The 288,358-nt window shown below is 37.1% G+C and overlaps 3 protein-coding genes, 1 long non-coding RNA gene, 1 other non-coding gene and 2 pseudogenes across 6 annotated transcripts; 4 read left to right on the top strand and 3 right to left on the bottom strand.

The window, feature by feature from the left end:
- The first annotated feature begins 53,878 nt into the window (after positions 1–53,878).
- Positions 53,879–159,256, top strand: SLC9A2 (solute carrier family 9 member A2). Its single transcript, XM_028516645.2, has 12 exons — positions 53,879–55,082; positions 91,156–91,619; positions 98,137–98,387; positions 125,294–125,511; positions 125,934–126,136; positions 138,866–138,955; positions 139,474–139,544; positions 145,016–145,177; positions 152,441–152,537; positions 154,664–154,795; positions 155,917–156,004; positions 157,512–159,256. Exons 1-12 carry the CDS (start codon positions 54,791–54,793, stop codon positions 157,880–157,882), a joined length of 2,439 nt encoding a protein of 812 aa, XP_028372446.1. The 5' UTR covers positions 53,879–54,790; the 3' UTR covers positions 157,883–159,256.
- On the top strand, positions 82,184–83,203 carry LOC114500061 (annotated as a pseudogene).
- Positions 135,524–135,620, bottom strand: LOC114501050 (annotated as a pseudogene).
- LOC118501170 lies at positions 153,350–154,400 on the bottom strand. Its single transcript, XR_004903777.1, has 2 exons — positions 153,690–154,400; positions 153,350–153,446 (listed from the first exon to the last, which is right to left on the bottom strand). It is a non-coding gene; the product is annotated as an uncharacterized LOC118501170 (long non-coding RNA).
- Positions 159,257–161,323: 2,067 nt separating the features above from the next.
- Positions 161,324–187,440, bottom strand: MFSD9 (major facilitator superfamily domain containing 9). Its single transcript, XM_028517195.2, has 7 exons — positions 187,187–187,440; positions 185,604–185,691; positions 184,913–184,956; positions 174,761–174,890; positions 171,672–171,881; positions 163,662–168,328; positions 161,324–161,453 (listed from the first exon to the last, which is right to left on the bottom strand). The coding sequence occupies exons 1-6, from the start codon at positions 187,340–187,342 to the stop codon at positions 167,538–167,540; spliced, it is 1,419 nt and encodes a 472-aa protein (XP_028372996.1). The 5' UTR covers positions 187,343–187,440; the 3' UTR covers positions 161,324–161,453; positions 163,662–167,537.
- Positions 187,441–208,339: 20,899 nt separating this feature from the next.
- On the top strand, positions 208,340–270,193 carry TMEM182 (transmembrane protein 182). 2 transcript variants are annotated; one of them, XM_028517619.2, is made up of 5 exons: positions 208,342–208,633; positions 208,868–208,967; positions 210,565–210,663; positions 244,851–244,988; positions 267,647–270,193. In XM_028517619.2, exons 1-5 carry the CDS (start codon positions 208,502–208,504, stop codon positions 267,865–267,867), a joined length of 690 nt encoding a protein of 229 aa, XP_028373420.1. In that variant the 5' UTR covers positions 208,342–208,501; the 3' UTR covers positions 267,868–270,193. The 2 variants fall into 2 exon arrangements, with proteins under 2 accessions (XP_035884236.1, XP_028373420.1); XM_036028343.1 differs by lacking the exon at positions 244,851–244,988 and having other exon boundaries at positions 208,340–208,633.
- On the top strand, positions 211,388–211,514 carry LOC114501169. The gene has a single exon (XR_003684930.1). It is a non-coding gene; the product is annotated as a small nucleolar RNA SNORA25 (small nucleolar RNA).
- Positions 270,194–288,358: the final 18,165 nt, after the last annotated feature.

The raw sequence follows: 288,358 nt of genomic DNA, 5'->3' as shown, positions 1-288,358 counted from the left end.
TTAACAGTTAATGAGCAGGTTAAAGACCTCAGTTCCGAGCCGAGGAATCCACTGTCTAGTGTGATGTTCAGTAGCTGCTAGCACCATTGGGAAAGGAAAAATGGGCTTAGGGACAACTGTGCACAAAGAATGCCTAAACCCCTGCCCCTCACCCTAGACTGGACTTAAGACAAACTGCTGCTTCCACTGCAGTAGTTTCCCTCTGTCGCCACCATAAATGGTAGTCACTGGGTGCCAGGACTCAAATGCAATTAGCATTGATGCCATTTTTGTATCAGTGGCTGGACCTCACCACCCTAAAAGACAGATATCTTGCCACCACCCTTATGTGTAAATAGGAGTGTAAGGAGGACCAGCTTCCTCCCTTTGCTCCCTTCCAACTCAAGCCCCACACTAATGCACCTGATTGGAGGAACTCAAGTTTACTCATGCTATAGCTACAAGGGGTACAAGTTGAGTTATGTCTGACATAAAAGGTAGATATCATAGCACAGGAATGTAACCTTCTTTAAAGGATGGGCCATAGACTAGAAGATTAAAAAAATAATCTATTACATCTTTCCAATAAGAAAAACATTCATAATATGGTGATAGTGGTAAAAAAACAGGTATACCATTACTTTATTTGCTGATTTTTATATTTATTGTTTATTTCTTCTATCTATAGTATAATTTTCATGAAGCCTAGGAGTACCATGTTCATTGATGTATCTGCTAGCTCCAGCTAGGACAGCCTAAACCTAAAAATATTCATTAAATAATTCTTTATTGGATTAAGAAAGAAATGAATAAACATCTAGCTATGTTCCTTGATATATGGCCTGTCATCTGGCACACCAATAAGTACAAGCTTTACTATTTTTTTACAGCGGAATGCCTTGTATTTAGTATTATATATTAAGTATATATTATACTTGATATATATTTATTATATTATTATTTTCAAGTAGAACAAATACTATTGTTTTACTTTTAGGAAAACTTGCCTGAGACTATCTACATGATTTTGGTGTTACAAATGCAAATTCCACAGTAAGAATTTTTGTATTGAAAGTACAGTTTTATCCCCTACCAGTTAGGTGGCCCTGACCAAGTTACTGTACTTCTCTGTGCCTCAGTTTTCTGATCTATGAAGTGGGGGTAATAACGATAATAATAATAATGTCTGCTTAATAAGATTGTGGTGATTTTTAAAAATTAAACTTAAAGATCTTAAAACTATGTCACATGTTAGGCATTCAATTGCTGTTTGTTATTTTTACAAATGACCAAGTCATTCAATCATCACATAGGAGATGTGGTTCCAAATGTTTTAGAGTCCTTGTTTCTCTGGCTGGGTTTTTCTTCCCTAGCATTTCTTTAAATGCCTGTAACGCACCAAGGTTCTTTAGTAAATCTGTCACTGAAGCTACCAAGTCTTCCTGGTACATTACGCAACACATTTAGCAAAATGATTTTCATCTTTACTTAAACATGCTCAGATAAAGGAGTCACATATAGCAAGCCCTTGTTCCATTAATGCTAGTTAAATATAGGAATTTGTAAGTGTTCTGAGGGAATGTTTGGTTTGGTATAAGATAAGGAAATGAGCATGGGTTTTTCTGAAACTAAGATATCTTATGCAAAGGAGAATACGGAAACCAAAAATAGTAATGATAAATAATGACTCAGAAAAAGCAGTAAGGAAACACTTAGAAAATGTAGCAATGTGTCCCTGCACAGGCTAGTAACAAGGAAAGTGTATAGGTTGAGTACAGGGTGGGGAAGTGTTTGTTAAAGGAGGATGGAAAAAAATGAGAATGGTGTTTTTGATATCAATGTGATGATTAGAGAACATGTGCCTCAGTATTTTGCAAAAAATCTGATTACACACACCCAATTATACATGTATAAATGGACAGCAGATTTGAACAGAATTTTATGAAAACTTCAAATACATATACCTTATGGCTGCTTGCTCTATTTTAGAGATCCAATGTAGGCAAATAAATGCCAAGAAAAAGAGGTGTCAAAATATTTTTGGGGGCGGCCCTGGCTGGTGTAGCTCAGTGGATTGAGCGCAGACCTGTGAACCAAAGCATCACGGGTTTGATTCCCAGTCAGGGCACATGCCTGGGTTGCAGGCCATATCCCCAGTATGGGGTGTGCTAGAGGCAACCATACATTGATGTTTCACTCCCTTTCTTTCTCCCTCCCTTCCCCATCTCTCTAAAATAAATAAAATCTTTAAAAAATATTTCTGTGGGGGAAGGCAGGTATAGATTAGTGGTTTTGAGTGTGGGGTCTGGGACCCAACTACTTGGGGTTTTTTTTTTTTAAACACAATTTCTTTTTTTTTTAAGATTTTATTTATTTATTTTTAGAGAGAGAAGGAAGGGAGGGAGAGAGAGAGAGAGAGAAACATCAATGTGTGGTTGCTGGGGGTTATGGCCTGCAACCCAGGAATGTACCCTGGCTGGGAATCGAACCTGGGACACTTTGGTTCCCAGCCCGCGCTCATACTTGGGTTTTTATATCAGCTTTTACTTTTATAATGTTGAGTAAGTGATCTTCATTTCTTATCTCAAAGATGATGATGATGATGGACATATGAGTTATTGGGAAAATAAGAGGTATACTTTTTGAAAAGCATTTAAGATATTGCTTGTCAATAGTAACTGCTCAGCACATGTTAATTGTTATAATTATTTCCAAACAAAATGTAAACCTCTTTCAAACTTCCTTTGGACTTGCAATAATTCTGACAAGTAGTATATTGTCAGTTTTTAAAATATTCTCCAATCTAAAATGAAATTCAATTGACTCCATTTGGCCAGGATATTATACAACAACTTTCACTGAAACATGTGGTACACTTAGGCAGGGAAGGAATCTTCTATTGAGTGAGCTCAGAAAACCAGTCTTTTCTTGGCCCCTTACTTTTCACCCATCCATGTGAAGACATTGTTGCTTGTCAGTATAACCTATTTTCACATCCTAAATATCCAGTGCTCGCAGTTTGGCTGGACTTCTATAACTTTATAACTTTTAATTTTAAGTCCAGCCTTATGGATTCCAAAATGACCTACTTGATTTTGAATAGGTGAAATAAAAATCAATAATTGTATGAGTCTATTATACTTGGACCTGTCTTCTGCTGCATTGAATATTTGTCTATTACCAATAGCACTGTCTTAATTTCTGTATTTTTATAGTAAAATTGAAATATGAAATGTAATTTATTTTTTTTCTAATTTTTAAAGAAAGTTATGGCTGTCCTTGGCCTTTTGCATTTCCATTTAACTTTCAGCATACACTTGTAATTTTCATTTTAAAATTTCCACTGGAATTTTGATAAGTATTAAGGTAAATCTATTGCTTATTTTGGTGGAAAATATCATCTTAAAAATAATGAGTTTTCCAGTCAGTGAATATAGATATATTTCTCCATCATTTAGGTGTTCTTTAATTTAACTTAGTAATATTTTATATTCTTTAATGTGAACGTTTGCACATCTTTTGTTAACTTTATCACTCAGTATTTTAGTATTTTGATTTTATGCCATGTGTTTTTAAATTACTACATTTTTTATTTTATCTTTCAATTATATGCTGCCAGCATGTACAATAAAATTACATTAAAAATTGATTTTGTATCTTATGGTCCTGCTAAACTGATATATTAGTTCTAGGATTCTGTGTGTATTAAGATTTTCTATGGACATAATTGCATTATCTTCAAATAAAGATGTTTGTTTCTTTCCAGTATTTATAGTTATTATTATTTTTTATTACCATGTTGCACATGCTAGCACCTCCAGTACAATATTGAAAAGATGTGAAAGAGGGAAAATTACTCATTAATTAACAATTAAGTATGAGTTTTATGTAGGTCTTTTTACAGACATGTTATCAAGATGATTAAGGTCTCTTCTATTTTGAATTTAAGAATGTTTATCATGCAAGGGTGTTGAATTACACCAAATTATTTATTTATATCTAATAAAATAACCATATTCTCCTCTTTGCTTTGTTAATTTGATAAACTGTATTAATTAATTTTACAATGTTGAACCATTCTTGCAGTCCAGAAAAGTATCCTACTTGTTCACATAGTATTTTTTAATATATTTCTGGATTATACGTGCACATACGTTATTGAAGGTTAATACATTTACATTAGATATGTGTTAATGAATTATATTGGTTTGTCATTTTCTTTTCTTGTGATGATCTTACTAGGTTTTTGTGTCAGGTTTGAACTGGTTTCATAAAATGAGATGAGGCATGTTTCCTCTTGTATTTTCCAAAAGTATTTGTGTAGGTTTGATGTTTTTTTTTTTCCTGAAACTTTTGATAGAATTCAGCTATAAAATCATTTGAACCTACAATTTATGTGTGGTAAGGATTTTAAATAGTGAATCCAATTTCTTTAACAGAGATAGCGTCATTTAAATACTCTACTCCTTAAATCAATTTTAGTAATTTGTGTTTTTCAATATTTTTTCATTTCATATAAGCTGTCAAATCTATAGCATGAGGCTACACATAATATAACCCATGTGCTTTTACAGGATTTAAAATATCTAGTCTCTAGTAATTTATGTTTTCCTTCTTTGGGGGGATCAATTATGCTAAAAGTTGTTCATATTTTTTAAATCTTTTCAATGACCCAACTTTTGGCTTTGTGGGTTTTCTTTTCTTTGGTCTTTTAATGCAAGCATTTAGTGTTATATTTTTCCCACTAAACACTATTTTAGCCAAATCCCACAAAATTTCCAATATCATTCAATGCAAAATATTGTTTGATTTTCCTTGTTATTTTCCTTTGCATTACATGTGACTTAGAAATATGTATTACTTCATTTTCAAATATTTAGGGATTTTCTAGATTGTTATTATTGATTTCACCTGGATTTCATTGAGATTATAGAACATACTCTAAATTATTTCAATATTTTAAAATGTATTGAGGCTCTTTTATGGTACAGCATATGATCAATCTCATATGCTGAAATGTCTGTATTCACTTAAAGATATTATATATTTTGCTTTATAAATGCCCATTAAATCAGGTGTGATAGAGTTTAATTTTTTATATTATTATGTTTTTCTCTCTATATTCTATTTATTACTGAAAGGAATGTTCAAATCTTGAATTAAGAATATGTATTTTTATATTTCTTGGTTACTACCAATATTTGCTTTGCTTATTTTGCAGAACTGCTTTAAATGTATATATATTCACAGTTACTGTTTTCTTGAGGAATTGACTATCATTATGAAATATCCCTTATTAATTCTATTAATATTCTGTCTTGAAGTCTACTTTCTTTGATAGTAATATAGCCACAACAACATTCTTATACTTACTAATGGAATGGTGTATTGTTTTAACTATCTTTGTGGTTTTAAACTGTTTGTGTGTTTATATTTAAAATTCTTGTGAATAGCATATGGTTGGTTCTTTTCTTTTTTCCTATCGGTTATCTCTGAGTTTTACTGTGGTGTTTACTCAACATATTGTTAATATAGTAATTAATGAGTTCAATTTTTTTAAGTTCCATGTATTCTTTCTTTGTTTCTCCTCTGCATTTTTTTTCATTTGGTTAGTTGCAGTTTTATTTAGTATTGTATATTATCTCTTGTTATTGGAGTTTTCTATTTGTTTTAATTCTCACCTGAAGATACTGATTTATTGATTTGAGAAAGAGAGGTGGAAGGATGGGAAAGAGAGAAAGAGAGAGAGTGAACAATGACAGAGAAACATTCATTGTTGCCTCCCATACATGCCCCAACCAGGGATTGAACCTGCAACCTGACTGGGAATCAAACATGAAATCTTTTGGTGGATGAGCCAATCCTACAACTAACTGAACCACCTGGCCAGGGCAAAATTTGTTATTTTTAAAAATGGCTTCACTGAGGATTATTATATGCATCCTTAATATGGTATTCTACCTTGAATTAACACCACACACACTGAGTATATATAACAGTATAATTTCTTTTCCAATCCTTTGTGTTATCATTTTCATATATTTTACTTCTTAAGAAAACAAAGTATTTTATTACTATTGCTATTTTTACTTTAAATAGTTATTTGTTTTTAAAAAATAATGGATGGTAAAAGAAGTATCTTATATTTACTCCATATATACTATTTCCTGTCCTTTATATTTCTTTATATAGATTGACAATTATATCTGGCATTAATTTCTTTTAGCTTGAATAACATTGTTTAGTATCTCTTGTACTTAGGATCCTTGGAGTCAGATTTTTAACTTCTAATTTAATTGGAAAAAAATCTTCATTTGCCTCCATTTTGTAAGGATATTTTCAATGGACATAGAATATTTGGTTGACACTTTGTCCTTTCAGCACTTTGAAGAGATAATTCAATTGTTTTTTGGACTCCATGGTTTCTGATGATGTCAGCCACACTTTTACTGTTTTTTGTCTCTATTTAATGTCTTTTTTCTATATATTTCCTTTTTCTTTATATCTCCTTTTGAGAACTTTTCCTTCTCATTAATTTCAAGTATTTTTATTATGATGTGTTTTCTATATATGTTTTTCTTTTCTTTTTTTTGTTGCTTGAATTTCACTGAGATTTTTGAATTTCTATGTTGATTTTTAGCCCCATTTAAGAAATTTTTAGTCAGTTATTCCTTTAGATATTTTTTCTGCTTTTTCCTCCCCTCCTTCCTTTTCTGTAATTTTTTTCTGACTGTGTGGAGGAGGAATGGAATGGGTAGAAGTAGAAGAAGGTATAGAGAGGATAAATGGTGATGGAAAAACATAAAATTAAAAAAATAAATTAAAAAGACATCTGTTTTAGCTTTAAAAAAACAAACAAAAAAAGAAAATGAATGGAAGATTCCATTAAGTTCCAAGGTCTTCAGTGTTAAATGTATATCATATATCTTATAAACCAAAGTAATAAAGTAATACACAATCTATTAACTCTGCATTTTGGTGCAACTTCTGGGAGTCCCTGTAAAATTAATTCTGTCTCTGGGACTACAAGATTACCTTCTTTGAATAATGGAGTTATTAAATTAATCCAGCCACCACAAATAGGGTCAGGCACAACCTATTAAGGTCAGAGGCAAGGATCAGCCATATCTTGTCTGAAATCTCTGAACATTAAGAAACTCACCAAGTTGAGAAAGCACCCCCTAAAATTTTATAGAAAAGTAATTCCCAAATTGTGTGGAATGTCATAATTATTTCCTTAGTAGGTAAATATATTTCAATGGTGGGAAGACTAAAACTAAATATAGAAATATTTGTGAGATCTAACCTGTGGTACTAATATTTTTGAATTAAGGAACCTGTGTCTAATTGATACTTTATGCGTCTATTGATATATTGTTTAAGATTTTAAACTTCTGGGGGATCTAAGATGGCATCGGAGTAGGAAGGAGCAGATTTGGCTTTCCTCTGCTCAGGGGAGAAAATCCTGACCAATCTATGGAGTAGAAAGGCAAGCAACCAACATATTTCAGCATTTTTGAAAACAGAGGACCAAGGATTGTGGCAGAACTGAAAGAGCAAAGAACGGATCCTAAGGGGAGTGCTGCAACAAGGTAGGGTCCCAGGACAAGCGTGTGGTCCCGGGGCTGCAGCCTCAGGCCCGGGGCCACTGCTGGGAGTACCATAGGGCCCTTGAGAGAGAGCCAGGTCAACTGCTCCCTCCCCAGCCGAGCAAGATCTGAGCGGCTCTGGGAGGAATCCAGGTGCTGGCAAACACACGGGGGCTGTGAGCACCTTTGGAGGTGGTGGACACCGGAGGGGCTAGGTCGCGCAGCAGACCCGGACTCCCACAGTCACCGGTCTGGCTGGAGCGTTTGGCGGTGAGAGAGGCCAGGCCACTGTGGGGAGCGGCGGGCTTGAACGGGAGGAATTTCTCAAGAGGAAGGAGTGAATAGACACAGACACTGTTTGGGGAATTCTCCTAAAGTGGTCAGTGGCTCCAGCCTCCCTGCAGCTGTGGGCGCCCCTGCATGGGCGCGCCGGCCCACCAGCACACCAACACACCGGCAGACGGGCGCACTGGCGCACGGGGGCACCTGCAAGGAGAGCATCCCGGCACACCAGCCCACAGCAGTAACCGGGGGGAAAGACCTGATTCTCACACCCAGGGCCCAAGGCTGAGGAGCCAGTGCAAACTCCACTGGCCAAGGAAGAAAAGCCAAACAAATCATCCTTCAGCCTGTCTCAACCAGCAAGAGCAGAAAAACCAGTTTGGCCACTTTGAAATCAAGAGACTTTTTAATTTGATTCTATTTTTTTAACAATCTTTAATTTTTTAAGTTTTATTGTTTTTATTCTCTTTTGATTTCTTTTTCCTTTCTTACCTGATTTCTTGTTTTATTCCTTCCTCCTTCCTGTCCTCCAATTTTTATCTCTTCTTCCTTCCTTCATCTGCCTTTTCTATTTTTTACTTTTTAAAATTTTTTCCTAAATACCTACAAGTGAGACAAAATCCTGGATCGGTGAAAAGACCAAAGTTGAATCCAAAGAAGGGGCATCACAACAGCTGGGACAGTGAGATAAATGTCACTCTGCTATTACAGAGAACCTGCAAGTTATTGCATATTTGTATTATTATTATTTTTCCAGTGTTCCTACATCATTTTTTAACAGTATTTTTATATCCCTCTTCTTTTTGTATAGCCTGCTTTGCTAGGCTGGATATATTGTATGACCTGACAGCTTTCCCCTGGTATCTCTTTCTATACTGTATTACTAATCTACTGTCCTTTAACTCACCTGTGTCCCATCAGCAAACTACTCGGTGTTCTGTACTCCCTATTCTTGTTACCTAGATCTCATAGACTCTGTCATATGAATGTTGCCATAATATTATTGTAAATAACTGTTGTTCCATGCAATTGTAATTACTTCACAACACCCCCCCCACCCCAGATCTTAGCCCATTTCAAAGTTTCCTGAACTCTATTACTGTAGTGGTTAACTCTATTCTCTCACACACTACACCTATTTACTATCCTTTACTCTCACCTTACCCCAGAATCTGACCACCCACAACCTTTCTGCTTTATAGATCCAACTCACAATCCTTCCTCCCCCAACAAGAGTCTTATCTTCTTTCCATCCTTTCTAAAAATCAGCTAGCTGGGTGGAAGACCACGGTTAACACTATACATAGTGAAAGGATCTCCTATATCTTCCCTACTTGCTACTACTGTAAATAGCATAGAATTCTCTGTTGCTGTCTTAAACCATTTTGCCTTCCCCCTCCAACTGATGACAAAAAAGAATAGGTGGAGGAGGTGAACACCAGGATACCCACTGGAAGAGGAAACCCAACAACAAAGGAACCACTAACAGATAACAGCAGAAGAAGGTGAAGGAGGGAGTAGTAACCACACAAACCTCAATCCAGGACTTATCTGGAAATACAACTAAACAGTAGAGACAGTACCCAATACAAGCAACTGAACAAGATTTCTTTAAACCTTGTACACACAGAAGAACCAGCTTCAACACAACCTGCCCTCACCAGCACAACAAAATACAGAAGGGGGTGGACAGAGTAACCCTCATTTAACCAGCTGGTGGGAAGGAACCACCAAAGAAGGACTCAACAACAACCCAAACCCAAAGGCAAACACAAAGCCAACTTAAATGACAGCCCAAGACCAGTGAGCTTGGGAGATCAAGGAAACAGCACCACTGAAACTCACTGCTATTCTACTAAAGAAGTTCACAACATAAACCCAGGGAGCCAGAACAGATCAATATAAGAAGCTGAGGCGAACAAGAAGAGTCTCACAAACAATGGGAAGACAAAGAAATAATCCACAAAGGAAAGGAAAGGAGGAAGCCTCAGAAAGAATGCTAAATGAAATAGAGGCAATTCAACTATCAGATATTGAGTTCAAAGCAGTGATTGTCAGGAAGCTCAATGAGCTCACTATGAGCTACGAGAAACTACAGGGAAGCTACAATGAACTCAATGAAAACTACATCAGCATAAAAAAGGAAATAGAAACTCTCAACAAGGGCCAAGAGGAAATGAAGAATACAATTTCTGAAGAACACAGTAGAAGGAATGGAAAGCAGGATCGATGAAGCAGAAGATCGGATCAGCGAGCTAGAGGATAAAGAGGAAGAAAACACCCAGAAAGAGCAAGAAAAGGAAAAGAGGCTCAGAAAAAATGAAGAGGGATTAAGAGAAATGCAAGACAATATGAAACGTAATAATATCCGTATAATAGGGATACCAGAAGGAGAAGAAGAAGAACAAGGGATAGAAAACCTATTTGAAAAAGTGATGATGGAAAACTTCCCTAATCTGATGAGAGAAAAAGTCACACAAATTCAGGAAACACAGAGAATCCCAATCAAGAGGAACCCAAAGAGGCCCACCTCAAGACACATCATAATTAAAATGGCAAAATTTCAAGACAAAGAGAGAATCTTAAAGGCAGCAAGGGAGAAACAGGAAGTGACATACAAGGGAGCCCCAATAAGGCTAACGGCTGACTTCTCAATGGAAACACTCCACGCCAGAAAAGAATGGCAAGAAATATTCCAAGTAACGAGAACCAGAGATCTGAAACCAAGGCTACTTTACCCATCAAGGCTCTTAATCAAGATAGAGGGCCAAATAAGAAGCTTCTCAGACAAAAGAAGTCTAAAAGAATACACCTCCACTAAACCAGCTCTGCAAGAGATGCTAAAGGGACTGCTTTAAGGAAAGAAAGGAAAAGAGAGAGTGAGAGAGGATCACACGTACATAAAAGACAATGAATAAGTACCTATCAATAATAACCTTAAACGTAAATGGATTAAACGCTCAAATCAAAAGACATAGAATAGCTGAATGGATAAGAAAACATGACCCACACATATGCTGTCTACAAGAGACCCACCTCAGGATAAAAGATCTGCACAGGTTGAAAATGAAGGGCTGGAAACAAATTTTCCAAGCAAATGGACAGGAAAAAAAAGCCGGGGTAGCAATACTGATATCTGACAAAATAGACTTCCAAAGAAGGACGATAAAGAGAGACCCAGAAGGTCATTTCATAACACTCAAGGGAAGAATTCACCAAGAAGACATAAATATTGTAAATATATATGCACCCAACATAGGAGCACCCAAATACATAAAAAAGTCTTAGAGGACTTCAAGAAAGATATGGACAGCAACACAATTATTGTAGGGGATTTTAACACCCCACTATCAAAAATGGACAGATCTTCCAAACAAAATATCAACAAAGATATTGTGGCATTGAACAATACCCTAGATGAAATAGGCTTTACTGATATTTACAGAAACCTCCATCCCAAAGAAGGTAAATACACATTTTTTTCAAATGTATATGGAACATTTTCAAAGACTGACCACATGATAGGACACAAAATAAGCCTCCACAATTTCAAAAAAATTGAAATCATACCAAGCAATTTCTCAGATCACAAGGGACTGAAACTAGAAACCAACTCCAAGGAAAAAAACCGAAAACACTCAAATTCATGGAGATTAAACAGCATGCTATTAAACAATGAATGGGTCAAGAATGATATTAGGGAAGAAATCAAACGGTTTTTGGAAACAAATGAAAATGAACTCACAACAACCCAAAACTTATGGGACACAGCCAAGGCAGTCCTGAGAGGGAAGTTCATAGCGACACAGGCCCACCTAAAAAAGATAGAAACATTTCAAACAAACAACCTAACCCTATGTCTACAAGAACTCGAGGAACAACAACAAAGGCAGCCCAGAGCAAGCAGAAGGAAGGAAATAACCAAGATCAGAGCAGAATTAAATGACATAGAGACTAAAAGCACAATTCTGAAGATCAATGAATCCAAGAGTGGGTTCTTTGAAAAGATAAACAAAATCGACAAGCCTTCAAGCAGACTCATCAAGAAAAAAAGAGAGAAAACCCAAATAAACACAATCAGAAATAAAAGAGGAGAGATTACCACAGATACCACAGAAATACAAAGGATTGTAAGCAATTACTACAAAGAGCTGTATGCCAAGAAATTTAAAACCCTAGATGAAATGGACAAATTTCTAGAAAAATATAACCTTCCAAAACTCAATAAAATGGAAGCAGAAAGCCTGAACAAACCAATAACAGCAAAATAAATTGAAGCAGTAATCAAAAAACTCCCAACACACAAAAGCCCTGGACCAGATGGTTTCACAGGAGAATTCTACAAAGCATTTAAGGAAGAACTAACACCCTATCCTTCACAGACTATTTCAAAAAATCCAAAAAGATGGAAGACTCCCAAACTCCTTTTATGAGGCCAACATCATCTTAATTCCAAAACCAGATAAAGACACAACAAAGAAAGAAAACTACAGGCCAATATCGCTGATGAACATTGACGCTAAAATCCTCAACAAGATACTGGCAAACCGCATCCAACAGTACATTAAGAAGATCATATACCATGACCAAGTGGGATTCATTCAAGGGATGCAAGGATGGTACAATATTCGCAAATCAGTAAATGTAATACATCACATAAACAAAAGCAAAGACAAAAACCACATGATCATATCAATAGATGCAGAAAAAGCATTTGATAAGGTACAGCATCCATTTATGATAAAAACACTCAGTAAAGTGGGAATAGAGGGAGCATTCCTCAACATAATAAAGGCCATATATGAGAAACCTACATCCAACATTATACTCAATGGGCAAAAATTAAAATCTTTTCCACTAAGAACAGGAACAAGACAAGGATGTCCACTTTCACCACTTCTATTCAATATAGTACTGGAAGTTCTAGCCACAGCAATCAGGCAAGAAAAAGAAATGAAAGGAATCCAAATCAGAAAGGAGGAAACAAAACTGTCACTGTTTGCGGATGACATGATAGTGTACATAGAAAATCCTATAGAAAATCCTCCACCAAAAAACTGCTTGACCTAATAAATGAATTTGGCAAAACAGCGGGATACAAAGTCAATATCCAGAAATCAAAGGCATTTCTGTACACCAACAATGAAACAGCAGAAGCAGAAATCAAGAAAAAATCCCATTTGAAATAGCAAAAAGGAAAATAAAATACCTAGGAATAAACCTAACCAAAGAGGTAAAAGACCTGTATTCAGAAAACTACATAACACTGAGGAGAGAAATCAAGGAAGACACAAACAAATGGAAACATATACCATGTTCATGGATTGGAAGAATTAATATCATCAAAATGTCCATACTACCCAAAGCAATGTACACATTCAATGCAATTCCTATTAAAGTACCAATGGCATATTTCACAGACATAGAACAAACACTTGAACAATTTATATGGAACCATAAACCACCCCGAATAGCTGCTGCAATTTTGAGAAAGAAGAGTAAAGTGGGAGGGATCACAATACCTGACACTAAACTATACTACAAGGCCACTGTAATCAAAACAGCCTGGTACTGGCATAAAAACAGGCACATGGACCAATGGAACAAAACAGAGAGCCCAGAAATAAACCGAAGCCTCTATGGTCAATTAATATTTGACAAAGGAAGCAGCAACATAAAATGGAATAAAAATAGCCTCTTCAACAAATGGTGTTGGGAGAACTGGACAGCTACGTGCAAAAAAATGAAACTCGAGCACCAATTTACACCTTATACAAAAATAGATTCAAGGTGGATAAAAGACTTAAATATAAAACGTGACACCATTAAAGTCCTAGAAGAGAACGTAGGTAGGAAAATCTCAGATATTTCACGCAGAAACTTTTTTACTGACTTGTCTCCTAGAGCAAGGGACATAAAGGAAAGAATAAACAAATGGGACCTCATCAAAATTAAAAGCTTTTTCACAGCTAAAGAAAACAGTATCAAAATAAAAAGAGAAGCAACTGTATGGGAAAACATATTTGCCAGTGACACCTCAGACAAGGGTTTAATCTCCAAAATATATAAAGAACTTACAGAACTCTACTCTAAGAAGACAAGTAACCCAATTAAAAAATGGGCAAAGGACTTGAACAGACACTTCTCCAAGGAGGACATACAGAAAATCCAAAGACACATGAAAGGATGCTCAATATCGCTAGCCATCAGAGAGATGCAGATTAAAACCACAATGAGATACCACTTCACACCAGTCAGAATGGCCATCATAAACAAAGCAACAAACAACAAGTGTTGGAGAGGATGTGGAGAAAGGGGGTCCCTAGTGCACTGTTGATGGGACTGCAGACTGGTACAACCACTATGGAAAGCAGTATGGAACTTCCTCAGAAAACTAAAAATGGATCTGCCTTTTGACCCTGCAATTCCACTGCTGGGACTATATCCTAAGAACACTGAACCACCAATACAAAAGAACCTTTGCACCCCGATGTTCATAGCAGCACAATTTACAATAGCTAGGTGCTGGAAGCAACCAAGATGCCCATCAGTAAATGAATGGATCAAAAAACTATGGTACATTTACACAATGGAATTCTATGCAGCAGAAAGAAAGAAGGAGCTCCTACCCTTTGCAGCAGCATGGATGGAGCTGGAAAGCATCATGCTAAGCGAAACAAGCCAGGCAGTGAAAGACAAATACCACATGATATCACTTTAACAGGAATCTAAACAACAAAGCAAAAAAAACTAGCAAAATATAACCAAAGACACTGAAATAGGGGATAGTCTGACAGTGACCAGAGTGGGGAGAAGAGGGAATTTCAGGGGGGGAATGGGTAGGGTTTACAGGAACAAATTTGGAGGACACATGGACAAAAACTAGGGGTGGGGGGTAATGAGGGGGAAGGGGGAGGGTTGGGTGGGTGGGCTGGAATGGGAGTAGGGGGAGAAAACTGCACTTGAACAATGATTAAAATAAAAAAATATTAAAAAAAGATTTTAAACTTCTAGAGGCAACAGATTAACTTTATAATTTTAATATAAAATGAATATCTAAGCAATTAAAATAGTCCCATAATTTTTAAAGACATCTTAATAAGATTACAAATAGCAATGGAGAGTTTAAGAGAATTTAAGTTTCTCAATAATTATAAGTTCAATTAATTAAATGTGGACTGATCTTACAATTTAGAGAAATAACTGTTTGAAATCTGCAACTGTAGTTCCAAAGTAAATTTCAGAATAGGTTTTCCATGTATAGTACTGCCCTGCAGGGCAGCTAAATGTGAACTAATTTAATAAGAACTAATCATCTCTTGCTAAACTTTCTCCCTGTTTGACTTTCCATTTGGCTTTTCTTCAAATCCTCCTAAAAAAATGCCTTCAGGGTTGGGTATGGACTTGGGGGTGTTGGGGGTTGGGGACAGAATCTCAAGGTGACACCTGAAGACAGAGAAGTCTTAACAAATGTGTAAGCACTGCCAGACTTTAGGCTAGGAGAGAATCAGAGAACCCTTTGGAGAGTCTTTGGAACCCTGACCACAATTTGGAGAGCACCAGCTTTTAGCCCTAGTACATACTGTACCATTACACCATGGGGATCCAGTTCCCAATGTTTGCTCTTGTTATCTTCAATGATAAGAAATTAAGACAGAAGTATGCTCCACTCTCAAAGCCAGGCTGAGGGCTTGTTTCTGAGGTTGTTTTTTGTTAGTCCTTGTTTGATGGGGTTTTGCCTTTCCCTAAGGGCAAATTCTCTGGCACAATGGCCTACTCCCTTCTCTACGCAGATACTTTAGCTGGCAAAAGAACTGAGGGTGAAATTTGAGATTGGCTTTATGGGTGAGGTTCCTGTTTGTTGAAAGCCACCTCCTATCTTTCCCCTCTGAAGCCACCAAAGAAAACTCTGAAAATCCTGGAGTGACCCTTAATTAAGGCAGCTCAGGGAGGAGTCACACAGTAGCTAAAATAGAGAGCCTTTCTTTTTCTGTGTGGCAAATATAGTATGACTGAAAGCTTTCATAAACTAATCAGTATTCCCTGGTTTGATCTATCATCCGGGTAAAGTGAAACAATATTTCTTCTGTTACTTTTAGACAAGAGGTCAGATTTTGAGCCAATGGTTCTGTTACCTCCAGTAGCTCTAGTTCTGATACAGGCCATCATCTTCAAATGACTGTTCTCCTCCCTAGGGTGTAAGGACATGGTAAAAAGCAGGACTGGTCCCTGGGAAATGATGGCCAGGGGAAGGTCCTCTGAAGTGATCCAGCCCCTGGCTGCTGTACAGGCCTCTATCCTCCTCAAGGCCTCTTTTCTTACTTTAACAAAATATATTCTTAGGGAAGTTCAAAACAAGCACATTCTACTTTGGTGTGTTACATCTCTCAGAGCTCTAACATTTGGGCCTCATTTGAGAAAAATAAATTTCAGGCATCAAAGTGGTTGAAGGGCTTTTGAGGGAAAGAGGGACTTCCTCCCAATCTAAGTAAGGGCAGCCTTCTTACAGAGAAATATGATGTGGTCAGATCTGTGTTCAAATCTAAACCGAAATGTAAACTAGTCTGAACTAGTGCTTTAACTAAACTTGAACTGAATTGGAACAACCATTTTAAGTACCATCTACTACTAAAAAAATCAAAATAAAACAAAACAAAATAAATGAACAAACAACAACAAAGCGACCTTGAAAGCACATATGAAAGTATTTGAAGCTTAGTTTAAAAGAATATGAAAATATGCCATCTTGTTTTTGGCCACACAATTCTAAATTGTCTCCTTTTTTGTGGGGGGGTGTTCTTTCATTAGAAGCAATTGGACAAGTGAAAGTTTTAAAAGGTTATTTTCTGGACGTCATGGGCATACTAAATGTTCTCTTAAGAGCAAGAATAATGACTTGTAAAATAACACTTACTTATTATACCAACACTTTTTCTTCATTCTCAAACTTTCTTATGTATGTGAGTCACTTGGGAAATTGTTCAAAGCACTGGTTTCTGTACACTCTTCCTCTGTTCTCCTCCCAAACGGTCCAATAGGTCTGTGCTTTGGCCCAGGAATCTGCATTTTGAGAACTACACAAAGAATCTGATCTTGGGTAAATGAGAGGGTTTCATTTAACCTGCAGGACTACTTAGCTCATTCTGATTTGAATGCCCACCCTCATTCATGGTCTTGCCTGTGCTCAGTCATAGTTCTTTCTTGCCTTGCCTGCTCTGCTTCTCTCCCTAGGGAGCTAGCTTTAGTGAACTACACATTGTATCCATGCTTTTGACTTAGGTCCTCTGGGCAAGTGTTGGTCACACTGGAAACAAGTTCTTACTTGCTATGACTTCAGTTCTCCCAGCGTAAGTTTAATATCTTGGAGAAAATGATCCTCCTCAAATTGTCATGTGGGTCTTGCTACTACACTTAAAGAAAAACAGCAGATCTAGAAAAGAAACTGTAAGATTAAAATAGCCAGAAGGTTTCATATAAGACAGAATAAATAGAGTCTAAAATTTTCCCATAAAACTATATTTCCCAGTATTACTATGTTCTCAGAAGACCAGACCCAGTTGGTTCTATGGGGATCATGGAGTGCTAGCTTCTCACTTCAGAGTCACTGAAAAATGTGAATAAAGGCAAAATCATCTGACTTCATCTCTTAAAGAAAAAGACCAATCACAACTTGGAGGAGATAGTTTTGGGAGATACAAATATGTATATTTTACCCATAACTGTAGATTACATAGACAACTTATTATTAGCAAATAAATTATGTCAAAGAATTTAAGAACATTCTTGAGACATTTATGTGTGTTGGATATATGAAGAAATAATTAAGGAAAATTAAGTATGCTCAGACTAATCTCTAACATATGAAGCCCCTTTGGGGAGTCTCTACTTGCTTTTTTTTGTCTCTACTTGCTTTTTAAATCTCAGGCTTGCTAAAATCAGGCATTTCTTCTTCAATCAACAGATAAAATGAAGCCTCACTGAATGCATGATACAACAAGAAGCATGGTGTGAAGCTCTCCAGAATTGCCAGTATAGTTGGGAGCTAAAACATATCCATGAATGGAAAATAAGCCAGAATAGTACAGCCAATAAAATTCACCGTCATTGGAGAGAGGTGCCTGATACTGTGAGAAGAATAGTCTAAATAGTCTCTAGTGATAAAAATGAGGATCTCGAGCCACACTTTTTAACAGCTTTATGTATTAGTTTCTTTACCCACAACACCGAGATGAAGATGTAATACCTACTTCATAAGGTTAAGATTTGATCAATGTATGCAAAATGTGTGACATCCAGTATAAAAGATTAATATGTATTAAGATCTTTATTACCACTGTACCCTCTATTTTGAATGTTTTCATCATCCACTTTTTTTAAACCTGGCTAACTCTTTTTAAATTACATTTAAAAAATTTTATTGATTGGTTTTAGAGAAAGAGAGAGGAAAGAGAGAAAGAGAAAAAAAACCTTGATTTGTTGTTTCACTCATTGGTTGCTGTTCATATGTACCCTGATTGGGATCATATGTGCAATCTTGGGGTATTGGGACAATGCTTGAACTAAGTGAGCCACCAAGCCAGGACTATCCTGACTAACTTTTACTGACCCCTCAAAAATCTGCTCAAACCACACCTCCCTCTGGAAGCTGGCCCTGATTTCCACAGTTGGTTTGGAGTACATTACTGTGAGCATTGATTACCTAAGCTTTGGACTCCTCCACTAGTCTCCATGCTCTTTGAAGACAGAGAGCAGGATTTATTTCACTGTGTATCCAGGGCCTAACAGCATGCTCAACATTTATTGATATCATGCAAATATTCCTTTTTCTTTTCTTTTCTTTTATTTATTTTTAAAGAGAGGGGAAAGGAGAGAGAAAGAGAGGGAGAGAAATATTGATGTGTGGTTGCTTCTCACATGCCCCCAAATGGAGACCCTGCCTACAACCCAGGCATGGGCCCTGACTGGGAATTGATCCAGCATCCCTTTGGTTCTCAGGGTGGCACTCAATCCACTGAGCCACACCAACCAGAGGTCAAGCAAATATTTCTTTATTAAATAAAATGGCTTTTCTCAAATAGGAAAGGCGAGATTTTATACTACATCTCAATATTCAGGTAGAATCCTAATGCACAAAAATGGGAGAGAAATCAAGTGTAATAGATGAAAAACTATTGGTTTGCATGCATCTTCTAAGAAGTTTTAATCCCCTTGTTATTATTCTTCTGTTGGAAATTTACTTACAGAGTACAATTATAATTTGGAGGTTAATGTTTAGATTGTTGCTCCTTCACCAAGCTGAAGGGGTCTGACACAGTTTTCCTTTTATAAGGTTATTATTGTCATTATATCTAATAGTAAATGTTTAGAAGCATAGCAACCCAACATTAGTGCACCCAAAATTAATACATAACACTTACATTTCTTTTCTGTCTTATGCTTTGGAATATGAGCCCCAAAGATGCAGGGGCTGTTCCAGTCCCCCCACCCCCCCACCACTGTAATGTACATCTGGAAGTGTCTGGTCAAAGTTACTGCTCAACATACATTGATTGATTAAATAAGTGAGTGAATGATTGAGTAAGAGGTTTTTCTTAACAAAGTGATATTTTCACTTCCCTAACATAGTTTCTATATACACATATTTCTCCCATTGATTTGATCTGCATTCCATAGTTGGTGAACCGACTTTATACAAATGTCTGCCTGTTGATACTGTCCTTTCAAATTTCATTTAGGATGTTTCCTCCTTCATTCTGAAGCCTTACTAAATCCTGTAATATAAATTATTGTCTCTCCATCTTAAGTCCTATAATTATCACCTCAAAATAACAAAGATTGCATGCTGTTTCACTTTTTCATCCTTATTCAGCTCTTAACTAACTCATCCTTGTACCTTGAGCTTTGAGTCAATTCATTTTTTATTATATTCATAGCACACAATTTTTCCATGTTACTTCACATATAATTTTTAAATTATAAGTCTTATATTCCTATCATACTAAACATATCTTAATTATACCTTATATGTAGATGTATTTGCTTATATAATGTATTATTAGATAGTCAGATTCAGTTATTTTCCAAATATTTTTATTTGTGGCTATTTAAATAAATGTATAACCTTGCTCTGTTTTCTGATTTTAATTTTAAGAAAAGATTTTACTTTTGTGGATTTCCTCTGTATTTATAAATAGTTCTATAATTGTTAAAATTTATTTTTTCTTTCATAGTATTGAACCATAATATTACAAATGTGTATTATATTACTATTACCTGGTTGCCATTACTTGGGGTATGAATGTTATAAAACTTTTGTAAATATTGACAAATTATTTTTTCAACATTTCCTTGCATTTTATGTGGACTCCAGCAATGGAGAAATTCAATTCAAGTACTATTTATATCTTCACCATATTGCACACCAATTTATAAAATAATTTAGTAGAGGAAATATACCTCATTATCCTTTTTGTTTGAGATCTTCCACTATAAATAAAGTTGAATAATGTTCAATTTACTTACACATTTTTACATACTTTTCACATAGTTTGTCCATAGCATAGTAGAAATATTTGAGCAATTTTTATGAATTAAAAATAATCACCACAGATTTGAATAAACTCAATGTTTAAAACAATCTTTTAATAATACCAATTCTCATCATGCAATGAGTGTTCACATAGCTTAAAACTCATTGCAGTAACAGAGTACATATTCATTTTACTTAAGAAAGAAGTGCACATGGACAAAGCCAAAGTGGGGTAGGAGTCTGGGTGGAGCAACAGGAAGTGGTGGGGGAAAATGGAGACAACTGTATTTGAACAACAATAAAAAAAGAGAAGTGGTAACAATCAAGTCATGTATCTCTAATTTTTCTGATGAAAACCAATGAATATGTTGATCATTAAAGGCTCTCTGACCATCAGCACCTGTTATCAATTACAAAGGAAGCAGAGGCAGCAGGAGAGGCAGTTTCTTTCCTGACCAAACTTAGAGAAAGGGAGGACACTTATCTGGGGAACACAAAGCTAATCACACTCCTTTCCCTATTCCACCTTTGTTTGCTTATTTAACCAGGCAAAAGTACTTAACCACACTGAAAAAATTGACATAAAATATTTCATATGACCTGCAGAGAATTACTGGCAAGCTTCAACCTCATTATTTTCTCAAAACTAACTGCAGTAACAGCCCTGCATTTCTTTTTAGAACCAAATGATCCTCCATGTTTCAAGCAGTTTCCATGAAACAGGCTTTTAAAAAATGATTTATAAAACCTCTCTCTCTTTTTCCTTTTTTTTTTTTTTTTTGGTGTTGGAGAACACAATATGAAGATATCCTAAGGCAGTGGCTCTGTCTTGGCTGCACATTGGACTCTCCTGGGAGGTTTAAAAGATACTAAGGGCAGTCACCCCTGCCATTCCAAAGGTCCTGATGTAAATGGTTTGGGATGAGGCCTAGGCATGAGGAATTTCTAGACTCTCAACCAATGTTGAGAACCCCTAAAGGCTCTAGGGAAGGATAATGGTTTTGACTCTTACCTGCTATAGGGACTTCCATTAATAAAAAATGGATATTAACATATATTAGTTTATTTCTCAAAGAGATTCATGAGGACTTTGTGTCTATTTATTTGCTTATTTGAAAAAATATGCCTTCAAAGTATTTTGAAATATAGAAAGGATTAAAATGATGCAAGTTCATCACATCTGTTTTAAAAAATAATTTTTCACGTTTGAGACTGCATAAATGCTGCTAAACACAATGACTGCCAAATGTAAATAGAACATTGAGGCTTTTTCTAACGATCTGGCCTATATTCATTGTTTTAGCACATTTCACTGTATCCTCTTTTTCTACTTCTCCACTTTTTCAGTGTTGTCCAGGCCACCTCCTTTATATACCTCTTTATCCCTAGAGTTTGATACCATCCAATACAAAGTTGTAGACTGAGTGACTGCATTTTCCCATTGTTTTCTGCCTGGACAGACTGTTACCAGTAGTAGGGCCACAGTGACCTCTCTTGATTAAACCAGAAAGTGCAATAATAGAAACTTCAGAAAGGAGTTCTTTTAATAAGAGTCAAGTTGAGCTATTCCCAGTCTCAGCTAGAACAGAAGAGAAAAGGCATCAAAGGTAAATGAATTTAGGGCATATGGTGGAGCAGTCATGTTGTTGTTCTGCCTCTAAGCAGACTGGCCTAGCATTTTCCTTAGCAGCCTGTCTGATTCCTTCTCTTCATTGCCATCTATCAGAGGCACAAGGTTCAATTCATTCTTAAATGATTTTACTAGTGCTTTACCATTCAAAAAATTAAATACTTCATTTTCTGTGTTGATTTTTCATGAGCCACCTAAGACATTCTAATTAAGGTAGTTTAAAACCTTCACACCACAATTTAGAGGGAAAAAAGTCAGTGTTTTTGAGTAGTTCTTCAAAACTGCTCTTAACTTTTTATTTGTAGTTATTGTTCTTGTTTTTGTACTGATGCATGGAGCTGTTGGGCCACCTCTCTGTCTGTCTCCCCTACCCCAGACTCCTGAGTGGCTTGGTGTAAAACTCAGAGGGAAAAGGAAATAGAAGAAAGAGACTGCCTTTGATGACACTGTTAAGGTGTCAACTATTTAAGACATTAAATGCAAGAAAACTAAATTCTATGAAAGAAATAAAATGGGAATACTGTCACCAAGTCTATTTCTGTCATATGAGATCAGCCAGTTAAGAGTTAATTTTAGAGTCTAGCTCTAAACTAAGCATTTCAGTTTCAACCTTTGCACTGGCTGAATCAGTTAACTTTCTGCCTAATTAACGTGACTTTCACATGGCACTACATGTAAAGCGTCCCATATGGACAGTGAGGCTATCCTCATAAAGAAGGTGGTATAAAATTGATTACCTACATACTAATAACTTAGAGATTAAAGAGAAAAACAGGAGATGGGTGTTTATTTGAATAGGAAGGACATATAAATACAAGTGTTATTAGAACAAAATGATGGTGTTAGACATGAATACAAAGAGTATACAAAAATTCAGGTAAAAAATGAAAAGATTATCTTCCCTGAATGAAAAATGAGCACACACTGATTTTCACTCCACTGTCGTGTTTGGAGCTTCTTCTGTGGGACCACCTTTAAAGCAGGCCTATGTCTATAAATCTCCTAACAGCAATAAGTAAGCTTTCAGCGGCAAAATCATTTTAGATAGAATTCAATACAAAAAAACTCCATAATAAACATTTTTTGTAAGACTGTGGATTTAATCTATTTATTGTTCTCCACATACCCTTTGACCAACACTTTTAAAGAGTGCTAAAATGATACAAAACCTGGGAAGATAACAGTAATAAAGTAGAAGCAACAGAAAAAAGGAAACTAATGATGAGGCCAGAAAATGAAGCCAGAAAAATCATCAAACCTTGTATAAGCACAGCACCTATGTGCTCTCTTATACCTGTGTGGACCCCAAATGTGGCTCTAAGCCTTTTTGCCATCAAGGTGAAAAAGAGAAACCTGGTCAAGTCCTGTACAGATTCTCCAAGATAAAAACAAATGAATTTCACAAAAGAAGAACTCTTCCTGGTATTAAAACCAGAAGGAGAAACTGTGGAAAAGAAATTACCTGATAGAATAAAAAAGTTCTAAAAAATATCTTAATACAAAGTTTCACAGGACTTTTCCTTAAATTACTTCTCTGGATAGGGTGCCCCATTTAACTTGAATGTCAGATAAACAAGTGAGACATAGTACACTAAATAATTATTTATTGTTTATCTGCGATTAAAGTTTAATGGGTTACCTTGTGTATGTATGTGTGAAATTTGGCAATGCTGGGTAAAGGCTTCATACAGAAATGCAAATCAATGCATTTGTGCATGTTTATAATACTGATTAAAATATATGACAGCATGGAGAACCTACTAAAAACATATTATTGTTATGATTCAGTCATATTGAATATAAAGGAAAATATTCACCCAAACTCAAATATTAAAATGTTTGATGGGAAAGAACTTTTGAGGTTGTTGAGGACTAGAGGAGGTTTTATTTTAAAATGCACATAAATAAATCAAAATACCCTTATGTACCATTCTATGAAATAGCTATACCAAAACATTCAAATAACCCATATAACAAGCACTTACTGCCACAAAAATTTAGTGTAAAAACTACCTCAAAATTCACTGGCTTAAAACAATAAGTATTGTTTATTTTACAACCAAGGGTACTGGCCAATGAGGTCAGTGCCCTAAGATTGGTTTAGCTGAGTCATTTTGGCGAGAGTAACTCTGCTCTGTGGATCTCTCATTCTCTTCTTGGAGTCAGTGGATTAGCACAGCCATTCTCTTCTCATGGCCATGGCTGGAGATACCAAAGGATCAGCAGAAAGATGCAAACAACATAGTGTTATTTTCAAATGAATCTGTTGACCAAAGTATATTTCAGTATGGAAAGCAGAGTTAGGAGGTGGGAAACATGCTTGCTCACAGTTAGAGAGACCTTTGCAAAATTACTTGACAATGGCATTGATACAGGGAGGAGTAAAGAATGGGACTTAATAATATCTATCTCAAACATGTAGAAGTCATAATTTATAAGTTTTTTAAAAGAATTTTTAAAGAATTCTTAATTTTCAAAGAATTGAAGATAAAACATTATAACTTATAAAATATTTTGCCCTCATTTGCTGTCTTGCTGGGAGCTTGATTTCTCTCCTTTAACCCCATTTATTTCCATGTGGTTTTCAGTGAGTCCTAAATCAATTCACTTCTTATGAATTCATGAATTTATTTAATAATTATTTAAAATAATTTCTGTATGTCAGGTACATGTACTATGTTCTAGAAGCACAGCAGTGAACAAGACTGGTAGAGTTTCTGAAATTCTGAAGAGGATATAGATAACTAAGTAGAATGTTTCAATTCAGTACAATGCTAGAGGAACCTGTTGGAAAGGCAGTTTACCCTAGACAGGGTGTGAAGAAAGGTTTTACAAAGAAAATCTAAGCTAAAGTTTTACAAAGAAAATCTAAGCTAAAGTTTTACAAAGAAATATCTAAGCTAGTCTAATGAATAAATGTGAGTTAAAAAGGCAAAATATGGAAAAGACAAAAGTGGAGGAGTGCACTAGCATGTGCAAAGGGCGATGGAGGTCATGGCGACTTAGAAGTTTAAGTTGTTAGATGGAGCATAAAGTTTTTAAAAATATTTTATTTATTTATTTTTAGAGAGAAAGAGAGGGAGAGGAACATTGACACTTACAACCCAGGCATGTGCCCTATCTAGGAATCGAACCTGTAACCTTTTGATTCATAGACCCGTGCTCAGTTCACTGAGCCACACCAATCAGGATAAGGCTCTTTTTGTTGTTGTTGCTGTTTTTAATTTTCCAAAGATTCTCTCTTTTTAAAAAATCTTTTATTGTTTATACTATTAGAGTGGACTGGTTTCCCCCCTTTGCTCCCTCCTCCCAGCTCGTCCCCCTTTCCCACAGTCAATCCCTACATTGTTCCATTTATCCATTCACCATCTTTCAACCAGTCCTCTCTCCCTCTCCTCCCATCCCCCTATAGCTGTCAGTCTGTTCCATGTTTTTATGCCTCTGATTCTATATTTCCCATTAGTTTATTTTGTTCATTAGATTCCACTTATAAGTGAGATTATATGGTATTTCACTGACTGGCTTATTTCACTCAGCATAAGAGTCTCCATTTCCATCCACACTGTTGCAAATGGTAAGAATTCCTTTTTTACTGCTGTGTAGTATTCCATTTCATAAATGTACCACAATTTTTTTAATCCACTCATCTACTGATGGACACTCAAGCTGTTTCTAAATCTTGGCTATTATAAATAATGCTGCTATGAACATATAGTTGCATGTTCTTTTGAATTGGTGTTTTTAGATTTTTGGAATATGTTCCCAGAAGTGGAATTACTAGATCAAAAGGCAGTTCCATTACTAATTTTCAGAGGAAACTCCATATTGTTTTCCACAGTGGCTGTACAAGTTTGTGTTCCCATGAACAGTGCACTAGGGTTTCCTTTTCTGCATATCCTCACCAGCACTTCTTGTTTGTTGATTTATTTATGATAGTCATTTTGGCAGCTGTGAGGTGATATCTCATTGTGGTTTTAATTTGCACCTCACTGATGCCTAATGATGTTGAGCATTTTCTTATGTCTATAAGCAATCTATATGGCCTCCTTAGAGAAGTGTCTATTCAGGTCCTTTGCCCATTTTTAAATTGAATTTTTATCTTCCTATAGATAGGTGGTGAGTCATATAAGTTCTTTACATATTTTGGAGATTAAACCTTTATCTAATGTATCATTGGCAAAAGTGGAGCATAACATTTTAATGGAAAGATCACTGTGGTCACAGAATGGAGGTAAATCGAAGAAGTGGAGAAAAGGGAGGCATGGGAGGCTATTGTGGCACAGAAGCAAGAGGTGATAGTAGAACCAACAGTGATAGATTCAATAGGAATGAAGAGATGTGAATGGACTCCAGTGATATTTGGGAACCACAATGAGAAGTCTTAGAGTTAGGTTTTATGTATGATGCAAGGGAGAGTAAGAAATAAATATAATGCCAAAGTTTTTTTGGCATTATAAGTTTCTTTATTAATCAAATAGATTGTCTTGCATTTAATAAAAGAAGGATTAAAGGAAAGGGACACAGTAGTCTGATGGCAGAAATAGCTAAATTTTATTTTAAAAAATATTAAATTAACTGTGTTAAAATATAACTGAGGCACACTAAATATTTTAAGAGTTTATTTGAAAAAAAAAAAAAACCATTCAAATCAGGTAGCACCCAGGGTAGCAGGTAGAAAGGAACTCAGAGGAGATTTGCAAAATGAAAGACTTTTATAGGCAGAAGGCAGCAGGAACAAGAAAGTTATGCTGGGCAAATAAATAGATTGGTTAGGGCAAAGTTGCTTTTCTAGTGCATAGCAAGGCATCTTTCAGGCAAATTTCCCAACTAGCGCTGGTCAGGTGATTCCTAATTGACTGGTTTAAGATCCCATTTCTGGGAGAGCTGAAAATAATTAAGTCTCAATTTGGTGATTTGAGTATACAATAAACAACTACATTTTGGTCCTTTTGCCTTCTTTTGTTAAAATCTGTGAGGAATTGTCTTCTTGTTAGAAGTAAATATGAATCTGAAATTTATTCAAGAATTTAGGGTTGGTGGAAGATTTACATGTCATGGGTACTGTCAGATCTGAACACCAAGGAAGAGGGTGAAAATGCTTCTGAAGAGTACAAGAAGAAGGCAGAATGATGAGGAGTATGGACAGGTGAGCAGATCTTGCCCAAAAGGCTATGAATGTGCAGGCAAAGCCCTGGAAGAAACTCAATAGAAGAAGTGTGGATGGCAGTTTGGAGAGGGAGGGACTGAATAACAAAGAGCAAGAAAATAAGCAGTATAGTGGCATGTTTGACAAAACCAAGAGAGCTGTATTTGAAGCTGAGATAGGAAAAAAATTAGACAGGAATTGAGGCCTGCTTCAGGAGAAAAAATGAGACAATCCATATGGAAGCAAATGACTGGTTAATCAGATATATGTGAGAGAGTCCTTGTTGATGGTGTCTTTCTTTTTCTTTTAAAGGAGAGTAGAGTGGTGTGGGGAGGAGGTGAAGTATTATGCTTGAGGAAAATAGAGAAGGTTTGAAAAAAGTCAACAGGAATTGGAAGAGAAAATGAAGAAAACCTCACTGTTGTTCTGGCAGCATTAGGGTCCCAGTACTGGTGGGATACAGTGAGTTCATCATCTCTCAAATCTCGATGGTTGTGCTGTTTTCCATCTGTGTTTAGGTGCATGTAGAGAGAAAGCAAGACATACGTCTTGATACAGGTAAGACTTTGGCCAAGTGCAGTGCCTTCCAGAAGGATAATGGAGAAAAAGGTTTGAAGATAATTATTTTTTGCTCAAAACCAACTCCTTATCTATAATTTAAAGATTCTCCTAGCATAATTTGGAAATTAGAGTTTTAGTTATTTTAGATGCTTTTCAAAAATAATTAATTCTTTACTCAATGGTAAAGAGATGCAAATTGGCTTTTCCTTAACAATATATGCTTAATTGCTCAATCTCTTATTGATAGTGTCTGTTTTCAGGGGACTTCAACAGAAACAATGAAGTTGTTTTCCCTGTTCTTTTTGTCTAAATACCTAAGTATATATCCTATAAGCAGAGTGAGTTGCTAATTTAGCATGATACTCTCATTTTTTTGATAAAAATGTGTATAGATCAACATTTTATATGTTATAGTTAGGAAACACCTTTAAATAGGTATCATTTCAAGCTCAGCCATTTGGATCAAGTTACAACCATGCCTGATGAAGCAGTTTCCCATTTCCCAGAGTGGAAACATATCTCAGGATAGAAACACACTAAGATGTTGTGGAAAACATGAAGGTACCATTAAATTCATAAATGATGATCAATCATCTTGTGACCAACAAGTGGTGGGCTGTTTAAATAGGAGCAATTTAGTTATAAAAGGTGGAACCCAGGTACAAGTAGAAGAATTTAGGTCTACTTACAGATGCAATTAGATAATCTAATAAAACATTTATAAAAGCGGGCTCTTGTCTTCTTATTACAGCCTAACAGAGAAACTGGTTCTACAGCTTTCTTTGATGTCTGTGAATTAAACAACAGTTCTTAAGAACAGGTTTATAAGAACTGGTTCTTAAATAGTAAGAACTGGATTGTACTGTAAGCATGTTTTTTAAAAGTAACCTAACTCTCACCTTGAATTGAATATACACAAGGTGAATGAGTCAAAATATTTCTTGTTTTGGTTGCCTTCACATTCAATTTAACTAATACTCGGGCAGTGATACCTGACAGCTGTTAAAATGATTTAATGTAAACCAAATAAGTTGTTCATGTAAACACAGCTTAACCAGTATTTTTAGGTAAATGGGCATACCACTTTATCCCTTGTAGTCTTATTTCAGGTGTTTTTGGGCCACGGTTACAAGCCTAAATTCTCTGATATCTCCTCTCTAGGACCATAGCAAAGGATGTTAATTATATAAAAGACTTGAGAATAATCAGAGAGCACTTTTTGACCAGCTAAGAATACAGTAAAACCCTAGAGTACATTAAACTTGGATTGGGATACAAAAAAAAAGAAAGCATGCTTCATTGTTTAGGTGCAGAAAAGTTACAGGGATGGGGACTGGTAGGTAGAAAGATACATGATAGATAGATAGATAGACTGAGTGAGCTAGATATAAATATATTTTGAGGTGGAGTCATTTAATTCTCTCTACATGGCTTCAAACTGAGTTTTGTGTGTATGTTTGTAAGTGTGAATTTTTTATGTGTCTATATGAAACAAAAAAGGGGAGGAGAGGAAGAGAAATGAAGAGAGAGAGGAGAAGAAGGATGTTGAAACCATGGAAAAAAAAAACATGTATTAAAAGCACATAGCACATAGTCCCTGCTTACCCTAAGGGATAATTTTAATTTTCTGATCTTCTTTTGCAAAAATATAAAGAGGAAAACAAAAGACATAAACATACATAATTGATAAAGAAGTGGGTGAATTTAAGAATATGTATAATGTACTTAAATACAACTTATAATGTGGACTTTACGTAACAGTAGATGTTGGGGACTGCCCTGCCTGATCTCAGGAAGCTGTAACCCCCCATGACTTAGGCTGAGTGAAAGACCTCCAGACCAGGAGCCCCTAAGGAGACAAAACTTATTCCCCTGGCATGAACGCTGCCTGTTCTGTGCTTGGCCTCCTAGGCTCGATCAGTTAGCCAATGACGGGTAAGATTTCCCACAGAGGGAATTGCCTAAGACGGGCATGATCACAAGGAAAGAGACTCGGGGCTGTGGAAATGAAGGGGTGATGGACATCAATCCCTGCCCCCTCAGCTTTGTCAAAGCCTGAGTTCTTGTTCTTAGATGTGAGAAATCCAAGTCTCCTCTGCCTTTGTCTCCTCTGCCCGACTCAAGCCTGTGGAAATAACAGGGGTGGTGCAGCCCAGACCAGAGTCAGTGAACCCCCGGGGTAATCAGGCCTGGGACATAGAATATGCAAGATCCTGTGAGATCTGTTTGCTGGAGGATGTTATTAGATTATAATTTGAAGTCACAGACAGGAAACCAAAACTAGCCCTTTGAGCACTGTAGTCCTTTCAAATGATAAAACTCCAAACCCTGCCCAGAATCACAGCGGGGGTTCTGTCAGCATATTTGAAAGTCACCTATTTCTTTTGATCTTTTCTGCCAGACTGTGGATCCACAAACTAAGTCTGTATTCTTAATAAAAAGCTGCTTGTGAATGGAAACAGGGAGCTCCTCACTAGAGAGAGTGGCTGTTCCATCCCTATTTCCCCACAGGACCTGGTTGTCTCTGTGTATGTTTTTCTCATGTTTTGATGAGCCATCCACAGCATTCCGTGATCTCTGCAGGCTGGTGAGCACGTGTCAAATAGAGAGTCATATAGAAATGAGAGAGTGACTAACTTTATTAGAGTTTCATTGGAAGTCAGGTCTCCATCAGAAAAACTAAATGGAAAAATAAGTGAATTGTAGTTACCTTAGTAAAGACTATAATAATTGACATAACCATTTCTTTTTTAAATTTATTAATGTATATAATTTGAAATTTTTATACTTGTCATTAGACAGGTAACAGAAGTTTAAGAGATAGTGAAGACATCATTAAGTGAGTAAATAGAGAACAGGGGAAAACAAGTTTGGCATTTCTTTTCTAATTTTGTTTTCTCCTTATCAACAACTATGGAGATTCCTATCACAGATAACCTTGGTCCCAGGCTTTACCATGTGAAAACTGTTACACTTCCTCACTGAAGCCTCCTCTCTGCAGCTGTTTCCCCCAAGAAGGGCAGGCAAGCTTGTGTGAGTCTGGAAAGTAGGACATGGAAGGCAGCAGGTGCTAGGGTCAGCAGAGGCCCTGCATGTTTCTTCCTGGTGAGAATCCAGGCCCCCTGAGTCCTCTCCCATTCTCTCTCTCTCTCTCTCTCTCTCTGTCTCTCTCTGTCTCTCATAAATCTCTCTGGTTTAGCTAGATTTGATTTCAACTCCTGAGTGAGACTGTATTTTCATGGAAAATCAATGAGAACTTTTCACAACTCTTTCTTTTTTTGTAATCAAGAAGAATAAGCAGGCTGTTCCTACATTCCTTGGGATCAGAAAAACTATTTGAGTTTCTCTTCAGTCCTGAGGTAACCCTTTTCTCCCAAATCTCATTTGCCTTCAAAAAATATATTTCATAATAACAATTCAGTAGTATGGAATCTCATTATGCCTGAACAACATCTGTGATTATATTTTATTTACAAGTATCTTTATTTATACCACATAATTATTCAATTCCCAGTCAATCACAGATAGATACTGGAAATGTTTAAGGTACATTAACCTGTTTGGACCATCAAGCTACCAGGGTTATAAAGCTGAATGGGAAGATAGCAATCTATGAGTCAGGAGGTCAGAATTCTTTACTTGGATATGGCCCTGATCTTTGAACAAGTTTGTGCTGTTTTAGAACCTCATTCACTTGTAAATGTAAATAACTGTTGGAATGAAAAAAATTAAAAATCGTGCACATGCAATGTATGTTGTTGTGTAATTTCTCCCCATAAGAGGAAGATCTAGCTCTTTCTTTTCTAGTCTTTTCCTTTCCCAGCCAGACACCCAGAGAAAGGTGGGAAGAGAGGTGTGGAAAGTACTATCCCTACAACTGGCATATGGACATTTCACTTTCTTTCTTTCTTCTACTAATTAGTCTTGTGGGGATAGTCACAGCCCTTGAGAAATATTACCAACATGGTATCTGAGCCCTTTCAGTTTCAGTGATTTGTCTGTCTCCAGTGACTAGGTTATAAGCCTGAAGCCTAGGGTTCATACCTGTGATGAACTGCTAAACAGGAACACATGAGAAAACAGTGTCTCAGACCCACTTTTCCAGAGGCAGCCCCCTTTGACAGCTATAGAGAATAAGCTCCTAATACATTATTCTTGGAAGTCCTTTCTGCTAACCATTAACTTCAAGGACTACACAGCACTCCTAGATAATTGAACCATTAACTCCATAGCTTAGTAACTGTGTCCAAGTTTTCAAGTAGCCTGAAAAGAATCTGCATAAGCCTGAATTTACTCTAGAATTCAAGCCTGAATAGGCCTGAATTTAAACCTAAATAGGCCTGAAATTAAGTCCAGTAAAAATAAAATTAGTGTCTTATTTACACACCCAATAAGATTTACCATTCTCATTGTCCAATGTACTTATAAATTCAAAGAAAAATGGTGGATTGAGTACACAGTATAGACTGGTGTTTTGGCCAATTATTCTCCTCCCCCAGTATTTTTATTAATATATTTTTATTTTTTCCTTTTTATTGAAATTATTGGGGTGACACTGGTTAGCAAAATTATACAGGTCTTGGGTGCAAAATTCTACAACACATCATCTATACACTGTATTGTGTATTCACCACCCCAAATCAAGTCTCTGTTCATCACCATTTTTATCGCTCCCTACCCTCCTCCATCTCCCCTCACCCCCCAGCAATCACCACATTGTTGTCCATGTCTGTGAGTTTCTTTTATTTTTTTGCTCACTCCCTCAACTACCCTACTCTATCCTCACCCACCCCACAACAGCTGTCATCCTGCTCCTGCTCTCTATCTATATAGAGTCTGTCTCTATTTTGTTGTTAGTTGATTTTGTTCATTAGATTCCACACATGAGTGAAATCTTATGGTATTTGTCTTTTTCTGGCTAGCTTATTTCATTTAACATAATGCTCTCCAAGTCTACCCATGCAGTCAAAAAAGGTGAGATTTCCTTCTTTCTTTATGGCTTAGTAGTATTCCATTGTGTAAGTGTACTACAGTTTTTTCATTCACCATTTACTGATGGGCACTTGGGTTGTGTCCAAATCTTGGCTATAGTACATAATGTTTCAATGAATATATGAGTGTATATATTTTTTTAAATGAGTGTTTTCAGTTTCTTTGGATATATTACCAGAAGTGGAATTGCTGGGTCATAAAGAGGAGCCATTTTTAATTTTTTTCTGTTTTCTACAGTGGCTGCACCAGTCTGCATTCCCACCAACAGGGACAAGGATTCTCTTTACTATATTTCTCACCAACAATGGCTGTTTATTGATTTATTAATAGTTGCCATTTTGGCAGGGGGAATGTGATATTTCATTGTAGTTTTAATTTACATTTTTCTGATGATTAGTGACATTGAGAATCTTCCCGTATGTCTATTGGCTGTCTCTATGTCCTCTTTGGAGAAGTGTCTATTCAGATACTTTGCCTGTTTCTTAATTGGATTGTTTGTTTTTTTGGTATTGAGTTTTGTAAGTTCTTTATAAATTTTGGATATTTGCTCCTTATCAGATATATCAGCAAATATGTTCTCCCATTCAGTGAGTTGTCTTTTCCTTTTATTCATGGTTTTCTTTGCTGTGCAAATTTTTTATTTTTATGTACTTCTATTTATTTATTTTTTCTTTTGTTTCCCTTGCTTAAGAAGATATGCCAGAAAAATATTGCTATGAGAAATATTTGAGATTTTACTGCCTATGTGCTTATCTAGGACCTTTATGGTTTAGAGTCTAACATATAAATCTTTAATTTATTTTGAATTTATTCTTGTGTATGATATAATGAGGTAGTCTGGTTTCATTATTTTGCATGTATCTGTCCAATATTCTCCACACCATTTACTGAATAGACTACCATTACCCTATTGTAAGTTCTTGCCTCTTTTGTCAAATATTAATTGACCATAAAGCCAAGAGTTCATTCCTGGGCTCTCTATTTGGTTTCATTGATGTATATGTCTGTTTTTATGCCAGTACAATGCTGTTTTTATTACTATGTCCTTGTAGTATAGTTTGATATCATGTAGTTTGATTCCTTCACATTTGTTCTTTTTTTCTCACAATCACTGTTGCTATTTAAGGTCTTTTGTGGTTCCATATAAATTTTTGGAATATTTGCTTTAGTTCTGTGATATATGTTATTGGTATATTGTGAAGAATTACATTGACTCTCTAGATTGCTATGGGTAGTTTGGACGTTTTGAAGATTTTAACTCCTCCTATACATGAACACAGTATATGCTTTCACTTATTTGCATCTTCTTCAATTTCTTACTTCAGTGTCATATAATTTTTTAAGTTCAAGCCTTTTATATCCTTGATTAAATTTATTCCTAGGAATTGTATTCTTTTGAAGCAATTGTGAATGTATTTGTTTTGTTAATTTCTTTTTCTGGTAGTTCATTATTGGTGTATAAAAATACAACTGATTTCTGGGTATTTACTTTGTACCCTGCTATTTACAGGATTCATTTATTAGTTCTAGTAGTTTTTTGTTGTAATCATCATGGTCTCTACATACAGGATTATATCATTTGCAAATGATGACAGTTTTACTTCTTCCTTTGCAGTTTGGATGCCTTTTATTTCTTCTTATTGTCTGACTGCTGTGACTAAAACTTTCAGTACTATGTTGAATAAGAGTGATGAAGATGGACATCCCTATCTTGTTCTTGATGTTAAAGGAAACACTCGTAGTTTTTCCCTATTGAGCATGATGTTGGCTGTGGATTTGTCATATATGGTCCTTATAATATTTAGGTATATTCCCTTTATTCCCACTTTTCTGAGTTACTTTTATCATGAATGGGTGCTGAATTTTATCAAATGCTTTCTCTGCATCTATTGATAAGATCATGTAATTTTTATCCTTCATTTTTTGTTTATATGGTGTATCATGTTTATTTTTCTGAAGATATCATACTAACCTTGCGTCCCTGGGATAAATCCCACTTGATCATGTTGTATGATGTTTTGAATGCATTCCTGGATGTGGTTTGCTAATATTTTGTTGAGGATTTTAGCATCAATGTTCATCAGGGATATTGGCTTATTATTTTCTTTGTAGTATCTTTTTCTGGTTTTGGAATTAGGAAATGCTGGCTTATAAAATGACCTTGGGAATCTTCCCTTCTCTTGATTTTTTTGGATTTGAGAATAGGTGTTATTTCTTTGGTTGTTTGGTAAAATTCACCTGTGAAGCCATCCAGTTTAGGACTTTGCTGGGAATTTTCTGATTACTGCTTCAATTTCACTATGTGTGTGTAATCTGCCTATTCAGATTCTCTGATTCTTCCTGATTAAGTTTTGGAAGATTGTATGTTTTTAGGAATTTATCCACTTTGTCCAGACTGTCCAATTTGTTGACATACAGTTTGAGATTTCATTATATTTCTGTAGCATTTGTGATATTTTCTTAAAGGCTTTGTATTTCTTTGGTGTCAGTTGTTAGTCCTCTTTCATTTCTGATTTTACTTATTTGGGTTTTCTTTCTTTTTTTCTTGATGAGTTTGGTTAAAGGTTTTTAAATCTTATCTTTCCAAAGAATGAGCTATTCAGTTCATTGATCTTTTGTATCATTTTTTTTTAGACTGTATTCCATTTAGTTCTGCTCTGATCATTATTATTTCCTTCCTTCTACTCACTCTTGGGTTTTGCTTATTGTTCATTTTTCTAGTTCTTTTAAGTGCAAAGTTAGACTGTTTAACTTTTTGAGCTTTTTCTTATCTTGAGGTAGGCCTGTAATGTTCTGAATTTCCCTCTTAGGACTACTTTTGATGTGTTTCATAGATTTGGGGTTGTTCTAATTTTTGCTTGTTTCTAGGTAACTTGATTTCTTCCTTCATCTTATTGATAATCTATTCATTGTTTAGTAACATGCTCTTGGTACTGCAAGTCTCTTTGTGTTTTTCTGTTTTTGTTTTTTTTTTTCTTTGTGATTGACTTCTAGTTTCATACCATTATGTCAGAGAAGATGCTAGATAAGATTTTATTCTTTTTTAATTTATTGAGACTTGTTTTGTGTCCTAATATGTAGTCTATTTTAGAAAATGCTCTATATGCAGTTGAAAACAATGTATATTCTGCTGCTTTGGGGTGAAATGCTCTGAAAATATCAATTAAATCCATCATTTATAATTTGTCATTTAAGGTTGCTGTTGCCTTATTTATTTTTTGTTGGAAAATCTATGCACTGATGTTTATGGGTTATTAAAACCCCTTACGATGACTATATTATCCTCAATCTCTTCCTTATTATCCATCAAGATTTGCTTTACTTATTTATGTGCTCTTGTTTTGGGTGCATAAATATTTACAAGGATTATATCCTCTTGTTGGATTGCTCCCTTTATCATTATATAGTGTCCTTCTTTGTCTCTTGCTATGTCCTCTGTTTTAAAGTTTATTTTGTCACATATAAGCACTGCTCTCCCAGGGTTTTTTTTTTTTTCATTTCCATTTGTGTTAAATACCATTTTCCATCCCTCTACTTTTAGTCTGTGTGTATCTTTCATTCAGAGGTGGCTCTCTTGTAGGCAGTGTATGTATAGGTCTTATTTTCTTATCCATTCAGTTTCCATATATGTCTTTTGTTGGAGCATATAAGCCATTTACATTTAAAATAATTATTGATAGGTAAGTATTTATTGCATTTTATTCTTTTAACTGTGTTCCTCTTATCCTCTTCCTCCTCTCCTCCTCCTTGCAGGAACTAGAACAATGTCTGTAATACTGGTTTGGTGATAACAAACTTTTAAGCTTTTTCTTATTTAGGAAGCTCTTTATTTCTCCAGTTTTAAACGATAGCATAGCTTTGCTGGGTAAAGTGATCTTCAATGTAGGTCATTGCACTTCATTACTTTGAAAATTTCATGCCATTCTCTTCTGGCCTGAAATGTGTCTGTTGAGAAATCAGCTGAAAGTCTTATGGGAGTTCTTTTGTAGGGAACTAACTGTATTTCTCTTGCTGCTTTTAAAATTGTTTCTTCGTCTTTAACCTTTGCCATTTGAATTATTGTGTCTTGGTATGGGCCTCTTTCGGTCCATCTTGAGCTTTCTGGGCTTGGCTTTCTTTTTCATTCACAAAGTTAGGGAAGTTTGGGGTCAATATTTCTTCAAATAGGATCTTGATCTCTTGCTCTCTCTCTTCTTCTGGTAGCCCTATCATGTGGATATTGCTGTGCTTCTTGTTATCCCAAAGGTCCCTTAAACTATCTTTATTTTTTATATTCTTTTTTCTTTTTGCTGTTCTGGTTGGGTGTTTTTTTCTACCTTATTTTCCAAATTACTGATTCTATCCTCTATTTCATTCAACCTACTGTTTATTCCATCAAATGTATTCTTCTTTTCAGATATTGTATTTTTATATCTGATTCTGTTTTATGGTTTCATAAACCATGTCCTTTTTCAAACTGTTGTATTTCTCACTAAATTTCTTGAGCATCCTCATGATTGTTATTTTGAATTCTATATCTGATTGCTTGCCTTCATCTCATTTAGCTCTTTTTCTGTAGAGTTTTGTTCTTTCATTTGAGCCTTGTTCCTTTGTCTCTGTCTCCCCATTTTGGCTTTCTCTTTGTGTTTATTTCTATATATTAGCTAGATCAGCTATGACTCACAGTCTTTGTGGAATGGCCTTATTGTAGTAGATGTCCTGTTGGACCCAATGGTGCAGTTTCCTTGATCATCTGAACTGGGTGTTCCAGAATTGTCCCTTGTATGGGTTATATGGGCCCACCTATTGAAATTTAATCTTGATTACTATTGGTCCATTTGTGCATGAAATCAACCCTTAACTTGCTTACTGTGAGGCTCAATTCTGACCATGGCATCTAAGGTTCTATGCAAATGCTGACCACATGAAGAGGAATTTGCCTCAGCAGGTTTTGGTACCTGCCAAGATCTCCCTTTGGATATGCTGGTTGTGAAACTTACTGTAACCTGCTCTGATATTGTCTCAACCTGGCCACTGGGTGTGTTAGTTTTGGGCTTCTTGGGAGAGCCTCAGGTGCAGGTCAGTTATCAGATGCTGCTTATGATTGACACTTGGCAGCCTGTCTAGAGCAGTTTCAATGTGTCTTCTTCTGTGCATCCTTAGTTATATGATTTCTCTTCAGCTAGTTTTCAGTTGGTTCTTCAGGATGACTTTTGTATAATTTAGTTATAATTTCAATTTGATCCTGGGAAAAGTGAGTGTAGCTTTCACCTACTCTGCTACCATCTTTGATCTCATCCCCCATTATTTTTATTTCCTTTTAATTATTAATATAATTACCTAAGTCATTAGAAAAATACAAGTAAGATCACAAATCAGTTTTGACCCAGTGACTATTTAATTCCCATAGGTCCATAAAGACAAAGAATTCCACTTACTAATCACACTTGCGAAGGAGTTACATTTACACCAGTTCCAACTGCACCCTCTGTGTAAGTAGAGCAAGGCTTATCCTAAGTATATATTTTCATTGATTCCCTGGGATTTATATAGAACCCCAGTTTTATGGACCAAGATAGTCATTAGGCATTGCATCATGCAACACAGAGCATCTCAGTGCTGGTAGGGGCCTCCAGGGACCATGAAGGGAGGACCCTTAATATTATAGTGTATTCTCTATGAAGATCTGCACTAGGTACTTACACATATATTTTTACAGTCAATCTTCACAGCAGCTTTCAAATGCAGACATTATTACTTCAATTTCATAAATGAAGTAGTAAAAAAGTTAAGGTTTGGGAAACTATAGAAATATACCCACACAAGGGTCCACATAACTATTATGCACATTCATGATACCTACTGTGTTTTCTTTGCCATTCATTCATTTGCACAAATGTTTGATTGTGTATATCACTCTCTCAACTAATTCTAGGATAAAAGATATTCATTCACATTGATAAAGAAAATTTCAAGACAAAAATGTAATAAGAATAAGTATGAAATTTATGTTGAATTATCAAAGGAATGGTACAATAATAAGCACTGATAAACAATTAAGTCTAATATATTGTTGATTATTTCAGAAAAGGAAACATTTATGTAAAAGGTTATTTTACTTGCTCAATTGAATTCTTGGGAAGCTTCACTGCAACATAAAATTTCATGTCCAGTGTCAGTAATTTTTGAGTCATTTATATGGATGAAGTGATACTGCCTTTCATAAATGAATTTTTCTTTGGAAGTTTATAGTATGTTTGTCTATTTTATTAAACATATACTTTTACAATACAATAGATGGGTGTTATTGTCATCATCATCATCATCATTTCTACTGTAGGAAACTAGGTGCCTGTTAGGTGGCCTATAGTTATCTCTTCAAAATTATTATAATATTTTTCATAATTAAATGTGTATTCTTACATAGAAGAATATTAAATATATTAAAGATATATCACAAAATATTAATTTAAAGTAGTTTTATGGAGTAAAACTTTCTTGATATTTTAAATACAATTGGCAAAGAAGCTATGTCAGGTATTTTTGCAAACAATGTTGTCTGAATTACTTCAATTTCCTAAACCCAGAATGAGCAAAACATTCTCTCCCTGAGATGGTGCCATAAATAGAAAATGAATACTATTTTATAAAAAATGTAAATAATTGAAAATATAGTTAAGTGATAAAATTTGAAGTAATGTACAGTATGCATCTACATTAATTTCCAAGTTTCTTTCTTTCGTTTTTTTTAAGAAACTAAGATTTTATTCTATGAAAATTACTTTTGGCTACAGAATACAAGCTTTGTATTTATAACTGGAAAAAATTTTTTTTGGTGGTATCCACTCTTTTTTTTAATTTTATTTTAATCATTGATCATGTACAGTTTTCTCCCTTTTACTCCCATTCCAGCCCACCCACCCAACCCTCCCCACTTCCTTCCCATTACCACCCTCCTCCTAGCTTTTGTCCATGTGTCCTTTAAATTTGTTTCCATAAACCCTTCCCATTCTCCCCTGAAATTCCTTCTTCTCTTCCCTCTGGTCACTGTCAGTCTGTCCCCTATTTCAGTGTCTTTGGTTGTATTTTGCTTGTTTCTTTGTTTTGTTGTTTAGGTTCCTGTTAAAGGTGAGATCATATGGTATTTGTCTTTCACTGCCTGGCTTGTTTCACTTAGCATAACACTTTCCAGCTCCATCCATGCCATTGCAAAGGGTAGGAGCTCTTTCTTTCTTTCTGCTGCATAGAATTCCATTGTGTAAATGCACCATAGATTTTTGATCCATTCATTTACTGATGGGCACCTAGGTTGCTTCCAGCACCTAGCTATTGTAAATTGTGCTGCTATGAACATTGGGATGCAAAGGTTCTTTTGTATTGGTGTTTTAGGGTTCTTAAGATATAGTCCCAGCAGTGAAATTGCAGGGTCAAAAGGCAGATCCATTTTTAGTTTTCTGAGGAAGATCCATACTGCTTTCCATAGTGGCTGTACTAGTCTGCAGTCCCATCAACAGTGCACTAGGGTCCCCTTTTCTCCACAACCTCTCCAACACTTGTTGTTTGTTGCTTTGTTTATGATGGCCATTCTGACTGGTGTGAAGTGGTATCTCATTGTGGTTTTAATTTGCATCTCTCTGATAGCTAGCAATATTGAACATTGTTTCGTGTGTCTTTGAATCTTCTGTTTGTCCTCCTTGGAGAAGTGTCTGTTCAAGTCCTTTGCCCATTTTTTAATTGGGTTCCTTGTCTTCTTAGAGTGGAGTCATGTAAGTACTTATATATTTTGGAGATTAAACCCTTGTCTGAGGTATCATTGGCAAATATGTTTTCCCATATAGTTGGTTCTCTTTTTATTTTGATACTGTTTTCCAAGTTTCTTTTCAAAGGAAACCCTTCCATGAGGTGGTAGGATGTCTTCATCCTGGTTTCCTATGGTCCTGACTTTATTTATATTGGGTTCATCCATTTTTTAATCTCCATAATAAATAATAAAGTTATTTGTTATAATAAATAATAATAAATTTGAAATATGATATAATAAATAATAAATTTGTTATAATAAATATGAAATATAAATGTTATATATTTAAGACAACATAAAAGGGTTTGACACATCCAAAAATATCTGTGAGAGCCTACCATGCTACAGGCGCAGCCCTGGCTCCTGAGACCAGTAGTGTACAGTCGTGGAATTCACGCAGCACATAGACAGTTAACTGCATGAGTTTCATTTTAGGGCTATAGTGGTTATATGTTGAATGAAAAACATTTCATTTTCTGAAGGAAGTTCTGCAGTAAACTTCATTAGAAATTACAATATATCAAGAGGGGCAAGGACATTGATATGCATCTGAATTGGGGCATGTTATTGCTTTTATATATTTTATTGCGTTTTTTACAGAAATGGGTCCTTTTGTTTCCTTTCAATTTAATCAACCACAATCTTAAACCTGAACTTTATTGTCACCCCTCCAAGGACAAAAAGAGGGTTAAATAATCTATGTAAGATTAGTCCTTTACCATTTATAAATACTTATTTTTATAATTATGGGAAGCCTATTGCTCTTTTTATAAATATAATATTTAATAAATTGTTCTTGTGATAAGCCAAAACCGTTTATACTTTATGGATGGTTCAAATATGCAGAAATCAGCACATTTCATTACTTATGAAGTTATTTTTATACTCATACAAATACTTGTATCTTTCCTATTCACTTTCCATATTCAACTATTGGGAAGTAGTGTTATCAGTCAGATGGTCTTTTTTTAAAAAAATTTGTGATGAGACTCCTAAGGTAAAGGGGAAAAATTATGTAATTAATAGAAGATGCTAGCATTATCAAATTATTCTCCATTGTAAATTAAATAAATACAAAAAAGAGCAAAAAAGAAGAGATTGTTTTGAATTAAGCATTTGCTCTGTGCCAGAGATAAAATTGTATGTTTGCAAAATGAATTATGAATCTTACAATAAAGTTTTACTTTTGTTTTTTTAAAAAAAACATAGCAGAGAGAAGAGGGAAACATCTCTCCACTGATACATGGGCTCTAGGACCAGACAAGCAGACTTATGGAATCATGACTACAGTGACTGCCTGAATCTATGCTTACCCTCCAGATGACTTTGTTCATTTGCCTAACCATTGATGTGCACTGTGGGCAAACTTAATGACACGCTAAGTAGTGATGCTTTGAAGAAACTACCCTAGATGATGTTGTAAACTTCTATTATTTTGCTAATTATATGAGAAAGAAAAATATGGAAAACCCATCAATTGCTTGAAGAAGACCTGTTCCACAACTCCAGAAGTAGACGCTGGGATTAATCATTTTTGGTGTACCACACATTTGGTTTCATCTACAAAGGTGGGAAACAGAGTTTGCCACCTCAAAATAAGTCTTTTGGGATAGTGGTTATTTTAAGATAGTCTTTTTTTTCAAGAAACACAAGACTCAGGAAAAACTTTTGATCCTCCCCCTAACTGCCTAAAAGAACGTAAACAGAGAACCTGCTCTAGGAAGAGATATATCACAGATAACTATAGTTTAATGTGAATTAAGTGTGATAGACAGGTAGGAACTTAGCAAGGCCCTTTTATTCAAAGTCCTCTCTATGACACAGAGAGGATTTAAAGATGGCCCAGAGACATATGAAAGGATGCTCAGCATCACTAGCCATCAGAGAGATGCAAATCAAAACCACAATGAGATGCCACTTCACACTGCTGAGAATGACCATCACAAACAAATCAACAAACAACAAGAGTTGGAGAGGATGTGGAGAAAAGGGAACCCTAGTACACTGTTGGTGGGAATGCAGACTGGTGCAGCCACTTTGGAAAACAGGATGGAATTTCCTCAGAAAACTAAAAGTGGAACTGCCTTTTGACCTGGCAATTCCATTGCTGGGATTATACCCTAAGAACCCTGAAATGCCAATCCAAAAGAACCTATGCACCCCAATGTGCATAGCAGCATAATTGACGATAGCCAAATATTGGGAGCAACCTAAGTGCCAGTCAGTAAAAGAGTGGATCAAGAAACTATGGTACATTTACACAATGAAATACTATGTAGCAGAAAGAAAGAAGGAGTTCCTACCCTTTGTGACAGCATGGATCAAACTGGAGAGCATTATGCTAAGTGAAATAAGCCAGATGGTGAAAGAAAAATATCATATGATCTCACCTTTAAGTGGAGCCTAATCAATAAAACAAACAAGTAAGCAAAATATAACCAGAGACATTGAAGTTAAGAACAAACTGATAGTAACCATAGGGGAGGTGGGAGGGGATAGTGGGAGGTAAAGGTGGAAGGATTTTCAGACACGTCTATAAAGGACACATGGACAAAACCAAAGAGGGTATGATAAAGGGTGGGAAGTGGGGATGGCTGGGGTCAGGGAGAGCTGTGAGGGGAAAATGGAGACAACTGTACTTGAAAAACAGTTTTAGAAAAAGTTAAAAAAAAATGATTGCCCAGCAAAACGTTTGTATACCATTAATTGGCTTTTCTATTTCCATATGAATTGCCTTTTTGCCTTTGAGTTCTTAGACCACAAGTCACTCCACCCCACTTCTTCTTAGCTCAAAATGGCACAGGAGCTCTAACTGCCCAATATGTTCTCAGGCCCCATGTTTTTATGGAACACCTCTGTGTAGATATGTAATACATTTTATTTTCTTCTGTGAATTTCTCTGGTTTTAATTTGGTTAGTAATCCAGCCAGAATAACTTAGAAGGGTGGAAGGAAAATTATTTGTTTTACCCCTGCAGAGGGAAGCCATGAAAGGGGACACCCCTCAGACTCCTGAGTAGAAAAAGTCAGTTCTAAGCTAAGACTTGCATATGAAATGGCTCAATTTCCTTTTCTTTATCTGGATACTTTTTTACACTTGATCTTAGCCAGAAGGCTGAGAAGCGATGGATACTTTTTAAGGACAAAAAAAATATGAAAAAGACTAAATGAGAGTTTAGTGGAAAGTGCAAGATGCAAAAATAGCAAGCAGAATGAAAAATAATACTTTTAGAATAAAGTGGGAAATGACCAGACAGCACATCAAGTCATTACCTAACTTTTTTTTTTCACTCATTCATCTACTGGCTGAGCATTGACTATATGTCCAATTCTACCAAACCCCATGTCATCTGCTCCATAAGCTCACATTCTAGGGGCAGGCACACATCTCATTGGGAGGACAGTGATATGCAGGTATCATGAATTAATATCAGGAAGGAAGTTCTGAGTTATCTTGTAAGCAACTAATTGAAGAGTCCTGATAATATTTCTAAGAATCCCAGAACTGGCAAAATTACCTAAGCAATATTAATGACCCAGAAGGAAAAAGTTTCCTAGAGCAAGGTCAAGGTGATTTTTGGAAAAAAATAAAACAGCCTGAGTAAATTCTAACTCAGATTAAGCATTGAAAATTATCTAGAAATATTTTACTGAATTTAGCACATTATGGTATTTAAATCTTGCTCAAAATTTGGATAGTTCTTAAAATATATATGCTCTCGTTAAGCATAACTTACCATTTAATACAAATAGCACATTTTATTCAAGTACAGAATTCTTTTTTCTTTTTTTTAAAGATTTTATTTATTTATTTTTAGAAAGGGAAGGGAGGGAGAAAGAGAGATAGAAACATCAATGCGTGGTTGCTGGGGGTCATGGCCTGCAACCCAGGCATGTACCCTGACTGGGAATCGAACCTGCGACACTTTGGTTCACAGCCCGCACCCAATCCACTGAGCTACACCATTCTGTCAAGTACAGAATTCTAAAGAAATCCAAAGATGTATCTTTGTCTGGAAACCACTTGTGATCTACATCAGTTTATAAATTTGAGTTTATAAGGCCAGTCCCTTCTAGGCTGTTCATTTGCTTCTGGAGTAAGGCCTTTCTTTTCTTCAAGCTTGAGTTACTATGTAAGATTTATCCCAATCCATGAGAAAACAAGTTTCATTAGTTAAAATATTTCATATTGTACAATTATAAATGTCTATCACAAAGTCTAAAGTTGTTCAGTTGAATAATCATTTGTTGAATTATAAATCAATGTATTATATATTTTACACATCACCTACATTAACTTTTTGCAACCCTTTCAAAAACCAAAGTACACATTCAAATACAAAATTTATAAATAAATTCAAACTTCAAACATTCCATGCTCTATGTCCCCCTTCTTATATTTCTAGTTCTCTCCTTCTAATACCTCAACTGCATCAATCTCTGCCCCCATGGCACATGCAATCCATTGATCCTACCTAACTTAAATGCATGGCCTAGTACTGTACGATTCAACTCACACAAGCACTCAACTGCCTTGCTTCTTCCTGTATGCCTAATTGAACTATGATGCAGATTAATCTGCTCTCTGCCCATGGAATGCCTGCACCTTTACATGAAAATGTACATGCAAAAAACACACAATTAAACAGACTGGATGTGTGTGTGTGTGTGTGTGTGTGTGTGTGAATGTGGAGAGAGAGAGAGAGAGAGACAGAGAGAGAGAGTTATTAACCTCAAGTGTCCTGATTCTGTTTAGGTGCATAATTTGTATTCCTGGTCATTTTCTCTTGCATTCTCATTGACAAATATTTCATATTTTCATTTTTTTCCTGAAGTCTCCAATTTTTCTTTCCTTATCCTCACTCTCACTGAAAATTTAAGCAATAAGACAAGAACTTACTAAACTGTCCTCAAAACACATGCTCACAAACCTGTTTCTGTGTTCTTCCACTCCTGTTATTGTGCATAAACTGTCCTACACAAGCCCCATCCCTCTATCAACACCCTAGATGCCATTTCTCTCTTATAACCAGAACGATGCTTCAGCAATTACCATTTTTTTCTTCTAAATCATTCGTTTTTCCCTTTTCTTTTTTTTTTTTTTTTTAAGATTTTATTTATTTATTTTTAGGGAGGGAAGGGGGGAGAGAGAGGCGGGGGAGGGAGAGAGATAAGAGAAACGTCAATGTGCGGTTGCTGGGGGTTATGGCCTGCAACCCAGGAATGTACCCTAGCTGGGAATCGAACCTGGGACACTTTGGTTCCCAGCCCGTGCTCAATCCACTGAGCTACACCAGCCAGGGCCGTTTTTCCCTTTTCATTGGATTGTCCCCAGCACTTTGTAAATATGTTGTTATTTTTCCATTCTGTGCAAATTTTTCTTTATGTGATCTCATGTTTCACTCTGGTTATACTGCTCTAATTATTTATTTCCCCAAATAATAAAATCCCTTGAAATAGATGTTGATACTCACTATCTCTAGCTTTTTTTCTCTACTTCTCTCTTGAACCAGTCAGAATTTTAACTCTATAGTTCTACATAAAATTGTTCTTCTCACTCTGGCTGGTGCAGCTCAGTGGATTGAGTGCTGGCCTGCAAACCAAAAGGTCACCAGTTCAATACCCAGTCCAGGCACATGCCTGGCATGTGACCCAGATTCCCAGTATGGGGCATGTGAGAGGCAACCACACATTGATGTTTCTCTTCCTCTATTTCTCCCTCCTTTCCCCTCTGTATAAAAATAATACAAATACAAATAATACAAATAAATACAACCTTTAAAAAATTGTTCTTTTCAAGGTCCTCAAACCTCCCTGTTTCTGAATCAAAATCTTTGTCCTTAGCCCTCAACTTACTTGACCCATTGTTGTCATTTGATGTTGTTATTCACTCTCCAATCCATAAAGTACTCTCTTTACTTGACTTCCTGGACAAGACACAAATCTGAATTTACTCTTATTTTCTCAATGTTTATTCTCAATCTTTTTTACTCATTCTTTATCAGCTCCCTAACTTGCAATGCAAACATGTCGCACAGCTCAGTCACTAAACCTCTTATTTTATCCTTCTACACTCACTCCATAGGTGGTCTTGGTGCTCCTTATGGAAGTGGTGTCCAGCTAACTGCCAAAGAGTAGTGCTTACCTCCCTCAGTGTAGAATTGTTCCTTGGGATAAACTTCCCATCCACAGACTATATTTCCAAGTTCTTCTCACAAATGATTATGATTACTAGTATATTTCTTGATAATGGAATATGAACAAAAGGGATCTGTACTCCTCAAAAATTTCCCATTGGCATCATTTATTTTTCTTCCATACCAGTGGGGTGATGATACCAACTGGAAACCTCTGTTAGCTTAGGTCCCTGAATGATTGTGTGAACCCCTCCAACAAGCCTATCCACATTCCCTGCTGTGGACTGGACTATAAAGGAATGAGGCATTTTTATTAATTTAAGACAGTTTAAGTTTAGAGGCTTAAGTTTCAACTCTGTCACTTAGGAGCAGTGTTTTTCCATAATTGCAATGGGTATTACCTTAATTATATAAATCAATCTATTACTGGCTGATGATTCAGAGATTTATATGTCCATTCTGAGCCTCTCTCTTAAACCCCAAATCTAAATATTTAATTGTCTTTCTCACTTCTACTTGGAGGTCTAATAGATACCTTAAGCCTATCATCTCCAAAGTTCCTAATAAACATCTCTCTAAACCACTTCCTCCAGAACCTTCCTTGTCTGTGTTAAAGAAACAGAGCTTTCTTAAAACAACTTCATTCTTCCAGTGGCTCAGAGAAAAAGCTTACAATTAACCCATATTATTCTTTTTCTCTCACCCTCAAAATCTGGTCTTTTATAATAATGATAACTCTAACTTGAAAATATATCCAGGATTTAAATATCATCAGCACCCAACTACTTCTTACCGCCCTTCCAGCCACCATTTTGCTATTACACTAGCACTACATTTTGTTTGGATTGTTATGGAAACCTCTTAACTTACATCTCTGTTTTTGTCCTTGCTCCTCTAGAGTCAAAGCCAGAGGGATTATGTTAATATAAAACTCAGATCACCTGATTTGTTTCTGCTCAAACTTTTAAAGATTTCCCATTGGCATTGTAAATACCAATGTCCTTGTAAGAGCCTCCAGAGCCCTGCCTGCTCAGGCCCTGATTCCCACTTCTGAAGTTTCACAACCTTTGACACTTAATTCTTTTGTGGCTTCTATCACATTAGAGGTACTCTCATAACCTAGGAGAGTGGAAAGAGACTTCTCTTGTAGTTTCTGCTCTGTGACTTAAAGACTGAATAGCTTTTGATCAACTGTATTAACTTTTCTGGGTCTCAGATTTCTTATATCTGAACTGGGGAATATACTACTCATCATATGGGATGGGATTATGGGTTACTAGTGAGTAAAAAATACATACTGAAGGTTCTAAATTCATGTTGACATCACCATCACCATCATTATCATCAGCAGCATTGTCACAATTCACCTTCATCATAATAATTATCATCACTAGTGTATCCATCAAATTATTATCAGCATCCAGCATTATTGCTATCACCATCACCACCACCATCATCACCATCACAATCATAATCACCATTATCACCATCACTGTCATTATCATCATTCTTTTTCTGTAGCATAGTGTTTATAGTATAGTCAGTCTCTGGGGACAAGTTGCCTCTATTCAAACATTGACTAGTTGTGTGATCTGGGCAAGTTACATAACTTTTCTCTTTAGTTTCTGTTTCTTTATTTTTGAAATAGACTGCACTAAAAATGTCAGTAATTTTAAAGGATTATGAGTATTAAATGAGGTGATAGATACACTGTTTGAAAAGGAGCCTGTGTCACTGTACTACATGCACTCAGCAAGTGTTAGCTATTGCTATTATTCTATCTACTTGATCATGCTATGTAGTTTTAAAGGGCAAAATTTGCATGGTCCATCTGTGTACTTCCTGCAGGAATGAACACTTAGCACAGAGTAAATTCACAAAAATTTAAATAAATACTTAATATTCAGTTGTAAAAATAAGTTAATGAATGTATAAATGACAACATAGCACAACACTGAGCTTTATACTAATTATTTTAAGGTGTTTGCAAGTCTTAAGGTTGATAATCAGAACTGTAGAAGTTCAGGAAGGGTAGGGAATGTGAAGGTTCAGAGGTATTTACATTAGATTCTGCTCTTCCCCCTTGGGAATGTTGGAGAAAACCACAGAAACAGTCCCCTGTGTACAGGCTAGAAGCAGCTGATGAGATTTTCTCAGTGAACTCATTAAATAAGATCTGTACTAACATGCTTTTTAGAGTGACCTTTGGACAGATAAATGGAAACTCAAAAAGCTTTAAGAAATTACTCAAGATCAATGAGCTATAAGAAGTTGTTGGGGAAAGGCTCCCAAAGTCTAAATTCCGGATTGATTCCAAAGAACTGACTCATAGCCTTATTCAAATCCATGAGCTTTGATAGGAGAAACTTATACACATGGTCAAGCCAGCTGCTCCCAGTGGTGGCCAGCTGGGAAGAATCCACATCCCTCCCAGGATAGGGTCTCTTTTTTATAAGGGGTTAATAGTAAAACTATATGATGGGTAGTCATATAGACCACCAGAAAGAGTAATGCATTCCTAGATTAACAGATAACATCAGGCAGTTATTACACTCTATACATTCATTAACCTCTTTCCACAGAACATGATGTTTATCTTTGAGCAAAATTCTGGTGTTCAAGGTAGTCAACCAAGCTTGAAGCTACACAAAGTTATTAGTTCAACATTTCCGAGATGCCTTTGCTGCTGGAGCCATATTGCATCTCAGTGAGTTGTGCTACAGAAATAGATGGAAATGCCTGGGTGAAAATTGGTGTTTTAAACTTTGCTTCCTTTATTTACAGGTTTGGTTTTGGTCAGATTTATGTCTATTTCCAGTATTTCCAGCAGTTGATTAAATTCTAGAATACAAAATGAAACATACATTTGCAAATGGTCTTCTCATTTTTCAAGTCCTGTTTTTAGAAACATCTTTGTTATGATCCTAAAGGGTGGCACAATGTGCCATTCCCCTGTGTAACACTTTAGTATACTGATTATTTTGAGGTGTAGGTATTTGAAAAATAGAAAACTCAGGGAGAGGCTTTATCTGAACTCCTTTTATTTACCCAAAGACAAAGCCTCCAAAAGAAACTCAACAGTCATACATCTTTCCCTAAGAGTTTCATCAGCGAGGAAAGAAAATTGATCTGTCATTGGTGAGATGGCCAGAAATTGATACTAGACAACCTGTGTTGCAAACTATCACATCTCCCATCTGTTCTTCCAGGTCCCATTTGTCTTTCCTAAAAATTATTTACTCCTTCCTAAGAGACTACATGACCCATCTCTGTTTCCTACAGTGATGGTATTTTATTCTGCATTCTAAGCCACTCCTGGATAGTCCCCACATGTACATGAAGTATACATGTTAATAAACTTCTATTGGTTTTTCTTGTTCTTACTTTTTGTTACAGAGATATCAACTAAAAAGCTCAGGAGGGTAAAGGAAACAGTACCTGCCCCCCCCCCCCATTACAATTCCTTGGAGAAATATTCTTATTTACTGGGTTCTCAAAGATACAAAGAAACTTTTAGATAAGGGTGCCTACCAACTGTAGAGACTCAATAAATATTTTTAAATTGAGGAATGAGTGTGCCTTATATGTAGTAATGAATATTATTTAGAGATTCCTATGAGTTGGTTGTCTTTTTGCTTTGTGACTGCATTGTACATGAGAGCTCAGATATAACTGGAGAGAGTTTGAAGGACAGAAAGTATTTCCTCCCACACATGACATCACAGTGCCTGTGAGGAATCAGGATATAGGTGCCTGTTTCTTTTATACAGATGTGTTGCATTCAAATACTAGATTTTTAAAGCCTTTTACAAAGAAATAATTTCTTCCAAATCTCTTATTTTAGGGAGGAAAACTGAGGCTCTGAAGAGCTTAGTGGTTAACTATCTGAAGATAGAAACTTATTTAAATATACTTGGAGATTTAAATATTAAAAGCACTGTTCTTGTTTATAACCTTGAATTTGCAGAAAATTGCATTTCTGATAGCAACACATTTCTCTGCTGAAGTAAATATTTCTAGCTAAAAGACAAGAACATAAAGCCATGCATATCAATAAAACATTCTCACCATTAATAGGGCTGCTCTTTGTTATATAAAAAGAGTGAAGCCAGTTGAGTCTTTAAGAACTTTCAACTATAATAACAAAATCAATACATGAACAATTGTATTAGTGCTAACTTTTCATTGACAAAGATTTTTCATCAAAGTATCCTTACTAAACTAAGGGTTAGCATTTGTACAGTGCAGGTTTCAAGGAATGAAGGAGTTAAATGTGAATATTATAAAAACGTGTAAAAACAATGTGAAATACTGGTTCTAACTATTATCTAACTGTCTGCTCCTCTGAAATATAGCCTGGACTGGATCTTAAGGGAGCTGCTTACCTGTGGAGAGAGTGCTGGCGCCCTGCTGTGGTGCAAGGGTGCCAATGCCATTTATGAACAAGTGACTTGTCTCTGTCAGCCTTCACTCTACTTTTAAAAACTTGGGGATAATACACTAAACCCTGGAGGTCTCTGCCTGCTCCTACACACAGAAGATCCTGATGGGGAAAAGTGGTCAACATTCAACAATTTCATTAAGCTTCAAGCTCTGTGAGGCAAGACACACAATTAAATCGAGGTCCTTCAGAGCTTTGCAGGGCAGGATTTCAGATGTGATTTAAGATGAGCTTTGCCCTAGATGATGATACTGATTTCCTCTGTAGAGATTACAGCTTTTATTTTTTTAAGGTACATGTTCTATCATAAGCTAAATTTTCAAGTCCTTTGTGATTTTTGTGGCGCCAGAGATGCTGTACTACCTAATGAATAAGATTCAGGAGAGATATTCCTATTACAGGATTCCATTAAATACATTCATAGTCTAATGGACTACTTTAGATTAAAGGGAAGAAAAAAGGATTTTCCAGTTTCTTTGAGAAGATTAATGTGTTCCTAGGAAACAGTTTAATGCTACTGTGTGAAGGTCAGTTTCAAATCAGGTAATTACCATGTATGAAAATACTTAGAAATCTTGTCGTATGATTGGATTTTCACATCATTTGAGTAGAATGGAAAAAAGGAGGTCCAAAACTATGAATCAGGATTATTTGAAGGAAACATTTTCTGTGGAACCATTCATATCCATTCTGCAATTGTAGCAACCATGGGAAAGGCCTACCGCCGATACCCCCAAGGCAGGAGAGCACTTAATGATTTCAGATTAAGTGCTAAGAAAGAAAGGTATTGGAAAATATTAAAGGGTATAGAAGGGAACTCTGATTAGTCCAGGAAGGCAGGTGCCAGGTGATACTTCCTTGAGTCAGTTACCTCTGAGTTCAGATCCTAGAAGGAGTAAACAAGGTCAAGGGCAGAGAGGAAAAAGATTTTCCAGTACAAGGAACAGAATGTGCAAAGGCCCTGAGATGAGAGGGGGTAGGCACACACACCATTGGCAGAGTATTGATGGGGGTAGGAGAGGGGAGTGAGGTACTAATAAGGAGAGGCAAATCAGGTGAACCACTGTAGGAATTCATCTTTCCAAATGGCACTGAGAAGCTGCTGAAGAATTTCAACTTGATAGTGACATGATCTCACCTTCTGTCATTCCATGGGAATAACAGTGGGTGGTGTTTTATCACTTTCAGGAGGCTGAGTAACAGGGACCTTTGAAGAAATGGCTCAGCCAAATCTGTGTCAACATGGAGGGATATTTAACTCTTTCTTATTTGCTTTCTGGAAAAGATGAAAAGAGTGTTGTTGTTTTTTTTTAAACTAAGTAATTTATCTTCCATTTATTAGAATAAATAAAAGAGCATCATTTTTGAATGTTAAAAAAATGTTGCTAACCTTTACACTAGTATAGATTTATAAAGTTAAAACAATGCTAGAGTCTATAATCTCTACAGCTACTATGGGCAGAAATGTCCCAGAAATATAGATTTGTCATTCATCTTCTGGTTTATGGCACACAATCACTTTAAAAAGTGTCCTGCAACTCAAACTCCTAGGTATTATTGTCTGAGTTTGCCCTTGCCTTACTATTATTTCACTAAACTTGTAGAATTGGCTTAATTCGCTTACTCTAAGCAAAACTTTATTCTACCATGACTTTTGTGGACAATCCCTGAAACATTCTTCACTTATTCTATTGGAAAGCAGCTGGAAAAATAACCTGCTGTTTTTTGCAACTACTCATGGGGTGGAAGATGGAATGGAAGCAGTGTTACTCTATGTAGGCCTGGACTTGAATTCCTTCTGGACTTTTACTTGATTTGTAAATGTAGGTAAGTCTCTATGCTTGCTCATTTGTTTCTAAACACTTCTACATCTATAATTCTTTACTAACAAAATGGGTGCAAGCATGTCTGTATTTCTGGGGGGTTTTGTGGTTATTAACAAAAAGATAATTTCCTTATATGGACATGTAATATTTTTTTAAATAATTATTTTATTTCTTACAAGGAAATGTTAAGCACATATCTTTCATGAAAATTTCTACTGAACAGAAAAGAGGCACTTTTTGGATGGCTCATCCATTATTTTTAAGAACATAATTCAACTCTGTTGTACTTTGAAGCACTTAGGCTTTATAAAATGCTAACTGAAGTGTTGTGTGCCATCTCCTAGAATCCTCCCATGTTATCCTGGACTTGTCCCTTCCTTGGTTGCTTTCATAGTCCACAGATGACCATTTCTTAGTAACTTCTATTCAGATGGAGGACTTATCTTTTCAGTATCCTCTGCTGAGGACTCGCTGGTTCCCTGTTAGAAGTTTGGAAACAACAACAACAAAACTCTTCAAATATTCAACTGCCAGGGGTTTAATAGTAGGAGCCATATTTTGACACATAAAAAATTAGAAAAGAGAAAGATTTTATTTTCTGAATATAAAAGAAAAAGTGTTACTTGAGTAACAATTGTTCTACTTTTATGTTCCGTTCAGTTTCTGGTGATAAAGATGCTGGGACAATAAGATTGCACCCAATGAGTCTAAGATGCCCTTGAAGAAGGCTGTGCTGAAGGAGGACATTGTCACTGGATGATAAGGCTCTTTTAGATCCAGAGAAAGAAACCCGCTTCCTTTCCTTTCCTCTCCTCACCACAGCGGGTCCTGTAATTAGCGGAGCAAGTCAATCTGAGCTAACCTACGCAAATCACTGGTTTTCCACGAAATGATTATATTTCTCTTGCTCCCAGACATATGCACCTCTAAACCTGAAAACACAGGGAGATGTTTTTCTTTTATGTGACGGGGGCAGGGAGAAGAAAAAGTACACGTGACGGTGGAACAGTGAATGAAACCAGTACAAGGTGGAAAAGAAGCGGATTCGGTAGGGGCGGTAGGGGCGTGGGAACACCGAGTTCTGCACAGGACATTTCAGGGCTCAGTGAGAAAGCCCTGAGCAAGATCTGATAACTCTCTGGGCGGGAACAAAATGAGGCTTTTTCAAACTTTCTGCGCGGTCCCTAGAGCTCTGGAATGGGTTTGGGGCCTCTGAGCCAGGGCTGGGTTGCTAACACCCCCACCTGCGTGGCCCTGCGTCCTCTCTTGACCCTGAGCCTGTGCTCACTCCCTCTTCCCAAGCTCGAACGGACCGAGGCGTCCTCTTGGAGAAGGCTTCGTTGTCAAAAGGGCCACGCGTGGGTCGTGCCGGTCACTTCACTGGATAGACGCCCGACGCTGCCTTTGGGGCGGGGACAGCTCCTGCCGCCCTGTGCCCAGTGCGGCAATTCCACCCAGAGCTCGCTGGCTACTGGGGTGGTGGATCTCAGCGCACCGTGTCAGCGAGAGGGAAGTGCAGCCACCTCTCACCCTGCCATTGGGGTCCTGTTGCCCACGGGCTCCAGCAAGTGAGCGGTGCGCCGGCTGGTGCTCTGTCCCCTTGCCCAGAGGCACAGGCGCTGCGCCCGCCCCGCCCCCCTCCCTCCGGTGGGACGCTTAGGGCAGGGCCTGCAGCTGCTGTGGGTGAGCTGGAACCCTGCATGGACCGGCAGCCGGCGACCAAGGACAGCTGAGGGCCGCCGAGGGTGCGCACCCAGCCAGGCACTGAGCCCGCTCGCTCGAGTCAAGGACAGATCTGGTGGGCTGCAGAGACCCGATCCTGCGGCCCTGATCCGCGCGATGCGCTGAGCGCCGGGGGGCCTGGTTGTGGGGCTCTCTGGCGCGCTCTGAGCCCAGCCCATGGAGCAGGCAGGCACCCGGAGGAGCCTGCGTTTGCTGCGACCGCTGCTACTGCTGCTGCTGCTGCTCTTGCAGGTTGCAGGGCCAGCAGGCACCCTGGCAGAGACCCTGCTGGAAGCGCCCAGGGCAATGGGCACCAGCTCCAGTCCACCCAGCCCTGCAAGCGTGGTGGCTCCCGGAACGACGCCGTTTGAGGAGAGTCGATTGCCTGTGTTCACTCTGGATTACCCGCATGTGCAGATCCCCTTCGAGATCACCCTGTGGATCCTGCTGGCCTCCCTGGCCAAGATCGGTGAGTGAGCTGGACCAGCGGGGTAGGGCAGAGGCGATAGGGAGGGGAAGATTGGGTTGGAGAGTTGATGTTTGGGTCTTAGACCCCTTCCTCCCAATGTCCAAAGGTAGGGGCGACAGACAGATTAGATTCTTCTGGTAAAAAAGGACTCACCCAGGGAATAATAGTTTCCTGGTGTGGGTTCTTAAGTGGCCATTGGCCTTGAAATAGCCCCAAATATTAGCCATGCACACTTAGCGATTTGCTGGTTACTTCTGCCCGGTTGGCCAAGTGTGACAGCCCGCTTCCAAAGCTGAGACCTGTTTTCTGAGGAAGAAGGCCATTGGGCTGAAGTTTATTGCCCTCACTTACTGGGGGACAGGCGCGGAGGAGTATGGAGGCTAAAATGGGTTAAGCCCTGGGTGCTGGAAGGGACAGAGCCTATGACCCAGCGCCTGGCATGCACCTGGCTGACAATATGCGTGGAAGGGAACTGGGGACACCTGAGTGCCTGCACGTGGGGCAGGAATACTCTAGCTTTCCTCTGCTGTGGGCTGAGGCTTGGACTCTCCAGGAAGCCTTTTCTTAGGTGACAGAGGCCAGTGAGGTGAGATGCAAACTTAAAAATAATTAACCTACTTTTCAAACAACCTTCCACTCTCATTTGGAAAACAAAAGACTCAGAATGTATTCTCTTACCTTCATCCTCCCCCATACCCTGCAAACTTTTGTTATGATTGTGGTGCTTTACATTGTTTTTACTTTACATTTTAAACAGTTATTTAAATCTTAAAACATGTCGATTGCTGTTGTAATTATTCAAGTTATTAGACTAAAAAATTTATGCACTATTATTTATGTTTTATAACTTTGACTTGTGAAAGGTCTTGTGTTGTGAGGTGAGGCAGGTTTCCATAAAGGATGAAAAGACACATTGACTTTCACCCTCAAGGAGCTTGCTGATTGGTGGGAGAGATGGTATACATGTCAGTGATCATAATGCGGGAAAATGCTAAGTAGGGTGAAAAATTCAGAAAAGACAACATGGCAGTGTAAGGAGGCAGGAATTTCTTCCTCATGCAAAGGAAGTGTTTAATCTGGGTTTTCAAGAATGGCCAGGATATAGTCAGTTGGAGAAGAAAGGAAACCCCATTCCAGAGATACGTAAACAAAGACATAATTGGGAGGGAAGTGCAAAGCAGGTAGAAGGGATGGCTTATGAGAGGGTAGAAATTGTGAGAATAAACCTGAAGGGAAACTTCCACGTCAGATTAAATTAATTATATTCTGTTAGTGGTGACCAAAGGAGGCACATGCTATTTAATGATTTTGCCGTCTATAATTGCCAGTGTTTTAATTCCACCAGAGAAAGAGAATAAGAGGAAGTGAATTTCCCCATCTGTCAAACCAGATATGCGCATTTACATAAACTCCTTGCCTGTTATAATAAACTCAGGTGCCATCTCCTGGTATGGTCCTCACAACAGACAACTCAGCCATGTAGGAAGGACAGGTATTAATACTCCCACTTGGTAGAGGTGGAAACTGAAACTCAGAGCATTTATATATGTTGCCCACAGACACACAAAATGGGGGACCAGACGCAGGCTCTAGTCTCTCCATCACTGGAAGAGTACTTTGTGCCTTGTTTCCATTACTGCTTCTCTGTTGCCATTTCTATTCAATTACAACTCTTTCTTCTGTTCTTTATTCCTGAATATTTTAATTTGATTAATTACACTAATAACAGCTGCAAGAAGACATTTAAGTTCATTATGTCTAATTCTCACAACCATCCTGGGGTATGATTACCTGGTTTCATATTCAAGGAAACTGAGAAATGGGAAGGCTAACTTGCTGGTGGGTAAGCCAGGATCCACCTAGGGCTGCCTGGTGTCTCATCTTTCTGTCTATCCTGGAGTCTCATTTTATTGTGAAAATTCAATGAGAATAGACATGTATAACAATCTTAGAATAATGCTGAGCATGGTAAACACCAGACAGTGTCATCACTAGTAGAAGGGTAGTGAGAGTGGCAGTAGTGACCCTGAGTCTTGCTGCCACTGTAGGTCATTTTCCACTATGCTGGGCTGCCTGTTGCGATTCTCTACTTCTGTTTTAGGCTTAGCTTCCTCCAAGTGTTCTTATTCTGTGGGTTGCCTTTTCTTTTCTTTTTAAAAATTTTTTGTTTTACTTTTTCTATCACGATCTCTTCATCTTATATGACCTTACATATTAATTGTGTCGTATTTTATTAAAATGCATTTATGCTTGTATGAGGACATAAGTATGTTGATCTACCTGTTGGCAGTTGTCTTATGTAGATTCTATTTCTGCTCCCTGGCACTTGCTGTTCTCCAGATCTGTCAGCCTCCCCCAGATGCTGAACTTCTCTGGATACTATTTCCTCTTTCCTTTCTGCATCTGGGGTGGCACAGATTTGGAAATGAAGACAGATGTTCACATCTCCTGGTCAGAAGGGTCTAAGTGGAGAAGGGCCTCAGTGGAGACTGCCACGGATGGGGGAAGTGGATGATTCTCAGAGCAGAGACTAGTTTTAGAGTTCCCAGAGATGGTGCTTGGGATCTTTTCCAGATTCTTCCAGCTCTGTCTTCTGCTGCAGCTCTGTTTCTAGAGGAGCCTGGAAATGCTCAACGATCTCCCCCACTGCATCGCCCCTGGCCCTAAATTTTCTGTCTGGCTTTGGGGAGGACTGTTCTGGAACTGTGGGGCACTTTCACAATCCATTAAGTAGTCTTTTAGTCATTCAAATTTTATTTTAACTTTTGCAACGAAAAGCGATTATTTGGGATGACTTGTATGACTTAATTTGGGGAGGATGATAAAATTGAGCTGTGCAGAGGAACATGATGCTATGAGGCAACAGGGATATTACTCATGGAAAATGCCATGGTTTCTATCTGGGGTACTTTCATGCCATGTACCTAGTATTTCTGAACTTAACTGCCCCAGAGATTATAGGGACAAACATTGTAAGTGATTAATCTAAACAAGATTGCCCCAAATGGAGGCTTCTAATAACATTTGTAGGAGGATTAAGTCACTATGTTATACACCTGAAACTAATATACTATATGTCAATGGTAATTTAAAATCATGGCTGATGATGAATTTCCAATAGTTTTCTAGATTATAAAACAATGTAATCTTAGAAAAATTACAATCATAAGTGAGAAAATGCATTTTTGGCAGATTGTTGAATGAGTCAACTCAACTTCTCATTGTTTTACCTGATTATTAGGGAAAATCAACTTTCAAATTATTCGGTTAAAAAAAAGGTTCTGTAGTAATAGTTTCCTAAAATGATGATGATAATGATGAGTATGTGTATATCAAGTAGATTAAATAAATAAAAAAACATTGAAAATTGAATACAGCTTTGAAAAGTTTTGAAAGTTTGACCAGAAATATCTCCCAATGTATTTTTCACTTCAGTCCTCACACATGTTTTTTTCATTTTGAATATTTATGTTTTGAGTAATTGTTTTTTTAAACTACATAAGTGCACACTTTGCTTGGTAAGTCCTGTACACAGTGATGGAGTTCTACAGCCTGAAAAAAAAAAGGAAGCCACAAAATTAAGAAGAGAAGAAATTCCTGGAGTGTTCTAAGATTGTCTTCTGTTTTTCTTGCCTGTAAAATGGGTCAGTGGGATTTGTCCTAAGCTGGGTGAATTTAGGCATGCATTCTACCTCAATTCAAGGTTCAGGGACAAGGCACTGGGTTCCCTGATGTTTAAAGTATCAGAAGCCCCTTCTTTGTCCTCAGTGGTTCCCCAGATGCCCCTTCATTTGTCTTATAGTTTTGTGGAACTGGTCTATTTGACTCTTCCAGGTATCCACACTCATCCTACCCTTTTAATTTTCTTTGATCTTAAACTTGGGGTTTGAATGCAGTATTTTCCACTTTCTTCCATCCTGTTATCTTGAAATTAAATAATGTGTATTATTATTTTAAGGGAATGACAAAGCGATTTCGTCCATGAAAGTTTGTCCTCTTGGATGTATGCTGTCCTGAATTTGAAATATGAAACCAGAATTTTCTTGGATAATACCTGCCTGAATTACCCAGATATTGATCCCTGGGGGTGGGGGTGGGGGGGACAATTAAACAATTCTTGCCCTTTATCTGTTTTTCTTTGTCATATTTGGTTTTCCTGAAGCATATTCACCACCTGGTTGGTCAGGTTAAGCTCATGGTCTTCACCTATTATTTCAACCACATATCACTTGGAGTATAATTCTAAAGCCTGGTGTTCCTGAAGGCATGTGTTTCTTCTTAATAAAACTAAGAGTTCTGATTGCTTTTTTTCACAAAGTCTCAATCTTTTGCCATTGGGCTAACCATACATCTCTTCTGTTCTGTCTGAAGGATGACTCCAGCAGCTTTCTCATATTCTTTCTAAAGATCAATTCAAGTACTTTATAGAATTCATCACTGTACTCTACCACAGACATATTTTTGTACTCTTTAAAATAACATACTATTATTATAAAATATTTCACCCAAAATGTGACTTTTTGTATTGACTTTAACAATTACAATAATATTTATCATTAATGGGATGCTTTTTTCCAGAATTTTTCACATATCTTGAAGTCCTAAGGTATATACAAAGAATCTTTTGTATAGACTTGTTTGTTCCCTGTATGGTTGTAAGACTCACCTGTAAAACCAAGTGAATTTGATGGTTTGTATATGGATAGATTTTCACCAATGATCGAATTTTAATTTTTTGTCTTGTAATTTAGACCTGGTTTGTATTTAACTTCCTCCAAATTAGTTTTTAATTTATATTAGCAATGTTTTTAAAAATATATTGTATTGATTATGCTATTACAGTTGTGCCATTTTTTCTCCTATTTATTACCCTCTGCCCTGTACCTACCTCCCACCAACATTACCTTCCCCCTTAGTTCATGTCCATGGTCATACATATAAGTTCTTAGACTTCTGCATTTCACGTACTATTCTTAACTTCTCCCTGTCTATTTTGTACCTACCATTTATGCTTCTTATTTCCTGTACCTTTTCCCCCATTCTTCCCCCTCCCTACTGACCACATGAAGGGTTCTTCATGTGATCTCCATTTCTGTGACTCTGTTCTTGTTCTAGTTTTTTGCTTAGTTTGTTTTTGTTTTTATATTTTTTAGGTTTGGTTGTTGATAAGTGTGTTTGTTGTCATTTTACTGTTTGTATTTTTGATATTCTTTTTCTTAGATAAGTCCCTTTCACATTTCATAATAAGGGCTGGGTGATGATGAACTCCTTTAACTTGACCTTATCTGGGAAGCACTTTATCTGCCCTCCCATTCTAAATGATAGCTTTGCTGGATAGACTAATCTTGGATGTAAGTCCTTGCCTTTCATGACTTTGAATACTTCTTTTCAACCCCTTCTTGCCAGCAAGGTTTCTTTTGAGAAGTCAGCTTATAGTCTTATGGACACTCCTTTGTAGGTAACTGTCTCCTTTTCTCTTGCTGCTCTTAAGATTCTCTCCTTATATTTGATATTGGGTAATGTAATCATGATGTCCTTTGGTGTATGCTTCCTTGGGTCCAGCTTCTTTGGGACTCTCTGAGCTTCCTGGACTTGCTGAAGGTCTGTTTCCTTTGCCAGATTAGAGAAGTTCTCCTTCAATATGTTTTGAAATAAGTTTTTAATTTCTTGATCTTCCTCCTCTCATTGTGTCATCCCTATGATTCAGATGTTGGAACATTTAAAGATGTCCTGGAGGTTCCTAAGCCTCTCCTCATTATTTTGAATTCTTGTTTCTTCATTCTATTCTGGTTGAATGTTTTTTTTCTTCTTTCTGCTCCAAACCATTGATCCAAGTCCCAGTTTCCTTCCTGTCACTGTCAGTTCCCTGTACATTTTCCTTTATTTTCCTTTGTGTAGCCTTCACTTTTTCCCCTATTTTGTGACCATCCTCATTTCTGTGAGCATCCTGATTACCAGTGTTTTGAACTGTGCATCTGATGGGTTGGCTATCTCTTTGTCACTTAGTTGTATTTTTTCTGGAGCTGTGATATGTTCTTTCATTTGAGCCATATTTTATTTTATTTTATTTTTTGTCTCAGCAGGCCTGTTATGTAGTAAGAGGTGGAGCCTTAGGTATTCACCAGGGCTGGGCAAACCACATAGCTGCATTTTGGCGCTGTATGTGGGCGAGGAGTCTCAAAGGGAGCAATGCCACTTGCTTGGCTCTCCACAGGCTTTCAGTCACTTCCACAGCTACCCGAAAGCAAACTGGGCCTTTTTGGTGCTGATTCCAAAGGCCATCCTTTGGAAGGAAGGGTGGGTAGGCTTGTGTATGTTTTAGGACCCTGTGGGTCTCCCCAGAGAACTCTCTTGTGCGGCTGGGAGTTTCTCCTGCTGCCTCAACCCCCACAGGATTTTTCAGTCAGAGGTTTTGAGGCTTTATTTCCCCATGCTGGAACCCTGGGTTGCCTGGTCTGTCTAGCTCCCCAGTTGTTACTCCCCATACACAAGTTTATCCCCACAAAAGTAGGGGACCTCCTGGTCCTCCAGCTGCCCCCTTGCAGCAAGTCCTCTCTGCCTGTCCTACTGGTCTGGATGAATATTTCTTCTTAAACTTCTTGGTTGTTGGACTTCCATACAGTTCGATTTTCTGGCAGTTGTGGTTATTTTTTGTTTTTAAGTTTGTTGTTGTCCTTCTTTTGGTTGTACAAGGAGGCAAAGTGTATCTATCTATGCCTCCATCTTGGACAGAATTCATATATTAGCAATGTTTACATTGATTTGCAAACATGCTTACCAGCTTGTCTTCATTGTTACTTCTTGTGTCTTCCCTTTTCTTCCACATTGTTTTCTTTTTATTGATACATATTCTTTAGAGGATACTTAAGGGATGGCCTTTGAATGGTAAATTCTGGTGGTTTTTTTCAAAAAAGAAAGTCTTTATTTCACTCTGACCAGGTTGCTTAGTTGGTTGTAGCATCATACTGTAGACCAAAGGGTTGTGGTCTCAATTCCTGGTCAGGGCACATACCTAGGTTTTGGGTTTGATCCTCTCTTGGGGTGATTGATCTTTCTCTCTTTCTAAAAATCAATAAATATATCCTCAGGTGAAAATTAAGGAAAAATTAAATGCCTTTATTCTGATTACGCTCTTGAATGATTATATAAAAATATAGCACTTGGGTTATTGTAGGGTCAGTTGGAAAATATTATTTCATTATATTCTGCCCTCTTTTGTTGCTAAGGAATATTAATGTTTTATTCTCATTTGTCTTTGGAATTAATCAGACTTCTTCATTTGGTTATTCAGCTGTTTCCTCAATGTTTCTCAATGTGGATTTATTTTATTTTTCTTGCTTGAAATTTATGGTGCTTCCAAGTTTCTTAATGTTGCTTTATGTTATTTCCAGCCTAACACATTACTTTAAATCTGTGGCTAACCTCCTCATTGGAGAAAATACATTTTAAATGTATTTTCACTTAAGTATCTTTGGTTCTTTTTCAAGTTCATCTGCTGTTTGTTCATGTTCTTTATTATTTCATTATAGGTTTTATTCGTCTTTTTATTATCTTATCTATTTAAACTGCATTTATTTTATTGGTTTTTTTAGATTGTTCTGTTATTTCTAGTTTGGGGGAATTGCTAATTTGTATGTTCATTACATCTACTGATTTTCCTTTTTAAAAATTTATTGTATTTTTTTCATTACCATTTAGTCCCTTTATATTCTTCCCCCTACCCAATCACCACACTATTGTCCATGTCCATGAGTCCTTTTTCTTCTTTGCTCAATTCCTACACTCCCTACCATCCCGCTCCTGCCCCCTTAGCTGTCATCCTGCTTTCTGTGAGTCTGTCTCTATTTTGCTCGTTAGTTCAGTTTGTTCACTAGGTTGCATGTATGAGTGAAATCATATGGCATTTGCCTTCTCTGAGTGGCTTATTTCACTTAGCATAATGTTCTCCAGATCCATCCACACTGTTGTAAAGGGTAAGGTTTTCTTCTTTTTTATGACTGAGTATTAGTGTTCCATTGTGTAAATGCCATAGTTATTTTATCCGTTCATCTACTGATGGACACTTGGGCTACTTCCATATCTTGGCAATGGTAAATAATGCTTCAATGAACATAAAGGTGTTTATGTTCTTTCAAATTAGTGTTTTGGGTTCCTTCAGATATATTACCAGAAGTGGGATTGCTGGGTCAAAAGAAAATCCATTTTTAAATTTTTGAGGTTTCTCAATACTGCTTTCCACAGTGGCTTCACCAGTCTACATTCTCACCAATAGTGCAAAAGGATTCCCCTTTCTTCACATCCGCACCAACACTTGTTGTTTCTTGATTTATTGATGATAGTCATTCTGACAGGTGTGAGATGATACCTCATTGTGGTTTTAATTTGCATTTTTAGTTTGGGGAGTTGCTAATTCATATGCTTATCATATCTACTGATTTTACTTTCTGTATTTTTATTTCATAACATAAATTACAGTTGTTATTGTGGGTTAACTTCAACAGGAGATGTTTATTTGGTAGGATTCTGTTTTTCTTAAGTAGTGAAAGGTTGTAACAAAAGTGTTTTGAGTGTTCTTACTGGGACTTTAGGTTTCAGTGATTAGTTTTTAGTATTAGTATTTTAGTTTGGCTTTCCTATGTGATTCAAATACTGTAAATCTAGACTTTATATCATTATGTGGTGTAGACCTGAAGTTTTATACTTCACAGATGAATTTTCACTAGAGGTGAATTTTCCTTCTGCCCAGTACCATAAAGGCTTGATGTGTTTCCTTTCATTTTCCCTGGCTATAGACATTTTTTACTATTTAATTATTTAGGACAAAGGAGCTCTTTGATACTCAGAAATTTAGTCCTGTGTTCTTCCCTTATTGGTCTGAAGTCAGATTTCTTGTCCTCATGTAGGTGTTCAAATGTCAGGTCCCACCTAGACCACTGGGACCTAGAATTCTCCTGCTTTTGTGGCCTGAAATTCAACCTATATCTCCCAATTTGATTTCTCTCCTTATTTCAGGCCTTCTGGGCTTTAAAATGTTGAACATGGTTAGCTGTTAACATTGTATATTTGTAGTGAGCAGAGGCTCTATCTGGGTCAAATTATTGAATGGCTAAGTGGTATTTTATGTGATACTTTTAAAGAAATGCTTTCTATATAATGATTTGAGCTCATGGGTATGTTCTGCTCATAGAATATCATTGTGGATTCTCATTGAGGTAAAAATAATATGTACTTTCCTAGTTTTTCTGTCTGCAGGGTATGGAGGTGTGAGTATCCTGCCTTGTTTTATCTCATATATTTTTGCACTTGTATTGAAGGGAAATAAATAGCTCAGCAGTTGAAGATGTGTTGGACCTAAGTTTTAAAATCATAGTCCCAGTAGAAGAGGAATACTCTGGTGCAATTTCAGTTTTGCCATTAACTTTGTTTTGTGACCCTGCCAGGCGTTTACCTACTTGGTTCTCTTATTTGATTAAAACTAAGAATCTGTATCTGCTCTATCTGTTTACTATTTCCATAGGGATAATATGACATACTCTGTAGGGAGGAAATCACTCATAACAAAAATTTTACTTTTATAACAGAAGAAACTTAAGCCAAGAGTAGCATGTGTTTATTATATTAATAATATAGGTATGGGCATAGTATTATTCTAAATGAGACATGCACAATTATAGGTTACTCTCTTGTAATTACATCTTTTAAATCTATGAATCATAATTGATATAACTTCCTGTAATAACCCTGCATATTGTTTATCACTGTACAAACACTTTCTAACCCTGATTTTAAAAAATCCATTCCTTGTATGACTTGTATATCTTTCTCTCTTCAGTAATTCCAGAGGTTCATGGGAACTCCTCTGAAGACTCTCCATGAGGCTGTGACAGAATCATATTGTAAATGTGAATTTCATCTTATTATTATACTTAGTGTTGGCATACCAAGGCTTACTTGTGAAAACAGAAAAGAAAAATCAAATTTACAATTATATTTAGAAATTTCACCTGAAAATGAATCAGATTACCCATGCCTATCATGTATGTGAAAACACCCTAAAATAAAGTTTAGAGGTTTTGTTATCCTCTAAAAAAATATTCTCATGAAGTCACAGGGCAGCAGAATGTTTTTGTTGCTGTTTTTCTGTGTCTTCTCCACTGATATTCTGTTCCTGAGGATCTACAGGCTGGGAAACCTTAGCAGTGTAATACTACAGAGTAACCTAATTTACTGTGGCAATAGAGGGTGGAGATGCATGAGACTGAGTAACCCCTCTATCATGGTTACTTTGATAAAATAGTAATCACTGACAATTGTGGAACATTCTCACATGCCAGCTTTTTAGGCCAAGTGCTTCACACTCATTATCTTATTTAAACCTCACAGTAATGCTGGAAGAGAGGCATCATTGTTATCCACAGGTTTAAAAAATAGATGAGGAAACAGATTAGAGAATGTAGGTAATTTGTCAATGATATTGCAGCTCTTCAGTGGTAAAAATTAGATCCTTGGCTGGTGCACTTCATCACTCCTCTGTGTCTTGTCCTGTCATCCTACCTCTCATGGAGAAAAATATTAAGTTCTAGACCTTTGTCAGTGGTCTCAAGAGCACCTTAATGTACCTCATATCACCTACTCTTAACCCAGAGCACAAAGCCTGGCTGCACTTGAATCTCACACTGACCCATATTACCTCATTTGAATTATCTCAGATTTTCATTGTAAAATCACACAATAATGATCATAACATCCTGCCTGCTTCACAGGATTATTGTAGACCAACTGAAATAAGACATGGAAACAGTCACAACTCCAAAGTTAAGATTAGTCTGACCTCACAACGACTCTGTAAACTGGTTAGGACAGACAGAGGCTATGAAACAGCAAGGCAGCATAATTCACAAGGAGCATCAGAGATAGAACTTAAGTCTAGAATTTTTGACCCTTGATTTAGCCTTTTCTACCATTCATAACTTAGGGAATGTAGAATTCTAATGCTTTTGCTTCACAGTTTGGTGCTCAGTCCACTAAGCCACACCAGCCAGGGCATGAATTCTAATGCTTTTGAAACACATATTTATCATGTTAAAGATTCATGGGTTAAAGGTTCAGCTCCTATTTTTTAATAGGTCAAAGTTCAGCTCCAACAGATTTATAAGAGGAAAGATGTCATACTGTTTTATTATTGCACATACATATACACTTATTGAATTGCACATGTACATGTGCACATACAGACACACTGGCACACATAAATGACATTTATTAGGATGTAAGCTCAATGAGGGACTAGACTTTGTTTGACTCATTGTCTAGAACAGTGTGGCACATGGTAGGTACTCAACAAATAATTACTGAGTAAATGAATAACTAAATATATTTAGAGACACTTTTAGTTTCATCTCAATTTAATCATGTAGTAATTAAGGTAACCATACATCCTGATTTGTCCATGGCTTACATTCTTTATCCTAGCACATATACTAATAGTGTGCCCTTTCACCCTCAAATATACTGTTTGTATGATAACTTATTTGGTCACTCTACTTTTAATGAACATGCTACTATTCACAAATTTCAGTAACTTAAGCTCTGTTGTCTAAAATCTCAGCTCTGCCACTTAACTACGTGTGGACTTTGGGTTAGTTAATAAACCTCTCTAAACTCAGTTATTTTATCTGTAAAATAAAATGGGATGACAATAATAGCTTTCTCATTATGTAGTGGTGAGGATGGAGTTAATGCACTTAGTAAATGTGCTATCTTACAGACCTTGGAAATTTGATTAGCCCTTGGTTGAGAGTAGATGCCTGCTTCCTTCTCTAAAGTATCATAGCATTATACCATGAAAGTCTATTTTGTCCAGTTAGATTGTCTAGATGTTCTTGTTTCCTGCTGTTGGTGTTATACACAGGTTTCTCTCTAAATCATACATATTTTGGTTTCCAACATTACATTAAGTTAAAAACTCATCTGACTGCTTTTGTAAGTTAGTTTGTAATGGAAAAGGAAGGCAGTGCATGCCCTTTGTTTTATCCCTGATTTCTGTTCTGGAAACTGAAGGGTATGCAGCCAGGTATATCAGATGGAGGACAGAAGGACAGGGTGAGCATGCAAGGCTCACAGTCAGTAACACCTTCTCTCCAGGAGCAGGCTCTCTTCTTGACCCTCCCCTTCACATCCACAAAGCTGCAGGGTCTGCTTAATGTCATCAGCGTCCCCAGACATAGGATGGTTAGGGAAAGTGTGTTTTTCAGAAGATAATTTCCAAATCCGCTGGTACTTTTTTGTGTAAATAAGGATTTGTTGTTTTGTTTTTTGGATCTAGATAGGAAAGTTTTAAAGCAAGGTGCTGCCAAAAGTAATTATTGCTATGGAAACTGTTAACCTGCCCTCTTTTTCCTCTGTTCTAAAACAGAATCACACATTTGGTTGAGTGTATACTTTCTTTACCACAACACTGGAATGATAAGGAGAAAAAACAGTGAAATTTCTGACCAACAATGAGATTCATTTAGTGTCATTTGGTCTTCTTAGGAGAATGGCATCATTCTTTGTGCATTCTCTTGTGACCTGTCTGGAAAGATGTTAAGATGCCACCTCTAGCTCAAGGAGCTCACATTTTTAAGGGAATTAGATAATGTATCTGCCTGAGTGAAAAAGCTCTTGCCAGTCTCTTTGTGTTCTATTGCCCAGGCTCACTTTCTTCAGCATGATTATCACCATCTGACATGTGATTACTTATTTATTAGTCAGATGGGTACTCACTGTCCCTCCCTCTTCAAGTAGAGACTCTGGGGTGGGGCCTTGTGTGTTTTTTTTTTTTTGTCTATCTCCGTGGGACTTAACACACATAGTTAAAGCTAGTGATGTCTAGATTCTCAATAATACTGTTATATTTTCAGTTGTTTCACATCTATTTTGATTCTCACAGTCTTTTTTTTTTTGACTGCTAACATTCATTCATGTGCTCAATTTCCAAACTCTATTCATGAGTGCTAATGGTTTTGCAAAAGTGATTTGGTTGATATGATAGTTAATTTACGTACTTAATGACTTTACTTCCTCTTTGGTGATTTTTTTGTCTTTTTCTTTTTCTTTTGTTCTGATGTTTCAATTTTGTGTTTAAAGGCCACTGAAACCAGGGGAGTTGTTACTGTTCCTAAATCTCTTAACAAATGTCTATTATTGACAGGCCCACTGCCCTCCATTTTTTCCATTAAATATATTAGTAGGTTTGATTATTGTATTAATGAAACACAATAATTATGATGAAGATGGAACCATAAGAATTCTTAAGATGGACACATCCTGATGCTCATTGAAACCCCTTTCGTATTTGCAGCAAAAGGCATATGGGAGGACATGTGGATGTGCAAAGACTACCTATCTAGTAATGTGAATCCAGAAGGCAAAGTTAACAAAAATGTTATGATTCTAGTAAGTTTGGAAAATAGAGTAATTTATCACATAGGGTTGTTTCTTAATTTAGCCCCAGCAACCAGTGTGCAAATAGTTCCCTTCCATATAACTAATGACTACAGTTGAGTGTTTGCAACCACTTATTTAAAAATAAAATTAGGTAGCAATTACTGGCAATTGTATGGTTTTCTTTACTATGCTTTGATCTATTTATTTTAAGCAAGTGGTAAACTTGTTTAGAAATCAGTCCCTTAAAGGAATAAAAACCAAACAAAATAAAATTCCAAAACAAAGTGGTGGGGCAGGTAGAGGAGGCTCCCTGTATAACATTGTCCAACTTAATAAAAGCAGTAGACAAACAACAAAAGCAAAATTGACATAAATTATTTACTACCATGTAGGTCAAAATGTGTCAAATCCTAAAATTTAACAACTAGCCTGGGACAATAAACTAAAAATTGCTTTCAACTGTTGAGCTGCATGGAAAGTTTTGAATGTAAGTTACAGTATACCAGAGTCCTATCACCACTCCCCCAGCAAAGTGCTGCCTCCCTGTGTCCCTCCCACAGCCTGGCTATGCAAAAGGTTATTCAGAAATAGTCACCAGAACTTAACTACTTTTGGGATTCTGTCATTCCTCTAGATAATGCCTACGTGTTGAAAAAGTTTTACCCTTAGAACAATTTCTTCAAATCTAGTCTTTCTTGTGTAAACCCTTCCATCAAATGGTGTTACTAAATGGAAAAAAAGAAAGAAAAAAAGGTGGGCACTGAGAGTCCCATGGGGCGAAGCTCAGTAATAACCTTGAAGATATATAGAATCGTGAGAGTGTGGAATCTGCTACATCACTGTAAACTGTAAATCTGTAGTCCTGACTGACTCAGAACAAGGTCTGTGATGATTTTATGCTGTATATCGCATGAAACATGAGTCAAAGACTTTTTAAAATAAGAATACTCCATTTGTCCTTGGGCTACTGTCAGCTTTTTTACATCATGGAACTTGTTTCACACCTGGCTGTATTAGAAATTTCCCTGGCATATGTGGATGTCTTTACTTGGTATATGGAGGCACGCATTTCATACTCAAACAAAATATATGCAGAAATACTTTGAACACTGTCCAGTGTCATGATTTTTTCCTGTGGCAGGGTTGCTGCCTTGGGGACAGGGAAGGTGCAACTAAGCTAGTCACAATTTCTGGGCTGCCTGATGTTGTGCTATGTATTTTCCATGTTGGTTTCACTGTGCTCATGAGCATTTTGCAAAATTAATACAACACAGACCTCTGATTTTCCTTCCATTGGCTGCCATAGAATCTGATAGCAAGAACTGAACATCTTTAGAACCCATTCTTGTAACCTGTATCACCTATAGCTTCAAAAAGAGAAATGCGACCCAGTAACAGAATAACCTAAGATGGTTATTTTAGCAGAAAGTAGCCGAGATGGTAAAGTACGTCATTGGTTTTGATCTTTTGAATGCTGATTAGTGGTAAAGAATCTAATATAAAATTCAAAACCATGAATAACTCTAAATACAACGGAAGAAATGGGAGAAAAGTGCAATATTTATTTACTATTTCTTCACTGACTTTACTCAAGTATTCATTTTGAAAGGAAATATATTGATTTACTTTTTACAGGATCAGTATGCAAAATTATTATGGTAAGCACACTTTATATATATGCTAATTAGCCAGTATCTTACATGACCATCTTTTTCAAAACCCTAGAAAAATAGTGAGTTGTGCCACAGAAGTAGCTGTCCAGCAGTCTAGCAGTCAGGGCCATGATTGTTACTTTACTGGAGTAGATTTTATTGGTGGGCTTAGAAAAACTCTAAGTCACAGGTTGGGCAGCTATATTGCTGTGGTTGTTCACTATACAGTATGTTCTGTGTGCTGGCTGCTGTGGCTCAGTTTAACTAACAGCCTGGAGAACTTCATTTGTGACTGGTCTGCCCTGCACCAGTGTGGGCAGCAGGAGTCTGGAGAGACTTGGTCTGGTTGCTCACTCCCTACGTCCCTGGAGGTCAAGAAATTCAGGGCCAGGAGGTCTTCCCAGGCCACCCTATTCTTGCTCAGAGTATAGTTCCTCTTAAACACTTCTACGTGTGGGGCCAAAAAATTCTTTGGCATTTGAAGAGATAACGTGATTTTTAAAAATTTGTGACTTTCCTTGAAATCCAGAGAGATATAAACTTTTATTTTATTCATATCAAAAAACCAGGGGCAGTATTTCTAGCTGCCTCTACCTTTGGCCCAGTAGTTGTGTCCTTTTGTATGACAAGACACTCTCAGTCAGCACTGGATGCAGTGACTTTCAGGGAACACAGTGAACCACTAGATTAATGGATGACTCTGTGTGTGTGCGTATGTGTCTGTGTGCACATGTGAGTGTGTCCTTGTGTGTGTCTGTGTGTGTGTTTGTTATGCATACCATCACACACACACATACAAACTCACAACTTTTAAGTCTATCATGAGTAGTACAAGGCTGTCAGTTAATAACTGAATATGATATTTCTAGTCATCTTTAGACCCAACTTCTTGTGGAAAGAGAAATACAATACTGAAAATTGATCTTACTTTGCTGATGGCTAAGGAATGGAAAAATGAGTCTGAGATTGAAGTGTTTGCTTGCAGGCAGAAATGAAGCAAAGCAGAAATGAAGCATGAGTCAAATTCCGTGACCAGCCCTGGCTCAGGGATCTGATGAGGATTTAGCTATCTCCAACTACACACTCCAGGCTAGCAGAGTAACCCATAAGTTCCCTTAGCCTGCGGAAATGAATTTCACCAACTCTGTGTGCTGCCCATGACCTATCAGAGAGCTCACCTCATTGACAGAAACCCCAAACAGGGACTTGAGGCATGCCTGGCTACTGAGGATCTGACCCTCACTTGTTTTCTAAAGAGATGAGAAGCTAGTCCTCATTCATGAAATTCAGTGCCTAAGTTGTTTTCTCATTGCTATGGTGGAAATTTGAAGTGAGGAGTTTTAAAATAACACTGAAGAGAAATAGAATGGAAGTTTCCCTCATTCCAGTCTCCACTGACATCTTTGTGGTATCTGATGATTAGAATTTGGACTTGAGGTCTAGGCAGGTAGTAGACAGTGTGGGCCTAAGATACACAAGCCCCAGGAAATATGGGGAAGGGGTGGGGCAGAGGTGGGGGAAAAGTCTGGCAGGTGGCTATTGAACCAACACTGACTAGAAGAACCCCTGCTTAGCTCCAGCCAATTGCCATCTTGCACAAATTGGCATGGGTAAGGGACAGAGGGTCTAGTCTGCTGATTTTTTAAGAAAAACCATACAAGACAATTTATATGTGAAAACTCTGTTTCTAAAGATTAGCTCAATATTTAAAAACACCAGTGAAGCAAAACAAAATAGTCCTGAAAGGCAATGCTGACCCATAACCTGACAGTTTGCAATTTCTGGTCCAGAGTTTTTCATGTTACATGAGATTTTGATTCCAGTATTTAGACCTGGTTATGTTGAAGGAAGCTGAGTCTATTGTTTGGAATACTTACATACTCAAGGTCAGTCAAAATTTACTTTATAGTCAAGTTAATAATTGTTGCGCGTGGGTCACCGGCCAGCAGTGACCACGGAATGCTGTGGATGGCTCACCGAAAAACACGCGAGAACAAAACATGCACAGAGACAGACCAGTTTCTGTGGGGAAGTAGGGACGAAATGGCCACCCCCCCCTAGTGGGGAGCGCCCTGATTTACCGTCCATACATGCTTTTATTGGGTTCATTTTGCATAATAATTCAGGTAAAGTACAGTACTTATCAGGGGGAAGTAAGGAACTATAGAAAACAAGGAACTTTGCTGGTCTATTGAGTGGGGGTTAAAGAGCTGTAAGACTTTGAGGAACCAACTTCCTCCTTGGACCCCTCTCATTCAACTGAGAGCATTCTAAACAAAGAAGGTTTCACAGTAATTTACATGTTCTTTCTTAGGCCTGATCACCCGGGGAATCCGCTCTTTTCAGCACAGAGCTGCACCACCCTGTCATTGTTTCAGGCTTAGCACAGGAACTAAGGCAATAAGGAGATTTTCTCCCAGATGAGAACTCAGGCTATGCCAAAGCGAAGGAGCAAGGGCCCATCACCCCCTTTTGCTGCAGCCCCCCCAAGTCCTTCTTCTGGGGGGCCTCCCAAAGTGATCGTGCCTGGCTTAGGTCGTTCCCCCCCGTGGGGAATCTTACCCGTCTTTGGCTAACCAACCAAGCTTTTCGGGGTTCAGTTATGAATAAAGCAGCAGAAGCAGCATTCCTGCCAGGGAGATAAGCTTTTGTCTCCTTGCTGGCTTACGGTTCCAAGGACGTTCCCTTAGCCTTAGCCTAGGTGCAGGTTTCAGCTTCTGATACCAGTCAGGGTGGTTCCCAACAAATAATAATCAACATGTGTACCATTCTCAGAATGTGATCATGTTTCCAAAAAGGAAAATACATAAAAATGGTGGCATACTCTTAACCATTGATAAAAATGGGGAGACTAGTGTGGGATATATAAGTGAAAGGTGGTCATGTTTCACACCTTAAATAAGGAAGCAGGCATGGGAAGCAGTGTGGGCTAGAGATCAGGAGGCCAGCACATCCTTCTCATGCTGTCTCTGACACTAAGTTAAGGCATTGTGTCTGAAAGGTAAACTCTAAGGATAAATAAGAATATTTAGTCTTAGAATATCAGTAGGTTCTCAGGTCTCATCTTAGAGTCACTTACCTTTCAAAATATATCTATGAATAAAATCAGTGAATTTAACAGTTTTAAATACAATAAAAACAATATTGTAACTTTGCTTATGCTCTTTTTCACTGAGCATTCTTTTGAATAAATCCATAGCAGTACTGCGGTAATTAAGATGCATGCTATGGGAGACTGTTACATCTTGTTGTGTTATAATTTGCTCAACCATCTTTCCTCTTTGTTGACGTTTTGCTATGAGTATCTTTGTAGAAATTACTTATTTTGCCCTTTAAATTACAGAAAATTCTGATTTTTTGCGTCTTATGTTTGAATAGCCCATGCTGTGCACATTTTGTATCATTACTTCTACATTTCCCTTTCAAAGGCACAGTTCAGAGGCTGTGGATCAGCTCATTAGTCAGTATTTTTGGTCATGTGCCTGGTGACAATGCCTATCAGCAGGGAACAGTTTCTTTTCATGCTTGTTTATCAGTGTTTATGTAGTTATATCAATATTTCATTTTGCTTAAAATTGTTTTATAGAATGAGTAGGAAAATGAAGATTTTTTTCCATTCTGGCAAAATATACCTAACATAAAATTTGCCATTTTAACCATTTTAAATGGATAATTCAGTGGCATTAAGTACTTTCAGTGTTGTACGATCAACACCACTACCTGTTTCCAGAACTTTTTCATCCTCCCAAACAGAAACTCTGCCCATTAAACAATAACTCCTCATTGCCCTCTCCCAAACCCTGATAATTCTACTTTATGTCCCTGTGAATTTGACTGTTCTAAGGACTTCAAATAAGCACAATCATGAAACATTTCTTCTTTTGTGTTTAGTGAAAAATTTTAAGGAGGAACTATATAATTCTTACAACCTTAATGAAATTAAGATGAAGATGGAAATTACCAGCAGTGATAAAAGGGTAAACCTTTAGCATAATCAGATACAAACCTGTGCATTCCATTGGGAAATAAAATAACAAATTAAAGATTAGAGAAAACAGAGAGAAAAGTTGAAACTAGAAAGGTAAGGATTGTAATAAAATGTGAGGTGCAACACCTTCAGCTTTCAAGAACTAGGCCCCCAATGACAACATGCACATCTGATGCATAGTCACTGTGTGTCCCTCCAAGGTGTGGAGTAGAATCTCTAGAAGAGAATAGCCAGATGAAAGGAAAGCTGAGCTTTTTTTTTTTCATTGCTCTTTTTGTCCACCTGCTATGCACTGTATGAGACAATGGGAGTGCAGAAGTGAGTAAAACTTGCCACAGTCCTGAGAACATGTGTTCTGGTGGGTGAACTAGACCCTCAGGTGGATCTGTGAACTCCAGTGCAATAAGCACTCTGCTACAGACGTTGACACAGTGTGGCTGAGGACAGAGAGCCACAGGTCACTCACTGTAATCTCAAAACAATAAATATCTTAAATGAGAAGCATGCCTGTTTCTTCACATCTTTGGCCATAGTTACTTCCCACAAACTTGGGATAAATCCAAACTGTGGATGATAATACCTAGGACATATCACCCTTACCCTCTCTTGGATTTATTGTAGTGCCTCCTATAGGCCACATTTTGGGCTCAGTCTAGTGAGTTTTGCTCTTTCCTCTGCTTGGAAGACCCTCCCACACTTCTTGGCTTTGAAGATTCCTACTCCTATTTACTTCTGAGGTATAACATTATTACCTTAAGGATCCCCTCCCTGACTGGACAAGATTAGGACCCTGCCCTATGATTCCATGGTGACTTATAAATTCCTGTCCGGCATTGCCTGATGTTGCAATGCCTTCTTTGACATCCTTGGTCCCATAGATGGTAAACTCCATGAAATAGAACCATGTCTATCTTGGTTATTGCTGTGTCTCAGTGTTTTGCACACTTCACGGTGGTGAGTGCTTGGAAATGCATGTGGGTAAATAAATGAAATAATAAGTAATCAAATAATTTATCAGTTTCTAGGAAGGATGAATATTTTCTTTACAGTGATTTTCTGTAATATGCATGATTTCCACCTAATGACTTATCGACTGTACACTCATTTCTCCAATATGTTTCCTGGGGTTTAAAACACCAAGTTGGGGTTTTAAAGTGAGCACACTGCCTTTCTGCTATATAGGCCCTATTTTGCAGGGTTTTCAACCCTTTGTAAAATAATAAAACACACTTTTTTTTGCCACTCTCGTCACTTATTAGAAGACAAACATTTCAGGAGCTCTGTATCAGGAAAAGGGTAAAAAATTCTCTCCCTTCCCTGTTTTAGTTCTTATAGCTGGACTAGTAATAAATAATAAAATTGACACAAGGCCACATTAACAGAAGAAAACCCAATTTAATACATTCTCATGGCAGAATCATAATATGATAAGCGGATCATAAAATGAGGCTCAAACAAAATGACCAAACCAGACATATTTTTATACTTTTTATACAAAGAAACAATAAATTTGTGAAAATTGACAGGATAGAGAAAGTCAGCACTTATCAGAAAGGTTTGGGCTTGGATAGTAACTTTAGTAAAGACCTTAACAGGGTTTGTTTATAGAGACTTTTGGACTCTGGAATTTTTAAAACTCTTGCGATAAGATTGTTTCTTGGTCCTCAGGACAAGGGAAGGCACCAATTACATGGGATATTTATCTCTTGCTTTTAGGTGGACAAAGAGGTCAGGGTTGTTTTCTTGGGTGGGCAGTTTCTTAAGTAACTTTAATTCAAAATAATCCATATGCTATCGTGGGATAACTTGGGGTGGCTTGCCCTGGGCACCAGCAGACCAAATATATATTTCTTATTATAAATTGCAATACTCATAAAGGATATCATTCTGTTGTTTTCTTTTTTTGTACTGTCTTTGTCTGATTTTGATATCAGGGTAGTACTAGCTTCATAAAATCTATTGTTTCGAAGAGATTGTGTAGAATTTGTATTGTTTTATAGAATTCACTTGTGAAACCATCTGGAACTAGAGGGTTCTTCTTGGGGGAGTCTGAAATTTACAAATTCAATATTTTTTATAGTTACAGGGATTTTCAAATGAATCCTTTATATTGGGTGAGTTCTGGCTATGTGCATTTTTCAAGGAATTGGTCTATTTCATTTAATATGTCAAATATGTGTACAGAGCTGTTCATAGTATTCCCTTATCATCCTTTTGATGTTGGTGGGGTCTGTAGTGATGCCCCTGTGTAATTCATAAAATATTGATAATTTTTGCTTTCTCTTTTTTGACAGTCTTGCTAGAATTTTGTCAATTTTATCAATCTTTTCATGAAATCTTTTAATTTCATTGATATTTTTCTATTTCCCTGTTTTTAATTTTGCTGATTTCTGCTCTTCATAAGTTCCTTCCTTCTGCTTCCTTTGATCTTCTGATCTTCTTTATTAAGGGTCTTGAAGTGAAAGACTAGATTGTTGATTTGAGACTTCTCTTTTTTAATAAATGTATTTAGTGCTATACATTTCTCTGGCACTACTTTAGTTGTGTCCCACATTTTAATATATTGTTTTTTCATTTTCATTCAGTTCAATTTACTTTTAGATTTCCCTTGAGAATTCCTCAAGACTAATGGATTATTATTTGTAATATCACTATTGAGATAAAATTTACAGAGTACAGTTGACCTTTGAACAATTCAAAGGTTAGGGGTATCAACCCCCCAACACAGTAAAAAATCCACATAGAACTTTTGACTCCCTAAAAACTATTTATTGCTTAGTGTTGACCATAAGCTTTACTTGTACTATAAATGTCAACACATATTTTGTATGTTATCCTGTAATCCTGTTACATAGTAACAGGACTTAAGTGACATATCCTGTTGAAGGTCACTTATTTTCTTGATTCTATAGGTTTATATCTTATGCAAAATTTAGGAAGTTTTCAGTAATTATTTCTTTGAGTGATTTTACTTTCTTTTCTCTTTCTGGGACTCTAATGACATAAACATTAGATCTTTTGCTATAGTTCCACAAGTCCCTCAAGCTTCATTTTAAGTCTGCTTTCTCTCTGTTGTTCAGATTGAGTAATTTCTATCATTCTGTCTTTCTGGTTACTAATTCCTCCCTGTCTACTTCAGTCTGGTGTTGAGGCTACACAACAGAATTTTTATTTCAGTTATTATATTTTAAGTTCCTCATTACTTATCTTATTTATAGGCTACACAACAGAATTTTTATTTCAGTTATTATATTTTAAGTTCCTCATTACTTATTTATCTTATTTTTTGGTCAAGGTTTTTATTTCTTTGTTTAGACTTATTTTTTACTTGTTTCAATTGTGTTTGTAATTACTTGTGAAACACTGTTATCATCAATGTATTAAAATCTTTGTCAAATAAGTGTAACATTTCTGTTGTCACAATAGTGATATCTATTAATTGACTTTTTAAAATCCCATTTGACATCTTCTTGGTTTCTGGCATGATGAGTGATTTTCTACTGGAACATGGACATTTTAGGTATTATGATATAAAATTCTGAATCTTATTTATGCTTTCTGTTTTATTTGACTTATCACACTATTCTGGCAGAGCGTTGGGGGAGGGAGGTGATATATCATTATTGCCAGTTGCGGGTAGATCTTCAGGTTTTCCACACTGCTTCTATTGATTTCCTGGGGGTTGCTTCTCATTTTTACTGCAGATGGTGGAAGTTCCAGATCCTTAATAGGTCTCCACTGACACCTCCTTGTCTGAGAGGGGGTAGGAGTGCTTCCTGGTTGCTCTTCTGAAGGACTCCATTGACACCACAGGGGAGTGCGGGCTTTACAGGGAAAGTCCCACTCTTCACTAAGCCTCCTCTGACCCACCTCAATGAGGAGGATATGGGATGCCTCATGATTGCAGGGTGGCAGAAGTACAGGCTCCATGGAACAGTGAGGAAGAGAGGAGGCTATAATTATCACACAGCAGTGAAGTAAGTTTCACCTCTCTACGGTTTTCTTTTTTGACACCACCCCAATGGTGATGCTGGGGTTTTCCTTACAATCCAGTGAGGGTGTAGTCTGGATACTTCACTCAAACTTTGTTGAAGCTCTGTCCATAATTTCTTCCACAGTGTTTGGCTCAAGTAGAGCTGTTTTCATTTAAAAGTTTTCTGTCTTGCTAGGCTGCCTTTTTCCTGGTCCTTTGTATAGATAGAGCAGGCTTTTGTTGCCTACACCCATTGTTATTTCCCAGTTGCTGTCTCTTTCAGCTTCAACTCTAGGGCAAAAAGAAAACCTAGAAAACTCACTGCCATGTTCAGATCTTGATGTCCCTAGCTGGTCTTATTCTTTCTTCCACTGTTCAGAGTCCCTTTATGTTTGTTTTATACATAACTTCTAGGCTTTTTAGGTTTTTATTTTTTTTACTTGATTGGAGAGATAAAGAAAAACATATACTCCCTTTTCCCAGAAGCAGAAGTTGTCCTTTTTTTTTTTTAATTTGTTTTTGCTGCATTTAACTGCCTACTTTTTTTTTTTTTTAAAGATTTTATTTATTTATTTTTAGGGAGGGAAGGAAGGGAGAGGGAGAGAGAGAGAGAGAGACATCAATGTGCGGTTGCTGGGGTTATGGCCTGCAACCCAGGAATGTACCCTGGCTGGGAATCGAACCTGGGACACTTTGGTTCCCAGCCCGCGCTCAATCCACTGAGCTACGCCAGCCAGGGCGAAGTTGTTCTTTTTTAACTTAATTTTTAAATCTTTTTTTTCTGTACAAATTTAAAAAGGTGAATTTCAGCATACCTGTCTTTTAATATTGTTTACTTTTTGTTCACTGATTATATCACTTCTGTGAAACTGAGATGATTACAACATAGGATTTCCTTCTATTTTTATTAATTCTTTGTAATTTTTAAATGCTAAACTCTTTGACCTATATGGAATTTTCCACAGTTGTAGCATTAAAAAATAAATGTGTGTGTATTATTTTTCTTAACCTCTCTCATCCAGTACCACTGATTAAACTAGGTTCTCTCTTCCCATGGTTGTACAGCATCTTTATATGACATTGCTGTACAATTAAAAGTCATTATATGGTCTTACTCTTTCATCAGTCTGATCCATTATGGGCTTAATAAAAACATATCACCATATTTTTGGCAGAAGTGATAGTTCTTTTATAGTGATCTATAGAAATTGTCTTCCATTTCTTCTAGCTAAATCTTACTATTTAATTTGTTAAGCTCCATGATATTTTTTAAGGAGATTCTGATTGACATTTACAATCTTGATCTTCCCTGAAAGCCCCTCCCTATTGTCCTCAGTTTCAGTAAATAACTCTGCTCGAGCTATTTTAGTTTGAGCACCAAACCTTAGATTCACCAATCTAAGGTGAGCACCAAAGTGCTTGAGCACCAAACCTTAGTTTCACCTTTGATTCAATTATTTTTCCTATATATTTACAGAATACTTTGGCCACCTAACCTGTGGATTTTTCTACAACAAGCGATTCTCCAGTACTCTACAGTGCAGACACTAACTGGGTATCTTAGAATACAGTTCTGTTCTGACATTATCTCCTTGGCATTGGCATCAGGTCCCACTAGTAAAGAGCTCAGTCTAACAAGATGCCTCCATTGCAAATGCCGGTTGTCAGCTCCAGATTGCCAGCTATGTTTATTACTGCCCAGACATATGGGGTTCCCATGATGCCTTCCTTGGGTTCAATAATTTGCTAGAATGGCTCTATAACTTTCTATCTTGTACAGGATCTGGTACAGATAGTGCCTGTTTTTTATTACGACATATTTTATTATAAAATCATAAGCATGTAATTCTGTAACATAACAATATCACACTCAAGGACACCATATGGCATTTTAGGTGAAATATTCAAATTAAAACTGTAAATTATTACACTCATATTATTAACCTACAAACCACACTCAAGCAGGCCTTACTTTTGCTGGACCCTGTATTATAAATTCCTAAGGTCATGTCTTATCTTCCACACCAAATACAAGCTCACTGAAGACCTGTTCCATATATGGTCTCCTCGTGGGTCTCTCAGAGCTGTGTACAGAAAAGGTACTTAAAAAGTATCTGATTAAGGGTTTAACTCTGTTCCTTTTTAAAGTTCTTCATGAACAGACTAAACTCATTATATTTTTCTTTTTCTTTGCCAGTGATCAAGTGACATGGAAAAATAGTGCTTGAATCTATTGTGTAAAAAAGTCCCTTGCAAACCTCATAAGTAAGGCATTTTGAAAAACCTTTATATTCATAGCTGCACTGTTTTTGGTGGGGTAAATATTAAATGTATTTTCCATTTCCAGAGTTGAACTAAATGTTGTGATAAAACTATATTTACAAATTAATAAATTATTGATACTCATCAGTTAATTCAGCCTTATTTATAGACTATAGTCTGTTTGTTTTATGTATCATTTGTTTGCTTTTTAATTATTTACTTGATTTTGATTTTATTTATTTTTAGAATTAAATTCTGTTACTCAGCAGTTTGTTGATGCATCTGATCAAAATGGTGTTTCTTATTATTTTGCCTGTGTTTCTGATTGTTGCTTATTGTATTTTATTTTTTAAATGCATATTTTGGTTGCTATGTCAAATGAGATACATGAAATTAACATTTTAGGCTGAATGAACCTATTTATTTCTTTTAATACTTAAGAACAAATTTAATGTATTCCATAAATATTTATCATTTTTCCCCAGCCAAATAAGCTTGAGTTAATTCCAGGGGTGTCCAAACTTTTGGCGGCTCTGGGTCGCACTGAAGAAGAGTTGTCTTGAGCCACATATTAAATATATTGTGACATATAATCACATACACAAAAAACTCAGAATGGTTTAATTTACAATTTTGTGTTGGGCTGCACTCAGCCATCCTGGAACCCACACGGGCTGTGGGTCTGGCTAACCATTCTTTATTGTAAATCCAATATTTCCCAGAGTTGCTTTGAGAATGACTACTTTGGGGAGCAAGTTGTGGGTCACGCATGGTCAGTGGCTGAAGCACTGACTTTTTCCCTACTGGACAGAGATACAGCAAATATTTATTGATATAGTAAGTGTCATTACTTTTTAAAGCTGTCTTAAAAAATGGACATTTTAAAGAATACACCTCCACCAAACCAGCTCTGCAAGAGATGCTAAAGGGACTGCTTTAAGGAAAGAAAGGAAAAGAGAGAGAGGGGTGGGGGATCACAGGTACAAAAATGGCAATGAATAAGTACCTATCAATAATAACCTTAAACATAAATGGATTAAATGCTCCAATCAAAAGACACAGAATAGCTGAATGGGTAAGAAAGCATGACCCACAAATAAGCTGCCTACAAGAGACCCACCTCAGGATAAAAGACCTACACAGACTGAAAGTGAAGGGCTGGAAACAAATATTCCAAGCAAATGGACAGGGGGAAAAAGCCAGGGTAGCAATATTCATATCAGGCAAAATAGACTTCCAAAAAAGGGCCATAATGAGAAACCCAGAAGGTCACCACATAATAGTCAAGGGAAGAATCCACCAAGAAGACATAAACATTGTAAATATATATGAACCCAACATAGGAACACTCAAATACATAAAGGAAATCTTAGAGGACTTCAAGAAAGATATTGACAGCAACACAATTACAGTAGGAGATTTTAACACTCCACTGTCAAAAATGGATATATCTTCCAAACAAAATATCAACAAAGATATTGTGGCATTGGACAATGCCCTAGATGAAATGAACTAAACATATATATAGAGTCCTTCATCCCAAAGAAGCGAAATGCACATTCTTTTTAAACGCACATGGAATATTTTCAAAGATAGACCACATGATAGAACACAAAGCAAGCCTCAACAAATTCAAACAAATTGAGATCATAACAAGCATTTTCTCCAACCACAAGGGACTGAAACTAGAAACCAACCCCAAGGAAAAAAACCCAAAACACTCAAAATCATGGAAATTAAATAGCATGCTATTAAACAATTAATGGATCAAGAATGAAATTAGGGAAGAAATCGCTTTTTCCGCGCTATCAAGGGAAGGGCCCCTACAGCGTTGTTCTCGGTTCCCACGTAACTTAAAGGATAACTTTCACAATGTCTGGAGGCCTTGATGTCCTGCAAATGAAGGAGGAGGATGTCCTCAAATTCCTTGCTGCAGGAACCCACTTAGGTGGCACCAACCTTGACTTTCAAATGGAACAGTACATCTACGAAAGGAAAAGTGATGGCATCTACATCATAAATCTGAAGCGAACCTGGGAGAAGCTCCTGCTGGCAGCGCGCGCCAGTGTCGCCATTGAAAACCCTGCTGACGTCAGTGTCATTTTGTCCAGGAACACGGGCCAATGAGCGGTGTTGAAGTTCGCTGCTGCCACTGGAGCCACGCCCACTGCCGCTGCTTCATTCCTGGCACCTTCACTAACCAGATCCAGGCAGCCTTCCTTGAGCCCAGGCTTCTGGTGGTTACCGACCCCAGGGCCGACCGCCAGCCTCTCACCTAGGCGCCCTATGTCAACCTGCCCACCATTGCTCTGTGCAACACGGACTCTCCTCTGCGCTACGTGGACATCGCCATCCCTTGCAACAACAAGGGGCCTCACTCAGTGGGTCTGATGTGGTGGATGCTGGCCCGGGAAGTTCTGCGCATGCGTGGCACCATCTCCTGCGAGCACCCGTGGGAGGTCATGCCCGATTTCTACTTCTACAAAGACCCTGAGGAGATTGAGAAGGAAGAGCAGGCTGCCGCTGAGAAGGCCATGACCAAGGAGGAGTTCCAGGGTGAATGGACGGCTCCACCTCCTGAGTTCACCGCAGCCCAGCCCGAGGTTGCAGAGTGGTCAGAAGGCGTGCAGGTGCCCTCTGTGCCTATTCAGCAGTTCCCTACTGAAGACTGGAGTGCTCAGCCTGCCACCGAAGACTGGTCTGCAGCTCCCACCGCGCAGGCCACGGAGTGGGTAGGAACCACCACCAAGTGGTCTTAAGCTGGTCTTCCACAGACTCTTACCAGCATGGAAATAAGGTTGATGGAAAATAAACAGTTAAAAAAAAAAAAAGAAATTAGGGAAGAAATCAAAAAGTGTCTGGAAACAAATGAAACTGAACTCACAACAGCCCAAAATTTATGGGACACAGCCAAGGCAGTCCTGAGAGGGAAGTTCATAGCAATACAGGCCTACCTAAAAAAGATAGCAACATTTCAAATAAACATCCTAATCCTACGTCTACAAGAACTTGAGGAACAACAACAAAGACAGTCCAGAGCAAGTAGAAGGAAGGAAATAACTAGAACAGAGCAGAATTAAATGACATAGAGACTAAAAGCACAATTCTAAGGATCAATGAATCCAGGGGCTGGTTCTTTGAAAAGATAAACAAAATCGACAAGCCTTTAAGCAGACTCATCAAGAAAAAAAAGAGAGAGGACCCAAATAAACAAAATCAAACATGAAAGAGGAGGCATTACAACTGACACGACAGATATACAAAGGATTGTAGTAAATTACTATGAAGAACAGTGTGCCAAGAAATGTGAAAACCTAGGTGAAGTGGACAAATTTCTAGAAAAACACAATCTTCCAAAACTCAGTGAAGAGGCAGAAAGCCTGAACAGACCAATAACAGCAGATGAAATTGAAGCAGTAATCAAAAAACTCCCGACACACAAAATTCTGGGTCTGGATGGTTTCAGAGGAGAATTCTACAAAGCATTTAAGGAAGAGCTAACCCCTATCCTTTACAGACTATTCCAAAATATCCAGAAAGATGGAGACTCCCAAACTCTTTTTATGAAGCCAGCATCATCCTAATCCCAAAACCAGATAAAGACACAACAAAGAAAGAAAACTTCACACCAATATCGCTGATGAACATTGATGCTAAAATCCTCAACAAAATACTGGCAAACCGCATCCAACAATACATTAAAAAGATCATACACCATGACCAAGTGGGATTCATGCCAGGGATGCAAGGATGGTACAATATTCGCAAACCAGTAAGTGTAATACATCACATAAACAACAGCAAAGACAAAAACCACATGATCATATCAATAGATGCAGAAAAAGCATTTGATAAGGTACAGCACTCATTTATGATAAAAACACTCAGCAAAGTGTGAATAGAGGGAGCATTTCTCAACATAATAAAGGCCGTATATGAGAGACTTACAGCCAACATCGTGTTCAATGGGCAAAAACTAAAAGCTTTCCTACTAAGATCAGGAACAAGACAAGAGGGTCCACTTTCAACACTTCTATTCAACATAATATTGGAAATTTTAGCCACAGCAATCAGATTTAGCCTAAGAAAAGGAAATAAAAGACATTCAAATCAGAAAGGAGGAAACAAAACTGTCATTGTTTGCAGATGACATAATAGTGCATGTAGAAAATCCTATAGACCCTGCCCCAAAACTACACAACCTAATAAACTAATTTTGTGAAACAGTGGGATACAAAGTCAATACCCAGAAATCAAAGGCATTTTTGTATACCAATAATGAAACAGCAGAAGCAGAAATCAAGAAAAAATCCCATTCAACATAGCAAAAAGAAAAATAAAATACCTAGGAGTAAACTTAACCAAGGATGTAAAAGACCTGTATGCAGAAAACTACACAACACTAAAGAAAGAAATCAAGGAAGACACAAACAAATGGAAACATATACCATGTTCATGGATCGGAAGAATTAACAAAATTAAAATGCCCATATTACCCAAAGCAATTTACAGACTCAATGCAATACCTATTAAAGTACCAATGGCATATTTCACAGACACAGAACAAACACTTCAACAATTTATATGGAACCATAAATGACCCAGAATAGCTGCTGCAATTTTGAGAAAGAAAGCAAAGTAGGAGGGATCACAATACCTGATATCAAGCTGTATTACAAGGCCACTATAATCAAAACAGCCTGGTACTGGCATAAAAACAGGCACATGGACCAATGGAACAGAACAGAGAGCCCAGAAATAAACCCAAGTCTCTATGGTCAATTAATATTTGACAAAGGGGCAGCAACATAAAATGGGTATCAATAGCCTCTTCAACAAATGGTGTTGGGAGAACTGGACAGCTACACGCAAAAAAAAAAAAAAAAAAATGAAACTGGAGCACCAGCTTACACCGCACACAAAAGCAAATTCAAGGTTGATAAAAGATTTCAGTGTAAGCCATGACACTATTAAAGTCCTAGAGGAGAACATAGGCAGGAAAATCTCAGATATTTCATGAAGCAACATGTTTACTGATGTCCCCCAGAGCAAGGGACATAAAGGAAAGAATAAACAAATGGAACCTTATCAAAATAAAAAGCTTCTGCACAGCTAAAGAAAACAGCATTTAAATAAAAAGAGAACCAACTGTATGGGAAAACATATTTGCCAATGATACCTCAGACAAGGGTTTAATCTCCAAAATATATAAAGAACTTACACGACTCCACTCTAAGAAGACAAGCAACCCAATAAAAAGTGGGCAAAAGACTTGAACAGACACTTCTCCAAGGAGGACGTACAGAGGATCCAGAGACACATGAAAAGATGCTCAATATCCCTAGCTATTAGAGAGATGCAAATTAAAACCACAGTGAGATACCACTTCACATTAGTCAGTATGGCCACCATAAACAAAACAACAAACAGAGAGGTTGTGGAGAAAAAGGGACCTTAGTGCACTGTTGGTGGGACTGCAGACTGGTACAACCACTATGAAAAACAGTATGGAATTTTCTCAAAAATCTAAAAATGGATCTGCCTTTTGACCTGGCAATTCCACTGCTAGGGTTATATCCTAAGAACCCTGAAATGCCAATCCAAAAGAACCTATACACTTCAATGTTCATAGCAGCACAATTTATAATAGTCAAGTGTTGGAAGCAACCTAGGTGCCCATCAGTAAATGAATGGATCAAAAAACTATGGTACATTTACACAATGGAATGCTATGCAAGAGAAAGAAGGAGCTCCTACCCTTTGAGACAGCATTGATGGAACTGGAAAGCATTATGCTAAGTGAAATTAGCCAGGCGTTGAAAGACAATTACCATATGATCTCACTTTTAAGAGAAACCTAAACAACAAAACAAACAAACAAGCAAAATGTAACCAAAGATACTGAAATAGAGAATGGGCTGACACTGTTCAGAGGGGAGAGGGGAGGGAATTTCAGGGGAATTTCAGGGGAAAAGGGTTTACAGGAACAAGTATAAAGGACACATGGACAAAAACTGGGGTGGGTGGAAATGGGAGGGCGGTGGGGAGGGCTAGGTGGGTGGGCTGGGATGGGATGGGAGTAAAAGATAGAAAATTGTGCTTTAACAACAAAATAAAATTTTGAAAAAGACAAGTGTTATGAAAAAATGGACATTTTGTAGAAAGTTTGTGTTTGGCTTCACCTAGAGTTAGTGCTCTTTATTGAGGGCTTTGTTGCTACTCATGTCTGTTAATGTCTCCTTTCTCTCACTACTATGCATATTCTGAGATTTATTTTGTGTGCGTTTTGTTGGTGGTAGTGGTGGTTTTCTCTGATTCAGATTTTTACATTGTTGCTCTTTTGTGGATTGTGCTATCTGAAAATTTCCTGTGTTTCTCACTTTGCTTCCTTCCCAGAATTTGATCAAAAGATTATTTTAAGTAATGTGAAAAAATTTTGTGAATTAATTGCATTGTGTTTAGTTATGCATAGATCTTTAGATTAGCTCACTTAATTTCAACAATATATACAAGCAGAAATTAAAATAGATTCACTCCAAGAGAGGAATGTCTTAACTATGTGTTTTGTACACGAGACCTTTAGTCACATCCACTTTCCCATATGTGAATTTATATTGCAATTAAAATAAAATAAATTTTAAAGCATCTGTCTCACAGACTTTTATGTACTAGTAGTCAAAAGTGAATGGTTCCAAAATGCTATAAGTAGAAGTTAGCAGAAAATACTAAGAACAAATTAAACCAGGTTCAGGTAAACCACAGCTGAGGGCCAGATATGGCCCCAGACTGGTTCTGATGGCCCGTAGGTTAAGAATGGCTTTTAAAATTTTATTTTTAAGTAATAGACAAATTCTAAAGAAGAATGATATTTTGTAACATATAAAACTGTATTCTAGTGTCTGTGCCCATAAATAGTGTTTCACTAGGACACAGTCAAACTCATTCATTGAAGTATTACTTCTGGGTACTTTTGTACAACAGCACAGTACTGTGTGGCCTGCAAGCTGGACACATATCCCACCTGAGCCTTTATAGAAAGAAAAGTTAGCCAACACCTGGGCTAAACTGTAGATGGTACCTATGGTACCTCATATTCAGCCTTGTAAAAATCATCAAAAACTTTATTTGATTTTTTTCCCCAATAACTGATATATTTATCGAAAATATTAGGTGGGATATAATGACCCCAGGAAAGCAAATTTTGTCTATTCAAATTGATTTCCTTTTCAAGAAGTACTTGGTGGAAGTGGGGAGGGCTGTATATTCATACACATTTGTAAATAATGATTTATTTGTTTTATTCTGTGAACAATTAAATTTAAGAAACCTTTTTGCTTTGTTTTGAATAATTATCTTGCTGATAAGTGTGACATTTGTCATTCATAAAAGTACAGATATTCATGCACAAAATCTTTTATGCCAGCAAAGAGCATCTCTGCTTATGTCCCCTCCCAAAGCACTGAATTCCTGTGACTGTCTTTTGTTTAATCTCTTCTTGTGTGTGTGGAGCAACTGGGTAGATTCTAACTGCTGTCCAATTCCGATCAAGGGTCACTCAGACCAACTGTGAATGGTCCAAGCATTTCTAAAAGAAAGGAGAGTAGCATTTTTGAAATATAAGCATATGATACGATTTCTTTTTTTTTTAATTTTATTTTAATCATTGTTCAAATACAGTTTTCTCCTTTTTACTCCCAGTCCAGTCCCCTCACCCACCCCTCCCCACTTCCCTCCCATTACCACCTTCTCCTTAGTTTATGACCATGTGTCCTTTAAGTTTGTTTCTGTGAACCCTTCCCACTGTCCCCTTAAATTCCCTCTACTCTCTTCTGTGGGCACTGTCAGCCTGGCCTCTATTTCAGTGTCTTTGGTTATATTTTACTTGTTTCTTCGTTTTGTTATTTAGGTTCCTGTTAAAGGTGAGATCATATGGTATTTGTCTTAAATAAATGTTCTTGTTTTTCTCCTGGTTTTCCCCCTGCTATTTGCTATTACCTGAGTTCTCTTTCACACTTCCTCTACACCTTCTTGCACACTCATCCTAGTGGCCCTTCTAATTGTGTCCTGCATTTATGCTGCATTTCACTCGGATTTCCTTGATTGTGCCTTGGTTGCCCGGGCTCCCGGTTACAATCAGTGATATAACTTGAGCATGGCAGGTGTTGGCCTGTGTGATGCAATAAAGCAGTCTCTGTTTCTTCTATTCTTTCACCTCTCTGGTTTCCCACCCTCCATTCTTAGGAATCAGGATATCCTTTCAACACAGGGACAGATGGTACCCCTACATGAAAGCGCTGGATTCTTGAGGCTGCATGGAAAGAACCAGCAAAAAAAAAAGTCACGAAGAGAAAGTGAGATGTCTCAAAAACAGGCCTTCCCTATTTTCCAGTTTGCCTGCAGAGGATCCTGTTCCCAGCCTCTGTGCATTTCTTTAGAACTGTTTCTCTTCATTTGTCATGTAGAAGAGGGGGCATTTGTGACGTTGTAGGCACAGTGGTGAGTGCCATGCAACTCACAGCTGTTATTATTACAGTTATTTATGTGGTGGGTGCATTGTCCCCATTTTACAGATGAGCAAACTGGGCCTCAGTCTGTTAACAACTTGCCCACAGCCACAAACAGGGAATTGGGGAGCTGGATCCAAAGAGGGAGTTGGGGAGCTGATTGAACATGGACTCTAGGAGATTGTGAAGATTGTTACTGGCACATCCTTATTCTACAGGGAAAGTTGCTGCAGAAGTAAGAGTCAGATGAGGAGAGATTACAAAGATATGGTTTTCAATGAACTTCTTTAATTTCTGTGTTTAATGGAGAGGTCAATAGGCTAGAAGTAATGGGAAAAAACTTGCTGAAAGAGGTGAATATATATGTTCTCCAACAATTATTAGAGTCTACTATAATATGAATAATAAAATAATCAAAGCTGGAGGGATGCTTTGAATACCCAGATAAATATACTAATTTAATTATTTAGAAATTAGCTCTTTAAATCTCTTCAAATTATTATTTTTTAAACAGTTTCATGCTATGACTTAGAATACAATTTGTAGGCTTTTAATAATTTACTTTTTATTTTTATTTTTTTAAAGATTTTATTTAGCCTTGGCTGGTGTAGCTCAGTGGATTGAGCTCGGGCCTGCAAACCAAAGGGTTGCTGGTTCAATTCCCAGTCAGGGCACATGCCTGGGTTGTGGGCCAGGTCCCTGGTAGGGGATGTGCAAGACACAACCATACATTGATGTTTCTCTCCCCCCTCCTTTCCTTCTCCTCTCTAAAAAATAAAAATAAATCAAATTTAAAAAAAGATTTTATTTATTTTTAGACAGAGGGGAAGGGAAGAAGAAAGAGAGAAACATCAATGTGTGGTTGTGTCTCACATGCCCCCTACCAGGGACCTGGACCACAACCCAGGCATGTACCCTGATCTGAGAATCAAACCTGAAACCCCTCGGTTCATAGGCTGGCACTCAGTCCACTGAACCACACCATCTGGGGCTAGAATTTACTTTTTAAAACTCTGTGATTGTAACTTTTTAGGGTCTTACTCTATTTTCCTGTTATCTCCCTGTAATTCAGATAATTTCTATAATGCTGCTTTAACTCTCAAATGTATGACAAACCTTCAGGATGACTCACTGTAACCTTGCTAATGAGAGTTGTCCTCACTAAGTCGTCAGTTGACCTTCTTGTGTAGTTACTTCCCATGTTGCCCATGTGCTGGTGCAACTATGTTTCCCTCCTCCTTTTCTGCTATAGGCCTTTCCTTAACATAGGAAAGGCCTCCTCTCTTTAATGTATCCTCTCTGCATTAAAGCCACACTTGAGCCCCACCAACAATTAGGAGGGCATGGGTATCTTTCTCCACTTCTTCACTCCCTGGGAGACTCTTCATGCTTTCTCTATGAGTTCAATGCCTATCTCTCTGTCAGTAAAGCCCTGCCACCTTCTTCCTCATTCACATTCCCTCAGCAAATTTCCACCTGCTCTGTTTCCCTAACACTTCATTGGGACTTTATCATGAGGTGCATTATGTTAGCATAAATCCTAAACACATCTGTTTATTTGTGTTGATTGGAGATTCTTTGAGATTGGAGATCATGGCAAGTTTATATCCCTCATGCAGTAGTTATCCAATGTACCTTTGATGAATTGATTTCAATGTCTCTGAAGGAGCAACCATCAGAAATATTAAACATATTCAATATTCCAAAGGAAAGATTCTGAAATTAAACATATTAAATAAGTTACAAACTCTTCTCAATAATAGGTGACAGCTGTAATCCAAAAACTGTCATGTGATCGAGATACCTTGGCAAAACCCTGTATCTCTTTGAACCTTCATTTCCAGTTAAATTTTAAAAAAAGGTTGAAAATGTATGCTTCGTCTACTCCTTAAGGTTTTTATGCAGATGACAGGAGATGGTACACCAGATAATGTGTTGGAAATCATTGCATTGCTTGAAATATAAAGTTGCATTGTCTTATTTAAGAAAACAATTGGAATTTAGATACAAACTGCACCGTATATTGCATACCTATAGCAATCTACTTCTGATTTAAATTGGAATTTGAACTTAATGTATTTTGTGAATAGTTTTAAGGGGATTGTCAGACTTTTGCACCATAATCTGTAAATCCAGTCTATAGCCAATTATGTTGACCTGGGAGATTTTGAAATAGGACCTGTTGGCTATGTCAAAGAGAACATATTTGTCTTCTCCATAATTCCTGCATAAACCAAATTTTGTGTTTTTATTTTTTTCCGAACAGGTTTCCATCTCTATCACAAGTTGCCCACAATTGTGCCTGAGAGCTGCCTTCTCATAATGGTTGGACTTCTACTAGGTGGGATTATTTTTGGAGTTGATGAAAAGTCCCCCCCTGCGATGAAGACGGATGTATTTTTCTTATATCTCCTCCCACCCATTGTACTTGATGCAGGTTATTTCATGCCTACTCGCCCATTCTTTGAGAACATTGGCACCATTTTTTGGTATGCTGTGGTTGGGACACTTTGGAATTCCATCGGCATTGGGGTGTCCTTGTTTGGTATCTGCCAGATTGAAGCCTTTGGCCTGAGTGACATCACTTTGCTCCAGAACCTGCTCTTTGGCAGCTTAATCTCAGCCGTGGACCCCGTGGCTGTGCTTGCTGTCTTCGAGAACATTCACGTCAATGAGCAACTCTACATCTTGGTCTTTGGAGAGTCCTTGCTGAATGATGCAGTGACAGTGGTGAGTAATGTGTTCATCCTGCACCTCTTCAATATGTGGGGGCTTCCCGCAGACCTACATCTGCTTTCTGACAGGAACAGCCCTGTGCTAGAAGGGCCCTTCACTGAGTTTAATGCTCTGTTATCTCTGTCTTGAAATTCTTAGTAAAATTTTTATTTATTCTTTAATATTTATTTATTATTATACAATGGGACCCTCATTTTCATTTTGCACTGGGTCATGCAAATTATGTTGCTGATCCTTGCTTGCCAGAAGAGCATAACAGTGATTGTGACTTTGTATCACTGAGATTTCTTATTTTACCATTTTCAAAAGTGATAGTGTTTGATCAGAATTTAAAGAACTTTGGGTCCCAAAAGTCTTTGTGAGAAGCAATGCTGTTAGTATATGATGTGCATAATACAAGTGAAAAGATAACACATATTAAGTGCCATTCTCTCTCTGGGGATTTTTTTTTTATTTTATGATTGTAGGAAAAGTTTTCATAACAGAACTAACTTACTTGTTGCCACTCAGCCAGCATATTTCTGGTCTCCACTGTTTTCCCATAAGTGGGTGTTTATTAAAAATGCAAATTATTTTTAATTCTTATTAATTGACACAAAATTGGAGTCAGAGGCTGTTATGATCACAATGTTAGCAGAATCTACCCCCACCCTGTCTTCTGAGGACAGGCCTACAAAGAGCTTCCCACCAGTTAAACTCACTCAGGTGACCCTGCATTGGGTACCCAGTTAGTGAGCATGGGTGGTACTCTTTTATGATGGTCACAATTCTGTAGTAGTAATGGTGATAGTGATGATACCATTATCCTTTTGTGAATGCTTGCCTTGTGCTCAGGTATTTTTGACAACCTATGAAATATATCTTCTTCCCATTTTGCAAATAAGAAAATTGAGTAAATTGAGAGAAAGTTTATTAAGTAAAGTGTATTTAAGTACTTTAAGTAATTCATATCACCCCTTCCATTAATTCTTGTTATTAAGATGCTATCCCTGATTCATTTAAAAGTTAACATAGAAACCAAACATTATCCTCTGTTAGCCCCGGTTCAGCCCCCTGAACTACATATAATATCATCTTGAAGAGTGTCCATTAACTCCATGTGGATATTATTTTGTAGAAAATAATTTATTAATAAAGAATTCCCATTTTTTTAAATGGATGTTATGACAGTGTTAAGACAGCTGAGTTAACTCAATAACAAAATCTACCTCATTTATTTTATTATTCATGAACAGTGATTAGTCATTAACTCACCAATCTTAAATTTTAACTGGAAAACTGCCACAACAAGGAAGACATTTTATAACTTTTTTTAATTTCTGAAGGCATCAAGTTTTATGTTAGAATTATGTTTGGTATATACTTTTGTTCAGGGAGACTGTGGAAAGTTCAATATGGCATTCTTAGATCTATTTACTGTAAAGAAAACTTTGCAAAGAAATCATCACACTTTGCTGCTTCCTTCTAGAACAGGTAGCAAAGTCAGCTCAGTTTCAGAATGATAAGCCATGCCTTTACACTGCTTTCTCTTCTCTTCTAAGATTTCTCATTTAAATGCCTGTGATTCTTTGAGTTAGTACAGAATCACATCTTAGGAAACCATCTGGCTAAGCTACTGTTTAAAGTGTGTGCAGGCTCCAGGCCTTCCAGGAGCACACCCTGTGCTTCCTATCAAGAGGTACAAAGCCATCAAATGAGGTTCTCTGGAGACAGAGGGAGGACTGACCCAGAGACGGCCATGGGCAAAATTGAGGGCCTACCATTCCAAAATAGGCAGGAAGGCAAGGGCAGAGAAAGGGCAGAGCTGCTCTTTAGGTGTGGAAGCCCTTGTTATAAGGCCAATAACTATAAGTCAGAATGACTAGATGGTTTTATATGAAAGAGCCTTCCTTGGTTATATACTCTGGGTTGACCCTTAAATCCATACCCACAAGATAAAAGGACATGCCCAGTGGTTTGCCTACCTAATGCTAAAGAATAAACCACCAAATATTTCTTTCCCTAAACAGGTCAAATAGTGGATTGAATTCATCAGGTGTTAGAAATAATTAGAAAAATGATATAAAAATTATGATTTTACCTCTGAGACAGGTACCCTCAAAGAATAGAGTAGGCATGTTTTATGGAAGATTTTTTGACTTGTTCATCTAGTCTTGACTCAAGGAGAGGTTTAAGAAACTCATGGTATAGAGAAAGGTATAAAAAAGATGGACCATACTGCACACAATGAAAATGATGAGTAACTATGGGTTGCAACCAGAAGGGTGGAGATTAACAGAGAGAATTAATGTTAAAAATGTAGTCTATCCCTACAATCCCATAGCTCAGTGGATTGAGCACAGGCTGCAAACCAAAGCATCGCAGGTTCGATTCCCAGTCAGGGCACATGCCTGGGTTGCAGGCCACGGCGCCCGGCAACTGCGCATTGATGTTTCTCTCTGTCTCTCTCTCTCTTTCTCCCTCCCTTCCTTCTCTAAAAATAAATAAATAAAATCTTTAAAAATGTAGTCTAGATGGCGAGTGAAATTGTAGGGCAGCACAATTAACTCCTTTCCTAAGTCATGGTAAATTAAATGTAGAGCTAGAAGAGTTGAAGGGTAAAAAATCTACCTTAAAATGTCTCAAAGCAAAGAGAAATTGAGAGTATATGACTGCAGTCAAACTTTGTGTTGCTTTCCAGAGTAATAGTAGTTTAAAATTAACAGGAAAAATGACAGTCAAAAAATAAATAAATAAATGAAGGTGCCCTGTCTGGTGTGGCCCAGTGGATTGAGCACCAGCCTGTGAACCAAAAGGTCACTGGTTCGATTCCCAATCAAGGTACATGCCTAGGTTGCAGGCTAAGAGGCAACCCATCAATGTTTCTCTCACACACTGAAGTTTCTCTGCCTCTCCTTCCTTCTCCCTTCCACGCTGTCTAAAAAAACAAATAAATAAAAGCTAAAAAGATAAATAAAGGTGAGCTTCTTAAAAAGGATTTTTGTGCTCTCCCTTATACTGACTATTTTAGGAAAACCATTAAAATTTCCCTTATTAAGCAGAGTATTGAAGTTTCCAGTTATTTGAGAAATCCTCTTATTTCAAAAGCAGTTCATAATCAAATGACATATGCTTACATGGTAATTTCCAACATCATTTCTAGAATACGTTAATACAGTCATTGAATATTCTAATACATTTTCCAAGAAGACTTAAAGTTTCTTCACTCTACCATAACTAAGCTTGGTTAAGGGGAGCTGGCTCTTTGGAAAGAGGCAAGGGATGCACTCTTATGGCCAGTCACTATGCAATGTGCAGGGGAACTTCAGGAAGTTGGAGGGTAAAAGTGACCACTTAGCACTTTATTTTGCTTTTGCAAATAGCTGAATAGATACAAAATTCCTTACCCAAAAATGATTATTCTTTGTGTTTCACATCAGAAAAGTTTACCTAAAAACTACTTTTCTGGAACAGAAATATTCTGGTAAAAAACTTTGAATTGTTTACATTTTGCATTATGGTTTCTCTGAATTATTGAACATTTTAAATCTGAATTCAAAACAGATAATTTCTAACTTTAGTATCAATAAGTGTTTTAAAAATATAATAATGAGTGGAAATATTTGAAAGTACGCAGCTGTCAAATGAGCCCATTACAGAAGTTAGCAAATAGACATCACTGGCATTTCAGTCTTCTAAAAATACAGGTGTCAACTGAGGTCCGCTTTGCACAGACAAACTTGAGACATAACTATAGTACAAGTGCATATACATTTACAGATATAAATTATAATTCCAAAAGCATTTTTCTGTATAGATTGCCTTGTGGTGAAATTAAAGGATTTAACTGAAGTAAAGGGAGTTGTGGCCAGTGGTAATAAAAAGAACTTGATCTTTTTCTGACCACTAGGTCTCAAGTTTGGTGTCAAACAGGTGGGAAGATATGGAAAGCTTTCTGGTTGTCAAGGGAATGTCTCTACCTAAGATATTTCCTTGTAACTTTACCCTGGAATCTGAATCAGTAGAATGATCAAACTGGAGCTTCTGACAAGTGTTTCTAGAGTGAAGTGCCTGTGCCTCAGCTCTACTCTTTGCAAAACCTACAGGACTATGAAAAACAGAATATACGTTGGATAGATTTGCTGGATTGAGCTGCCAGGAAAGTGGCTCTGAAGAGAGTATGACTGTATGTCAGTCACTCCTTCTTTTGAAGGAAGGGCTCACCAATCAGCTGGATGGGATGGGATGAGGCAATGAGAGATAGGAGAAGGAGACATGGGTTCTGTGCAGAGGGAATTTCTAATTTTGTTTGGAAATGAGGTAGACACTCAAGAAGCCCTGAGAACACAAGATGGCATATCAGCAGACAATGAATGGGTTGGGAGGTCTTTATGTTGCCAAGGGACAGAGAAAAGGGTGAGTTGCAAGAGCTATGGGAGTCCGTCCAGGCTCTTGAGAGGAAGAGCAGCTTCAGCTGGGCCATGAAAGACAGATAAAGGCTGCCTAGATTTAGGGGCTGGGTTTCTACTAAGAGAAACCACAGGAAGAAAACCAGAGATGAATAAGCATGGCATGTTTTGTGGAATGGTGATGAGACCCTCTCCCAGACTTAAAGGGTGTTGGAAAGCATTTTTTTAAAAAGATGTGTCAGGTGTGTGGAGCTTTCCAAAATCAGGCAGTCAAAGAATTTAAACTTAAGAGTGGAAAATGGGATGGCAGAATTTAGAGAAAGTGAGTCTTGTGGTAGCAGGAGGGGCATTAGAGAACAGAGAGCTGTGATTTTCTGCTGCAGGTGGGAGGCAGGGAGGGGAGAGAATTGCAGTGCCCAAGTGCCAGATATCTGTCTGGATCCTCAGGCAGCAGGTGACCATCACCTCCTGGCTCTTGCTGCTTGGAGGGAAGGAGTATAAATAGTACATCTCTGATCCTCTCACAGGAAGCAATTGTGGCTTGTTGATGCTGATAAAATCCAATGTGTATGGAAGGCCTCTGGTTAAAGTAGAGAGCAGCTGCTACTTGAAGCCAGTTTCTTTTCTGGAAAATGATGATACATATCTTCAAGATACTTAAGTCCTCAGGAGAGCGAGTTACTTTTTTCTTCTCTTATTCAAGTCATCTCTTGGTAGTACTTTACCAAATGCTTTGAGTGTTACACCAACAATTGGGAAAAAAAGAAAAGCTCACTGCTTTCTAAGTATTAATCCAGTTTTTTTCCAAAACCAACAGAAATTTATTGTCATCTACTAGGCAGCATGGAACAAATAAATCATAACAAGGTGTGATGCTTGACTACAAGGAGTTTGTGATCCAGTAGAAAAGAATGAAAAAAAAACACCCCACAAAACCTGCAATGTGGTAGCTATAAAGGATCACTGGTGAGGTAGGAAAAAATGAAATGGATTTTCTCCAGGACACACTGGTTACCAGGGAGATTCTGACTCATTCTCCCATGGATGACACACAAAAGACTTACCCAATAAGTCAGGAGTCCTGAGTTCTGGTATTGCACCTGATGTATTATGTGACTGTGGGTGAGTAGGCTCAATTTTGAGTTTCTCACAACCCAAGTAAGAAGGTAGCATGGCCTATACTCTAAAAGGCCTGTGTCCCCAGTATCTTGCCATCCAGTTTCCATGGAGATTCTGGCTGTAAATGTCACTGCAAAATAAGTAGGGTACCTATTTGGCTTGTTTTTTACTTTCTGGTTTGTGGAAGAAGTGGTAGGGTGCAAGCCGTCACTTCACATTTCAGTTGGCTTAGTGGCCCTCAGAAATGTGTTTAAAGCATTTTACTCAGCAGATGTGAAGTGTCTAGCACTTTGAAGCTTTAATTAAACTAAAACTATGTAATGACTATAGAATTTTGAGAAACCAAGCAACAGTACAGTCTCATCACTTTAGATGCACAAAATACATATAGTTATTGCACACGCACATATGCACACATGTGCACACACACCACACAGGTTGTGACCTCTTTGAGAAAGTTCCTTTGGGTCTCAATGATATGTCAGATATGTATGTGTGGGCAGGGAGAGGAGGAGGAGTTAGGAGGGAGGCCTTTGGTGTTCTGGGAGGAGGGCGTCCTTAGGTAGGTCACCTGTACTGATGGGTGGGTTCTTCCATGGCATTGCTCCACAATTGGTTCTTCAAAGGTAACTAAGTTCACAGCAGCAGCCACAGGCAGCAGTAATACAAGTAGGGTGTGTTGGATGGCAACCAACTGATTCAAAAGAATCTTCTAGATGGTATCTGAAAATAGTGTTTTAGGAGTAAATTGGGCAATAATGTTGAAGTCTTCTCTCAGTCACTTATAGAAAAAGTTTTCCTGACAATATTCTGTTCTGAAAGCCTTTTTTAAAAGCTATTAACTATAATATTAAAATAAATAAATACACAGTCTTTGCTATTAACTATCCACTTTGTACACAGAAGAAATGTCCTTTCTAGAAGGATAGGTGGAGTGTTCTATGGCCACAGTGATGATGATAAGTGGGTAGGAGTCTTGACAGTGCACTCTCTTTCTCTGGCAGGTCCTGTACAACTTGTTCAAGTCTTTCTGCCTGATGAAAACCATTGAGACCATTGACATATTTGCTGGGATCGCCAACTTCTTTGTTGTAGGGATTGGTGGCATATTGATTGGCATCTTCCTGGGATTTATAGCGGCATTTACGACTCGGTTTACACATAACATACGGGTGATTGAGCCACTCTTTGTCTTCCTGTACAGTTATTTGTCCTATATTACAGCAGAAATGTTTCACCTCTCAGGTATCATGGCGTAAGTATTTAATTCTTTGTTAAAAGCAAATAATGATGACATTTCACTAAATTTATGTGTTCTAAGTAAACATGTTAAATAAGTTATATAAAAGTAGGTTTAATTACATTTTTATATTTTTATTTTATTAATTTATTAATTTTTAATTGTTTTATTGTTGTTCAATTACAGTTGTCTGCATTTATCCTCCACCACTTCCCCCACCACCCCAGCCAACCCCCCTCCCTCCTCTGATTCCACCCCCTCCCCTTGGTTTTGTCCATGTGACCTTTATAGTTGTTCCTGATAACTCTTCCCACTCCTCCCCCCCCCAGCCCCCATTATCCCCTCCCACCTCCCCTCTGGTTTCTGTCAGGTTGTCCTTAATTTCAATGGCTCTGGTTATATTTTGCTTGCTTGTTTGTTTTGTTGATTAGGTTCCACTTAAAGGTGAGATCATATGGTATTTGTCTTTTACCGCCTGTCTTATTGTACTTAGGATAATGCTCTCCAGTTCCATCCATGCTGTTGCAAAGGGCAGGAGCTCCTTCTTTCTTTCTGCTGTGTACTATTCTATTGTGTAAATGTACCACAGTTTTTTGATCCACTCATTTACTGATGAGCACTTAGGTTGCTTCCAGCACTTAGCCATTGTAAATTGTGCTGCTATGAACATTGGGGTGCATAGATTCTTATGGATTGATGTTTCAGGGTTCTTAAGATATAATCCCAACAGTGGAATTGCCAGGTCAAAAGGCAGTTCCATTTTTAGTTTTCTGAGGAAACTCCATACTGTTTTCCACAGTGGCTGCACCAGTCTGCATTCCCACCAACAGTGCACTGTGGTTCCCTTTTCTCTGCATCGTCACCAGCACTTTTTGATTTGTTTATGATGGCCATTCTGACTGGTGTGAGTTGGTATCTCATTGTGGTTTTGATTTGCATCTCTCTGATGGCTAGTGATGCTGAGCATCTTTTCATATGTCTCTGGGCCCTCTATGTGTCCTCATTGGAGAAGTGTTTGTTCAGGTCCTTTGCCTGGTACTGGCATCAGAACAGACACATAGATCAATGGAACAAAGCAGAGAGCCCAGAAATAATCTCAACTCTCTATGGTCAATTAATATTTGACAAAGGGGAAAGAAGCATAAAATGGAGTAAAAATTGTGTCTTCAACAAACGGTGTTGGGAGAACTGGACAGCTACTTGTAAAAAAATGAAACTCTATCATCAATTTACACCATACACAAAAATAAATTCAAGGTGGATAAAAGATTTAAATATAAGCCATGATACCATTCAAGTCTTAGAGGAGAACATAGGCAGGACAATCTGAGATATGCCATGCAGCAATAGAGCAAGGGACATAAAGGAAAGAGGAAATAAATGAGACCTCATCAAAATAAAAAGCTTCTTCATGGCTAAAGAAAACAGCATTAAAATGAAAAGAGACCCAAGTGTATGGGAAAACATATTTGCCAATGAAACCTTGGACAAGGGTTTAATCTTTAAAATATATAAAGAACTCACATGAATCCACTCCAGGAAGGAAAACAACCCAATTAATTATTTTCTTTTAAGAACAACTAAAAATAGCTTTTTATTACTCTGTTTCAAAGAAATGAAAACATACATCAGCTAGATTTATGCAGAAGCAGTTTGGTATTAGATGGAAGACTACTTAAATGTTGCCTGTTGGGTCTCATAAGAAATATGGTAATACAACTGTTGGGGTTGACTGCCAGGTACCAAGAATTTTCTGAGTTGATGTGCATTTAGTGATGTCCATGTGTTAGAACAATGCTCTAAACTTATTGCAACAAAGTTGGATCACCTAAACTATATTTGGAGTTCTGGTAATGTTTATGTGAATCCATTTGAATAATTTAGTAGTAGAAAATCTTCATTCTGGGTGATAGATTTTATTTTAATTAATAGCTTAATGCCATTCATAGCAATATTTAATGCATAAGACATGAATCATGTAATTTTAATTTAGCTTTTTAAATAAAGAGGATAGTTGTAAAGCAGGAAACATAAAGGCAAGAAATTACTTCCTATTAAAGATACAGTTAGTGTATCATTCATTAATTGATTCAGAAGGATGTTCTCAAAAGGTTTCACAAGCTGACTGAAGACTTGTGGTGTTCGGATCCAGTGTTAGCCTTTGGAGGGTCACTTTGAAGGAGGCTACTCATTGAGTGTGGATGTTTTTGTAGCTTCCAAAAATAAGCCTAGTATAGTGTTTTCACACCCAGCATGGTGTCAGTGAGAAATACTTAATAATGCAATGCCTTTAAATATTTATATTTTGACAAACATTTATTTACAGCTTAATATATGCTAGACTCTATGCAAAGGCCTCTATACTTTTTCAGAGTTTTGCTGTTGTAAACATAGGTCTAGTTCTGGAAGTTTTCTCTTACAGATTTAGGTAATGCTTTGTTTAAGGACTATTTTGTTTTCTGCCTCTTATTACACTTTTTTGTCAGATGCAGATGAAATTTATGGTGGAGAAAGTCAAGTGCTTCTGTACAAGGAGATGAACCCAATGATAATGATAGTCATAAATCAAAGAGTTGGGTGGTTTTCTGTTTCACAGAGAACCTAAATAAAGCAACATATTAATCCAGTTTCACCCAGTAATGCAATGTTCAGCATCTTCCTGGTTGCTATTCATATCATTTGTATGACTTCCAGTTTCCTCACTCTTTTTTGACCAGTGTCATTGAAAGGGTATAACACCCTAGTTATCAGGTTCCTAAAAAATGATGGGGTGGGGCTTGTGTCTAGTTTCCCAGCAGTAATCTAGCAACAATTTGTGTTGACTAGAACCTTGGCTATATTTCTATGATATGCATATTTAAATGTCATAGAGCACCCACACAGTTCTCTAAATATGCTTTTCAATTTCCTTGATGTTCAAGGGCAGGAATTGGGATAGAGCAATCCAGTATATTGGGACAGTTGGAGTATTGGATGAGGTTTGTGTCCTGGTGCATCTCTGCTTGGAAATGACTATGAGGCCCAGAGGTTGGAAGGCTAGTTCTACAAGTCCTGATCTCCTGTGAAGATGGGCTCATGGGTTTACTTGCTCTGGGAAATGGGAAACCAGAGCAAATAAAGCCACATATTCCTGGTAACTAGCACAAGTCATTCTCTACTGTAGTTTGTTGTTGGATGAAAAACATTACTTTCGTTTTCCACTTCAAAGTAAACATTTATTTTACAACTTAGTGTACAGAAAAGTCCTTTATCACATTTAAACTACTGTTGTGATTGTACATTGTGAATTGAATAATAAACTGATCATAAAGTAAGACATCACAGGAGATTTAAACAGTTTTGGATCTAGAATTCCATTCACACCCATGTTGCAGAGTGTGCTAAGTGACACCCTGTTTTCTTTTTTAAATTCTTATTATTTATTTATATTTTTATTGAGACATAATTGGCATATAGCATTGTCTATGTGTAAGGTGTACAGTGTGTTGATTTGATATATTTCTATATTGTAGTATGACTACTTATAAAGTTATTTTATTTATTTAAAAAATTTAAATTGTTTTATTGTTGTTCAATTACAGTTGTCTGCATTTATCCTCCACCACTTCCCCCACCACCCCAGCCAACCCCCCTCCCTCCTCTGATTCCACCCCCTCCCCTTGGTTTTGTCCATGTGACCTTTATAGTTGTTCCTGATAACTCTTCCCACTCCTCCCCCCCCCAGCCCCCATTATCCCCTCCCACCTCCCCTCTGGTTTCTGTCAGGTTGTCCTTAATTTCAATGGCTCTGGTTATATTTTGCTTGCTTGTTTGTTTTGTTGATTAGGTTCCACTTAAAGGTGAGATCATATGGTATTTGTCTTTTACCGCCTGTCTTATTGTACTTAGGATAATGCTCTCCAGTTCCATCCATGCTGTTGCAAAGGGCAGGAGCTCCTTCTTTCTTTCTGCTGTGTACTATTCTATTGTGTAAATGTACCACAGTTTTTTGATCCACTCATTTACTGATGAGCACTTAGGTTGCTTCCAGCACTTAGCCATTGTAAATTGTGCTGCTATGAACATTGGGGTGCATAGATTCTTATGGATTGGTGTTTCAGGGTTCTTAAGATATAATCCCAACAGTGGAATTGCCAGGTCAAAAGGCAGTTCCATTTTTAGTTTTCTGAGGAAACTCCATACTGTTTTCCACAGTGGCTGCACCAGTCTGCATTCCCACCAACAGTGCACTGTGGTTCCCTTTTCTCTGCATCGTCACCAGCACTTTTTGATTTGTTTATGATGGCCATTCTGACTGGTGTGAGTTGGTATCTCATTGTGGTTTTGATTTGCATCTCTCTGATGGCTAGTGATGCTGAGCATCTTTTCATATGTCTCTGGGCCCTCTATGTGTCCTCGTTGGAGAAGCGTGTTCAAGTCCTTTGCCCATTTTTTAATTGGGTTGTTTATCTTCCTGGAGTGGAGTCACGTGAGGTCTTTATATATTTTGGAGATCAAACCCTTGTCCGAGGTACCATTGGCAAATGTGTTTTCCCATATAGTTGGTTCTCTTTTCATTTTAATGCTGTTTTCTTTAGCCATGCAGGAGCTTTTTAATTTCATGAGGTCCCACTTCTTTATTGTTTCCTTTACGTCCCTTGCTTTAGGGAACATGTCAGTGAAGATATTGCTGCGTGGAATGTCTGAGATTTCCCTGCCTATGACCTTCTCTAGGACTTTTATGGTGTCACGACTTATATTTAAGCCTTTTATCCACCTTGAATTCATTTTTTGTATGGTAAGTTGGTGATTGTTTCATTTTTATGCTTGTTGCTGTCCAGATCTCCCAACACCATTTATTGAAGACACAATTTTTACTCCATTTTATGCTTCTTCCTCCTTTGTCAAATATTTATTGACCATAGAGACCTGGGTGTATTTCTGGGCTCTCTATTCTGTTCCATTTGTCTATCTGTCTGTTCTTATGCCAGTACCAGGCTGTTTTGATTATAGTGGGCATGTAATACAATTTAATATCAGGTATTGTGATCCCTCCTACTTTGTTCTTCTTTCTCAAAATTGCTGCAGCTCTTTGGGGATGTTTATGGTGCCATATGAATTTCTGAAATGTTTGTTATATGTCTATGAAGTATGTCATTGGTACTTTAACAGGGATTGCATTGAGTCTATAAATAGCTTTGGGTAGTATGGACATTTTGATGATGTTAATTCTTCTAATCCATGAGCATGCCACATGCTTCTATTTGTTTGTGTTTTCCTTAATTTCTTTCTTAGTGTTGAGTAGTTTTCTGAGTACAGATCTTTTACATCCTTGGTTAGGTTTATTCCTAGGTACTTTATTTTTCTTGTTTCTATATCAAATGGGATTTTTTCCTGATTTCTGTTTCTAATATTTCAGTGGTGGTGTACAAAAATTCCTTTGATTTCTAAATATTGATTTTGTATCCAGCTGTTTTGCCAAATTTACTTATTAGGTCGAGTAGTTTTTTGGTGGAGTCTGTAGGATTTTCTGTGCACACTATCATGTACATAGAATACTGTCATCTGCAAACAATGACAGTTTTGTTTCCTTCTTTCCAGTACCTTTGGATATTTTTAATTTCTTCTTGTCTGATTGCTATTGCTAGGACTTCCAAAATTATGTTGATAGGAGTGGTGAAAGTGGACATCCTTGTCTTCTTCCTGATCTTAGTAGGAAAGCTTTTAGTTTTTGTCCATTGAGTATGATATTGGCTGTGGGTCTCTAGTATATGGCCTCTATTATATTGAGGAATTCTCCCTCTATTCCCCCTTTGCTGAGTATTTTTATCATAAATGATAAAAACCTTATCAAATGCTTTTTTCCACATCTATTGCTATGATCATGTGATTTTTGTCTTTTATTTTTTATGTAATGTATTAAACTTATGGATTTATGAATATTGTACCACCCTTGCATCCCTGGAATGAATCCCACTTGGTCATGGTGTATGTTCTTTTTAATGTATTGCTGGACATGGTTTGACAATATTTTGTTGAAGATTTTAGGGTCTATGTTTATCAGCAATACTGGCCTGAAGTTTTCTTTCTTTGTTATGTCTTTATCTGGTTTTGGGATTAGGATAATGCTGGCTTCATAAAAAGAGTTTGGGAGTCTTCCATCTTCTTTGATGTTTTGAAATACTCTGTGAAGGATAGGGGTTAGCTCATCCTTAAATGCTTTGTAAAATTCTCCTTTGAAACCATCTGGTCCAGGGCTTTTGCGTGTTGGGAACTTTTTGATTACTGCTTCAATTTCATCAGCTGTTATTATTGGTCTTCAGGTTTTCTGCTTCTTCTTCATACAGTTTTGGAAAATTATATTTTTCTAGAAATTTGTCCATTTACCTAGGTTTTCAAATTTCTTGGCATATGGTTCTTTGTAGTAATTTCTTACAGTCCTTTGTATTTCTGTGGTATCAATTGTAATCCCTCCTCTTTCATTTGTGATTGTGTTTATTTGGGTCCTCTCTTTTTTTTTCTTGATGAGCCTGCTTAAAGGCTTGTCAATTTTGTTTATCTTTACAAAGAACCAGCTCCTGGATTTATTAATCCTTTGAATTTTTTTTTATTCTTTATGTCATTTACTTCTGCTCTGATCTTGGTTATTTCCTTCCTGTTAGTTCCTCTGGGCTGTCTTTGTTGTTCCTGAAGTTCTTGTAGGTAAAAGGTTAGGTTGTTTATTTGAAATGTTTCTATCTTTTTTAGGTTGCCCTGTATCACTATGAACTTCCCTCTCAGGACTGCCTTTGCTGGGAACACCCTGTTTTCTAATGTGGGATAATTAGTATACTATTTCAAATTTAACCATAGGTAATATGTGCGTATGGTATAAATCATAGATGTGCCTGCCCCCCCTGTGAAAAGCACATTGTGTGCACTTCCCAGTATAATTACTTTACTTACCTTGGGACATTGGAGTAGGGAATCCAGCATAATACACTTAAAATTACATATCATGTACACGTCTTTATAGAACTAGTAACTTTTCCACACTTGAATTGTACTGGGTTTAGAAATTCCTATTATACTTCTTGCTAATTGCACTTTCTTTTTCAATTTACAAACACATTTTAAGGTTAATGGGAATGAAGGCATGTGACATGCTGTGCTGAGCATGCTCAGTAATTTCCATTTTTTGCTTAAGAGGAATGTTCAGCCATATAGAAAGGAGAATGGGCCAAAGGGTTAGACAATTAGTGAGCTGAGAAAAAGATCAATATGCCTCTCTCAGAATTTGTAAAATGTGGAGTTGTGAAACTTGTTCTACCTGAGTTTTATCTGCTGTCCTCTCTCCCTCTCTCCTGTACCTTTTCCATCCATCTCCCTTTCCTCTCCCTTCCTCTTCTGATTGCCTTGCAGATTCTGGATCCCCTTGTGCCTAAGCTTTGGTGGACTCTTGAGGAGTCTTTTCTAGAATGAAATCATTTGCGTAGGTAGTTAATACAAAAGTCTAGTAAGAAACATCCTTTATGTAACAGAAGATGTGGGCCTGGATTCAAAAATGCAATCAGCCTTTCAGGTAAGGAAGCATTGGGCAGGATTTCAGCATTTAATTACTTTGGAAAGATTTTGGAAGTAGTGTACCTCTAGCATTCACAAAGCATATCACTATGGTTATTTTTGTGTGTGTGTGTCATGAAATTATGGTTTGATATGATTTTCAGTGACAAAAAATAAATTATACAAGGTGGAATTATAGCAGTCTTCTCTTTTTCTGTCTTATAAGTTATTTGGAGAGCTGACTTGTGGGTATTCTTAAGTTTGGTTTCCCCTTTGTGGTATCTTCTAATAATTTGGAACCTAATTGAATGCTAAGGAATTATTTATATGTCATGTCTCCTTGTGTGTTTAGGAGGGCTTTAGTAGCAAACACCAAGAGAGTAGATGAAACTTCATTTTCTAATATATTCCTGCTCATTTCTATACTGCAATAAGTTTTGCAGTTGGGAAAGTGTGTGTGTATGGGTGTGTGTGTGTTTCATAATGCATTTCTACAACACTGGAGTTAAAGTTAAGGGAAAGTATTTATAGTCTCCCGAACAAGAAATTTCACATCTAATGGCATTGGGCATCTTTGAATATCATAGCACTATAGTAGGGGATATAGAGGTAGCTAAATATTTATTGATTTTAGAAATTCATGTCTTGTCTCATGTTTTTGGCTTTATTCAGAAAAATAATCAGAAATAGAATACTAGTGATTGCCAATTGTTCTTTCTTTACCCAAGGACACCAACAGATACCTACAGTGATTCCTGCACTCAGACACATAACACAGTGAACTGAAGTGAGACTTTCTTTCCCTCTGTGGAAATTCAGGCTTTTTTCTGGTCCTTGCCTTGTACCCTTAACATCCCTCTGTGCTCCAGTCAATGGAACCACTGAACACATTGTCCTGAAGAGAGAAATGTTTGGTTTCTACACAAGCTTGCAGCCTGCCTGTGGAGGAAATGCTGATTTTTCTTTGATGTGCTCCAGGAATTTCAAAAAAATGACTAATGCATCTTCAGATAGGAGAGTGGGCATTGATATTACTTAGTTTTGTTTTTATTGATTAATAATTCCTTAGTGTTCCTCCCTTGAGGGCACTTAAAATATATTCTATTTGCTGTTTCAATTACTCTAGAATAATTACAAAGAAATAAATGGTAATTATTAGTCTCATGTTATGAATGACTAAATTGAGGCTTAGGTAGTCAGAAACAGAGCTGGAGGGTGATACGTAAAACCTGGGTTTCCACTTATCAGGCCAGTAGAGTATATGTCCTAGTATCCACTTTATAAATCAAAACAAGAACATTTTAATGAATTTTTAACGTGAAAATTCAACAGGAATTTCCAAGGTCATAGGCCCAGTAATTGTGCTCTGAGCAGGCTGAGCTGGCTGTGCTGATTCAGTCAGTCACTTGTCACTGCTGAAAAGGTGAAGAACATTTTCTTTCTTCTTTCTTTGTGTAAGTCAGCAGTAAACATCTACTTAAAACTTTGAGAAAACTAGGAAAGCATGCCTTTGCTTTTAATTTTGAAACCTCTACCCTCGTTTCCCTTGTTATGCCCAGCATTTGTAGCATTTAAGAGACCATCTATTCAAGATACAGTCACATGAAATCATAGCTTTATGCCCCAGATTATTCATTATTACAGAATGTTCAAGTGTACTGGTGTTCTCCAAAAAGAACACGTGATAATGCAGGGCATCCATAAAACATACACAAAGCATCATATGTATGCATGCATATATATGTACATATGAGTAAGATAGGTTTCTTTTATTCATTTTTCATAGACCAGTCTCATGTTTGCTGAATATTTTTCTTAATGTAGGACTGTGACATGGAGCTTCAACAAACTAATCAGATAATGCAACCTGTATTAATACACACTCCCTGGTCTGTCTTCCATGCAAATCCAATTGATCTTAAAGCCTCTCTAAATGGAGGACAAACAGACCACATCAGCTTATTTCTAGTTTGAACTTTTAAACTTCAAATTCACCCCCATTCCAACATCCACACCATCCCCTGTATACACACAACAATTTTTTTAGAAAGACTGAGCCATTTCTAAAGACTGAGTCATTAAAGACTGAGTCAATTGCATAAGAATTTATTAATCCTCTAGCCAGTGCTTCAAAATAGCTGTTGGCCTCCCAACAAAAATCTTATGACTACCCCAAAACCAAATACAAATTTTAAATGGTGGTGGAGAAACAGTTAGTAAATAAGTCAGGAAATTAGTAAATATTGGGAAAACAAATTATTACTTCTTCAATTTTCTGGATACCTTTAGGAATAAAGTAAAAAACAAAGAAATAAAAAAATGATTATTATTATTTTCATAATGACTCACATATTTTTATTTGCCTTTATATAATTTTTTTCCTGAACTAAACTGCAAGATAAATGACAGGAGGAAATTTGAAATTATAAACCTTTTTTTTCAAGCTTTATTGAAATAAAATATAACATTGTATAAGAAAGAAGATGGCTGTAGAGTAGGTAGAAGCTGCTATCAGCCCCAAACCACATTTACAGCTAAATTTTAGATTAATCAACCTGAAAAACCAATTGAAGAACAGCTAATCTGAAATATTATAACCAAAGGTTACAGAAGAAGCCACATGGAAACTGGTAAGAAGGACAGAGACACAGAAAGGGATAGACACCCTTGCCTCAGGTACAGCAGCCACTGAGAAGCCAGAGGGATATCACAGCTACAAAACTTCCTCCCCCTAGGAGGATGGGGTCTCAAATCCATGCAGGGATCCACAGCCCATAGCAACAGAGACAAGAAGTGGAGCCTGCATAGCATGTGGTGGTGAAAATCAGTGGGGTGTCAGTCTACATGGGAGACTCTGACCAAAACCACACAGGGACAAGCACTCTCTAGTGTTACAACACCAGCCTGGGAAGTTCACAGTCCAGACTCCAACCACTGGCAAGGCCACACTGCCATACTCCGTTCCTGTGAAAGAGTCTGCTGGCTACACCCAGCAGTGACTCTAAGGGGCCTTCTATTTTATGGGGAAGCTTTTGATGGAGACCCGGTGACTAAACTCTGTGGTTTGGGAAGGAGGACAAGTCTCCCTGACCTCCAGTGCACAGCCAGCACCCCTCCCCGACCTGTTGAGCCACTCAGCCTGCCCCTTTCTGCTGAGTTCTGTGGCACAGGGGAGCTGTACTAGGCTGGAAATTTCAACCTGTCCAGCTGTGTTCAGTAGTGCAGGGGAGTCGCACAGGGATGAGAGTTTCAGCTCTGTCCTGCTGGGTTTGGAGCCCATGCAGAGCTGGGACTTTCAGCCTCACCCTACTGAGATCAGCCAAGTAGAGAGATCTGAGTGCTGCACAGGGCTGAGCTTCAGCCCCATCTTACTTGGTTTTGGGGGGTACGTACAAACCAGAGAGCTGTGCAGAGCTGAGATTTTCAAACTGTGTCTTCTGGGGAAGTTTCTTTTCAGGAGCCAGACAGGAGAGGGATGGGCTGTATGTCTACATTGCAGGGAGGCAAATCCAAGCTTTCCTGTGCATACAGCCCTATAATACCCTGGGAAGGAGAGGAAGTGTCTAGCCCCCTCCTACAGGCTTGCAGGCACCATCCCCAATGGGAAACTGTTTGGATCAGCACTGCCAAGTCCCAGATACCCCTGCAGGGTGCAGTTCCCTGTGGGGAAAGGAGAGAGGCTCAGAGTGGGGACATTCAAAGTGTAAGAACTTTAGAGGCTATTGTCTGGGATCACAAAGTTCTTAGCCCCCTCCTGAGGGCTGGGCCTTCATCACACCCAATGGGAGACTTTTGATCCATCCCCCTGACCCTAGGACAGCTGACCTTGCTCTTGCAAAGGGGATGGCTGGCTGTACCCAACATGAACCTTCAGCTATCCCTCCTCTCGGGGGAACTAGAATTGGACTGTGGTGGAAACTGAGGCATTTGGCCTTGAAGCAGAGGCTACTTTCCCCTCATGCAGTATATGACTGCATGATCCCCAAATAGGAGACCCACTAGCCTATTTCAGCTAGCCTGGGCTCATACTGCAGCCTTTCTTTGGAAGGCTCTGGAAGAATACCAGGCAAACTTAGGGGGAAGCAGAGAAGCTAAAAGGCAGAAGCCAGACTCAGGGAACTTTGGTCCTTATACAGAGCTTCCATCAGCTCTAAGGGGGAAGAAGCAGACACTTTTTCACAGATTGGCCCCTCACATGCACATTCAGGTCCAATAAATTCACACACAAACAGTGAATTGTATGGTAGCCCAAACCCAATACACACAATATCTTGCAGCAACTTTTACATGAACCCTAACCAAGCAAAACCAGAACCAGCACAGTCAGTGGTGGGCTTTAGATGATATCAGATCTCAACTCAGCTAGCTATACAACCAGCACACCTACAGGGGCATTCCTGCCAGTTCCACTCCCTGTTGGGAATAGCTCTACCTTGGGGGGCAGTCCCTGCACAGCACACACTGTGATTAAAGTTTACCCTTATAGTCACCCAGCCTGAAGGCTTAACTCCACCCATGAAAGGGCCAGCAGCATTCAAGCTTCAACTGCAACAAGGGTACACATAACCCTCAAGAAGCACTCCTAGAGCCTAGAGCTCAGGTGATCTGGAATATTGTGCCACAGAGCCCAACAATACATCTTCATCATAAAATAATGACAACAAGTTTGGGAGTCATAGCAGATCTACTTAATATATAGAGACAAAGTGGGGAGAAAAAGAAAAATGCCCCAAACAAAAGATCCAGAGAAATTTCTAGAAAAAGAATTAAATGAAATGGAAAAAATGGAAGCAATCAAAATACCAGATGCAGAGTTTTAAAAAATGGTTATAAGGAAGCTAAAAGACCTTAGGGGAAGAATAAATGATCTCAGTGAGAACTTGAACAAAGAAATAGTGAGCATTATAAAGGACACACAAAAAACAGATGAAGAATGCACTAGAAAAAAACATTAGCAGGTTAGATGAAGTTGAGGATCAAATCAGCAAATTGGAAGACAAGATAACAGTAACCACATAAGGAGAGCACAGAAAAGAAAGGGAATTAATGGAAATGAGAAAAGTCTAAATGATCTCTGGGGCAACATGAAGCATAATAACATCTGCATCACAGGGGTACTAGAAGGAGAAGAGAGTGAGCAAAGGATAGAGAACATGTTTGAAGAAATAATGTCAGGAAACTTCCTTAACCTTGGGAAGGAAAAAGTCACACAAGTTCAGGAAGAAAAGAGAGTCCCAAACAAGATGAACCCAAAGAGATCCACAAAAAAAACATCATAATTAAAATGATAAAGGTTAAAGATAAAAATTTTTTAATTTAATATTTATTGTATTTTTTCCATTACCATTTAGACCCCTTACACTCTCTTCCCCCAGCAATCACCACACTATTGCCCATATTCATGAGTCCTTTTTCCTTTTGGGTCACTCACTAACCATCCCCACTTGCTGTTATCTGCTCTTCATCTATGAATCTGTCTCTGTTTTGCTTATTAGATTCCACAAGTGAGTAAAATCATGTGGTATTTGTCTTTTTCTGACTGGCTTATTTCACTTAGCATAATTTTAAAGCCATCAAGAGAGAGACAGTTAGTTATCTACAAGGGAGATCCAAAATGGCTATCAGCTGATTTCTCAACAAAAATACTTCAGGCCAGAAGAGATTGGCATAAAGTATTCAAAGTGTTAAAACACAAGGACATACAACCAAGACTACTCTATCTCTCAATGCTATCATTTAAAATTAAAAGCAAAATAAAGACCTTCCAGACAAAAAAAAAAAAAGCTAAAGATGTTCATTATATCTAAACCAGTATTGCAGAAAATGTTAGAGGGACTGCTTTAAGAAGAAAAAATAGAGAGAGGTACATAGATGTAAAGAATAAGTATGCATCAGTAATAACCTTAAATGTAAATGGATTAAATGCTCAAATCAAAAGACATAAAGGAGCTAATTGCATAAGAAAACATGACCCATATATATGCTGCCTACAAGAAACCCATCTCAGAACAAAAGATACATGCAGGCAAAAGTGCAGGGATGGAAGAAAATACTCCATGCAAATGGAAACAAAAGAAAGCTGAGTTAGCAATACTTAAATCTGAAAAAAAGAGACTGTAAAACAAAGACCATAAAGAGAGACAAAGAAGGCCACTACCTAATACTAAAAGGAATGATCCAACAGGAGGATATAATACTTGTGATCATATATGCACCCCAAATAGAAACACCTAATTATATAAAGAAAATCTTGGTGAACATGAAGGGAGAGCTTAACAGCAATAAAGTCACAGTAGGAAATTTTAACACCCCATTGTTAGCAATGGAAAAATATTCCAGACAAAAAGAAATCAACAAGGATGTAGTGATCTCAAACAACAAACTAGATCAAATTGATTTAATGATATTTACAGAACATTTCCTCCCAAAGCAGCAGAATATACATTCTTCTCAAGTGCACATAAAACATTCTAAAAAATAGACTACATGCTAAGACACAAAATAATTCTTAACAAATTCTAGAATTTTAGAATCACATCAAGCATCTTCTCGAATAACAATGGTATGAAACTATAAATCAACTATAATCAAAGACTAACAAACATTCAAACTCATAGAGGTTAAATAGCATCTTATTAAATAATGAATGGATTAACAATGAGATCAAGGAAGAAATCAAAATCACTTGGAAACAAATGAAAATGAACACACAACAACCCAAAATTTATGGTCCACAACAAAAGCAATCCTGATAGGGAAGTTCATACCATTACAGACCTACCTGAAGAAGCAAGAAAAATCTCAAATAACAATCTAACCCTACACCTAAGGGGACTAGAAAAAGATCAACAAATAGAGCCAACAGTAAGTAGAAGAAAGGAAATACTAAAGATTATAGTGAAAATAAATGGCATAGAGACTAAAAGAACCAATGACAAAAAGATCAATGAGACACAAGAGCTGGTACTTTGAAATGATAAACAACATTGATGAACTTTTAATCAGGCTAATCAAGATAAAAAAAGAGGACCCAAAAAAATAAAGTCAGAAATGAGAGAGGAGAAGTAATAACAGTCATCACAGAAATACAAAAGATTGTAAGAAAACATGAACAACTATATGCCAACACATTGAATAAATGGGGCAAAATGGACAAATTCTTACACACATAAAATATCCCAAAACTGAATGAGGAAGAATCAGAAAACCTGAATATAGCAATTACAACTAATGAAACTAAAGCAGTTAATAAAAAAAAATTTCCAACAAACTAAAGTCTTGGACTGAATGATATCACAGGTGAATTTTACCAAACATTCAAAGAAAAACAAACACCTCTCCTTCTCAAACTATTCCAAAAAGTTCAAGAGGAGGGAAGACTTCCAAACTCTTTATAAAGCCAACATTATCCTAATTTCAAAACCAGATAAAGATATTACAAAGAAAATTATAGGCTAATATTCCTGAAGAACATAGATGCTAAAATCCTCAACAAAATATTAGCCAACCAGATCCAGTAGTATAGTAAAGACATAATGCACCATGATCAAGTCAGATTTATCCTGGGGATGCAAGGTTGGTACAGTATTCACAAATCAATAAATGTGATACTTCATATTAAAATAAAATGTGATACTTTCATTAAAAAATGAAAGATAAAATAACATGATCATGTCAATAGATGCAGAAAAGCATTCAATAAAATTCAGTCTTCATTTATGATAAAAACTTGCAGCAAAGTGGGAATAGAGGGATCATACCTCAACATAATAAAGAACATAGATGAAAAACCTAAAGCCAACAGCTTACTCAATGGGCAAAACCTAAAAGTATTTTCCTTAAGATCAGGAACAAAACAAGGATGTTTGCTTTCACCACTCCTATTCAACATAGTACTGGAAGTCCTAGCCACAGTGATCAGACAAAAGGAAGAAATAAACTGCATCTAAATTGGAATAGAGGAAGTAAAACAGTCATTATTTGTACATGACATTATATTGTACATAGAAAACCCTAAAGACTCCACAAAAAAACTACTAGTAAATACATACATTTGGCAAAGTAGCAGGATACAAAATTCATATTCAGAAATTGGTGGTGATTTTATACACTAATAATGAACTATCAAAAAGAGAAATTAAGAAAACAATCTCATTTACTATTGCAACAAAAAGTTAAGTACCTAGGAATAAATTTAACCAAGGAGGTAAAAGAACTACACTTGGAAACTATAGGACATTGAAGAAATTGAGGAAGATACAAATTAGTAGAAGTACATACCATGTACATGGACTGGACAAATTCACATCATTAAAATATCCATACTACCTAAAGCAATCTATAGATTTAATTCCATTCCTATTAAAACACTGATGGCATATTTCACAGATCTAGAACAAATATTCCAAAAATCTATGTGAAACCCAAAAACACCCCAAATAGCCTCAGCAGTCTTGAGAAAGAAGAACAAAGTTGGAGGTATCATAATACCTGATATCAAACTATATTACAAGGCCATTGCAATCAAAACTGCCTGGTACTAGCATAACAACAGGTATATAGATAAACTGTATAGAAGAGAGGATCCAGAAATAAAACCATGCTTTTATGGTCAATGCATATTTGACAAAGAGGGCAAGAGCATGCAGTATTATAAAACAGACTTTTTCAATAAATGGCATTAGGAAAATTGGACAGGTATATTCAAAAACATGAAACTAGAGCACCAACTTACACCATACCCAAGAAAAAACTCAAAATGAATGAAAGACTTAAATGTAAGTCATGAATCCATAAAAATCCTAGAAGAAAACATTGGCCATAAAATCTTAGACATCTCTTGTAACAGTATTTTTGCTGATATATCTCCTACAGTAGGGCAAGGAAAAGAACAACAACAACAAATGTAAAAAAATGGGACTACATCAAATAAAAAACTTTCTGCACAGCAAAAGAAACCAAAAAAATGAAAATGAAACTCACTGTATGAGAGAACATTTTTGCCAATAATACATCTGATAAGGGGCTAATTTCTAAAACATGTAAGGTACTTATACAACTCAACACCAGGAGGATAATCCAATTAAAATATGGGCAAAGGATCTAAATAAACAGTTCTCCAAAGAGGACATACAAATGGCCAACAGACATATAAAAAAATGCTTAATATCACCAGTCATCCGAGAGATGCAAATTAAAAATCACAATGAGATATTTGCCTCACACCTGCCAGAAGGTTACCATAAATAAATGAACAAACAGCAAGTACTGGCAAGGATGTGGAAAAAAAGAGAACCTTTGGGCACCTTTGGCGGGAATGCAGATTGGGGCACCACTGTGGAAAACAGAGGAAAACAGTTTTCTCAAAAAATTATGAATGGAATGGGAGTAGGGGGGAGAAAACTGTACTTGAACAATGATTAAAATAAAAAAAAAAATTAAAAAAATTATGAATGGAATTGCCTTTTGACCTGGTGATTCCATTTCTGGGAATATATTCTAACAATCCTGAAACATCAGTTCGAAAGAATATATGAACCCTTATGTTAATAGCAGTGTTATTTACAGTAGTCCAGATCTGGAATTATTCCAAGTGCCCATCAGTAGATGAGAGAATAAACAAGCTGTGGTACATTTACACAATGGAGCACTACACAGCCATATAAAAGAAGGAATTTTTACCTTTTGCAATAGCATGTATGGACCTGGAGAACATTATGCTAAATGAAATAAGCCAGTCAGTGAAAGACAAATAACATATGATCTAACTTATATTGGAACCTAATGAACAAAATGGGCTTATAAACAAGGTAGAAATAGAGGCATTGACACATGGAACAGACTGACAGTTGTCAGAGGGGCGAGGGACAGAATGAAAGAAGGTGAAGGGATTAGCCAAAGAACAGATATGCATAACCCATTGACACATTCAACAGTGTGGTGATGGTTAGAGGGATGAGGGTCAAGGGCATGAGAGAGGTAGGCAAAGGGGGGAAATTGAGACATCTGTAATAGTGTAAACAACAAAATAAAGTAAATAAATATAACATTGTATAAGTTCAAGGTGTACAACACCATATATATCAAAATAACTACCACAAATTTGTTAACATATTCATTACCTCACATAGTTACCATTTTTTGTTTTTGTCAGAAGTTTTAAGATTCACTGTCTTAGAAACTTTTAAGTTTACAAGTATTGTTAATATACCATGCCATATGTTAGATCCCATAACTGATTCATCTTATACTTGGAAGTTTGTGTTTTGGACCACCGTCACCTATTTCTCTATGTCCTCCTCTCACTGCCCATGGCAACCACCAATCTACTCTGTTTCAATAACTTTGGTTTCTTTAGATTTCATATATAAGTGAGATTATTTTTCCCCATTGATAGTAATCATGTTCTTTATAAAAACATTTATTTGAGAGCAAGGAATGTCTGAAAGCAAGGGAGGAATAACAAAAGAAAAGGTGGAGGTGTCTTCTGAGGTAGCTTTTGATTATTAAGAAGTTAGTATATAGCCACCATGAGAAAAGAAATAATAATACCCAACATCCACATTTAGAGGATTTGATATAATCATCTTCAGACCCTGGCAGTGGTGTGGGACTCTCCCGGTAGAAAAGTTGTCACTCCTGTAGGAATGAGCAGAGTCCTTTAAAACAGATTCTCGGGGTTTGGGTATTTTATTTTTGTCAGAAACTGAAATTGCACACTTATACAATATTTACTATTTAAAATAATATTTTCCTGTGTTATCTTTTTAAAGGTAAAACAATATTTTAAAATGTTCTTTTAATTTTTTTGTTTAGATTTGCTCTGTAGACTAACAGAAGATCAATAAAGCCTGTATGTTATGGTCTGTATGGGAAATATAATTTATACAGGCCATGAATTCACAATTATGTGAGTCACATATAATTTAGCTTCACAATTTGTCATTAGATATTATATGGTCTGTTAAGAATGCAGGAAACAGCATATGGAATACTTCACAGTTCTTAAAAACATAGTATAAAAATTTTAAAAAGCTACCATAGTAAATGCTACCATAAGCATGTTTCGTTTTATGTAATTCATTTTATAGATTTCTTTTTAAGAGTAGATGGATAAAATGATATAATTTGGGGCCTTTTTCACCAAAGGTTTGTGGTTTGCTTCTTCGGTTTGTCATTTCCAAGCAGCTCTATTCTAGGTTATCTCAAAAAGTTACTTGATTTCTGATGGAGGCAAAAAACAAAAAGCCTGAAGTGGAATTCAATACTCTATTGTAGAAGATGACCAGGGAGAGTTTTAAAGCTCCTTAGTTTCTTCAAATCTCCTCACAAACATTGATACAAGTTATCAAGGAAACCTCAGTTCTTCAGTACAGTGGTGGTAGGACTGGCGGTACCTGAGCTGAAGCCTCAGTGATCAAAGAGAGGGCATCTGGCAGACGGAGCAGTATGACCACAGACTCCAAGGTGAAATGTCTGCCACAGCCCAGGACTGCACTAGAGGGTAGTGAGAAAAGTGAATGCCTAGTTTTGACCTGTGTTGTTCTGTGAGCAGTCAAGAGTCACTTCTCGTTCTAAGCAGAGAAGTGACACAACTGTGCACATGGTCTAGGCTGGAATGCTTCCAAAACTTTTTTACACCATCACACATGAAACTAATAACATTTCCCTAGTATTCTAGGGTAAAAGCCAGAGATCATGACCTCAGCTCCACTGGAAGCCCCAGGACAGAGGAAGCACTGACCGTGTGGTAGGGTAAAAGTGCCTCGGTGATGATTTGGGTAGGAAAGAAATGTGTGAAGATGTCTGTATTCCAGTCCAGGCAACAGAAAACGGGAACCTACACAAAGAAGTAATCAAAATTAAGAGAAGAGAAGGGAATATACATGGCAAAGTATAATTAAATCCACAAAAGTCCTCAAATCTCATGTCATCCCTTATTTTCCTTATCTAATAAAATTTTAAATAAAATGATTGAAGTTTCAGCTCTTTTTCTCATTTATTCTTCCTCACCTGTATCTTCTGTGTCTGCTCCCACTTGCTTTCCTCAAACTTTGATGTATTTAGGAACCACCTGCAAAGTTTCTGTATACAGAATCCCAGGCCCCAGCCAGAGATTCTAATTTCATAGGTCTGAGATGGGGCCCAGGCATTTATATTTGTCCAAGGATTTCTAGTAATAATACCATCCACAACCCATACTTTTAGTCTCACTGCTCTGATATAGTTGCTGGGAACAGTAAAAGCAGTGAGAGTTTTACTTTACTAGAAAGCAGGGACTCTCGCTGCTATTCCCAGTGCTTGTGCTGAATCCTGAAAATATTCTGCATGTTTATCTGGTACTGGGCTGCGCATGCCATATCTTGTACTCAGGTCCCATTGGCAGCTCTCACTTAACACATACCAGTTCTCCAGCTGGAAACTTTTCATTCACCATCAAAGTCTTTGTTCAGTTTTCCATCCTTTCAGGTCCTTGCCCATACCCCCAGCTAGAGTAGTGGGCTCCACGGGCTTCCTGGCACCTTGAGTTTCATTAAACTTTTGGCAATGACTGTGACCCTTTATGTGCTCTCTCTACAAAACCGTGACTTCTTCAGTTTCCAGTAAGTGATCTATAAACATTAGTTTAATTGAATTAAAAGCATATAAAGAAGGAAAAAAAACAAGAGATGTGAAAAATCCATGAAACAGACATAACTACATAAAAATAAAGCATTTGTAATAGTTTGAATTTTAGTCTAATTGTTGATAGTTTAGGAAAGGTTGTTCAGTGTTTATGCTTGGATCTTCCTTTAAAAACAATTTTTTTCTCATCTTTTCCCATGTGTTAAGCTCACTCTTTCTTGGTCATCAGGTTTCCTGGAAGAGGCAATCCTATAAATAGTAAATAGTATAGTAAATTCATGCCTTGAGATAATTAATTTACCTCACATGAGTGATTACTTTATTCTGAGGATGTAAAAAGTACCCTGAATCACCAAAAGACCTGGCTTTAATCAATACAGAGAAAGCTTTTTAATTGTTCTTCTTCACTGCTAATACTTCATACTGATTAGTAGAGTATGCTTTCATATTTGGTGAAGTCTTTATGGAGAAGATACAAATATTATTTGGGATGTATTTTCTTGCAATTGATTCCATAGTTTTAAAGATCACACAGAGATATGGAATGGGAGCAAAAGAACTCTAATTCTAAGCAGTTCAGATTACAGAAAAAGTCTCCTTACATGGGAATAGAAGTTACAGGATTGACCGGTCTTGAAAAAAAAATGATTATGACTTACATACTGAGTTAACTGTGTCATAGCTTCACCTTGTATATGTAAACACAGACAGGATATATATTTTTATCTGCACAACTAGAAATCTGCTGCCATTGCCCACCTATGTACTGATGCTTGATTCCTTTGGTTAAACAGATCATGACCATCTAGATGAAGGGTGTGGCCTATCATTAAACTAGACTCAGCCAGCAGTCATTGTACATTCACTCAGTACCACAACACACAAAGAACCATGCTAAGCATGACTGAACATCAGCTTCTGCTCTCTCAAAGCATCTATCCTGGTAGAAAGAAAGTGAACATCCATAGAAGGCCAGCTACATTGACTGCTAGGGTGGAGTCATAGAATACAATAGAAAAAAAAGTTTTTGTTGGAATTTTTCTATTTGGAAAACAGTCAAATAACAGATCATCTAAATAGAAAGTCTAATCCCCACCTCCCTCCCTGAAACCACCCAAAGACTGTTGAGATAGTAGTAGCTGGCCTGAATTTTTTCTGTGTTGACTTTAGAGTGACAGAGTAATGAAGAAAACTTAAATTGCTAGTGACTGTAAAAGCCACTAATTATAGTGCTTTAGATTTGCCATCTCTAAATTGGTGATAATCACCATACATTTATGTTAAAATGTAATGTGAAGCAAGAAAATAACAAGGCAGAACACACCAGTTAATTCTATACATATTTACACATGTGGCTCCATGGAATGGAACCTAATATCTGTCAAATATGAACATGTTTTGGGATATTATGTGTTCCAGGTGCTGCATTGGATTTTGAAAACAAAATGATAAACCATTGCAGGAAACAAATCGACTCCAAACTCTAGGTTCGTGTCCCTCCAAATCTGTCCTCTACATGTCCTTCTGAGTTCTTTTTCTGAAATACAAATATATCCATACTATACCATCATTCCTGTTAACAATTTATGTATCCATATAGTCATTGATTCAAAACACATTAATGGCATGCCAGACACTATGCTAAGCATTGATGACATTTAATTTTTCTTCATGAAGCTTCCATTGAGCTAAGAAAATATATATCAGTTATGTGATCAAAGATACAATCTCCCATTTTCCCCCCAGCCTATAGAATAAAGTTTAAATTCCTAAACATAACATGTAAAAGTGTCTTTCTTATTATCTGGCCCATAAACTTTTTTATCCTCACCTCCTCTCCTCCAGCCAACACAGTCATTCCACAGTTCCCCAAATATTCCAATCTTTTTTTTTTTCATTTCTTTCATGTCTTTGCATGTGGCCTCTTCTTTTCTTCAACTTACTTCCCTTTTTTACCTGCTTGGTGAATTCTTTACTTATCCAGGAAGATTTTGCCCAAATGCACCCCTGCTTTTTGTGACAGAAGTAGTGGTTTCCTTTCCTGCAGTCCCAAAGCATCTGCCATTTCCCATTTGTAGTACTTGCAGTGTGTTGCAATGATCTCTTATGATTTGTTCTCCTCTTAGACTGTGAACTCTTGAAAGGAGAAGCTTCATCTTATCTGCTTTCATCTTCACTGACTCCAGCACAGAACCTGACCCAGAGTAGATCCTAAGAAAGTGTTGATTGATACTAAATTGTTATTTACAATCATATTAACTAAATATGGAGATTGGGAAAGAGAGACATGCATGGAAGGGGAAGGGAAAATGATTCAATGATGCAAGCTAATAAGAGTAAGGTCATATTGGGAATACTGAATGCCAATAGTTTTATGTTTGAAGGATCTTTAGAGTTAAGAAATTCAACTAAAATTTTCTAAAATGGAATAAGTCTATTTAGATTATTATTCTGTTTATACTATCAGAAAGAAGGTGAGAGACTGTGGACTTTAGGAATGAAATCTCATGTGTTTACATGATGGAGAAAGAAACATACCTCTTTGTCATGCACAGTACTACTATGGCATGCTGTGACATGACCTTGTACCCAAGGACATTCTGGCCACATACTTCAAACCCAGTAAGGCTGTGGACAGACACCAGCCTGCACCCTTCCCCAGCACTACACATTTCTTGTGCTTTAGAAAAATTAAGGTGACTCATATTTGTGGTGACATTTAAGATTATCAGCTATAGATGATCCATGAAGGGAACAGAGAATGTTTTATTTTTCTCTATTCCTGGGAGACTATTTGTATTTGCCCCCCTAAATGGAAGGAGACTACCTTATTTGTACTTAAGATTTTACTGAAGGGAGGTGGTTTGACTTCATGTCTTTGCAATGAAAACTCCTCCTGACCTTTTCTTGAGAAACCATGTTCATGTGCTGCACATGACGGACCAAAACAGGGATGTTTGGAACATTTGTCCCCAGCCTGCATGATGCATCCATGTCATAGACATGCCCACACTTCCTGAACAGGGCACACCCAGTGCTAAAGCCTCTGGAACCTAGAGGATGTTCTTCTCCCTCCTGTATTTCACCTGTGCTGGAAGGAAGCAGAATTAAGTTACAGTGAGGTGTCTGGCAGACATGAGAATCTTTTCTGGTGTCATGTTAAGGACACAAAGCAATGGAAAGATCCTGTGGACACTCATGTAAAATTTATTTTTTTATTCTTAGACCAAAGCTGATTTTTTCAATCATTTCAGAATAGAAATTTCTGTTAAATTTTCACATAGTGAACTGAAGATTACTCTTTGCCTGGTTCACATTTTGCTCAGCGACTGAAGTGAACATGATCTCAGAATGAAATGTTTAGGACATTCACAAAAACAATATTCTTCATCCATTTAAAATCACTTTTTGAAGAATAAACAAAAAATCTAAAGTCAAGAGGGAGAGAATAAAGTAAGTTGGCATGAGAAATGTAGGAGTTTCAATTCTCCAGCTCATACTTTATTTTTAAAAAAATGAAAGTGATTGAGCCCTGGCTGGCATAGCTCAGTGGATTGAGCGTGGTCTGCGAACCTAAGTGTCGCAGGTTTGATTCCCAGTCAGGGTACATGCTGGGTTGCAGGCCACGGCCCCCAGCAACCGCACATTGATGTTTCTCTCTCTCTCTCTATCTCCCTCCTTTCCCTCTCTAAAAATAAATAAATAAAATCTTAAAAAAGATAAAAAAAATAAAAAATAAAAGTGATTGGAAAAAGCTGGGTAGTGGATATTTTAGTGTTTATTATTTTCCACTCTGTCCCTAAGTTTAATGCTTTAGAAATGAAGCATTAAAATGAATTGGAATGCCATAAAATGAATTGGAAGCATTTTTTAGCATAAGATTAGAGAATTTCAAGAAGTAATATGGACATTATAATTGTTTTTGTTATAAATTTTCAACTTGGCCACATTTCAGAAAGGCTTGTTAGTTTGTTTGGCTGTGTATGTCTTTTGTTTATAAAATGTTATGATTAAGATTCTTAATTAATTTTGGCTCTTGCCCTCATTATTTTGTATTGGATTAATATTGGATTTTGAAGTCTAGTTTAAGAAAAATTAACCCCAAATAATGTAGTTAGCCAATGGTTTATTTTTGGGTGGGGCTAGCAAGGTGCTGCCTCCCCTTGCAGGCTCACTCAGAGACTTTCCACTCCTTTCAGTCTCTGTTGTCAGTGTGACAGAGCTCCTGTTCATTTCTGTCACCAAGCATATGTGACCAGCTCTGGTCACACCTATCTAGAGGCCTACACTTGGTTGTGGCCACTACTGCAAGGGAGGTGAATGCCAGCAATAGTCTGGTAAGCTGAATAATGTCTCCCAAAGGTTCTCATCTTCAAAATCCATGAATACGTATCTTATTTGGCAAGAGGGACTTCAACAATGTGATTAAGTTAGTATCTTGAGATAGGGATGTGACACTGGATTATCCAGTGGGCTTGATGACATCACAAGGATACTGATGAGAGGAAGGCAGAGGGTCTGAGTTAGAGAAGGACATGTGAACAGAAAGGCAGAGGTCAGAGTGATGCAACCATAAGCTAAGGATCATGAGCAGCCTCCAGAAACTAGAAAAGGCAAGGAGCACATTCTCTCCCAGAGCCTCCAGACAGAATACAGCCCTGTTGGAACCTAGATTTTGGACCAGTGAAAGTGATTTTAGACTCCTGACCTCTACAATTGTAAGATGATAAATTTGTGTTGTAGCAATCACTAAGTTCTTGATAATTTTTTATAGCAACCATAGGAGACTAATACAAACTGTCTTGTGATTGAGAGAGGAGCAAGTGCCTTGGCAGTGAAGGAAGACCTTTCTCACCTCAGAGATAATCAGGTCCGTGCAAAGCTTGGAAAGAGCAAGGGGTAATTAATAGTGTTGGCTTTAAGTCAGACCCCCTGGGTTAAAATCTGGGCACTGCCATGTATTAGCAGTATAATCTGGAATACGTGGACCTCTGTCTGCCTTTGTTCTCTCATCTGTAAAATGAGAATGATAATAGCATTTGACTCAGTGGCTTCTTATGAGATGTAACTGATGCAATTCATGCTGTTTGCACAGGTCCTGGCACAGACAGAGTAAAGGTGCCATAAACACTGACTGTTATTATATAAGCCCTCAGCTATTCACAAGCTTTACTATGTGTTTATGGTGGCCAAATTTCATTAGCCTATTTAATAAGGCACTCTTTCTTTTGAGAACAACATGAATTTTGTATTCCTCATGCATATAAATCTAGAACAAATACATGCTTATTCTAGGGGCAATAGCATTGTGGCTAAATACATAGTCTTGGCTTGGTGGGATTTTTTTTGTTTTAATATGGGGAACAAAAATATACATTTCTTCTATATAAGGAACAGATTTGTTCCTTGCAATGAAATATGTTCATGGTTACCTCTTTAAGCCTTAACTCAAGGAATCTTTAAGCTTTCATTCTTCTGCCTATCCTGTGCTCACAATGAGGAGGCTTTTCCTAAAACATCAGAAATTGTCTCAGAAGGACTTTGTGCAGTGGTTGGGCATGAGAATACATGTAGGGTCATTATAACTCTAAAGATGTAAGAATGTAGAAAACTTCATAGATCTTGACCAGCAATTGATTTATGACATGGTCCTCTCTCAGTGGATGGGGGAGTTGACTCACAAAAGTGCCCTCCCCTTTCATTCTACAGTGCCCTCTGATAATTAAGTATTTTTGGTACTTTATATTAATTATCTCTCTTCAAATGTGACCCAGCATAAGCTATCATCCAGCTCATACTATATTTCCCTCTATAGGTGGCATTTGAGTTGGTCAAGTGTATCATTCCAGGCAGAGAAGTGTACAGTGAGGTGAGAAGATAGAAAAGAATAGGGCACATTTGGGAAATTACAGACTGTTGAGGCATATAGCATGTGCTGGGTGGAGAGTGGGTAGGAGGTGAAACTGGAATTGTCCACCAAGAAAAATGTGAAGAGCTTCAGAAGCCCCACTTAGGAGCTGATCTCAGAGCCCTTCCTTTATTAGAGTATGCAAATGTGTTATATTAAAATAGACATAATATGGTCCCAGAGTTTTGGAAAAACTGGGGAGAACACGCTGAAGAGTTTCTTTCCTTTAGGAATTCTCAGAGCCTAGTGACACATTTAAAATTTCTTAGAAGTAGATACAGTAGATAAGCAGAAATGCAACCCAGAACTAAGGCATCAGGAGAGAGAGAGAGAGAGAGAGAGAGAGAGAGAGAGATCAAGTGATACTCAAGATGAGGGATAGAAAACAAGTGGTGACCAATTTGATGTTGGAGTGTGGTGCTGAGGAGGTGTGGCAGGGGAGAGAAGTTCAATGCAACCTCAGTTTCAAGTTGAGGATTTTATTTAGGCACTAGAGGAATAGAAAAGATGAAACTGGTTTACAGGAAGGTAATAGGTTTTGACTTTATTATGGACTTGCATTCTTTATGGTGCTGACAGGATAACTCTTGGTGCCAGTGTTCACAGACCTTTGGTAATGTGGAGCTGGAGTAAGGAGAGCTGTGGGGAAAGCAGGGTGAAAGCAAGTACTTCAAACCATCAGCATTGATGAATACCTCCAGAGACAGTAGGGTTTACAGGGATGTAAATCATATTCACTTATAAAAAAATCAGTTGATAATGTTGTGGTCATTGAGAAGGGTGAACCATATTTAGTTCTTAAGTGCTGACTCATATTCTGATTAGAATCATTGTCATGTTTAAATAGAAGCTGTATCTTTTCTTGCAGAATCACTGCTTGTGCAATGACTATGAACAAATATGTGGAGGAAAATGTATCTCAAAAATCTTACACGACCATCAAGTATTTCATGAAGATGCTGAGCAGTGTCAGCGAGACCCTGATCTTCATCTTCATGGGCGTATCCACTGTTGGGAAGAACCATGAGTGGAACTGGGCCTTTGTCTGCTTCACCCTGGCCTTCTGTCTGATCTGGCGTGCACTGGGTAATGAGTGCATTGCTCCAAATGAACATTCATTGGCTTACTGAAAGAACTGGGTTTTCTTCTTGTCACCTCTCACCTTTGTTGCTGCTTCATCTTCCTGGGCTTCCTTTCTTTTTTATTTTCATCATCTTCATTCTCTTCTCCCTCTTCCTGATCTATTTTTTTCTTCCTCAAACATTTTTTCATGCCTTTGTTATAAGTCACATTAACCTTTATTGAATCCTCTGAGTACACATTTTTAAAACATTGCCTTTTACCCAACAGCCTAGTAGTACAAGTAAGGCAGAAGCAAAGGGAGAAATTTTCCTTGGGGCTTATTCTTAAATCCTTCCCATGTTACAAAAGCACAGAAAACTAGTGTTTGTGTTTACACATTATGTCCTCACACAGTCTGTTTTCTTTGGTTCCATTTTCCTTCTCAGGTGTCTTTGTACTAACTCAGGCCATTAACTGGTTCCGGACGATTCCCCTGACCTTTAAGGATCAATTCATCATTGCCTATGGAGGGCTCCGAGGGGCCATCTGCTTTGCACTGGTGTTTCTCCTTCCTGCTGCTGTGTTTCCCAGGAAAAAGCTCTTCATTACGGCTGCAATTGTTGTCATATTCTTTACTGTCTTCATTCTGGTGAGTAGAGTTTTTTCTCCCAGCAAAATCTCTACCTTCACCAGAAGGAAACTGAATCTTTCAGACTATTGTAATAAACTTCTTTTACAGGATGCAACTTTGCAAAAATGTGTTGAAGTTTTAGTACTATGATATTAGGGAAAGTGATGTTTCCTTATGTCACTGGATTGTGCAGGGGCCTGAGAGAGTCCAGCTTGGTCACTTGGCATACACAGAGGATATACTATTCAAGGACACTCAGCTAAGTGATCTAAAGTTACTACTGGAAACTTCTGAACTGCATTTGCTAATCTTTGTCATTTGTCTCACTCTCTGACCTAGTACATGTACTCACTAAATGCTAGTTGTGTGATGAACTTTCAACAGGTTTTTGACATGAGTTGACTGCTAAACAGTGTGTTCTTTGGAAGAAGGGATGGGTCAATACAAACTTAATGTTGGGTGAACAAATTATGGTAGGCAGAACATGGGCCTGTGTCAGGATTCTGACTTAGTAAGTTCATTGGTCTCTTTAAGTTAGTAAGCCAGCCCTTAGGAGATTATATTTTGTGGATATTCACTTAATAAACATGTCTTGGACTCCTTCTATCTGCCAGACAGTGCTTTAGCAGCTTAGGACCCAGGAGTGAACTAACACAGAAATAGCCCTGTCCCTGCAAAGCTTACATTCCAGAGAGGATGGCCGATACTGGACAGTAAACATAATAACTAAATAAATTAGGTAGTGTGGTAGGAGGTGAAAGATACTTTATAAGAAGAAGTCAGGTATGGTGGGACTGGAGTAGTGAGGAAAATTAGGATTTCAAATAGAATTGCTATGGAAGGCAACAATGAAAAAAAATAACACTTGAGCAAAGGCTCGTTTCCAGCTCAGCAGGAAACAGCTGAGCTGAAGAATATTCCAGGCATATGGGACTAATGGACAGAGGTCTGCAAGCATGATGCTCTTGGCCAGTGTGGCTAGAGGGAAGTGGAGTGAAGTTAAGTGAGGAAGATTCTGGAGTCCTAAGTCCTGTCGGGACTTCAGCTCTTCTCTAAGGGAAATGGGAGCCATCAGAAGGTTTGTGTAGAAGCATGATGTGTTTGAGTTACTTTTTTTTAATAAATGTTTTGGGGTGATATTGGTTAATAAGTTCATATAGGTTTCAAGTGTACATTTCTATGATACATGATCTGTACATTATATTGTGTGCCTGCCATCCAAAGTCAAATCATCTTCTATTACCACATATATTTTCCCTCTTAACCCTTTACTATCCATACTAAGCCCTTCCTTCTCAAAACCATCATACTGTTGTCTGTTGTTTATGAGTTTAAGTTTTATATTCTACCTATGAGTGAAATCATATGGTTATTAGCTTTTTCTCACTGACATGTCACTCAACATAATATTCTCAGGGTCCAACCATGTTGTTGCAAATGGCACTATTTCATCTTTACTTATGGCTAAGTACTATTACTTAGTGTGTGTGTACGCCATCTTCTTTATCCATTCCTCTATTGAAAGACTCTTTGGTTGTATCCATGTCTTGGCCACTGTGAATAATGCTGCAATAAACATAAGGGTACATATATCTTTGAAAATAAATGTTTTCTAGTTTTGGGGGGTAGATACCCAGAATAGGGGTTGCTGGGTCAAATGGTAACTCTATTCTTATTTTTGAGAAACTGCCATAGTATTTACCATAGTGTCTGTGCCAGTGTATATTCCTACCAGCACTGAACAGAAACCTTTTTTTCCACAACCTCTCCAATTCTTGTTATTACCAGTCTTGTTGATAATAGCCATCCTAATAGATGTGAGTGGTATCTCATTGTAGTTTTAACTTACATTTCTCTAATATCCAGTGAAGTTGAACATCATATCTGTTGGCCATTTGTGTGTCTTCTTGGAAGAGTTACCTGTTTAGGTCTTCTGCCCATATTTAACTGGATTGTTCTTTTTTTGGGGGGGGGGTGTTGAATTGTATGAGATGTTAACATGTTTTGGATATTAACCCCTTGTCAGAACTGTTGTTTGTAAATATAATTTCCCATTTGGTTGTTTACCTTTTGTTTTGTTGTTGATTTCTTTTGTTGTACAGAAGGTATTTAGTTTGATATATTGCCATACATTTATTTTTGCCTTTACTTTCTTTGCCTTTGAGGTCAAATCATAAAATTTTTCTCTAAGGCCAAAATCCATAAGTTTAGTACTGATGTTTTCTTCTATGTAATTTGTTGTTTCAGGTTGTATATTTATGTGTTTGTTCCATTTTGAATTAATTCTTGTACATTGGGACAAACTGTAATGTAGTTTCATTCCTTTGCACGTGACTTTCCAATTTCCCCAACACCATTTATTGAAAAGTTTTTCTTTCTCCATTGTGTGTTTTTGGCCCTTTTGTCAAAAATTATTTGCCCATATACATGTGGTTTTATTTCTGGGCTCTCAATTCTGTTCCATGGGTCAGTTTGTCTCTTTTTCTGCCAATACAATGTTGTTTTGACTACCATAGTTCTGTAGTATAATTTGAAGTCAGGTAGTGTGATACCTCTAGCTTTGTTCCTTTTTCTCAGAATTTCTTTGGCTACTTGGGGTCTTTTTGTGGTTCCACACAAATTTGATTATTTTTGTTCCATTTCTTTAAAAAATTGCATTGGGATTTTGATGGGGACTGCAGTAAATCTGTATATTATTTTCAGTAACATGGCCATTTTAACTATGTTGATTCTTCTAATCCATGAACATGGAAAAGACATTTCATCATGTCTTTTTCAGTAACTTTAAATAGTGCTTTGTAGTTTTCAGTATACAGGTTCTTCACATCCTTGTTAAGTTTACTTCTAAGTACTTTGTTCTTTTTGTTGCAATTGTAAAAGGAACTGCTCTTTTTTTCATTTTTTTCTTAAGTCTCATTGTTACTGTATAGGAAAGCAGTGAATTTCTGTACATTGATTTTGTATCCTGCCACTTTACTGTATTTATTGTTTCTAATAGTTTTTTGTTGGAATCCTTAGGGTTTTCTATACAAAGAATCAAGTCATCTGCAAAAAGTGACACTTATACTTCTTCCTTCCCAGTTTGGATGCCCTGTATTTTGTCCTCTTGTCTGGTTTATCTGGCTAGTACTTCCAGAACTATGTTCAATAAGAGTGGTGAGAGTAGGTATCCTTGTCCTGTTCAGATTGCAGAGGACTTAGTTTATAAAAAGATTGCCCTGGCCACTGTGAGAACAGATTGTTAAATGAAGGGAAGAAATGGGAAATGCAGTGTGGAGGCCAGTGCTGCCATCAAACAAGACCAGTGTGATTGCCAGTCACACAGGTGATGAGATGGGGGTGAGAGTCTCGAATGCATTCTGAAGTTGAAACCTGCAGAATCTCCTAATGAGTTAGACATGGGGTATGAAGGAGAGAGCAGTCATGGTGGACTCCAGGTTTTGGATCTAAGCAGCTAGAAAGACAGACCTGCCCTCCAGTGATGATGGAAAGGCAGTGGGTCAAGAAGGTAATAGTGGGAGGTTGGTAGGTGAATAATAAGCACACTGGATTAAGGATGGCTATTAGACCTGGAAGTGGAAATAATACATTATAGGATACTATGAGTCTGAGCTTCAGGAAAGAGCTCAATCATCAGCAGCGAGCTGATATTTGAAGCCATGATACTGAAAGTAATTGCCAAGAGAGTGGAAATATATACATCAGTGAAACCAAAAGAGTGGACCAGGAGCTGAACTCTGGAGAAGCCTGTCTTAGGACACTGAGGAGGAGAGAAAAGCAACCAAGGAGATTCTAGAGAGGGATAAGTGACAGATAAGGAAAAACAGGAGATGTTTTATTTTATTTAAAAAATTGTTTGCCATTTAGTTCCACAATGCTTCCTAGGTGCCTGACTTAGACCTAAACACCTTTCACATTAACTTGTTTAATCCTCATAACAATCTATGGCACAGAACTCAAGGAGGAGTCACCCATTTTACAAATGAGGGAACTGAAACACTGAAACTGAGGTTAAGTACTTTTCCCAAGTTTACATAGCCCATAAAAGGTACAACGGAGTCAAAATCAGTTTGGTCTTAACTCTAAATAAAGTCCCAGTAGAATGCAAAGTATATGTTAAGTGCTCAATATTGCAACTCACTGAGCTTATTCTCCAACTTTTTAGTCAATTTTCCAAAAAGCACTTCAACTCTTTATTCATTCATACCTCCCAACACTGAGGACAATGGGTTGTCTTCTCCAAGTAATCCTGGAGAAGGATGCCTTGGGAGACCCTCTCCTAAGTTAAGCAATGACCACTTTTTGTTATTGTCTTTGTAATCAGCACTTTTGTGATGCCAGCACCACCCATCAGTGATCACTTCCTTGTGGGAGGCACTTGGACAAGGGCTTTCTTGTAGGCATGATCTCATTTCATCCTCAAAATGAACCCTTGAGAAAGAGACCAGTGAAGCTCAAAGAGAGAAAACAGAATGACCCGATGACACACACTAGTAAGTGACAGCAGCTAAAGTTGAGCCTAGGACTCTGACTCTCTAGACAAGATTTGGACTATTGAGCTACATTGTCTTCACTAGCAGAAGACATTATTTACCAGGTTATGGTTCATAACATTTCCAGTTAGAGTCATAAATACTAGATTTGGTTCAAATATCTAATGTTGGTTTGAGTTTCCTTCTTATACTCAAGGAGACACCTGAGTGTAGAAGAGAGCAAATTTCTTTTCCTTCATCTCTTTACTGTGGTATTTACAGGATCCTTGTAAGTCATTCATTTTGCTACTCTCACACTTTGCCTGAGGCAAATTTTTGAAGTGAATTCATTTTGCTTTGAACATTTTCATCTGTAAGGAGCATCACAGGGCATCCTGCCTGAGGGGAAAGTAAGGTAGGGGTGAGTGACTCATTGCCTCTCATAGGCTGGCTGCCCTTTCCTACCACCCACAGTGAGCTCTGCCAAAGTTTAGTCATGCTCATACTCCTCACCATGCTCTCATAATTAGTGCCAAATACAATAATAAAGTCATGTCAGTCTAGTGCAACTAGGTACCAGGTCTTCTGAAGCTAAATATATCAGCGGTTACTATCTACACAAGTGCTTCTCAGAGATCTGCAGTTAAAAACCAGCCCCCTCCATACAATATCAGGGCATGTGCATTTGTAAAATATGATAAAATGACCTAATAGGGAAATATAATTCAGGAGAAGACATACAAATTCAAGCTTATCTTTTTTCAGTTATTAGATTCAACAGACATAAAATTACATTTCTACAATGAGAACAAACATAGCACAGGAAAAAGAGGAAAGTATTACAAAAAAGTATACTATTGTTCATTGAATGTATGTAGGTGATTAATATAGAGTATCATTATTGCACACTTAATATTTTGACTTTTGGGAATTGTAAGTCAGCTGAAAGATATTAGTGAAGTCCCACATTCTTCTTATTCCTCATATTCAAAGCCTGCAAACCACTTCACTTTGAATGAATATTTGCATCAATATTTAACTTTGATTAACACAATTTTTAATATACAAATGAAAAAAAGCAGAGGTAACAAACAGACTAGTTTATATATATTGGCTACATTTGGTATTGTAAACATATCAATAGATACAGTGATAGAGATATATGGGGGTCAGAATTTGAAGTGCAAGCATAGCCCCATGACCAGTATTCTCTGGCAAAATTTTTTGATGCCCATGAGGAAGAAGAATTATTGTAGTCCTACAGCTACTTCTATCTTCTCTTCTCTTAACTGTTATCAACCCCACTCTCCTGTTTGCAAATATTACAGATGAGTGAATATTGTTTGGTACCTTGACTCTGACCACTTTCTCTCCCTTCTATTCTCCTACCCACCCCTGGCTTTTAAGAGACTATGAACACACACATGCACAACACACACAGGCATACAGTTTCTCTTCAGAAAAGATCTTTTTTCCTGAATACATCAGTAATTAAGAAACTCAGGAAAGAAGCCTGGAAGGAGATATTTAATTGGTTAAAACATGGTGGAAATAATTAGTTATAGTCATAAAATTCTATCTTTTGTTTAAGAACTATGCATTCTTCAAACAACAATTTTTAAATTACCTTTCCCCTTATTTCAACAGTTCTTATATGATGAACTCTTCCATCCAGATAGTGTTGAGTTAGCACTATCTTCTAAAATAGAATTCCATGTAGCATGTGGTTTATTATTTAATACTAAGATTTCAAATGAGAATTTTAACATTTCTGGAATTACATTGATAATTAGAAAGTAGCTTCTTTATGAAGCATATTAATGTTATCAGATTACAGCTTTCCCTGTGGAATATTGAATGGGTGAACAAGTCTGATTCCTTGGATATGTAAATTCATTTGCTTCTAAATAACAGGTAATGTTATATAAAATATAAGTTGTCTCTCTTGTTTTCAAATTATGTTCAACATCAGGGATAGGTAGAGTCCACTGTTAACACAAAGGTTGGAGTAAGGTTCTGCATTGGTAGTTTGGTCCAGCTCCTAGCAGCCTCTATGAAACTCAGTTTACTTAGCTCTAAGATCTGGACAATGATATCTCCTCCCAGGTAATAGAGAGGAAGCATGTACAGATAAACACAGTAGCTGATGCAAGGCACTAACCTGATGGTTTAACTGGATGACTTTTCATGTTTAATTATAACATTAAGTAAAATAATAATGAAAGAAAAACTTATCTTTCAATGTAACTTTCTTTGAAAGGAAAAAATGATTAGAGCACAACAGTTATTATTTAATTAATTCCTATGATTATTTAGTGGATCTTCAGAATTCTGGACATCCACTCAGTGGTCGTCTGGAAGTTCATCAAGTAGCAAGTCTGGCTGGAATTCCAGAGGCAGCAGTTTCTTATTGCCTCCATGGCATATTAGTATTGTATTTACTGTTATGTTGTTCAGAGCAGTGAAGCATCTGGGATTTCACCTTTCTTGCAGGTTAACAAGTTAGCCTGTTAAATTTGTGTGGATGTTTGCAATAGACACCTGACTGCTGTGTCAGAGACAAAAGAGTTTATTACTCATGGTAGAATTATTCATGTTGGCTTGTGTCAGTTTTCCACATCCCAAGTCTCTGTGGGGTGACACCAAGGGCCTGTGGTGAATGTCTACACGTACAGTGGGCTGTCAGGAGACAGACACTGAGCTTGAGGTCCATCACTCTTTGTCTTCAGTATAACATTACCTCATCTCTCAAGTCAGCTTCTTGCAAATGCAGCTTTGAAAATGGCTTAGAAATGTGTGGGACACTCATGACCTGTGGTGGGGTGGCCCTCCCTGATATCAAACACATCTTTGCTGACCTAGCCTCTCACAATGGAAGTTATGATGTTCACTATTTTATAGACATTAAGTGAACCTTCAAATAAGCCTTGATCTGTTAAATAAATTGTCATATGTTTTATAATTCATAAAAGGGAGGACCTCAAAATACTGGAATTTATTTATAAAAAACGTATATTTATTCTTACATGTTTAAACTTTACTTACCTTCAAATTACTCTCTATTTGATGCAGTACACCTATTGAGACATTTTTCTCCACTGCTCAAAACAGTTTTTAAATTCATCAGTTTTGATGCCTTTTAGTGCTTCTGCTGTCTTTTGTTTCACAAAAATTGGCAAAACATTTCATTTTGAGGATTTTTTTCATCCAGGTAAACAAAAAAAGCTGGCTGGGGTGAGATAAGGTGACTAGAGAGGATGGAACATGGGGATCATGCCTTTTTGTCAAAACTGCTAAACACTCAGAACAGGTGGGCAGGTGCTCTCCTGAATCACCCATCACAAAATGGGCAAATGCATTGAAAGAGTCTTCAAAAAAAATTTCACTGAAGACAAATGCAGCCTCTCACAACAATGCCAGCTGGTATACTGATACAGATGGGTTTCTAGGACACTAACCTAGCAGGGCAAGACTTTAGTGCAAGGGGCCCTCCCTTCAAAAGATAATTTTTGCTTTTGGGGGGGTCCTCCCTCATAGGTAATATAATAATGACACATTCCTATATTTCATTCACATGTACCATTACTACATAAAATCCTATGGAATTCAGAAAACTTTATTCTGGTCCTACAATAAAATGAGTAAGATGATCAGGGTGTTTTTCAAGACAAAAATGTAGGTGAATAATTTAGGATGGGAGAGAAATAACAATAAAAGACAGTACCAAGGATTTTTGACTGAGCAAATAGGTAAAAGAAAGTAACATATAATTTAATACCAAGGGAGTATGGTTTACATTCCAGACATGCATATTTGCTTGTTAGACATCCATGGAGATGTTGAATAGGTGACTGCATATAGGGTCTAGAAAGCCAGAGAGAGATATACAACTCGAGATTCATCAGTGTATAAATGGTTTTTAAAGCGTGAGTCTAGAATAAGCTACTCAGTGTGAGTATAGAAAGAATGTAGAAAAGATGGCATACTGATATTTAGAAATCAAAAAATTATTGAGGAACCAGCGTAGGAAACTGAAAAATATGAATGGTAAAGTGGAAGAAAATTCAGGAGGAGGTTATTCTGAAGTCAAATAAAGAAAGTGTTCAGGAAGGAGAAGGTTCTAGGAACTGCAACACATGCGGCTGGGTGGTCCCGCCAGGTGAGCAGAGAGAGTTGGAGACAGCAAGTTGGTGACAAGGGTGCTGAGTGGCCCTCTTCCTGAGAGCACTCAGAGTCAGAGTGTAAGAAGCAAACCCTGACTGACTGCATTCCAGGGAGTGGGTCAGAGAGAAAGAGGAAACAGGAGACACAGGCAATTCATTGGAGCTCCTGAAGAGGATAGTAACCAGAAAGAATATGTGCCAAAGGAGAGTTTTTGTTTCTGTTTTTAAAAGGTGGGAGACATAGCAACATGTCTAAATACTGATGGTATAGTGCAGAGAAGCACTGATGACACAGTAGGGGATGCATTGTTTAGGGGAGAGTCAGACATGTGACAGCTGATTACTGTGCACTGTAGTAAGTCCTGAAAGAATTCCCAGTGAGACTGGTGTGAGGAATGTGGACACCTATGGGACATTTTTAAAGTGCTCATCAACTTAATAAATACTGTATGTTCAACTGGGCTTATGATCTTTGTGATCAGGTTTGTAAAGTGAGAAAGGCTTATGTAGGCTATCATAAAATAATTTCTTCAAGTTTTCTGAACATTTCCTGCTAAATAAGCAAAGAAATAAAGGCAGTTTCTACCACTTAATTTTTAAAAAAAATAGTTAATTCTAAGAGAAGAAAAAACAAATCAGTATCTTCCAAAAGATCAAGCCAAAGAATGCTCATTACTTAATACAAAAGAAAGCTGTTTTTGTTTGTTGGTTTTAATGGTACTGAGAGCAGAAAGGTGCAGGGCAGTGGAAAGTGGACATGGAACAGGGTAGCAAATAAATCTCATGTTGCTGTCATGCCTGTTCTACATGTTCAGAGAAACTTCTCTAGTAACGAACTATAGAAATGATCCCTGAAAGTATAGTCTTATGCCTGTTGTTAAATGATTCCCTTCCATCAGGTCTTGCTGTGAGGTGTCCTGTTTAAAGCAGAATGAATAGGTGAAATTTTACTTGGGCTTTGCAAATATGTTTTGCAGTAGTTTGATGGAAGTCTAAGTTTTTTCTTTGTTTTAACCTTTTAACCTACATGAATGGGAGTGAGATATTTTTCCAGGCCTTATCAGATTTCTCCCCTGACCTAAATTAGAAATTTTCCAATGTGTCTTTTCAAAGGCATTCTTCCCCCTCCCTCTGTTTCTCTCAACTAAAGACCTGGGCTCCTAGAATATAATATCCGATGTAGGAAAATTAATATGACACTCACAGATGCCATGTACTCTACTTACAAAATAGATGGACTGAGGAAAGAAGGAAAGAAAGAAAGAAGGGGGAGAGAGGAAGTAAAGCAGAACTTATTAAATAATTCCTACTAAGAGTGGTGTGACAACTGTAAATAATTCAGAGAGAGAAGCAGTGCCTACTAATGGGAGCTCTTTAAACAAATACACATCTTTAAAAGACAGTGTTAAAAACAACGGTGGGGGGTCGAGTGCAGGGGGAGGATTGAATGTGGGAGGTGGGGTCTGGGTAGGGTAGGGGAGAGTAATGGGGAAAAATGAGGACAACTGTAGTTGAACAATAATAAAAATTAAAAAATAAAAATAAAAGACAGTGTTAGCAATCCATCGCATAAAATCAATATTTTTTTATTAAATATAAACTAATTACAAGGTATGTTGATGTTTCAGAAAACTTGAGTTGATCTGGACACTACAGGAAGACCACACTTGCTTCCTGTAGTTGATCAGTTTTGCTTTGTTTGTGACAGTGCATTTACTTTTAGATTATCCATGTAGTGGAAGGAATCAGCATAGGGATTGGGACAGGTCCTGTGTCCTATGTTTATTTTTATGTGTATCTTCGTTTATTTTTATGTGCTATATTTACATATGCTGGGGACTCACTTATTATTTCCTAAATGAATGGTGACAGAAAAAAAGAGCACATGAAACAACAGGTTGTATCTTTAGAACACATTATTTAGTTTTAAAAATTACATTGATTTTTTAAATTTTTTTTCCTGGAGTTATTATTGAACTAGTAGCTTTCATAAAGCTCAGTGAACTCAGTGAAATCCATCTTTGTAAACCATGTATTTATACCTATTTTCATTTACATAAGTTATAAATTACAGAATTTGTATTGATTGGAAAACTGTTATTACCTCCTATGTTATTTCAAAGTGGCAGACTTTGAAAGTGACAAAAATGCAATGAAAGGTGGGTCACACCAAATTTGGTCAAAATCATTTCACACTTCAGATGTTAAAGTGAAACTGAAAAATATCCACAGCTGAATTGGTGAAATAAAAGAAATGGTTGCATTTTTAAAAATGTGAGCATGTGTATGTGTCAGTTAATTTGTTTTATCAAAAATATTCTTAAAGACTTAAAGATGTGTGGAAATATAAGATGGAAATCAAATGTATGACAGGGAACATATTTCAACATATGCACTCCCCTCCCCTAAAATCCAATAACCCCTCTTATTCACATATTCTTTATTCCAAGTTGTGGTGGCCATCTATTTACCAGGCAAGAAACTCAGAGATTTTCACTCCTCTCCTCCTCACCTGGCCTATTTTAATGATAGTATAACATAATTTTAAATATATTAGCTGCTAGTTTATTGTGATATTTCTAAATATGCTTTCTCTAAGTTTTCTCTTTCTAATTACTCTTCCAGACTGATTTAGAACTAGTTTCTTACTTTGCCCTCTCAAGGTCTGTTAAAAATCCTTTGGAAGATGTTATTGGAATTGCATTGCATGTACACTGAAATAAAATTCTCATCATAATATTAAGTAATTGGATTTAAGAACTGTATGTGTCATATCTTTTTAGTATCTTTACTAATATATATTTATATTTATTCTATATATATTTATATAGAATATATATATTCCTATTACAAAATGAGAATGAGAGAATATAAGTACACACACATATATATTTAGTATCTATATAATATACTGCTATATATCTAGTGTATTATTTATATACTGGTACATACTATTATATATATTCTGTCTCTACATATATAGACATAGAATTCAATATAAATATAGTTTTCATTGCTATTGTGTAGGTGTTTATCATTTCCTTTTTAATTAGTATATGGGATGGATTTGTGCATGTTGATTTTATTTAGGATCACTTCATTAAACTTTCTTGGTACTTTTAAATGAAAAAGAATTCAGATATTTTAGAACAAAAAAGACATCCATGAGCAACAAATATCTTTTCACTTCATTTTCAATGTCTATTCTTTCACCTCTGGGTGTTCTTATCTAATTGACTGGGGCATGCAGAACTGTGTTGAATAGCAGATTGGGAGCATCCTTGTGTCATTTCTAGTTCTTATAGAAATTTTTTTAATGTTTCTTTATTAAGTCAGTTGTTCACTTTAGATTTCTGGCAAATACTTATTATGTTAAGGAATTGTTTTTTCTTCCTTGCTTGCCAAATATCTTATGGTTCTCTTCATTTCACAAGGTCATGGTGAAACATGTCCAAACCCACTCTGTGCCCTTTGTTACTACTGATCCTTTGCTCATGTTTGGTCTCTACTATGATATGTTTCCAACATGTTTAAGACTCTCATCCAATTCCCTCTGCACCAAGCCTTCCTTGACCTGCTCCCCATGCATCTCTTTCATTCTTTCTTTGTTTACTCTATAACTGTTTTTGGTATATTTTTCTCCCCATAAGACTGTGAAATCCTAAGCTGAGGTCCTTAACTGTTCATTTGTGTGTCCCAGTTGACCAAGCTCCTGACATGTATAAAATAGATGCTCAGTTAAAATTGCTTTAATAAATTAATGAATGTAAGAATCACTGAAAAGTTTTTTGTGGATGATACAAGCAGTTGATTCTTCTGAGTTGGATGATACTATATTATTTCTTAGTATTTCTTTCTATTTCTCAGAGTTACATTTTTTTTATTTTTGCATTTTGTCCATTGTTTTGTTTTTAATAGTAGATGTTAGGATATAGCCCTCCAAAAAAAATGTCAGCTATTGAAGAGGAAAAAAAATAACAAAATGTTATATACATTGTGTTAAATCTTGGGGGCAAGATACTTTTTGTTGGTTATCAAAGCTTAGGAAAATAAAAATTATTGAATTTTTAATATTATATTATAAGAAAATTCACTTTTTTTTGTACATGCAGGGAATAACCATTCGACCACTAGTGGAGTTTCTTGATGTTAAGAGGGCCAATAAAAAGCAACAAGCTGTCAGTGAAGAAATCCACTGTCGGGTAGGTTTGGATGTAGTATAATGATTTAAATGATAAAAGAAAAAATTGTTGGATTCAGTCACACAGTTTGACATCATGGTGCTCATTACATGAAGAAGAGAGAAATGGCAGAAGACAAAAAAAGAGGGATGAGAAAGGCATGAACTGGGGGTGTAGAATGAACATAGCTTCATGGTGGCTTCTCCAAGTTAGCTTGCTAAGCTCCTCAGGAATCCCCCGTTTATCACTTCCTTCAATCTGAATATGTTTATACTAGAAAATTATCATCATAATTTCCAAAACTATGAATAAACTGTTAAAGATGAGAAAAATAATCTGAGAATTGCTTAGTATCCATAGGACAAACATCATTTTTTAAGATTATTTTATTGCTTTCAGTAAATACACACACACACACACACACACACACACACACAGCAAAAACCAGCAGTCTTTGCAGTTTAGGCATGATGTAAAAAGAATAGAAATTATTGCTTTTAGGTAAAGATTAATCAATGAGCCTGCTTTTTTCATTTTAGTTTTTTGATCATGTGAAGACTGGGATTGAAGATGTTTGTGGACATTGGGGTCACAACTTTTGGAGAGACAAGTAAGAAGGCCTGATGCCATTGCATTATGAAGTGGCTCTGAATGACTCTGGAAGGAGCACTTGTTGACTTGTGTTATTTTTCAGAGTTGTAAATGTTTCCTATGTTGTGCCATAGTGTTTCCTTTAGGATAAAATTCAGCTATAACAGAGACCTGGAACAATAGTGGCTTTAACAAGATAGAAGCTTATTTCCCTCTGATATAAATAACCAGAGGCAGGCAATGTAGGTTTCATAGATGAGTTCTGCTCTGCAGACTCCTCATTGGGTCCAGGACTCTCCTGTCCAATTGATGCCACTAACAGCTTCTGTTTCCAAAGTTGCCTCTTAGACCAAAATGACTGCTCCACAGCAATAGCCATCATGCACACATTCCAGGCTGAATGTAGGGAGAAAGGTAATGAAGAGGCAAAGAATATGTACTAGAATATGCACTTCTCCTAAACAAAGATATCAGAAATTCACACACAATTCTTCCAGTTATATCACATGGCTTGGCCTTTCACACCCGGGGCTCAGTCATATGGACATTTATTACTGAAAGGGAAACTGAGGAATGGAGATTATTTTGTTAAAAAACCTGGGGTTCCATTACTATTTGTTCTATCAAATGTGTTGAGAATACCCAAGGACATAAATAGACTAAAATAAATAACAAATGCTTTTAAAGCTATACTTAGCTGAAAGATTATGTGCACTTACATAAATGTCTCTCATTTATCATCTGTCATCTATCTATCTATTTATCTATCATCTACCTATTTATAATCTCTACCTATCATCTATATATCTTTTTTACCTCTAAAGACTGTATGGTAGATAAATAAGATTCAGTGTCTCTCTTCAAGGACCATATAGTTGAAGTGGAAGAGGTAGACTAGCAGACAGAACTGTGGCTGGCGAAGACTTGGGAAGGAGGCAGCAGTTCAGCTGGTTCCTGGACACAGACAGGTTCTAAGCTATATTTGGTGGATGCCTCTTGCCCTTCTGCCTTGTCTTTCCTAACTTGCTAACAGACACTCTCACCCCTGCTAATTAACAGGAAGTTAACCAACCTACCAGTTTATGTAATTTAACATAAGGGAATTTTAAAGCACTTACTGTTTGTTCACATGTTCTGACATGATACTATATTACATGAGAAGTATAAACTATAAACTCAGGCTTTCAAATTTTACAATATAATAACAGTCACAGAGCAAATAGGTGTGTGTGTGTGTGTGCATGATGTCATTAAGTCATAAAATGAGTTATGGAGACTTGAAGCGCTAGAACAACCTTTACAAGCCTGGCCATACTGTTTACAGATTTGGAAAGGCTCCTTAGACCTAGCCTTACTTCATCACTAAAGGAAAATATTTTATTTGTCATATTGGGACATAAAGTAAAATAATGCCAACTAAAATCTCATTGTAAAAACATTGAAAACAATGACCATTTATCTTGGGCAGTATTCATTTTTTGGGGGGAGACAGGAGATAGACTGGAGTACCCTGTCTCCCTTGTGACATTGCCCTGCTTTATAAATACCTGGGAACCTCTTAACAAAGACCGATCCTAGCCTTTGCCAAGCCAATGATACAGACTTCTCTGCCCCTCATTGCCACTGTTTCCTTAGCCATGGCTATTTTCCACCTACCTTTTCTTGTTCAACCCAACCACTTTTCTCCCTTCCCTATCATCCCATTAGTTCTTGCCTGAAGTGACAGGTGAGTAGAAACCCGTAATAGTTTTTTCCTTTTCAAAAGTAAAGATCAGGCTAAATATTTATATCACTCCTCTACCTCCCAAACAGGGGGGAAATAGATGTGAGTAGATACAGAAATCAAGTCAGCAGTCCCTAGGGCAGTGTTAGAAGAAGAAATGGACCCTGTGATCATGAGGATTTTGTCTGGAACTTAGGTAAAGGAATGTCAGAGAATGTCTGGCTATGTCCTATCTTTCAGGGAGAGGTACTTTATCTCTGGGGTACATAAGTCTGCTCCAGGCAAACATCTACAATCATCAGGTTAAATGGACTATAAATACTAAACATGTCCGAGACAACCTTGATTCATGTCAGAAAGGTAATATTGTTACATGTCTAACATTTTTCTCTGCAGTATACATAGTTCATTTAATAAATTTATAAGCCTTTTAGCTTTCTATGCACAATGTTTTACAGATAAATTTTAAATAATTTTCTGGATTGTAAAGTGCATTCTATATCCTAAGGAGGCAGTATGGAGGGATTTGGTGCTGATATAAGCCATTTTTAACTTTAGTTCTGCTCAGATCCTATCTCTGACATGTAATAATTATTGGTATTACTAAAGATGACATAAAAGGAAGTGATTGTTCTAGGTATGTTTGGTATCTTTCCTTTCTTATGAAATTCTTACACTGTGAATTTCTGGTGGTCCTGCCACAGAATTCTTAAGATATTTGATCCTTTGAGAAAGACATGACAGGGTAATGTAGTAGGGAAGTTTCTCAACTTGGCGAAGGAGTCTAATGATGGAGAAAGAAATCGCCCATGTGTAGTCCAGCAGAGAAATGAAAGGTATGGTAATAAAGCAAAGAAAGAAAGTGTACAGCTCCTACACTAAATAGATCAGGTGTCGTTCCAGCTGTCATTGTCCTTAATGTTTACTTTTTGTTTTGTTTATCTCTAGTGAAAAGCTAAAATAATAATAGTAATAATGATAATGATAAAAGTAGTTTAAAAAGATGTGTTGCTGCCAAGAGTCCTGTGCAAACTTACAGGAAAAGTAGGTCCAGTATTTAGTGCAGCAGCCAGTCAATAGCAAAGCACTTTAAGGATGACTCTCTTTAATTATTCATAGCCCTCCAGTATCTGGAAACAAGAATGTGGGTTAATGTTTTTTTTTCTTTTTCTTTTCTTTCTTTTTTTTTTTTGTTGTTTTCATAGCACAAATGTGCCTATAAACCTCCTTGGTCTTATGGGGATCACTGTAATATTTTTTTTCTTTCTCAACAAGTATTTACTGCATGCTGTTCCATTTATATATTGGCATAATAATGTTACATAACAACCCACCCCAATAGTTAGTCATTTAAAGCAACAGTCACTTATTATTAAAGCACCTAAGTTAAAAGGTTTAGAGTCAACTGATCTGGGCTGGGCTTGCTCATGCTTCAGTGGTTTGTTTGGTTGTCAGCTGGTCCCAGCTGGCCTTCTCTGCGACTGGGGTGAAGAACAAGAGGCATGATATAATGAACAAACTCATTTTAAGCCTTTTCTACCATCATCACATCTGCTGGTAGCCCAATGATCAAAGCAAGTAACACTATTTGAGCAGGAAGTAGGCAGGAAGTAGGACAGGGTAGGTCACTTAGACCATGGTGGAAGGACATTGCCAAGTAATAAGGAAGAAGATATGGAAACAGGGAAGAATTGGGACCAAATATTTCATTCTACCATACATGCTTACCAGTGTGCTAGGCACTGTTCTATGCACTGGTGATATGGGAAAACAGTAACAACCAACTTTTGCCCATACAGATCACTCTTATGCTAGGAAACAGAAAATACCATAAATAAATTAATAGCATGTTAGAAAATAACTTCTATGAAGAAAAATGTATCCATGAAACAGAATAGGAAGTTTGGTGGTGGGGGCGAGGGGTGACATGCATTTTAATGGGATTGATAGGAAAGCCTCTTTTGGAAAACTGACCATTGAGGAAAGATTTAAGCGAGACCTGAGAATGAGCCTGCAGGTATGTTGGAGTATTCCTAGTAGTAGTAGTAGTAGTAGATATAAAAGCCCAGAGGTGAGAGCACAGCTGTCAAGTTTCCAGGACAAGAAGGACACTAGTGAATCTGGACCTGAGTAAGAGAAGCATGGTACTAAGAGGTGCAGTTCCTAGTTATATATGGCTTTCGGGTCATTGTGTACTCAAGTTAGAGGCAGAGGAGTCATGTTGTTTGACTTACAGGATCACTCTGGCTTCTGTGTTAAGAATAGGCTATAGGAATGTGATGGTGGAAGCAGGGAGACCAATTAGGTACCGATTGCAAGAATTCATTGAAAGATGATGTATCTTGAATCAGGGTGATGGTAATAGAATTGGTGAGAAATGGTGAGATTTTGTATGTATTTTGATGGTGGCACCAGCATAAATTATTGATAGACTGGACAGGGAGTATTAGTTTGCTAGAGGTACTATAATGAAGTACCAGAGGTTGGGTGGCTTAGGCAATAGCAATTTATTTTCTCAGTTCTGTGGGCTCAAAGCACCAGATCAAAATGTTAGTAGATTTTGTTCCTTCTGAGGACCATAAGGGAAGGGCCTCTTATAGACTTGGGCCTCTTATAGGCTTAGGCCTCTCTCCTTGGCTTGTAGGTGGCCTTCTCCTTCATGCCTTTTCATGTCATCTTCCCTCTGTATATCTGTACAAATTTCCTCTTATACAGACACCCATCATATTGGATTCGAGACCACTCAGGTGATCTCATTTTCACTTAATCACTCCTGTAAAGACCCTGTCTCCAAATATGGCCACATTCTGAGGTACTAGAGTTATGGCTTCAACATATTCAGACCATAACATGGAATATGGGAGAAAAAGAATCAAAGTTAACATCAGTGTTTTGAACTGGTGGAGTTATTATTAATAGAAATGCAGAGGATTACAGAAGAAGATGAATTCAGTTTGAGCATACTGAATTTGAGATGTCTACTAGCTAGCCAAGTGGAGATGTTAATTAGGTAACTGCACATTTATTTCTGGGGTTTGGGAGAGAGGTTGGAGCTAGAGATACAAATTTGAGAGTCACTGGCATAGATATGGTATTAAAATTCACAAGACTGGGCAAGATCACCAGGAGAGTGAGTGGCAGCAGAGAAAGACTGACCCCAGGGGACTGCTGTATGAAGAGGACAGAAAGTAGAAGAATTTAAAATAAAAAAAAAATGTTGAGAAAGAAGCAGGCAGAGACCCAAGGGAGTGTGGTATCCAAGAAGACAATGTTTTAAGCAGGAGAGATCAGAAAATGTGACAGCTAAATAACTGGTCATTGGATTTATATTGTGTGTGTTGGGTGTCACTAATCACCTCAATATGGGTAGTTGGAATGGAGTATTGAAGGCAAAAGCCTGATTTGTGAATGTTCAAGAGAGGATTAATGGAGAAGAATTATAGATACTGAGTATTAGCAATACTTTTGAAGGCTGTTGTTGAAAAGGGAAGTAGAGAAATAGGAAATGTAGAAATACACATATTAGATTTATGTATGCCATGGTAAAAATGTATCAACATGTACTATGTATATTTTTTATAATGCATAGATATTTTATATACAATTATATTCATGTATGCACATATAAAATAATTGTAATGATCAGACTTGCTAAACATTGCTACTATACTTTCCCCCTGGGAATAGTGGAACTGATTTTATTGCTAATTTTCTCACTCAGTGTAGTATTAGTTTATTGAAGCTTTGATTTTTTTTTTTATTTCTAGGTTCAAGAAGTTTGATGACAAATACCTGCGGAAGCTTTTGATTCGGGAAAACCAACCCAAATCAAGCATTGTGTCCTTATATAAAAAGCTTGAAATAAAGCATGCCATTGAGATGGCAGAGACTGGGATGATAAGTGCTGTTCCTTCTTTTGCATCTTTAAAGTATGTACTATTTTAAAAATAAAAGTATTGCTAAGTAGGTCTTTATATATTTTTTTTAGTTTTCATATCAGTAATAACAAATTTGACCTATGTCCTAGAGAGATACTCTAAGACCTCACAGAAGAATGAAATTCTGTTTAAAGTGTGAAAGTCTAGAAATGTGCATCTTATGTTGTCATGTCATGTCATGTCATGTCTCATTGTTATTTTAGAATTGACTAGTAAGATAATATTTTGTCATGTGTCAGATGATTATGCATTTATTATCTTTGATTTAGGCAATTCGGTGATTTTTTAAAGTAAATTTGAGTCTCCTTAGGGGGCATTTTAAAGTATTTTAAGATGTGTTATATTTTCTATTATACATGTAGTTATTTAGCTGTTTCCCCATAGATGACTCATAGTCTCATAGTTTAAGGCTGGGAAAGAACCTTAATTTAGTGATCACTTGCTGTAGTGTTTCTCAACCTAGGCTGCACATTAGAAACAGTTTGGGGTCATTAAATAATGCAGATGCCTGGGCCTGCCCTGACAAATAAAGTCAGAATCTCTGGTATGGAGGACCAAGTATAGGTATCTTTGTAAGTTTTTCAGATGTTTCTAATATGAAGCCAGGATTGAGATCCACTGATATAGTTTGTCTCCTTAATTTTAGAAGAGAGGAAATTGATATTTGGAATTGTGAAGTGATTTATCCAAGATTTTATCGCAAAATTATAGCAAAACAGTAAATACTCAGTGAGAAAATTAGGTTATACCATTATGTAATGTCATTCCTTTCCATTGCAAAAGTGATAGAAACTACAAGTTCCACTGGTTTCTTCTTTCACTGATGAGCTTGAAGCTCATTTAAACTAAATGTCACCTAATTAAAATTCTATCTGTGAGAGAGTTTAAATGAGACAGGAGGCTTTAAATCATACCCAATCATATAAACTATGATTTTTACTAGGACTCTAAGTCTACTATATAAATTATGGGAGTTTATACAATCCAGAATAAAAATAATAGTGATCAGAATTGCTTGGAGGTAATATAAATAGCAGTAAATTGAGAATGACTGACTTATGGTCCCAGTCTACAAATACCTCTCTGTATGACCTAAAGTTGGTCTATTTATTACCCGGAGATTGATACTTTTCAAGTAGAAAATGGAGCTTGATTTGATCCTTAAGTTTCCCTCTAGCTTTACAATTTTATGGTCTTGCCTATGCACCATTCCATTTGCAGTTAAAGCAAGGGATAATTCAATTATCCAGTTTCTCAAAGGAGAGCCATTGTCATTGTAATCACAGAAGAATGAATTCTCAGTTCTACTCACTGTTCACAGTTCATTTTGACATTCGTAGTAAACAGAGTAAAGGAAAATGTTTAGGGTTAGGGAACTAGGGACCACAATTAATGGCTAGCTGCAATATGGCTAAATGAGTGCCATATTGAACATTGCACATCTCCTAAAATGTTTATCTAGACTCACAGGGGTATCCAAACTTTCAGCTTCTCTGGGCCACACTGGAAGAAGAAGAGTTGTCTTGGGCCAAACATTAAATACACTGTGACACATAATCACAAAATAAGTCTCATATTTTAAGTGAATTTACGATTTTGTGTTGGGCTGCATTCATAGCTATGCTGGGCCACATGTGGCCCATGGGCCATGGGTTGGACACCCCTGACTGGGAAAGTAAAAGCAAAAGGGAGATAATAAGGAATTGCATTTCTGATAATAATGGACTATTACAGACCAAACCATCTTATGAGAGTGACAAGGAAAAAAGTACAAATATACTTTACAAATCTGCTTGAAAGCCAGAGAGTACTAGCACGTTGAGGAACTCTGTTAGCCAAGAGCCAATAAAAGAGGGAATTTCAAGAAAATGGCACTGACATTTGGTGCAGTTTTTCTCCCTGGATTACAGAGGAGGTGTCTGAAAGCCTAAAAGTTTAAAACAGAGGTTTTGACACTGATTGATCTTAGCAAATAAAATCGGAATTCAGGACCCACAAAGGAAGAGGAGTTTTTGTATCCATCCATAGGTTTACCTCAAAATTCTGCACATTAACCCTCAAATAAAGGAAGTCCAATCTAGGTTATCTTAATCTATGATTGTTTATATCATTTAAGGTTAATATTACTCCTTTTCCAGTTGCCTGAGAGAAGTAAACTTAAATCTTCTCTGGAAGAAAGTAAGACTATAAAGAGACTTAAACTATCTCTATGCTTTTTCATATTTATGTCTAGCAACCAATCAAAAGAACATGAGTAGATAAGTATGACTGAAAGCATTAAGGAAAAGATATGAACAGAATAGTAATAATTAAGGGGATTCAGATAATTGAGTTATCAAGCATGGACTTTAAAATAAAAATAATGTGCTTAAGGGAAAAAAATGGCATTGACATTTTGGTATTGTCATGGGTATTATATGAATAAAAATATGTTAATGGAATATTTGAGGTAAAAATAAAGCAACTAAATTTAGGATCTCATTTGAGAGGTATAAGCACAGGTTAGATATAGCTGAAGAGATACTTGATTATTTGGGAGATAGGACAGAAAAAAATAACCAGAATGAAAAACACAAAATGAAAAAAAGGATAACAGATGTAGAAAAGAAAGTAAGGAACATATGGGATATAGTGAAAAGTTCCAAAAGGAGATGAGAAAAAATTGGTAGAAGGACCTTAAGACAAAATGATTAATAATTTATCCAAACAGATAAAAGACATGAACTGTGACAAACACCAAGCAAATTAGGTAAGAACACCAAATGAAAGTACATGATAGTAGAAACTGCTAAAAATCAAAATTGCCATAGAGAAAAGTTTAAACATACTCAGAGGGAAAAAAGGGACCTTTTTCTTCAAAAGAGAAAAAAAAACCTGACAATTATTTTTCAGTGAAAATGCTAGAAATCATTGGTATCTTCGAAATTCTGAAAGTAACATAATCTAGAGTTTCATATCCTGCTAAAATACCCTTCAAAGAAGTAGAATAAAGACATTTCAGACAAATAAAAATCATCACATTAAAGTAAATGATAAAGTGTTTCAGACAAAAAGAAAAGGGTTTAAGGTGAGATCTGGTGCATTCAGGGTGGTATAAAAACATGCTCAACATCACTAGCCATCAAGGAGATGCAAATGAAAACCACAAGGAGATACCACTTCACACAGGTGAGAAAGGCCATCATAAACAAAGAAACAAACAAATGTTGGAGAGGTTGTGGAGAAAAGGGAACCCTACTGCACTACTGGTGGTATTGCAAACTGGTGCACGCACTGTGGAAAGCAGTATGGAATTTCCTCAGAAAACTAGAAATAGAACTGCATTTTGATCCTGCAATTCCATTGCTGGGATTATATTTTAAGAACTCTGAAACACCAATCTAAAAGAATCTATGCACCCCCAATGTTCATAGTATTACAGTTTACAATAGCCAAGTGTTGGAAGCAACCTAAGTGCCCATCTGTAAATGAATGGATCAAAAAACTATGGTACATTTACACAATGGAATAGTACGCAGCAGAAACAAAGAAGGAGCTCCTACCCTTTGCAACAGCATGGATGGAACTGGAGAGCATTATGCTAAGTGAAATAAGCCAGGTGGTGAAAGACAAATACCATATGGCCTCACCTATAAGTGGAACTAAATCAACAAAACAAACAAGCAAGCAAAATATAACCAGAGATGCTGAAATTAAGAACAATCTGACAGTAACCAGAGGAGAGGTGGGAGGTGGTAATGGGGAGGAAAGGGGGAGGGGTTCTCTCCCCATACAGGACGCATGGATGAAACCAAGGGAGAATGGAATTGGGGAGAAAGATGGGGATAGCTTGGGTCAGGGGATGTGGTGTGGGGAAAAGGCAGACAACTGTACTTGAACAACAATTAAAAAAATGTTAAAAGATTTAAAAAAAGAAAAAAGTTTCATAGAAAACCTTGAAGATGAAGAAAGGAATTAAAACAATGGAAATGGTAAATATTTGTAAAATTTAAGTGAGTATTACATAAAATAATAAAGTCTGTGGCGTTTTAAATCTGTAATGACTGAAAACTAACAACAATAATCACTTATAAATTGAGAGGGAGGTGAATGGTATTAATGTGTTCTAAGGTCCTTACATTGTCCAGAAAGTGGTAAAAATAAAAATGCATTTTGAACATTAGTAAGTCACTGAGTAATAGTATAATCCCAGGTAATCACTACAAAATAGTAAACAAGCAAAAATAATATAACAAGCAAACAAAGAAAGGAAATGAAATAACAAAATAAAACAAATTTTAAAATGGAAACAAAGTAGATAAAACAATCATAGAACATATGGAAAAAGAGAATGCAAATAGTAAGAAAAGAGTCTTAAACCCAAATTAGATTAAATATAAATTTACTCCATTTAAAAGGGAGAGATGATCAGAATGGATAAAAATACACAACTTACCAGATGTTATTTATAAAAGATACTATTTATATGTAAGAGTATAGTAATGTTACAGATAAAAGGTTGAAAAAAGATGTATTGTTAAAGCACTAAACAAAAGAAAGCTTATGTAATTACATTATTACCACAAAATGTAAACATTAGGAAAAATACTGCTAGAGAAAGAAATATATTTTACAAGACAAATTTTAAAATCTGTGAGAAAGTATAACAATTCTAAATTATTGGCATACACATAATATAACCTCAAAATATACGAACCAAAACTTGACAGAACCATAATTTAAAATGTACAAATTCATAATTATAGTTTTAAGTATAAACATGGGAAGTGGTTGTACACTTATCACCACACTCTGCAAACATGTTTGTTAAAACTTGGTGGAAACATCAAACAAGATAATCAGACACCAAAAAAGATTGCTAGGTATTGACCTTATTTGTTCAATTTTAAAATTCTGTGAATAAACTTTGCTGTTGAAAAAACCTAACTAGAAAGTTAGACAGCTATCTAAATGATATCTCAGTCTAAAAAAATGCTTCCTACAAAATCATATAAGCAGTTGAGGTTGAGGCAATAATGAATCATCTAAATATAGGGAAGCCTATTCTGTTGAAGCTTTGAATTTCTTTTTTCATTCCTTTGTGTGTATCCATTACCATTGGGCAGAGGTATTTGTATCCCAGTGATTACCATTATTGTTGGTTTACAGCAAAGGAACTTTGCATTTAAAAATAATACAAAAGCTCTGGCTGGGTGGTTCTGTTGGTTGGAGCATGGTACCCCACACAAAAAGTTTGAAGGTTCAATTCCTGGTTAAGGCATGTACCCATGTTGCAGGTTTGTTCCCTGATTAGGGTTTATATGAAAGGTAAATGAGCTGTGTTTCTTGCTCACATTGATGGTTCTCTCTCTCTCTTTCCCTTCCCCTCTCCCTAGGATTAAAAAAATAACTAAAATAAAAATATAAGAGGTTGCTGGTTCAATTCCCAGTCAGGGTACATGCCTGGGTTGCAGGCCAAGTCTCCAGTTAGGGGTGTGCAACTATGTTCTTTATTTTGTGTGCTGTTGGCTCATTGTATGCACACACACATATGTTTAATCCTCACTGGAGGACATGCTTATTGATTTTAGAGAGATGGGGAAAGGAGTGTGAAAGAGGGGGAGAGATGGGGAAAGAAGGGAGAAAGAGAGAGAAATAGATGTGAGAGAGAAACATTAACTGGTGATTTGTTGTTGCTTCTTGTGTGTACCCCGACCAGGCACTGAACCTGCAAACTAGGCACGTGCCCTGACTGGGAATTGAACCCACAACTTTTCGGTTACAGGACAACTCTCCAACCAACTAAGCCACACTGACCAGAGCCATTTATATAAGTTAACCACCCCAGCTTTGCTTTCTTAATTTATTTTATCTATTTATTTTATTGTACTATATATTTTTTGTAAGCCTCCTCAAAATCATTTTGAAGGACTTAGAATGCAACTACATAAATACAGTCAATTCTCATTGTTTGAAGTGCTTAAAGTTTTATAAAGTTGCTCATGGACATTGATTTGCAAATATTGAAACCATTGCTCCTATGGGAAAATATAGGGTTAGGTTCCTGTTGTCACAATGTTTTAATCAGTCAATCAATACATAATCTTGTTCTGTTTAAAAACACCTGGCTGGTGTGGATTGGTGGATTGAGGGCCGACCTGAGTCTATGGCCATACCACCCTGAACATACCTGATATTATCTGAGTGCTGAATTGAGAACCAAAAGATTGCTGGTTCAATTTCTAGTCAGGGCACATGCCTGGGTTGCAGGCCAGGTCTCCAGTAGAGGACACACAAGAGGCAACTAACTGATTGATGTTTCTCTTGCACATCCGCGTTTCTCTCCTTTTTCTCCCTTTCACCCCTTCTCTCTAAAAATAAATAAATAACATCTTAAAAATTATTTAAAATATATTGTTTTACTAATATTGAACTTGTGACCAACAGCACCAGAATTCATGCTTGAATTGAACACAGCCTATCTTATATAGCTTTTCTCCAGAAGGCCCATAACAGCCTTATATGCACATACACACACTATACCTCATTTCAGAGCTATGCTTAAAACAGCAAAATCACCAACAAAAATTTGTCACTAAATAGATTGTGAAAAGGACACTTTTTAACAGTATGAGAACTAAAACAAGAAGGCAAAGCATAGCTTATTTGGGAGCCTGCATGTCAACCAACTCAAATTTTTTTCCATTTTGTACAAGTCCATTAGTGACTGGGAAAGTACCCAAAGTATTGATAATGTATTTATAAACACATTTTAGCAAGTAGGTGAAATTGCTGGAATCCTAAATAATGAGGATCAACTGTATATATGTATATATTATAAATGGTGTCTTTGCAAATATAGCTAATGAAGTATTTTAAGCTCAGGCCAGAATAGCAAAATACAGCTTAAATTTCTGTTGAGAAAAATTCTATATTATTTTTTATTGTATCTTTTCCATTACCATTTATCCCACTTATACCATCTTATGGTATATTAGAAAAAATAAAGTGAAAGCATGATAAGCTATTATAGTTTAACTTCTATAAAAAATAATTGCATGAACAGACTCTGAAAACATGTGCATGAGTAAACTTGGCCTGAATGATTTTAACACTGAGATAAAATTTTTAAAATTTTGAATTACCTTTAAAATGTTGAGTAATTTCTAAGTGTCATGCTATAAACTAAGATTATTCTTATAAAATGATGTCTCTAAGAATATTGACTTCAATATTTATTAAATAGTAAAATATTCTTTTTCTAAAAATTCACAGTGACTGTCGTGAAGAAAAAATAAGGAAGCTTACACCTGGTGAAATGGATGAAATTCGGGAAATATTATCAAGAAATCTCTACCAAATTCGTCAGCGAGTGAGAATAATTTATTTAACAAAATATTTACTTGCTTTTGACTAGAAGTATGTCTTCTGATTTTGTGCTGTCCAATTATAATGGAAACTGTCCCACTATTACACCAGCCTCTGAGATCCTACACCAGGCGTCTCCTTTTCCCTCAGACCGCATTTCGATGTGCAGTCGCTAGGGTACCAGTCTTCCTTGGACATCATCAGTGAAGCCTTCTGGGAATTCTGCTACTATAGGCTTGGAGATTAAAAATATATATATAATATTTTAATGAAATATATATATTTTCATATATAAGAAAATAATTGTTTTTTAATGAAATACCTTCATAGCTTAGTCTTCTAAAAATGTATTTAACTTTTGTTATTCATAAAGTGCTGTAGTTTCTTCCTTTAATGCCATCTGAATGGTTTAACTGCATTTTCATTGTTTACTCCTTACTTTAATAGTTTGCTAATACTGTGGCTAACACTTAGTGAAGATGTATGATTTGCCAAGCCCCATTTCAGCAAATTGGATGCATTAGCTCATTTTATCCTCTCATAAATGGTGTTACTTTTGTCTCCACTTTACAGATGAAGAAATTAAGGCACAGGGAGGTGAAATGGTCTAAGGGACACACTACTTGTTAGGATTCCTCTTCACTCATGTTGGGGTCATCTGTGTAGCTTCTTAGCTGTTCTCCCCAAAGTTTGTCCCCATTCCATTCTGTATTACTTACTGTTCATTTCTCCACCCTTTTCCCTAAAGTATCTTTAAAAAAAAACACCCTTTTTAAAAATCCTCATCAGAGGACATGCTTATTGATTTTCAGAATGGAGAGGAGGGAGGGAAACAGATTTGTTGCCTCCCGTACATGCTCCAATCAGCAACCAAACCTGCAATGTAGACATGTGTCTTGACCAAAGATTGAACCTGAGCCCTGGCTGGCGTAGCTCAGTGGATTGAGCGCGGGCTGGGAACCACAGTGTCCCAGGTTCGATTCCCAGCCAGGGTACATTCCTGGGTTGCAGGCCATAACCCCCAGCAACCGCACATTGATGTCTGTCTGTCTGTCTGTCTGTCTCTCTTTCCCCCTCCCTCCCTTCCTCCCTTCCCTCTCTAAAAATAAATAAATAAAATCTTTAAAAAAAAAAAAAAAAAAAAAAAAGATTGAACCTGTGACATTTTGGTTTACTGCAGGATGCTCCAGCCAAGTGAGCCACATTGCCAAGGGCACTAAAGCACCTTTTAATAGCAGAGTTTCCTTCTCTCCACTACTGCTTCGTCAGATGATCCATATTCTTGAATTTTTAATCTTCCCCCAAGTCTTCCATATTATTCTCAACCTTGTCTTTAAATACGCTCATGCTATAGTGCTATACCACTTAAGTCTAGCCCTTAATACCATAATTATTTTGTTAGCCTTAGACTCCCAACTAAATGTTACATCTCAAGGCAGGAGTTGAGTCCTGTTCTGTTTCTTTTTCATATATCTACTAAGCCCCTTATAGTATGGACACCGTGATATCCCAAGAAGTGTACATTAATTCTATCAGAAAATGAACCTACTTATAAATTACAATTTGTTTTAGGCAACAGATTTCTATGTAATCTATAAAACTAAAAATGTATGCCATATACCGCCACCTTGACATTTTACTGCTTTAAATACCAGGTCATGATCATTGCTGGTGGTAGCAGCAGCTTTCTCAATTTGACCACCCAGTTGAAAAGAACTTTTCCTTACTCAAATAGACATGACACCAACAAGTGTCTCAGAGTGATTTGTTTTCATACCAGTAATTGTTACTCAACAAAGAATGGATGAACACATGTATTTCTTCCCTAGCTGCAAATGATGGGTAAAATACATATAAGGTACTTAGAGGTTAGACGAAGGCACTTGAATTCAATCATTTTTCTTATTTATAAAGGATTACACTTTCCAATTAAAAAAAGTTTATTCACTGGCTTTATTAGAAGTCAAATTCTTTCAAAATTTCAAACATTAACCTTCATACATTTTTACCCCTCTGCACATTGGTTAAGTACTTTGCTGAGATGAGAAGTCAAGGAAATATAGTAAAGTTTTTGAATTTCTGAGGGGAGTAAACAAGTTTCTCAAAAAATGACACTTGTTTTTATTTCAGACGTTGTCATACAACAGACACAACCTGACGGCTGACACAAGTGAGAGGCAGGCCAAGGAGATCCTGATTCGCCGAAGGCACAGTCTGCGAGAGAGCATCAGGAAGGACAGTAGCTTGCATTGGGAGCGCAGGGTAACTAGAGTGTGTGTGGCTGGGATGTAGACTGCTTCTAAAGGCTGAGCCAGTGGCTGCTCTGGAAGCTGAACTGAGGGTTGTCACAGTAATTCTGGGATAGAGTTGACTTAAAAGTCTTTGAGATGTTTCTTGAACACCTATTACATTCCAGGCACAGTTCTAGGCCCTTGGAGTACATTGGTAAAAACTGAAAAAATTCCTACACTTGCAGAATTCATATTCTTGTCAGGGGGAAAATGATCACTAATAGAGTAAGTAAATTATCTGTTATAAAGAAGGCAATAAATGCTACGGAAATAATTAAAAATTGCCAAGGAAGGAACTTGCAAGTACTGGGAAGGGTCAGACAAGTTTCAATTTTAATCAGAATGACTGGGCCAGGATTCATTTGGAAAGTAATATTTGAACTTTCCAGGGAGAGGCTGCTGCCCAAAGGTGGACAAGCCTGTGTGTACTTATGTGGAGAAGCCAAAGTGTCTGGGCAGTGTGTTTGTTCACAGGGCAATTGGTTCAACATTTTTCTTGGTCCTGGAAGTCATTTTAAATGATACCATGATTGCTTAATTTAACACAACAGGCATGCATCTTATTTTTAGTAATATTCTGTATTTGGTTATCAGATACCAAAACTTTGTGTGAATAAGGTGATCTTTTCCTTTGTGTTCAACATAGCAGCACTGATTAAAAATTAAAGACAAATGGCATTGAAAATGTTAGCAAATTAACTATAATACTTTTTGTTCAATCATTTTTAAGATGTATTGAACTAAAATATACTGCATTTTTTAATTTGTTCTCTTCTGCATATGTATAAATAGGTGGTTCAGTAGCTTTTCCTAAGAAAACCCAAAGGTTTTCATGTCTTGTTCCCAATGGTCTCACTTTATTTCCATTTTGCTTTACTCTGCTTTCTTTTATATTTTAGAAGAGGTTTGGTGATTTTTAAACTAAGTAATTATTGCTTGGAACTTTCTCCCCCATCCCTAATGCCTCTCACAAAGTAGTTTTAAAATTGAGAACAAAAATTTTAATTTTTAACAAGATGTGTCGTAAGATTTTAAACTTCTAATATATAATAAATAACATCTACCTAGTCTAAGATTTTCTTTTTTTTTCAGGCTTCCACTTCAACCTCCCGATACTTATCCTTACCAAAAAATACAAAGCTTCCAGAAAAGCTACAGAAAAAGAATATTTCTAATGCAGGTAATGAATACAACTGGATCGGAAAGACCTGAAACTTTTTTACTAATGTGTATGGAAATACAAAGATGCCCCTATTCTGCTTCTTTATTAAACACAATGAGTTTGATAGCTTGCAAATCTAAAGTAATACAGTGACTTTTTTAGTATTGCATCTTTTTTTTTTAAAGTATCTTTTTTTAAGATTTTATTTATTTATTTTTAGAGAGGGAGGGGAAGGGGGGGGGAGAGAGAGAGAGACAGACAGACAGACAGACAGACATCAATGTGCAGTTGCTGGGAGCCGTGGCCTGCAACCCAGGCATGTGCCCTGACTGGGAATCGAACCTGTGATGCCTGGTTCACAGCCCAAGCTCAATCCACTGAGCTACGCTAGCCAGGGCAGTATTGCATCTTTTTTAATGGAGTTCTTTGCACATTATGAAAATTAAATCAGTTATTTTTCATAATGATTCAATTTGATATAGCAAAAGCAAGTATCACCATGCAGTTAGTGAACAGGTAAACAGTAAAGTTTTAAATGTGCCAAGATATGTTTAATCTTTTACAGTGATTCTATATATTTTCATAAAGGCAGCCATAAATTTTACTTTTGCATTATTTAAGCTTTGACATAAAGTCTAATATCTCTTTATTTGATAATTTATGTAAATTCCAAGGCATTTTCTGTGAACTCCCCAGAAGAAATATTAGAATTATCATGTTATTAAAATGTAGATGTAACAATTATACCCCCACCCTTTTCTTCTTGTTAATTTAACCAAGAGGAGAGTTTAATGATGGACTGTGGTAATGAAGGATGAAGTGAGAAGTGAGGGAGAAAAAGAGGAGTGCTGGATACTCAGAGCAGATGGCCATGTTACCCCAGAGCATCCAGTAGAAATTCTGTTTCTAAAAATCTCAACTCCTGGGCAAGCATCCCATTAGCTGTCCTGCCCACAGAAGTGTAGGACCTCAATTTTGATGGTGAGCTGGTTCTAATCTTGACTCCTTCCTACCTTTGTTTGCAAAATGCACATTGGTGTTTTGACTCTTTGATAAAAATATGAAGAAAATAAAAGATTCCAGATCAAGAAAAGAATCTTTATAATAGCAGCTGATTCTTGGCGTTTTCCTGTGCAGAACTGCTGAGCCCTCCTAGGATACTACCCGTGGTGCAAGTGAGAGCATAGCCTCAGCTGCTCAATGGTCTCTAAATGCCAGCTCCATCACTTATTGATATCTCTTGAATCTCAGTTACTTCATCTGTAAATTGTGATTGTGAGAGTTAAATAGGTTAATGTATTTAAAAGTGCTGAGGACAGTGCCTGGCACATAGTAAAAACTCTTTAAAATCAGTATGAATGCATGCTTGTGGACCTAAATGCTTATGGAAATCAAGCAGAATGCCCAGGTCTTGCAGCTACAGCCAAGAGGGAGCCCTCTGACCTCCCACACAAACATACTGAAATTACTGATAACACCTTCTCTCTGAAATGCTTGTCCATGATGTCCTTTTGCTTTGTGGTAGGTGACAACAGCAGCGACTCAGACACAGATGCCGGGACCACTGTCCTCAATTTAAAGCCCCGAGCCAGGTGCTTCTTGCCAGACCAGTTCTCAAAGAAAGCCCCCCAGTCCTACAAAATGGAATGGAAGAATGAGGTAGACGATGATGCCAGCCCAGGGCAGCCCTGCACACCCCCAGCTCTCCACAGCAAAGAGGGGGCCACCCAGACCCCAGGTGTGCTCCAGCAGCCCCTTCTCTCCAAAGGCCAATTTGGCCAGGTGCAGGAAGACACTGTGCCTGAAGGTGACCGACCCAAGCCACCCCCCAGGTTGGTCCGAAGGGCATCAGAGCCTGGAAGCTGGAAAGCCCGCTTTGGGAGTGAGAAATCATAATGGAAATGGTCAAAGCAGACCTGGAGAGGGGCAGTGACTAACCCAGCATAGCTGTGGTTATAAACCTGACACAGGGGAATCCATTTCAAACCTTCTATGTGGCTAAATCTACTCTTTGGGTGGTGGAGTCACGTCTTTGGTAATGGGGCAATTGCTTACCCAAAGAAGAGGAAAATCAAAGAAAAAAAGACCCATCAATCGTCTCTTGACTTGTTGCTAGCAGTTGTAGTTTTTGCAGGCCTAAAGAAAAAAGCAATGTGTGCCTTTAGAACTTGAATGACAGAACTTGAAATTTTTAACACACCCTTGTTGGTGAAAATTTTAATATATACATATGCCTCAAATTTTATTTATGAAAAAAATATGTGTATCTGTGATCAGTTTTTAACTGAATGACACTAAATATACTCAGAGCATCTTCCTCATGCATAGAAGGCAGCTCCTGGTGGCTGGCGGGCCATCTGCTAGAGTCCAGGTGTTTCCAGATCCTGAGCTGAAGAGCAATATGGTGGCCTGGCTCCCAGGGTCAGATCAGAGGTCCCATTACTCCTATGGAATAATGAAAATCAGCTGGTTTTTAATTTGTTCCTCATTCTACCAAGTGTTGGGGTGACATATAGATTCTATCACTTCTTCACGTTCAAGTGGTGCAAAGAGAAAGGTTGTGTGGATGACACCAGTTTGTGATGTGACAGACTGGGTGGCAGCTTTTGATAAAGTTCCACTGTGGGGACCTCCTGTGGCATGTGGGGAGACAGGGTGGCACCTGCTGAAAACATGTTGGCAGGTGTTACAGTGTGTGATACTGGGAGGAGAAGGCAGGTTGCCATTCACACCCATCTATGACTACCCACTTCAGAATTCTTCTGTAGAACATTCTAGAACTTTGAATCCAAGTCAGGATCTAAGCAGACAAGATTGGAAGTTTGTATAAACAGTATTTCAGTGTTCAACAAACTAGTTAGAGTTCAGGTTTTGAATTTTATTCAGACAGGAAGCACTCTGGAGAATGGGCGTTCTATTATTTTGCACTAGTCTGTAAATTTTCTACCCTCCTCCCCAAATAAAGTGGTAACTCAGTTCTTATATAAAAATGGGTTCTACTCATCCAAGTACTTTTTACAAGTGCCGCAGAAAGACAAGCTGTGGAACATAATCATTAAAGATGATTTGAGTCTCTGTCTCTTATGCTATAGATTTATTGGCCTGTTATTTTTTTCTGGAAAAAGAACAAAAACAAACTTTCTTTAAAACTTGACTGGAGCAAGATTCTAAATTTCTGGGTTTAGACATGAAATTAAGCCACTCATGTAGTTTCTTGAATTCACATTGGAAACACAGCAAAGGACACAAATGACAACAGTGTAACTAATGGAAAACATGAATAAACTTAAAAAGACACAGTACTTAGAAATCCTTGGCAGTGGTTTTCTGTCCCCTGCCTCTTCCCCCACTGACGTGGAGAAGTAAATTTTCTAGCTTTTATTTTAATGTTCTAAAGTCTTGTAAGACTGTTAGATTGCTAGGTGTGAGGCAGAGAATATACATGCAAGATACAAGATTTATAAAGAATATAGTTTCCTTCCAAACTTTCCCTAGTAGATGAATGGAAAGTGGTGTAGACACAATTTAAAACTACAAGCTTGGGATTCTGTGCCAAAAATATTAATTTTAAATGAAAATATTTATATAAAATATGTATTAAATGTGCTGAAAATTAAAACTGGTTTACTTTACAATTTTATGATTCAAGAGATGCGATATGTACTTTTGAGACTGCCAAGAGTAAATTTTGTGTACTATATGAAATTTAAAAGGGAAGGCTGAAATGGAATATGACCTTAAAAATGTTTCCCGATTTTTCCTGGTGTGCTATATAAGGAGTCTAACTCTCTGGAACTGAAGGAGAATAAAATGAAATTTTTAATAAAACTACTCTTTAAGTTGATAGACCAAATTCAGCTTTCACTGATTAAAAGTCAGATAAAGAAATTTCATGACATTGTGTAAATTTTAAAAACAGGAACAGGTAATTTTCTTTATTATCAGTATAAATTCTTTCTTATTGAATGATAAAAACAATGAAAAATAAATTTGACTTCATTTAGCTTTTTCTCTATATTTTTTAATGAAATTATTAAATTCTACATACTAATGAAGAAGATAGTATGAAGTTGAAACCCTTTAACTAAATATAATTTAAATTTCAGTAATACAGAAAGATCCCCAACCTTTAGCAATGACTCCCTTAGTTGGAACACTTCATTCAACCAAAGTTCCAATGTGACTATGTAATATTGATGCATCTTTGATGTTTGTGGTAACAATTTTGATTTTTACTGCCTTTAAGTAAAAAGTCAGGGCTTATTTCTTTATATATAATTCTAAGGGCCAACTATTAGAAATAGTTATGCTAGTTAGCAAACAACTAGAAATTGGCTGTAAAATTGGATACTTTAAAAAAAGTACATTTTGTGTACTTGCCTCCAAATTATCTGGGTTGAAATTACCTTTGGCTTTTGCTAAGCTTTGTAGTAGGGGTACACTGTTCTACCTGGGGTTGGGGGCAGGTGAAAATTTATAAAAAGAGCCCAAAGAAACAGAGTTATTTGCATGTCTCAGTGTATTTTACATTTGTAGCACTAAGTCATGTTGATGTTAAAACTGGCATTTCATAATTAATTGTGAGAACTGTAACATCTTGTTAGTTCACAGCTCACACTTGACTTTATTTTCTAAGGAGTGATTATGTACAGTTGAAGTAGTTGTTGGCATGATCTGCTGAGGCCTGAACACTGGATTATTGATTCCCTTTGTCAACTTGAAAAAGAAAGGCTCTGGAATCAGAACAGTCTGGTGATCTGGGGTTTTTGGTTAACATTTTTTTCTTTTTAAATTTTGGAATAAAACAGGTAGCTCGGTGGTACTTTATATCCTGCATTTTAACCAGGCCCTTTCTTAAACTCACTTGTAAGGTAAACAAAAGCTTCATTGGGTCACTGACACCGATAACTTGCCCCTTCAATTTTTTTCCCCAATACCACCCACCTCACATATGAAGTGACTGACACCCTCAGAAGGGGTCAGCCACCTCAGATGTGTGGACATAATGCCCACAATATTTAGTTTCTAAAATCTTCTTTTATGTTGCACCAGCACATGATTTTCTGATCCCTTTTGTTTTGTTTTCTAATATTTTCAGTATTTTGAAAATAAAATTCTATTTTATTACTTTTAAGAATCATGAATAAAATGTGGGTCAGTTCTCTTACCTGTATGGTCAGGGAATGATTTTTTCTGTATTGAGTTAACACATGCACTGTAAACAAATTTTCAATATAAAGAGCATATTGTTTTGAACATTCAGAACCTACTTCAGGACCTTACAGTACGTCACAGAGGTTTACCTCTTCCTCTCAGGCTTCTGGTTTGAGTCCTTACCTTTAGCTTGAAGTGGCTTGGTAAAGGTGCTATGAAAGTGACCAGAAGAAAATGCTCACCGTGGTCAGTAACCTCATCACCTGGCACTGTCAGACAATGCAATTCACAGAGCCCTGGCCTGTGCTTCAACCTACATGGCACAGACAAAGGCAAGTACAGAACAAACACCCATCACATGTGCTGCAGAACACATTTATCCCTTTAGGTTCATTCTGGATAGTTCATGTGGTTTCAATTTCATTCAGCAAACTCAGGATAGAGTTCTGGTAGGTGAGCTATCACAGGAAAAAGTAATTTTCAGTCTGGATAAGAACCTGAGTCCTAGCTATTCAAAATGAAATCAATTCTTCAGTAAGCCTGAAGAAAGATCATCTCTTATCTTACATGATAAATTGTAACTATTAATAGGTATTTTAACTACTGTTTTGTCCTCCAGAGTGTATAGTTTGGAAAATGAATTTTTTTAACCAATATGTAGTGTATTTTAAACCCACAGTGATCAAAATACAGTGCTTTGTTCAAACAAGATGCATACAGTCCATTTTTATGCCATTTAAGTTATTAGTAATTAACTCTGCTTCCATAGTGTTTATAATGATCTTTTCCCTCCAGGAACAACACAAGCTGTTTGAGAATATCCATTTTCAAAATAACAATTGGCACTATTTCTTACAACGTAGTAGTGAATTAGGAAACAGCAGATATTTTGTTACTGTTTTCACAGGCAGCTATCTATAAAATGGTAAGTTTAGACAATATGGGAAAATAAGACATCTCAAGTAAAATGTTTAAAATAAGGTAGTATTTGTGTATCTGATTAATTAGAAATAAACCATAGTGTGTAATAACATGTTATCTTGAAACTATTTCCTTGCCATCAGTATAGAATAAATTTCAGATTATGTATGTATTCGTATACAGTTAGAAAAGACAAAGGCTTGTTGTTTTTTATTAAGATATGTTTTTAGCATACTAGAGGTTTGAACTTTCAAGCACTTTAGTACCCTGCTTTAAAATATACATCAGGATGCAAACAGTGGCTTTTAAGAATTAATAGTCAAAATAAACAACACTTCATTACAATTTAAAGGGATTTTATTATTAAAGAAAATGATTGTCATGTAATGCAAGCTTTTCAGGAAAAAAAATTAGAACCAAAAAACAGTTTTGTAGGTCTAACGCCATGATTCTGAACTCTGGGTGTACATTATAAACACTAGGTATTTTAGAGCCCGGTTTCATAGTTCCAAGAACAGCTGCATTGTGTGTGTGTGTGTGTGTGTGTGTGTACCTTTCTCTCTCACACGTGCGCACACACACACACACACACACACACACTCTCTATCCTGGTTGAGTCTGTGGTAACCTATTTCAAGACTTCTTAAAGGCCAAAGTTAGCTTCTGGGGAGATCACTGTGCTGGCTTTTACTGTGTATTCCAAATAAAAAGCTATTCTCCTATAAGCCATTGACCAAATGCTTGAAATTTCCCCTAGCTTGAAATGTCTCCCACTCCCAACAGATTTCTAAATATCTTACAGAAGCATCCTCAGGAAAAGATGCCTTCTTGATGTTCTGAATATTCTAGAGAATTCCCATCAATGTCCACGTATGTTCTCTGCCAGTCAACATAGGATAGGGCAGAATGTGCTCCACTCTCATTGAAGGTCTTTCTAACCTTGCCTCAGCTTTGCCTAGACCAGGCCCAAGTGTCACTTAAGGGCCCTCCAAAAATCTTTCTGCAGCCACACCCTAAGAGTCACCAGAACTTCTGGGTTTTGCCTCCCTACCTACTTCCTTCTTTCAGTGCCCAGGACCACTTCTCCTTCATGGTCCTCTGAATTACTGCTCCAAAGTATAGACGGCTCCCTTCTTGGCCTCCCATTAATATTTCTTGCTGTAGCCAGAGGATCCTACTAAAACATAAAGGACCAGTAGCTCTCCCTCACCTGCCAGAAAAGTTCACCACTGGCCCAGAGGATGAGCCCCTTCAGGTCTAACCCTGTGATTCTCCACTCTGGTGTGCATTAAAAACACCAGGCACTTCAGGAGCCTGGTTCCACAGGTCCAAGACAGGATCTGAGCACCCAAGGTAGAGAACCACTGATTCTAGCCCCTGATGTTTGCTTCAGGCATAACTCCAGACTTCCCTGCTCCAGGCCATTGGGCCTGAGATGTGGAGTCCTGCACATTACTCTCATGGCCAGGCATTGCCTGTTACCTTTCTGCATATCGCTCATATCTCTGGACATGAGGGCAGAGATATACCTCCCTCCCCTCTGTGGAAAAGGCCAAGCATTCTAGAACCCCATACTCTGAGACTGTTTCACAGTACTTACCAATTGTGGTTGGCATAATGTTGAAAGAGTGCCACTTCCTATATAAACTTTTCAAGTAAGTTCAATGCCTCTAAAGTAAGATTACATAGAAGAATTAAGTTGAGTCACATGAAATTGCAGATATTTTTGACTTATAAAAATAACAATTTCATGGGGCTCAACCTAATACTTTGGAAAGGATTACAAAAGATACTCAAAACAATTTAAAAATCAACACAGATTTTAATTGAGCAGATTTAATATCCCTGAGGTCATATTCCATAGATTGCACAAATATTATCCTTTACAATAGTGGTTTTCAAACTTTACTGTATATACAAAGCAGCTGGGTGTCTTGTGAAATGGTCCCTAGCAGGTCTGAAGTGGGGTATCTGCTCCAGGGAACCCTGACCCTGCTGGTCCCCAGAACACAGCTTGAATAACAGTAGTACATCAGACTAGTAAGAGGAGCTGTGACAAAGTATTTATCTAAAAAAAAAATCACCTGAACAAAACACTGAAACTACCAGTGGAGAATAACAAAAACATTTCTCTATGCTATAGACTAAGATCAATCTTTGCTTAATTGTAAACCCTCATTAAGTTTATAGGCTTTTATTTAACTTCAGAAATAAACCGCTATGATTTATCTAGGCCATATTTAATAGCTTCTAAGGAATTTGTCCATTTCTAAGAGTGAAGAAAAGATAATTTTTAGAGAAATTCTTTTGAAATTCTACTTTATTACAAAAAACCTTGGTTTACTGGCCTTTGAGTCTAACTTCCATGGCAAGTTACTATACTACTAAAGGGCAACGTCATTTTATATCATACTTCGGTCCCCTCAAAGGCACTAAGCACCTGGGTTGGCCAAAAAGTCTGTTTAGTTTTTTCCATAAAAGACATTTTTCATTTTCACCAATAACTTTATTGATTTGGGTATTTTGAGTATGTTGGCTATTTCCCCGCATGGTATAACAGTGATTGTTCTCAGTTATTGTCTCAATTTTATCCCTATCAACTTCAACTGGTTTACCTGACGGTGGAGCATCACCCAGCGAGAAATCTCCAGCACAAAACTTTGCAAAACACTTTTGACATGTCCAATTACTCATAGCACCTTCACCATACACCTCACAAATCTTTTTTCACATTTGTTGTTTTTACCTTTCTTGAAATAATAAAGCATAATATGCTGAAAATGTTGCTTATTTTCTTTTTTTTTAAGATTTTACTTATTTGTTTTTAGACAGAGGGGAAGGAGGGAGAAAGAGGAGAGAAACATCAATGTGTGGTTGCCTCTCATGCGCCCCCTACTGGGGACCTGGAACAGAATCCAGGCATGTGCCCTGACTAGGAACTGAATGGGTAACCTTTTGGTTTGCAGGTCGGTACTCAATCCACTGAGCCACACTAGCCAGGACTATTTTCTTCCATTTTCTATTTTAAAATGGCTACACAAATGTGGAGGATACCAGCCAGCAGTGTATATCTCGGCTGCAGATGTTCATCGAAACGTGCTAAAAACATACACAGAGACAACCAGGTCCTGTGGGGGAACAGGAACAGAAGGGCCACTCCTCACGCAGGGAGCGCCTTAGCCACCCTCTCTCCTGGAGGGCACCATGGCCACTCCTCACCTGGGGAGTGCCTCATGTCCACACCCAAGCAGATTTTTATTGAGAAAACAGACTTAGTTTGTGGATTCACAGTCTGGCAGAAAATATCAAAAGATGTAAACAACTTACAAAGGTGGGGACAGCACTCCTGCTGAGATTCTGGGCAAGGTTTCTGGTCTTTAACATACGAAAGAGGTACAGGTTCCAAAAGTTTCCTGCCTGTGCTTTTAAATTCCAAGATAATAACATCCTCCAGCAAACAGATCTCACAGGATCTTGCATATTCTATGTCCCAGGCCTGACTACCCTGGGGGTCTGCCATTTCTGGTCTGGGCTGCCCCTGCTATCCTGAGTTAACAGAGAAAACAAAGGCAGTCAAGAGACCTGGATTTCTCACATCCAAGAGCAAAGACTCAGGAATTGGCAAAATTGGTGATGGATGTCGATCACCCCGTTATTTCCACAGCCCCGTGAGTCTTGTCCCTGCCATTCCTTCGTGAACGCGTCTGTCTGAAGTTCATTCTCTATTCAAGAGAATTGTTACCCGTCATTGACTGCCGTTTAAGCATGAGGAATGAGCCATATGAACAGGCAGCGTTGATGCCAGGGAAATAAGTTTTGTCTCCTTCAGCGGCTCCTGGTCCAGAGGTCTTTCACTCAGCCTAAGTCATGGGGAGTTACAGCTTCCTGAGACCAGGCAGGGCGGCCCACAACACACAAATAAATCACCAATCTTGATGTTTTTCTTTTTAAATGCATGTTGTTATAACAGCTGTCACAATATAATATAACAAAATCATTTCAAGTGAAGTTAGACAACTAAGCGCTACTAGAGCCATCTTACAGAAACCAAACCAACTTTTTGGCCAACCCAATATAAAAGTTCAGAATTACAACACAATAAAAAGTTTATATTTTTCTCATAAACAATCTTCAAATTTCCAACCAATTAAGTTATCATAAGTACTTGAGTTTACCCCATATGCAATTTCTAAAACTACAGAAATATTTTTTCTGCTTAACACCCAGGAAGTACTTAAATTATAAAAAATTAGGGTGTTAAAATATTATTTACAATTATATGTGCATTAGGGTGAAAGTAGGAATAATATCTTACTGGGCTAATTAAGAAGGTTGACAGGAATGTGCACTTTGGTGATTTGTACAAGGAAAACAGAGGGAGCTCTTAAGTAATTTTTATTAATAACTGATGTCATCCCAATAGGTCAGGATGTGCTTTACAAATACCTTTGTGTGAGCCTGTGCTAACTTCATTCTGGGCCCCTTATCCCTTGGGCAGTAATTTTGGAACGGCAGTTCAGTCTAGGCCTAGGAAAATGCACACCAAAATGTGTCTCTGTAGACAAACACAGCTCTTCTATGCACAGGTGTGATAGTAAAATAAAGGAAATTATTTTCAACACAAGACACTCTAGAGTTAAGTCCCTCCAGTGAGGTATGACACCTGACACTCATATTCTGTACAAATGTTATGGGATACAATGCTAGTAGCTGGGGAAAGTATAACAGACTGTGATTACATTTTAACAGACAGTCCAAACTGAGTTAGCTACCAATAAAACAATCAAATCTCCCCCTGGGTTTTACTCTAATCAAATCCTTTCTCAAATTCCATGAGGAACTGCAAGTGGTACTTAACCATATACAACAGATATCTGGCCTCACCTAGGCCCATGTAATCAGTCTCTGGGGTGAGGCTGGGCATCTGATTTTTAACCAGGTCCCCAGGTGGAACTAGCATTCATAACCTTGTTATGACTTGAGGAAGTGACAAACTAGCTTTAATAAAGCAGCTTCTTCAATCTCTAGCATTTTGATAGTAGAAAATCTCCCTCTTCACTTACACAATTGAGAAGGAACCTGTATCCCAGCTGATAAGCACTAATGTTACCTTATTTTTATTGAGAAGGAAAACACTTGGATCTCTTCCCTTCTTGCACTTGCCAGGTTCTCCGATCCCATCACTATTTTCTTATCCTGTAGCTGGTAGCTCTTTTCCCCTTGATTTATCCTCACTGATCCACATGGGAAGAAAAGACTTTTAAGTATATATTTAATATGTTCCCCTTTGGCAAGGCTCTGACTTCTGATCATCCACAGGGCTGAATGCAGAGCTGGAGGATGACCTGGATGACCTCGAGTAGAAATATGTCTTTTCACTTAGATCACTCACCCTTTCCAAAACACCTTTCTCACTTGGCCTCTGCCCCTCATTCACCACCATCAATTTTGCTTCTTTGTGTCGTCTAAATTCATTCTATTCACTTTTTAATCTATCGGTCGTATCACCACCATAGCGAGATTTGTTTAGTGACATTATGAAAACAGCTACCAAGGTTAATGCAGCCCCCAGACTGGGTGGGCCACAAGGACTGACTTCCTGGGCAACTCCAGAGAGGATGGGGGCCATGACTCGGCCCACTGCTGTCACTGATTGCCCCAAGCCTATGAGGGTGCCCCTGGCATGGGCCCCACCCACAGTTAGTTGGAGGTCTGTAATACAAGTCCTGCCAATGGCTGTGGAGAAAGCCAGGAGCGTGGAGGAGAAAATGACAGTTCTCATGGTGGGGGCCATGGAATAGAGCAACAGGAGCAAGAAGGTGAGCACACTGGAGTGCAGCAGGACCCTGTGGGAGTTGTGCCCATACAGCCGCAGGATTGGACCCAGAACCAAACCAGCCAGGGCCCCCAGGGTGCTGCTGTAACTGATGAGGTAGCCTGCCACCATGGGCCTCACCCCGAAGCGCTCCTTGAGAGCCAAGACAAAATTACTGTGGTACAGCAGGGCTGCCATGGCCATCAGCAAACGTACTAGAAATATGTCCCACATTTTAGAAAATACCAGGCTCTTCACGTCCTGCAGTGTGGACATGACTTCCATCCAGGATGGCCTAGGCATCTTCTCACTCACCATGATCCCAGGGGTAGGGCTTGCCTCCTGAACTTCATGGTCTGTCTTTCCCAAAGATGCATGGTTCTTACCCAATCCCAGGCTATTCTTCGTACTACTGACTTTTATTTCACTCCATGGAAACAGCCAAACAAGACCTGTTAAAATGGCACCATGTGTTAAAGTAGGCTGAATTCACCGAATTCACACAGTACTACCATGGGAGACAAGAAATAACTAGTATTAGATTATTCTGTACTTTTGTATCAGCAGATTTGCTAATCCCTATTTTTGAATCCAGTTTTTAACCATTACCATAGCTACTTCTACTCCATTTCAGTATCAGCATTCTGCAATTCACCTAAGAAAATAACCTATACCTACATAATATTCACTATTCCCAGCCCCCAACTCAAGAACCTATGAGTTTCCCATATCCCATTATTCCATATCTAAATTCTTAGACTTCACATTTAAATTCTTCCCTCATTACTTTGCTAATTATCTGACTATCCACTACCCGCCTACCCATCCATATTCATCACCCACCCAAACATTGAACATTTATGCTAAATCCTGAATCCTGTGCTAAACATTAGAAACAGTATATTAACAAACTAGACAAGGCCTATACAACTCCTGAACCCAAGGTACTTAAACATAAGAGAGGGTAAGGACATGCAAACAGGCAATTAGATTCCTGGGTAGGTGTTATGCTGGGGGAAGCATAGGATGCTTTAGACAGAGACATCCTTGGAATGAAGGGCAAGGGGGTAGGGAGGGGCAGTTGGTAGCTAAGGGTAGCTTGACACTAATGTCAAGGGAGCATCTGATTGGATCTGCACTCTTATAGGTCTCCTGTTGAGACCTATTCTCATCAACCACGACATACACTTGACCCAGCAGTTCATACCCCTGCTCAGATAATCCCACCTCTGCCCTCATGTGGCTGGCACGTTCCTGCCTTAGCTGTTTTATTGATCCCACACGATCCAAGCAAGTAGAATGCCCTCTTGCCAATTCATGCCCCAAACTTTCTTAAAAGTAAGTAATAGCTTGCCATCCTAGGACATCTTTCCTAACACATCCCTGTGTGGTTTTTCAGTCCTCCAAGACTGAAGTTCCACCTGAACTTGTGGCTGGCCAGTCAGTGCTGCTTCATGCTGTTTTATGATAGAGAAAACAAATCACATGAGAAAGTGGACCCAGACTTTTCATTTGCTCTTATCTTAAAAGGCCCCTTGGAGACTTCATACAATCTTGCTAAAAAAGTGAAAGAACTGTCAATGATACACAAAAAGAAAAGTATAATTAAACTAATAATTAAAATAATTGTGACAGCAACTAACATTTATGGAGTGGTTGTCATATGCACAGCAGTAGAATAAACTGCTTATATGCAAAACCTCTCACAGTTCTCATAACAAGTCTATGAGTTTTGTTAGTCCATTTTACAGTCAAGGAAACTGAGACAGCTCATCAAAAGCCCACACTGAGAAGTGGCACAGCAGGGATTTGAAGCCAAGTCTGTCAGACTAGTGTTTGAGTTCTTAACCATGAAAAAAACTAATCATTGGTGAAAAGACATGAAAGCCCTTTTTCAGAAGAAGTAGCAAATCAAAGCAAGGACATAAGAAGCTGAAGAGGTAGATAGGTTGGGGAAAATAGCCGTTCTTATCAAGGAGAAAAGTAATGACAACATGGAATGAGGAAAACAGTCTTATACTATGCTCAGTGCACTGGAAGGCCCAGTGCTCTGAGACACTGTCTGCTGTCCAGCCCCGGTCCCTCTTCTGCTCCTTCCCTGCCAGCATCTGCATCTGCCTCAGCCTGTCAACCCCACAGCTCTTAAGCAGGAAAAAAATCCCTATTACTTTAAGCAACTGGAGTTGAGAACATTTGCAGCTGAATGTATTCCTAGCTTGGATCCATTCATATACTTAGGTTAGGGCAAAATATTAAACAGCACTATCACTGCAGAATCCAAAACAGAGGCCAAGAGTCATGTTCTTTGTTTATACACTGACTTCTATGTACTTCATATTGACATACTTTGCTTTATATGGGAAGGTACCTGGTTGCATTAACCAGTCCTGGGCTTGAAAACATTTTCTTTTTCTTTAATATTTTCTTTATTTATTTTTAAACAGAGGGGAAGGGGAGATAGAAACATTGATGTGTGAGGAAAACATCCACTGGTTGGTTGCCTCTCATATGCCCCCAACTGAGGACCTGGCCTGCAATTCAGGCATTTCCCCTGACCAGGAAACAAACTGGCTACCCTTTGGTCTATGGGACAGTGCCCAACCCACTGAGCCATACCACTCAGGGCAAAGCCATTTTCTCTAGAGTTACACTGATCCATCAGATCTCTCCTCCTGGCTAAGATTAAACTTCTGGTAGAAAATCATATAGTATTCCTCTGAGAATGAACTTTGCTTCTCGAGACCGATATCCCAACCCAACATGGAATTCATCACTCAGCCAGAAGTCTTGGATATGAAGATTCAAAAAGTTATAGTCAAATACAGTATCATTGAATTTAGAAAAATTGAACAACATAAATCCTCTTGTTAATAACGTTGTTTACATAAGGATTGGCCATGTACCAATCTCTGGGCAAAGAAGTTCATCTTCTTTGCTTTAAGCAACTGGCCTATCATTCAAGGAGCTCACAGTCCTGTATGTATTCTTTGTTTATCTATTTTTTTTAAAGAAAGAGAGAGAGAGAGAGACACTGAGAGAAAAACATCAATCAATCTGTTGTTCCACTTATTTATGCATTCACTACTTGCTTCTTTTATGTACCCTGACCAGGGATCAAACCCGCAACCTTGGCATATCAGAACGATGTTCTAAACAACTGAGCTACCTGGTCAGGATCTAATATGTATTCTTTCATTTACCAAATACTATTGAACATTAGCTATATATGCCTGGCCTCTTCTGGGTAGGGATGATAGCAGTGAGAAAATCTGAAACCTTTGAAGTTTACTTTCTAATTGTGCATGCTAGAGGAGAAAAAACACATTAATAATGTTTCAAAAGAAGTATGAAGAAATATAGTTATTTTAGACAGAATGATCAAAGAAGCGCTCTTAAGGAAGCAAATATTTGAGACCTGAATGATATGAAGAGTCTGTAAAGAAACATGGGAAGAATACTACAGGTAGAAGAAGGAACAAACTGCAGCGCCCTCCTGTGAGAATAAGCCTGGCATGTGTAAGGTGGACCAGGAAGCCACTGTGGTCCAAGGCACATGGAGGAAAGCAGGGACAGGGGAGGGGCAAGCTCAATACTGTGCAGTCTGTGAGACAAGCACGTACTTTAGCATGACACGCACACACTAGGAGGGCTGCGGCAGCAGGTGGTGTGGTCTTTCATTTTTGAATAAAAGCCTGCCTATTCCAAAAAAAAAACAAATTATAAGGAAATAAAAGCAGATTAGACAATATGAATGAATAAACCAAATACTCTTCTTATGATTAAATGGCAACTTACCAGCATTGAGAAGGAAGACAGAAAAACAGATGAGGCATATGAGATAAAATCCACCATCTAGTTCAATAAGATAGCCACCAACCATGGGTCCCAAAATGAAGCCCACACTAGATGCTGCATTTAACTGTCCAATGACTAATGGCCATTCCTTCTCTGGAACCAGATCAGAAAGCAAAGCCCTTGAAATGGAGAGTGTATGTTTAAAAATACCTGCAAGGAGACAAGAAACACATTCAGTAACATTTTCCAGATTAAAAGCTCGCTTGTGATTCAGTACTTCACTGATGGAGTTCTAATCCATTTTCTTTGAACCTTGAAGGCCAGCAGGTTCCATGAACCATGACTGGACTCCTGGTCTAGCCCTATCATCCTGATTGGTCACCTTGTCTCTGGTAACCAACCTCCTGAATCCTCAGCTTCCCCCACTCTCATCATGACGTCCCAGTGTCCCCAGTTCTCTGTGATCCAAGTCCAATTCCTGGTGGTTTCTATATGGAAATTTATCATTCATTATTCATAAACTCAGGGAATACCCATTTTCTGCATGCCTACTACAGGTCCAACATGGACTTTGACCCCAGGTAATGCAAAGAACAGGGAGGAAAAAAAAAAGACATATATTCCTGCCTTCACAGAGCTGGCACATCTATACAAAAGGTGATAATTACTATGGAAAGAAACAGAGCAGTGAAGAAGGACAAGCAGAAGTACAAATATAAAAATAGTCAATATGATGACATAGTAGTCATCTAACCAATACTACTGATTTTCTACTAGTAAGAGGCTTCTGAAATTGCTGACTAAACAAATTGAAAAAGATTAATGTAAAGTGTATGTAACAACTTTATATTCCTCATACTACTTCTGCTGATGAATTTGACTTATACATATCAAACAGACACATTCAAATAAACTTTCATGTGAATTCTGGTGACATAGGTGCCCACTATTTTGATCTAGACACAGTAAGTCCTACTAATAAATGATGCTGGCAGGTTTGAGTCATTGCTCCTATCCATGATGGGACATAGTGGTTTCCAGTGATCTCCTTGAAGGAATCACTGCTCTGCATATGTCTACTCAAACCAGGTTATTTTACATTAACATTATAATCTTCCACATAAATCTCTGCCCAGTTTGTAACAAATATAGGTTCTATTTATCTCTCATCTGTTTCTTCTGAATTATGAACAGCCTTACCATTGATTTGCAGAGTATATTATACAGCAGAAGGACAACCTGTCCCCCAAACCAAGAATGTAAAGTGACCTGGTCACCAGGTGCACATGAAATAGTTATCAATTGAATTTTGTGTGTGGCAGTGGGGCTTGTTAGGATGATTAACCACATTTAAAGCAAAGGTCTTCATAAACCATTTTATTAAGTGAAAAACAACAACAAGCATTAATTTTGAAGGGTGAACGCAAAAGACTTGTTTATCAGGGTAGCACGGTCTGACAGTGCTCTAATGATTAAAGTAGGAAAGAAACAAACTTCAGGTCTCTGACACTAAGAAAGGATAAGAGGGAGTAAGAGCTTCCCTAGTAACTACCTACCAACCTCACCACCCAGCACTCACAGGCAATGTTTCAAAGAATGGAAAAATATGTTAATGAATTGACAAAATGAAAGCTATTTCAAAAATGGCAGAAACATTCAAGAGTAGTCTGAGACAAAACTTACACACAAGCAACTACATCATAATCCTAGTGTCCCCCACAAAGTCACAAGCAGCTTTATAGAAGGCCATAGGAAAGCTACAGTGCTTAGTACCAATTTGAAGTCAGGAAGCCCAATTTCAAAACTATAAGCTCACTGAGGACCATACAGTAACCACAGTGCTGGTCAAAGACATTTAATAAATTCTTCCTAAGAGTGGATGGAGAGAGACCAGAAGCAAGTAGATAGACCCTACTGTAGTAGCAAAGCTGCACACAATGACAGATGTCAAGGACACCAGGCTCTACCAAGTCCAAGGATTAAAGCTCTGGACAGGTCAGCAGAGCCTGACTGATGCTTCATGTTCAATCACAGTGGCTGCTGGAGTTACAGATCTAATTTGTATTGTCATTGTGCCCTCTTTACTTAAGTTCTCATCAAGAGGTATTGGATAGCAGGACATTTACTGAAGAAAATACAAGCTACAAGAAACAGTGTACATAGGACAACGACTTCTTAGTACCCTTCAAAGTAGGCACCTTGGAACTTCAGTTCTCCCAGCATCTCTTCCAATGCTCACAACACGCTGCAAAATTCTTTGTTGGAATCATTATCAGCTGTCCTGTTGTATTTTCCTAACTCTCGCTGACAGTTTGAAATCTCTTTCCCTTTCAAAGGTGATTTTAGTTTTGGTAAAAGCCTGAAGTCGCAGGGCACCAAATCTGTTCATTGGTAGTGAGCTGAATCAAGTCATTAGCAACTGAAGCAAAATGTTCCTTCTGTTCTAGTAGCAGACAGAAGCTGCAGAATGAATCTCAAATACAGCGGTTTTTTCACTATTCAGATCAACCTTTAGTTCTTACAGTGTTAGTTGCCAATCTTTGCCGACTGCAGCCTGTATATATTCAATATTCTCAGGTGTTCTGCTTGTTGCAGGCCTTAGAGAATGTGGTTAACTTTCAACAGATTCTCGACCATCTTTGAAGTGTTTATGCAGTATTTTTATTTGCACTGCACTCATTACATCATCACCAAAAGCCTTCTGAATCATCCAAATAATAGTTTCCACAGAGGAATGTTCAGGCTTAACACAAAATTTGGTAGTTTTGTTGCTCTATGCACTCATTTTGAATGTGATGGCCACACAGTACACATGTTCACTCAGTGGAGTCTACCAACATCACTGACTAGTATAGTGAAGTTGTCATTGTTCACACTTGCACATTTCAGTCCACTCTCCTGGCTGCCAGGTTACACTGATGTCATGCAAACCATTCTTATTATACTAACAATACCGGACATTTTCTGGACAGACCTTGTACATGTACATATACATGTACATATACATATATGTATACATATACATATACATATAGACATACACATAAGTGATTTATTTTGAAGGAAAACACAGAGAGGCAAGAACTCACCCACAGGGACTCTGGCGAGAGCAAACACAAATACATTGGTAGATGCTCCAAGAATAAGATAACCCAAGCCACTGAAGAGAATACACACCAGCAAGGAAAACCGCCTTCCAACCACATCACTCCAGCAGCCCTGAGGAAGCAGGAAACACAAAAAGTCCTTTGACTCACTTTTATAAAATCACCACCATGAAAATGCCCCCCAAATGCAATGCAAGGAAAAATACCAGGGAATTTGGGCTAAGATCCTTAGATGCTTGATTCTATTATGCCATTTGTCAGAGTAAATTATTGTCTCTGGCCTTCTACAAATTGAGTGGGGAAATACAACATGGTTTTCTTTATCCAAAAAAGCTTAAGATACCAAAGAAAGCATCTGTGATGATCCAGAGGCTAAGAATGGCTGGAGAAACAGTGAGGTATAATTTTTAAAGTTTTTTTAAAAATTACTGATACTCAGAGAGTGTAAGGGAGGGAGAAGGAGGAGAGAACACTAATGTATGAGAGAACCATTGATTGGTTGCCTCTTGCATGTGCCTGGACCAGGGACTAGGCCTGCAACCCAGGAATGTGCCCTGACCAGGAACTGAACCAGTGACCTTTTGCTTTGCAGGATGATGCCCAACAAACAGACATCTGTCAGGGCTTAAAGCCCCATTTTTATTTTCATTATAGCTTTATGTATCTCAACTCCTTTGAAACCATGTTTAGTTTAGAAATTTAGAAAATACTGAAAAAAATGAATATAAAAATACTGCAAATCTAAAAATAGTATTTCTAACAAAATATAGTATACTGTATTTTGTAACTTGTTTTTCCACTTCACAACAGATCTGGAACATCACTCCATGTCATTAAAAATCTGTTTTTTCTTCTGTAAGAGTGGCTGTTCTTTTCAGTCATGACAGCCATGGATTTTATTAATTTTGTTAATCCAATAGATTAAAATGATTTCTCATTACTCTGATGTGAATTTCTTTGATTACTTTTGAGATACAACATTTCTCACACTATTACTTTCTTTTAGTTTCATTGACATAACTGAGATATAGCACTGTGTAAGTTTAAGGTGTACAGCATGACTTAACTTACATATACTGCAAAATTACCATAAGTTTAATTAACATGCATCATCTCATATAGATATACATGAAAAAAAGTTTTTTCCTTGTCATGAGAACTTTTAGAATTTACTCTTAACAACTTTCAAATACAGTCAGCAGTGTTATCTATAGTGTCGCCATGCTGTATGTTACATCCCCACTACTTCCTTATAATGTAAGTGAAAGTTTATATCTTTTGAACACCTTCACTCAATTTGCTCACCCCAGCCTCAAGTAACTACAAATCTAATCTTTCTCTTAAAAAATTCATTCAAAAACATTTGTTTTTAAATCCCACATGAGATCATTTGGTTTTGTTTTCTCTTGTCATATTTTACTTAGCATAATGCTCTTCGGTTTATCCACATTGTTGCAAATGGCAGGATTTCCTTCTTATGGTTGCGTGTGTGTGTGTGTGTGTGTGTGTGTGTGTGTGTGTGTGTGTGTATGCAATTTTCTTTAACCATTCATCTCCTGATGGACACAAATTGTTTCCACATCTTGGCTGTGGTAATGCCACAGTGAACAAGGGGGTGCAGATATATTTTTGACATGGTGATTTCATTTCCTTTGGATATATAACCAGAATTAGAATGCTGGATCATATCCTAGTTCTATTTTTAATTTTTTTAGGAATCTCCATACTTTCACAGTAGCTGCACCACTGTGCATTCCCACCAACAGTGCATAAGGGTTGCCTTTTCTACACAGCCTCAACATCATTCTCTTATGTTTTCAGTGATAGCCATTCTAACAGGTATCTTGTTGTGGTTTTGATTTGCATTTCCCTAATGATTAATGACATGAACACATTTACTGTTTACTCAGGTCCTTTGCCAATGTTTTCTACTTGGGTTATTTACTATTTGCTTATATTTTGCATATTAAACCTTATCAGATATACACTCTGCAAATATTTTTTTCCATTCCAGAGCTGCCTTTTCATTCACAATTATTTCTTTTGCTGTGTAGATGTTTGCTAGTTTGATGTAGTCCAACTTGTTTATTTTTAATTTTGTTGTTTGTGCTTTAAGTATCATATCCCCCAAATCATTGCCTTTCTTTCATGTTTTTTCCCTAGTTTTGTGGTTTCTGGCTTTACATTGAAATCTGTGGTTATAATTCCCCTATGTGGGAAGTCTCAGAACCTGCCAGGCATGGGCTCCTTTCTGAACCACTGTTGTGGCAAGTAAGGAGCTTTGGTGACATTAGAAGTGGTCCAGGGTGAAGATGGCCCAGGGTGAAATTTGCCCAGTGGGTGACTAGCTGAGCCCCCAGTGCCTCTATATGGAAGTCTAAGTGTGAGACTCACGAAAAAGAAAAGAGAGCCTACAAGGAATGGAAGTAGAGAGGCAAGCTGGGAAGGCCTAAGCAGAAGGCAGTGAGGACAAAAGGTCTGAGGATGGTGGTGGTATGCTTTGTGGAATCCAGGAGGTGGAGTGAGGAGGATCACAGATATGTCAGGAAATAAAGGGCCGCCTTCCTAGCTCATTTTTTACTTAATAATTTTCAGTACTCCATAGCAACAGCTCAGTCAAAACAAGTCTCCCTTGCAGCTAAAAATTCTGGTCTTCAAAGATGCAGCCAGAAGTCACTGGTGAGTCTTCTGAAAAAAATTTTAGAGGTGGGGAAGGGTACTGGCACAGGGAAGAAGATTTGCCACAGGGAAATCTTCTCTTTTCCCTCCTTCCCTCTCTCCTGCTGAGAATATTCCCATGATGCAAGAGGTTAAGCAGTTGTCCAGCTGAGGATGGCTAAGCATGAAGACAAAGGAGGCTTGTCTCTAGCAGCAACTCACACTCCTGGTCAGCCTCAGTGGGTAGCTGCCCATTTTTCTCTTTATACTTTGGAAGTGCTTTGTTTCATGCAGATGGCACAAGCCTGATGGAAAAACCCAGTCCAACTACAGAGCCTCAACACTGAGCCATTTTATGTACTGAGGTTCTGGGTGAGGCTTTGTTTGAAAAAATTTGTTCAAGTAAAAATTACTAAGCACTATCACAGCTATAGAGCGCTCACAGTGAGGAAGGTCAAGAACAGGGTCTCCAGCAATGTTTTCCTGGATATGGCTAGAAGGCAGTCAATGAGGCATCTTGCTTCTTCACTCCACCATGATATCCAATGACTTTCCCCACTCTTTCAAATTAACCATGTCATCTTAGCCTGCCTCTCTGTCTTGCCAAAAGTCAACCACTTCTGCTCATGTCCTTTCCCCATTTTTACACATGTTTATCTTTTTCTTAAAAACCCAAAAGATGCCCTGACCATTGTAGCAAAGCTGGTTGGGCATCATCTCACAAACCAAAAGGTTGCTGGTTTGATTCCTGGTCAGGGCATATGCCTGGGTTGCAGGCTGATCCCTGGTTGTGGCATATATGAGAGGCAACCATCAATGTTTCTTTTTCATATTGATATTTTTCTCCCTCTATTACCCTCTCTCTAAAGATAAATAAAATCTAAAAATGAAAAAAACCCAAAAGATGTTTTTACACAGGTTATAAATGGTTATAACATTCCTTTATGAAAAATTTGAGAGTAAATCTTCCAAAATACTGTCAGCCTTATATAAATAGCATCATCCTTTCCCCTAGTTTTCATTTCAATGGATTTTAGAAATCTCTCACACTCTTTCCACCTGGGTAATAGGTCCCTAGCCTCCTTTTGTGTACAGGGCAGTGACAGAATCTGGTAGGTACACCCCAGGTCGTGGGCCAGGCTGACTGGGTTCAACTCTGAACTCATCGTTCCAAATGCTACACACACATTAGTTAATGTAATCACATATGGAGACCTATCGCTAGCCCTGTTTTTCTAACTGTAAAATAGGAATAATAATAGTATCTAACTCAGAGGTTCTTTCTCCCCCTCAACACTTGTTATGTGCTTTTATGTACATAAAATCAGTCATTAAAGATGCATGACTACTAGAGATGTGGCTGAGAGTAGTCAATATAATGATTGAATAAAATGAAATGCCCAAAAAAGGGTCTGACACATAACAAGTACTTAATAAAGTCTAGTTATTTTCATGAAAATGGATATATTAAATTAGTCAAATCTGACACAGCACATCTTTTCCTCATAAAGATTTACTTTTAAAATTAAAATGTTTTAATTTTATAAAACTTATAATTAAAGTATTTATAAAAACATTGGTTAAAAATAAAAATTTTATTTGGTATTTCATCTGATTTTTTCCCCAGGGTATTACTTTTTTATTTCACTGATTATACTATTAGAGTTGTCCCCATTTTTTTCTCCCCTTTATGTCCTCTCCACCCTAAAACCCCCTCCCTCCACCATTCCTCCCCATTTAGTTCATGTCCATGGGTCATACATATAGGTTCTTTGGCTTCTCTATTTCCTATACTATTCTTAAACTCCCCCCATCTACTTTATGCCTAACAATTAAGCTTCTAATTCCCTGTACCTTTGGGGGCAGGGCAGATTGGGTACCTCCCCCCCCATTCTCCTCCTCCCCCTCCCTGATGATAACCCTCCATATGATCACCATTTTTGTGATTCTGTTCCTTTTCTAGTTGTTTGCTTAGTTTTTGATTTTTAGGTTCAGTTGTTGCTAGCTGTGAGTTTGTTGTCATTTTACTATTCATAGTTTTTGATCTTTTTCTATTTCTTAGATAAGTCCCTTTAATATTTCTTAAGAGCTTGGTGATGATGAACTCCTTTACCTTGACCTTACCTGGGAAGCACTTTATCTACCCTTCCATTCTAAATGATAGCTTTGCTGGATAGAATAATCTTGGATGTAGGTCCTTACCTTTTATGACTTCAAATTCTTCTTTCTAGCCCCTTCTTGCCTTTAAGGTTCCTTTTGAGAAATCAGCTGATAGACTTATGGGCACTCCTTTGTAAGTAACTGTCTCCTTTTCTCTTGCTGCCTTTAAGATTCTCTCCTTGTCTTCAATCTTGAGTAATGTAATTATGATATACCTTGGTGTGTTCCTCCTTGGGTCCAATGTCTTTGGGATTCTCTGGGCTTCCTGGACTTCTTGGAAGTCTATTTCCTTTGCCAGATAGGGGAAGTTTTTCTTAATTATTTGTTCAACTAAGTTTTCAATTTCTTGCTCCTCCTCTTCTCCTTCTGGCACTCCTATGATTCAGATATTGGAATGCTTAAAGCTGTTCCAGAGGTTCCTAAGTCTCTCCTCATTTTTTTGAATTTTTGTTTCTTCATTCTGCTCTGGTTGGATATTTATTTCCTCCTTTTGTTCCAAATCATTGATCTGAGTCCCGATTTCCTTCCCTTCACTATTGGTTCCCCTTTATCTCACTCTGTATAGCCTCATTTCTTCCTTCATTTTGTGACCAAACTCAATTGTTTCTGTGAGCATCCTGATAACCGGTGTTTTGAACTCTGCATGTGACAGGGTGTCTATCTCCTTACCACTTAGTTCTTTTTCTGTAGTTCTGATTTCTTCTTTCAATTGGGCCATATTTCTTTCTCTCAGCGTACCTGTTATGTTGTAAGGGCAAAGCCTTAGGTATTTGGCAGGTCAGGGTAACCCTCTTTGCTGCATTGTGGTGCTGTCTGTGCTGGAGTGGTCAGAGAGGGAGCAATTCACTCCCTCACTCCACTCTGGCCCCACTTCCATCACTTCTCTTGCTTCCCACAAGCAGACTGTGCCCTTTCAGGTGCTGATTCCCAGGTGAGTGGGTTTGTTACATTCTAGGACCTAGTGGGCCTCTCCAATAAACTCTCCTGAGAGACTGAGAGTTTCTCCCACCTTCACAACCCCCACAAGATTTTAGAGCTAGAGGTTCTGAGTCTTTTAGCTTCCCAATCAGCCAGACCCCGCCTCACCTGCATGGTCTACCATCTTACTGTGGGTCCTCTCTGCCTGGTTGCCCATCTTTGCCCCTCCAACTGGTCTGGATTAATGTTTCCTTAACTCCTTGATTGTCAGAGTTCCATGCAGTTTGATTTTCTGGCAATTTTAGTTGTTTACTGTTTTTAAATTGGTTGTTATCCTTCTTTTGGTTGTGCAGGGAAGCAAAGAATTTCTACCTATGCCTCTATCTTGGCTGGAACTGGTCTGAAGGATTTCTAAGGAGGTTCTTCTTAAATTATAGCTATAAGGTATATGAAATGTGCTTTGTAAGCACAAATACAATAAAGCAGAGGAGTATTTGTAAAAGAGGGTTTGGCCATTGCTAGCAATAAAAATTTACAGTCACAAATTGCTACTAAGTGCCAGGTGCTCTGATAAGTGCTAGTGATAAAAGCAAGCTTGCTTTTTATTCTACAGAATGTTAAGAGTCCAGTAAAAGAAAGGCACTTGATTGATTAAAGTACACTCTGACTTAACTAATCTAATATATACACACATAGCAAGTATTTTTGGTAGTGAGTTTCCAAGTAAAAGAGAAAAGGTGTTTACTAAGCAAATGCAACTTCTTTCACAAGGAAGAACATGAAATATGACATGTTGCACTACAAGCAGTGCACTTGTCTTCTATACAATCTGACACTCAGGACCTATTTATTTTTCTAGATCTTTAAGGCAATGAGAAGTGACTTTTAGGAAGAAAATAACCCAGGCTGAGAGTCTGGATATTGAGATAAAGTAACTTTGTCAAACTATTTAAAGTCTGTGAGTCTTAATTTCCTCCTGTATAATAGAGATAATTACCTTCCTAGGTCATTGTAGAGAGTAAAGGAGAATAAAATTATTATTTATATGTGAATTAATCTATAAAAGACTTGAAAATAAGATAAATCAGGGAATAACTATGTAGTTACTTAAAAATTCATTAAAATATCGACCAGTGGTCAAGATGGTGGTGCAGGTAAATACAGCCTGCCTCCTCACACAACCACATCAAAATTAAAATTAAACTATAGAAGAACCATTTTTCAGACTGCCAGAAATTGAGTTGAATGGAAGTTCTACAACTACAGAATTAAAGAAGAAACTATTTTGAGACTGGCAGGAGGGACAGAGACATGGAATGGGCTGCTCCCATAACTGCATGTGGCAGATAAAATCGGGAAGGATATCTCAGGAGCTAGGGATCCCAGCTCCACACAAGGCCTCCCAGCCCAGGGTTCCAGTGCCAGGAAGATGAGTCTCCATAACTTCTGGCTATAAAAACCAGCAAGGATTGACAGTGTGGAAGAGGGAAATTACTGGAGTCTCAGGTAGTTCATCTTAGAGGGCCCATGAATGGACTTATTCGAACTCTCCTTCTAAGCTCCAGCATGGGAGCAGCAGATTGAAAGGCATCAGAGACATAGGGGGAAGACCTGAATTGTCTGGCATCAGGGCAAGAGCTGGGGGGCAGCTTTCTCACAGAAAGAAGTGCTAGCAGAGGCCACTGTTTCTTTTCTGAATCCTCTACCCACAGAGCCACAGAGGCAGCAGGCAGGTACCATTTCTGAGACTCCATCAACCTGGCTCAGAGTTTGGCTGACCCTGGTGATTTCCTGAAACCCTACCCCAAGAGCAATAACTTTCGAGTCTACCCAAGCTATTGTTCCCAGGGGCTTTTCCATGCAAATAGTTTGTCTTTGCCCACACTTCAGATTTTCCTAAATTCCCTCACACAAGCAGCATCTGGCTTCAGTGAGCCCAGTACCTCTCACTAAGTTGCCTCAGGCCCAGTATGAGCAGCAGCCAGCCTTGGTTCACAGCTTGGCCTCACCTGGGCATGTCCAACCCCAGCTCAAGTAGCAGCTATGTGCATATTTCTTTGTAGCTTATGCTGTGTGACCCTGGACAGAGCACAAGGGATGACTGATTTTGGACATGCAAATAATAATAAAGGCTCAAATATAATAGGAGGGTATACACTGCACACATGGTAGGCACATTTTCAGTACACAAACTGAGTAATAGGGGAGGCTGTGCCACTGGACTCTACATGATAAATACTACAGTAGGCCACTCTACTAAGCCTCGGAGACACTGAAGCTCTACCTAATACATAGAAACAAACACAGGGAGACTGCCAAAATGAGGAGACAAAGAAACATGGCCCAGATGAATGAACAGAACAAAATTCCAGAAAAAGAACTGAAACAAAATGGAGATAAGCACTCTACTAGATTACAAGTTCAAAACACTGGTTATAAGGATGCTCAATGAACTTAGTGAGAACTTCAATATCATAAAAAAGATCCAGTCAGAACCAAAGGATACACTAATTGAAATAACAATTTACAGGGAATCAACAATAGAGTGGATAAAGCTGAGAATCAAATTGGTGATTTGGAATACAAGGAAGTAAAAAACAACCAATCAGAAGAGCAAGAAGTAAAAAGAATAAAAAATAATGAGGATGGTGTCAGGAGCCCCTGGGACAATCATTAAGCATACAACATTCATATCATGGGGGTGCTGGAAAGAGATGAGAGAGAGTAAGAAATTGGAAATCTATTTGAAAAAATGAAAGAAAACTTCCTTAACTTGGTGAAGGAAATAGACATACAAGTAAGGTAATGCAGGAGTCTCAAAGATGATGAACCCAAAGAGGTCCACACCAAGACACATCATAATTAAAAGCCAAGATTAAAGACAGAGAATCTTAAAAACAGCAAGAGAAAAGCAGAGAGTTACCTACAAGGGAGCTCCCTTAAAAACCGCTGACTTCTCAAGAGACTTTGAAGGCTACAAGGGATTGGCAAAAAATGTTGCAAGTGATGAAAAGCAAGGACCTACAACCAAGATTACCCTACACAGCAAAGCTATCATTTAGAATCAAAGGGACAGATAAAGAACTTCTCAGACAAGATAAAGCTAAAGGAGTTCATTACCACCAAACCAGTATTATATAAAATGTTACAGGGTCTTCTTTAAGAAGATCAAAAATATGAACAATAAAATGGTAAAAAAAATACATACCTATCAACTGAATCTAAAAAGCAAAATAAACAAGCAGAAAAGAAACACAATCATAGACACAGAGAATGCTTTACCAGTGGCCAGATGGGAAAGGGGTTGGGGGGCATGGGCAAAAAAGGTGAAGGGATTAAGAAGTACAAACTGGTAGATACAGAATAGTCATGGGGATGTAAAGTATGGCATAGGGAACACAGGAGCCAAAGAACCTACAGGTATGACCCACAGTATGGACAATAGTGTGGGCATTGCCAGACGGAGTGGGGGTTAGCTGGGTGGAGGGGGGCAAAGGGGAAAAAACTGGGACAACTGTAATAGCATAATCAATAAAATATAAGTAAAAAAAATATCACTAAATTTCTTTTCTTTTTTAAAACATATTTTACATGCAAGCCACTCTTGGGAAGCACAATACAGTACACTGATTTCACTACCAGTGAGCCCATCAGCCAGCTATTTAGACCAAGGTCATGGTTGATCAATCTACCTGATCGATCAGGTAGATTAATCAATCAGGTAACTGATCCTAACATGACTGTTCTGTTTGACCTGCCTGGACTACTGGACACCACAGTCTAAAACCAGAGTAGCAGAGTGGATTTCATAAAGAAAAGAGAAGGGTCAGTTAATAATTCTGAATTTCAAACAACTGAGTGGGCAGAAGTGGAAGTGACAAGCTCAGTTGTGGGTCTTTCTGGTCCATGCTATAGATATACAACCACCACTTCAAACGGTTCCCTCTGTCTATACACTTAGGTTTTATAATTAATAATCCATGTAGTTAAAACATATAACTTCAGAGTCCTAGAAGCACAAATGAATTTGATTATTGTCAGTTAATTGACACATATGAAAAAAGTTGGTAATAATCATTCTTTTTTCTTGTCAAAGTCAGCAGGAAGTCATGAGAAGAACAGGGTACAGTTTAAAAAGTACACTCTCATTTTGACTCAATGTGTTCTTTTAAGAAGAAACCATCTGACTCCTCTAAGCCAATGGCTTCTCAGATGCCAATGGAGGAAGAGAGATGACTGAAGGAACCTTTCTGATCTAACGACACTATATATCCCAATCATGTAGATATCTACGTTTGGTAAACCTCCCGCCTCTGATTTTACCACAGCCATGTTGGATGGCACTCAAAATGTATGAATGTGCTTTCTAGACACGTTGCTAGATGGAAGATAACTTACCACCACTGGGCTAGAAAAGAGCTGCAGAATGCCATAGGAGGAGCCTGCAAAAAAATATCAATAAAATCAGCTAAACACATCACAAAATTGGATTAATGGGATAACAACTACATAGTAATTAACAGAAAAACATTAGGAAAAAAGTTCATTTTTAAAAAGAAAATTACCCCACAACTTTTTTTTTCAATTGGAAAATTTTGTGTTAAACAGGTAGAAACATCATATAGTCCTCTAAGATGTGGTGGTGGTAGTGCAGGAAGTTTGAACTGATTGGTGAAGGCTCACCCCAATTCCTTCTCCTCCATGGTGTGATTTCTGTGTAGTTTACATTTGTTTCGACTGTCACATTAGGTTATAGGTTCTTATAGGCAGGAGTCCGTACCTATCTTTTAACTATACAATCAGCTCCTCGGAGAGGCTCAATAAGCCCCTGTAACAGCACTGCTGGTATGAGGCATGGAGATAACACTGAATCTCAAAACTTCTCAGAATAGAGGCAGTCTAGGAAAAGATGAATCACATTTGCTCCAGGGTAATATTTTTAAATATTCTGAAAATTCATCTTACAGCATTTTCAATTTACCTTTGGATAGTATTCGCTATCGCTATAAGACTATTTTTTTGTTTTCAGGCACTTAGTTCAGGGAATTTAAAATTCAGCACTCTTAAAATGTGCAATGTAAGCACTTACCTACAATTCCAGCAACTGTTGGACTTGCTCCAAGAGACTTAATGTGAATGCTCAATAAAGGGACAACCATGCTGACACCAAACAAATCCTAAACAACAAAACACTAATTAACTCAAATTAGAAACAAAAGTCTAGGTGTTTTTATAGTGGTGATCCTAATTATAAACTGATTTTCCAAGAAAAACCTAAAACTTCGAGAAAATAAGAAATCCTAACTGTATTGTTATGCTATACTCAACAGGTTATAAAGCTATCAAGGATCCAAATACAATAAATTATAGCAGCTGCTACCTATAAATGAGTGAACCACTCTGACCTATAATCCATTTTAGCTTTAGCTTCTTTGTAATTGGTATTTAGTATTCAAGGAGGATATGCTACCAGAAGTTCCTTAAATAAGAAAGCAAAACAATTTTTTGTGGGTAATGAAGTGGGGAATGAGGTAGGGATGATGTGTATTTCTTGATAAAGCAGCATGTACTTGAATTTGAGCATGAATTTCCTCCAGCAGTTGGGGAAGATAACTAATCTGGGGTTTACTGAAAAGCTGATATATTAATGCAAGGCCAACTTCTGCAACTAAGTCATAGAAAGTGTATGCACTCTGGGATCAGAAAAACAGTTCCCAATTCCAATTACACCATTTATTAATAAATGTGTCCTTGAAAAGTTTATTGAATGTCACCAAGCATCAGTGCTATCATCTTTAAAAAATAAGGATAAAATACCTGCCTGGTAGAAATATAATGTGTATTAAGAGATACAGTGGTTGAGAAAAGTCTGACACACAATAGAAGCTCAAACATATTTTCTCTTCAGTTCTGAGAATAGGTACTGATCCTTTTTTGCTAGGGATTCTGAGTTAACAGGTTGTTAATATTTTCTTTAACTATTGTGGTTCTCATTACTACTTCACTTGCGTACTTGCTACAACTGGTTTAGGAGAATAAAAACACATAGCACACACAGTTTTTATTAAATAGTCAACCTGAATTCATTTTCTTGTAATCCTGGTTAAACAGAAATATTTGAAAAAAATGTATTTTTTCAGTCAACAGTTACTCTTTTGTTCTTTGCTTCTCTTGATAGCTGTAATTCACCTAATTACAGAATCATAAACTTCCCAATACACTTTTCAGCATTTTATCCTCCATGGTTACATTTTCAGATGGCCATGTCTTTAATCCCACCACACACGCGCGTGCACACACACCCGCCCGTCTGCGCTTTTCCTCCCCCTTTCTTCCCTCAAGGCGCATTACATTTACTTTCTTTATCTTAAGTTCCGAAAGGCTTTTTTTCCTCTTTATTTTTTTGGCCTGAGCCAGTTGTTTCCCGAAACCACGCAGCCCAGCTGCCTCACGTCTGACACCGTTCACTTCTACCTCTGTGACTTTCTAAATAAAATTTTGCTTGTGTTTGAGTCTTAGCTCTGAATTTTTTTCTCACCCAGAATTTAAGGTCCCAGGTCTAAAATCTGGTGCTTTTAGCGGTTAACACACCTCTCGCTCCAGCTACGAGAAAACCCACTCCCTCTAAACAGCGTTAGCAGTCAGCACCTGAAAAGCAGCCCCAGCACTCACCAAGAATCCCACCAGGTAGACGCACAGCAGAAAGAGACGGGGTTGCTTCACAGCAGGCCGCGGAGCTCCCGTCTGGGCTCCTATTCCCGCCTCCTGCCCCCTCGGTTTCGAGTAGCCGAGGCCTGCTCGGCAGACCCCTGCGGCCCCCAGCACCATACCATTAAAAACCAGGAGCGCCGACGCCCAGCAGACCCTGCTCGAGAGGTAGGCGCACAGCTCCACGCCAGCCCCGCCCCCGATGCCCTGCGGCGTGCGCCTGCGCTTAGGGGAATTCTGCTGGCTGCCGCTGAGTGGCTGGCGGGGAGAGGCTGGGCTGAGCCTTAGCGAGAGACAAGGCTGCAGACTGAAGTGGACCCGCCCCCTATCCGCCACACACCGGCTGTGCCACCGTCTTGTGATGGATATGTGGGTTTTTGAGATGGCAGTGATGATGCTGTTTTCTTGAAATGAAGACCCTATTGTCCTTGCGTTTGGTGGACGAAGGGAATTATAATGAGCTTCACCTCAGGGAATGGGTTTGTCAAAGAAACAGCATCCAAATTTGTAGAAAAAGTTTTATGAGTTTATGTGAATCCAATTTAGAGTACATACGTGGAAGCAAAATCTCAATGGATTGAGAAAAGACTGTGCAGAATGGCAATTTTGCAGCTTATTTTATACATTAAAACCAAAGGAGAAGCTGTAAAGAAGGTGGTAGATTAAGGGGACCGGAGAAAGCTAAGGGAGAGAGTGGTATCTTTAGGAGTGGTATCTTTAGGACTGGAAAAAAAGTGAAATGGAGAGATGGACACTTATTTTACTTTGATGGGCACAGTATAGTTAATAACAGCACACAGAGATGGTATGGAGTGAACAAGATAACCTTTGGGGTCCGGTTTTGTGAACCTCTTTGGGGGCAGAGCAGTCTGGCCTCAGATGGGTGTGGAGAAGAAAGTTACATTGACATTTCAAAGGTATAGTATCCTAGATGGTAAGAACAGCAGAGCTCACTTAAGGTAAAGATTGACCTTTGCTAAAAAAGTTATAGGCCTGGGACATGACTACCCTCTATGACTAACCAGTCCAGTTAATGATTTATAATCAAATCATCCTGTGTGGTTACTTTTTGGTCACTGAGCTTCTCAGGCCTGCCATGTGGGCCCTGCAGCTTGTCAGGTTTATCAAAAGCCCCATTTTTTGGTTCACAGGATCATCCTTGGTGGCAACTAGCTTCAGCTGTAAGACGCCAAGACTTAGGGCACTAGTTGGCTGTGAGTGACCTAGAGTAAGTTAATTTAGCTCCCCCCAACCCCTGCAAGATTCAATTTATTTATGTGAAAAACAAGAATAAATAACAGACTAAGTTGTGAGAATTCTACAAATGCTTACTGAGTGCTTTGCCTGGTGCTGTTCAAATGTGAACAAGACAAACAGGGTCTTTGCCTGAGATGAGGGTATCGTTTCCTGGAGTAATAGTAAATACACACTAAATAAACATGATAAATTAAAATAATAAAGCACAATAAATAAAAGACTAAAAGCAATAAATAGTGCCATGACAAATAATGGAAGACAGCACAGTCTCAATGTGGAGACTGATGAGTGAGCTGTTTTAGAAGAGCAGCTTGGAGGAGATGCCATGTAAGCCAAGTACAGTTAAAAGGAGATATTTTTGGCTGAAAATTTCTGAACAAACTTAGAGATCAGATCAGACAGGTAAGCTTGGGTACAGCTCATTTAGGACCTAAGAGGCCATGAAAGATCTTTGGGATTTTAGTCCCAGTGCAGTGAAAGGAATTAAGTGGTTCATGACACCAAATAGTGTATATAAACAACTTAACACAGCACCTGACACTTAGTAAGTACTTAATAAATACTAATGATAGTTAGTAGTCCCTTTTTATTTAGGTACTTATTTCACTAGCTACTCCTCTCTTGCTCTGATATCAAGAGGAGTTAGTTTTTACTGAGATTTTGATGAAAATCTTAATTCGGTTGTACAGGTTGCTGAACTAAAACATCTGTGGAATTCAATCTTGTAGAATTTCTCATGTGAAAGTTAAGGTGCTATTTAGGAAAGAATGAGATCATAAATTTAGAATGAAGACATGTGGTTGGATCCAAGATGAGACTGGTAATCTTAAAACAAGTCACTCTTACCTTTTCTTGCCAGTAGAAGTAGTTTGTTCATCTATATCTGAGGAAACTAGCCTCCTTGTGCTTGAAAATCTTGTGATTTTTCTGATCTGGACTAGATACCTTGAAGGGGGGTGCACATGTTCCTCAACACCCATCAAAACTGCCTGCAGTGGTTACAAGATAAATAGGTAGGGTAAAATCTCAATATGCTCCATGGGGCAGATAGACACTAAGTGGTGTTGAAAGAAATTGCTTACACACCAACATAATTGAAACATTCTGCTAATATATAATCAGCAAAGACCTTGGGGATGTCTTGATATTTTGGGAAGTTCCTTACAACCAGTTGACTGAAGACGAAAAACTTGAGACTGGTGTACAAATAGATCTGCATGATGTTCTGGTACCACCTGCAAGTGAACAGCTGTAGCACTAGAGCGCAACGTAGGGGTGACTCTGAAGGATAGTGGTGAAGGGAAATTTTATCACTCATTGGGACTTCAAGAGACATTTTAGTTGTTCACTTTTTCTGGAGTGAGAGGTAGCCAAAAATGAACTACATTTTTTCACTGGCAATAGCTGAAGTTATATGAAGCAGACTTGAAAGATTAATGACATAGAAATCTGCAGTAAAGATATGTGGTTGGAGGTCTCAAAGGGGCACAGGATATAGAAGATACTTTTATCCCATGTGAAAGTCTGCCAGTGGGTATCTAGTGCAGAGGAGGCCCTTAATAATCAAGTAGATAAAATGATGTGCTCTTTGGATATCTCCACCCACACCAGGGTTTTTTCAGTGGGCCCAAGAACAAAATAGTTGTGATGGTAGTGATGGGGACTATACACTGAATCAAAAGCCTGACCTTACTTTACCAGTATTATTGCTTAATTTGTAATCTACCAACGGCATAGACCAGCATTTAGTTCCTGCTATGCCACCATTCTCTGGGAAAGCAACCTAATGAAAGGTTGCTTGCATTGGACCTCTACTATTATGGAAGAGATGGAGGTTCATCGTTAGTATAATAAACAAATATTTGCATGTATATTTTCCTTCTCTATTCCTGATACCTCTGACAATACCACCCATGGACTCATGAACTAACTTATGGCATTTTAACATAACATTGCTTCTGAGCAATGTACTCATTTCACTGCAAAGGAAATAAAGCAATAGAATCATCCTTATTGAATTAACTGATTTTATCACATCACATGTCATCCAGAGGAGTCTGGCTTAATTAAATGGAGAGACTACTTCTTATAGGCTCAGTTACAGTGCTAAATGGAAGAGTGATGTAGACTCTGCCCTGTGGAGTCAGTGTGTTGTGGATTCAATGAACAAATTCACATGGACTACAGAAGTCCTATAGAGAAAAAGGGATGGCACGGCCACTCTCTCAAGGGGGGAATGCCTCAACCCTTGCCTTGACAAGCTTTATTGGCTTTTTAATAGCATACATCAAAGAAGGTTCTCATTCATTATGCTCAGGTTTGCTTTAGGTGATTACTTTTACAGATAACAAAGGAAAGGATGTTACCGATTACTTCTTACAGATTAACAAGGGAAAAATGTTGCAAATGCAAGGGAACGATAGGAGTGATTGATCTGGTTACACTCTGTCCTTGGGAGAATTAGCACAGACTTCAGAAAGTTACTTGAAAGATATGCAGTAAGCATTTTCTGCTTCAACTCAGGGTGAGGGAGTTCTAGCAAGACCAAGCCTCAAAGCAGCCTAGGTATAATGCAGGCCTGGTTTCCCATGGGACAGCCAATCTGTGTTTTTGTCGTCCTATGTGCCAACTTGCACCTATTGGTTTTCCAATAGGGCTAGGCTACATTTGCCATCCACACTCCACGCGGATAGGTTCCCTATAGAAGAAAGTACTCTAAGAGAATAGAGTTCTGTCTTAAAGCATATGATACATCCTTTGAATTAGAGATCATTATATGGTGTGGTCTCCTCCATATCCAGAAGATATAATTTGAAAATCAAAGGTAGAAGTAGTAGTGGATTCTCTCCCTCTTATACCTAATAACTCATTTATGCTTCTCATCTTGGCATCATTGAACTCTCTTGTTTTGAGGACTTCGATCCCAAGAGGGCAATGTATCCACCATGTAGTGTAGAAAGGTTCTATTGAATTAGGAGATGATACCATGATTTGTGTTTTTAATGTTATATTTTTGATCATTTGGTTTTGTGTATGCCCTAGCTACTTATTGTAGTTATAGTTGATTTTACTACTTTTGTCCTTTAACCTCCACTCTAGTCTTTTAAGTGTCTGGTTCACCTTATTTATTATATATTTGATTTTACCAGTGAGATTTTTCTTTCCATATATTTTCTTTTTTTTTCATGATTCCATTTATATGAATAGCTCAGAATTGGCATTTCCATGAAGATAAAAGGTGGTTTTCTAGGGCTGGCAGAGAAAAAGCTAAATGAGGAGGGACTTCTAATGGGTGGTGGTTTTCTTTTGTGGTTAATGAAAACATTCTGAAGTTAGATATGGTTATGGTTGTGCAACTCTGTGAATATTCTGAAAGCCCGTTAAACTGTAAACTTTCAAAGATTGACTTATACAGTAAGTGAACAATTTTAATAAAGCTGTTATAAAAATGAACAAACAAAAAGTCTCCCAACAGAAAAATGAGTCAAAGAAATAAACAACCAATTCATAAAAGAAGAAATACAAGAGGTGGATATACTTTACAAAGAAAAAAATGTCCAAGCTCATTAATAGAGAAATCAAAATAAGCAGAAAGTAACACTTCTAGGATCCGACTGGCAAAAACTAAAAAGACTGCCAGTTTCTATTGTGGCTAGGACATGTCCCCAATTAGTAGGAACAGAAAATGGTACACTTTGAAAGGAAGCCTACTAGCACTGAAACAGATGTTTAATGCATTTATTGGATGGCTAAAAATTAATTCTTGGATGTGAGTGATCAGAGAGCCTGTGGCGCAGATACTATGATCTTACCCATCTTTAAGGAAACTGTGAGTCCTGGTGAAAAAAGCTATACCCAGAGAAAACCCAGTCTTGCTAGTAATAAGATCCACCATGTTGAGCACTCAGGAGAGATTACTAGCAAGAGAAATTGTGGGCTCACTGTTCCTAAAGAGCAGTGGCACATGATAAGAACACCACCAACACGGGCATGAAGAGAATAATTGGAATAGCTGCTGTGGCTACCTACCTTTGAAGACTGATGATACTTGTCAGGAGGGTGGGAAACAAATGACATTGTCTCATTTCTGGTTATGATATTCTCTGCTGAAAAAAAATCCCTTTAACAATTTTTGTAAAGTCACTTTACTGGTGGTGAACTCCTTGAATTTTTGTTTATCTGAGGAACTCTTTATCTCTCCTTGAATTTTGAATGATAACCTTGTCAAGTGGAGTATTTTAAGTTGTAGTTTCCTTTTTTTTTCAGCACTTTAAATATAATCTGCCACTCCCTTCTGGCCTGAGAAGCTTCTGCAGAGAAATCAGTTGGTAACCTTATGAAGTTTCTTTTGTATGTGACCATATGTTTTCTTTCCCTCCCTTTATCATTGTTCCTTTATTTTTAACTTTTGCTATTTTAATTCCAGTATGTCTTGGCTTGGATCTCTTTGGATTCATTTTGTTTGGAACTCTCTGTAATTCCTGGACTTGGATGTCTTTTTTCTTTCCCCAAATTAGGAAAGTTTTTAATCATTATTTCTTCAGGTAAACTTTCTGCCCATGCCCATTATTCTCTCTTTTGCTTCTAAATCCTGATCATGAGAATGTTAGTGTGCTTGATGTTGTCCTGCTAGTCCCTTAAACTGCCCTCATTTTCATTATTATTGTTCTTTTATCTTTTTGCTATTCTTTTTTGGGTGACTTGCACTATTCTGTCTTCCAGGTTGATAATCTGCTTTTCTGTATTATCCAGTCTGCTACTGATTGCTTCTATTTATTTTTTCTTTCAGTTATTAAATATTTTTACCTCTAATTTGTTCTTTTTTAGTTTTTTTTTAATTCACAGAGAGGAAATAAAAGGAAATAATTTGTTCAAGTAACTGAACACACAATGCTATATAGAGATAAAGTGTTATAGAATTGTATAACTGAAACCTTATAATTTTATTAACCAATGTGACCCAATATATTGAATAAAAAATTAAAAAATAAAAATAAATAACTGTTGCAGAAAAGGAGATCTGGACTGGGTGCTGGAACATACCTCTTCCAGAATAGGTATTTATTAATCCCCAAAAATGAAACAAAAAGGAAGAAAAAGATATAATTTACTCTGCTCAATACTGTTTGGCATAATTGCATTGTTTTTCATCTTATATACATTCAAAACAACCTCTTCAGGAAGCACTGAGATGAGGCCAGCAAAAATGGCTAGTGCCTAGCCTCTCTAAGATGGTGGGGGGAAGCCCTGTGGGGCAATTCGCCAAAGAACACCCCTTACAAAATCTACCTCCATTCTTTATTGTGCCTACCTTTGGAATTAGGAAAGAATAGGCTCAAGGTAAATTATCAATATATTAACTTTTGGGGATGCCCACTACCCCATCTCAACCCTCCTCTAATATTTCAACCCTCCTCTAATATCCTCCTGGTTACTGTTCTCCCAGGCAGCTGCAGGAACTATGCCAATGGCCAGGAAGCTGCTTGGTGGTGCCAGCACAGGGAAAAAGTGTGTTAATTGTATTGTCACTCTTCGCAATGGGTTTGTTTCAGTGGTTAGAAATCTTCACAGAAGATCTTTTCTCCTCCTAAACTTCCCTAACCATGAAGGGAGAGAACACCATTAGTAGCTTCCTCTGGGCACTGAGGCTGGGCTTAGTCATTCATATAGCTTCCAGTTATAATTCCTGGTTGTTAGCTCCCCTGCACATTCTGGAGCTGGAAATGAACAGTTAGAGCAATCAGGCAGGATGTGAGCATGGGGAAGGGGACCCACAAGCACTGGAGGAGACATGCAGAAGGGCAAATCTACTCCTCTCCAGTAAGGCTCCCAGTTATTTCCATGCCCATCTTAGAATTTTTAAAGAATCTTTGTTGGTTATTGATACCTGGTAATTTCAGCTTAACTAAATTATGAGCCCAAACCAAATTCCACCCCTAAGCAAGAGGTTTCCTACTCTTCTTTGGAGGGATAAGTAAAGGAAGAAGGTGTGTGCAACAAGCAGCTGGGCTCCCCATCTTCAGCCTTCTTTTGCACATGTCGTTCCCTCTCCCTTGAGCCAGCCAAAGACATGTGCGAGAAAAAGAGAGAGAGAGAGAGAGAGAGAGAGAGAGAAGTAAGAGTGGGCAGAGGGAGGGGGAGAGAGGGAGATAGAAGGAGAAGAAGAAGGAGAAGAAGAAGCCACCAAATCAATCCCAAGACAAGTTTTGATTTTTTTTCCCCAGAACAAGTAGGCTGGTGAGGAGGCCTGGGACCTAAGGAAAGACAATAAAGGTTTAGAGAATAGTGAAGGCCAAGGATACATGTGAGTCAGAAACACCTTACATTTGATATGAAGATGCTTCCTTGTCCCCTCACAGTTCCTTACACCTATGTTCAGAGGCCCCAGGTAAATTCTGTCCCCAAGCAAGGTGTATACAATTTGTTTTCTGGTGAGACATTAAATGCCCTGGTTAGAAGGGCCATTCCATAGGGTGGCCAAAGGCGGGGAGAGGGAGAAGGAAAGATGAGAGGAAGCTACATGCCCTTTTGATCCCCACTGCATTTCTTTGGTTGGTTGACATTCACCCATCTCAGCCTGAGGGATGTAAGAAATGTGGGGACTAAAAATTACCAAAGGCCAAGGACCTCTTCTCCTTTTCCTTCTGTTGTCTTGGGTGGCATAAGGCCCACAAGCAACTGGGACAGCTTCAACTGAGCCTAAGAAAAGTACTTCTCTGAAGCCAAAAGCCACATATACTCCTTAAAAAGCATGTAACAAAATCCTACCCCAAAGTCATAGGAGAGTAGGGATTGAGAGATCACCCGTTCATCTCCAAAGGCCATTGATTGGAGGAGTCAGGCCCAGAGCTGGAAGTTGATTCAAACAGTTGAGTCTCATGATTGGTTGAGAGAAACATAGGTGTCACCAGAATGCAGTGTTGATTGGTGTCTGGCCCCCAGAGTATTGTGATAGGCAGGGAGTAGCCTGTGCTCGCTGGGCTGCAGCATGATTGGTTCAGACTGTGGCCTGGCATAGCTTCTTACCTCATGGATGAGTTCATAGATCACAGCCATACCTTTCTCAATTGCCTCAGTAGACCTTGATCTTGTTGGCATTGGCCAGCACGTGGATGATGTTGGCCTTGAAGTCTATATAGTGCATTCCTTTCTTTCAAGAACTATTCCACATACTGCTTATTCTCCCAGTAGTGGTGCCAGTTGCTCTGGTTGTTGCCTTGAAACTGTATACATACATCGCATCACACACATTCAGAGAAAAGAAGAGCACCAGCATCCCTGTAGAAGGGTGCACCTGTGCACTAATAACTCCTTACGGAATTGAACCCAGAGTTGTGTAGCGAACCTTTTTCACAATGAAGGATATTTTTGTAACATAACTCCCTCAGTGTGAGTTACTTGTGTACTACCTCTCAGTACCTCTCAATTCAATGGACTGTAAACTACTTAAATTAATGAGGTGCATGAGCTTATGGATGTTGTTAGAATTGTGTTCAATGTAAGTTATTCGTTGGGGTATGGGTACTTTGATGGCACCATCTATTTTTGTTGCTGTTGTTGACACTATTACAGATGTTCCCCAATCTCTCCCATCTCACATTCTCCATTCCCTACCTTTTCCCACCTCCACCCAGCCACTGCACCCCATTTCTCTCTGGCCTTCACCACACTGTTGTTCATGTCCATGGGTTATACATATATGTTCTTTGGCTAATCCCTTCACCCTCTTTCATCCAGTTTCTGCTTTCCCCTCCCTTCTGATAGCTGTTAGTCTGTTCCATGTATCCATGTACCTGATTCTATTTTGTTCATTACAGCCCACATATAAATGAGATCATATAGTATTTGTCTTTTTCTTTATTTCACTTAGCATAAAAATCTCCAGGTCCACCTATGCTGTCACAAAAGGTAAAATTTCCTTTGTTTTTGTGGCCTGATGGCACCATCTTAACTAAAGCTGTAGAGCATCAAATGCTGTAAAAATAATAAATCCTTGACTACAATATTTGCATTATATGAAAAGCCCAACAACTGATCATAGTATACCATGGAATGCAAATTTTACCTATAGCTGGCAGATGGCAGTGTTCAACCCAAGTCAATTCAACTCAATAAGAATACTATTTAATATTTGTCAAGTAAGTATTTACTGAGCACCTACCTAAGCATTGTTCTAGGTGTTATGTAGCCATAAACCACAACAGAATTCCTTCGAGTTTATTGCCCCTACAGAGTTTATTCATTATTCCTGTACTATGTGTAAGATGAGAAGGTTTGTGGATAATCCCTTAACATTGTACATTGTGGTCCTATTGTCATATTGATAAGGAAGGTAGCAAGGAGGATGATACACAAAAACCAAGAACTGTAGTACAAAACAGAGATTGAAAAGCTCATTAGAGACACATGGTAATGGCTTGCTGGGCATTAAAATCTGTTTCAATAATGATTATAGGGAAACAACTGATGTTAAGGTCATTAACTCAGCCTAGTCTTATATCAAGGACTATGGGACCATGATCCCTTATCTATAATCTTTAGGGACAGATGTGTTTAGAACTAGAATTTGGGGTATTTTGGAAAAGTAACAATATACATATGCGGTACATTGTCTAACACTTCCAGTGGAAATTGGGGAGCCCTGTAATCAAACACACTCATTCTTAAGCAATCAAATACATGAAAATTCACATTAGAGTTTATATGCATGCTTATGCCAGTCAGGTCTGCTTTGCTTAAAGCTTTTGGTTTTCAGAGGTTTTAGATGTTCAAATGGAAGATAAGTATTGTGAATCTATAATATATTATCTCATCACAAAAAAATCTACCCCTAAATCTCCATAAACCCATCTAGTTTTCTGGAAAGTGTTCTCATTCTGTAAAAGCCTTGAGAGTTTTATATCTACATTTCTTTGCAAATTTGTTCAGCATTGTTGGGTGCTCTTGTATACATATATTTTTAAGCTAAAGTGAACCAGAATTAACTTTGTTTTGAGAAAGTTTAAATAGTTTCATTAGATATTTTGAGATAATTAAGGCTATTGCAAAATCAGGATCAGGAATTTTGACCTTAAGAGAGAAAAAAAAACACATACACACAATTAACTAAATAAGAGGACATTTGATCAAAACTGGAAAAGCTTTTCATTATTTACAGTCATTCAGGTTGTCAAGTTTTATTTTACTTATTTAAAAAAGAGAGATTAGCCACATTATATTCGAATGCTAATGATCTTCATAAACTCTAGCTTTTAAAAGATTGTTTTCTAAACTTTGTTTAAATTAAAAAGTAGACTAAAAATATTTTTGCCACAATTTCTCTAAATGACAAGAGAATCCAAAATGGAAGTCTTCATCCAATCAGGAGGGTCACCAAATGAAATTGTGGCAGTTAGAATAAGCAGGGTAAAGGGGAAAAAAGGCAAGATGACCAACAAATTCAAGGAGCTTTCAAAATGCAAAACAAAACAAAGCCAACATTTACTGGACACATGCCTTCTAACTTCCAATTTCACAAAATGTTTGCTTCATTGTTTAGTTTTTATATTGTCTTTAAAAGTATTTGAAGGCACTTACATAAATGCATACAAAATAACAGGTTGAAAAGGTATGTATGAGAGAAAGTCAAGGGCACATGGGAGCAAACTAAGGGAGTCAGGGTTGGGGAGGAGACATTGCCTTTTATAGTCAGCATCTGATCTTTCTAGGTACCAAAGTGAAGAGAAGCACTCACAGTGCCCTGAGAATATAAGCTCATTGATGTTAGAGAGCACATTTTATTTGCATGTCTCTATTCTGGGATATAGCAGTCTTAGAATGGACAAGTAAGTACTTCATAAATTTACAGTGTCTCTAAGATTAACAGTGACAGTAGTACTATGGGGGGACATTTCTTTTTAGCATTCAAACATTTCCTACTGGGCTTTATTAGGGGACATTGTAAATGAAGGGAGCAACATCCCCAGTAATATCTGGGAAAATAATGGGGCAAATTATCTATGGGGCTTTGATTCATTTGTCCATTCATTGTTTATTTGTTGATTGACTGAACACTTCTTGACCTATTATTTTTCAAGAGACAGGGATTCAAGAACTATATAGAAGAGCAAGTGTATAATTAAAAAATCATAGAAAAGTGTTGTAGGTTGTGTAATACAGTCTCATTGGAGAATGCTCATAATAACTCAATAGCTAGAAGAATATGTAGCACACAGTACGGACTTGGTAAATATTTGTTGAAATGATTAATGAAGAGACTTCTAGCCAAGATGGAAACATAGGTAGATATACTTTGCCTTTGCCTCCATGTACAACAAAAAGAAGGACAACAACAAATTTAAAAATAAAAAATAATCATATCTTCCAGAAAACCAAACTGTATGGAAGTCCAACAACCAAGGAGTTAAAGAAAAAAACATTCATTTAGAACTATAGGAGTGGTAGAGATGGGCAGCCAGGGTGGAGAGGACTTGTGGCAAGGAGGTAGCTGGAGGACTGGAGTGGGTGAGGCAGTGACTGGCAGAGTGGGCAAGGAGGCAGCTGGTGGAGTTGGTGGTTCCACATTTGCATGAGGATAAACTGAGAGGAGCAACTGGGGAGCAAGACAGACCATGCAATAAGGGTTCCAGCATGGGAAAATGAAGCCTCAAAACCTCTGACTGAAAAAAATCTGTGGGGGTTGTGGTGGTGTGAGAAACTCCCAGACTCACAGGAGAGTCTGTTGGAGAGACTCACAGGGTCCTAGAATGTACACAAATTCACCTACCTGGGAATCAGCACCAGAGGGGCCCAATTTGCTTGTGGGTAGCAGTGGAACTGACTGAAAGCCAGCTGAGAGTTGAGCAAGTGGCATTGTTCCCTCTTGGACCCCTCCCCCACATACAGTGCCACAAGATACCTATGTTGGTAGTCCTGCCTGGTGAATATGTAAGCCTCCACCCCTTACAACATAACAGGTGTGTGAGACAAAAAAATGCCCAAATGAAAGAACAAATCAAAGCTCCAGAAAAAATGCAACAAAATGACAAAGAGATAGCCAACCAATCAGATGCACAGTTCAAAACACTGGTAATCAGGGTGCTCACAGAATTGGTTGAGTATGGTCACAAAATAGAAGAAAAAGTTAAGGCTGTGAAAAGTGAAAAGGAAAAGGTACAGGGAACCAACAGTGACAGGAAGGAAACTGGGACTCAGATCAATGGTTTGGAGCAGAGGGAAGAATTAAACATTCAGCCAGAACAGAATGAAGAAACAATTCAAAAAAGTGAGGAGAGGCTTAGGAACTTCTGAGACAGTTTTGAATGTTTCAATATCAGAATCATAATGGTGCCAGAAGGAGAATAGGAAGAGCAAAATATTGAAAGCTTATTTGAAAACATAATGGAGAACTTCCCCAATCTGACAAAGGGAGTAGACTTCCAGGAAGTCCCAGAAACTCCAAGAGTCCCAAAGAAGTTGGACCCAAGGAAGCACACACCAAGGCACATCATAATTACATTACCCAAGATTAAAGACAAGGAGCAAGAGCAACAAGAGAAAAGGAGACAGTTACCTACAAAGGAGTTTCCATAACACTATCAGCTGATTTCTCAAAAGAAATCTTAGAGGCAAGAAGGGGCTGGAAAGAAGTATTCAAATTCATGAAAGGCAAGGGCCTACATCCAAGATTATTCTATCCAGCAAAGCTATCATTTAGAATGGAAAGGCAGATAAAGTGCTCCTCAGATAAGGTCAAGTTAAAGGAGTTCATCATCACCAAGCCCTTATTATATGAAATGTTAAAGGGACTTATCTAAGAAAAAGAAGATAAAAATACGAACAATAAAATGACAACAAATTCATAACTATCATCAACTGAATCTAAAAAAACAAAAATGAACTAAGCAAACAATTAGAATAGAAACAGATTCACAGAAATGGAAATCACATGGGAGGGTTATCAGCAGGAAGGGAGAAGGGGAATGGGGGAAAATGTACAGAGAGTAAGAAGTGTAAATGGTAGGTACAAAATAGACAGGGGGAGGTTGAGAATAGTATGGGAAATGGAGAAGTCTAAGAACTTGTGTGTATATCTCATGAACATGAACTAAGGTGAAGGGATGATTGTAGAAGGGAGTGTACAGGATGGGGGGAATAAAGGGGGGAAAATGGAACAACTGTAATAACATAATCAATAAAATATATTTTTAAAAAGAAAGGATTAATGAAGAGTTCATCAGTTAGATGGAAGAGAAAGGGCTTCTAATTAGAGGGCAACAGAATTAGGCAAAGATTTGGGGGACCTGTTCATGGTCTAAGATGGAAGATGTTGTACATGGACCTGGGGAGACCTAAGGACACTTAGTGAGAAGTTAGTCTGATGAAATAAACTACAGCTGAGCCAGATCTGGAATTCTAGCATAGGGAGTTCAATTTATCTTATTTCTTTAATTTTTTTTTCATCAAGAATGATCCTCCACTAAATGTAGGATGGAAAGAAGCCTAATGTATGATACATCAACTTATTTGACACACTTTATCTTACCTAATAGTACAAATCATCCTCTGAAGCATTGTTCCCATTTTTCCTATAAAATAAACAGACTCACAGAGTTGAACTCATCTAGAAGATGAGCCCAGAAAGACTCATCTAGAAAGAAAACCCTCACTCTTATTAATTCAATGAAATCCACATTTTAAAAGATAATGAGGGGGAGTGTGGGCATGGGAGCTAGTACCTGCAGCTCCTATTCTTGGCCCAGGTATACTTGGAGAATCTCTCCCAAGTCTCCACTCAGTATGTTGCCTCTTTCATTCAGCTTTGGGGGTATAGAGAATTCAAGAATGGAATTTATGATAAAACTATGGGTAACATTAAGGATATTAACATAGGAACATAACCCATAAATTAATGTGAACTACCTTTGGTAGTAAGACTTCATGCAGATCATTCTTTGTTTACCTCTGGCCTTAAAAACTTTTAAAAAACCTTTTTCAATTACAGCTGACATTCAATATTATATTTGTTCTAGATATATGGCATAGTGGTTAGACATTTATATTACATAAGGTATAATTCCTTTGATAAGTTTAGTACCCACCAGGCAGCATCAGTTTATTCTGTACATAAATGGGTTTGTTTGATTGTTTCTTAGATTTCACATATAAGTTAAAGTATGTACTTTTTTGTCTTTCTCTGTCTGACTTATTTCATTTAGCATAGTGCACTTTAGGTCTACCCATGTTGTTGCAACTGGTTAAGAGTTCATAATGGCCATCTTTAATAAATTAACAAACAACAAGTATTGGTGAGGATATGGAGAGAAGGAAACCTTTATGTACTATTGGTAGAACTGCAAATCGGTAGAGTCATGATGAAAAACAGTATGGAGATTCCATAAAACATAAAAAATGGAACTACCACTGTATGACCCAGAAATCCCACTTCTAAGTATTTGTCTGAAGAAATTCAGAACGCTAATTCAAAAATATGTATGCATCCTTATGTTCATCGTGGAATTATTTATGATAGCAAAGATATGAAAGCAATGTAAGTGTCCATTGATAAATGATTGGATAATGATGATGATACAAATGTACAAAGGAATATTTCTTGGCCATAAAAAAGAATGAAACCTCTGGCCTTCTTCATGTGACCAAGAAAATCTTTAACTCCTACCATTAAGAGTACTTTTTGATACCAACATTTTCAACCAAGAAATTGGATAGCCACAGAGAAACTTATTATTTCATATTCTGACTACTGAAGACTTAGCTGTATTCAAGGTATGTAATATGCTTAGGATGGTTTCTGCCATGTGGTAGATACTCATGAGTATTACTTATTGTTATTCTTCTTGGTGTAGATTTTTGACAATCAAGCTCTCCCACAGGTGTGAACCTGAGACACCAGGTTTATGCTTGTGGCCTTATAGATTCAGTGTGACGGTCATACCAACATAAAATAGATTCAATATTTGCATAAGAGCTACATATGGACAGTAGCAATAGAGTTGCTTGAACATAGGATTACTGTGAGTTGAGCTTGGTATTCAGGTATGTCTATCTCTCCTCATATTCTGTCCTTCCACTAGAAAAGAAGAAAGTTAAAAGAGTACCTATGCCCAAATTTGTAAAGAGGCCATGAGAACAAAGCTGCTTAATAGTCTTCTTGGTGCATAGACAACTTTTCAGACTGCTGAGATAACTTGGGAAAGAGATACTGAATGGCTGTTAGAAATATTTTAGAATCATGGAAAATTAGAGGAGTTTTATATGCCTGGCAAAGAATCTAACTTTCTGAAGACAAAAGACAATGTTTTGATTCCTGGACTGTAAGTTCCATTTCATTTTTCCATAATAGTCTAATATAGATTTTTAAACAGATGCACACACCCTGATGAATTCCATCTCTCCAAGTTTCACAAAGAACTGACCAGGCAAGTTCAGGGTCATTTCTTCTGGGATGGATTGCCATTTGGATAGCACAGGAGGTAATGTACTTACATCTCAGCCAAGAGTCCTAATACCAATTGATTTTTATTTTATTTTAGTGTCCATTATGTGTAAAACACTATAATCACTAAGGATTATTGAGCTAAAGGATTTCAGTTTTATGATGTCAAAGTATTGTATGATATTTTTCTTAAATAGTTGCACATGATTGAATGATTGGAAATAATTAGATAGGTCAGATTAACCAGTAATTTAGTAAATACATTTTTATAATGATGTTATATATTGGATATATTATATATTATATATATCCAATATATAATATTGGATATGGGGACAAAATCCTAGTAGTTGATGGGCCTAGTCCAGAAGATATATTTTGTGTTCATAAAAAAGTTCCTTTGTTTTCTACCATAAGATGGGTCTAGAGTGCTTAGTTGTCTTGAACTTCATTTGAAACAAGTTTTTTAGATTATATGGTGACAGCTGTCATGTCAGTGTGCACTTGGAAAAAAATCAAAATTGGTGAATTTTTGTATAGCCATTTTAATATTGAAGATGGGAGAAAATACCCAACATTTTGACATATTATGCTTTATTATTTCAAGAAGGTAAAAATTCAACTGAAACACAAAAGATTTGTGCAGTGTATGGAGAAGGAACTGTGACTGATTGACATGTCAAAAGTGGTTTGCAAAGTTTCATGCTGGAGATTTCTTGCTGGATGATGTTTTATGGTTGGGTAGACCAGTTGAAGTTGATAGAGACCAAATTGAGACATTAATTGAGTACAATCAATATTATACCGCACAGGAGATATAGACATGCTCAAAAATATGCAAATCAATAAAGTTGTGGTGAAAAATGAAAAAATGTGTCTTTTATTTTATAGAAAAAAACTAAATGGGCTTTTTGGCCAACCCAGTGTTTTTGGGGACAAAGACAGAATTTGAAATGAATTGTAACAATACCAAAGTTTTACACTCTTTTCTACTTATTTTAAAAATCTATTTGTTGTTTGTGTGCATATGTGTGAATGTGTGTATTAAAGATTTAATATTAATGCATAGATTTTTACTACACACCATTGAGATGTGAATAAAATAAATAAAACCTATCTAAAAATATTCTTCTTCCTGTTCAAACAACAATGTCACTTACAACCACTACTGCACAGCCATAAACACAGTCACACTAATCCTGGGAGACAGGTGTGTGATGAGAATGAGAATGTATCTGGGATGGCCAGAAGTTCATTATTATAACCTCTGTGTACTTTGTTCTAAGGAATCATTTTTTCCCACTAGCTCATGAAACCTTTAAAGTCAAGAACTGTGTATTGTACACTTAATATCAGATAAAATGCCTGGACCCTCACATGTTCTCAATAACCACTTTTTGAAAATGTATTTTCCTTTTCCCTCTAAAACCTCAATTTGATTTCATATTGCATTAAGAATAGAATCTGTATTAGTCATTTATTGGTGTTATATCAAATTAACACAAAGATAGAGGCTTAAAATAACACAAATTTATAAACCTCCTGTTCTAAATGTGAGAAATCCTTTCAACCAAGGTATTAGTACGGCTTCCTTCATTCCTGAAGGCTCTCAGGAATAATCTGTTTTCTTTCCTCTTCCAGTTCCTGGGGGCACCCACAATCCTTGGCTCTGGCCTTCTTCCTCCATCTTCAACCCAGAAACTCCCTGATTCTTCTTCTAGTCATGTTGTCTGGAAAGATTCTCTTCTTTTAAGGACTCATGTGATTAGACAGGCCTACCTGTATAGTGCAGCACATCTCCATGTAATATAACATGTTCAAAGATCATATGATTATGTGTAAGATTACAGTTTGGACATTCTTGAGAGACTACTACACAGCTTCCAAATTAAAAAAAAAAAAACACAGTGTCATTAAGTTCTTAGACTTAACCCAGAATATTCTACTATGCTTTACTTCAGTCTTAAAATTTATAGCAAAGGATCAGAACAACAAAGAGTTTGGAGTTCTGTCAATCAAAGGGATGTTTAAAAGAATAGGTTGTTTATCTTAAAGGAAAAGAATACCTATATTTAGGGGTGGAATGGGTATTGCACTTTGAGGAGACACAAGATGATTACATCTTCAAAATAACACAGTACTGTCTTATGTGCAATCAGAGGACAGAATAGGATTAATTAACTTTAGGGAAGCAGCTTTTGGTGAAATTGAGGCAGAGTTGTGTGAGCATTATTGATGTTTTTAAATCCAACAGGCAAGAAATGACATGGATGATGATATAGTCCTTTATTTTTTTATTTTTAAAAATATTTTATTGTTTATGCTACCTCAACACTAGAGTTGTCCCAATTTTCTACCTTTGCCCCCTTCTACCCAGTCCGCCTCTGCTTCCATAGTCAATTCCCACACTGTTGTCCACATCCATGGGTCCTACATATATGTTCTTTGACTAATCTCTTGACTTACTTTCAATCAGTCCCCGCTTCTTTCCTCCCCTCTTACTGCTGTCAGTCTATTCCATGATTCCATGCCTCTGATTCTATTTTGTTCATTAGTTTATTTTGTTCATTATATTCCTCTCATAAGTGAGATCCTATGGTTTTTGTCTTTCACTGACTGTCTTCTTTCCCTTAGCATAATCGTCTCCAGTTCCATTGGTGCTGTTTGAAAAGGTTGGAATTCCTTCTTTCTTTCTGATGTGTAATTGTGTAGCAGTACCACATTTTCTTGTTTTAGTTTTTTTTTTTATCCACTCACCTACTTACTGTTGGAAACTTTGACTGTTTCTAAATCTTGGCTATTGTAAATAGCTCAGTTATGAATATGGGGGTGCATACATTCTTTTGAATTGGTGTTTCAGGATTCTTCTGGTATATTCCCAGCAGTGGAATCACTGGGTCGAAAGGCAGTTTCATTTTTAGTTTTTTGAAGAAATTCAATACTGTTTTCCACAATGGCTGCACCAGTCTGCGTTCTCTCCAATATTGTACTAGGGTTCCCTTTTCTCCACATCCTCACTGGCACTTGTTGTCTGTTGATTTATTAATGATAGTCATTTTGGAAGATGTGAAGTGATTTCTCAAAGTGGTTTTAATTTGCATCTCTCTGATGGTTAGTGATGTTGAGCATTTTTTTATATGTCTATGGTTCATCTGTATATCTTCCTGAGAGAAGTGTCTATTCAAACCCTTTGACTGTTTTTTAATTGGATTGTTTATTTTTTTGGTGTTGAGTCATATGAGCTCTTTATTATATTTTGGTGATTAAACCCTTATTTTATGTATCTCTGACTATAGGAGACCTTTCTGTGTGGTGTGGGCCAAGCTCCCACTCAGAAATGCCAGTGGAAAGTGAAGTCTGGTACACAGGACCCACGCTCATGGATAGGTTCTCCTGTGGAGAATCAGGCTTGCATTGTACCTAAGCTGCTTTGAGACTTATTTTTTGCTAAAACCCCCTGACCCTGAATTGAGGCAGCAAATGTTTACTGCATATCTTTAAAGTAACTTCCTAAAATCTATGCTAAACCTTCCAAGGACGAGTGTAACCAGTTCAACCACTTTTCCCTTTACATTGCGAATATCCTTCTTTTTTGATGTAATTAGCAACATCCTCTCCTCTGTTTTCTGTAAAAGGTAACCACTTAAAGCGAACCCATGCATAGTAAATGAGGATCATCCTTAATGTAATGTACTGAGAAAAACAATAAAAGCTTGTCAAGGCAAGGGCCGGCATGCTCTCCCCTTGAGAGAGTGGCCATGCTATTCCTTTTCCTTCACAGGACTCAGTAGTCCATGTGAATTTGTCTCATCTCGGCCACAATGCTGTGGACACTGCTTGCTGGTGTCCGCATGATCTGACAAATATGTTCTCCCATACAATTGGTACCATTTTCATTCTGATGATGGTTTCTTTAGCTGTGCAGAAGCTTTTTAATTTGATATAGTCCCATTTGTTTATTTTTTCCTTTTTTTCTCTTGGCCTGGGAGATATATTGGCAAAAATATTGTTATACAAGATATCTGAAATTTTGCGGCCTATGCTTTCCTTTAGGATTATTATGATATTATGACTAATATTTAAGTTTTTTATCCATTTTGAGTTTATTCTGGTGGATGGTGTAAGATGGTGGCCTAGTTTCTTTCTTTTTTTTTTTTTTTTTTTTTGCATGTACCAGTCCAGTTCTCCCCACAGCATACAGTGGAACAAAATCAGACATGGGGAGTCTTTTAAAGGAGATTTGAACATTAGATGAGGGATTGGGGGAGATGAGCTCTCAAATTCCATTTAATCTTCAGAGTCACTGTGACTTAGAATTCTATGACTTAGAATTCTATTCATGACCTTTGAGTACCTCCAACTACATGCAGCTGGAGCCAGCCAAGTCCCCACATTTTTACTGAGGAGTCATCTTTTTGTCCTTACCAAATATACATCTAAAAATGCCAAATTAAGAAGTGGTGAAGGAAGTGGTAAAGTTTAGATGCATCTTAGAAAAGGCAGTGACTTGTTACTACTTGGAAAATAAAACCAATATGCATAGGGAGAGTACAAGTTTTAAAATATGCAAATACTTAAACATATTCTCTGGCATATTCAGACATAAAACCTAACAAACCATAGAGCCAAAGTATGAAGAAAGATTAGATTCATTGCTATTAGGTGGCTTTATGAATATCAAGTAAGATTCATATTTTGAGGGGCACTGGAAACTTGAAGAAAACAAAAGAAAAAGGAGAGAAGATGTTTTCCTCTTAATCTAGAAAACAACATGTTTTTGAGATTTTTTTATCAGCTCATTTTGAGATGATTATTTGAAATAATTTGTACTAAATCTGGGAGCTGCTGTAGACAGTGCTGTTTATTTGTCAACAATGTGTTACATGAAAGTACATTTTAATAGTTTAAATAGTTCATGTTACCATATTCTTGGATCTGTTAATATGTATTTGAAGGTCTAGCTTATAAACCTGAATTGTACTCAGTTTTATGTTAGACTATTTGACTCACAAGTTATTTCTATCTGCAAAACATCCAAAAGGAATAATTACAACTTCAACTGTGTTCAAGAAAAGTCTTTGTGATTCTTTATACCTGCAATTTATATATCTTCAAAGAGAGTCTTAAGTGTCTTCAGGAGTTTAATGGTCACTCGAGGCTAAGAGGATCTTGTTCAGACACTTAGGACTGGGCCAATATTGTCAATGACTTTATACCATCTTCTTTCCACTTCTATGGATCACCCAAAAGCAATAATGATTATTTCAGCCAGCTCCTGATACTCCTCTCTATATTCAGGGGAAGGTCAGCTATTTTTTGATTCCCATGGGAGAAAGAAAGCTCCTCAATCATTTTCCTAAAATAGCTGGCCATTCTCAGCTGCTGGGCTGGAGTCCCTCCAGGGGTGAGCAAAGGGAATATAATCTAACGGCTGGTTGTGAGTAAGCAGTCACCAACACATGAACTAGGAGAGGGTTCTCAGGACAATTCTGCCTACTCAAAATTCTTTATTCTTTTCTTGTTGAGAAGCTGGGTGTCTGCCATTTAAAATTTTTAATTTTATTTAAAAGGGAACCAGTGAATTGAAAATGAGACTAAATGTTGCCATCTTCTTTGGGGCTCTGTTTGGTGCTTTAGGAGTTTTACTCTTTTTGGTGGCTTTTGGATCAGACTATTGGCTTCTTGTGACTGAAGTGGGGAAATGTTCAGGTGAACAAAATGTGCGTTTCTTTTTCAAACTATTAATGTATTTGGTAGTGGTAAGAGTAGCCTTATGTATCCTCTTAAAATCAGATAATAGCAGTGGAATGTCTATTTCTTTATAAAAGAGATATATACAAAAGTTACTGATCATTATTATTGGGAAAAATACCTTGTTTTAAAATTTTTCTGGGCATAATAGTTTAGATTACATTCCTTGTGTTGACAAGTTACTTCATTTGTGTTCTGTGCAGATAGAGAACATTACTTTTCATCATGAAGGATTCTTCTGGAGATGTTGGTTTAATGGTATTGTGGAAGAAAGTAATTCAAATATCTGGAAGTTCTGGTACAGTAAGTGTATTTTTACTTTATTTTCTCTTTTGTCTTTATGATAAAAATGAGCAGTTTCTTATTAAGTACATATCATTTACAAAATAGTATTGAATTCTTAGTTGTAGACTCTCAAGAGGGTGTCTTCAAAAGGTTCTTGAAGTGATTGCTGTTCAGTAATTATAAATGGCTATATAAATAATTATTTTATTGTAGCATATAAATAAGAATTTGGATATTTATGGTAAAACTGAATTATTCACTGTTTCCTTGTTCACTAACCCTAACAAATAAACAGTTATTATTTATAATATTTTTTCAAGTGTCTATTATTGTTATATTGCAAATAATGTTTTTATTTTTTTATTCCATGAATATGAAATAGTACATACTATTTTAAAAGTAGTTAAAATCCTATTTTTTAATAATGAAATTTAATTACCAGCTTTGGCAGATGAAAGCTTGCTCTATTTGGGCTTCAATCAAGTTTGTGGGCAATAACAAGAAATGCCTTGCTTTTGATGTTTACATTCTCTCATAGAAAATTTAAGCTCTTTCTGAAGTTGAACAGCTTCTTAAAAATATGATGCATTCTTTCAACTGTATTCCTTATATTGTATTAATCTTTGAAAATCAATTTATTGAAAATAGCTAGCCTTTATCTTATTACACCCAAGAAGAAAAGAACTGTTTATTACCCTAAAGCTTATTGTGGGTTAAAATTATTAGTCTGCTTATGAAATACTCCTGTGATAAACCAAAGTATGTTATTTACACAGCAGTTGAGTTCATGGAATATAAATAAAAATAAGAGATCATAGAAGACTTAAGAAAGCGTATGAGAAGTTTGCATATGTGAAAGAAACAAAGTAATGATGAAATGTCATTTTGAGAGGGATATTTGATAGAATATATTACCGTCATTTAAGGGAGGAAAATAAATATGCAATATGTCAAAAATTATTTAGACTTTGGTAAAATGGAGTAAATCAGAACATGCAAGAGGAAGATTATTTTGAAAGACTTTGAGAAAGGAAGACTATTTCACTCCCTTTTAAAATATACACAATGAAATCTTCAAGTTTTAAACAACAGAAAAGTTCTTTCTTGTGGTTTCTTCAAATGCTAAATGTATATTTGAATTATTTAATTGTATAATCTATTATTTCTATCTTTACCCTAGAAATAGGTTATAGAAGAAAATTTATATTTATTGGAACTGATCAGGGTAAATCTAAGTTTATTACATTTTCAAAACAATTATTTTTTGAAAAATTACTGTATACTAGGCATTATGTTAGAAACTAAAGAATATGGTTGTAAAATAAATGAAATGTGGTGCATTCAACTTTAAGGTGATATTAAAAAGGCATTCTCTGAGTTGAATTATGTCATGAGTAAGACGTTTGGGATACATTCTCTTTCCAGATTCCTATGCCTCTTGGTATGAGATTTTTAGATAGTCTTTCCCCTTCACTCAATAATTTTTGAATTTGTTGATCTATCCCACAGTTTTATTTAGCCTGTGTATACCAGACTCCCTATTTCTTTTCTATTAGGAACTAGTCTTCACTCAGGTGCTTGATAACAAATATCATTGTTTTGGTCTCCTCCCTAGCCAATCAGCCACCATCCAAGAACTGCACACATGCTTACCTGTCTCCATATCCTTTTATGAGAGGCGAGCACAATTCTACCTCCTATGACTCTGCAGTTAGTAAGTACCTCTGTCCACAATATGTCTCTGAGAAAAACATGTCTTTCTGAAAGATGCTCCCCAGAAAATTTTTATGGGCTATTAAAAATAATTGAACATCTAAAAATAATTTAATATGTATAATATCAATGTTTTCTTTTATGTCAATCTGTTATGTACAAAATAATAGAATATCATTTTTAACATACTATAATTCTAACAGAATATAACTTCGGTCTAAAAGTTAAGCTATTATAATTTACTTGCCACTTACAAAGATAAATTTTTAAAAGTGTATTTCCTGATATGAAAATAATGACATTCATTAGGAAGAACTGCTTCCTAAAGGTGTAAGTGACCTACAACTAGTCTTGCAATAGAAAATATTGTAGTATACACCCTGCCTTTAGAACATTTTTTGCAATTGTTACACATAAGAACCTGACTTTGTTACTATATTTCTACAAAATTACTGAACTTTTATGCATGATAACCCACAGAAAGAGAATAGTCAGATGTCATTAACTGGGCATCATGATTATGTTACTTTTTTTTTGTCATTTTCACACTATTTGCTCTCTAGAAAGTGCATAAACATAGTTTATATGGAAACTACATAATGTGTAGTACATAAATCCTATTTTATAGAAAGTACATAAGCTCAATATGTCAACTTTATTCTTAGCTAGTTTCATGAACTTTTAAATAAAGAGTGTTTATCTTAATCTTAAAAGTAAGGTTTGGTAGAACATTTCAAAGAGAGCTTGTGGAACACAAACCAGGGGCTCCTAACACTGTGAGCAAATATTGAAGTTTTCCACAGGACGTAATTGTCACTCAATAGTGCTATATTTTTCTGGAGAGATAAAAGACTTCACTACTCATATCCATGATTGGTGATGTTGGAAAGTAAATTAATGTCTCCCAAGTTAGAAAAAAAAAACAACAAAAAGCTAAGAGTTGGTATAAAATTGTCCAATGGCATGAACAGAAACAAAAAATGTTTGTTTTTCAAAGAGAATACATAATATATTTTATGTTCTGAATAAGCATATATTAGTCAGGATTCTTCATAAAATCAATAGGGGATACACATGTAAAAAACAGATAATTGAGAAAAAGACTTTAAGGAATTGGATTGTGTGATTGTGGAGGGTAGCAAGTCTACAGGGTTGAAGATGCAGATGAGTCGGTATTGCTGTCTTGAAACGGAAGCCTGGAAAGTAGTAAATTTCAATGTTTAAATCTTGAAGAGAATTCCTTCTTATTCAGAAAACCTCAATCTTTGTTCTTAAAGACTTCAATTGATTAAATTATGCCCATATTAATTATAAAGGATAGTCCACTTTACTTGTAGTACACTGATTATAAATGGTAATCACATCTATCCAGTGCCTTAAGAGCAACATCTAATGAAGTGTTTGACCAAACACCTAAGCATCATAGCGAACCAAATTGACACATAAAATTAACCATCACAGAACTTCCATTATTTGTTTTTTTATCTTTCTATAAAATCATGTATTTTCATACACTAGAATTTTGTTTTAAGTTTGTCAAAGATTGTAGAGTTTGCTTATATCACATCATTAACATGACATTATATGGAAGGGAGTGAGGTCTGCAGAGGAAATGAACTGAGCTGATCCTCCACTGTGCTTGCCCCTCAGGGTTGCTTGTCACAACAGAGGCAAAAAGATTGTGACTATTGGTCTTCCAAATGTGTGTGGTGTGACACTCTTTCTCATTAAAAACTATATGAGGAAACTCATGCGCATTTGTCAAAACTTCTTGCATCGTGTATATGTTGACCTTTGCATTGCTAAGAGAAGAGATGGTACAGGAAAGAGTATAAGCTTTTTTATATTACAAAAAGTCACAAAAAATATTTCTTCCCTGACATTCTTACTTTTATAAAATAATCTAAGAAATGGTATAGGGTTGACTTTCCAGGACATTATGTATCTACATGAATATTAGTATTGTTTTTGTTGATATTCATGTGTTGAGGCCCTATGATAAGTATTGCAGGTACCATCTGTTTTAAAGTAAATCTGTGTATTTGAAAAATCTGCACCTCTAGGCAATAGTGGAGAACTTAAAAACGAGGTAATATAATCTATGCATAATAATTATGGTGGAGATGGATAGTAAATGTGTATCAAAATAATTATACTGCAAGTACAATTAGAATTATCATGTAGCACAGCATATAATTACTGTGCCATTTTTTGGATCTAGAGACAAAACCATATTCCAATTTTTTTAAAAAAAGTAATTGAACTCTTCTTTGACTCATTCACATTAAAGCAACTTTATCAAATTCTTTAAGATGACTGACGGGGGAAGAATATACACATTCCATTTATCTTCATAATATTATACAATGATATCTGACATTGTATTTGGATGACTTTTAATTATTTCCTTTATTCAAGGCAAGGACACAGATTTTATCAGAAGGATTATACCTGACTGAAAGTATGTGTTTCCTAGCCAATGAAGCTTCACTAGACTCCAGAGCTTCTCTGTCAGGCATATATAGTTGTCAATTTATTCTGGGTAAATTCAAAGTATTGTTTGTATAATTTGATGTATCCTGGCCTGGCAAATTATTGGTAAAGTAGCTTTGTATTCTTCCGAGTTTTTACAATTTCAGTTACCCAATATTGAAATCAGTGAACATAATAAATGGTGTATTATTTTCTGGAAAGACCATTTTAGAACCGTCAGATACTACCGGTGAAATTATTCCATTTCATAATATGAAAATTAAGAATGAGACTTAGAGAAAAGAAGTGATTTTGTCTTTACACAGCTGATCATCGCCAGAACTTATGCAAAGTTTCAAGTCTCTGGATTTTGTTTATTGATAAACTGTGTGAATAATTTACATTAATAGTTTAGTCTTCTAAATTACAGTGAATAAACATTTTAATTTTAGTGCTTAACATTAAAAATTTTAAGTGTAAATCTTTCCGTTGAATTTCAGTGGAAGAATGAATTAAATGTATAGTTTTTTTTTTTCCTACCTTTCTATCTGATCCTAACTTGTGTATATAATCAGGTCTAATATAGTGTTTCCTTTACTTTTATCTCAAATACATTATCTGCAATTCAGTTATGCTGAAATCTAGAAATTTGAATGATCGTCCAAGCCTATAGGGGATAATTTAAGTATTGTTTTTTGAGGTACTTTGTGTATTTTGAAGTCATTAAATTTATTACATTTTGATATCTGTCAGAAGTTAGATTTTCTGGTTTGTCTCATGACTAAACTCATCACATTTATTTAGTATCATTTGATAATTATTTGATGAACATAGATTAATTTTCAAGATAATTCAACCCCTGAGTAAACTGATCATTACTTTTTGATGTCCTCCTAGCCTTTGACCACACCTGTATGAAAGTACTCCTTATACTTAACTGTAATTCTATGTTTATCTAAGTTTTTTTTTTCATGATTTATTGCAAACCCCTAAAGGCACAGAATGTAACCTACTCAACATCTGTATTCCCAGAACTTAACATAGCACCTGGTACTTAGCAGATGCTTAAATATTTGAAAAAATAACAATGCAAAAATCACAGATAACATTTTCAGCAGTTAACTATTTTAATTTAATTTTATTTTTTTTAAGATTTTATTTATTTATTTTTAGAGAGGGAAGGGAGGGAGATAGAGAGAGAAACATCAATGTGCAGTTGCTGGGGGTTATGGCCTGCAACCCAGGCATGTACCCGGGCTGGGAATCGAACCTGCGACACTTTGGTTCCCAGCCCGAGCTCAATCCACTGAGCTATGCCAGCCAGGGCTTAATTTTATTTTTTGAAGTAGAACAGTTAGTTTTGGAACTAATTTCATACTTGTCTTTTCTGTTGAACAGAAGGTATTGAACATAATTGCATCTTTTCTTGATGAGTTAGAACAAACACATACACAACAGGGTAGCCACCATGACCTTCTTTGAATTCCTCAGAAATAGTATTTGCCGTCTTGTCCCAGGGCCTTCATATATTCCATCCCAGCTCCCTGTTTACTGTTTCTCTCTTCCATACTCCTCCTCCCTTCATTTCTTTCACAAGGCAGCTTTATCCTCAGTTTTCCAAGGATGTCTTCCATGCCAGTAGCCCCTTATCCCACTAATACTTGTACTAGACCAGGTTCTCTTTTATATAACTTATGCTTTAATTTGATAAATCATAGCCCAAATTTTAATTATTTATTGTGTAATTATTTTGTTCATAAATTTTTTCCTAGTTCAACTCTAAGCTCCTACAGTGATGATGTCTTTTATGTTTGGCTCACCATTATAACTATTTTAGGCTGAATATTTTTTGTAGAATGAAAATTTCTTAGAAGTTTTCATTATTATACTGCACTGTGGTACTAATAGTAATGCCTTAAGAAACTGCTGATGTATTCAGGAATTTTTTAAGACTTTACTAAATAGGCCTAGATTACTCTTCATTTTTTTTTGTTCATACATTTTGTAGTTTTTAGGTCTTCAAAATTGTTTTTAGATGTCAGCTGTCCTTTGCTTTTATCATCAGGGTTTATTTATTTACTATTCTTTTCTGATATGTTTTCCTTCACCATTATACAGTAAATGTAGGGTCAAGTGTATGATGTAAGACTAGAATCAGAAAGGCCACTAGGCAAGATATTTGTTGGCAACACATTAAGCTGTAAGTAACAGAAAATAGACAGAAGGTACAGTGTAAGACTATTTTTCTCCCATAGTAAGATGTTCAGAGGCAGCTGCCATAATGATACTCTCAGGGACCCAGACCCTTTCAACCTTTTCTCCCATAATCTTTGACAGATGGACAGTTGCTATAGTGTTCTATCTTCAGAAGAGCAGAACTGTCCCTGGAATCCTTTAGCAGATTTCTTCCAATGCTTTCTTCACCAGAATGGTGCCACATGATATCTTGTTAAGCTTGGGCATGGAGTTGTTGGCTTTCTAGCCACCAGCATATGACAGGAGAAGGGAGGAGGTCTGAGTGTATTAACCTAAAGGATCCTCCTCAGAGGACCCTACTAGGTCTTGAATGCAGGTGGAACAAGAAAGGTAAACATAAAATAATTGATATAAATAATAGTTAATATTTAAAACTTAATAGCCAAAAAATAGACAGCTGGGGAAATCTTGGGTGGTGAAGAAATTTCCTTTTGAAGAATGTATAATTCAGTTTAAACAATATAAATAAAAGGTGATATGGTCACTTTCCAAACAACAGATATTATTTTAGTGTATTTCTTTCCAGTCATTTTATATGCATTTGTACATAGTTTTAATCATTGGGAATACAAATGTATATCTCACTTGCATATTTTGAACATAACACACATTTCTCCATGTTTTTACCTAACGGTTTCTTAAATTTTAAATATGTTAGATGCTACCTCAACACTAAAAATAATTATATGCTTGTAACATTTTTCATAATTTTTATTAGTTCTTTGGATTATATATTTCCAGAAGTGTGAATGGTGAATGAAAAGATAGGAATGGATTTTTGTTATTGTGTTACCATGCCATAGTACCAACTTGTTTGCCAAATGGTACATGAATGACTTCAACTAAGCAAATTTGGCAAGAAATACAGATCATGAGAATCAAGAGGAAGGGCTTGTTTTGAATTGGAGGATGAGGATTTATTTTGGATTTAGATGTATTAAATTTGGGTTGATGGTGGAACAGCAGTAAATAATTTAGGGAGTAGCTCCATATGCAAAACTGAATTTTCTGAAAGATATTAATTAGTACAGAAGATACTAATGAGGAATTTCACAGGTAGTTTTTGATATGAGATATAGTCTTTAAGAAAATAAAGGAAAAAATAATAGGAAAAAGGTAGTAAAATACCCACAGTACTTAGTAGGAGAAGGAAAGAAATTAGGACAGCTGATAAGATAGAAAGAGAATGAAGCATTGAGAAGCAAGCTGATGAGCAGGCTGTGCGCTGTCAAAGGGGCTGATGGAGGGGAGAGTCCTGGGAAGGAGATATTGGTCCTCAGTGTCTGATGCAGAGTGAATGAAAATGAAAGGGGAATAGGAAGGAGTTGGATAATATGCCAATAATGCAAAACTTCTGGTGGTCCCTGATAGCTCCCTCCCACCAAAGGATCAGGTACATACAAGCAGTTCTTTCCAGGCACCTCCTTCTACACCTAGATCCACATGTCCTACTGCATGGGCTTGAGACTTCCAGATCTTTGCCCTGTATCCGACTCCTGCTCACTACCAGTTCCCTTGGATTGGAGTGGAGAGTTTGCCCTCTGTTTTGGTAATGCCCTTTCTATGCAGGAAACCATTTCATTTTCCTGTACATTTTGTCACCTGAGGATCTTCCTGAGAGCAAAACTGTACCACAGGCTTCCTCTTACTTCTCTTCTCCCCAGAGAGGTCAGAAATCAGTGATATTAAAGGGGTGGAGCAACAGAATTCTGGGAAGGTGAAACCTCACACTGGGATGCTTAAGGAGTGGAGAGTGAGGAAGTTGAGACCTTTGCAATTAGGCAACATTTGGCCTTGGGATAGTTACCAAAAGAGCACAGCATCACAGAGGACCAAGTCCATGTAAAATAGTGACATATGGACACACACGACATCTTGCTTCACTATACAAGGCAAAATAAGATGAAATATACAAATGAATTATATTTGGCAGCTTTAAACAGCAAATAAATTAATTAAGATTTGAGTCCTAAGTTAGTTTAAGTATTTAAATAAATGAGGGGACATGTCTAATTTTGTTGGGGTGATTTCTTGCTTTTAGATCAATTACACTGGTGCAGCTGGGTCTTATTTATTTATCATTTTTTTCATGTTCAGATGTAGGGAATCTGGACATTGTCTTAAATTTACCAAATAGTTTTACATACTTTATTCCTCTCAGCTTTAGGTGTGTAGGAAAAAACATACTTTGCAAAATGTAATGGAAGATACAATTCATTCTTTTTTGGGGGGTGTTATATTTAGAAATATCTTAACATCCACTTAGTTTCCTACTAGTCATTCAGTCATTTGGGTCATGTAGCTGTGGTCTCAGATACAGAATGATTTTACAAGGTGGCTGAATTTCCTGTCTCTGGCTGGCTTTTCATCTATATCCCCAGTGTAGGAGCCCTTGCATTCACATTCAGCTACAGCTCACAGGGCAGCTCATTCAGCTTACCAGTGCTGCAGTTCACGAGGATTCAGTGGCTTCTCAGTTCCATGGCCCAACATCAATGTTTTATTTAAAAATCACTTATTCAGAGGGAATTATTTTGTTTTGTACAATTTGTTCATGGACTTCAAAGGATTGGTTGGCAGTCCATGCAATATTTCTTCAATAAAGCAGGCAATTGTTTTCTGTAAACAAGAATGTATGGTTATTTATCATATTGTGGCTTGACTTCCCTTCATAGAAGAGAGGCCCCAATCTCTACAGAGACTTCTGGTGATATCTGGGAAAATGTTGGCCACACTTGGAAGGAAAATCTCCTCTAACAATAGGGTATTTCTTGGTGCTCTAAATAAGGGTTTCTCAACTTTAGCAGTATTGATAATTAGGCCCATATAATTATGTTTTGTGGGGCTGTCCTGTGCATTGTAGTATATTTATTTAGCAGTCTCCCTGGCCTCTACCCACTAGATGCCAGTAGCACCCTTCAGTCATGAGAATCAAAAATATCTCCAAACATTGCCAGCTCTCTTGGGGAGAGTGGGCACAAAATTACTTCTGATGAGAGCCACTGGAGCATTCTAGACATTTATTTCCAGCACTTCTGACCCAGGATCCAAGATCTTCTTTAAAATTATATTTATACTGCCTACACTCTGTGCCCAGCTCCAGTTCTTGGCCCTAAGCACATAAATATTGGTTGGTTTCCTTCTGCCTTTTTTTCAAACAGAATATATTCAGACCCAAAATAAGCTGGTCTAAGCCTGTCTTATCTTTAATATTATTGCATTTTCTCCAAGCTTTGGATATTTGTTTAGAACAGAATGTTAATTAAATTCAATTAAAAATATTGAATGCCATGTGCTGTGGACTATTTTGGGTGCTTCAAAGTTAGCCCTAAATTCTTGCCCATATTGAGTTTTCATTATACGGGAAGCAGAAAATAAAATATGTCAGTCAAGTGTCTGGATAGAAATAAATGGGTGTGGGGTATGTGTGGAGAGAATGCCAATGTTAAATAGGGCGACTAAGGAGACCTCACAGAGATGATATCTGTTTGAATTGGCCAGTCCTGGGTTGAATGGAGCTGTGCCATTGAGCTGGGCCAGCAATTTTCAACCCTTGTGCCACAAGAATTTTTAAATTATGTAATGCCTGGCTATTTAGTCAGGGGAACTGACCTCTTTTTCCTTGGATTGTTAGATAAAAAATTATGATAGCCAACACAATAATAGCTGTCTGGTGGGAATGAATCAAAATTACATGTATGTATTTTTATGTCAGATCAGCAAAAATATATACTTTTTGGTATGCTACAGAATATTAGTAATTAGTCCATGTGTGCTGAGCTAAGCTGCCATAGTTATCTGATTTCTCTCTTGGGGATTATACAGAGAGTGTTTAGCACAAGGACTGGTCAGTGCAAGAGGTCCCTGGGGTTATAAGCTGCCCTTCCAGTCAACATGTCTGTGTTTACCACCTGGAACCACTGCATCCTAGCTCTGGCTTTCTATCTCCACGAAATTCACTGCACTCATTTGTAAAAAGGTGGTAAGTATAGTATCAGTTTCACACCATTGTTAAAATGAGAAGAGATAATAATACAAAAGCTTAGCAGAGTGGTTGCCATATAGCTATTTTTATGACAGCCATTTAGGGCACTGAAAATAAGTCAACATCAGGGCACATGAATTCATCATAGCTTCTCCTTAGTAACATGTTTCCTACTCTCTGTAGTGTGTGTGTGCATGTGTGCACAAGCAGTAACATCAAGCCTTTGACAGAATTTCTGGCAAAAAGTAAGGGGTTCAAAAGTAGTGTTATTATAATCATGATCATTGTCATTCTAGTAGAAGAGACTTAATATTACCATCCATACTGGCCAAGATTTACCACTATTTATCTGGTAATATTGATTAAAGTTTATTTTAAAGATATTTATTGAGCACATACTAAGTTCTAGACATTTTTCTAGGTTCTGGGAAACAGCAGTGAACAAAATAGATGGACATCCCTGCCCTGTGGAGCTGAAATTTTAGTGAGAGGAAAAAGACAAAGCAACACAAAATAAGTCAATTATGTAGTAGTTGGAAGATGACAAGTGCTCTGGTAAAACATGAAACATGGGAAGAGGCTGGAGACTAGGAGCACGGGGCACACATGTGGGGGTGTTAAGAACTCCATAATGTGGTCAAAAGGAAACATACCTCTGAAAAAGTAACATTTGAGTGGAGACTTGAAAGTGAGGCAGTGAGGTATATGATATCCAGAAGAATGTTCCAGATAGACAGAACATCAAATGCAAAGACCTAGAGGGGCTAGGACACATCTGACATGTGCAAATAACAGAAAAGAAGTCTGCACAGCAGAAGAGTGAGTGAGGGGAGAGTAGAGATGCTCAGAGAGACAGAGGGTACCAGGATGGGCTGAGCCTGTGTGACCACCTTGGCTTTTACTCTGAGTGGGATTAAGTGGGAGATTTGAGGGGAGATCTGATTTATATTGTACAAGAATCTTAACAGACTACAGGAAAGCAACAGTGGAATCAGGGAGCCAGGAACTTTGCTATATTTTAGATGGCTAAGATAAGGATATTAGTATGCGAATATTTGTCTGATTCTGGACTTGTCATTTAAAATTATTTAACAACCAATAAGGAAATTATAAAATGGTTAAGACAATGAAACAAAAAATTCTTATCTTTAGACTATTAAGTATCTTACAATATCAGCCTTGGGCTTCATTTTTTCCTATTTTTTACTATTAGAAAATACAGACATTTTCAAACATTTATAGAAACAGAGAAAAAATATAGTAAATCCATATATTATCATCACCTGGCCTCCATTAGTATCCACATATTTTCTAAAGAACCTTTATTACTGTGAGTTGGAGAGTTCTGTATATATTCCAGCTAAGTTTTTTACTGGTTATATGGTTTTCAAATATTTTTTCCCACTCTGTAGCTCGTATTTTCATCACCTTAAGGTCTTTCACATAGTAAAAGTTGTGAATTCTGTTGAAGTTCAATTTATGGAGGTTTTCTTTTATGAATCATACCTTTGGGGTCATATCTGTAGGACCAAGCCTCAGATTTTGCAGATTTTCTCCCATTTTATTCCAAAATTTTGATAGTTTTTTTAAAGATTTTATTCATTCATCTCTAGAGAGGGAAGGGAGGGAGAAAGAGAGAGAGAGAGAGAAACATCAATGTGCAGTTGCTGGGGGCTGTGGCCTGCAACCCAGGCATGTGCCCTGGCTGGGAATTGAACCTGCGACACTTTGTTCCGCAGCCCGCGCTCAATCCACTGAGCTACGCCAGCCAGGGCTCAAAATTTTGATAGTTTTATGCTTTAAATTTAAATCTATTATCTATTTTGAGTTGACTTTTGTATGAGAGATGTGATTTATTAATTTTCAAATATATGTCCCATTGCTCTAGCACTATTTATTGAAGAAACAATCTTTCCTGCATTGAATTGCTTGTGCACCTGTCTCAAAATATAGTTGGCTGTACTTATGTCACACTATTTCTGGAGTATGTATTCTGTTCCATTGACTCATGCATCTCTCCCCCTGCCAGTTCCATACCATCTGGATTACCTTAACTATGTCTTAAAATTGGGTTGAGTGATCTCTTCCACAAGGTTCTTCTTCTTCAAAATGCTTTTAACTATTCTAGATCCTTTACCTTTCCATATAAATTTTAGAGTAGTTTTGTCTATATCTATAAAAAATTTATTGGATTGTAGAATCATCTGTATATCAATTAATTTGGGGAGAATTAATATTTTTATTATATAGAATCTTCCAATCTGTGAATGTAATATATGTTTCTATTTATTTAGATCTTACTTACATTTTTCATCAGCATTTTGTAGTTTTTAGTGTATAAGACCTAATATGCTATATCTATTTCATTTTTTCTTTTTCTTTAAATATATTTTATTGATTATGCTATAACAGTTGTCCCATTTCCCTCCTTCACTCCTCTCCACCCTGCACACCCTCTCCCACCCACAATCCCCCCTTTAGTTCATGTCTATGTGTAATAAGTTCTTTAGCTTCTACATTTCCCATACTATGAGCAATTATAACTGTTATTGTATTTATGTGTTTTGTATGTGTTTATTGATAGTAGAAACATAACGGATTTTTATCTTGTATTCTGAGACCTTGCTGAATTCACTTTGTAGTTCTAGAAATATTTTTGTAGATTACCTGGAATTTTCTACATAGGTAGTTATGCCATTGGCATATAGTGACAGTTTTATTTCTTCCTTGCTTTTTTGTATGCCTTTTATTTTATTTTCTTGCCTTACTCCACTGGCTATAACTTCCAGTACCAGCCTGAATAGCAGCAGTGAGAGCAGACATCCTTGTCTTGTTCTTATTCTTGAAAAATCATTGAGTCTTTCTGTGTTAAATATGATGCTTAATGTAGGTTTTTTGGAGATGGTTTTCATTAAATTAAGGATGTTTCCCTTTATTCTTAGTTTCTTGTGAGCTTTTCTTATGAATAAATGTTGACTTTTGTTAAGTGTTTTTCTGCATCAATTAATATGTGATCACAATATTATTTTTCTTTAGCAAATATTAATATTGTATATTATATTTATAGATTTTCAAACACTGTAATGGATTTTTAGCCCTAGAATAAATCTCCCATGGTCATGATGAATTCTACTAACTTTTGTTAAGGATTTTTGCATCTGTATTTATGAGGAATAGTGGTCTGTATTTTTCCATTTTAATACTGTCTTTGTCTGGGCTTAGTATCAGGGTGATACTGGTTTCATAAAGTGAATTGGGAATTGACAATCTTCTGTTGTCAGGAAGATGTTATTCTTTAAATGTAAATGTTTGGTGGAATTCACCAGTGAAACCATCTGGGCCAGGAGATTTAACTTTCAGGTAACTTAAAATTATAAATTCAATGTCCCCAATAGTTATAGGGCTATTTAAATTATGTATTTAATATTATGTGAATTGTGATAGGGGTTTTCTAGGAACTGAACCATTTTATCTAAGTTGTCAAATTTATATCTACAGAATTGTTCATAATATTCCCTTATTATCCTTTTTATGTATGCAGTATCTGTGATGATATTCCCCTATTTCATTCCTGATATTGATAATGTTTCTTATATTTCCTTTGTCAGTGTTGTTACGAGCTTGTTCATTTTATTGAACTTTTCACATCCCACTTTTTTCTATTAGTTTTATTTTTTGAATTTCATCAGTTTATACTTGTATGTTTAATATTTCCTCCTTTTTATTTGCTTTAGGTTTGTCTTCTTTTTATAGTTTCTTGAGGTAAAAGATTAGATTACTGATATTTTCTTCCCTCTTTTCTATTGTATGAATTTACTGATGAAGATTTCACTCTCAGCACTGCTTTAGCAGTTTACCACACTTTTGATATGTTTTATTTTTATTTTCATTTAATAAAATGTGTTTTTAAATTTTTCCTTGAGACTTCTATAACTCAGAGATTATTTAGAAGTGCATTGTTTTGTTTCCAAGAGTTTAGGAATTTTTCTTTAATCTTTCTGTTATTAAGTTTCAGTTTGTTTCCATTGTGATCAAGGACCATACTCTGTATGATTAAATCATTTTAAATTTAATAAGGTTTGTTTTGTGGCCCAGGGTATGGTCTGTTGTTCTGTGTGTTCCACATAGCTATTGTTGGATGAAATGTACTAGGAATGTCAATAAGAACCTATTAGATATGGCGTTGCTGAGTTCTTCTATATCCCAGCTGATTTTCTGCCTAGTTGTTCTATTAATTGTTGAGAAGTGGTATAGTTTCTAAATCTACTGAAGTCACCAAAATATTTGTGAATCTATGTATTTCTTTTTTTATTCTATCACTTGTTGCTTTAGATATTTTGTACCTCTGTTGTCAGATGCATACACATTACATTTTACTATGTCTTCTTGGCACAGTGACCTTTTTATCATTGTATGATGTTGCCAGTAAATTTTTTATCCTAAAATCTACCTTATCTGATGTGAATATATATATTATATTAATTAATGTAATATTAAAAAATATATGTATGGCCCTGGCCAGGTGGCTTGGTTGGAGCATCTTTCCACACACCAAAATGTTGTGGGTTTGATCCACTTCTTTACTGATGGGCACTTAGGATGTTTCCAAAACTTGGCTATTGTAAATTGTGGTGTTAGGAACATTGGGTCATGTAGGTTCTTTTGAATTGGTGTCAGGATTCTAAACAAATAATCCCATCTGTGGAATCACTGGACCAAAAGGCAGTTCTGTTTTCAGTTTTTTGAGGAAATTCAGTACTGTTTTCTACAGTGGCTGCACCAGTCTGCATTCCTACCAAACAGTGCACTAGGGTTCCCTTTTCTCTACATCTTCATTGGCAGTTCTTTGTTGATTTATTAATGATAGCCATTTTGGAAGGTGTGATTTTACTCCTCATTGTGGTTTTAGTTAGCATCTCTCTGATGGCTAGTGATATTGAGCAACCATTTCTATGTCTCTGGGCCCTCTGTATGTCCTCCTTGGAAAAGTGTTCAGGTTTTTTGCCTATTGTTTTCTTTTTTTTTAAAAGATTTTATTTATTTACTTTGAGAGAGAGGAGAAGGGATGGAGAAGAGAGGGAGAGAAACATCGATGTATGGTTGCCTTTGCCACACTCCCTACCCGGGACCCACCTTTGCCCAGTTTTTTAATTGGATGGTGTTTCTTTCTGCTGTGGAGTTGTGTGAGTTCTTTATATATTTTTGAGATCAAACCCTTGCCCAAGGTATCATTGGAAAATGTATTTTCCCATATGGTTGGTTCCTTTTTTTTTTTTTTTTTTTTGCTGATGTTTTCTTTAGCTGTGCAGAAGCTTTTTAGTTTGATGTAGTCTCTTTTGTTTACTCTTTCCTTTATATTCCCTGTCCTGGCGGATGTATTGGTGAAAATATTTCTGTGTGGAATATTGTAAATTCTCCTGCCTGTGTTCTCCTCTGGGACCTTTATGGTGTCAAAACGTATATTTAAGTTTTTATCTATCTTAAGTTTATTTTGGTATATGGTGTAAGTTGGTGGCCTAGTTTCATTTTTTTGCATGTACCTGTCCAGATCTCCCAACACCATTTGAAGAAGAGGCTATTTTTATTCTATTTTATGCTCCTGCCCCCTTTGTCAAATATTTATTGACCATAGAGACATGAGTTAATTTCTGGACTCTCTATTCTCTTCCACTGATCTATGTTTCTGTTCTTATGTCAGTACAAGAGTGTTTTGATTAGAGTGGCCTTTTCATATAGTTTTTTATCAGGTATTATGATTCCTCTTACTTTGTTCTTCTTTCTCAAAATTGCAGAGGCTATGTGGGGACATTTATGGTTCCATATAAATTTTTAAACTATTTGTTCTATATCTGTCAGATAAATCATCAATATTTTAATAGGGATTGTGTTGAATCTATAAATTGCATTGGGTAGTATGGACATTTGGATGATGTTAATTCTTCCACTCTGAACGTGGTATATTCTTCCATTTATGTGTGTCTTCCTTAATTTCATTCTTTACTGTTATGTAGTTTAATGAACAGGTCTTTTACCTCCTTGGTTAGGTTTACTCATAGGTACTCTATTTTTCTTGTAGCTATTTAAAATGGGATTTTTTCCCGTTTCCATTTCTGGTATTTCATTCTTGGTGTACAAAAATGCCTTCAATTTCTGAACATTGACTTTATATCCCAGTTGCTTTGCCAAATTTACTTACTAGGTCAAGTTTTTTTCTGATGGGGTCTATAGGGTTTTCTATGTACACTATCATGTCATCTGTAAAAAATGACAGTTTTACTTCCTCCTTTTCAATTTGGATGTGTTTTATTATTTTTTTTTCTTCTCTGATCACTCTGGCTAGAACTTCCAGTACTACATTGAATAGAAGTGGTGAAAGTGGATCATTTCTTCTTGATCTTCAGGGGAGAGCTTTCAGTTTTTGCTCATTTAGTAAGAAACCCTGTAGGTTTCTTGTGTATGGTCTTTATTATATTGAGGTATGCTCCCTCTACTCCCACATTGATGAGTGTTTTTATCACAAATTGGTACTGTACCTTATCAAATGTTTTCCCACATCTGTTGATATCACCATGTGATCTTTGTCTTTCTTTTTGTGTTACATTTATTGATTTGTGAATATTGTACCATCTTTGCATCCCTGGGATGATCCCACTTGATTATGGTGTATGATCTTTTCAATGTATTCCTGGATGTGGTTTGCCAATATTTTGTTCATGATTTTAGCATCTATAGTCATCAGTGATATTGGCCTGCAGTTTTCTTTCTTTGTTGTGTCTTTATCTGGTTTTGAAGTCAGGATGATACTGGCCTCATAAAAAAGACTGGTAGTCCTCCCTCTTCTTTGATTTTTTGGAATAGTTTGAGAAAGATGGGGATGAGCTCTTCCCTAAATGTTCGATAAAATTCTCCTGTGAAGCCATCCAGTCCAGGGCTTTTGTGTGCCAGAAGTTTTTTGATTATTGCTTCAATTTCACTAGCTGTTATTTGTCTATTCAGGCTTTCTGCTGCTGCTTAATTCAGTTTTGGAACATTATATGTTTCCTGATACTTGTCCATTTTGCCCAGGTTTTCAAATTTCTTGGCATTTACTTGTCTGTAGTAATTTCTTACAATCCTTTTTATTTCTGTGGTGTTAATTGTAATTTTTCCTCTTTTGTTTCAGATTTTATATATTTGAGTCCTCTTTCCTTTTTTCCTTGATGAGTCTGGTTGAAGGCTTATCGATTTTGTTTCTATTTTCAAAGAACCAGCTCCTGGATTTATTAATCCTTTGAATTGTTCTTTTAGTCTCTATGCCAGGGGTGTTAAACTCATTTTTACCAGGGGCCACATCAGCCTTGTGGTTGCCTTCAAAGGACCAAGTGTAATTTCAACTCCTTAGCAGGTAAGGAGTAATTACACTTATACAGTCCTAAAATTATTTCAGCCCTTTGAAGGCAACCACAAGGCTGAAGTGGCCCCTAGTGAAAATGAGTTTGACACCCCTGTATGTCATTTAATTCTGCTCTGATCTTATTGTTTGTTTCCTTCTATTCACTCTGGCTTTGTTTGTTGTTGCTCCTCTAGTTCTTGTAGATGTAGTGTTTGGTTGTTTATTTGAAATTTTCTATCTTTTTTATATAGACCTGTGTTGCTATGAACTTCCTTCTCAGGACTGCCTTCACTCTGTCCCATAGATTTGGGACTGTTGTGTGTTCATTTTCATTTGTTTCCAGAAGCTTATAAAATTTCTTCCATGATCTTGTTGTTAACCCATTCATTGTTTAATAGCATACTATTCAGTCTCCATGAGTTTGAACATTTTTGATTTTTTTCCCTTGAGGTTGGTTTTTAGTTTCACACCTTTGTGGTCTGAGAAAATGCTTGATATGACTTCAATTTTCTTGAATTTGTTGAGGCTTGTTTCATGTCCTATTATGTGGTCCATCTTTGAGAATGTTCCATGTGCCTTTAAAAAGAATGTACATTTTGCTTCTTTGGGGTAAAAACTTCCATATATATCAGTTAAGTCCATTTGATCTGGGGTGCCATTCAGTGTCTGACCCATTTTTTAGTTGGTCTGTCTGTTTTCTTATTTTTGAGTTTTAAGTGTTCTTTGCATATTTTGGATAATAATTTTTTAACAGATGTATGTTTTGCAAATATTTTACCTCTGTCTGTAGCTTATATTCTTATTGTCTTTAACATTGTCTTTTGCAGAGAAGAAGTTTTTGATTTTAATAAATCCCAACTTATAAATTATTTCTTTCCTGGACTATTATTTTATTGTTGTATCTAAAAAGTCCTCATCATACCCACAGATATCCAGGTTTTCTGCTATATTATTCTTTAGGATTTTTTAGTTTTGTGTTTTACTTTTTGGTCTGTGATCCATTTTGAGTTAATGTTTGTGAAGTGTATAAGGTTTGTATCTAGATCAGTATATTGCATGCTGCTGTCCACCTCTTCCAGCATCATTTTCTTAGCCCTGTTTTATATTCTTTGCTCCTTTGTCAAAGATCAGTTGACCATATACACATATATTTTGGCTCTCTATTATATTCAATTGATGCATATATGTGTATTATTTTATCAATACCATACTGTTTTGATAACTGCAGCTTTATAGTAAATCTTGAAGTCAGATAATATCAGTCTTCCAACCTTGTTCTTGTCCTTTCATATTATGTTGGCTATTCTGGGTCTTCTTATAAACTTTAGAATCAGCTTGCTGATATTCACAAAACAACTTGCTTAGATTTTGATTATTGAGATTGTATTGAATCCATAGATCAAATTATTAAGAAGTGAAGTCTTGGAAATATTGAATCTTTCTACTCATTAACTTGGGAAATCTCTACATTTATTTAGTTCTTTGTTCATTCATCAGAGTTTTGTGGATTTCCTCATGTATATCTTTACATATTTTGTAGATTTAGTCCTAAATATTCTATTTTATGGGGGGCACTTATGTAAAAGTTACTGTGTTTTTTATTTGAAATTCTAATTTTCACTGCTGGTCTATGGAAAATCAATTGGCTTTTGTATTAATCCTGTATCCTACAACCTTGCTATTATTAGTTGCCTGAGGTTTTTGCACTGATTTTTAAAGATTTTTCTACAAAAATGATCATGTCATCAAATTAACAAAGTTTTATTTTTTTCACAATCTATATAGCCTTTATTTCCTCCCTTGTCTAATTACATTAGCAAGGACTACTGCGCAGTTTTGAAGAGAAATGATAATAGGGTATATCCTTGCCTTGCTCCTGATCTTAGTGGAAAAGCTATGAGTTTCTTACTATTTAGTATGATATTAGGTGTAGTCTTTTTGTACGTATACATTACCAATTTTAAGGAATTTCCGCTGTACTTCTACTTGCCTGCATTTTTTTATTATAAATAGGTGTCCTTGGACTTTGTCAGAAATTTTTTTATGTGCATTGATATGATCATGTGATTTTTCTTTCCTAGCCTGTTGGTGTCATGGCTATATTAATTGATTTTTTAAATATATTGAACTACCCTTGCACAGCCAGGAAAAATTCCACTTAATTGTGGTGTATAATTCTTTCCTCTGCTTTTATCCTCTAAAATATTATAGAGAATTGGTGTAATTTCTTAAATGTTTGGTATAATTCACCAGTCAACCAATTTAGACTGAAACTTTTTATTTGGGAAGGTTATTAACAATATATTTAGTTTATTTAGTAGATATAGGTCTATATTTACATTGTCTGGTTTCTTCTTGTTTTAGTTTTGGTAGGTTGTGTCTCTCAAGCATTTAGTCCATTTTATCTACAGTATCAAATATAGAGGCATAGAGAATTGCATAGTATTCCATAATATCTTTTTAATCACATCTAGTGATATTGCTTCCTTTCATTTTTTGGTATTTATTTATTTTTAATGTTTCATATTTTCCATTACATTTAGTTTAGTCCCCTTACACCCTCCTCTTCTCTCAATCTAATATTAGTAATTTGTGTCATTTCTCTTTTGTTTTTAGCTTGATTAGAAGCTGGTAAATTTTATCGATCATTTAAAAAGCTCTTTCCATTGTGTTGATTTACTCTATTTTCTGTTTTAAAATTCAATGGGTTTTGCTCTAATATAATGTTTTGGCTTATGTTCACTTTGCATTTAATGTGCTCTACTTTTCTAGGTTCTTAAGGTAGAAACTTAGTTTAGCGATGTTAGATCTTTTCTTGTTCCCAATATATTTATGCATTGCTATAAAGTTTCCTCTAAGCACTGTTTTCCTTATACTCCATGTATTTGGATAAGTTGTGTTTTCATTTTCATTCAGTTGAAAATATTTCTAAATGTATCTTGATATTTCTTCTTTGACCCAAATGTTATATAGAAGTGTGTTTTTTAACTCCATATATTTTTGGATTTTCCAGTTATCTTTTTTCAATTGTTTTCTAATTTAACTATTTTGTGGTCTGAGAGCAGACACTATCTGATCTCTGATCTTTTAAATTTGTTAAGGTGTGCTTTATGGCCCTGAATGTGGTCTACCTTAGTGAATATTCCTTGTGAGCTTGAGAAAAATGTGTATTCTGATCTTCTTGGGTTAAGTCAGTTACATGTAGTTAATTGTTGCTGTTACAGAGTCTAGCTATGTATGTTCTTAACTGATTTTCTGCCTGTTGGATCTGTCTATTTCTTCTAGAGAGGTATTGAAGTCTCCAACTATGATAGTGGATATTTTCTTTCCTCTCTTCAGTTCTATCAATTTTTTCCTTATGTAGTTTGATACTCTCTTGTTAGGTAAGTGTATATTAAAGCAAAAGCTGTTCTTTAATTATGTATTTATATAATTTGTATTCAGTGTCATTATTGATATGTTAGTACTTCACCCTGCCATTTAAAATTTATTTTCTCTTCGTTCTGCATTTAATTCTTGTGTTTTCCCCTTTGTTATAATAAGTTACTTAATTTATTTTAAATGCCATTTTATTTTGATTTATCTAGTATTTTTGAGTATATCTTTCTCTACTCCTGTCCACTGTTGAGAACATCAAGTGAGTTTTAATTTTTGATTATTATATTTGTTCACTTCTAAAATTTCCTTTGGGTTTTTATTTTTTAATATACTTTATTGATTATGTTATTACACTTGTCCCAATATTTTTCTCCTCTTTATTCCCCTCTGTTCTGTACCATCCCCACTTTAGTTCATGTTCATGGGCCATACATATAAGTTCTTAGGCTTCTCCATTTCCCATACTATTCTTAACCTTGCCCTATCTGTTTTGTACCTATCATTTACGCTTCTTATTCCCCGTACCTGTTCCCCCATTCTCCCCTGTCTCCCTACCTACTTATAACCCTCCATGTGATCTCTATTTCTGTGAATCTGTTCCTATTCTAATTGTTTGCTTAGTTCATTTTTTTTGTGTGTTTTTAGGCTGAGTTGTTGATAGTTGTGAGTTTGTTGTCATTTTACTGTTTGTATTTTTGATCTTCTTGTTTTTCTTAGATAAGCCCTTTTAACATTTCATATAATAAGAGCTTGGTGATGATGAACTACTTTAACTTGACTTTATATGGGAAGCACTTTATCTGCCCTCCCATTCTAAATGATAGCTTTGCTGGATAGAGTAATCTTGGATGTAGGTCCTTGCTGTTCATGACTTGGAATATTTCTCTCCAGCCCCTTCTTGCCTGCAAAGTTACTTTTGAGATATCAGTTGATACTCTTATGGCAGCTCCTTTGAGGGTAAATATCTCTTTTTCTCTTGCTGTTTTTAAGATTCTTTCCTTATCTTTAATCTTGGATAACATAATTATGCTGTGCCTTGGTATGTACTTCCTTGGGTCCAACTTTCTTTGGACTCTCTGGGCTTCCTGGGCTTCCTGGAAGTCTATTTCCTTCACCAGATTGGGGAAGTTCTCCTTCATTCTATTTTCAAAGAAGTTTTCCATATCTTGCTCTTCCTTCTCTCCTTCTGGCACCCCTATGATTCAGATGTTGGAACATTTAAAGTTGTCCTGGAAGTTCCTAAGCCTCTCCTCATTTGTTTGAATTTTTGTTTCCTCATTATGTTCTGGTTGAATGTTTATTTCTTCCTTCTGCTCCAAACCATTGATTTGAGTCCCAATTTCCTTCCTGCCACTGTTGGTTCCCTTTATTTCACTTTTCATAGCCTTCCCTTTTTCCTCTATTTTGCAACCATACTCAACCATTTCTGTGAACATCCTGATTATGAGTGTTTTGAACTCTGTATCTGATAAGTTTGTTCTCTCTTCATCACTTAGTTGACTTTTTTATGAATCTTTGATATCTTATTTAATTTGGGCCATACATTTTTGTCTCAGCTTGCCTGTTACATAGTAAGTGATGGAGTCTTAGGTATTTGAGGGGCCTTTGGCCAGCAAGGTCCCCTGGGGCCGTGATAGATGAAAATAATGAGTTGTTCCAGTTACAATCTTGTTGCTCCAATGGGAAAAGAGGTGACAATTCCCTCTAGTGGAGAATACCTTTAGCACTTCTCCTACACTGCTTTTATTAGGGTTGAGAAGTGCAAGAGGATATAGCACACTTGCATAGCTTATCAATCAATGTCCAATGAGCTGATGTTATAAAAAACTAACACTATGTATAAAAAACTAACACTATGTATAATTAAAGAAGCACACAAATCTTTTCAGTTTGGGGCCTGCGAGACATGCACATGCCAGATGGCTATAAAGGCATATATCACTCCTTATGCCTTGCACTCAAGCATTTGTGTTATACTAAGAGGTCTTATTGCTGAGCAGAGCTGGCTTCAGAGGACAACAATGCACATTTCAGGCTTGATTTCAGAAGTGTGAATAGTTCTCAGTACTCTTAGTACGTAGGTGATAATATTTCATCCCTGATGAAATATTCCTTCAGTCTTCTGTCTTAAATGCCTGATTTCCCTAGCATGGAATTAAGTGATAAAGACTTTTAACTATTGTGGTAATGAGGCCAAAACCATGGATTTGTCTCTGTTTTGAATGAGTTAGCTTCAGTCTGCTTCATGGCTATTAAATAGTCCATCAACCTTGGATATATACCTTGAGATTTCAGTGGAAACTGAGTGATAAATTATTGAGTATTCACTCATTTGCATTTTCTTGAGAATCTATTACATTCCAGGCATAAAACTTCCCCTGGAGTTATACAGATGGACAAGATCGAATCTTTGCCTTAAGGAATTCATAGTCAAGAAGTGGAGGCGGATATACAAGGAAGGAAAGAATACAGAGCTAAGTCCAGTGACTGGTATGTTTGAGGAACACTGATTGAGTCTGGAGATCTGGTACTCTGCTCAGTGTTGGTATTATAATCATATCTTAAGAAAGGTTAAAGTGAGACATGGGTAGCTAAGTACCTTACTCAAGGTCACACACTTGATTAGAGGTGTTCTAGTTCTTGAGCCTATATTCCTACTGATTCTCCACTCTCCTACCTTTTGGTAGAGATAAGGGGTAGCTTCACTATGTCTTTCAAGGAGGGAAGAATACTTGATTAGACATTAAAGGACAAGTAAGAAGGCTGTTTATTCCAACTGGGGAAAGAGTATTACAAAAGCCCAGAAGCATGATAACAGCATTTTCCCTCAGGAAATGTTGGTATAATTTCAGTGTTTCTGGAGGATGAGGGATGAGGCACCAGAGGGGAGGATTTGGGCCTGGAACACTTAGATGGAATAGTGACGATTTATTTCAAAAAAACACAGCAAACATAGGTACTAATGGTAACTGAGACTGAGCACAGAAGGCCCTCAGTTTAACTTTTGTTCTTGCCATTTACTGATTATTTAATTTTTGGAACATTACTTAACCTCTCTGAGCCTCATTTGTAAAGTACACAATAGGGATTGCTGTGATGACAGAGAAAAGTCTGCTGGTAAAGGCTGAACCACTTCATAGGTACAGCACCTTTTCAATAAAATTCAGAGCTCTAGAGAGACCAAAATTCAGTGGTTCTCAATGTGGCTGCACATACCATTCTCCTAGAGATCTTAAAAAAAAAAGAAAGGAGAAGTTTGCTTGTGCCCACCCTCAGAGGTTCTCATTCAAATGATCTGGTTTGGAAACCTGTTTTGTGTATGGTGTTAAAGTCCTTCAAGTGGCTCTGATGCTGAAGCGAGGATGGAAGCCACCAGTTCAGGTACTCTAAGGCAGCAGGGGTCAGGGGGAGACCTGGGAGCTAGAGGGTAAACCATGGGTACTCACCTTGCCCCTTGTATCATAATCTGAGTGACTTTGTACATAATACCTCTTTAAGGAAGTAAAGGACTTTTTCTCCTATCCTCTTAGATTCAGTGACTGGGATCTTACAATTAGACTGTAAAAAGACATATTACCATAGAAAAGGTTTATTATTACACATATATATGGAGGCCTTCACAGGAAAGTGAAGACTCAAAGAAGCAGATAGGCCTGAGAGTTTTTACATCTTATAAACAAAATGACAATAAATGTGTAGATGTGACAAGACAAAGGGGAAAGGAGTTTGGTGTAGGGGTGGTAAATTGTGAGAAGGTGACTAGGGGATATTTAGGGAAATTACTGCATGATAAGAGTTATTTTAGCAAGACACGTTTGTAGACACATTTTTGTTCTGACTCACTGTCTCCATGGCTATAAACTCCCCCAGAAGAGGAAATTTATGGAAGTTCTCATTTCTCAGAAGTTTCTGCTTTTGGGTAACTAAGGAAAACTAGAAGGCTTCTTTCTGTGTGTGTTGATTCTCATTTGCCATCATTATTTTTATTGCAGACTAGAGTAATTCTTATGTCCAAGTGTTGGGATGACATATTCTGACACCCTTCCCTTCACTCTGAGAGCCTTGTTTACCTCACTACTGTGACCTTGAGGGTGCTGGTAGCTGCTCCTATTAAATTGAATCCCACTGTTGCTGCTGTCACTGCAGCCAACCCTCATGTACCTCTGGTACTGTAGAGGTACCTACTTAGCACCTATGAATCTCCTTTCTTAGCCCCCAAAATTGTTAGGGGGGGAGGAAATGATATAATGACCATGGGTTTCCTCTTAAACCTGGAGAGCTCTCTGCCCCTGTGAAGAAACCCCTCCTCTGTCTTTGGGTACTTTCCCAAGGTCACAGACAGCAGGGCAGGTGAAGGCCCTCCTCCATCTGCCTAATGCACCTCCTCTCTCTCAGTTATTCCTTCACTGCCAGTGTTTACAATAGGGAGGTAAATACACTTCATACTATTTCTTCATGTTCTTGTTGTCCTGAAAAAATCATTGGACTGTGCTGAGCATGTGACTTGGCTTAACATGTCCATAGTCACAGAGCTCTGACTGGACATACTGTACAGCCTTTCCTTCTACTTTGGTTTGGTACTGCCATATTTTTAAACCTGCCCTGTACTGCCAAAACAAGCAGTGTATGGAGATGCAGGCAGGCTTGTTGGCCATGTAGCAGGAGTGTCTCCCTTAAAGCTTTAGCAACAAACACTGGAGGCATTCTCATTTAGGGCTGAGGATGGTGAAGGTGATGGAATGTTTTGTTTTGGCTTCATTTAAAACATTTTATAGCACATTGTGCTCTGTGTGCTTGAGGATATATTGAAAGATAGGATTAGCTTTATGAACTAGCTTTGTGAGGTGCCTGGGGCAAGATAGCAATTTTTGAAAAATGAATAACACAAGTTTATCTTTAAACTACAAATACAATATTTACCTTGTATAGACATAACAAAATAATGTATCAAAAAACTGAATTTGGAATCATTTGGGTTGACTTTTTTCCATTTTACTCTGTATGAAAGAGGGTTTGTTGTATGAATTACAATATTATGAAATCAAAAGATTTGTAAATATCTTAACAAAAAAACCCATGTTTGGCATAAAAACGAAAACCCAGGAAGAAAGTTTTCATTTTTGCTGGACTCTTAAGACCTGTAATAACAGTATCACTAAAGCTTATTTCATCTTTATCTTGATGACCTAGTTTTAGGAACCACTTGGGTTGCTTTAATAACTACCTAACTAGTTTTCCTTGTTCTGTCCTTTTTCTTGCCAGCTGATTCTTTATACAGTTGCAAGAATAATATTCTGATACAAATGTGCCTACATTTTTTTCTGGCTATGATTTCTGATTACTGACCCCCAGGATACCAGGAGGACCTGGATGATAAACACAGGCATAGGAGGGCTTGACCACCTTTCTAGTTTCCTGATTTTTTCTTCCCCTCATCTACCTGGGTAATAGTTGCCACTTTCTCTTCCCCCACCCATGGGACTCTTTCCTTTGATTGCAGTAAACTTTCTCCTGCCTTCTTCCCAATGAAATACTACCCAGATGGTAAAACCCAGCTCTCTCAGTCCCCTTCAGTCCTAAAGTAGTGGCCTCCATGCAGCAGCCCATTTGGCTCCATGCTCTTCTGGGTGTTCCTCTGCTACTGCGCCTAGATCTCAGTGTTAACCTTATTTGCTTTTTCCCCACTGGACTGAATTTGTGAGGGTAAGGCTTATGTCTTATTATAGAGGTTTTTACTGCCTAGCACTGAGAGAGCCATCAAGACATGTTTACTAAATTTAGTGGCTCCTGGTGGTCAGCAATGTGCCCATTCACAAGCACGCTGGCAGTGCCCCTCTTCAGTGTCCCTTGTAAGACAGTAGTTTGAGCAATTGGCTGGGTGTGAATGGTTTGGAATGGAACTTATTCTCAAATAATCTAGTTAAATCTTCAGGCTGCTTTTGGCCATTGTCTAAATTAATGTGGTCTTACTGCTTGGTTGTTTATTACATTCCTACTGGAAAAAAATATGGTAGGGTTTTAGTTTCTAACCATTTACATGGGGTTAAGATCAGGTGCCAGTTCTGTCATTAGCTTTCCATCTGTGGCCTGCATACATGCACAAACACACATACATGCACACGTTAATGTGTCTAATTACTAGTTTACTTTATTTTGTGACTATCACTGTCCTGAAGTTTTGGATGATTTTTCTTATGTTTCCTCTCTGAAGGATCCTTAATAGATATCTCCTTACACTTCCTATTTATGCCACTTTGGTATTTAACCTTTTAAATATACCCCAGATATGAGCTCCTTTGATACATATTTGAATCTGAAATTTGCATTTGCAATGCTATTAATAATCTATGTTAAATATTTTTTATGAATTAAACTCAGACATGAAAAGCACAGTTTTGCATTCCATATACACTCTTTTTTTTTTTTAACAAACTAGAAAACCTCTAATGACTTGAGATCTCTTTTCTCTACTAAAATAACCAACTGGATAGCCTTCAAGTGAAAACCAGAAAATACTGCGTGTAAGTGAATATATTATAAAAATATGAAATGATATATTTATGTGGACAATATTAATATGAAATATCAGCATAGTTCTTGACTGATGATTCTAGATGTACTAGAATAAAGTTACTGAGCAAATTCATAGTAAAAGTAATACCTTAAGGGTAAAAGTCTATTGAGGAAAATAAAGTGAGGACTTCAAGAACCATTTCTATAGCATCTGTTGTTAAAGTAGTTACTAGTCATCTGCCTCATTACAGTGCTTGTCAATCAATGGCCATTGGCACCAATTCGATGCCAACAGGAATCCCCAATTTGGGGCGTGGTGAAGAAGAAAACTTTGTTCAGTACAAAACAGCTCAACTGTCATACAGCACAGGTGTGAAAATAGCAGGACTATTATGTAGCCCTGGAGTCAGGTTCCTCTCCAGCTAGAGAGCTCTGCTCTGCTGAGACATCTTCAGTGTTTCAACTCAGCCAGGAAGATGCAGCCTTCATTCAATGAAAAGAGAAAATGCACTCTCAGAACCACAGGGAGGTGGTTTATATGCAGAGAAGTCCCCACCCTTTGGTCCCTGATTGATCTGTCTTCATGTAAATAAGGACTCCAAATCCTTTACACTCAATTGGTCTAAAAAGCACTATCTTTACTGGTCAAAATAGAGCCACTCTGATTGTCTGAAGCTGTGCAGCTCTGACTGGACTGGGAAAGACTCAGTCCTATTGGTATAAACAGGATTTTAGGACCTCCTTTATAAGGGCTAGTGCATATTTTTTGTGTGTGTCAGCACACCTGTTACATTGTAAGGGGTGGGGCCTTAGGTATTTGCAAGGGTGGGGCAATCCTCTGCTTTGTTGTGGTGTTGTATGTGGGAGAGGGGTCAGAGAGAAAACAATGCTGCTGGTTCGCTCCTGCTCTAGCCCCACTTTCTAGTGAACTCTCTTGTGAGACTGGGATTTTCTCCCTCCTTCATAAACCCCACTGGATTTTATGGCCATAGATTTGGAGTCTTTAGTTTCCAAGTCAGCCAGCCCCTCCTTGCTCACGCAGCCTGCTGCCTTGCCACAGGTTCTCTTTGCTCACCCAGCTGTTCATCTCTGTCCCTCCTACTGGTCTGGATGAATGTTTCTTTAACTTCTTGATTGTTGGAGTTCCATTCAGCTTGATATTCTGGCAGTTCTGGTTGTTCATTGTCTTTAAATTGTTTGTTATCCTTTTGATTGTACAAGGAAGTGAAACATTTCTACCTATACCTCCATCTTGGTCAGAACTCAAAATGGGGTCCAAATAAAAGAAAAGATAAAAACTCCAGAAAAAGAGCTAAGCAAGGAGGAGATAGACAACCTATCTGGTGCAGAGTTCAAAACACTGGTAAGCAGGGTGCTGACAGAACTGATTGAGCTCTGTCACAAAATTAAGAAAGAAATGAAGGCTACACAAAGTGAAATAAAGGAAAATATACAGGGAACCAACAGTGAAGGGAAGGAAACCGGTATTCAAATCAACAATCTGGAACAAAAGGAACAAATAAATATCCAACCAGAACAGAATGAAGAAACAAGAATTCAAAAAATATGAAAATAAACTTAGGAAATTCTAGGACAATTTTAAGCATTCCAACATCTGAATCATAGGGGTGACAGAAGGAGAAGAGGAAGAGCAAGAAATTGAAAACTTATTTGAACAAATAATTAAGGAGAATGGCCTCGATCTGGTGAAAGAAATAGATTTCCAGGAAGCCCAGAGAGTCCCAGAGAAATTGGATCCAAGGAAGAACACACAAAGACACATCATAATTAAGTTACCCCAGATTAAAGATAAGGACAGAATTGTAAAAGCAGCGAGGAAAGGAGATATTTACCCACAAAGGAGTGCTTGTAAGACTATCAGCTGATTTCTCAAAAGACACCTTGCAGGAAAGAAGCAGCTGGAAAGAAGTATTCAAAGTCATGAAAGGCAAGGACCTACATTCATGAATACTCTATCCAGCCAAGCTATCATTTAGAATGAAAGGGCAGATAAAGCGGTTTCCAGATAAGGTCAAGTTAAAGGAGTTCATCATCATTCAGCCCTTACTATATGGAATGTTAAAGGGACTTATCTAAGAAATAGAAGATCAAAAATACGAACAATAAAATGACATCCAACTCACAACTATCAACAACTGAAACTAAAAAAACAGAAACAAAAACTAAGCAAACAAATAGAACAGGAACAGAATCACAGAAATGGAGATTCTATGGAGGGTTATCAGTGGAGAGGGGGAGTAGGGAGAATGGGGAGGAAAGGTACAAGGAATAAGGATAATTGGTATGCATAAAATAGACAGGGGGAGGTTAAGAATAGTATAGGAAATACAGAAGCCAAAGAACTTATATGTATGATCCATGAACATGAACTAAGTGGGGAAATGCTGGGGGGTGGCAGAGTGCAAGGCAGAGGGAGGATAAAGGAAGAAAAAATGGGATAATTACAATAGCATGATCAATAAAATATACTTAAAATTAAAAGCAAATAAATAAGAGCTGGTGTAGATGGCAGGAACACAGTGCAGGCAGGCAGTTCAGCACAGAGGCTGAATTTCACTTCTGTGAAGTGCAGTTTGTATGAGAGGCCCCTGTGCAGAAATGGCTGCTAAGGTCTCTTTTTAAAAGTGTGAGCCCAGTTGGTGACCAGCAGCCCTCCTTAGTAGGTGTCTTTTTTCTTTTTTGTCAGGGTTCACACACTTGACCAAGGAACACTTGTTTTAGATGAATTCACGAATTTACCTACAACCAACAGAACCTCATTTCTTTGACAATAGCCATTATAGCCCTGGCTGGCATAGCTCAGTGGATTGAGCGTGGGACTGTGAACCAAAGGGTCGCTGGTTCAATTCCCAGCCAGAGCACATGCCTGGGTTGCAGGCGAGGTCCCCAACTGGGGGTGTGCAAAGGACAACCACACACTGATGTTTCTCTCCATCTCTTTCTCCTTCCCTTCCCCTCTCTGAAAAATAAATAAATTCTTTAAAACAAAATAAAATAGCCATTAATTCTAACTTTGCACAGATTCTGATAATGCTTTCTTTTGATTAATATAAATTGTGATGATATTGGGTACATGCAAATTTACTTACATCATAAATCTTGCTTCATGTTTCAATAGGAACTAATAGAATTTGATATTGTTTAAGTTAAACATTGAATTGCATTTAATGGCGCAAATGGATTTTTAGAGATATTTTGCTTGGCACAATCCAAAGCTTTCAAAGAGAAAGGCTTATAGTCTTAATGGGGTCACATAAAGAACAACTGTTTTCTAAAACACATTCAAGACATAGGATTCTTAAACAATATAAACTACAAAAACATCCTAACCAAACAGAAACATGCCTCCCACCAAAATTTTATAGTTGTATATATTAAAACCAAAAGCATGTTCCTCTCCTAGATCTGTGACATTAGTAGATAGATATCTTTTAAGTGTCAACTGCATTCTTAACAAAAGCATGTCAGAATTATGTAATAATAATAGCAAATATATTTGAGTAATAACTGCATGCTACTTTTCATATATTTCCTCAGTCCTTACCATAACCTTAGGTGAAGGATATTGTTTTCCATATTAGAAAACTGATGTTGATGAGAGTCAAAAATTAGTAAGTGGAGGGGGGTCCAATATAATATTTGACCCCCTAAAACATTACTTAATTAACTCTATGTTGAAAATTCTCTGATGGCTTCAGACTCATTTCAGGCAGTGAGAGAACTCTACCTAATTCCACAGGATGAATCTTCATTACATGTGAATATTTTAATTCTGGAGTCAGGTGGGCCACATATGCAAACTAGTTAATATAATTAGCTAAGAAACAGGAAGTTTCAAGAAATTTTGAAATAGTTTTACAGGTATGCAATTTTGAACATTTAAGTCCAGGCAGAAAAATGAAGCATGTGGTCAGGGGTTGCAATACGGCATCTCACTTAGAAGCAATTTCTGTATGGTCACAACTCTCCAGACAGCCAGATCTCCCATTCCCTTAAGCATATCTATTGCTTCTGTCTTTTACAGGAGACTTGGAATAAAAATGGTGGTTATTTTGCTAGAGCAAATAAAAAAAAGGAACTAGCAGATTTCAGGAATAACAGCAGATCTGGGGAACATTTATTCCCTTGTCTGTCTGGCTTCTTTCTCACTCTCTTTCATCAGGTGTTTTCTCTCTTCCTTATAGTCCCTCTACTTCTCCCTGTGCAGAGGCTTGTCCTGTTTACCCTCCATTCTCTGTAGCCTGATTCATAATTCTTGCCCTCTTCTTTGCATATGACCTTGGCTTACCATTGGTTTTTTTTGGACCCAGCTGTTCATAAATGGTAAATACTTGGATTACTCTCATTCCAAAACCTATATTTCTTTACTATATTATGCTGACAGTATATATTTTTAAATTTCAATAACAAAATATATTTTTAATAAATTAAGATGTGGAAAATAGTCTACTATATTTATGCTGGTATTCACCTTTTTTGTTATCTCTCACTTTATTTTTAAAGTTTCAAAGGAACTCTGGTGTCATTTCCCTTTAGCCTAAAGAAATTCCCTTTACATATTTTGCAGAGCAGGTCTGCTGTGACAAATCCTATTTTCCTACCTGAGAAATGACTTTTTTCACCTTCATCACTCAAAGGCATTTTTACTAGAAGTAGAATTTTAGGTTGATAGGTATTCTCTTCTGGCACCTTAAAGAGTTTTTTCCACTGTCATCATCTTCCTCTTTTAAGAAAATCCTCACCCAAGGATTTATTGATTTTAGATAGAGAGGAAGGGGGAGAAAGAGAAAGAGAGAGGGGAGGAAAGGAGAGGAGGGGAGAGAAAGGAGGAGAGAAGAGAAGAGAAGAGAAGAGAAGAGAAGAGAAGAGAAGAGAAGAGAAGAGAAGAGAAGAGAAGATACATTGATGGGTTGCCTCCCAAATGCACCCTGACCAGGGATCAAACCCATAACCAGGTATATGCCCTTACCAAAAATCAAAACTGCAACCTTTTGGTGTATGGAACAGCTCTCTGACCAACTGAGCTGCCTGGCTAAAGCTCCACTGTCTTCTGGATGCCATCATTTCTCATGAGAAACTTTCAGTCTTTGGAACTGTTGGTCCATACATTTAATATTTTATCCCAATCTCGCATCCTCATTTTGGCTGCTTTCAAGACTTTTTCTTTGTCCACAGTTTTCATTAATTTTATTATGTGTCTGAGCTGATTATTTTGAGTTTATCCTTTTTGTAGTTTGTTGAGTTTCTTGTATCTGTATATTTATCTCTCATCAAATTTGGGAAGTTTTCAGGAATTATTTCCATGAATATTCTTTCTGCACCAACATCTTTTTTTTTTTTGCCTCATCTTTAAGGACTCCCATGAAAGAAATATGAGATCTTTTGATATGGTCCCACAAGTCTCTAAGACTCTACCTAGTCAGTTTTGTTTTCAATCACTTTTCTTTCTGTTGTTCAGATTGTATAATTTCTATTGCTCATTATACAAGTTCACTTGCTCTTTCCTCTCTCATCTCCATCCTGTCATTGAGCTTGTCTAATGAATTTTTAATTTCAAGTATTGTATTTTTCAACTCTAAAATTCAATTTAGTTTTTTCTTTATAGACTCTATTTCTCTTTCTGTTCATTTCAAGGGTGTTATAAAAAGTGGTTCTAATAGCTACTTCAAAGTCTGTTTACTAATTCACACATCTGAAACTTTGGGTTGGCATCTGCTGATTGATCTTCCTTTGGGAATTAGTCAAATTTTCATGGTTGCTAGTATATCAAGTAATTTTGGATTGTATCCTGCATATTTTGAAGATTACATTGCCAGACTCTGCATACTGTTAAAATTTTCTGGCAAATATTCATGTGTTGTTAGAATGGGCATTCAAGTTGCATTGTCTGTTCTTTTCTTCTGTGATACTGTTTTCAATGTCAATACAACTTTCACCTGCTTTTACATTATTTGGGTCTGATAAGGCATGCACCACTCAAAGCTTGTCCTGGTTCTTGGGTGATTTTTATCACCCCAAAGCTGTAATTCAGTTCTTAAAGCTTTTGTTGTACTTCTCTGGGCATTTTCAATACTTGGGCAACTTGAGGGGTGAGTTCATTACTTGCATAGGTTCAAACACAGAAATAGATTCTCTTTTCCACTCTCTTTTGTCTGTGGGGATTTCCCTACGTCCTCTGACTTCTAATACTACTTTACCTAGTTTTTCTGGCAAGAAAGTTTGGGTGCTTTTAGAGTTTGGCCTCCTTTGCTGTGGCACCATTCCATGTAATTGCACCACAGTGCAAAGCAGCAGCGGAAAGAAATTACATGTAACACTGATTCACCTACTTTTTGCACAATGGGGAGCAAATTCTTCTATAGACAGGATTAAATCATCATTTGGGATTATAAATGCCCATGCCGCTACTGGGGTAGCAATGCAGATCTACTCTAAATTCTTTTTATCCTCACCTGAGCACATGCTTATTGATTTTAGAGAGGGGAAGAGAAACATCAATGTGGGAGAAAAACATCAATCAGCTGCCTCCCAAACATGCCCTGATTGAGGACTAAACCCACGCAGTAGAGATGTGTGCTCTGACTGGGAATCGAACCCACAAGCTTTTAGTTTATGGGACATACTCTAATCAAGTGAGCCACTGGCCAGGACTGCAGATTTATTTTTGAAGCTGGCCTTGAGTCAGAACTGAGAGAATAAAAAGAAAAGTAAACATGGGGATTTTCTCCATACTTTGGCTTATAGGAGCCCTTTATCCTGCTTCTACAACCAGAATAATGACCTTAATTTAACTATGTTTTTGTTTTGTTGGCACTTTTTACAAAGTTCCCAACTTGATTTGACTTCAGGACAAGTCCATGAGGGTATAAAAAGGAAAAACAGGGAGAGTCTTTGTAGCTCAGTTGATCTCTGTTATAGATTTGAGTTCCTTCCTTAATTTACTTGCTATTGTTTACTTTCTAGATTTCTCAGCTACTTGTTTGTCACATCTGTCCCATTTTAGTGTGATCATGAGAGTGACAGAATGGGTTCTGTGTTTTCTGGGCAACCTTTTATTAAGGGTTGTATCCTTAGTGCTTGCCATAGAAATTGCCCTGTAATTGACAATAAAGTAAATGAAGTGAATGAAAATCACAACACTGATTCATAACATAAATGCTGATCTTTTAGTCTTGTCTTCAAGATTCAGTTATGGACACAAAAGTCCTTTCCCCTTTAACTGCAGTGACTCCTCAAATTCCCATCTTCCCATCCACTCTTTTCTAAGATTCCACTTTGAAAAGTGGAAAAAAAATCAGTCCAATGATTTTCTTTGCCAGGCAGGCTTGTTGAGAAAAAAAAATCATTCTTTGCTTCATTATAAAATTTTTATATTTACATAAAATTATAATTTTATTATGTTTCACTGAGCTTTTCTTTGTTTCTACTAAAAGGAATTTATTTTAGTGTTTTAGACTTTGGGAAATGATAGCTTTATTTAATAGATTGGTATTATACGGTTCAAAATCTATCATTAGGATTCATCTTTATTTGATTACTCTGAACATGTCACCAAACCCACAATCTACTTCTCACCATTTGCATCCATTAATTCAAACTTGCTGCTCTTTAAATAAGCAATCACTAAAACTTTTCATTTTGAATCTTTTTAAAAAACAAATATTAATAGAAAGTAGTAAACTTTAGAATATATCTAATTTAAAATCTCAATGTGTTTACAACTTTTTAAAAATGTTGCTTGCTATTTTTATTGTAAACATTATCTTATTAGGAAGTAAGTGACTTTATAAATATGATTTTTTTCCATGTTTTTTGCACATTTGGTATGAAATACCCATATGTGACCCAGGAGGTACTTATTCAAGATAACTTTTTCTAGAATTCTAGGTGTTCCCTCTTCTAAAATAGAAAATCTGATTAGAAAATTGAGCTACCAAAGTATATTAAGCATGTGTGGTGCAAATTCCTAGCATGAGTTGACTGAAGGTTGATTCCACTGAGTCCAAAGTCTCTAATAAGGTTTCCATTTATAGATAAGTCAGGGCCTATGTCTTGGAATACCACCTGGCAGTGCTATGACTGAAATTAGAAAAATGAAGAGGCAAGAAACACGTTGTGTCACAATCTGTTGTGTTCAAAATCTAAGTGTGTGTGTGTGTTTTTTTTTCTATTTTTATCCTGGGGTCTCCAGTTTACCGTGGTTTCTGGGCAGTCCTGATGCTCCTGGGGGTAGTCGCTGTGATCACCGCGAGCTTTTTGATCATCTGTGCAGCCCCCTTTGCCAGTCATCTTCTCTATAAAGCCGGAGGAGGCTCATATATTGCTGCAGGTATGTGTAGTGCTGTGAACATGCTTTCTAGCCATGGATTTTCTCTATATCATTGTATTTTTCATTTATAGTTTTAGGTATCAGGCTTCTAGCAGTAGGAATACAATTATATTCATTTCCCCAGGGACTTTGAATTTCTCATGTGCTAACACTTAATCAGAGCAACAGTTTTTGCTCATTGTGTCTACATTACATGAAATCAGATAATAAAGGGGAAATATCTGCTCAGAGAGTATTTTAACATCTCTTGTCCTATTAATTTTCTGTCTGTAAAATGGGGTTATAATGCTTCTCTGAAGCATCAGGATATGGGTAAACTTTTCTGTGTTCTCTGAAAAAGATACTGCCATGATAATGCTCAAAACTCTCATGATATATTTACCCATAGATAAAAGGCATGTTTTTCTACAATGTCACCATTTGGTTTTCTTAATTGTGGTTCATGTGCGTTGTCTAAACACATTCTCTTTATTGTAAAACCTACAGTTATTTTAGTCAGCTTCCCAACTAGACTTTCTAATTCCTAGTAAAATAGTCATAGTACAAATGAAAAAATAACTGAATAGGTGAGTCTTGTGAATTTTAAGACTTTTTCATTTAATTAGGAAGTAAAAGACAGAACACTAATTTAAAAACGTAAGTCTAAGATTATTTGTAGAGATAACAATTCTAGAAAATTAGACAACTTCAGTGTGACTCAGACTAAACTTTACATGGTAATGCTCTACTGTAACATCAGATTAGAAGGACAAAGAGTTTCTCCATGATATGGCAGTGAGAGCAAAGAGAAGGAGTGGAATGAATAGCTTTACTATTTTTATAATCATTTCAAAGACAGCTCATGATGTTGGCCATCACAATTTAATCAATGGCCAGCTAACTAAGAGTTTCTTTAAGTATGTGTTTTGCATAGTACTGTGCTTATTTATGCAGAGAGAATGAAAATAATAATCAAATATGGATCCTCTGCTCAAGGAACTAAAAAAACAAAACAAAACAAAACAAAAAAAAACAAACAAAAAAACGACTGAGAACAAGAGCCCTGTTTAACCTACTCTGTCTTTTGCTTCTTATTTCAATTCTTTCTCCAGATTTACCCATTGGAGCTCATAATTTTTTTATATATTTTATTTATTTTTTCTAGTTAAGAATCCTTTTTAAAAAGATTATTTATTTATTTATTTTTAGAGAGGTAAGGGAGGGAGAAAGAGAGAGAGAGAAACATCAATGTGAGGTTGCTGGGGGCCATGGCCTGCAACCCAGGCATGTGCCCTGACTGGGAATCAAACCTGCGATGCTTTGGTTCACAGCCCATGCTCAATTCACTGAGCTACATCAGCCAGGGCTCAGAGCTCAATGGGCTCAATAGAATATTATTTTAAAAATTAAAATATAATTCACATACTACAAAAGATACCATTTTAAAGTGTATAAAATACAGTGGTTTTTAGTATATTTACAAAGTGATGTAAGTATCAATATTTGATTCTGGAATATTTTTATCCCCCCACAAAGAAACCTCATCCTCTCCTCTGCTCCCATCCAAATCCCAGTAACTAATGATTTACTCTCTGTCTCTATAGATTTGCCTTCTCTGGACTTTTCAAATAGATGGAATTGCAATATGTGGCCTTCTGTGCCTTGCTTCTTTCACCTGGATCTCATAATCTATCATCTCTCTTCTTTAATTCATAGTTCTATAAGACCAAACTCATTATGACTTAATACTGAGCATCTCTTTTACCACATAGTTTTTCTTCCCATAAACCACATTCTACCCTCATTTCATTCAAATGTTTAGTTAAGATGAATCTTTTTACCTGGTCTTCCCAGAAATAATAGTTCCTTGCTAAAATATGTAAATATTTTTTCTTCATTTCTTGACTTTCTTTTTTTATCTTTGCCCACAAATGTTAGGCGTAGTAGCAGTAGTTTCACACTAACACATTATGAGCAGCAAAACTAATTGAAACTCAAAAATGCTCTGATCCTGAGTTTGGTCTTAGGGAATTTTGTGCATTTGTTTATGCTTAGTGCTTTTGAAAAAAAATTAGCCATTTTATAATTTGTGTGAGAAAGTAGTAGTATATCCATCTAGAGGTTTCTGGGTGTGTAAATGTCAGATCACTATTATACACCTGAAATTAATATAATATTGTGTGTCAACTATATTTTAACAGAATTTCTTAAAAAAATTACACTTAGCCAAGAACCTTGTAGAAAGATAAAGCATTTACTACATATTCATGTGCCTGTGACAAGTAGACTTTATTTTCTCAGTGAATCCTTTGTTGCATGTAAGTATGGGGCTGAGATTCTCCTTGCTCAGGTCTTCATGCAAAAGACCCTGGGAGACGAGAGGTATCCAGGGTGTTCTGAGAGCTTATTCTGAAAGTCCCAAACTAGATGATTATGAGGACACTTCCCTTAAAATTCAACATAATTTTCTTCATGGCTTAATTCTTTATTGTTTATGCAGGACTTTCTTCCCCCCTGCAAAAACAGAGACAGGTATGCTGTTGGATAAGATAAAATGTTAATCAATTTCCTGACTAAACTGACTCAGCTTATTAGTTCAGTCAGGAAAAAATGATGTTTTCAGAAATAACTAAAGTTTACTTTCCAGTAGCAATTTCCACCATGAAACACAATCTTTTAAAGCAGTTTTTGGACCTATACATCATCCTTACTCTTGAGTAATTATTGACAGAAGAATTTTAAAAATCTTTCAATTCTCTATTATTCACATCCCCAGATAATATGAATAAGAAAGTTGTTTTTTCGAAGTTGAAGATGAAAACTTAAATGCCATGCTCTACAGGGATGAGGGGAATATGAAATAAACAGCAGGTTTGTCAGCCAGCCAAGTATTCTTCTGGACCACATTTAACATGGAACCATGCATATAATCATTTACTGAGTTAAATGGAATTTATAGTGTTTTGGGTAGTTTAGATTTTATATTTTAAAGTGAAGAAGTTTCATTCCATGTACCTAGTGTTCCAAAATCTCTTTTGTTTTAGGCCTTGTCATCATCCCCTGACTGACTGAGCCTTTCATGCTGCCTTATGCCAACACTGTGTTCTGATGGGCAGTTAGGAGCAGGTGCAGTTTGGGCTGTGGTTGCTGTGGCTATTTTATCAATGCCACAAACAATACAGGGCACTCCCTTTATTTGGGCGATGACCTTAGAACAGGGCAGAACCAAATTCCAAATGGTGGTTGCTGGGTGTGCACACATAGAACATCTTTTAGCAACAATAAGATTGTTTTGGGGCATTTCACGTGGCTGGACATGCTTGTGTTACAGCAGTCAGTGTGAGTAAGGGGTGAGGTCTGTGGTATTCCTCTTGCTGTGGCACCAGACCCAGAGCAAGGCTTGGGAGTTGCCACTCCCTGCACTTGAACAGATCCCTCCTCAGGCAGGCCAGGCCATGTGTTCCCCAGAGAAGTTCAGTTCCAGACCAAGTATGTGGTAATTGTCGGGGTGTTATGATGCCAAGCCTGCATTTCAGTCAATCTCATCACATACCTCCACAATAACTAAACAGTTAGTGACTTTTTTGCATTTTTAAAATTTTAATGTATAATACACCATCTGTATATTGTGTGCTCACCACCCCAAAGTCAAGTCTCCTTCCATCTCCATTTATACCCATTTACCCATAAATTTGTTTTAATGTGGACTTCTGCAGAACTCTTAGATATAAAGGAGAGGACTCTTGTCTTCTCCTGACCTGTGATATTAGAAGTGGTAGGAAAGATGCAGAGAAAAGTTAGAAGGGATAGACATGGCTTGAAAAAGATTTAGAGTTATGTGGAGAAAATTGCTATAAAGCTGAATATTTCTAATGCCTGTGCAAACAGACATCAATAAGCATTGCTGCTCATCATAAAGACTTCTAAGTGTATAAGAAAACATAATGGTGTGATCTGGATGCTTGAGACACTGGCATTAAGTGATAAGCCACAAATACTAGAAATTGTTATCTTGTCAGGATATCAGGGGAGAAAGATTTTTCTATCACAATTGAAATAACCTTTTCCTGAATACTTTCCTGCTACATGTAGAGCTTGAAAGAGTCTCATCTAGAAAGAGGTACCTAAATCCCAGCTAAATCCCTTGTTAGGTTTTCAGGTTGGTGAGGCTGCATACACATCTTATGAGTCAGGGGATACAGGATGCACTAGTGGGAGGAAAGGCCTCTTCTGTGTAGTCAATTCTTTGGAACGTAGTAGAGGCACAGTTGTGGTTTGACTGCTGGCTGTCTGTGACTGCTTGGTGTGCTCCCCACCCAGATAGTTAATGTTTAATCACCAGGACACAATCTAAGTGAATTGGGTAAGTCCTGTACCATATAGGACTAACAATCTGAAACACATCCTTCTATGGCCACGGCTGCTCTCTTATGGTCCTGAGGACAATGCTTTGTAGAAGCACAGTGACATGAACCCTTGTAAGACAGTAGTGTAGCAAAAGTGAGTGTTTATGAAAGGAATATGAAATATTCATATATAGCAGGTAATACTGACTCAAATAAATTTGTGGTTGGTTTTCATTTAATAAGATCTATAGTATTTGTGGCAGCACATCAGTAAACCACATTTATTCTGCATGAGATAAAATGGATGCATACCACAAGAAGCTTCTCTCCATCTTAAAAGAGAAAAGGCTCACAGAAGCCAAGAGACACACTTCAGATGTTCTTTTATTTTTTTGCTGAGGCTGAGCATGCGGCTCTTAGGAGATGGTCAGGGTCCTGCCCAGCCCCTCACCTCTTCCTTCAGATGAAGCAGAAGATGGCGGCAGTGGGAGCAGGGAAGAGTGTGTGGAGGAAACACAGACCCAGAGCAAGCAGGGATTAGGAAAGAATTGCTGACAGCTCAGGGGCGGGAGGTCTAACCTTACAAGCACATGCATGCCCCTGCTTGCACCTGCTGTGTCCATGTCTGTATAGTGAAAGATCTGGCTATAAACAGCTGTTTACCTTGGACAACAAGCCTGGAAGGGCAGTGAATTCTTGGCAGAAAAGCTTTTCTAAAATTTCTGTGTCTTTCTTAGCATGCAGGAAGTAGGTTTCCCCAAGAAAATCACAAGCATAACTTCCCAAAAAGGAACAGAGTATTTTATCAAAGTCCAGGACTGAACATTTCATTCAAAGTTCTCTCTGGCTTGTTGGAAGTGAAAGCTGGAAAGGAAAGAGTGATTATTAGAAACTAGGGTAGTTATATATTAGCATATGTATTTCATGTAGCAGAAGCATTGTCTCTGATTTTACGAACCGTAGAATGGTTGTTTGGATGTCCCTTCTGCTCCTTTCTCCTCACAATGCTTATCAGTTGAAATGTGTGTTACAGGCTGTTCCACTCAGACTTGTGTGCTGACTGTTTTCAAATGGGACACCAACATGGCAGATATATGATGCTGAAATGAGAAGACAGGAACCCAGTTCTTTGAGTCTTACATCTCAGCCAGACAAAAGCCATGGGAGGGAGAGTACAAAAAGGATGGAGGAGACACAAAGCGATTTCTTTGCGGAGAGCTGCAGCTTTCTGAGTCTCTACCATTCTTGGTGTGGTGCCTGTGTCTTTGTTGCAGACATTCTGTGTTATGGTCTAGCTCCTGCCTGGACAAATCTAGGGAGTGAGAAACCAGGTCAGTAACAGCTTTGGTGGAAATTTTATGGAGAAACTTGAACTTCCAACTTGAATAAACGTTTCCTATCCCTTTGAAAAAATGTATCTGTGCCATTCCTCTGAGAACTAGAGTGATAGGCCTGGCAAATGAATGCTTTTACTCACATGCCATATTATTATGGGTATAATTAACCTCCACCCTGAAAGGGATTGTTTGCAAATGTATAAGGTGACAAGATTTTTTCTGTCCTATAAATATGATCTCTGGGTTGGGTGTAAGTTTGTCATGGTGGAAAGGCAAAATAAGTTTCCATTTACTTCATTCTCCTTTTCCAAACCATATATACCATTAACATCTACTATTTACTCAATACCGTAAGGGATTTCATTTCTTTGTAAATACTCTGTTTTATTCTACACATTTCCCCCCAAATAGTCACTTTGTGCAAAAATAACTATTAGTGAGTGGCTAAAGCATATTGGTTTCTTTCCTAAATTTTATGTATTTTCTGAGAGCTTTTTTCTTTATACTTTTCCATGTTAATAAAATAGGTACAGATTTGTCTGAATGGTCAGATCAACAAATGCTGAGTTCTAGAAAGAATACTTACTTCCTATAACTAAGGGGCCACTGGGGAGTGTCAGGTGGTTTGCTTGACTGGACAATTGAAGAAATATATTATATTCCCTGACTTCACAGTCAGGGACTGTGAAGTAACTGGTGCCCCCTGGTGGAGAATTTCAGTAAGACACTGGCAGAAGCTGTTGAAGCATTTTTTCCCCTCTCTCTTTTTCTCTCATGGAATCTCAGAACTGGATGAGAGTGTCTAGTTTATTCTCTTACCTCTTGGCCAGTCCTGGAATAGGCCAGTCAAATGAGAAGCTCTGATGCTTTAACATATTTCATGGAATACTATTGCTAGCCATTAATTCCATTATTTCTTCATGACTACTTTCTGTAGTAGGTACTTTCATTATCTCTATTTTTCCAGTGAAAAAAACAGACAGAACTAAAAAACTTGCTTAAGTTTATTTAGCTTTAAAAGTGTCAAGCTCTCTAGACAGTAAACTTAGAACTGGGGCAGTTATAATCCAGGAGGAAAATTAGTGGAAATTGATTTTGAGAAAATGAAGACTGGAGAAAAGCTGAAAATGCTTTGGTTGACCATTATGCATTAGATTCATGGTCACTAAAATATGACATCTAACACTGAGCATAATTTAATTATAATAAAAAGCAATTGCATACTAATTTACAGAAGAAAGAACTATTATAAAACACAATTTATTTTTAAGAAGTCCTAGATTATTTCCCCAGAGAAACTATGTTTTTAATGAAAAAAATAATATACAGGGTCTGGCACAAATAACACCCCTTTTTTATTACAAAATATTTTATTACAAAATCATAAGTATGTAATTCTATAATATAGCAATATCACACTCAAGCACACCATATTACATTTTAGGTAAAATGTTCAAATTAAAACTGTGAATTATTGGACCCATGTTATTACCCTACCAACCAGACCCTAGTAGGCCTTACTTCTGCCAGACCCTGTATATGAGATTACTTTGGAAGTATAATACAATATAAAGACAGTTGTTATTCTTTAGAAAATGTAGAATTGGCCAATTTTTCTTTTTCCATCATATAACATTTAGGAAAAACAGTATATATTTTAGCCTCTGGAATGGATCTGTGAGAATTCAGCCTGCACTAATTAATGCCCATGTTCCCTCCTTTAGCATGACACATAGGACTCCTGAGATATAAAGAAATCCCTCAAATACTACTATTTTTAAGTATTATTAAAAGTTAATACATGTGAAAACTGGTTCGCAAATATTGTGACATAAAATTTTAAGTATTTATGTTTAAGACATTAATGTGTTATTCTCTTAAAATACTATATAAAAGTAATGAACCTATAGATAACTTAATTTGCAGATGTTATCCAAAGTCATGTATAAATGTAGGGCTTAAATCAAATAATTCTAATGGACTCCAATGTCATCCATAACTTCAGGGACACTATGATTTCATATCAAGGGGTCAATTCCCTTGCCAGTTCTCAGAGAGTCTAGCTTTTTTAAGCCTCTCACTTTTGTTCTCTAATTTAAAGCCTAGAGATACTTCCTGAATATCTGAGGGGCAACTCTGTTTCCAAAGGAATTCCAGAAAAATACTGGCTCAAAGTTGATATTCTGGTTCCTAGGTTGGGGGTTCATTTTATAATGAGTGTTCATAATATTCAGCTATATGTCATATTTTATATGCTTCAAATAGTGCATAATGAAAGTTTTAGAAAGAGAATTCAGGAACTGAAAATAACCAGTTACAAAAAACAAATCCCTGTGTTCTAGGCACTTGGGGAGTTTAATTGGTCAGCAAGCACTATTTAATGACTGTCAAAAGTTTTGTTGACAAACTGATGTTTGAAGAAGATGATGCTAAGGCAGCATTTAAAAGCATTTAACTGTATTCTTAGTAGGGTTTAGCAGGGCTGCTCAGGTATTGGAGGCTTAGGTGGAGCAGTTGTGTTTCAGGTCATTACCATAGCATCCATCAGTAAGCCCTGCACTATTTAATCAGTTTGATATAAGATCATGTTTTGTAAAAAGATTTTTTTTGCCATTTTTTCAAAACCATTTGTCTAAGGAAATGTATCTGTAATTTTAAGATTCTATATTTGATTTAGAACATCACAAACCAAACTATTCATAGTAGCTTACTAAATTCACAATAACAAAACCTAGAAAGAGCCCAAATAGCTCATTCAACAATAAATAAATAGACAAACAGATTGTGGTGTATTCACACAATGAAATACTTTCAGCAGAGAAAAGAAGTGAACTGCTAGCTTATGTAACAATGTGGATGGTTTCTCAATTATGCTGAGTAAAAACAGCCAGAGAGAAAAGATTACATGCTGTTTAAGATTTCTTCCTTTGAAATTCTAAGGGTAAAACAATGCTGTAGTGATAAATGTTTTGGGTGGCAGAGTGTGGAGGTCTGGAGAACTTCTCTGGAGTGACAGGGATAAGTATTTTTTATTTTTTATGGGTTATTGGTTACACTGAAATTTATATTTATTAAAACTCATCAAAACATTCACTTAAAATTCTTATTTGCTGTATGTAAGTTATATCTCATTTAAAGGAATGAGAAAGAGAACCAATAAACCTGAATTCTTTCTACCCATTAGAAAAATTTTCAGGAGGGGGAAGATGGCGGCTTTACTCTAGGCAGTGTGTTTCTGGGCTTCTGTGAAGAGGATGGAAACTCTCCGATAGGTGGAGAAACAGAGCAAGTGGCCTAGGTTACCGAAACATTTTTGAAAACAGGACATCAAAAATTATTGCGATCATTGAAAAACGAGACAGTAAGGAGACTGCTTCAGGACAAAAGGGACCCAGGGATCAGCGCGGGGACCAGGGGGGTTGCAGTCCCCAGGCCCGGTGCTCCTGGGTCTGCCTCAGGGCTCCCAGGAGAGGGGAGTCGCTGCTCCCTCCCCTCAATATGGGGGTTGAGAAACACCAGGGAAGACCTTGTTGCTTGCAGGCACAGAGAGGCCAGTTGGACTGGGGGGAAAAAATCACCCAGGGTCTGTGAACACTCACCCAGAGCACTGGGAGAAGGGAGTGCCTCCAGTCGGCAGGACCAGGGGCGGCCTGGAAGAGTACCTGCATCCCTATCCCAGTGGGAGTGTGGATCAGTGGAAAATCCAGACGTGGCAGCCCCGATCCAGGAAAGGGCACTGGCGTTCTCAGGTTTTTGGAGCCTGTGGTGCTGAACTGTGGAAGCCTGTGCCCCATCGGGAATCCTGACTCTCGCACTGTGAACTCGGAAGGGACACGGTGATTAGTGCATTCCAAGAGCCCGAAACTCAAACATTTGGTGAATGGGCATGCCCTTTTATGATTCCCAGAGAGGGCACAGTGAATCCCAAAACATCATGGGTGCTTCCTGAGATCATAGAGCTGGAACCCTGCAGGGACCCCGGAGCCCGGAAGAACATGGCAGTGAGAACCAGAGAGTGAGTGTGCTTGGGAGCACCCAGGGTCCTGTAGGGGAAAGTCAGATAGGCCCTGGGGATAGTACCTGAGAGACTTACTGAGATTTGGCTGGGAAGAGTGATAAGCATTTCAAAGGTCCCTCAGCCAGCTGAAGCCAGTAAGATCAGAAAAACTGGTCTGGCCAGTTAGAAACCAACAAGAGATTTTTGTTTTGTTTTGTTTTGTTTTGTTTTCGTGGCTGTTGTTGGTTGATTGATTTTATCTTGTGTTTTAAGTGACATTTTACTTTTCAGTTCTTATTATTTATATATCTCACAATCCCTTATGTTTCTCTTCCATTCATCCTAGTATTATTCCTTCCACTCCAAATTTATCTCTCTTGCACTCCATCTTCTGCTTTTTTTTTTGATCTTGCAAGTTACTGTAAATTTATATTATCTTTTTCTCACTTTTGCAACATTTTTTATTTTAATAGTATTTTGGTATTCTTTTTCTTTCTGTATAATCTTTGCTTGGCTGGTTATACTGTCATTTGATAGGTTCCCCCTGGTATCTCAGTCACAGTGTGTTGATAATTTACTATCCTTCATCTGGGTTCCATCAATACACTTCTCAAGGTTCTATACTCTTTATTCTTATTATCTACATCTCATCGATTCTGCCACAAGACCATCGCTTTACTATTACTGTTAATGAGACCTAGTTCATACAATTGTAAATACTACTCAATACCCCTACCTGATCTCAGCCCACTTCCCAATTTCCTGAACTATACTATTGTGGGGGTTGTCTCTATTCTTTTACACACTACTCCTATTTACTAATCTTTATTGCAACCCTACCTTAGAATATGACCTCCCACAGCCTCACAGCTTTCTAGTTCCAACTAACAATCCTTTCATCCCCAATAAGAGTCTTACTTTCTTTCCATCCTTTCTAAAACGTGGATGGTGGGGTGGAGGATCACAGTTAACACTATAAAGAGCCAAAGGATAACCCATCTCTTCTCTACTGGCTGCTAATGTAAATACCATAGTATACTGTCTTGCTGTCTTAAACCATTTCGCCTTACTCCTCCAACTGATCACAAAAAAGAGTAGGTGTGAAGTTGTGAACAGGGAAGTAGGTTGTGAGCAGGTGTGAAGAGCAGGTGTGAAGTTGTGAGTAGGGGAAGTTGTGAACACCAGGATACACGAAGGAGACTGCATCACTGAATCTCACAAGTATTCTACCACAGAAGTTCACACCATAATTACAGGGAACCATAACAGATCCATTTAAGAAACAGAGGCTAACAAGAAGAAACCTATGAAAAATGAGAAAACAAAGAAAAAATCCCCAATTGAAGGGAAAGGAGGAAGCCTCAGGGAAAATGCTAAATGAAATAGAGGCAACTCGACTATCAGATATTGAGTTCAAAACAATGATTATCAGGAAGTTCAATGAACTCAAAATGAGCTATCAGAAACTAGAGGGAAGCTACAACAATCTCACTGCAAACTATATAAACATGAAAAAGGAAATAGAAACTCTCAACAAGGGCCAAGAGGAAATGAAGAATATGATTTCTGAACTGAGGAACACAGTAGAAGGAATGAAAAGCAGGATCGATGAAGCAGAAGATCGGATCAGAGAGCTAGAGGACAAAGTAGAAAAGAACACCCCAAAAGAGCAAGAAAAGGAAAAGAGACTCAGAAAGAATGAAGAGGGATTAAGAGAAATGCAAGACAATATGAAATGTAATAATATCCATATACTAGGGATACCAGAAGGAGAAGAAAAAGAGCAAGGGATCAAAAACCTAGTTGAAAAAGTAATGAAGGAAAACTTCCCTAATTTGATGAGAGAAAAAGTCACACAAATCCAGGAAACACAGAGAGTCCCAATCAAGAGGAACCCAAAGAGGCCCACCTCAAGACACACCATAATTAAAATGGCAAAATTTCAAGACAAAGAGAGAATCTTAAAGGCAGCAAGGGAGAAACAGGAAGTAACATACAAGGGGGGCCCCAATAAGGCTAACAGCTGACTTCTCAATGGAAACACTTCAAGTCAGAAGAGAATGGCAAGAAATACTCCAAGTAATGAGAACCAGAGGTCTGCAACCAAGGCTACTTTATCCAGCAAGTCTCTCAATCAAGATAGAAGGCCAAATAAGAAGCTTCCCAGACAAAAGAAGTCTAAAAGAATACACCTCCACCAAATCAGCTCTTCAAGAGATGCTAAAGGGACTGCTTTAAGAAAGGGAAGGAAAAGAGAGAGAGAGACAGGAACACTCATACATAAAAGACAATGAATAAGTACCTATCAATAATAACCTTAAACGTAAATGGATTAAATGCTCCAATCAAAAGACATAGAATAGCTGAATAGATAAGAAAAAATGACCCACATATATGCTGCCTACAACAGACCCACCTCAGGATAAAAGACCTGCACAGGCTGAAAGTGAAGGGCTGGAAACAAATCTTCCAAGTAAATGGACAGGAAAAAAGCCGGGGTAGCAATACTCATATCAGACAAAATAGATTTCCAAAAAAAGTGCATAAAGAGAGACCCAGAAGGTCACTTCTGGCAACACTCAAGGGAAGAATCCACCAAGAAGACATAAATATTGTAAATATATATGTACCCAACATAGGACACCCAAATACATAAAGAAAATCTTAGAGGACTTCAAGAAAGATATGGACAGCAACACAGTTATGGTGGGGGATTTTAAGGCACCACTATCAAAAATGGACAGATCTTCCAAACAAAACATCAACAAAGATATTGTGGCATTGAACACTACCCTTGATGAAATGGACTTTACTGATATATACAGAACCCTGCATCCAAAAGAAGCTAAATACACATTCTTTTCAAATGTACATGGAACATTTTCAAAGATAGACCACATGATAGGACACAACACAAGCCTCAAGAGTTTCGAGAAAATTTAAATCATACCAAGCATTTTCTTGGACCACAAGGGACTGAAGCTATAAACCAACCCAAAGGAAAAAAAAAACCCCAAAACACTCAAAATCATGGAGATTAAATACCATGCTATTAAACAATGAATGGGTCAAGAATGATATTAGGGAAGAAACCAAAAGGTTTCTGGAAACAAATGAAAATGAACTCAAAACAACCCAAAACTTGTGGGACACAGCCAAGGCGGTCCTGAGAGAGAAGTTCATAGTGATACAGGCCCACCAAAAAAAGTTAGAAACATTCCAAACAAACAACCGAACCCTATATCTACAAGAACTCGAGGAACAACAACAAAGACAGCCCAGAGAAAGAAGAAGGAAGGAAATAACCAAGACCAGAGCAGAATTAAATGACATAGAGACCAAAAACACAATTCTATGGATCAGTGAATCCAGGGGCTGGTGCTTTGAAAAGATAAACACAATCGACATGCCTTTAAGCAGACTCATCAAGAAAAAAAAGGGAGAGCACCCAAATAAACACAATCAGAAATGAAAGAGGAGAAATTACAACTGACATGACAGAAATACAAAGGATTGTAAGGAATTACTGTGAATAACTGTATGCCAAGAAATGTGAAAACCTAGGTGAAATGGACAAATTTCTAGAAAAATATAATCTTCAAAAACTCAATGAAAACGAAGCAGAAAGCCTGAACAGACCAATAACAACAAAAGAAATTGAAGCAGTAATCAAAAAACTCCCAACACACAAAAGCCCTTGACCAGATGGTTTCACAGGAGAATTCTACAAAGCATTTAAGGAAGAGCTAACCCCTATCCTTCCTAGACGATTCCAAAAAATCCAAAAAGATGGGAGACTCCCAAACTCTTTTTATGAGGCCAACATCATCCTAATTCCAAAACCAGATAAGGACACAACAAAGAAAGAAAACTTCAGGCCAATATCACTGATGAACATGATGCTAAAATCCTCAACAAAATATTGGCAAACCGCATCCAACAATACACTAAAAATATCACACTAAAGCAAAGACAAAAACCATGATCATATCAATAGATGCAGAAAAAGCATTTGATAAGGTACAGCACCCATTTATGATAAAAACACTCAGCTAAGTGGGAATAAAGGGAGCATTCCTCAACATAATAAAGGTCATATATGAGAGACCTGCAGTCAACATCATGCTCAATGGGCAAAAATTAAAATCTTTTCCACTAAGATCAGGAACAAGACAAGGCTGTCCACTTTCACCACTTCTATTCAATATAGTACTGGAAGTTTTAGCCACAGCCATCAGACAGGAAAAACAAATAAAAGGCCTCCAAATCGGAAAGGAGGAAACGAAACTGTCACTGTTTGTAGATGACATGATAGTGTACATAGAAATTCCTATAGACTCCACAAAATAACTGCTTGACCTAATAAATGAATATGGCAAAACAGCGGGATACAAAGTCAATATCCAGAAATCAAAGGCATTTCTGTACACCAACAATGAAACAACAGAAGCAGAAATCAAGGAAAAAAATCCCATTTGAAATAGCAAAAAGAAAAATGAAATATCTAGGAATAAACCTAACCAAAGAGGTAAAAGACCTGTATTTAGAAAACTGCATAACACTCAGGAAAGAAATCAAGGAAGACAGAAACAAATGGAAACATATACCGTGTTCATGGATTGGAAGAATTAATATCACCAAAATGTCCATACTACCCAAAGCAATGTACACATTCAATGCAATTCCTATTAAACTACCAATGGCATATTTCACAGACATAGAACAAACACTTCAAAAGTTTATATGGAATCATAAACGACAGCAAATAGCTGCTGCAATTTTGAGAAAGAAGAGTAAAGTAGGCGGGATCACAATACCTGACAGTAAACTAGACTACAAAGCCACTGTAGTCAAAACAGCCTGGTACTGGCATAAAAACAGGCACATGGACCAATGGAACAGAACAGAGTGCCCAGAAATAAACCCAAGTCTCTATGGTCAATTAATATTTGACAAAGGAGTCAACAACATAAAATGGAGTAAAAGTAGCCTCTTCAACAAATGGTGCTGGGAGAACTGGACAGCCACGTGCAAAAAAATGAAACTCGAGCACCAACTTACACCATACACAAAAATAAATTCAAGGTGGATAAAAGATTAAATATAAGCCATGACACTATTAAAGTCCTAGAGGAGAACATAGGGAAATCTCAGATATTTCACAAAGAAACATTTTTACTGACTTGTCCCCTAGAGCAAGGGACATAAAGGAAAGAATAAACAAATGGGACCTCATCAAAGTTAAAAGCTTCTGCATAGCTAAAGAAAATGGTATCAAAATTAAAAGAGAACCAACTGTATGGGAAAACATATTTGCCAATGATACCTCAGACAAGGGTTTAATCTCCACAATATATAAAGAACTTACATGACTGCACTCTAAGGAGACAAGGAATCCAACTAAAAAATGGGCAAAGGACTTGAACAGATACTTCTCCAAGGAGGACATACAGAAAATCCAAAGACACATGAAACAATGTTCAATATCGCTAGCTATCAGAGAGATGCAAATTAAAACCACAATGCAACACTACTTCACACTAGTCAGAATGGCCATCATAAACAAAGCAACAAACAACAAGTGTTGGAGAGGATGTGGAGAAAAGGGGTCCCTAGTGCACTGTTGGTAGGAATGCAAACTGGTACAACCACTATGGAAAGCAGTATGGAGCTTCCTCAGAAAACTAAAAATGGATCTGCCTTTTGACCCAGCAATTCCACTGCTGGGACTCTACCGTAAGAATAATAAAACACCAATCTAAAAGAACCTATGCATCCCAATGTTCATAGAAGCACAATTTACAATAGCTAGATGCTGGAAGCAACCAAGATGCCCATCAGTAAATGAATGGATCAAAAAACTATGGTACATTTACACAATGGAATTCTATGCAGCAGAAAGAAAGAAGGAGCTCCTACCCTTTGCAACAGCATGGATGGAGCTGGAAAGCATTATGCTAAGTGAAACAAGCCAGGCAGTGAAAGACAAATACCATACGATCTCACCTTTAACAGGAACCTAAACAACAAAACAAAGAAACAAGCAAAACACAACCAAAGACACTGAAATAGAGGACAGGCTGACAGTGACCACAGGGGAGAGAAGAGGGAATTTCAGGGGACAATGGGAAGGGTTCACGGGAACAAATTTAAAGGACACATGGACAAAAACTAAGGGGAGGGTGGTAATGGGAGGTAAGTGGGGAGGTTTGGGAGGGAGAGCTGGATTGGGAGTAAAAGGGAGCAAACTGTACTTGAACAATGATTAAAATAAAAATTAAAAAAAAGAAAAATGTTCAAACCATTATAGCTTAATATCTTTAAATATTACTATCGTGTGATCAAATATATGTTTATATGATGACTGTACTTTCTGCAAAAGTCCTTTGAGGGCTGTTGTCAGTTTTGCTTTTCAAAGTTTCTGTGCAGATCTGCAGAAGATATTTCTTATGTATTTCTTGAGGAATTACTGTTTCCTTTTAGAAATTGATACTAAATACATAGTTTATTATGTTCCCTTTCTGTTCTTTCTTATGGGCATTTCAGATCTATGCAGACCATTCCATTCATGCTGCCATCCTTAGCAATCTTACCTAAGCTTCAGACTTTGTCTTCATTTCTGTAGTGATCATGAACTCTCCCCCTGCCTTCCAGGGAGTTCCACCTGGAGAAGAAAACTAGTCTCTCTCCAACTCCTTGGGATATATTCCCCATTGTAGGATATTTTTGAATGTCTTTAGCCTAAAGTGTCACACCTTTTGTCTGAGTTTTAGTCTGACTTATGTCTAAACTTTTGATCTTGGTAGACAATTTCATTTTCATCTTCTGAAAATAGACACAATCAGAAAGCTGATGCTATTATCCCTAAAATTTTATGAATCTCACTTTCCAGTTCTTTGTAGATACCCTTTTTGAATAGCACCCTATCTCTAGATTGTGTGTCCTCCAAGACTGGGATTCTAATTTGCATTTACTCTAACTTCCTTCATAATACATTATTCAGACTATGGAATTCGTTGGTCTTTTTTTGTGTGTGTGTGGAAGCATGACTTAAAAGAGCCCAGTGAATTCTCTTGAATTTAGGATTCTTCCCCAATAACTGTCTGGGATTCAAGTTGTTAAGTAATGTTTCAAAGGCAAGTCAGTTATTTCTAAGCAGTTAAAGATGAAGTTTATTGTTTTTTTTTTTAGTAACTACAAAAGGCTTTTTATTTTTTAATACAAGTATATGCACTTCTAGGCAAGAATATAGGGGTTTGACATTTGACTATTTTTTTTGGAAGAAGGAAGTTCTCATTTCTGTGGCTGACTTTCCCTAGGAATGCATTTTTAAGTCTGTTCTTTTAAAATATAGTATAAAATATCTTTTAAACAGAAAGGATTATGCTAAGTGAAATAAACTAGGAGGTGAAAGACAAATACCATATGATCTCACTTTTAAGTGGAACCCAGTCAACAAAATAAACAAACAAGCAAAATATAACCAGAGTCATTAAAATTAAGAACAGTCTGACAGTAACCAGAGGGGAGGTGGGAGAGGATAATGGGGGGAAAGTGGGGAAGGGTTTTCAGGAACATCTACAAAGGACACATGGACAAAACCAAGAGGTGGTGGAATTAGGGGTGAGAGGTGGGGATGTCTGGAATGGGGGGAGTGGTGCAGGGTAAATGCAGACAACTGTACTTGAACAATAAAATAATTAAAAATACAAAATATAGTATAAAATATCTTTTATAGTATGCCTCCTTTTCCTGTTCTTGTTTCTAAAAATAGTGCATCTACAGTCTTTTTCTCAATCTGACTTGGTGTTAGAGAAATTCTTTTGTTTTTGTTTTCACATTGTGATTGTTTCTATATTATTTATCATTAGTAATTGCATTCCTAATGGTCATTTGTGACTGAATTTTGTTACTTTTGTTTCAGAAAAAATAGATTTCCAAATTGAATTCATGATATTAAGAGGGAAAAGTTTTCAACTCCATATGATTTCAAACTTGCATTCATGTTATTAAGAGAGAAAAGTTTTCAACTCAGCATGAAAACCCAGGTATTGGGTTTCCCCCCAAATCTTTTATGTCTTTTTTTCTCTATGATGACTGCAGTGGTGCTTAGACTAACTTAATTCAAAAACAATTTTGTTAGATTGTATTGTGACAGCTGTCATATAAGTGCTCATTTAAAAACAAACATCAGAACTGGTGAATTTTTGTGCAGCCATTTTAATATTGAAGAAGGAAGAAAATATGTAACATTTTCAGTGTATTATGCTTTATTACTTCAAGAAAGCTAAAAACACAACTAAAATGCATAAAAAGACTTGTGCAGTGTATGGAGAAAGTGCTGTGACTGATTGAATGTGTCAAAAGTGGTTTGTGAAGTTTCTTGGTAGTATTGACATTTTGGCCAAATAATTCTTTGCTGTGGGCCTGTCTTATGCATTAGAGGATGTTTAGCAGCACCTCTACCTACCCTCTAATCACTAGAAGCCAATAGTGGGAGATAGTCAACATACTCAAAATATGCAAATCAATAAAGTTATTGATGAAAATGAAAAATGTGTCTTTTATTTTACAGAAAACTGAATGCACTTTTCAGTCAATGTAATACAGTCACAAGCTCTGAGTGGTTCTTCCCACACTGCCGATGAGAAAAGCCCCAATAACCTTTGGGTGTGACTTAACTATTTGTCTGTGATATTTTAATAATCTCAGATTTTTATGGGTTTTGGGGCCACATTTTGATTATGCTTCCAGTGAGCTACTTTATGAATTTTTGTTGGGATAATAATTAAGGTTTCTTCACTATATTAGCATTGCCCCAGAAGAGATTCTCCATTTGATAGGTGAATCAAATCAATAATATTATTGTTCATTATTAGTAACAATATTCCACCAAAAGAAGATGTATCTTTCTAGGTATATTAACACACATACTCTGTTCTCATTCCCAGACATATGTTATGCCACAGACTTCCACCAACCTTTTTTGTGTTGTTCATTTTGTTATTCAGAAATGTTTTCCAGTTTACATAGCAGTTTAAGTGTTTTTACCCAGACCCACTAGCTGTCCCAATAGTGTCTTTTATAACAAAACGATCCAGTTTGGGAACATGCTTTGCATTTAGTTGTTGTGCAGTGTGATTCTTCATCAAACCAGAATAAGTCCTTCTTTGATCTTCATGACTTTGACTCTCTCAGAGTGTACAGGCCCATGATTTTCTAGAATGTCCTTGAGTTGGTTTGTCTGATATTTCCTAGTGATTGCATTTATGTGTTTTTTTTTGTTTGTTTGTTTGTTTTTGGCGGTAGTACCATAGCAGTGATACTGTGTTCTTTTCATTGAATTAGGAAAAGCTTTCCCTTCTCCCCACTTATTTATTCACTCTTATTTATATCACTGTGAGCACATGGATCCTTTTTATTCAATGATATATAGTGTGCTACTATCACTATTTGTTTGATAATCAAATTGTCTCATAATTGGCTAGGAGGAGCCCCATCAATATGGCTTCTGAAACATCCCCATTATTCTTTGAATGCATCTTAATTTTTGCTATAATAAGACATTCCAGACACGTACTTTCTGTTCCAATCTGAATTGAACTATTTCTTTGAGATGCTCTACTTCCTGGTATTTACAAGCCAAGTTCTGGGCGTTTAATGTATACTATGGGGGTGTTGTTGGTCCCAGAACCTCTCAGGGAACAGAGTCAGGAAATATATTTAGGTATATGCACATAGGAATATTTGAACAGAGAGACACTTTTACTTCTATATTCATCTATCTATCTATCTATCATCTATCTATCTATCTATCTATCTATCTAATCATCTATCTCCATAAATTCTCACTGATAGACAAAAACCATAGAATTTATCTCATGGTTCTAAACAAAAACCATAGAATTCATTCTAGCTTTCCCCCTTTTAAAATTAGTAACTCCTTTTTCCAGCAGTGAAGAACCTGGCTCCAATTCACATCAATATATTTATTTATTTGATTAGTCTACCTATATTTAACAACCTTCTGATTGTTTTTTAGACATATTGCTCATTCAGGAGCCTGTCATAAGTTCTTGCTGCTCTATCAGTCAAACCATTGGCCTTGAATGTAAATACCTCCCCATGTCTGTTAGTTCATATTCCTTCTTTCTGTCTCTATGAGCATATGTACATATGTGTTGGGTTGGCCAAAAAATCCTTTATTTTTTTTCCCATATGATGGCTGTAGTAGTGCTTAGTTGTCTTTTACTTCATCAGAAACAATTTTGTTAGATTGTATTTTGACAGCTGTCATATCAGCATGCATTTAAAAAACTTATTAAAATTGATTAATTTTGTGAAGCTATTATAATATTAAAGATGGAAGAAAAGACACAAAATTTGCTTTATTATTTCAAGAATGGTAAAAATGCAACTGAAATCCAAAAAAATATTTGTACTGTGTGTGGAGAAGTTGTAAGTGATTGAATGTGTCAAAAGTGGTTTTCGAAGTTTATTGATACTATTGATATTTTGGCCAAATAATTCTTTGCTGTGGGGCTGTCTTATGCATTTGAAGATGTTTAGTATCACTCTTAGCCTCTACCCACTAGAAACCAAGGGTGGGAGATAGCTGACACATTCAAAATATCCAAATAAATAAATTTACTGGTGAAAACAAAAAGGTGTCTTTTATTTTACAGAAAAAAATGTAATGGACTTTTTGGCCAACCTAATGTAAAACTGGCAATTTAATAGCAGGGAAATACTGTTTTACCCCATGGGCAAGGTATAATCATAAACTGATCAGAAATAAATTAAGTAGACTATATCTTCAATTAGTGAGCAAGTTAAATACTGTAGTAGTGATAGAAATACCTATTATTCATTGCTCTCAGGGTGAAATTACTCTTCAAATAACAACAATATTTAAAGATTGGTTAATTCTTCCTTATTAGGAACTGTCTTCTACATGATTACCTACAATACATTTTTGTAAATATTCTAAATTTAGAAGTGGGTTTTGAAACTTTTGAGAAAATGTGTATCAGGTTATTAATTTTTCACAAAGGCAATTTTCTTTTTTTTATAAAAATATCTGCAAGTGCAAGAGATTCACGTGATGTAAGGAAGATGAAATTCATATCAACTACCAATAACAAAGGTTTACAATGTGTTTGCATTGCAAATAGTATACAAATCACTAAGTCAAACTTTTACATTATCAGAGAACATTGTTTATATAGTTGCTGAAAAATGTATTGAAATGCTCAGGGTTCTAGACAACACATAGCATTGCCATATCATTGTCAAAATCTGAGGTATGGCTTCATAGGAGTTTGCTTGCAGGCTATGAGTTTACTATTTCCCTGTAATACAATTGTTTTTCAGTGGTTAAATTGCTCTATTTTGTGCTCTAGTATTTGCATTTGCATTACAGACAACAGGTGTGAAGGATGTTTTTTATTAATGAGGCATCTATGTTAATTTCTCCTTACTTTTGTGTATCATGATTATAAGAAAGTTGAAGCTCTGATATGGACACACCTTGACATATTTATGAGTTTTTCTTCTTTTGTGTTTACTTGTTAAGATTGTTTATGAAATTGATGATCAAAAGGGAAAAGACATCCTAAATACTGTAGGAGCACAACTAACTCCACAGGGGTGACTGATGGCTTGCCAATCAGTGACCCTCTCTTGCCAATAGAGCTCAGTCTCTGCTCCTCATCAGAGAGTTATCCTTCTCTTTCAGACAGACCAGCATTTAAAATATGTATATTTAATACCTGATGGGTCAGTTCATTATCTTTGACATGTTTGGATTGAACTTTTGAACAAATAGCAAGTGACCTCAAGTGTGTTTTGCTTTAGGACAAATTTAAGTCCCTCAGGATGTGTGGTTTATGCATGGGACCTGTCATTCACTCACTAGTGAAACAGCTTAGCTGATGGTCTTGAATTTGCAGGTCAGTGTGACCCAGTCGCTCCCTCCTGTTATTATAGTCACAGTAACATGGAAAAGTATGTATTTAGTGGCATTCTCAAAATTTAGCATTCTTGAAGTTATTCTGTCAATTTTTTGTTAAGACCAAATGTCCAACACTGTATTTTCTCTATTCTTACAATTCCAACAGTATATTTGAACAGGTGGATTACAGTTTCATTGAAACTGTTGATAAATTGTGATATTGACTTCTTGTTCTTGGTTAGGCTCATTCTTTCCTTCCTTCCTCCCTCCCTCCCTCCCTTCTTCACTCATCCTTTTCTTTATTTAATAGGCTCTTGATCTGAGGCCTGTGATTTTCCTGTTCCACAGAATCTTTATGTTTAGTCTCCTCCCTCATTCTTTCAGGGCAGTGTTTCTTTATGCTATAATCAATCTTTAGCATATATATTTTAATTTTAAAGAACCATGCATATTCTTTTACATTTTAATATCTGGTACTTAATTTGATTTCTATTTTCACGACCATATTTAACTGTAGCACTAATTATCTGTGTTATAATAATATAACAATAGTCAGAAAGACCTGAGCTAAAAGTGAGCTTAGAAGACTACTAGCTATGTTTGCACATATTTAAAACTAGGGGTTAACAGTACCTATTTTACCAGTTCATTGTACATAATGAAAAAAATAATGTATTACAAATAATGTATTCTAAACCAGTAAAGAAGGACAAATGTTAGAATAAATTCCAAGAGGCAGGAATCTTTAACTCTTTATGTTCATAAGCTCCTAATACAGTGCCTGGCACACAGTAAGTACTCAATAAATACATGTCAGCTGTTGCCTTGTTATGGTTCTTATACTGATATAACCCTCATCACAGTGCTTTGACAATTAAACCAAATGATGTGCATGTAAAGTACATAATAAAAGGTCTGACACAAAGTAGATGATTTAGTTAGAATTATATTTTTAGAGACATATCATTTTAGGCAAATGATGGGTGAGTGTTCTTGGGAAAACATCTTCAGAAAGACTAAAGGTCTTTTGTTTTGTTTTTTCTCAGGCATCCTGTTTTCCTTGGTGGTGATGCTGTACGTTATCTGGGTCCAGGCAGTGGCTGACATGGAAAGCTACAGAAACATGAAATTGAAAGACTGCTTGGATTTCACACCTTCTGTTCTGTATGGCTGGTCATTTTTTCTGGCCCCAGCAGGGATATTTTTTTCTTTGCTCTCTGGATTACTTTTTCTAGTTGTTGGAAGGCATATTCAGATACATCACTAATCAAACTATTTCCACATGTTTTCTTGAGATCATATTTTATTTTTATTTGTTTAGTGATCCTAGCATAGAATTAGTTGATGTAACTTTTCAGTTGCTATTTGAATCAATCATTTAACTTGTGATTTTTCTCTCATAAGAAGGTACTAGAATCTCTTTAGACACCAACATGTTTCCATGTATTTGAGTGCTATCAAGAACCTATTGTTTTTTAGGGAGAAGATAACATGACTTCCTCTCATTGTACTTGTTAGAGTTAACACAGGTTAAAAATATATACAGGTATAATAATAGCATAATACCATCAGCTGGGGCAAATCAAGGTTTGATTTGAAGCCTCCCTCTTGGCACTCACTTCTGTTTCTACTTAACAAAATAATCTTTGTAGAATAATTAAGAATGTAAAACAAATGTCAGAGAATTTACTTCATTTTCTCTCCATACACATACATATCCACACATATGACTCCTGTGAGTATCATTATTTAAAAATAGATAGCAGATGTTCTTGTAGCAGGAGCCACACAAACTCATCAGTTAAAATGGGCCACAACAAAACCCTTTCCACTTTCTTATCAACAGTAGTTTGACTACCTAATTTTTTCACTTAATTGTGCATGCCTACAGAACATTGAATTGTATTTAAACGTGGCAAATCTGTGCATCAAAATACATATAATGCAGATTGGATTTTGAGAACTTAAAGTGGGTTAATTACACATTTAATATAGTTGGAAATATATAAAAACTAAGAAACTTAGCTTACTATATAATTCTACTTGATATTTTAAAGTTCCCATTTAATATTATATTGATACTATGTTCAACTTATGAAAATTTATTGATGAAATGTGCTTTAATATGCACAAAATACTCCCATATGAGGGTGTTGATAACCTTGCTTTATTGAAATCTATGAAATAACAACTTTTCCAAGATTTTATGGATTATTGTTATTCTGATCATTTGATTCCCTTAATTATTGTTCCTTAATTTCTTCATCTCTACATCAGGAATTTAAACATTTACAAATTTCTATTTCCTTTTAATCTCTTTGAAAAAAAACTTTTGCTTTTTTGCAGGGGGTGGGGTTTGGGGTGGGGGTAGAATAATTCTGCATAGACATTTTAAGTATCAAAGATGTTTTCCTGGCACTAACTTTGATTGAAATCAAATCCATCTTTTTTCATTTTCGAAACCTCCACCGTGGGGGAATTGGTTGTTCATAATGAAACAGAGTCCAGCATGGTGGTGAGGTTTTACCAGAAGCAGCATTTCATTGCATAGCTGGGTTGATACAGGGGCAGGACTCAGAGACAGACTGAGTGGTACCTAGAATATACTGTGGAGTAGAGAGACTGTGGCTTCCTTCTAGCTGGCCCACAAGGACAGGTTGCCAGAGTCTTCACCACACAGCTTGTGTTTTCCGTTAGCCTCATTTCAATGGGAGGGATTTCTGGAGGAATAGCAAAGGTCTGAAGTATCTACAGAATCATGAGTGGCATTTTAGTGCTTAGGGACAGTTAGGACTTGCATGTAGTAGAGACAAAGAAACAAAATAAAAATACAACAAAGCTGTAACTGGTTTTTCAAGCCATTTCAATTATATCATAAACAATGTTGTGGTACTTTCATTTGTCTTTTTCTGTTTCATTTTTATATTGATTCATTTAGTTCTTTGCTTTTGGCTTAATGATTAGAAAAATAATTACAGGTTTTTCTCTGCATATTGACTGTAATATTAAATTGTGGCATGCCATTAAGTTCTCCAGATGATGTTAGATGTATTTGATTACTTCATGTCATCTGTAAATACAATTCTTTTTTTTTGCAGAACCTTGGAATGGAGCCTTTTTCTGGTGTATTATATGTCATTTAAATTTCACATACAAGCTGCTTTCAGTAAAATTTTGAATATTTATAAATTTCAGATGTTTACCCTCACTTTCTGATGTACTTATGCAGCTACCATATATTTACCATAAGGCAACAGTCTGAATATCTGATGTGCATGACACTTTTATACAGATCCACACTTTGGAAGTATTTTGTGGTTGCAATGCATCAGTTATATTAATGCTAATGCATTTCCTGATCTACCACCAGTAAGTGCAGAAGGGAGAAAAATGAGTTGCATTTGCTCTCATGAGTAAAATATACTTAAAAATAGCAGAGATATATAATATATTTTTGTAATGGTTTTATGTCTGATTTTGGATAGTATGTTTTCTTTTATTTCCCTATTGACTATGTTAATGAATTTTCAGGAGATTCCAAGGTGTTGAAATCTTGAGTGTGGGTTTTGCATCATAAACTTTTAATTTGACAAATATAGTATTTCTGTGATAATTCTAGAATTGAAATAAGAGGGAGTGAATCATGTCCCTGGACTTGGGTAAGAACTGTGATCTCTCCATGTGGCATTTGTTCAGTGGATTTCCTTTGGTTGGGTAGCAGGTAGCAAGCATGTGCTTTGGTACTGCCTGGGAAAACCACACAGAGAAGTGAAATGATGGTATTTAATTTAGGGGTTGGGTGTAGGACTTAAAAATATTATTATGTGTGCCCTTACTGGTCATTTAGTCACTTTTATGACTAACCTATGACATGTATTTGTTGAAAGTGAAGATTAAATCCACTTATAAGGGCATATGGTAGAGAAGGTGTCAATATTTGGTAATTATCACTTGTTATCAACACATGTGTATGTGCATGTGTTATAAGTTTGGATCGAAAGAGATAAAATGAATGATGAAAATGAATATATTTGAGATAAAAAGTCTTAAAAATCATCTTTTCTTGAAGAACAGTAATATAGCTGTATTTCCCTGAGTGCCATTTTAACTGTTTAACTCCACTGATGATGAGGTCTACTCAGTTCAACACAAAACTCAATTTATGTTTATGAAAGTAGCCAAATTAGGCTTATAAGAGACTTGGAACATCAGAAGAGTTAGGTAAAAATGGGATGTTAGTAAAAGTAAACTGGGCATATGTATGCAGGTAGCTAGCATTTCAGGGAAAGACCAATAGTGATGGGGTTATATGGCAAGATATAGGAGGACTGTCTGGGAAAAGTCCAGCCATGTTAATATAAAGAAAATAGTTTAGGTAACATCTATGCAACCTGGCAGCCAAGGAGAGTGGACTGGAATGCACATGTGTGAACAATGAAGGTTTCACTGTACTAGTCAGTGGGGGTGGTAAATGCCATTGAGTGAGCATGTGTACTGTGTGGCCATCACATTCAAAATTACTGAGTGAGTAGAGCAATGAATCTGTGTCGTATTTTGCATTAGGCTTGAACATCCTTCTGCAGAAACTATTGTGATGATTCAGAAGACTTTTGAGAATGATAAAATGAGCATAGGACAAATAAAAGTGTGGTACAAATGCTTCAAAGATGGTAGAGAATCTGTTGAAAATGATCTATGTTCTGGACAGTCTGCAACAAGCAGAACACTTGAGAATGGTGAACGTGTACAGACTGCAGTCAACAAAGATTGGTGACCCATCTGACTCAGCCCCCATACAGGCCAGATTTGACATCCTGTAATTTCTGGCTTTTCCCAAAACTGAAACCACCTTTGAAAGGGAGGAGATTTCAGACCATTGATGAGATTGAGGAAAATTGTCAAAATAGGGCAGCTGATGATGGTGATTCTAACAAAGAATTTTGCAGTGTTTTGAAAAGTGGAAAAGACAGTGGGAGAACTGTGTAAGGTCCCAAAGTTCCAACTTTGAAGGGATCTGAGTCATCATTGTTCTATGTACAATGTTTCTTGTATCTTGTATCTTCTACAATAAGTGTCTCTATTTTACATAGCACATGGATGGATACTTTCTGGACAGACTTCATATTAATGGGCAAGGAGATGCGTTCCCGAGTTCTGGGTTTTTTTTTCTTTTTCTTTTTTTGCTTTCACTGTTGCAACTTTTTAAATTTTAATTGTTGTTCAAGTATAGTTTTCTGTCTTTTATTCCTATCCCAGACCACACCCCCGAGCCCTCCCCACCTTCATCCCATTTCCACCCCCCTAGTTTTTCTCCATGTGTCCTTTATACTTGTTCCTGTAAACCCTTCCCTTTTCCCCCCAAATTCCCTCCCTTTTCCCATCTGGTCGCTGTCACCTGTTCTCTATTTCAGTGTCTTTGACTATATTTTGTTTGTTTGTTTTGTTGATTAGGTTCCTGTTATAGTTGAGATCATATGGTATTTGTCCTTCACTGTCTGGCTTATCTCACTTAGCATAATGCTTTCCAGGTCCATCAATGCTGTCCCAAAGGGTAGGAGCGCCTTCTTTCTTTCTGCTGCATAGAATTCCATTGTGTACATGTATCATAGTTTTTTCATTCATTCATTTACTGATGGGCACCTAGGTTGCTTCCAACACTTGGCTATTGCAAATTGTGCTGCTATGAACATTGAAGTGCATAGCTTCTTTTGGACTGGTGTTTCAGGGTTCTTAGGATATAATCCTGGCAGTGGAATTGCTGGGTCAAAAGGCAGATTCATTTTCAGTTTTCTGAGGAGGTTCTGTACTATTTTCCATAGTGGTTGTGCCAGTCTGCAATCCCACCACAGTGCTCTAGGGTCTCTTTTTCTCCACAACCTCTCCAACACTTGTTTGTTGCTTTGTTTATGGTGGCCATTCTGACTGGTGTGAAGTGGTGTCTCATTGTGGGTTTTTTTTTTGAAAGATTTTATTTATTTTTAGAGAGAGAAGGGATGGAGATAGATAGATAGATAGAGAGAGAGACAGAGAGAGACATACATCAATGTGCGGTTGCTGGGGGCCATGGCCTGCAACCCAGGCATATACCCTGGCTGGGAATTGAACCTGAGACACTTTGGTTTGCAGCCTGCGCTCAATCCACTGAGCTATGCCAGCCAGGTCATTGTGGTTTTAATTTGCATCTCTCTGATAGCTAGTAATACTAAGAATCTCTTCATGTGTCTCTGGAACCTCTGTATGTCTTCCTTGGAGAACTGTCTGTTCAAGTCCTTTGTCCATTTTTTAGTTGGGTTGCTTGTCTTCTTAGAGTGAAGTTGTGTAAGTTCTTTATATATTTTGGAGATTAAACCCTTGTCTGAGATATCATTCACAAACATGCTTTCGCATACAGTTGGTTCTCTTTATTTTAATACTGTTTTCTTTAGCCATGCAGCAGCTTTTTATTTTGATGAGATCCCATGTGTTTATTCTTTCCTTTATGCCCCTTGCTCTAGGACATATCAGTACAAATGTTGTTGTATGAAATATCTGAGATTTTCCTATCTATGATCCCCTCTAGGACTTTAATGGTGTCATGTTTTATACTTAAGTCTTTTATCCACCTTGAATTTATTTTTGTGTATGGTGTAAGTTGGTGCTCAAGTTTCATTTTTTTGCACATAGCTGTCCAGTTCTCTCAACACATCTTGTTGAAGAGGTTAGTTTTACTCCATTTTATGTTGCTGCCCCCTTTATCAAATATTAATTGACCATAGAGACTTGGGTTTACTTCTGGGCACTCTGTTCTGTTCCATTGGTCCATGTGCCTGTTTTTATGCCAGTACCAGGCTGTTTTGATTACAGTGGCCTTGTAATATAGCTTGGTATCAGATATTGTAATCCCTCCTACTTTGCTCTTCTTTCTCAAAATTGCACCAGCTATTTGGGGTTGTTTATCATTGTATATAAACTTTTGAAGTGTTTGTTCTATGTCTGTGAAATATGCCATTGGTACTTTAATAGGAATTGCATTGAATGTGTACATTGCTTTGGGTAGTATGGACATTTTGGTGATATTAATTCTTCCAATCCATGAACACGGTATATGTTTCCATTTGTTTGTGTCTTCCTTGATTTCTTTCTTCAGTGTTGTGTAGTTTTCTGCATACAGGTCTTTTACATCCTTGGTTAGGTTTATTCCTAGGTATTTTATATATATTTTTTGCTATTTCAAATGGGATTTTTTCTTGATTTCTGATTCTGCAGTTTCATTGTTGGTATACAAAAATGCCTTTGATTTCTGGATATTGACTTTGTATCCCACTGTTTTGCCAAATTCATTTATTAGGTCAAGCAGTTTTTTGTTGGAGTCTATAGGATTTCTATGTACACTATCATGGCATCTGCAAACAATGACAGTTTTGTTTCATCCTTTCTAATTTGGATGCCTTTTATTTCTTTTTCTTGTCTAATTGCTGTGGCTAAAACTTCCAATAATATATTGAATAGAAGTGGTGAAAGTGGACAGCCTTGTCTTGTTCCTGATCTTAGTGGAAAAGATTTTATTTTTTTCCATTTAGTATGATGTTGACTGTAGGTCTCTCATATATGGCTTTTATTATGTTGAGGAATGCTCTCTCTATTCCCACTTTGCTGAGTGTTTTTATCATAAATAGGCACTGCATCTTATCTGCATCTATTGATATGATCATGTGATTTTTGTGTTTGCTTTTGTTTATGTGATGTATTACATTTACTGATTTGCTAATATTGAACCATCCTTGCATCCCTGGGATGAATGCCCCTTGGTCATGGTGTATGATCTTTTTAATGTATTGTTGGATGTGGTTTGCCAATAGTTTGTTGAGGATTTTAGCAGCTATGTGCATCAGCAATATTGGTCTGAAGTTTTCTTTCTTTGTTGTGTCCTTATCTGGTTTTGCGATTAGGATGATGCTGGCTTCATAAAAAGGGTGTGAGAGTCTTTCATCATTTTGTAGTTTTTGGAATAGTCTGTGAAGGATAGGGGTTAGCTCTCCCTTAGATGCTTTGTAAATTCTCCTGTGAAACCATCTGGTCCAGGGCTTTTGTGTGTCAGGAGTTTTTTGATTACTGCTTCAATTTCTTTTGTTGTTATTGGTCTGTTCAGGCTTTCTGCTTCTTTTTCATTGAGTTTTGGAATACTGTATTTTTCTAGAAATTTGTCCATTTCACCTAGGTTTTCAAATTTCTTGGCATACAGTTCTTCACAGTAATTTCTTACAATCCTTTGTATTTCGGTCATGTCAGTTGTAATCTCTCCTCTTTCATTTCTGATTGTGTTTATTTGGATCCTCTTTTTTTCTTGATGAGCCTGATTAAAGGCTCATCAATTTTGTTTATCTTTTCAAAGAAGCAGCTCCTGGAATTGTGCTTTTAGTCTCTATGTCATTTAATTCTGCTCTGATCTAGGTTATTTCCTTCCTTGTACTTGCTTTGGGCTGTCTTTGTTGTTTTTCCTTGAGTTCTTGTAGGCATAGGGTTAGATATTTGTTTGGAATGTTGCTATCTTTTTTAGGTGGACCTGTATTGCTTTGAACTTTCCTCTCAGGACTGCCTTGGCTGTGTCCCATAAGTTTTGGGTTTTTGTGAGTTAATTTTCATTCATTTCCAGAGACTTTTTGGTTTCTTTCTTAATTTTATTCTTGACCCATTCATTGTTTAATAGTATGCTCTTCAGCCTCCATGAGTCTGAGTGTTTTGGGTTCTTTTCCTTGGGGTTGGTTTCTAGTTTCAGTCCCTTGTGGTTAGAGAAAATGCTTGGTATGCTTTCAGTTTTCTTGAATTTGTTGAGGCTTGTTTTGTGTCCCATTGTGTAGTCTATCTTTGAAAAGGTTCCACGTGAATTTTAAAAGAATGTGTATTTCTGCTTCTTTGGGATGAAGGGCTCTATATATATCAGTTTAGTTCATTTCATCTAGGGCATTGTCCAATTCCACAATACTTTTGTTGATACTTTGTATGGAAGATCTGTCCATTTTTCACAGTGGAGTATTGAAATCCCCTACTATATTGTGTTGCTGTCACTGTCTTTCTTGAAGTCCTCTAAGATTTTCTTTATGTATTTGGGTCCTCCTATGTTGGGTGCATATATATCTACAATGTTTATGTCTTCTTGGTGGAGTCTTCCCTTAAGTTTTATGTAGTGACCTTCTGGGTCTCTCTTTATGTCCCTTTTTTGGAAGTCTATTTTGTCTATGTGAGTGTTGCTACCCAGGCTTTTTTTTTTCCTGTCTGCTTGCTTGGAAAATTTGTTTCTAGCCCTTTGCTTTCAGTCTGTGTAGGTCTTTTGTCCTGGTGTAGGTCTCTTGTAGGCAGAATATGTGTGGGTCATGCTTTCTTATCTATTTAGCTATTCTATGTCTTTTAATTGGAGCATTCAATCCATTTATCTTTAAGGTTATTATTGATAGGTACTTATTCATTGCTATTTTTGTACCTGTGTTTCTCTCTCTCTCTCTCTCTCTCTCTCTCTCTCTCTCTTTTCCTTCCTTTCCTTAAAGCAGTCCCTTTAGCATCCCTTGTAGAGCTGATTTGGTGGGGGTGTGTTCTTTTATACTTCTTTTGTCTGGGAAACTCCTTATTTGTTCTTTAATCTTGATTGAGATTCTTGCTGGATAAAGTAGCCTTGGTTGCAGGCCTCTGGTTCACATTACTTGAAATATTTCTTGCCATTCTCTTCTGCCTTAAGGAGTTTCCATTGAGAAGTCAGTTGCTAACCTTATTGGGGCACCCTTGTATGTTACTTCCTGTTTTTCCTTTGCTGCCTTTATGATTCTCTCTTTGTCTTGAAATTTTGCCATTTTAATTATGGTGTGTCGTGAGGTGGGCCTCTTTGGGTTCCTCTTGATTGGGACTCTCTGTGTTTCTGGGATTTGCATGACTTTTTCTCTCATCAAATTAGGGAAGTTTTCCATCATTACTTTTTCAAATTGGTTTTCTATCCCTTGCTGTTTTTTCTTCTCCTTCTGGTATCCCTATTATATGAATATTATTACATTTCATATTGTCTTGCATTTCTCTTAATCCCTCTTCATTCTTTCTGAGCCTCTTTTCCTTTTCTTGCTCTTTCTGGGTGTTTTTTTCTACTTTGTCCTCCAGCTCACTGATCTGATAATCTGCTTCATTGATCCTGCTTTTGATCCTTCTACTGTGTTCTTCAATTCAGAAATTGTATTCTTCATTTCTTCTTGGCCCTTGTTGATAGTTTCTATTTCCTTTTTCATGTTGATAATAGTTTGCAGTGAGCTAATTGTAGTTTCCCTGTAGTTTCTGGTAATTCATTGTGAGCTCATTGAACTTCCTGATAACCATTGGTTTGAACTTAATATCTGATAGTCATGTTTCCTCTATTTCATTTAGCATTCTTTCTGAGGCTTCCTCCTTTCCTTTCATTTGGGGATTTTTCTTTCTCTTCCCATTATTTGTGAGACTCTTCTTGTTAGCCTCAGCTTCTTAAATTGTTCTTTTCTGATTCCCTGGGTTTATGGTTTGAACTTCTGTGTTAGAATACATGTGAGATTCATTGGTGCAGTCTCCTTGATTCCCAGAGCTCACTGGTCTTGGGCTGTCATGTATGCTGCCTCTGTGTTTTTCTTTGGGTTTTGATTGTTGTTGGGTCTTTCTTTAGTGGGTCCTTCCCACCAGGTAGTTAACTGAAGGTCACTCTGTCTACCACCTCTTGTATTTTGCTGTGCTGGTGAGGGTAGGTTGTGTTGAAGCTGGTTTTTCTGTGTGTACAAAGTCTTGAGGATTCACTCTTGCTCTTGTTCAGTTGTTTGTACTGGGTAGTTTCTCCACTATTTAGTAGTATTTCCAGATAGGTCCTGGATTGAGGTTTATGTGGCTTCCATTCCCTCCTTCACCTTCTTTTGTTGTTATCTGTTGGTTGTTCCTTTGTTGTTGGTTTCGTCTTCCAGTGGGTATCCTGGTGTTCACCACTTTTACCTACTCTTTTTTGTGATCATTTGGAGGTGGGAGGCAAAACAGTTTAAGACAACAAGAGAGTATTCTATGATATTTACAGTAGTAGCTGGTAGAGAAGAAATAGGAGACCCTTTGGCTATGTAGAGTGTTAACCGTGATCTTCCACCAAAGTAGCCACTTTTTAGAAAGGGTGGAAAAAAGATAAAACTTGTTAGGGAGGGAAGGATTGTGAGTTGGATCTAGAAAGCAGTGAGGTTGTGAGAGGTCAGATTCTGAGGTAAGGTGAGAATAAAGGATAATAAATAAGTGTAGTGTGTGAGAGAATGGAGTTAACCACTACAGTAATAGAGTTCAGGAAACTGTGAAGTGGGCTAAGATCTGGGGGGGGGGGTATTGTGAAGTATTTACAATTGTTTGGAACAGCTATTATTTACAATAGTATTAGAGTAACAATCCTATGATAGAATCTATGTGATCTGGACAACAAGAATAGGGAGTATAAGGACATTGAGTAGTGTGCTAATGGAATACAAGTGAAGTGAAGGACAGTAAATTAGCAATACACCATGAAAGAGGGAACAGGGGAAACCTGTCAAATGATACAATATAACCAGCCAAGCAAAACAGATTATATAGAAAAAAGAGGAATACAAAATACTATTAAAATAAAAGATGAAGAATAATGAAAAAAACAATAATACAAATATGCAATAACTTGCAGCTTCTCTGTAATAACAAAGTGGAATTTATCTCACTGTCTCAGCTGTTGGGATGCCCCCTCTTTGGGTCCAACCCTGGGTCTTCCAGGTTTTTTTGTCTCACTTGTGGGTATTTAAAAAAACAAAAAGGCAGAAGAAGGAATGAAGAAGAGATAAAATTAAAAGAAAGGAAGAAGGAATAAAACAAGAAAGAAGAAAGAGAGGAAAAAGGAATTGAAAGATAAAAAAGTAATAAAAATAAAAAAAATAAAAAAAATTACTTAAAAACAAAGCCTCTTGTTGGTTTCAAACTGGCCAAACCGATTTTTCTGGTCTTGCTGACTGCAGCAGGCTGAGGGGCAATTGGTATGGTTTTTCTCCCTTCTGATCTGCACTGCGCACTCTTCCCACAGGTAGCCTGGTGCCTCTCCCCAGCGCCTTGGGTGTGAGTTCCAGGCCTTCCTCAGAGCACACTTTCCCTGGGGTTACTGCTGTGGGCTGGGGTGCGGGTGAGCGCTCTCAGCAAGGCTGCCTTGGTCCCATGGGTTCAGGTGTGCACCCTTCTCCGTGCTATGGGGTTGCGCAGGGCCTTCCAGGCAACCTTACGTGCAACCTTGGGATCCCTGCCTGGCTGGGTGTGGGGGAGGCTGGAGTGGCTGCTGCAGGAGAATTCCCCAAACAGTGTCTGTCTTTTCACTTTTTCTTTTTTGAGAAATTCCTCCTACTCGAGCCTGCCACTCTGTACAATGGCCTGGCCTCTCACACAGCCCAATTCTCCAGCCAGACCAGTGATTATTGGGGTCAGGGCCTGTCACTGTGGGACTCTCAACTCTCCCCAACTGGCATCCACAGACTATGTGGGTGCTCACAAGCCCTGTGTGTTTGCCACTGAGTTCTTACTCCCCTGTCTGGGACTTTAAGCAACCAGGTCTCTCCGGGTGCTATTCAAACCATGTTTGGCTGGGGAGGGAGCCGTTGACCTGGCTCTCTCCCATGGACTCTGTGGCAGACTGGTGGTGGGCGCGAACCTGGGGCTGCAGCTGCACTGGTCCCTGCACTAGTTCCTGGAACCTTACTGTCCTGAAGCGCTATCCTTACTATCTGGTTTTTCAGTGTCCACTACAATTTTTGGTATCTTATTTTCATATATGCTGGGATACTGTTGGCTGTTTGCTTTGTTCCTCCATAGATCTGCTAGGTTTTTCTCCTAAGTGTAGGAAGGAGTTGAATCTGCTCCCTCCTACCTCACCACCATCTTCCTCCTTCCCCGATTTGATTTTGGTGGGACTCCATCAGCAATTTGGGGGCTCACACAAAAGAAATAATAGAAATTAAATGTTTGTTGATTGTCTAAAGGAATTGAATATTTTGAGACATTTTCTTAGTAGTGATCAATGTGGGTAGAAAAATTCCAACAAAAACTTAGGAAGATAGTATATGAGATATGTTAAAAACCAAAGAGGGTGGGGAAGTATTACCACCACACATATTATAATAAGCATAAACTAAGCAAAGGACTATTTAACTAGGTTAGCAGGAAAAGAAAGAAAGAAAAGTATCCAGTTAGCATTCAGAGTTTCTGAACTAGCAAACCAAGGCAAATGCTAGCAGCTGTGTCTTCAGGAACATTTGAATCCTCCTGGAGTAGTAATTATTAGATAGAATAAGTCTAAAGTTACCATGGAGAAGTACTAAGTCCCACTTTACCTTTTAAAGGGTCATTTTTCTTACCAGTGGGTAGTTGATGTAAAACATTGAAGAGGCAATTGGTTGGTTGAACTTGTTTTCATAACATGTGAAGAATCACATGGTATGTCTAATAATTCTATTTTGCATATATGTATGAATATATTATAGTTTATAAGATATCTATAAATAAATTAGAATGATTTTGAGTTCATTAAGTAATGATTTTTCTGGTTCTCACACATGGTGAGGATAGTTTACATTGGCTTTATGAAATAAGCATGGCTGGAGTAATTGGAAACCTGCACTGATCCTGAATATTAGGTACATAATTTAGCATTGGGGGATGACTCACTGGAGTAAGTACACACAGAAAAAATTTTAATACTCTCATTCTTCTGGGAGTCCAGGAGTTATTCTGATATATTCACTGAAACTGTAGATGGTTCCTCCTTTATGTGGCAATTTCTTTTTTTTTTTTGTTTGTATTTCTTTCTCCATTCCTCCTAAAAAGAAAGTCACTGTTAGAAAATTCACCAATGCACCCTGGCTGGTGTAGCTCAGTGGATTGAGCATGGGCTGCGAACCAAAGCATCACAGGTTCGATTCCCAGTCAGGGCACATGCCTGGGTGGCAGGCCACAGCCCCCAGCAACTGCACATTGATGTCTCTCTCTCTCTCCCTGCCTCTCTCTTATTCCCTCCCTTTCCTCTTTAAAAATAAATAAATTAAATCTTTAAAAAAGATTCACCAATGCCTGCAAATAGCATTGATGTTGAAAACTATCTAAACAAACAGGTATTTAAACAATATAGCTTTTAAAAGACTTATATGGCCCTGACAAGTATGGTTCAGTTGGTTGGAGCATCATCCCATACACCTAAATGTTGCTGGTTTGATTTCAGTCAGGGCACATATCTAGGTTGCGTGTTCAATCCCTGGTCAGGGTACACATGCTGGACGCAACCTACTGAGGTTTCTTTCTCACGTTGATGTTTCTCTCTCTCTTTCTGTTTCATTCTGGCTCTCTTTCTCTTTCTCCCTTATCCTTCCTCTCAAATGAGAATAAAATTATCCTTTAAAATAATAAAAGTGTGATATGTAAAGAATTATGCTTACTGCCTTATATTTTGGTGTGGTTTATACAAAGACACTATAAGAAATATTGATATATCATCTTCACTTCCCCAAAACATACAAGAAAAATTTTCTCAAGAATTGTATGGGTATATGTAAATATTTGAAGAGATGTCAAACAGAGAGTTGAATTAACCTATGTGCATGTGTGTGTACACATATACCCAAATACCTATGTATGTTTGTATGTATGTATTATGTGGTATGTATACACATCTATATAAAAATTTGGATAAAGCTGTATATATGTATATATATAATTTGAATGGATACACATCTGAATATGCACACATAATTTTTACGTCTATAATGTGTATATGTATGTTATATAAGAAATGCCTGCATTTAAATTATATGTGTATATACACATATCCAAATTTCTCTCTGTCTCCAGTATACCTGAGCTTTAAGTTTTGCTGAAAAGTGGGGTATGCTTCATCCTTAGGATATTTCAGCCTCTCCCAGTGGTGAGTTAGATATAGGGGAGACTCAGTGACTGGTATCATGACCTGTGTCTTTTTTTTTATCCAGGGCATACATGGTGATGCATGTGGAATGGACTGGTCATGTCTTACCCTATGAATGCCCATAGGCAATGACCCTGTCTTCTAGCATCTTCTAGCAATAGATACCTAGACATTTGATAGTTGTTGATGCATATCTTTAGTAGTTATAAATTTTGTTTTATAAAATATTTCCTTTCTAAAGCAACATACCTTGATTTGTACATTCATTTAATTCCCCTGCAGAAGAGTAAGTCAAGTGGATTCTCCACGAACACCTTATTTATGTCACCTTAAGGAGGATCCTATGGTATGGTGGGAAAAGTGAGAAATCTGTGTATGAAGACCTACATTTCAATCCTGGATTTTAAACTTATAACTTGACAAATTATTCCACCTCACCTTGGCTCAATTTATTCATCTAAAATATTTAAAAGCTTATTCAACAACAGTAACTGTGTCACAGATGATGCTATAATATTTAGTAAATTGGATATTGGATAGTAAATATTTAATATTGGATATATTTTACTAAACAAGACAGATATGGTATTTTCATTCTCCAAGCTAGGATTAAAAGAAAGGATATAGACAACAAATAAGTAAACCAAAGATAATTGAATTTATAAATGGTGATAAATACTTTAAAGTAAAATACACGAGATATAATGACAGATAAAACAGTAACTGATGGATAGCCAGAGAAGTCTTGTAAGGAAAAAAAATCTGAATTGAAGGAGAAAATTTTGAGTATACTGACAAATAACAGACATGAACGGGCCATCAGGATGAAAAGTGGTAGTACAAACTTTTCATGGAGGGGCACTAGTGGGAGAGAAGGCCTGGAAGTAGAAAAGAGCTTGGCTTATTCTAGGAACAGGATGGAGGCTTGTGTGGCTAGGCACTAAAGGAAAGAGATTTGTGATGAATTTGGGGAAGTAAGAAAGGACCAATTATACTGAGCCCTTGACCCATTATAGTATATTTTGAAGGGAAAACTGAAAGAACTTGCTGGTAGATTGGGCACGGAATGATGAAGAGGGACAAATCAAGACTCACTCCAAAATTTTCTGGCTTAAACAAATGACTAGATGGAGGAAACTGGAATAAGACAGGAAAGGAACAGGCTTGGTAATAAAAAGAATCCATGTTCATTTTGGTGATGTAATGCTGGAGATGCCTATAAAGTGTCCAAGTTGTAATACTGGCACATAATTGGATATAAGTGTCAGGAGCTCTGAGGAGCAATTTGAGATGGAGACTCACACTTGGAAGTCACCAAATTGAAAGTCACTGGGAAGATGAGACCTTTCTGGAGGATGAAGAGAGAGTAATTCTCTCTGCACTGGAATACCCAACATTTAGAGGATGAGTAGAAGAATGAGCCAGAGAGAGGCCAAAAATAGGTATAGAAGGATTGATGGAAAAGATGATATGAAGAAGAGAGAATGTTTTGAGAAGAGACTGAGTTTTTATATTTACCACCTCTGCTGAGCTGATGACTAAGATAGGGATGGAAAGGTGCGATTTGGTTATGGAAGCTTGGAAGTTGTTCGTGACAACAACAACAGGAATCTTGGCATTGGGTGGGAACAGAAGTCAGCTTTGAATGGCTTGAGGAGTGAAGATTTTTGTGCAACTTCTAGAAGAAGATCATCTTTGAAGAAGAACAAAGAGTCATGCTTTTAGATAGAACAGATTGTGAATTCAGAGAAAGCATTTTTTAAGACCTGGGAAAATGAGAGCAAATTTATGTATTTTGAAAATGATTCTCGCCCTGGCTGGTGTAGCTCAGTGTATTGAGCATGGGCTGCGAACCAAAGTGTCGCAGGTTCGATTCCCAGTCAGGGCACATGCCTGGGTTGCAGGCCATGACCCCCAGCAACTGCACATTGATGTTTCTCTCTCTCTCTCTCTCCCTTCCTTCCCTCTCTAAAAATAAATAAATAAAATCTTCAAAAAAAAGAAAATGATTCTCTCCAGAGAATTTAAAGATGTGAAGATGGACCTGAATAGAGTGGAGTCATGGAGCATGCTAATGTATGCATGGAGGGACAATGGTGACTGCCTCATCTTAAAGGAGGTCACATATCTGAAAATATCCAGGATATAGAAAGCTCTCATTATGTTAAATTTGACAATAACAAAAAATATTCTATTGTATATTTACCATGGTTCCAACATTAGGTCTTGGGGTTACAGAAAGTTTGGCAATCACCCTGTATAGGTCAAATACATTGTTTGTCAGCCAAGCATGTAAATAAGACTCCAGGAAGTCAACACAGTTGAAAGATTGATCTGACAAAACTTTGAGTAGGAGCGGAAAATGACAACAGACTCAGTACATTAGGATGTCACTGAGTATCTAGAAGATCCCATCTTGCTAGTGAAGTTAAGTGCTCCCTGACTTGCCTCTCTAGATAAAAATTTGAGAAAGGGATTTCTTGCTTGTATCTGATGACTTTAATTTTATCTGTACCTAGTAAAATCCCAGTGATTGTCAAAAAAAACATCCACTGGTAAGATGGGGATACTCAGCTTCCTGTTTAAGGACAATCAAAAGACATACCAGGTACTGCACTAGAAACTTGAATCTGCATTTTTCACTATTTGTTTTTGGTTATCCATTTTTGATCTTGGAAAATACCTTAAGACAAAAGTAAAAGTATAGTATATGAAAGAGGAGTGATGAAATGATCAAAAAGTGGATTTTTAAAATTGGTTTCATTTAGATTCTGAGAAATTCTAGTATTTCTTTTTTTTTAAATATTTTTATTCATTTATTTATTTTTTAGAGAGGGAAGGGAGGGAGATCGAGAGAGAGAGAGAACCATCAATGTGCGGTTGCTGGGGGTTATGGCCTGCAACCTGGGAATGTACCCTGGCTGGGAATCGAACCTGGGACACTTTGGTTCCCAGCACACACTCAATCCACTGAGCTACGCCAGCCAGGAAATTCTGGTATTTCTTAATTCATTAGTAGTAAAATTAGAGGAGTTTATTTTTTAAAGGATTATAGAAGAAATATTGTCTTTACTACTGTTTCTATGTAATTAGCCTAAATGACTAGTAGCACTTTGAGTAAAATATCTTAAGTCCTTTGGAATAGAGGCTACATCTTATTCTTGTAGATAGTGTGGTTTTTTATCTATTGACAGCATTATCAATACATGTTTGACTTCTGATACCTTTACCTGTGCATGTGATTGTGCATAAACAGCAAGATGTTCAAAATTAATCTGGATGCTTCATAAGGTTGTTTGGATAATCATGAATGGAAAATCTCAAAACCTACAATTTTACTACCTTTCAAGCTTTCAGAAAAGTAGTTTCCAAGGCCTATTCATGGACACAATAGGGCATACAATAAAAGATATGAAAATCTGAGGCCCTGGCTGGCATAGCTCAGTGGATTGAGCACGGGCTGGGAACTAAAGTGTCCCAGGTTCAATTCCCAGCCAGGGTACATTCCTGGGTTGCAGGCCATAACCCCCAGCAACCACACATTGATGTTTCTCTCTCTCTCTCTCTCTCTTTCCCCCTCCCTTCCCTCCCTAAAAATGGATGAATAAAATCTTTAAAAAAAAAAAAGATATGAAAATCTTTTAATACTCCAAGTGTTTTCATCTTTTCAAAAAAAACACGTATTCATTAGACAATTCAGAATGTACAAATAGGCAGAAAGAAACACATTCCACCCATAATTCCACTAGAGTCAAGCAATATAAATTGTTCTAGTAGGTAACAGAAGAGAGTCATACTGAATAAAATTTTGTAAGTTTAATATTTTACCTAGTACTGTATAGCTTTGACAATTTTGTATTATTAAATATTTCAAAGATTATCTCCTGTCTTTCAATAGTAGCAAACAAGCACAGTTCAGAAGCATGCTGCCTGATCTATGTTTGCATATTCTACTCTAGAGAGTCTGCTTGTTTTAGGAGTTACTCTGGACATATTTTTAAATGGAAGAATAATAGAGACCATCCACTGTATTGTGAGTTAAATTACTGCAGATCATTGAAAATTATATTAGAAAAATAAAGAGTAGATGTGGAAGAAGGGATGGGGGGGTAAATGGTTGTGGAAAAATACAAAAATTTTTGAAAATCAAGACAAAATTAACAATGGAGGTAACTGACTCTTAGGCACTTCCTGTGTCAGTAGCTTTTCATACATTGTGTAGTGGTGCCATTCTCACTAGGGAGCTGAGGGAATGGAAACTGAGGGGGTATACAACTTTTCCAAAGCTATACAGCTAGGAAGCATTGGAGATTGATTTCTAAGTGTTTGAAAATTTGTGCTCTTTCTATAACACCAATTGGATTCTCCCTATCAGTGAAAGGAAAAACATTTTGAAGGTATTTGAGTAAAAACAGAAAGATATCTGGGTATGGTTACATGCTGGATTAGTTGCATGAAAGAAAAACAAATTGTAAAAAGTAAGCTACTTTTAAATCCTCTTTTGACTACTACTAACTTGGAGGGAGTCTTTGTGCTTCAAGCATAAATGGGATGGATGGTGAAGTATGTAAAGTCACTGTGACATGCTCAATGACCTCAGTGACCTAGAATCTGGTGTGTGGCAATAGAAATCAGAAGCCACTTTAATGGCTTTATGCCACTCTGGGGGCAAAACAGCAAGTCTGCTATTTTGAAAGCAGGTATTACCTGGCAGAAATGGCTTCCTGTTGTTCTTATTGGAAGCCATGGCTTACAGTATTAGTAAGAACATTTAGGTATGTGGTTTTAGAAAGATACTATGCTTTTAAGGCCTGTTTGTGTACCCTTGGGAGAGTTACTGAGCTTCTTCATTTTTTTTCCCAAATGATGCAATTGGACAGTGTCCAGCCCGTAGCTGGCTTTCAACAGAGTCAATAGAAACAGTAAATAGGGTGGCTGTGGTAGAGGTCTTCTAGTTAAGAGAGAGTGCTCTGAAGTGAGGGAAAGTGATAGCTTGCTTTAGAATCTGAGTTCCAATATTAGCAGCATGTTGAGCCATTACATAATTTCTTTATGCCTCAGCATCCTCATCCATTAAGAAAGGACAATAAAGTGTTCATGCAGGGTGTTTGGAAGAGTGCCTGTCACAGAGTAGGTGCTTAGTAAGTATTATGTACTATTGGTTGCTATTATTATTATTATTATTATTTTAGTTACCATGTTTCTATAATTTCTGATTCAGGATTTTTTATCTTTACAAGGATCAGTGGATACAATTTTTCCAGAACCATTTTCTTATTCCTATACTAATCTTAAGAGCATCTTATATCTCACTGTTTCTGCTTGTGTAAGATTTCCCAGGAGTGTGATGAGAGCCAGAAAACATAGGGGGAATTGGTGTAAATATTAATATTATGTCTGTTAGAGAAAACAGACCACTGAAGAATAGAAGTTATCTCAGAAATTATTTAGGTGGGTTTCCAATTGTGGTTGGTCAACCAAAAAATATTGAATTAGTGCCCTTTAAAATGGGAATACATTAAATATATATAAAATGGAAAACACAAAACTATAATGAGAAATGGCTCTCCTACACTGCAGTTTTCCTTGCCCCCTTGTTCTAAGGCTGCACATTGAAGCATATCGTTTTTACTGCCATAGGTAGCATGCTGCCAGACACTGCAAGGCTATTTAAAGCACAGGTTAGATTACTGAGCTGCAGTTTTAGATACACATGTTTCAGCTGGTATACAACTGATTTAAACATAAATCAACTTCATTTCTTTATTTTTTTAAAACAAATTTGAAGGCATTCTGTCTTACGCATTGTTCTTTTTTTAATTTTCTGAACAGTGTCTTGCTTAACACCACAGGGAAAACTCAGGTTGTTAGTCTGCTATACTGTATTGTCAGACATACTAGCTTGTTCTTCCTTCTATAATTGCTTACAAGCTTCTAAATGTGGAGAATAAAAAGTGCTAAATGGAGTGAAATGTTCTGTCAAGGGTGAATACTGCATTTGTCAATGACATCAGAAAATTTCCTAGCTTCAAGGCCCTCCAGTCTGAGCTTTTTTTCTGTTTTCCCCTTGTCTCCTTTTTTCAAACCAAAGTACACTGTGCATCATTGATCTTAGGAGATTGTTTTGTGAAAAGAACCCATTTCCCCATGCTTAAGAAGCCCAGATGAGGTTTAGAAGTATGGTTGAGTGTTGAGCATCAAAAGAGCAGATTTAAGCTTCACCTTCATTATCAGACAGTATTTATATTTCACGAGAATATTCATGAAAAACAAACAGGCAACTTCCAAAAAGATTTTCCTAACACATGCACTGGATTACAGTGACTTGTGGTTTTAGGATTAGAGAAGAGAAAATGTTTTGGAAGGTGACTTGGTAGGAGACATGGCTCTGTTCAGCTGTTTAAACAGAGAAGAAAAATCAAACTCCCACCTTACAGATAATCAAGCTTGTTCACCATGTCTCAGGTCATGTGTAATGGAGGTAGGATAAACTAATAGAATTGCCAGTGTGTACATGAGAGCACTGGGAAGGACACTGCTTCTTTATACTTATCGCCAATTTATGTCATAGTCTTTGGAAAGACACTACTTAATTTTTTTATCTGTATAATTAAAAGAATCACTTGGATAGCTTGGAAAACAAGGTATCCAGCTCATTTTTCAGGTTCTCACATGCTGTCTTTGCAAAAAGAAAAAAGCCATTAGAAAAACTGGTCCTGATTTTGATATCCTCTCTGGTTTTGGAGCAAGATATGTCAGTCAAGGTATCACAAATGATTGCCAAGGTAGGGGAATGTGGCTGACAACCCCTCTCTGAGTCTCCACA

The sequence above is a fragment of the Phyllostomus discolor genome, chromosome 6 (assembly GCF_004126475.2).
Source record: "Phyllostomus discolor isolate MPI-MPIP mPhyDis1 chromosome 6, mPhyDis1.pri.v3, whole genome shotgun sequence".
NCBI classification, from domain to species: Eukaryota; Metazoa; Chordata; class Mammalia; order Chiroptera; family Phyllostomidae; genus Phyllostomus; species Phyllostomus discolor.
The sequence above is the reverse complement of the archived record's forward strand: the minus strand, read 5'-3'. Positions and strand labels throughout refer to the sequence as shown.

What these genes read in the sequence shown, in the direction of transcription:
- SLC9A2 (XM_028516645.2), top strand. Translation starts at nt 54,791, where the DNA reads ATGGAGCAGGCAGGCACCCGGAGGAGCCTGCGTTTGCTGCGACCGCTG. An exon ending in TCTGATCTGGCGTGCACTGG is followed by an intron (nt 125,512 to 125,933) that starts GTAATGAGTGCA and finishes TTTCCTTCTCAG; the next exon opens with GTGTCTTTGTACTAACTCAG. An exon ending in AAAGAATATTTCTAATGCAG is followed by an intron (nt 156,005 to 157,511) that starts GTAATGAATACA and finishes GCTTTGTGGTAG; the next exon opens with GTGACAACAGCAGCGACTCA.
- MFSD9 (XM_028517195.2), bottom strand. Translation starts at nt 187,342, where the DNA reads ATGGTGCTGGGGGCCGCAGGGGTCTGCCGAGCAGGCCTCGGCTACTCG. An exon ending in AACAGTTGCTGGAATTGTAG is followed by an intron (nt 184,957 to 185,603) that starts GTAAGTGCTTAC and finishes ATTTTTTTGCAG; the next exon opens with GCTCCTCCTATGGCATTCTG. An exon ending in TCTCGCCAGAGTCCCTGTGG is followed by an intron (nt 171,882 to 174,760) that starts GTGAGTTCTTGC and finishes GTCTCCTTGCAG; the next exon opens with GTATTTTTAAACATACACTC.
- TMEM182 (XM_028517619.2), top strand. Translation starts at nt 208,502, where the DNA reads ATGAGACTAAATGTTGCCATCTTCTTTGGGGCTCTGTTTGGTGCTTTA. An exon ending in CTCCTATGACTCTGCAGTTA is followed by an intron (nt 210,664 to 244,850) that starts GTAAGTACCTCT and finishes TGGGGTCTCCAG; the next exon opens with TTTACCGTGGTTTCTGGGCA. An exon ending in AGGCTCATATATTGCTGCAG is followed by an intron (nt 244,989 to 267,646) that starts GTATGTGTAGTG and finishes GTTTTTTCTCAG; the next exon opens with GCATCCTGTTTTCCTTGGTG.